General features: G+C 41.1%; 1 protein-coding gene across 1 annotated transcript; it reads left to right on the forward strand.

Moving 5' to 3' along the window:
• Nucleotides 1-92187: 92187 nt before the first annotated feature.
• On the forward strand, nt 92188-205602 carry ADGRL4 (adhesion G protein-coupled receptor L4). Its single transcript, XM_063137030.1, has 16 exons — nt 92188-92822; nt 95197-95361; nt 153546-153698; nt 163283-163438; nt 164690-164760; nt 167250-167429; nt 167525-167708; nt 170272-170385; nt 172752-172945; nt 174133-174309; nt 179595-179795; nt 180559-180779; nt 182577-182643; nt 199214-199305; nt 201947-202115; nt 205109-205602. Exons 1-16 carry the CDS (start codon nt 92702-92704, stop codon nt 205169-205171), a joined length of 2328 nt encoding a protein of 775 aa, XP_062993100.1. The 5' UTR covers nt 92188-92701; the 3' UTR covers nt 205172-205602.
• Nucleotides 205603-251578: the final 45976 nt, after the last annotated feature.

Consider the following 251578-nt stretch of genomic DNA (forward strand, 5'->3'; position numbering starts at 1 on the left):
CAGATGAATGAGAATTTCATTTTTGTATGGTTTGATAAAAATTTACCAAAGTTTGTAAAGAACTTCAGATTTAAAGAAAAACTGAATGAGACAGAAAGGAAAACTGACAAATTTGTACAACCCCTGAAACAAACAGGGGAAGAGCTAGATTCCCCCTGCAGCTGAAAAGCTGTCCCACTCCTAAGAAACAAATTAAAATACAGCTTAGTGAACAGACTCTTGATACTGTTCCTAATAATTACATACAGGAACTGTGCCTTGTTTACAGCTGCAGCTTGATCTGATTGTGTTTATCATGTGCAGATTTATGAAGGTAAATAGGGTGCTACTACCAGCTTTAAAAAGTCTTGAATTTCAAAGGTACAGAGCACAAAGGAAGTTGGATATATAATTCAGCTCCAGAAGTTGAAAGGAGTTTTGAGGATTCCTCCTGGGAGAATTCATGCTCCAAGCAGGAAGTGTTTCTGAGTAACTAAGGCCAATTCCGAAAGGGGTTATAACTGCAGCTTTTACAAGCCAGGCAGGAGATCCTCTCCAAAATGGAGTCTGGCATCTAAAATGGAAGATACGTGTCCGGACTAACACACACACACTATTCCACACACCACAAGGCAATGGCTTATAAGCCTGAACTCTTACTCAAATTAAGGCCTGATCGAGGAAAAAACTTCACAGTCAAAACTGATTGGCTTCAGGACAGTTTCAACACTTTTTAAAAATTCAAATAATATGGTTCTTTGTATATCAGGATGCATGTCAACCTGTTGCTTATGTTTAAAGCTGTGTATCTTTTTGTTCCTTTAGAGTATAGCATTTTGCAAGACATTTACTCTCTACAAAGTAAAACCAGTTGCTGAAAAGAGTGACTTCACCAAGCTATTTGTATGAAGTCTTTATCTACTCGCCCTAGTTTCCTGTGCACTAAATTAGCACAGTGACTAATGTCTGTCTTAAAGGACCTGGGAACTCAAATGCTTCAGACAGAATTCTCACAGATATGCTAGATTTGAGTGTCATGGCTTTAATATATTGGACAACAGTGTTTCTATAATGCACAGAATTAAAACTTTCCATTAAAAATATATCCATAACTCCACCTCAATTTTTTAAAGTTACTGACCTCGGCTGATTTCTCTCACAAAGAAATCAGGGATGGGTGGGTTGATATTTAACCTATGAATGAAAACAATGTATTTTAAGGAGGAAGGGGGGAAATCCTGCTTTGTTATACCTGTAAATCACAGATTATATTTTTCCAATCCAGAATTCACTGTATTCCATTGAAATTGTATTTGGCCTTGTCTTCCAAAAGGAAGATTGAGTTATCAGCTGTTTTTACATGAGGCATTTATCATGTGATTGTTCACTCATGGAAGTTGGTAGGTCCTTTTCATGATGTCATTAACCTTTGGTGCCTCTGTCATTTTTTTAAGGTATATTCTGCCACTTTAGAAATCACTGAAAATACAGTAACAAGTAAAACCCACCATCAAAGAGGTGGTGTAGTTCAAGAATTGTGCAATATTTTAGAAAACTTGCAGTAATATCTACTGGCTGTATAAATGAAACATATGGAATATGCCCACAAAGGAACTGGGAAAAAGAATTAATCAGCAGGGAATTGTGCCCATTGTAAACTCACAGAGACTCCAGAAAAATTAAAATTATGGTTTTAATTTTTGTGAACCGCCCAGAGAGCTTCAGCTATTGGATGGTATAAAAATGTAATAAATAAATAAATAAATAAATAAGCAAGCTCCGGTAAGGCTGTGGGATTTTTCCTAATGTACGGAGCCCATCATGTGATACTATAAGAAAAGATTTACATCAGGCATAGGCAATGCAGTGCCCAAGGACACCCGTTTGCCTGCAGATATTCCTACCGTCACTTCTCCGTTCCTGTTTCATTGCTCAGTTACTTCCTGTTTCAAAACAGGAAGTAAACAACAAGCATGAGGCCTATTCAGTTGGTTATTCTAATCATGCTGCTTCTCTTGCACACAGCAGGAGAGAGCAGCAACATCCGGTTTTAAAAATATTTTGGACTTTCTGGGGTTTTTCTTGTGGTGCAAGGAAGGGGTGGAAGGAGTGTGGGAGGTGGATGATATCATGTGAGGGACCTGTGAAATATCTGAGTGCCCAGTAACAAGCGTGCAAAAAACCACTTGTTGGATGGAGCCCTTATTCTCTCCAGTACATCTTGATCCCTTTTCCTAGTTCCCCTTCCCAATTTTCCTTTTTGACCTCTCCCAGGAAATTCTCTCACACATAACAGTCATTTCAGTGGGGTGGAAAGGAAAAGATTTTATGTGTGTGCAGGGGATCAAGATACAAGGCTGTCTTCAGAATATTAGGAACCCCTGGGCAAGAGATCATTAATGGATTCTCTTTTGAAACTCAAAATGGAACTCAAAATGGATGTTCATACTAATGGAGCACTTGAGAGTCTCCTGCCCAGGTGATTTATTCAGGCAAACCAAACCATCTACAAAATTATTTTTCATTTTAAAAAGAAAAGAAAAAAGGCCTTCAGCTTGTCTTAATACCAATTAGAGGGGGAAAGATGTTATGATGCCTCTATCTGAACATTTTAGACAGCTCCCTTAGGGGCCCAGCAATCATTCTACCATGCTAGCCAATGAAACTGGCCACGGCAAAAATATCAGCAAAGTTCAACGTGTGCAGATGCTCAAGAATATGTAAAAAAGTAATGTGGCAACTCAAAAGTAAGCCTCATAGAGATCCATGGCCTCCTTCCCGAGTAAGAGGATATAGGATTGCAGCCAAAAGGTTGGATCGAGGCTTAGAGCAGACCCATTGAAATAAATGGACCTGAAGTTATTAATGACGAACTTAAATCCCAGTATTTTACTGAGTCAACCTTACGTATAATGCTGGATCCAACCCATTAACTATAATCCTCAACACAATTGCTAGGAGTACATTTCATTAAACATAGCGGGGCTTATTTCTGAGTAAACGTGCACAGGATTGTACTGTACATTAAAACCAACCAACAAACAAAAACAGCATTTTCAGAACTTTTCATGTGTATTTTTGAGAGGGTGGAGGAATACACCACAGTAATTGGAGCTTGTTCCTGAAAAGCAGTCTCATGTAGTCTGAGATATGGCACGGGAACAGCAACACTCTCCTGAAATAGCACCCCTCTCCTTTACTCCAATGTTATAATCTGAATACATTTGCCAAGGGTGGGGTTCTCTAGGTTGAGCTGATAAATGCAGTCTGGTTGTAAAGGGTAATATATTGTACAAATAACCAGGGAGTACAGATTGTGCATTCCAAGGAGAGCCATTTAATTGTTTGGTGTCTACCAGGAAGTCCACACTGCCTCCATTTCCGATCTGTTTCAATGGGTCATTTTCCAGAGGTGCCTGAAGCCAAAACGTAACCGTTTTAAGCATGAACATAAAAATGAAACCTTCCCAGGATTCTAGGGCAAGGGAGGGATAGTTTGTTTTGGAAAGCATTTCCACAAATAAATGGAGAAAGCGTGCATGTGTTATCAAGCTGGTGTTCTGTTTTTCCAAAAGAAATGAAAAAAAGATAACTACAGGGCATATTGAGCCATATTCAGCTCTTAGTTACGTTGGAGCTTTGCCCACACTGCAGCTGAGAGCAGAAAGTCTGGCCAATTTTCAGTGCTTACGCTTAATATTTGCTTAGGAAATTGTAGTTTCAAAGTTTTTCTATAAAGCAATGATGATATTTTAGGACTCAGTTGCCAGGGTTGTATTGTTGTATTTGTTTTCTTTTTATTGAATAGGGATTATATTTTTTGTTGTGATATCCAGGTGCAAGAAAAATTCTGTATAGAGCTATGGACCTAAAATTGGAATTAACAAAGATATTCGACAGGAAACTTGATGTCTCTTTAAATAATTGCTAAAGGCAGAAGGAATATTAAGGGAATTGCCAAGTAGCACTTTGATAGTGATTATCTTAGAGCCTGATCCAGTGAGCCAACCTTATCTGTAGTAACACAAGGAGTAGTTTGCAGTGCTATGTCTCTGAAGCACAATCCTTTTCCCCCCGCAATGCACTTATGGCTTCTAAAACCACCCACCCACCCTGACACAATAGATTTATGCAAAATGGTTGGCGGGGTAGTTTTCCTCTGCATGGCACACTGCATAAGTGTTTTGATGTCCACGCCAGCAAAGGACTATTAGAATCATAGAACAGTAGAGTTGGAAGGGGCCTATAAGGCCATCGAGTCCAACCCCCTACTTATTGCAGGAATCTACCTTAAAGCATACCTGACAGATGGCTGTCCAGCTGCCTCTATAATGCACCTAGTGTGGGACAGCCCACCACCTCCCTAGGCAATTCATTCCATTGTTGTATTGCTCTAACAGTCAAGAAGTTTTTCCTGATGTCCAGCTGGAATCTGGCTTCCTGCTTCTTGAGCCTATTGTTCTGCGTCCTGCTCCTGGGAGGATCGAGAAGAGATCCTGGCCCTCCTCTGTGTGACAACCTTTCAAGTATTTGAAGAGGGCTATCATGTCTCCCCTCAATCTTCTCTTCTCCAACCTAAACATGCCCAGTTCTTTCAGTCTCTCCTTATGGGGCTTTCTTTCCAGACCCCTGATCATCCTCGTTGCCCTCATCTGACCACGCTCCAGCTTGTCTGCATCCTTCCTTAAGTGTAGTGCCCAGAACTGGACGCAATACTCAAGATGAGGCCTAATCACTGCCGAACAGAGAGGAACCAGTACCTTGCACAATTTGGAAACTATATTTCTATTAATGCAGCCCAAAATAGCATTTGATTTTTTTTTGCAGTGACATCACACTGTTGGCTCATAATCAGCTTGTAATCTACAACAATTCCAAGATCCTTCTCATTTGTACTATTGCTGAGCCAAGTATCCCCCATCTTGTAACTGTGCATTTGGTTTCTTTTTCCTATGTATAGAACTTGGCATTTATCCCTATTAAATTTCATTCAGTTGTTTTCAGCCCAGCACTCCAGCCTATCAAGATCATGTTGAAGTTTGTTTCTGTCTTCCAGGATATTAGCTATCCCACCCAGTTTTGCGTCATCTGCAGATTCAATAATTGTTCCCTGCACCTCCTCATCCAAATCATTAATAAAAATGTTGAAGGGCACTGGGCCCAGGAAGCTTAACAGAAGATTTGGATCAGGTCCAAAACAATTTATTATTTATTTATTATTAACGTGTACATGCCACTTTATCTGCTAAAAATCCATCAAGGCAGTGTACAGTAATTTAAAATAATAAAACCCTGCAACAATAAAAAATAAGAACATGAATACAGTAAAACATTTAAAATTACACACTTTTAATGGCTAAATTGAAAAGATGCATCTCCCCCGCCCCCCCATTCTAATGTCCAATCTTAACTCTTCAGGAAGCGCATCCCATAGTTTAGGGGCAACACAAGCCATTTCGCAAGTGCGTGACAAATTGGCCTCTACAAGTAATGGTGTCCTCAAAAGGACTTCTCCTGCAGATTTTAAGTGCTGACGAAAGGATCTCTCTTGCTTCGTAGAGAACTAGGTGGTGCTTTCGATAACGAGCTTTCAAGCTATTTAGGACTTGAAAGGTTAAGGCGGACACTTTGAATTGAGCCCAGAAAGCAGCTGAAAGCAACCAGTGCAGGTCTTTCAGGACAGGTGTAATATGATCTCAATACTTTGCACCAGTTGGCACCTTCGCTGCTGCACTATACACCAAGGCCTTAGCTAGATGAGGAGTTATCCCAGGCTGATACCCAGGATCGCCCCTGTGCATCCAGATGAAGCACAGGGGATCCTGGGCTCAGGCAGGGATCAACCCTCCCTGGCCCCGGGATAATGGGCACCACTTTTGGCCCAGTATTTCCCATGATCTCGGGCTGAGCCCGAGACTGCGAGCGTGTGGCCCATTCTGCCGCTTTTCTCGGCTCCGTGCAATTACTCACGCATAGCTGCGCATGGGGCGCAGCGTGGGGAGAGCGGGGAAAACATTTTTTTTAAAAAAAAATCCATTTACCCAAGCGCCTGACATGTAGATGAGGGTGACATCCCGCGATACTTGCATTGCAGGGTCTCCCCTCGTCCGGCGCGGATTTAAAGGTAGGTCTAGCTAAGGCCCAACTGAAGCTTCCAGACACTCTTCAAGGGTAGTGCCATTTAGGCCACATTGCAATAATCTAAATCTGATGAAACCAAGGTACGTCAGGAAGGATTGCAGCTGGTGTACTCCTTGCCACCATTGCCACCAGAAGATCCAGGGACAGCATAGGATCAAGAAGCATCTCCAAGCTATGGAACTGATCCTTCAGGGGAATCATAGAATCATAGAATAGCAGAGTTGGAAGGGGCCTACAAGGCCATTGAGTCCAACCCACTGCTCAATGCAGAAATCCACCCTAAAGCATCCCTGACAGATGGTTGTCCAGCTGCCTCTTGAAGGCCTCTAGTGTGGGAGAGCCCACAACCTCCCTAGGTAGCTGATTCCACCGTCGCACTGCTCTAACAGTCAGGAAGTTTTTCCTGATGTCCAGCTGGAATCTGGCTTCCTTTAACTTGAGCCTGTTATTCCGTGTCCTGCACTCTGGGAGGATCGAGAAGAGATCCTGGCCCTCCTCTGTGTGACAACCTTTTAAGTATTTGAAGACTGCTATCATGTCTCCCCTCAATCTTCTCTTCTCCAGGCTAAACATGCCCAGTTCTTTCAGTCTCTCTTCATAGGGCTTTGTTTCCAGACCCCTGATCATCCTGGTTGCCCTCCTCTGAACACGCTCCAGCTTGTCTGCGTCCTTCTTGAATTGTGGAGCCCAGAACTGGAGGCAATACTTTAGATGAGGCCTAACCAGGGCCGAATAGAGAGGAACCAGTACCTCACGTGATTTGGAAGCTATACTTCTATTAATGCAGCCCAAAATAGCATTGGCCTTTCTTGCAGCCATATCACACTGTTGGCTCATATTCAGCTTGTGATCTACAACAATTCCAAGATCCTTCTTGTTTGTAGTATTGCTGAGCCAAGTATCCCCCATCTTGTAACTGTGCATTTAGTTTCTATTTCCTAAATGTAGAACTTGGCATTTATCCCTATTAAATTTCATTCTGTTGTTTTCAGCCCAGCACTCCAGCCTATCAAGATCACTTTGAAGTTTGTTTCTGTCTTCCAGGGTATTAGCTATCGCACCCAATTTTGTGTCACAAAAGCAGAACTCCTTTCAGAACAGCATTCTACTGACCACCAACACCCTCATCTTTTCAGGGTTTAACTTAACTTGTTCACCCTCATCCAGCCCGCTATCAAAACCAGGCAATATTTCAACTGTTTCTTTGGTAGACTTGAGTGTCATCTGCATATTGATGGCACCTTTCTCAAAGGCTCCGAATGACCTCTCCCAGCAGTTCATGTAGATATTAAAAAACATGAAGGACAAGATAAAACACTGCAGGACACCAGAAGCCAATGACTGTGGAGTTTAACAATAAAGTCCCAGCATTACCTTTTGGACTTGTCTTGATAGAAAAGACTGGAACCACTGCAAAACAATGTCCAGTCCCACCAAATGGTCCAGAAAGCCACTAAAGGGTCCAAGAGAACTAATATGGCCATGCTCCCTCCCCCCAGTTCCTGGTGTAGGTTGTCCACCAAGGTGATCAAAGCAGTCTCAGCTGAGAGCCTGCTTGAAATGGGTCCAGACAATCAGTTTGATCCAGATGCATATGGATTTGTAATCACCTTAGCCAAGAATGGTACGTTTCAGACTGGCCTACAGTCAGACAGCTCTCCTGGTTCAAGGGACATTATCTTTAATAAAGGTTTTATTACTGCCTCTTTTAGGCAAGAGGGAAGTGATTAATGCAAAGAGGCATTAATCACTTCCCTTAGCCATGGCATCAGTCCCACCACTTTGGTCGATTTAATCAGCCAAGAAAGGCCAGGGTTGAGTACACAGCCCTCACCACTCTACATTCCCTGTCTATATCCCCAAGATCCACAAGCTGAAAAGAATCCAAAACAACTGAAGCGGGGTGCAATATATGCCCACCTATGCTAAACACTAGCCAGTTATCCTTGATTTCTGTTGTTGCCTTTTCCCTAGATCCTTTTTTAACACTACATTTGTTACACTTCAAACGAAAATGAACTCGAGTACATTTGGATGTTACCCAAGAATGTCCCTCTTGTTCCAAGTGTATTCATTAGGAATAAAGGAGAGTGTGCGAACAGGATGGCAGATCCAATGAAGTCTTACACCCAGAGAAATCTGCTTAACACTCTCACATGTGCACTTGTAAAACAGTTCAGCTTCAGAAATCCTCTTAAGGCACTGCTTAAAGAAGATTTTTTTAAAAATGGCAGCAGCAGAAGAGATGATGATGATGATGATGATGATGATGATATAATGAGTGATAGCCCTGCCATTAGGCAGAGTGAAGCAATTGCTTCAGGTGGCAGATTTGGCAGACAGCATCAAAGGGTTAGAGGAAATACCTTTGGACCATGTAGCTCTGCATGCCATAAATTAGCCTGCTGCCTTCAGGTGCAGTGGAGGATATTTAATCTGCCAGTCAAGTTGGCTGTTGTACATGGAATAGGGGGAAGCCATCTTGTTCTTTGCCTCAGGCAGGGGTATACACTGAGTAAATGGCTACCAGCTGGATCTCCAAGATGGGATGCACAAGCAAAATCCCTGCAGCTTTTACATTATCTTGTCTCTCTTTCAGGGAGTATAAGGATTCCATGTGTCTGGAGGAAGACACAAATTTTTGCTTAACACAGATATGCTCAAATACTGAACACTTACATACAATCTTTTAAAAAAATGTTCCCTAGAAGTGTAACACTTTTATCAAAAAGCCAGTATAGGAATTTCTTGGGTAATTGTCATGGCTGTCTATTGGCTACTGGGCCTGGTTTAATGTTTTGGTACTAGTATACAAAGTCCTAAACAACTTGGGCCCAGGATACCTGAGAGAGCGCCTTCTTATTTACCAACCTGCCCAACCACTGAGGTCATTGGAGGTCATGCTCCTGATGGTTTCACATGGACCTATGGCCCGACTGGAAATCACAAGAAGAGACTTTAGCGTAGTGGCCCGTTCTCTGCAGAACTCCCTGCAGCTGGAGGTCAGGCAGGTACCAACACTAGGCTGCTTCTGGCGCCTCCTGAAATCAACTCTGTTTCAAAAAGCCTTCCTCAGCTGACTAGCCACTGTTTCTCTGGTTCCTTTGTTTTAAATTGAACCATTTAAATTTGCTTTTTTAATCTTCTTTCTTTTACTGTTTATACCTATATTCACCACTCCAGAATCTGTTTTAGATATTTGAGTGGTATATAAATATTCTAAATAAACAAATACTGAAGAAGTAGGTGAGCAGTTTTATTTTGTGTGCAGAGCAAACAGAAGCCACCCTGTATCAAAAGTTTGGGAAGCACTGTGCAATCTTATTTCCATAATATATTCATTGGCCATCTGAAGTGTGATGTTCTAAAGAATGACAATGTTCACAGTAAAATGTGTCAATGATGCTACCTTTGGGTGAGACTGAATGGGGGGAGCAGCAGTAATCAATATATTCTAATGTCTTCTAGCAAAGGTTTTCATTTTTGGTACATACTGGGAGACAACTAAAAGAAGAGGAGGGGTATAGAAACAGCTTTGATGTCTTCTAAATATTAAATGCCTTGCTTTTAAATTACATCATGTCACTTTTACAAAGTATTCAACATTTCATTCACAGAACAATGACATCTCAAAATCATAAAATACAAACAAACTCGTATTTATGATTTTTCTATTTTACAGACAGAAACCATTTGTTAAAACTGCAGTATGTTTTTGATCTTTCTTGATGTGAAAATCTCAAGTTTGTATGAAGGGAAAAATCCTTTGAAACATTTAAACACCCCTCCTGTACATAATGACATCTCTCAGAAAACCTATTTTTAATGAGGGATTCTTTTTTATCACTTATGAAGTTCAGGGACTCAGAGTAAGACTTAAACAGGATGTCTTGAGCATGAAAAAAAGACAGCTGGGAATAGAAACACATTTTGTATATTTATTCAGAACCCTGAAATATGCTGCATAAAGCTACAAAACACATTTCTCTTACCTTAAATGTTGGGCTGGTTCACACAATCAAAATCAGCCAATTGGCTTATGCCACAGTGGTTCATAATCACTGTTCGGGCATGGCTTGTTGTGTCATCTGAACCTGGCTTGCATGGTTTGATGGAGGGGGTAACAACCTTCAAATAACTCTACAATAGTCCATTGTTTATTGAGAAGTTGTTTCCCCCTTTAATAAGCCATGTCACTCAGGTTCAGATGGCATGACAAGCTTGGACAGTAATTATAGAAATTGTGCCGCTCACGTGCCTGGCACAGGCCACAATTTAAATAATCCACTGTGGTTTAAATAAGCCATGGTGGCTTATTTTGATCATGAGAACTAAGTCATTGACAAATTTGTCCAACTTAAGGCCATATGAAACATTGTGCGAGATCAGTTAGAGGACTTTCAACACTGGAGGACTTTCTGGAACAAATTGCATTGCCCATTTCATTTGCAGAATCTGGAACACCCCATTCTGTAAGTAGAGGTAAGCTCATGGACCTCTGAATTCAACTCAGGGTCCTTTTCTGGGAATCTAATTAGGGGTAGTGGATCTGGTGCCTTGTACAGGTAAATGTTGTTTTCCTTCACTTACGCTCTTCCGTATATGTGTAAATAATGTAAATGGGTTGTATCCTATGTTAGTCTAAGAGTGTTATCACACAGAGGAAAATCACTTTGGGGGGTGTTTAACAGCATGTTTTTGTTGTTCAAAGAAGTCTAGAAGGGGCGGGAGCTGCTCGGGAGGCAGATGACATCATGAGAGGGACCTGTGAAAATCTGTGAGTGCCCCATAGGCGTGCGGCAGCACATTTCATTAGGTGGTTCGGCCAAGGATATTTTTAAAAGGGTTTCACAGCACATAATTAAGACAAACCTGTTCTACATAACATCTTAATGTTAAAATCACTGAAATAAAGAACGGGAGACATTCATTGTATCTGAAATTAACACCACTGGCTATGGAAGTTAAAGAACTATGGCAATAGGGGAAAGTTACATGTATTCCGTTAGTCACCAGCAACACATCATTATTATTTTTTTATTCTTTTACAGAAAACATTCAGAAATGTTATGGAACTCACTACCACAGGATGTGGTGATGACTACCAATCTGGATGGCTTTAAAAGCAGGTTGGATAAGTTCCTGGAGGCAAAGGCTATCAATGGCTACTAGCCCTGATGGTTGTGTGCTATCTCCAGTATTTGAGGCAATAAGCCTGTGTGCACCAGTTGCTGGGGAACATGGGCGGGAGGGTGCTGTTGCACCACGTCCTGCTTGTTCATCCCTGACCGATGGCTGGTTGGCCACTGTGTGAACAGAGTGCTGGACTAGATGGACCCTTGCTCTGATCCAGCATGGTGCTTCTTATGTTCTTAAAATACATCCACACCAATATCAGGAAAGCTGTCACACTTAAAACATGTTCAATAGTCAGGAAATTTCTGAATCAGTAAAAGACAGCATGACTTGGTAAAGCCCATCATGTTTTTCTAGAAAGACCACCACTCATAAGAAAAGAGAGATGATGATAAATAGTAACGGCAACCCTGTTAATTTTTTAAAACAATTTTTTTAAGAAGGATGAACAGTTATCAGCAATTGTTTCAAAATATACAACATCCCAATTATATCAAACAAATTGGAGAGGAAGGTCTAAGGGTCAAAATGCATTATTTAAAAATGAATTACTGTTTTCTAGCACCAACTAGAGTTCCACTTCTTCCTTTGCACTACTCAAGCAAGCAAGCCAAACCACATACCACAGAGGATGACTAAAAACAACTATCTATATCTATGTTGGGAAAGAATTTCCTTCATGACTCAAAATTCCTGATCCCGCCCAGCAAAGGTTTTGGGAAATCTTGCTCATATTGGCATAGGTTGAGATATTTTGCTGGTCAAATTTACCATCAGTAGAACTCCAATGGAAATACCTTAATGGAAATGTCTTTGTGACTTTTAACAAATTTACTTTGGGCTTTCAGTCTAGAGAAACTGCAGGTGGATGGTATGAAATAACTAACAATTACAGGAAAAGTGAAAAACCCTTCTCCATCCCACACTCCACCATTAGGCTGACCATATGAAAAGGAGGACAAGGCTCCTGTAAATTTAACAGTTGTATTGAAAAGGGAATTTCAGTAGGTGTCATTTGTATATATGGGGAACCTGGTGAAATTTCCTCTTCATCACAACAGTTAAAACTGCAGGTGCCCTGCCCTCTTTTAAATCTGGTCACTCTAGTATAGTTCCTGCACTTTAACTGTTGTGATGAAGACGGAATTTCACCAGGTTCTCCATATATACAAATGACACCTGCTGAAATTCCCTTTTCTATGCAACTGTTAAAGATACAGGAACCTTGTCCTCCTCTTCATATGGTCACCCTACCCACCATGCCTATTGGCACAAGTGCTAATAGTTAAATCCAAAAAAAGAATAATCAGTGAATTTGTTGGAAAACCTTAGGAAAATTTAAAGCAGTTCTGTGATTTGTATCACTGCTTCAGTGTGCTGAACTATCCTTGTCATTTTATGAAAGGGGTATGAATTTATTTATTTATAGTTTCTTCTATTTTATTTCTATGGGGAAAATAAATGTAATGAAGTCCAGAACTCAGATGCAAGGAATGGAAGGGGGGAAATCAAGTCAGGGATTTGGCTTTTTAAATTGTTGAGGGGGGAATTTACAGACCTGATAGTCCCCAAACTTTTTGGCACCAGGGACAAGTTAGGGTTGAGTGGATGGTTTTGGGATGATTCATGCACACTACATTTATTGTGCATTTTATTTCTATTATTATTACATTGTAATATATAATGAAATAATTATAGAACTCACCATAATGCAGAATCAGTGGGAGCCCTGAGCTTGTTTTCCTGCAACTAGGTGGGTTAGGCTGAGAGACTGTGACTGGCCCAAAGTCACCCAGTGGGTTTCAATGGCCAAGTGGGGACAAGAACCTGGATCTGGCAAGTCCCAGTCCAACACTCAAACCACTATGCCACACTGGATTAGACAATGGCAGGGCCTGTCCCCATAGAAAATGAATGGAGAACCTCCAGCCCACAGGCTGGATGCAGCCCCTGGAGGTTTCCATCCCTGTGCAAGCAAGCTTCTTTTGCTGTTAACTCTGACCACTGATTGGAGATAAGAGGATATTTAAAAGCATTTAACCTTTAAATATCCTGCAAAGAATGGGATAGTTGCAAAGATTTTGAGCAGGGCCTTTTGCAGGCAAGAGAGCTGCTGCACAGAATTAAGATGTGCATTTTACAGACCAGAGACCTGCTTACTTGTGAGTAGACATGCAGAGACTTTGAATTTGGGATGCTCTTTAAAAGTGTTGCAGAGTAATTCATTCAGAAGTCTTGTCCTGCTTGCTTCTGCGTAGGGCTAGACACAGAGAGAAAGACGCACGGGCAGGCAGCGTTACTTGCACCTGCCCGGCGGCCAGGTAGAGCGTGCTCGCCCAGAGCCCCCTTCCTCTTCCTTCAGCAGCAGGAAAGGAGGTGCCGCGCCACCCGCTACACTTGCGCACATGAGGAGGAGCGAGCAGGAGGAGGAGCAGGAGAAAGAAGGCAGGGGCAGCCACGGCTCAGTTTCCCCACAGTCAAGCTCTGCTCAGCCGCCTTTGGCCAGCGTTTTCCACACACACACACTGCAACGGGAAGTTTCCCTGGGGCTTGGGGCTTGAGATTCCTCGTTCCTCCTCAGTTGATGGCCCTGGAAGAGAGGCTTTCCCAAACACGTTTGAAGAGTGGCGGGGCTTAGCAGCAGATTAGGGGGTTCAGTTGAACCTGTTGAACCTGTTGTCTGCACGCCAATGGAGTGCCCAGTAACAAGCACGCAATAAAATGGTTGTCTGATGGAGCTCTAACCCTAAGTAGGACTAACACTAAGGCCATAGCTAGATGGGGCTTTATCCCAGGGCGATTCCCGGGATCATCCCTGTGTGTTCACATGATACACAGGAGATCCCAGGATCAGGGAGGGATGATCCCTCCCTTTCCCCGGCATCTCGCCCTGCCCTTTGAGCCGGTTTTTTTCCACGGTCTTGGGCTGATACTGAGACCACGGAACGTGTGTGCGGGCGTCGTGGTTTGTCCCAGCTCCTCGCGATTACTCACGAGGAGCCGGGACCTGTGCCCATTGGGGGGGGGGAGTGGGGAAAAATATATTTTTAAAAAAGACTTACCTTCTGTGCACGAGCGCTCATGCGATCTTCTTCTGTAAGAAAAAAATAGCAGATGTGATGTCCTCTCCCTCTAAGGCCGTCATGCGCCGCATGTAAACAGGGGGGGGGGGATCTCGCGATAAAAATATCATGAGATCCTCACCCCTCCATCACGCTAGACTGGTAGGTCTAGCTGAGGCCTCACTCTAAGTAGGACTAACACAACTACTACAACACCATCAATCTCCTATTCTTTCTCATCCAAATGAAACCAAAGTGGGTACCATTGCCCTACTATTCAGGGAAATGGAGGAAATGCAACATTATATGCAGCAAGCAGAGAAGGGAAAAGTAAGGGTCTGCATGTTTTTTTGAATGAAAAATACACCATTTACGCAGTCTTGTTCATAAAAGCTGTGTGTGATATATGTATGTTTTATAATCTGATGTTTTTAACTTAAGTTTTTTATTATTATTAAATATATGTATACAAAGCACTCCTACTGGTAGGCTAGTGGATTCCGTGCTTCTAAGTTCAAGTGGGGAAAGTGATCAGCAGGAAAACCACACGTAATAAGTGGGTACAATTTCAGGCCATTTGCTGCATATCTGCACAGCTACATAGCTTTCAGGCAAAGATCAAAGACCAGTTATTAATCTTGCAATTATCCCAACTTATCACTGTTATCCACACACGCTGGCTATGGCTGGAGGTCTCTATGATATTGTTTTCATGAGTTGGGACCAAAGGGAAATTTAATTAGAGATCCATCTCTCCTATGGGTGCCTGCAACTGCAAGGATTAAGGAATTAATCCTAATGCTTAATTACATTAAGGTATTTTGCAGTTGTCGAAGGGGAAATGTTGACCCTGAAGGTAACCTTACTGAGTTGCGTCTCCCCTTTGCTACTGCCTCGGGTGTCACTGTATAGTAAATAGTGTCATTTTTCTGGATATTAAAAAAGCAATTAATATACCTTCTTCTGGATACTAACCAAGAAAGGCAAGCAAGTGGAACCAAATCAAATGATCTCCGGGTAAAACAGACCTTGATAAAGAGATCTGAGTATGATGATTAAATGGAACCATATATATGGTACAGTGAGGGGTGGAGGCATCTTAGAACTAAATTCTTTTATTCCCACCATTCAAAATGCAAAAAACAAAGACAAAAAAACACCTCTTGTACAAAGGTGCTTTATTACCTGATTTTTCTACCAGCACTGTGGATTCCCCCACCCCATTTATATCCAAACAAAAACCATCTGTAGAAAAACAAATCCCAACTTCTTTGTGTGATTGCTTCACTGCTGGTGTTTAGATTTCTCGCAAACAGATGCATGTTTTTCATTTGGGAGGGCATACATCGGTTGTTCAGAATTCTCTCCAGAAATCCTAACTTTTCCAGAAGTAGCTGATTAAATTACATGCAGAGGAAAGCTTTTTGTCCCAGCTCTGCTTATGTTTTCAAGCAACACAAACATAGGGGGAGGAGAAGAAGAAGAAGAAGAAGAAGAAGAAGAAGAAGAAGAAGAAGAAGAAGAAGAAGAAGAAGAAGAAGAGGAGGAGGAGGAGGAGGAGGAGGAGGAGGAGGAGGAGGAGGAGGAGGAGGAGGAGGAGGAGGAGGAGGAGGAGGAGGAGGAGGAGGAGGAGGAGGAGGAGATGTTTACTCAGCAGATCCACTTACAAAAGTATAGCGAGCAACAGAACTGGCAAAAGGAAAAGAGAACGTAGCAAACGCATCACATAATTCTGTTCCTTCTGAGGAAACATATATGAAATCTTGTCAAATTTAACAGGGATGGAAACAATTACGTTATAAAGGAGTTCTTGTGGGGGATTCAAGAAAGTACACATTCTTCTGAATAGATTCCATAACTCATCACCGAGAATTCTATGGGAACAACCTATGATATTGTATCTTCATTATATCATTATATTTGGCAGATTAAATCTTTTATGAGGAGTTTAGTTTTTTAGCAAATTTTTATTGTGCTTTCTCATGCAATACACTGAGAATGTTACCAGAACTTGGTGCGGCCTTTTTAAATGATATGATCTATTCCTTCCAGATCTTGTTACTAAATAGAAATAATGGCTATTGCTTGTGTGTGTGTGTGAATGCGAACATTCTCATCGGCAGTGGAAGGAATGAGTGTGTCCAGAAACCTTCAGTACAGAAAGTGGACAGTTAACAAGAGTCAGTGGCTTTTGCAAGCTATTTTGGCTGCCATTTCCCCTCTTCCCTGCTTTTTATGCAGAATGTCCCAAGTTCAATCCCTGGCATCTCTCTAGATACAACTTGGAGGCATTCCTGCCTCAAACCCTAGAGACTGGGGTCTGGTCCATACAGCTTGTTTTCCCCACTGCAAATGCGTAGTTACATCATTTTGGACAAACAACACAGGCATAAATCCACAGCTACACTGAGTTTTATCACCCCAAAATGCAAAGCTTCTAGGTGTTGATTTACCATGACTTTTCCTTTTCCTCCATTGCATTGCATGAAGTCATCTTCCTTGGGGGGTTAATTAAGGTTTTGCAATATGGATGTACATTTCAGGGCAGGGCAATGTGATGTCACCAATTGGGATTGACCATTTCTCCACCCGTTTCTCCATCCACTATACTTATTTTTAAGTTTCTCCTGCCCATCTGGATCAATGGTCTGACCCAGTACAAGGCAGTTTCCAATGGGTAAATCCAACATAAGTCCTACTTGGAGTACCTCCATAGAAATAAATGGAACTTAAATTAGTTATGACTAATTCAAGTCTCATTCATTTCAGTGGGTCTACTCTACATAGGACTTATGTTGGATTTCCCCTTATGTTCTTATTGATATATGGTCTTTGCAGCTATTATTATTATTATTACATTTCTATACTCTCCAATACCTGAAGCTCTCTGGGTGGTTCACAACATTTTTCTACAAATGTCAATGCTTGTGCAGGATTTTGCAAGTCCAAGCACACCTTTTTTCTTTTCTTTTTTTCTGTATAGCATCCACAAGTGTTTGTGCTTTCAGCCATTGGTGGCAGGGGTTTCTAAATAGAACTTGAATTGGATCAAATCAGACATAAGGATGGTCCAAGAAACTTGTCTACACCAGGAAATCAAATAATAGCCAGATCTACACCTTGTGTCAAATGATTATGATCCCATCATGGTAGCACTATATCCCTCTTAACGTATTTATACCTCATAGGACACACAATTACATTTGTTGCAGTATTTTTGATAATGTGGAATAAAGAGTAGGAAATAACAATATGAAAGTAATATGTAGAATGTGTAATGTGCCCCACCACTGATCAGTGCACTTCAATATTGCTATAAAGCAGTAGTGTAGATCTGCCCAATATCTGCATCAGAAATCACTCTTGGTTGTTTACTGCAGAACCCAGAATATAAATTAATTACAGTCCAGCAGAAAATAATAACTAATCAAGTAAAACAGATTAAGCATCTCATTTCAGTGTGAGCCATGAAACATGTATTTTTCAGCCATTGAGGCAGTTCCATTCATTCTTCAAAAAAAGCAAGCAGGATAGATATGGATTCAGAAATGGGTTCTGTAAAGTTCCTTTCAAAAAATACTACATCTCACATTCATCTATATAATTTTTTTCTCATGAAGCAATTCTGCTTCTGCTGTTTGCTACAGGAAAGTGTTATATGTCATCTAACCAGACTTTACAAAAGTTTAAAATAAACTTTGACAGGCTACTCTTAGGGGGTTCGATTTAGGATGGACTGATCTCAAATATACACAATGAAAATGTAGCAATATAGAAGGACCTTAATCACTTTTTGTGGGGGAGCACTGTCTTTATTGAGTTGTTTTAAGATATAACACATACAAAAAAGAGTATCTGACATTCTGAGAAGGAAAAGAAAAGCTGGAAGTGCCTGTATGTATGTCAGCAAAAGGTAAAAGTTAGTGAGTAAAATGGACAGCATCTCTAGTGAAGCCTTATGTTGTCTCAGGTGAAAATATAGCTTTATTTTGCAGGTTGCCATGTTATTCTTCACAGAATCTGTGTTAGAACCCCTGGTACTTCTTTTAGTTCTCTCAGGACAGGTTCCACTGTTAGCTGTCTCCAAATCATCCAGTTGTTTCTGTTATTTCCCTACAGCAATGACAATGTAACCCCAAAGGCATAGGAAGGCAAAAATAACAGACGTTTTTATAACTTCTCCCCCACTTTCTCTTGCAGTCTAAATAAAACTTGTTAGAACTTGTACACAATGGTTCATCTGAGAAAATGGGGCACTGTATTCCTGATGGGGTTAATATCACATAACAATCAATTAGACCTTGAATATGAGCATGAAACCCTTTTGCTACAAGGGGTATGGGGATCCTTTGAGTTGTTTGGAATGTAAACAATCCTTTGCGACTGGGTCAGGATATGTCATGTCAGGATTCTGGTGGAAGAACTTCAGCTTCTGGGTCTGAAGTTGGGGCCTGAGCTACTGTAGATTCCATGCAGTAAGGCTGAAGAATGGTCCTCAGGTACCAAAGTGATAGAGATATTCAACCTCAGCCCCAGAGGACTCTTGGATACCTAAGAGAAATAGAGGAGTGGTTGGAGTGAATTTTAGAAAAATCAGTGTGTTAAAGCCATTGTGTTTAGAGACACTGTGGTGTGGCAGATAAGAGTGCTAGACGTCTACCACAGAGATTGGATTTCATATCACAGTTCAGACTTGGGTTAGCCATTGGGTTTCAGCCTAGCCTATGTACAGATGGACTAATCTGTCAAATTCTATTCTGTTTACTTTCTCATTTTTCCAACATTGTGTCCTGTTTGCACTTCAGTTTGGATTTTTTTAAAGTCTGCATGAAAATGTGTACACTTTTGAGTGTATTTATCTAAATTTGCATTTTGCATACACTTTGCCAGATATATCCAATTTGTATGCACTTACCATGTATGCACACTTTTCCAAACAATTTCACCTAATACGATGATGGGTTTGTGTGTTGTAGGTTTCCTTGCTATATGTATTTTTGTGCATGCTTCCCCTATTATATGTGTTCATTTCTTCCTTATGTTTGTGTACATTTTTTTTTGTATGTGAACTGCATCATACATTTTGAGAAATCGTAGCCATTGCCAGATCACTGTGTTCCTGCTTTGTGCATTGGCTTGTGAAGTGCAAATTTGGTAAATTTGAATTAAAATACATATCTAGCTAATTTATTATCCTCATTTATCCTATCTCACAAGATATTGTGAGGGTAAAATGGATACAAACTTACATTCTCCACCCCTGAACAACTGGGGTTGGATAAGAACAGAGGGAGCTCATTTGTACGGTCTTGTACAGCACTGCATGAACTTTTGCAGAACTGCACTAGCAAGCATTTCCCTTCTGCTTATTAATTAAATGATGGAAGAGGAAATATTTTGTCCCAAGATTGAGGAATAAGATTAAAATACAGCTTGGCCTGGGCTTTGTTGGGTGTTGTGATATAGTGTTATTTGGTCTCAATTGTTAATTTTGATTCTATAATTGTTTTATCACTATTTCATTGTGGGTTGTGGGTTGAAAATTTGTACACTGCCTTCAGAGAGTTTTCCCTAAAAGGTGGATTATAAATCTTTTAAATTAAGAAATGATCCATTTTCCATGCCAAGCTCCTGCTACTTTATGAATTACCTGTGACTCATATTAAAACCTATAATCACATATAATCCTCATCAAAAGAATTCTGTAATCATCATCATCATCATCCATTCATCAGAAAAATGGAGTGCAATAAAAAGAAATAACTTTGCATAATATCATGGTCTTAATACCCCTAACTATATACAAGATCATCACCACAGATGTGTCAAGGTAAGAATGATTTAGGGCTAATTCTTGAGACATCAAAAAATAATAAGAAGAGAAGAACAAGGTTCACAAAGGTTGCTGATAAGCAAAGGGTGGGTGGGGGAATCAAATATAGGGCGAGAAGAAAGACTTGTAGAAAAATTGATGAAAACTCTTACTTGCTTCACCTGACACTTGGCTGTTGACTTCATATAATGTGGAAAAGAATCATAAGAGCAATATGAATTACAGACTTTATCAATAAGTGAAAGCAGCACAAATTGAGTGCCAAATGACATGAAAAGAGAAAATCACCAGCTCCGCTTCATCAATACAGATCCACATTTTCAAAAACATGCTTGAGTCACTGTCCTTAATCAGGCTTCCCAATTTACAGCAGATGATATTGTGCACTTGATGATTGATAATAGTTTGGGAGAGTCGTGTAAAATCTTCCTTGAACCATGAAGACACAATATGCAGCAATCTGAGAATGCACGGACCTGTGCACGGACCAAAACACACCAGCTGCCCAAATGACTTTTTATTGAGAAAATTGCAATTGTTGCCAAAAAGAAAAAAGAAAAGAAAAAGTGGGGGAAGAAAAGCAAAAATGCGCAGGATTTCACTCTTTATTTTTTGGTGCAGGAAACGAAGATGAATTTGCAACATGTTGAACATAAACAAAAAGCTATTAGAAGCAATTGTTCCATAATAAAAATGGAATGCACATAATGTTGCTGGAGCACAAACATCTGTCACTCATGCAGACATCATCCTATAAACCCATCTAACTAACTCCATTTTCCTTCCTGATTGTATCAGGCTTGCTTGAGGCATGACAATAATTTGAATGACAGACACCCAACCTGGAACGGTGCTATGCATACTTATGCTTTGTTTGCCGGCCTCGTCCTTCTTTAAGCGATGTAAATTTTTAAATTTGCTTTTTATTGAGAGCAGGAAATATCAGGCACAAGGTTGTTACCTTGCAATGCAAAGTCAAAGTTATTGTGGTCTGCCGCTTTCATGAAATTTTTACTAAGTTTTTCAATTGACTTTTGGGTTTGCTAATGAAAAAAGGCCATGAATCATTTAGAAACCAGGAGTATAATGATGTATTCGAGCCATACTTCACCACTACAGCAGGAGAGGCAACACTCAGGACACAGCTTAACGTAATCCACACAACCTTTGATTCCAATCATCAAAACATTTCATAAAATGTCCCGTATGAAAGGGCGATATTTTCTTTGTCTTATTGCATTACCATTGGATTTCTGGAATGGAACTTTAATCAATGAGATTTAATTTCTGAACATGTATTAAACTGTAATGAAAATTAGTTCAGTCATCTTCAAAGGAAAGCAAAGGTCTCCGACTTCAAGGTTTGAATAGCCTAGTTTTTAGAAAAGTGTAAACATTGTGACAGTGGACAGGCGTATCCATTCTCACATATAACACATCCATAAGGGATTAAAACTGAGTTGTTTTGTGATTATTTCAAAAATGTTTGTCCTTCTATTTTTACTATGGGTCTATCTGACCAAATTCTAACTTTCTTCTGCTGTACCAAATGTACCTGCACTTGCTATTTAAGCATCACTCTCATGCTACGCCTCGTTAGCTTCTGACCAACTAGGGCCTAATCTACACCAAGCAGGATATTGCACCATGAAGGCAGTATGAAAGCAATATATAAAAGGCAGGAGTCACACCAAGCAGGGTATAACACTATGAAAGTAGTACATGGTATGTGCCAGTGGGCCCCAACAGTTGTCAGTGCTCTTCAATACCACTATAAAGTAGTAATGTGGCTCTGGCTCTTATATACTGCTTTCATACCACTTTCATAGTACAATATCCATCTTGGTGTAGATTAGGCCTAACAGTACATTCTGCCTTTCCCACTCCAGTCAGCATTTCCCCCAGAAGTTTCCTACAGAGAGAAAGACCACCTGAGCCTGTTGACATGGGATCATTTCTACTGGCCACTAGGCCTACACAAGGTTCTATATGTGTCACTTTTGCAAGTTTTGATTCAAAACTTACTCCATTTCCCAATTAATCTGAGAATTGAGGTGGAGGTGGGGGGGTCCTTCTGAAAATGGATATTTCAATTTTAATATATTGGAAAGTGTATTTAAAAGTGTGTTATAATGCATTTAAGAACTGTACCACACAATTCACAGAAGTGCCGGATCTGGAAAAACAGAGCAAAGAAGTCCCCATGCATTTGTTCCAGGTCTCTGAAAAGAGTTACATATTGTTTCTTCGGAACACCTTGGTAGTTGTATGAAAGCAAACAAAGAATTGCAATAGGCAGGCTGCACTCAGAGTCAAATTTCATCACAGGCTTTGCCAGAAGAGTAAGTAAATAGCTGACTAATTGTTCTCAGTTTCTCTCTTGCCCTCTAAAGTGTCTTTTTATCATAATGTGAGGCTTCATTTTGTTAAACTAGATGCTTAAAGAAAAACAATGGGTTTTTTTATACAGATCAGTTTTGACGGACTTTCAACATCTAGTTTCTTTTTTACTAGTTCTTCAATACAATAAAACTGCGGTCTGAAAAATAAATTGAATAGTACATGAATTGAGTTAAATGCTACGAATCAAAAGGGGTCAGGCCAAATAGAGTGCTTGAGTGGAGTTTACAAATGAATAAGGCATTTGTGTATTTCAGGTTTCTGAGAGTGAACATAATAAAAGTAAGAAATGGTGCACAAATCCGTTAACATGGCAGTACCTGCAAAAGAAATGAAGATTATATTTTTTGAAAGAGACCAAACAGATCAAAGAAATGTGATGGGATCAGAGAGCAACCCACGTGAGAATTCTGACACATCTTTCAAAGATAATAAAATACCTTCAATTTTGTTTCCTTCAGAACCCAAATCGGCCATGTTACATTTTCAAGTATTTCTCTCTGGACTTGCTTCTTTTTAAGTTAGGCCATGGGTCAATAAAGGATTCAGTTCATGAATGGTTTACTTTTACCATAACTGACCTTTTTGCCTACGTGTGAAATGTACAGATACTGCCTTCTAAGTAAGGGGAAATTCAAGTTTACCGGCATAAACTTAGGCTACTCAGGGAGGTAAAAGTAATAAAATTATAAAGAGGGAACATCATAGTCATGCAGATACCTACTGAGAACAATCACAACAAATGTGATGCTTGGCCATATTGTTTGTAATCCAGATGAGAGGTCTAATTTGGTGAGACTGAAGCAAGAATAAGAAACTGGTTCTAAACAAAGCAGAAGACCAATGGACAGATATTTTCCTCATAAAAATGTTTCATACTCCCAGGATGACTAAAGAATGGTGAAACAGAGGATTAATATCCTCTTGGGGAGGGGTTCATTGCATACTTACAAATGAAATAAGATTAACAAATTATAGTAGCTACTGGGTTGGAACCAAACTACTCTGCAGGCTTAAGCATCCCTAAAGAAATTGATGCTAAGATGGAGTCCAGTGAAGAGGAACTGAAGTGTCTCTGTTCCCCAACTCTGTCCCCCCCCGAAAAAGAACTAGTTCATTGTCTCATAAATGAAAAAAAGATGGGGAGAAAAAAAGGTGGGATATAAATGCAATAAATAAATAAATAAATAACTTGGTGAGTCACCACAGCAATCTTTGGTCTTTCTTTTCTCTCACTTTAGAATCCAATGATCCTGGCAGAGAGAAAAAAATTCTCTCTTCCAATAGGACACAGACAGCGGTGGTATTTATGATGCAAAGAAAGATTTCTTCCATTCCATATCCCACTCACAAAATAGAAAGTGAGTGACAGTGTAATACAGCGGTTAGAGTGTTGGATTAGGACCGGCAAGACTCAGGTTCAAGTCCCCACTTGGCCATGAAGCTTGCAGGGTGACTTTGGACCATTCACTGACTCTCAGCCTAACCTACCTCACAGGGTGGAGAAGATAAAATGGAGAGAATGATTATATATGCCACCTTGGGCTCTCTGGAGGAAAAAGCAAGATATAAATGTAACAAATAAATACATACAACTCCATCTGGGAATGGAAACGAAGCTCTTCTATTAATGGTCAATACAGTCTGGATTTAACCCAATGTAAAGAGAGAAGCAGAGGAGCAGTATCTAGTGTTGTCCTTCATGCATTTGTTCCCTACATGGCCACCCCCACTGATTCCATTGCACACGCAGCACCCACCACTTGCACAATGGAGATTTAGCACTTCCGGGGGCAAGCCCTGAAACAAGCAGAAATGCTTTTTTCTGGAACAGGTCAGGTCAGTGGAGGTCCCTTATGAAAGCTTTGCTGGCCTGGCCTGTTCCAGAAATTTCTACTCCTTTCACCTCTTTCAAGAGCTATATCTTTCTTCTTCAAGTTGTGGGCACTGCTCACAGAACAGAATTGGTGAGGCTGTCCGCATGCGGGTAGTCATCATTGGATTCTGCCCATAGTGATATCCTGGACACATTAACTTATAGTAAAACAATTTGATATTTTATTCATGTCATAACTTTTTTCTAAAAATAATCTAAATGGCATTGCATTATCCAGCCACTGTTTAACAACAACCACACAGCATCAATAGCATATAAATTCAGCTTCCATTTTGTTAATGTTAATTATTTGTATGAATGTTGCACAACCGTTTGAATTGCAGCCTTAATTTTTATAGCCAGAATTCAAATGTTGAGTAGACACTGGCCACAGCTAGACCTAAGGTTTATCCTGGGATCATCCAGGGTTCGCCCCTGCTTGAGCACTGGATCCCCTGTGTGTCACCTAGATGACCCTTGGACGATCCAGGGATAAACCTTAGGTCTAGCTATGGCCACTGTGTGTGTGTGCCTGATGGAGAGAGAGAGAGAGAGAGAGAGAGAGAGAGAGAGAGAGAGAGAGAGAGAGAGAGAGAGCAACCAAACAACAACACTATCAATTGTAACCTGAATTATGAATGGCTTAAGAAGTATATGTACTTCTGTGGCAGTCACAAGACTACTAGGCCACTTAAATTAACAGGCCCTCCTCCTGTCCAGGTCCCCCTTCCTCTATTTAATTATTTTTATATGCACATTTATATATGTCACCTTTTAGGAAATAGTCCTACACACAATATACCCAACACACATTTGGGGTATCCTTTGGACCCTGTCTTTGCGGGATTCAGGCATTTTGCCCAATCCTAGATGCTTACAAGATATTTACAAAACACTATGAAATGCTGGCCTAAAAAATCCATGTGTTGAATAACTGTCAGAGGAAAATTAATTAGTTCATAATCTAAACATTATAACAATTTCAGGATTGCTTATCCTGACATTTTGTTCAGACATTAATACCACATTGTATTGAAGGCTAATGCATGTAGCTCATATGATACTTTCAAAAACATCTGTTTTTCCAATCCTTCAGCACAGTATTTTCCATTGCTACTTCGTTATCAACTATGTCATCAGTTATTTTAATTATTTCCATTATCATGTGCTCAGTCTAAGAGTTTGGTTTCAGTAGATTAAATTGAATCCATTATTATTATTGTATTTTTTTTCATTTGCTCCACTGCAAATTGTTCTCTTGGCTTGTAATTATTTTCCATTAAACCCTTTGAATTTCATGCATCCTTTCTCAAAATACTTTGTAGTGCGCACATAAAAAAATAAATCAGTCGTTGTCAGACCCTCAAGTCTTTTATTTCTTCACTACGAGATACACGGTTGAAAACTCTACCTTTTCTGCATCCACATATATCAAAGCATTCTGTGGATAAAAACAAACAAACCAAAAAACAATTGAAATGTGGGAATCAGATGACTAAATGAATATTGTCATTAGACCTAGAAGTGTTTAGCTGGAAACCAATAATTCAATTCTAGCCTTCATTAGTATAAAACAACAGGATGTGGCCAGTGAGTTATTAATGCATGTGCATTCCTCCTTTTAAGCACATTGTCTATTATTTCTAACATGGTCCCTATCAAATGCAGCACAATTTTGTCATAAAAACAGACCACAGAGTTGGAAAGGACCTCAGAGGACATCCATCTTTTATAGGTGATCATCCATGAATAGCCACCTATCAGGGATGTTGTGTCAGCTGATTTACTGCATTGCCAGGAGTTTGGACTAGATGATCTCTGAGGTCCTTTCCAAGTAGAACCTCAGAGGTCCTCTGTGGTCTAACTTAAAAGCTTCTAATGAAAAAGAGTCCACCAGATCCCAAGTTGTCTGTTCTATTGTCAAATAGAGGCAGACTACTTAACTTTCACTGACAATACTTTTTCCTTATGGAAAAAACACTGATTTGAATTTGAAATAAAAGTGGGACTATTTATTGTGTTATCTGTACAGCACCATGTACATTGATGGTGCTATATAAATAAATAAATAATAATAATAACCTCCAATACGTTATGCAAGTATAGGTTGAGTACTACTACTGCAGCACTGCACTAGTTATGGATGTGTACTTAAACACTCTGAGAACATTCACTTATTTATTTATTTATTTATTTTACTTAAGATATGTGTATGGTACTTTGAAGGGAAAAATACTCTCAAGGCAGCTTCCAAAACGTGAGATAAACACAATAATAAAGCAATAAACTTGAACAAAACCCAGATTGGGTTACAACAATACCAATCCAACACAAAGATACAATATGGGTCTTTCTACACCTCCCTGCATTCTGGGAGGGAGGGGGCATGATATTCTGCTCCCCTTTGTCTACACGCACACACAATATCCCAGGAGGGAGGGATGTTGCGTCCACTATTTTCTTTTTTAACTGAAGATGAGTGCACTTGCGCTCCAGCAAAAATGTGAGTAAAAAAACACAAACCTGCTCCTGCTCCCCCCCCCCATCCCCGATGGGCACAGAGCACCTGAAGAGCTCTGTGCCCCGTGCCCATTTCCCACTTCCTCGCCTCTGATCATGTGGAGGCAGGACAAAGCTGGGGCAGGCTCCCATACACCTCCCTCAGTCTTGGGATGATCCCGAGACTGCAGGAAGAATCGGTTTTCCCAGGGATTATTTATCCCTGGGAAAACCCATGCTCATTCCCCCCTTGCCCCAGGGAGTTCCTGTGTGTCATTTGGACACACAGGGACTCAGCCGTGACCAGCCCGGATTTTCAGGATGGTGTAGAAACGGCCTTTGTTAGGAATATATGGGGGTGAAATGTAGCAGCCTAGGTGGCCAATGGCAAATGTGCCAACATAACAAAAGCACAGGGTGAATCAGTCAGTTTCGTTTGTTTGGTTCAAACATTTTTGTTGGTTTGTTGTTTGGTTTGAAAGAACTTCAAGATCTTTCTCCCATGAATATGAAGAATTTTGAGAATTTGGGTCAATCCTTATCAAAAACAAACAAAAATTAAATTCTCACCGCTCTGTATCAGCCAAATTCAACAGGTACAGCTATGCCAGCATGGAGAAGACCACAATGTTCCTGGCTGTCATATAGTAGCCATTAAAAGTAAAAAGAGGTGGTAACCCTAAAAGCGATAACTGAATACCCAGGGATACACAGGCTTTTAGCAGCAAATCACTCAACAACCTGGACATGGATGGCCAAACCTGTTGGTTTCCATGTCTCCTACATTCGATTTCTTTAAAATCTCAAGTTCTTTTTGTCCCTCCTGAATATGGAGGTTAGTTCTTATCAAAACCAAACAGAAAGAAATGTTCACTCATTCCTATAAAAGCAGCCCTTCCATTGATTGGCCAACACTTCTGTCCCCTGGCAGTTTCAACTGTCTATCAAGAAAAGCATCCTTTATTCACCATCTCTCATCATATGTCTATGGCTGGAAAAGTATTCCTTGGACACACACATCTGGTATTCTTCAACTAGAAATACTGTCCTTCGTCATTAGCCCCCATTCCAGTCTTTTATCTGGCAACACTACATTCTTGGCTATAAACGAAGCTGCCATTCAGTTTCCTCTTCTATACTCCATCATACAAGTGGCAAAAGAGCATTCCTTTGCTGTACACCCTAACCATGCAAGATTTAATGAACAGTAATAGCACTGGTTTGTAGCAAGCTGTAGGCACTGATGAACCACGGTAATGAATCACAGCAGGAACAGGATGCAATTGTGAGTCATGGGGGCCATTTTAGAACAGTAAGGTTCAGGGTATAAGATTTATGTTTCTTGTCACTGTTATTTGTTAAAATATTACAAAGTACTAAGACTGTAGAAAAGAATCTTTTTTCAGCCAGGAATTTGAGTGTATATATTGCTGAGAGCTCTATAATGGTGGGGAACCTTTGAAAAGAAGAACAAACACTTCATCTTAGAGGTTACGCTAAAAAGAATGCTACCATTGTATCTGTACTTCGTGTCTAGTCTGTTGGAATAATGCTAATAAAAATGTTGCCTTAACTTAACATCATTTGTATGATTTTATTCATGTGTTTTAGAGCATGATACTTGTCAGATTCTACTTTTATTGTCCAGAAACAGAATTTTATAAGAACATGAAGAAAGAAAATAACAGCAAGAAAAAAATGGATAGGGGAAACAACAACAAAAACCCTACAGTTATTGTGGACACCTTAAATTAGGTAGTACTCTCTGTTTTTCACCATAATTCTAATTATTAGAGGTATCGAACAACCCACAGATTTCACTCAGACCCTGATTTGTCACTTCAGTTAATGGCCTGATTCTGGTCAGATCAGTTTGGTACAAGTTTTGATTTGGGGGCAAAACCTGATTCAAGATTCATGAAACCCACATTTTGCGCCTCCCACTGACAATCATGGGAAATTAAAAGGCTATAACTTTTTTTGTTATTAGGCAGAACTGGGCGATATTCGCAGCAAGAAGATTATGGCCATAGCTAGACTTAAGGTTTATCCCGGGATCCCCTCGGGGTCGTCCCTGCCTGCTCTCGGGATCCCCTGTGTGTCATTTACACGAAGAGGGACGACCCCGGGATAAACCTTAGGTCTAGCTAATGCCTATGTTTGCCAGAAGTCAGAAAAATAGGTACAGGGTTTTTTGTGCTACATGCCTTTAGATTTAGATTTTTAAAAAGGAAAAGGAAACTGCTAACTTGTTTTTATTTCTTGGCAGAATTGCATTAAATTCCAGGGATATTTGCTCCCTTCGAGGTGATCAAGCCTGTCATATTTCATAGCAATAGGAGCAGGGAGGGTACAAGAGTGCCATTAACATTTTGAGTTTCTCCAGCAGAGGATGTACTTATCCTTCTGTTTTCCTTGTGGACCATTGTTTTGAAAATGGCAGACAGCTTATCATCAAATACAGGCAAAGTTTCAGAAGGATAGGTGCAGTGATTCAAGCATTAGGAGAGTCCTCACCTTTTGGTGGGGACTTCCTTCCCCACTCCCCAAATTTTTGGACAAATTGCATAAAATTGATACACATCATAGAAATGTCTCCAGGCAAGAAATCAGGAGGATTGATGTCAGGGCTTGGGAGTTCTGATGATTGTAAACCAGTTTAAGCTTCTTCTTTCATAGTGAATCCTGGTGGTGTTGGAAGAAAAGCCCTTCCCCCGTGTCTTACTCACATGGCTGCGGTAAGGCAGTTGTGTGGGGGTGGGGGAGAAGAGACATGCCTGATCACCTTTGGCAGTGATCATGTGACACCACCAGCTGGGGGTTGGGCAGCTAAGTCTATATTAGGCCAGCACACCCAGTCCTCTAGCCTTTTTTGAATCATGGCTCCCTCCCTCCATCCTTGTATCCAGTGTGGGTTTCACCTGTTCACCCTTTTGGGGGCTGAGTAGGAATTTTTGGCACATAGGCTGATTGGCCAGGGCTATGTATCTTTTTGCCTACTTCACACTTTAAGTGGGGAGGGAGTGTCTTAGGAAAGTGATCATTTTTGGCGTTGGGTTAATTTGGTCACATTTGGCTTAGGCTGGTAGGGGCAGTCCCTTTTTTCTCTCCCAAGGCAACTAGATAGAAAAGGCATAGAAAATACAGACTGAGGGGAACCCCACAAAACACAACAGTACTTATGAACACTCATACAGACACAATTCCCTGAAGACATAACATACAGTTCTAAAAATGAGCTATTTTAGAAAACCCTGGCCCTGGAAAATTTAAGCCAACAACAACAAAAAGATAACTTCTCACTAGAAGTGCATCAATAAGATGAAAATAGCAATGCACCATGAAGCCAATGTAGTGACTAAGGAAAGTGATTGGTTGACTTGATATCGTTCTTTCTGAAAAGAGAAGTAAATAGGCTGACAACAAATCAAAGTCAAAATAACCGCAAAGATTTAATACATTAAGGACAATTTCCTCCTTAAGATATCAAAGGAAGATATATCTGCTTCATCAGATCTAGTGGAGAGACCCTTCTCTGGGCCCTGCTTATTGTGGAACCATGATTGGTTGGGAGAAGAGGAAGGAACTTCTCATTGGCCACACACAAATCAAGGAACACTTTGCCCTATGCACCTTAGTTGGGCCTCTTCCTTTGCCATTTTCCACCAGTTTGTGAAGACATTTCTGTTCTGGGGCAGGTCTTTAATGTGGAGAATACAATTTTTATCAGCTGTTCTCTATTCCTTACATTCTTTGTTTTACATTGCTCCTTTATTATGAAGTTATGGTTTTAACTGTTTAAACATTGTTATCTTTTCGGCGCCAGGTCAAGACTTTTCTCTTCTCCCAGGCATTTTTAACAGCATTTTAACAGCATTTAACAACGTTAAGTTTGTTTTTAATGGACCCCACAATTGTTGTTTTTAAATGGATACTGTTGTTTTTATACTGTTTTTATGTGTGTGTGTGTGTGTTTTAAAAAAATTGTATACTTTTAATGTTTACTATTTTTAAATGTTGTAAACCGCCCAGAGAGCTTCGGCTGTGGGGCGGTATATAAATGTAATTAAATAAATAAATAAATAAATTAAAGCTAATGTGAGTAATGCAGATGCATTAGAAGGGTCAGCTATAAATCATGGGGAAAAAAGTTTCCCCCCCAACCCCCCCCCAAAAAAAACCCAACCAGCATCCTGGAGGATAATTTAACAGAGTGAATTTACTAAGGGTGTTCAACTGCTGAGCCAAGAGAAAACATTGCATTTGACAACCTGGAGGAAGGTGGTAAAAAGCCACAGAGGAGGAGCTGGAAAACACTGCTGAAGTTTCCATGTACCCTTTCAAAACGAGGGGCAGGGTAATTTCACTTTGAGATTGGGCTAAGAGGGTTAATTCAGGAGAAACTGCAATTTATTCTTGCTCTCCGTAATGTTGGACCTTAGGGCTTGATGTAATGGAATGTGATTTAGAGTTCTGAATGTGCTAATTTTGTAATTCAGGTGTCCTGTGGAGAGACTGTGTTCAAGCCAGCTGTCTGGGGAATTAAATGGTGCTGATTTGTGTTGGGGAAAATGCTTAGATTGCTTCAGGGCAAAATAGTTGCAGAATTTAAACCAATGTGATTTCCCCCTATTTAATTCAAAGCAGGGTGTACAAGCAGTCCCAAAGGGAACGACTAAGGATTTGTTTCTCCCTGACACACACACACACACAAACACACAAAACCTGCCCTCACACTAGTATAGTATAGTATAGTATTACTATTATTTTTAAAAAGCCATGTTTCGGTTAAGATTATAATCAGATCCTTGGGAAAATTGCTTTTTGGTTTATTACTTCAGTTATTACTGTCAATTTTAAGTTCTGATTTTGGTTCCTATGTAAAGTATTAATTTGCACCTTTCACACGCACACAAGCATACACAAATAATATTGCCAATGGGAAATGTTACATTTTGACCCTGGGCATATGGGGAGTGGGAAGAATTGTAATGGCCCAGTCACTACTAACAGCCGAATGCATTAAAAATTCATTTAATTTGCTTCTAAGTGGGAATTCCAAGGAGACAAGAACATCAGCAACTATGAAGCTACCATAATATGAAACTTATACTAAACGAAAAGCACTTGCTTAAAATGCTGGCAGTAGCTAAAGCCCTTTTACATGATATATTTCTCCTTATTTAAACATGCCTTGAAAACAGCAGAGATTGTTTAAAGTTTTAATTTACTCCCCACATTTATCATTAGCCATCTGAAAATGTATGGCTTTTGATGCAAGCATTCCCCTGGCGTGGGGTGGGATGTGACGGCATTTGAAGTAGTAAATGATTCATCTGTCTTGTTTGCAAAAGGCAAGCAAAGGTTTGGGGACTGATCCCTTATTTATTTATTAATTATATTATATTATCACATTGGAAGGATAAATCTACACCTCCTATAATGCAATGGATTGAGAACCTAATAACATTATCAACTTTTGAACGAGTGTTATATAGACACAACTTGCAAGAGGATATTTGGTTTGCTTTTCTTGAAACCTTTTTATAACTCTCTCTCCCCCCCTTTTTTTTTACAGTTTACATGATGGAAATGATAATTCTATATACACAATCTATGGTCTTTTTCCCCATTTTCACGATGTATTTTCTGTTTTGTTTGTTGATATTCATAATAAAATAAAATAAATATTAACCGCCCAGAGAGCTTCGGCTATTGGGCGGTATAGAAATGTAATAAATAAATAAATAAATATTAATCTGCCCAATAACTAATGTTCTCTGAGCAGATAGAAAAGTGTTTAAACTGTAGCACTTTTATGTATAATTATTCAGATAACCACTCCTCTAATTATATGGATTAGCTGAATTGCAAACCAGATTTCTATCCCCTTCTGTCTACCATGTCTTTGACCTCCATATTTAAATAAATAAACAAAAAACTTCAAAACATTAGAAATTATTTCCATTGAGGTCATACACTTTGGCCACAGCTAGACCTAAAGTTTATCCTGGGATCATCCAGGGTTCGCCCCTGCCTGAGCACTGGATCCCCTGTGTGTCACCTAGATGAACAGGTTTGACCCCTGGACGATCCAGGGATAAACCTTAGGTCTAGCTATGGCCTTTGTTTACAAAAGAAAGAATAGTGCAACTTAACAGAATGAGCAAAGTATTAGTCAAAGTAAAATAACATGATTTTTAAATTGCTTTGGAAAAGAAAGAAGTAGCACTTCACCGTAACTCGTTGTAGTAAAGACATTTTTATTCCAGCATGTTTTTTCCTGCTAAATATCTGATGCTTCATATAAAGGTTAGGTTTTATCTGTGGTCTCTGCCCCTGTTGTATTTTTAATGTGTTGTGTTATTGCTGTATTTTTCATATCTTTTTTGTTTGTTTGTTTTTTGTTTTTGCTTCATGACATTGTGATTTTAAATTGCTATAAGATGCCCTCAGCAGTTCATGGGCATTAGAAGGGCAGGATATATATATCTTAAACAACAGAGACAGTACCAAAATAGAACACAAGGTTATTTTGCTATGTAATAGCCTACTGTATGTATACATTGCATAGACAAGGCCTCACATTAAGCCTACATGCACACATGCACACGCACGCACACACACAAACATACCTCCTCCAAGTTAGGATTAATTACAAAAAGTAATTGAGAATACTGCCAGTATCGTACTTTATACATATCTATGGTGAGACCACACTTAGAACACTGTACTGTTCTGGTCACCACCACCACCACCACCACAACAACAACAAAAAGTAGAGCTGGAAAACATGCAGAAAAAGACTAAGGGGCTGGAGATGGAGCATCTCTCCTATGAGGGAAGGCTACAATGGCTAAGATTGTTTATATTTGAAAAAAGGAAGGTAAGGAGAGACATGATGATGGATAGGGGGACATTTTTCCTCTTCTCTCAAAATACTCCCATGAAGCAGATTGGTGGGAAATTCAGAACAGATAAAAGGAAGGACTTCTTCACACAGCACATAGTTAACTATGGAATTTGCTGATGGCCACCAATTTGGATGGCTTTAAATGGGGGTTAGACACATTCTCAGAAGAGAAGGCTATCAATAGCTACTAGTCTAATGCCTCTCTGCTACCTCCAGTAGTCAGAGGCAGTAAGCCTATGTATACCAGTTGTGGCGAACATAAGTGGGAGGCTGCTATTACACCCTTGGCCTGCTTGTGGGTTCCTCTTGGTCGACACCTGGCTGGCCACTGTGTGAACATAGTGCTGGACTAGATGGAGCCTTAATCCATTCCTCGTGGCTCTTATATTCTTATGTTCCTATTGCATCAGCAACAAAATCATCCTTCATCATTTTAGAGCAGGAAAATCATTTTCAGCTGAGGACTGAATTGGCCCTGGACAAGGATGCCCAGGGCCACTATTCAAAGCTGGCAGAGTCCCTGCTGGCATTCACCCCACCCATCCAGCCCCACCACAATTTTTACACATACACATTCCTTTAAAATGCAAATACCAATTTTAGAGAGAAGTTGTTGGTTCTCCCCAAGACCATGGCGGGCATTGGTTTTGTTTACCAGAAAACGTGTTCATGCTCTGCTTCACAGTGAAATCCCACTCATACTGAGCTTGGAATTGGTCTGAACCTAGAATGCATTGGACCTTTTCTTTGATTCAGCAAAGCACTACTTTTCACCAAAACTGGCCAAGCGATGAACAAACACCTCAAAGGGGCCTTGGGTATAGATCAGTCTCCCCCAAACTGGCATTCCCCAAGATCACAACTCCCATCACCTCCAGCTAATACCAACATTGGCTAGGGAAGAAGGGAGTTGTAGTGCCTATCTGTAAAAACAACACCTTGCTTGTGTTCTATTTATGCTATGTTATAATGATTAAAACCTTTGCCCAGCTGTAAAAAACATTGCTTATTTGTGTTCAGTTTATGCTGAGGCTGAGAAAGACTGGAATAGTAGGAGAATGGTAAGAGGTAGAACAAAGGAAGAAAAAAGATATTGTAGTGTGTGCCTGATACAACCTGGAATCTAGGGGGGCGGTCTTCACGGTGCCACTTTGCCACTCTTTCTCAGGCCTTAGCTAGACCTACCTGCTATCCAGCGAGAGAGGAGGGAAGATCTTGTGTTGTGTTTAACATGAGACCCCTCCTCTGTCTACACGTGACACACAACGACCTCAGCAGGAGAGGCGTCACGTCTGCCATTTTTTTAAAAAAAAAAATTAAAGGACCAGCAGCGCACGAACGCTCATGCACTAAAGGTAAGTCCTTTTTAAAATTTAAATTATTTTCCACGCTCCCCCCACCCCTACCCCTGATGGGCGTGGAGCTGGGTCAGCCCATGGCACCTGGCCACATGTTCCACAGTCTCGGGCTCAGCCCAGGACCGCAGAAAAACTGGGGCCAAAGGAGAGGGCTATATCCCAGGGCAAGGGAGGGATGATCCCTCCCTGATCCCGGGATCCCCTGTGCATCATGTGAATGCACAGGGACGATCCTGGGGTTTGCCCCAGGATAAAGCCCCATTTATCTTAGGCCTCAGTAAAATCTCATGGTATTGCTGCAGTGGGGTGGGGCAGTAAATCCCCAAGCCAGGAAGGAGTATGGGCTTTTTGGCAGCCATGTAGCTCACCCCCTGCCTGGCTCACCCCCTGCCTGACTTCCAGAGACCTATCAGCAGTCGCCATCCACCTCAGAATTCCCACAGCTTGACACTGAAGCAAAGTCACATGGTGGAAGGACTGTGGTGACCTCACTTCAAAGGAAAAAGTTGGGTTAAGACCCTGACTTTTTAAAATTGCAGCTTTGGGGGAAAGCACTGTGGTGGCTGCAAGTTGGCGGCTGCATCGTATAACCAACGCAGTGCCACCACGCAGCCACCACGGGGCAAATAAGGTGTCTGTCTCTGTCTTAGGAATATGCACATGGTGCTATTAATGATCAGGCTGCAAAACTCATTCTAACTTAAGTCTCCCACCTATATAAGTTGACTCTCAAGAGTTAGCACATGTGCAGATTTCTAACCAGAGTTAGTCCCCCTTGGCTTTGGAGGCCAAGGGTAGACCTGTGAGGTTACATTCCAAACGTCTGTGCAGCTCAACATCTTCCCTTCTCCATAATCCTGCCATCACTTTGTGTATTATCTGAACTTTATTGAAGCCCAGCAATCAAAATCCCTTTGAGGTCTTTTTAGGTGCTAGGAAATGTTCTTTTATATACCTAGCTGGGATGAGCAGTACTTTAACACACTCTTGAGCTCCCCACGTTTGAAATACAGCGAGAGGCTTTTTGGATATAAAATGAGGGTATGCAATAAGGAGGTCCCAAATTTTACTCCCTCACTGTGTATTCACATGAGGATTTAAAACCAAACCAAACAAAATCCACATATGTTATATTCATTTATATAGAACGTGTAGGTAATATATTATTTTTATGTGCCCCAAATATAGGAGATCATCATTTCAGATACCTCACAAAGTTTAATGACGCTGTCCAAACACGCCATTACATGCATCAGTAAAACAGGTTCTCCTGACAATGGAACCGTGGTTTCATTTTTCCAAGACAGGCGCATGCTGAGCGTGGATCCTCTGCATTTATGTCTCTGTCTAGGAAAGTTCTGCATTCTCTGTGCTGGGTTGTTCCAGTTGTCTTTGCAACATAAAGACAACTAATAATTTGAAAGGGCTTTCTAATTAGGGGCAGGGGTGATATTATCCAAGGGAATGGTACACTATTTAATTCAGTGTGTGTGTGTGATTCCCAGAAGCTGCAGCTGAAATGAGAACATCATCAGACAGATGGATTTACATAATAAAAGAAACAAGAAGGCAGACAATACTAGCATTCTTCGTTGGCAGTAGTTAACCCGAAGAAGAAATGCAATAGTTCCAATCATTTTATAAATTTCCATGTGCAAGGGCTTAAACACCTTTGCCTTAATCAAATCCCAGTTTTAAATAAATTCATACTTTCTATAGTCCGTCCCCCCAGAGTACCAGGTGTATATTTTGCCTGGGCTCTAGTCAGTGAGAATATCTTACTTAGAAATTCCACCACGAGGAAATGTAAGGGAATATTCCAAATCCAAATTTCTGATTTGGATCGGGGCAGTTCCAGGTTATTTGGGCCTTCTTCAGCTTCTCTATGTTTTTTTAAAAAAATCGTGCTGCCTTTCCGTTGTTATCTGCATTCACTTTCTTTCTTGGATGTGAACGGTGGCATTACTGTCACAGCTGAGGCTATCAGAATGAAACAAAGCAGTAGCCAGGCATCTCTCGATTGTGCCTGGATCGGGATCCAGCCGAGAGCCCTCTTCCCTCCTGCTACCCACTGCCACTGCTAAGGCCATTAGAGGGAAAGGAAGCAGCAGCCAGGCATCCCTCCATCATGCCTAGATCTCAATGAGGCTATTAGAGGGAAAGGGAGAGGAAGTGGCCGCCCTTCCACTGTATCCATGAAATTTGCAACTAGGGCCTGATCTATACCAAACAGGATATAACACTATGAAAGAGGTTTGAAAAAAGTATATGGAATGTGTCATGGGGCTTCATCAGAGGTGGGGGGGGGGGGAGGATCACAGTTACCTACCTTCACTTCTCTGCCCCTGCTTCTGTTACACAATACTTCCACTTTCTCACAGAGAAGAAAGAGAAAGTAAGCAACGACCACATGGCCCATTCAGTGGGTGTTTTTATCGTGCTGCTTCTCCTGCACAAAGTAGGAGATGGTGGCAAGTTCCATTTCTAAAAATAAATCAGGCTTACCGGGGTCTTTTTTTGTCATGGGAAGAAGGCCAGAAAGAGCAGGAGACACATGGGACGTGGACAGTGTTGTGAATAGGGTGAAAATCCATGAGTGCCCAATAACGAGCGTGCTATAAAATGCTCATCTGATGATCCCCATGGGCCCCAACAGTTGTCAGTGCACTTAAATACCATTATAAAGAATCCTGTGCCTAAATTTGTTTTTCCCCCCCCCCTCCATCTCTCCCAATCCTCTTTCCTTTTGTGCCATGTTTCTTTAGATTGTAAGCCTGTGGGCAGGGGACTGTGTTAAGAAATATTTTTGTAATCCTGAACCTAGCTTTCTAATTTATTCAGATCCTTTTGAAATTTTATTTTTATCTTTATCTTTAGACACAGATCACTCCCAAACATCACCCTTTTCCATAAGAAACAAAGACTTCACGGAGATAATTTACTTTTATAAATTTTCTCTGCTTAAATGAATACAATATATTAGATATTGCCAACTTGCCTGTGTGTGCATCTACGTCTGTCTGTCTGTCTATCTATCATAAGACTGAGTAGCTGAATAGTTTGAAAAAAGAGGCTGAGTTCTTTGGTCATTATTCTTTAGACTATGTTACAGTTCTCCCCTGTTTGCTTGTTTTGGTCAAAGTTGTTTGGTTTTATTGTGTTTTAATAGCCCACTTTAGGTAATATATTTGATATATAATTAAATAAATAATACATAAATATTCTATTTGATCTTCTGCTGGTCAATGTATAAGCATTGTTTTAACTGTTTTAACTGTATCGATTGCTTTTAAATTATATATTGTTTTAACTTGGATCATGGTTTAATTCATTTTCAACTGTGTATATTTATTGTTTTATACTGTATGTTTTTATCTGTACGCCGCCCTGAGATCTTAGTGATATAGGGTGGGATATAAATATTTTAAATAAATAAATAAATACATTTTAAGGCATAAATAAGACATAATTTTCCTCTAAACTTTTTGGACATAAATTTATAGGAAGATTATGATTCCATCAGAAAAGACTGTATTTCATTTCCACTGGAAATGTACATGAATATTTAGGCTCCCAAGAAGCCCAATTTCAATATATGAAAATCATGTGTTTTCTCCTCATGGATGTAGAGACAAGTCGCCAATGTCTGCTAATAACTCTGAAATGGTGATGGAATGGACTAGTAAATGTATAGAAATCAACCCCTTTGCAACGATTAACATTTAGTATCCTCATGAAATATATCATATCCCCTATTAGTCCTACAAAACAAAACATGCAGAGCAAGTGAGATGATACCTTTCTCAAAACAAGAAACAATTACATTCAGATTGGTAAAACCAAATTTTGGTCTAAAGCAGACGAAGGCCACAGCTAGACCTAAGGTTTATCTTGGGATCATCCAGGGTTCACCCCTGCCTGAGCACTGGATCCCCTGTGTGTCATCTAGATGAACAGGTTTGACCCCTGGACAATCCAGGGATAAACCTTAGGTCTAGCTATGGACGAAGTTTGGAAAACTGAAGCTAATGAACTTGCCCACCATAACAGTGAATTCCCAAGAAAATGGAACCCAAGGCTCCCAACCACCTCTTTCTTCATTGGGTGAAATTCAGAGGTCAGAGGAAAGACTCTGTTGAGTCCAGTGGGCTTTGAATCAGACATTTAATGCACACAGAATTAAAAACAACTTTACAGCCTTGGACAAAGCCATCTTGAAGTGTTGGGGATTTTTTTTCCCCTTTCAAGGCCTCACAAGCTGACATGTTAGTTTTTGATAGCAGAGCTCTTAAATGGTAAGAGAGATTGCTAATCAGTAGGCAATGCAACACTTACTCATCCATCAATTTGTGCCACTGGAACTATTTGAGAAAATTGTTCTGCTGAAGATAACATCTTCTAAGTAGCACCTAAAATTGAGGTCATGACAACTGCCTGTAACTTTAGCTCATTATGTAAGAGCAGATGTGTTAATTCCACTATTTTGGCCAGTGCTAAATCCCTTTCCTTTAAACTTAGCTTTTCCAGTCTGGCAGAAGAAACATAATACTGAAAATACTCTGTTCTTTTAAACCCTCTTTAGACCATAATGACTTCAATAACTACAAGTCTCTGTCAGATTTGCTTTCTACATGATTTGCCTTTTGGGGCAAGGTAATTGAGTGGGCAGTAATGGAGCAGTCTTGGAATTTTTATGTGAGGTGGATTTTCTGAACCCTTTCTTATGGGAGGTGGATATTATGGGCAACAGCTTTTGATGCTACTAGTTCCACTCCTTTCTTATGGTTGGCAAGTGACAGTTTGGCTAAGTGAATGCTGCATCATTTCACTGATATTAGCTTTTGGGAACTTCATGGTTCCATCTTATCGCTAATGTTTTTTTTCCATATTTATGTGCAAGTTCTAGAAGTGATCATTTGGTACTGTGGACTTCAGAGTCGTAATGTGGATGACACTTAAACTCTAGGGTGACCATATTAAAAAGAGGACAGGGCTCCTGTATCTCTAACAGTTGCAGAGAAAAGGGAATTTCAGCAGGTGTCATTTGTATGCATGTCACACCTGGTGGGAATCTACACTGATGTTATTCTAACGTTTTGAATGGGTTACTGTGACACACAGCATCACGTGACCCTGGGTCTCCAACGTTGCAAATGAGTTGTACTTACAGGTTCTATTTCTTAGTTCCAGCGTCACTACAGATTCATGTGCCTCGTTCTACCGGTAATTTTCCTCTCCCAACCCAGAGCTGCTGGGTTTGCTCCGCCCACTTCCTGTTCTCCTTCCTTCACCCTGTTTGCTATCTTATCTGCTACAGCAGATAAATCACACCAGTGTTATACTGTGCAATCACTGACAATTGCATGCAAAGGACTCAGAAGTTTTCCACCTTAGAATCTGCTTTGATTGTGAAGTAGTCCCATGCATCCAGCCTTAATTGTGTTCCTTTTGCAAAAGATTCGCCCCAGCCGCTGCTGTGGGCGCAGGAGCAGGATTTTAAACAAATGCTTACATCTGCATAAGCTTTATAGATAAAGACACCAAAATTGGCACAGTAATTCAAATACCAAATTTGAATCAAATTGGGTCATCGGTTGATTTTTTATGTTTTTTTTTAAACATTTCCCCCCTCTTTGTAAAGGAGCTGAGGAGCGCTCAAAGGATTGCTGTAGCTCCCTGCAGGAAAATTAACAAGGGTCCAAAGTCCAAAACTCATGACCAGCGGGGTTTAAATGGGGCTGCTGCTAAAACTTTTCAATTTGGTCTCCTATCCAAACTCTGACCAGACTCAGCCCTGCTTAGCTTCAGCAAAGTGGCTGGCTCCTATGCATTTGGGCAATTCCCTGGTACTTGTGTTAAGATGTTTTGGGAGAAGGTTTGTGTGTGCTTTTGACTATTGCCCTGCCCTGCTCTGCTGGCTAGGAATGAGGTAGGCAGTGGGCGGAGCAAACCCAGCAGCTTTCACAGAAGAGGGAGAACAACAAAAGGATTGAACCATGTGCCCTGAAGTTCCATTGCAGTGAAACGTAAGTCACACTAGTGTGTCCCGTGATACAGAGAACCGATACAGAGAACCACATTAGAAAGGGACACTAGCAACGTTATAAGACTAGTGTAGATCCGGCCCTGGTGAAATTTCCTCTTCATCACAACAGTTAAAGCTGCAGGACCAGCTATACTATGACCAAATTTAAAAGAGGGCAGGGCACAGCTTTAACTGGTGTGTGGAGGTGGAAATTTCACCAGGTTCTCCATATATACAAATGACACCTGCTGAAATTCCCTTTTCAAGACAACTGTTAAAGATACAGAAGCCCGGTCTTCCTTTTCATATGGTCACCCTACTTAACTCTATTTTTCATTTACACCCAATTCAGTATCAGAGATGGATCCTTGAATAGATGTCTGGATCTTGTTTTGGGCTGGATGAATGCAAACCAGTTGAAATTTAATGACAAGATGGATGTTAAAAAAAAGTAGATCATGATGGGACTATTTAGTAGGGTTTTCAAAGTGGGTCTTCTCCACCTCAAAATTTTATCCAGAGCTACATAGAGGTGTTTCTCCACCTCGATTTCGGATCTTCGGGGGAAAGCCATGAGATCACTCCAAGATGGGATTGAACCTGAGATCTGTAGGCAGCGCATTGTTTCTACCACTGAGCTCTACTTCCTGATTCAAGATGTGTATGTTTGTTTGTTCATTTTTTGGATGACAACAACAAGGAAGTGCATTTCAATGGGGGAAAGACATGCTGGTCTCTAGGAAAGCTGCAGTTCTGCCAGGTAATTTTATTTCTAATAGGATGATCATATGAAAAGGAGGACAGTTAAAGTGCAGGAGCTATACCAGAGTCACTAGATTTAAAAGAGGGCAGGGCACCTGTAGCTTTAACTGTTGTGATGAAGAGGAAATTTCATCAGGGTCTCCATATATACAAATGACACCTGCTGATATTCCCTTTTCAATACACCTGTTAAAGATACAGGAGCCCTGTCCTCCTTTTCATATGGTCACCCTAATCTCTAAAGATAATTCAGGTGTCTATCCCATGTACCAGCCAGATTACAGCTTCAGCCAAGGTGTTTTAATAAAAGAACATGTTTTGCCTGTAGCCAGGAAGGAACATAACTCCTAACAGTCATGTCCAAAGGTTGTTACTATCTTGAAGTAATTTCAGTTTGATGCGATTGTGATTTTGTTTATTCCCTTTGTTTACTGTTGTTTCTAATGGAGAGAGGGGGGAAAGAAGAAGAAAAAAATACTAAAATTAATAGTTATTATTAACATTATCCTCTTAAAAAGAGGTGAAAAGTATAAATGTGCGTTGAATGTTCTGTTTCCATTAGCTATCTAACTGTACTAATTTAATTCCTGTTCCTACACACAAGTGCAGTTATAGCGGAACTTTGTAATCCCATATGGCTGTGATATGGGTGATAAATGCTTTTTAGTTGGTCCTTCTTACGCTGAACCAGCCTTTTGCACCTAATTAATTCACCTACATTGTGCTGATTTGTGCAAGGTAATCCTCTTTATGGCTATACAGAAGTAAGTTCCAATGACTTCAGTGGGATTTATTCCTAGGTCAGCCTATGCACTATAACTGGATGTAAGCACCATTGAGCTGAGTAGGACTTACTTCTGACATTGCACCTAACATACCAGAACAATGTGAGGCCTTAGCTAGACCTAAGGTTTATCCTGGGATCATCCCAGAGTCGACCCTGTCTGCTCCCGGGATACCCTGCGTGTCATTTACATGAACAGGGATGACCCTGGGATGATCCCGGGATAAACCTTAGGTCTAGCTCAGGCCTGAGTGAACTAAGAAAGTGTAAACCAAGAACTTAGAATCACTAGTTAAGAAAACAGACAGGAATAGTGAAAACAGTGATTGGAAAAATATCTGGGAAGTAAGTCAGTGTCACAGAAAGAAAAGAATATGAAGACATGGTTACTATAACATAGTTTGTTTTGTAGACTTTCTGATTGAGTCACTATTAATTGTAACCAATGACTCTTGAAACAGGAGTTCAGCAAGTAATATTATATTTGGCATCTCCTTTCAGTACAGTTTATTTACTCTCATATACTTGGACCTCAGCAACCACCAGATCCCACTTCACCCTTACTTGATACAATTTACTGTGTCAACAATCAATATAAAATAATAACTTCAGCAGCAGGTTGTTGCCTTTGATTTGAATTCTTGCTGTCTTGTGCCACCTTCTAATTTATAGCACTGTCCTGGGAAGAAATACTATATTATTATTTTTAATATTTCTGCCTGCTGATGCAATATGCATCCACAAAACATCCAGGAACTCTTGACATCTGAACCCCAATTTATTTTGTGTACATGGAAAAGATTTTATGAGATCTGAAATGGCTGTAAAAGATTTATAAGGGATTAAATTGATGCATTTTCAGCAAATCATTTTATTACCAGGAGATGTCAATTGTTCTATGCCTACAGGTGTTGTATGATGTTGATGTTGATCATAGAAAAATATTCTGGATTTTCGATGATAAAGTAGGGTAAAAGAAATGCATAGAAAAGTGAAACAAGACTACTTAGCAATGTTAATGCTGCTAGATGTTCACTTAATCATATGTATGTTTACTCAGAAGTCAGTCCAACAAGGTTCAATGGAGTTTATGTCCAGGTAAGTGTGCTTTGGACTGCAGCCTAAGGAAAATTACTCATTAAGGATTTTGTACCTATGTAGAAACATGTAATATATTGCATTACTTATGAAGTGTATACTAAATGATCAAAAAACCCTGCTGATTTTAGACCAGAGTTGAGACAATTTCATATTGGCTCAAGCTCCAGAAAAACAGGAAACTGATGTCAATTCCTTAACACACATCTCCCATGACCAGTAATGATGTTGTGCAATGTCAAAAATTGTGCTTGCTTACAAATTACCCTCCATGCACCTACACTTGTCCTTGATCTTTCAGCCCCTAACCCAGATGGGGAGGATGGAGTGCCTGGGACCAGCAAAGGTGTTCCAGGTTGTCCTGGTCTTGTATTGCCTTATGAAGCATCCAGGCCTTACTGTGTTGCTCAAGGAATCCTGCTGCGAGGTGACTCATACCTGCTTGTTGCTTACATGCCAGTCAAACAATCCTGCACTTACTGTATTAACAGTCTGACTCAGTATAAGGGAGCTGCCCATGCCTATGAGAGTTATTAGGATGACACTGTGGCATTATGAAGCTAATCAGATTTATCTATATAACAATGAGGCTTTCTGCACAAGGCATTTATTGATGATTCTTTACTCATGGTAGTTCGTGGTGCTTTACATAATTTCACCAACCTTCAGGGCCTCTCCTCTTTTTTGCAACCAGTTTAGTGGTCTGCTTGTTTTTTAATGAGGGAAGTCCTGTAGACCTGAGAATGATGGGATGAAACCCTGGTGTAATTCTGCAATTTTGCTATACCACAGAACCAACTAGAGGTTGTATAATGGAAAATATAGAAAGGCAGAGAAGGAAACCACCAGGATAAAACATGAGTAGAGGATTGGATCTTTATCCCACAAAGCCAGAAGGAGAAGCCTCAGTAAAGTCACATGTTAAAAGCTTCATGTAGAAATGTCAATTACAGCAAATGAAGTCAATTGAAAATGAAGGTAATAGGCAGGATATAGGGCAGGATCTGCTTTATAATGGCATTGAAGTGCATTGACAACTGTTGGGGCCCATGACATATTCCATATGCTGTTTTCAAACCATTTTCATAGTGTTATATCCTGATTGGTGTAGATCTGGCCTAGGTTTGCACACACACCAGCAGGACACACTGGTATGCCAATGGAATGCTAGCTATTTAAAAAGCTGCCAGAAATTAGCTGAAAACTCATTTCTGGAATGGGGCAAGGCAGCAGAGCTCTCAGAAGGAAACTCAGCTGACCTGTCCCAATCTGGAAACAGGCATTTCTGCTTGTTTCAGAGTTGCTCTTTGAATGCTAGCTTACTATTTATTTGTTTATTACATATTTATACTGTTATCTTTGAAATTCACAATTAAAACCGTAATACACAAAGTCGGAGTGACTACTGCATCTTCTTCTCATTCTTAAAATATTGTAAAAAGGTCTAGTTCAGCATTTCCCAACTTGATGCCCTCCGGGGCCGGATCTACACTACTGCTTTAAAGCGCTTTATAAACGTTATAAAGCGCTTTAACTGCTTTAAAGCACTATAAAACTGTTAGAAAGCACTTTAAAGAAATAGTGTAGATCCTGCCCAGATTTTTAGAAGTTCAACTCCTATCAGCCCCAGCCAACATGGCCAATGGACAGGAATGCTGGGAGTTGTGATCCACAACATCTGGAGAGTACCAGTTTAGGAAAGAATGGGATAGCTGCTCAAGCTGTACCCACATCTGGAGTTAATGAGTCTTCCCATGGAGGAGGTGAGTAACTTCCCCCTTTGATAAGTACAAATATTTGCACAATCTCTATTGCCACTTCCAGGAAATGTGTGAAGCAGCTATTCTGCTATATAAACTAAACTCTGCTTTCCCCATTAAAAAAAGGAAATCACAGTCCAATAGGACATGAAGTTGTGCTATATTTGAACTGAATGATCCCCCATATTCACGTTTGTTCCTTTTGGCTAAATATCCAGTTTGTAATGAATCTCCACATCCCGTGACCAAATGCCAGCATTAATATGTTCTGCATGTCTGCACAATCCAAAGAGTCAGACATGAGAATAAAAATGCTTAGCCCGGGTGCAATGATCTGCTGAAGATGGCTCTCTGACGGTCAGGGCTGAGGAGCAGTGAACAAGATGATCATCATCATGTAGAAAGAGTTCATAAAAGCAAGAGTGCAGTGGCATTTCAAGCCTGATTTGGCAATAACGGTCTCTATTCATGAATGCTCAAGTCTAATGAGACAACTGAAAATATCCATGAAATCAAAAAGTATGGAAAATCAGATGAGAACAGAGAGCAGAAATTCTACGAAAATTAATGTCAAAAAGACTACTTATTTACACATTTATTGATATTTTAACTTCCATTTCTTTCAAAGGAAGAGTTAAACATGTGCTTACACTCTCTCCTACAGAAATTAATGGGACTTCAAAGAACTTAACTCTGGCTGGATTGTGTCCATAATTAAAAGATTTCCACTCTACCTTCAAAAAGAAGCACATGGCAATGCACACAGCCATAAAAATGCAAAGACTTTTGCTAAGAAAATATAACAGCACACAGCAAATGCAGTCCTCTAACATTAACATGCACAGAAAAGAAAATTAATGTCATAATTATCAAGTAATTGTATCAAGTTACAGGCTTGGATCCAGAATCTACCTCCTGCAAGAGAAATAGCTCTACTCACAGATGGTCATTCTGCCTAATTTGGGGAACCCTCCTCCCTCCCATCCAGCGGGATCTCATGACTGTTTGGGTAGCATTTTCAGGGTTGCCATGGAAATGGGGGTGGCAGGAAATTTCAGGGGGGACACAAATATGATTTCATAAGTCCTGTCATTGTATTCAAAATCACCCTTTCACAAGTGGAATTGGTCTGCTCATGTACAGCATCTCTACATTAGGGAGAAATTGAGTTGCTTACCGGGGTCTTTGTGCTTCCTGCTTCTTTTGCATGATTGTTATGGGCTGCATTATATGGGTGGAGAGGGCTGACCACATGGTTTGAATTGAATACTTCCCCTCTGTTCACTTCCATTGAGACAGTGTCATCTAGTGGCAGAAGTTCCTGTTCCCCACCCCCCAGATATTACCTTATTAAAAGTGGTTCTTTTAATGGTGGGATTAAAAGATCTCCTGGTCATTGATGATGTTGTGTAATGGGCCTGAAAACTTCTGTGAGAGGCCAAGTACAAACATGCAATAAATTGCTCATTTAGAAGAGCCTGTAAGGTCCTTCTGTCTGATTTTAGGGGATCTTCCCCTCCCACCCACCTAACAGCTCTCCTCATCCAGAAGGGCCTCCTGACTCTCTGGATAGCATTTCATACTCTCTATTTTTATTCTACTTCCATTCCCTAGCCAAACACCAGTGCTTCCTCCATCTCTTTGGTATTCCCCTTATAGGTTACACACGAAACATGTAGAGAATTGAGAAGAAGATGCAAGGGAAAGATGCTTGAGTTGGGAATTAGGACCCAGCTTCATGTTAAGCATGCTATGATGGTTCTGCCAGAATGTCAACCCCATGGCAAGTGTTTCCCCTCTATAATCTGATAGAGACACACCATTGGCTGCCTCTCATGGGGACAAGGAAACTCACAAGAAGGTGACGTCATATCATCCAATAAGCTTTCCTTAAGAGGCAGCTTCTCATGGAAATGCTGTTTTTCACAGTCTTTCCATTGCTGTGTGAGGGGATGCGTGGTGCAGTTTGGTCTGGAGAGGAGATACAAAGGGAGCATTTCAAACTATGCAGCTCTTTGTAACATTGGAAATAGATCATGCTCAATTAGTACTGGAAGCTAGCAGAGGAAATACTGTAAGAGAGTGAAGGAGGTGGGTCAAATGAGAAATGGATCTTTATGCACTTCTCTCCACTAATTTAAGAGAGAGATGTGTAAAAATTTGCAACTTTGTTTCAAAGTGTACATGGTCATAATAGGGATGTTGGATCGTAATGATATTGGATTTTTATGAACCCAAACTGCAGCAGACCATTTTTTCTGAATCACTCAGATTCCTGTGGACCAGATTTTAAACTTTCTGGAACTGTACGCAAATTTGGTTGAACAAAATTATGAACGTTGCTGTAAAATACATGAATGTATATGCTTTTTTTAAAATAAATAAATAAACACCACAACCTTTTATGCAATTCTGATCTATCTTTAGCCTCTGCTTTGTAAAAAAATATATTAATTATTATTATTTTGGTGCGGTTTGCGAACTGATTTTATGGTGAGCTAAGTAAAATATGCAAATGTTATATACTAGTGAAAGTTCTGTAAATTGTGTTGAATTTGTTTGTGTGTGAGTGTGTTTTCTGAAGGGAGAGGAATCTGGGTGGATGATGGTGTGAACAATGTCTGACAATCTGTAAAACACAGATTGGATTAAACACTTTCCACACACCCCAAGGTCATGGCCACACCTCCGCTGCAAAATATAATACCAGTAGCATTCAAACAGTGTTATAATTCCATGAAGGTGCACAGCATTGTGTACTACTTACTCCTGTGCAGCTTAACATTTATTAGGTCATCGTTTTCTATTTATATCTTGAGAAAAGTTCTTATTTAGAGACGTTGTGTATCCCTGCTATTTAAGTGAAAATGTTTAGCATATAAAATGTATGGGATTAAAATGCTTATCAATGTTTTACTGAACTTTGTCACTGTGGCATGAAGACAAACAAAGAGCCAGACTGTAATCAAGACCATTAATGCAGTTTTGTTTTGTCTTAGGTCCTTGTGTGTTTGTTTCTTCTGTTGTTTGAGTGACATTTATTTGTTAGGTTGAAGGATAGGGAAGAAAGTTGAGCATTGACCTGAAGAAATGTAGGGGGTCGTCAGAAGCATAAGAAATATAAAAGAACGGTTCTGACATGGAAGGAATCAGAATAGATAATGGATGTTTGAAGGGGAATGTGTCATAGAATCTAGTGACATGTTGAACAAAAGGAGGAAGAGGAATAAAAGACAAGGAACTGAATTTATTGTCTTTGGGTGTACACATTTTAAGTTTCTAACAAAGGAAAGGTCATTTTTCTGGGTTCCCGTCTATCTATTCAGATCTTTTTATCTTTTCTTCTCTTTCCTATAATTGAGAGAAAAAAATAGATTCTTTCAAGTTAGAGAGGTTGCAAATGACCAGAAATTGGATGGGAAATACACAGGAACATCCCTCGACATAATTCACCAAACGGGGCCAGCTTCCAGCAAGTGATTAGTCTCAAAATTCTATGACATACCAAAAAATCTCTGAGTTCAGATTCAGAGCTTCATCCCACGTACCTGCTTCCCTCGGATTATCCCCGTAGAGCTAAGCTTTCACGGTTGTGGTGGTTGTTGCTACCGGGCGACAGCGATCCTTTGCATACCAGGGAGTGGAAATGTAGAAAATCATAAAAAATCAACGGATGACCCAATTCAATTCAAATTTGGTATGCTTAAAGTTCTCCCTAATATCTAGTACTGTGTCAATTTTGGTGTCTTTATCTTTAAAGCTTACACTGATGTAAGCATTTCTTTAAAATCTTCAGACATAACTAAAATCCTTAGTTATGTCCGAGTCTAGTTAATTTGACAAACTTTTCAATTGCCTTAGTTTTGTATTGTGTCCAGTTCTGGGCTCCACAATTCAACAAGGACGCAGACAAGCTGGAGCGTGTTCAGAGGAGGGCAACCAGGATGATCAGGGGTCTGGAAACAAAGCCCTATGAAGAGAGACTGAAAGAACTGGGCATGTTTAGCCTGGAGAAGAGAAGATTGAGGGGAGACATGATAGCACTCTTCAAATACTTAAAAGGTTGTCACACAGAGGAGGGCCAGGATCTCTTCTCGATCCTCCCAGAGTGCAGGACTCGGAATAACGGGCTCAAGTTAAAGGAAGCCAGATTCCAGCTGGACATCAGGAAAAACTTCCTGACTGTTAGAGCAGTACGACAATGGAATCAGTTGCCTGGTGAGGTTGTGGCCTCTCCCACACTAGAGGCCTTCAAGAGGCAGCTGGACAACCATCTGTCAGGGATGCTCTAGGGTGGATTCCTGCATTGAGCAGGGGGTTGGACTCGATGGCCTTGTAGGCCCCTTCCAACTCTGCTATTCTATGATTCTATGATTCTATGACTCACCCATGCTTGGCTTTGTCAGGCGCTTGCTGAGCCAGCACTGCTCATGCACCACTGCTCATTTCTCACTGGCTCATCAAGTGCCTGACAAAGCCATGGGTCCATCTGTCTTTTTTACCAAGTCACCATTTTGGGCAACAGTGGTGGCTCAGGAATTTCTGGGAAGGAAGTGCTGTGTAAACGGTGGCTGGAAATGGGCTATTTATGCAGCATTATAGTGGCAATTACAAACAGGCAGCTTCGTCAGGCTCTCACTGAGCTAAGAGTGCTCAATGAGCTTGGTGAGCAGGGTCTGGGAAGGTTGACATGGGGAAAGCCATCACACTGCTGCAGACTCTCATGACATCCCCTAGTTTCAACTAACTAGAGTTTCTTGAGGTTGGAATGAGATGGCATTCCAGTTAATATAAAATCAGAAGAGGATGTGTCTGATCTCCTTGTGATTTCTTGTACATACGAGTTGGATCCAGGATCTGCCATCTGTAATAAAAAGGCCTCTACTTGCAGAAGGCCTCTACCCCCACATGACAGTTCATCCCATTCAGCAGGATCTCCTGACTCTCTGAGTAGTATTTTCAGGGGGCTGGAGGAACTGCTAGGGGAAGGAGGGCATTAGGAAGTCCACTAACACACGTGCATTTGATACAGAGTAAATCTGAATCCAACCCACACTTAGGGCCTTGCTAGACCTACCAGATAATCTGGCCAGGAGTTGGGGCGCTACAGCTAGCACGCGCCATCGCCCTTTTCCACATGTTAGACGCGACGGGGCAAGGGAAAGCCCCGTCGCATCCGCCATTTTTGTTTAGAATTAAAGGACCACGTGCGCAGGAGCGCACCGCCGGAGAAGGTACGTGTTTTTAAAAATAAATATAGGGTCCCCACTCCCCCTGCCCCTGATTCCCCCCACAATGCCTGATGCCTCCCCTGCCCGCTCTCCCATCCTCCCCCCTCCCCAATGCCCTGTCCCCCGTCCTTCTTCCCCCCTCCCCAATGCCCTGTCCCACGTCCTTCTTTCCCCCCTCCCTGATGCCCTGTCCCCCGTCCTTCTTTTTTCCCCTCCCCGATGCCCTGTCCCCCGTCCTTCTTTGCCCCCCTCCCCGATGCCCTGTCCCCCATCCTTCTTTCCCCCCGATGCCCATGCCCATCCTTCTTCCCCCATCCCCCGTCCGCCGTGCCCATGCCCGTGCCCGTCCTTCTTCCCCCCCTCTCTCCTGCTGGGTCCAGCCTTTCCCCCGGCCCCTATCTCTCCCCCCCCCGTGATTCCCCCCCCCAGCCCGATGGGCAGTGCTCCTATGAGCACTGTGCCCAGTCCATGGCTTCTCCCGGCTACTTGTGGTAAGCGAGCAGCCGGGAAAAGCCACTGAAGTTGCTAGACTTTCTGCAGCCCCGGCCTCAGGCCGGGGCTGCGGAAAAGCCAGGCCATAAGCGAATCCGCTTATCCCAGCTTAAGGGAGGCATTAGCCCGGCCTGACCCCGGGATCCCCTGTGCGTCATCTGGATGCACAGGAGGGGGACCGGGCCTCACACAGTGCTAATGCCTCAACTAGCAATGGCCTTAGAACTCCATCCAATGAGCGTTTTATTACACGCTCGTTACTGGGCACTCATGGATTTTCAGAGGTCCCTCATATGACATTGTCTGCCTCCTGCATGCCTTCAGTCCCATCTAGCCTTCCTTGCACTGCAAGAAAAACCAGAAAAATTCCAAAATATTTTTTAAACTGGAAGTTGCTGCTCACTCCTGCTGTATGTGGGAGAAGCAGCATGATTACAACGCCTGACTGAATGGGCCTCGTGCTCCTTGTTTACTTCCTGTTTTCAAACAGGAAGTAACTGAGCGATGATGGAGAAGCAACGGGAGCCAGCATTTTTCCCCAGGTGTGATGGAGCTCTTACTATAACCTGACACCAGTTAGCACATTGACTGTAACCCAACACCAGTTAGTACATTGCTCAATAGGAATATCATAGAACTTTCTTCCCTGCCTCTCACAGGGCATCCAGCATTGGCATATAAACTTGTCACAATGCAGAGAGGTGAAACAAGATCATAAATATAAGGCATAACAATGGATGAACTGGAAGTTAACACAAAACCTGGCTAGTTGATCAAGTAGGTTGTAGATTGGCAAACCTTTCTTGAAGTGTAAGAAAGTAAGAACCAAACAGCCTAATATTTTTCTTTTTGTGTCCTAAAATACCACAAATATCTCTGGATTTTGAGGACTGGAATAAGACTTGTTTCAGTACTGAGAGGAGCAGACTATAGTAAATCTGTGCCTTGTCTCTGTCTATTCCCTCTCCAGAACTGCTCTTGTTAAATATGAAGTGCTGGAAATGTGGACATAATGCCTTCCCACATTTTTCATGGAAGGTTATCTGTGTGAGATTTGTATTAGCATGGGAGACTTGCATTACTTTGCCTGGAAAATTGGGCTCCCAGTTCTTACATCCATGTGAGAGAACAAAAAGCTACTATATACATATCTAATTTGAATGATATCTGGGAATCAAGACTCCAACAGAAGTCCCTGGATTTAAATAAATCATACCAGCAATATAAAATTTACTCAGTTTGTGAAGTAAAGTATGCTTAAAAGTAGGAATATTTAAGGACAGCAGGTTCAAAGAGGCATAGTAACAACCAATATTGCTTTTAATAAAATGAAATGTAAGCCCACAGAATCTAACATGGCATAATTCCAATAATAAGTTTGATTAAATTTGACTTCCTAATTGAAGATGAGACTAAGACAGACCTGAAAATATCAACTGAGCAAGATTCTCAATCTGTTTTTTATCATCTCTTACTTTATAGGCAGATGGCCGGCTCCTGTTCTACTACCATTCCTTCCTTTAGAAAAATAAATAAAAAGGTATAGGAGTTTTGTTTTGACTTTGTTAACCAAACTGTAATTCCATACTTCTGTCATGTGGAAAAAGGCTTGCATATAATCCCACTTCAGAAGAAAATATTATCAAGCTATCTGTAAATTTTGACCATACGGCAGGAAAGACAAGGGTCCTATCAAGTAGTCATTTGAGAAGAATCCTTTAAAATATGTTTATCATCCCCTGGCCTTCTTAGAACATGGAAACAGCTTAACCTGGCACTGTTTTTTTCTTAAATAAATTTTCTTACTGCCAGTTTCTTCTTAAAGCTTTGGTGTCTTGGGAACCCCACACAGCCATTATATTATTTAGTTCAACTCTGCTGTGCTTCATTTTATGCTTTTAAAGGGTATGCATAAACACATTTGTTGAACAGCCGATGAAGGGCTTGTGAGTTAACAAATACTCATTTTAAGCTTTCTGAAATAGCAGAATATTATTCAGAATAGCAGAATATTATTCTGAATAGCAGTTATTCAGAATAGCAGAATAACTTATATAAAGTGTTTTTCATGAAAACAAAATTTAGTAAAACAGTTCATTCATTCATTACATTTCTACACTGCACAACAGCTAAAGCTCTCTGGGCAGTTTACAAATATTACATCCTTAAAAATATATTATACATAGTATAAAAACGTTTACATACAAACATATGAACAGACAGCAAAGAGAGAGACACAAATACATCTAAACAATAAGATTGACAAACACTCTGACAGTCGGATAGGGCCTTGGATATCCATTCCATACAAGCCACAGACCAGAGATAATCTTGGTAGTAATATAAATTAAGAAGTACCTTCCAGGAACCTGCCAGATGGCTGTCTGTGGGACTGACAATAACTGGCAGATATGAATCTTCTATTTGTAGTGAACGATTGTATTCATACTGTCTCTGATATAAATATTTTAGATGCTTCTGGGTTCCAAGGTCCATTAGGTGAAGATTCTGTTCATGTCCCCAAACTCTAGAGTGAAATAAATACTTCAAGAATAACCCGGTTAAATGTTAAGCCCTTTTCATGCATTCAGGCATTCAATAAACACATGTAGGATCTGTTTGCTGCTGGATGATAAGTGAGGACATTTTAAAGATTGCTTCTAGTGAGTAGGCAGATGCTGTGCAGTATCCAGTGATGGCAATCCAACAGTGTCATTTAGGGCATCATCAGATGAGCGTTTTATTGCATCTGCATCATCATCATCATCATCAATTATTTCTTACCCACCTCTCCATTCTGATTGAGGCGGGGGAACAGCATCAAATATAAAATACGTAAAACTGAATTAAAACATAATATACATTATTAAAACATCCTAAAATTCCACTGGCTAGGCCTGCCAGAAGAGATCAGTCTTAATTGCTTTCTTAAATGCTAATAGACTGTTAAGTTGACGTATCTCCTCCAGCAGGCCATTCCACAGTCTGGGAGCAACTGAAGAGAAGGACCTCTGGGTAACAGGCCCAAACCATGTAGGGTTTTAAAGGTGATAACCAAGACTTTATACTTTCCCCAGAAACTACTTGGCAGCCACTGAAAAGATTTAAAAACTGGTATAATGTGGTCACCCCTACGTGCACTGGTGATCAACCTGGCTGTCATATTGTGAACTCGTTGAAGTTTCCAGACTAGGCACAAAGGTAGCCCTGTGTAGAGCACATTGCAGAAGTCAAGCCTTGAAGTTACAAGTGCGTGCACTACCATCTTTAGGTATTCTAACTCTAGGAAGGGGTGCAGCTGACATATCAGCTGAAGCTGATAGTAGGCACTCCTGGCCGTCACATCTATCCGGGCTATCATTTGGAGCAACAGATCCAGAAGCACCCCCAAGCTGCAAATGCAGTCTTTCAGGGGGAGTGTAACCCCATCCAGAACCAGTTGACACACCTCCAAATCCATTTCATGACCTTTGACAGCAAGCACCTCCATCTTCAATTTGTTTTTCCTCATCCAGCCCATTACTGCTTTTAAGCATTTGTTCAGAGGAGACACACTATCCTTAACTGACGCTGTTGTCGAAGGCATAGAGAAATATACTTGGGTGTCATCAGCAAACTGATAGCACCCCGCCCCATGCCTCTGGATGATCTCTCCCAGCAGTTCCATGTAAATATTAAATAACATTGGGGAAAGGATGGCACCTTGTGGTACGCCTCACAGCAACTCCTTCTTTGAGGAGCAGCTATACCCAAGCATCACCATCTGGAATCTGCCCAACAGGTAGTACCGGAACTACCAAAGCACAGTGCCCCCGATGCCCAATCCCCTCAGGCGATCTAGAAGGATACCATGGTCAATGGTATCAAAAGCCGCTGAGAGGTCCAAAAGTACCAGCAGGGACACACTCCCCCTGTCAATACTCAGGCCTAGATCATCTGCTAAGGTGACCATAGCAGTCTCAACTCCATATCCTGCTCTGAAGCCGGTTGAAATGGTTCTAGAAGATCCGTGTTATCCAAAATTGCTTGGAGTTGGTTTGCAACTGCCCTCTCAATCACTTTGCCCAAAAATGGAAGATTTGATATTGGTCTATAGTTATTAAAGTCTAGGGGATCCAGGGAGGGCTTTTTTAGAAGGGGCCATATACCACTGTTTCTTTTAAATGTGATGGAGAACTCCCCTCCCTGAGAGATGCATTAATAATACATTGTAATTGTAATCTAACTGCATCTCCTCCCTGGGCAACCAGCCAAGAAGGACAGGGATCGAAAGGGCAAGTCGTCGTCCTCACTCATCCAAGCAGTTTGTTCACGTCCTCAGTACTCACCAACTGAAACTAATCCAGCATGCTCATTACTCCCCATTTATGGATGTTCGTGGGTCCTTTTGATGATGACAGCCACCTCCCATGTTTCTTCCACTCCATCTTGCCTTCTTTCCATCACAAAATGGAACCTTTTAAATCTGTTTTGTGTTTTTTAAAAACAAAATGGGCTGCCCTTTCCTGCTCTATGCAGGAAAAGTGGTGTGATGAAAGCACCCACTGAATGGACCACGTGATCATTGTTTACTTCCTCTTTCTTCCCCTGTGTGAAGAAAGGGGAAGTATTGTGGGACAGAGGGAGGAGTAAAGCAGTGGTAAGGAAACACAATTTCCCCACCCAGATCTGATGATGCTCTTTGGCTACACTGGCAGAAACAACCAGCCACATAGCACAAAGGTAGCACTTCCTGGAACAACCCTAGAAACCAGCAGAAACTAGCATTTCCAGAATGGGGCAAATTAGTAGAGCTCTCTTCTGCGAGTTCCTGTTCCATTCTGGAACTGTTAGTTTCAGCTCAGGGATGTGTGAACCCCTGACATCCTCTGTGAGGAAATCCAGGCCATTTCAGGCTCAGCGGATTTCCCTGGAGCCCTAGCACATCCTCTGAATTTTGCGGGGGGGGGGCATTTTTTGTCTTTGAAAAGGGCAATCTATGCTAATTGTGACACCAATTACCATGTCTTGGGCAAGTTATGGTGCTAATTAGCATGTTTTATGCAACTTATGACTGTAAAGAGCTTACTTATAGACTGTGGACTCTGCAGGTCAGATTCTTGGGAATCTGACTTCATTGGGGGAATCGTGGGTTTCTCCAGTACCCCACTTTTAACTAGTTTCTGGTTGTTGTAGGAATTACTAGCTTCCCATTGCACTAATTATCATTCACACAGTACAAAGGCAAGGTTGGATACTGCCCATGGTAATCACGTTTCTTTCCTCAAAATGTAATGTAAAATGTAATGTAATGTCCAAATAGCTGACACATAGCTTCCTCCCAAATCCATGTTCAGTCTGCCACATGAGCTGCATATGTGCAATCCTATGCACATTAATTAATGGGGCTTATTTCTGAGCAGATACGCATAGGGATGTGTGTCTTACTCTACGTTTTAGTGGATTTGTAGAGAAACAAGGGATTCCCCTGTATATAACCCTAAAAACATAATGTCTAAGCTGACCCTTGATAAACCCCATCTTGATGATTGATAAACCCCATCTTAGGTGATGCGTTGTCAGATATATATATATTGTGTGTTTCATGCTTCATTATATGTACTATTTTACACAACATAGTCATGTTAGACTAGGCCAGCACCAGTGCTGCCAAGAATATGCTACAGTCACATGAAGATTTTCCCCGTAATTGGTGTATCCATGTGGAGAACGATTTTCAAGTTTTATAGCTCTGCATGGAGTGCCATGGGAGCATTTTTCATCAGCCACCATGTGGGGGCACTATAGTGTTTGAATTAGCCTCAGGCAAATGATTTCCAGTCCAATTAGCTCATCGCAAGAAGACAACTTGGCATCTGAAAGGGCATCCAATGAATGTCAGAGTGAATGAATGACAAATAAGAAACATCCAACCCTTTTCTTTCTAGTTATATTGTCCTGAGTTTGGAAACTTCCCAAAACTCCAATATTTTAAAGACAGACAGAAAAAAACATGAGTATGGCAAATGCCCTTAATTTGGCATTTGCTTTGAATATCCGATTCAGAACTAGTTGGAAGGGTCGGATTTCAGTTACTGATATCCCAGCATTGTTAAAGTGCTGAGGTGAAACTATTATAGGGTAAGTGCTTATGTTATCCGACCCAATATGTTTCAGTTCTTAGGGCAATTGGCACAGGACACTCAGACTGTTATTTGTGATTCACAGCTGGAAAAGCAATGGGTTTATTTGTAATATATCCATGACTTTCACCACAGGCCTTTCTAGCAAAGCTGAAGCATCTGTGAATCAAACTGTTCCCCAGCTGTTCATTCACTACCTGCAGATCCTTCTAGCATAAAGTTCCTATTAATACTGATGGCTACAGTGGACCCCTGTTGAGCTTGTACCACATTCTTCCTGTCCCACTACAGTTAAATGCATTAATTCAGGACTAGAACAAAAGTGTTGATTCTTCCAGTCAAATGTTCCTGCCAGCTTTTGATGGTGTACCGGTGGCAGCTCTCCATATTTCAGTTGAAGTCTTTTTCTTTTGTATATGTATTTTCCCTCCACAAAGTATAACCAACCTTCCAGACAGAAGCACCCATGGTGATTTTCTACACAAAGCATAGGTGGGGAGATCCATTGTAAAGGGGGAAAAAAGATTCCTGAGCTATAAAGAATTAATATAAATGCCAGACTATTTTTTTAGTACTTATCTTCAAAAGCACCATTGCTTCAGGAGCCTTTCACAAATACACTTATTAATACAAACATAAAAATTGTTGTTTTTTACTACCAGTATACATATTTTAGGTTTTAATTAAAAGCTCTTAGTGATATTAATTTGAATCATTGTGTTAATAAGCTGCATTTATAAATCATTTGATAAAAATTATTTGAGGGTATCACTCAGAGTCATGAAAAGAGAGAAAAGAAATATATAGGCTTTTAAAATAGAACAATACTTGAATACAGGGTCTGCACATGATGCACATATCCTCTGCAATACTTCCTGACATCTCCCCAAGGCAAATTCACCACTACTGCCTTAGCATTGGTTAACCAGTTCATTTGCACAGACACTCAAGGCTAATTAGAGTTTTACTTAAACCAGGGACCAACCAACACAGGTAATCTGGCACGGAGTGAGAGCATCCCAGGATCCTTTGTAACACATATTTATTTATATTTATTTATTTATTTATTTTTGCTTTTATATCCTGCCTTTTTTCCTCTTAAGGAACCCAAGGCGGCATACATAATCCTCCTCCTCTCCATTTTATCCTCACAACAACGACCCTGTGAGGTGGGTCGGGCTGAGTCTGACTGGCCCAAAGTCACCCAGTGGATTTCCATGGCTGAGTGGGGACTAGAACCCGGATCTCCTGACTCCCAGTCCAACACTTTAGCCACTACACCACACTGGTTCTCAGGACGTCGTAGCCACACCACAGCAATCCTGTAGCTTCCTTCACCATACTGCACATTTTCACAAAGTTGTTTTAGTGCATCTTTTTTGCTAACTGGGGCGCTTCAGTTGCAGCGTGCCCCATTCCCCCAAAATAAATCTGCCTCCGGGGCATGACTATGGTTGTGTCTCTGACCTGACTGTGATTTGGGTCAAGGGGTAGTGCCCCTCCCCCCTTTCCCACAGTGTCCTCTTGCCATTTTCATTATCACAGGACACAGGTCAGGCTACTTTTCCTGCAGTGGGCCAACTTTGAAAGTGTGCAGTTTGGGGCTCTCACCAATGCGCTCCCTGTGTTGCTGCTCCTCTTTTTCAGGGATTGGTCATGGTGCCGCGTTTACTTTGCATTGTATTGCAGTTGCTCCCTTTAGCTGCTCCATGGCAACAGTAAAAGAAACCTGGGATTCAGAGACCACAGTCCAGCAATAGCACTATTGCGCAACAGTGAGATAACACCGCATGGTGAAAATCAGAGTGGAGGGTAATTTATCAGGAAGTCTGCACAGTATACATCTGCGGTTTAGAGGACAATACGGAATGCATAGAGGAGCAGCAAAGGAGAGGACTCAGGATTGCCCTCCCTCCTTTTGCAGCTCTTCGGTTCATTTCTTTTTCCTTTTCAGTATGTTGGAGTAGCAAGATCTACACTACTGCTTTAAAGCACTTTATAACAGTTTTGACAACTGTTGGGGCCCAAGACACACTCCATATACAGTTTTCAAAACGTTTTCAAAGTGCTTTAAAGCACTTTAAAGCAGTAGTGTAGATTCCCCTGTGAATTGATGCTATACTTTCCTTTCCTTTGCTGTATATGTGTACTTGGGTACAATGTTGTAGGCACTTTTTCCTGCTGCTCCCTTCTCCTGTGTTCATCTTTGCTCCCCCCACTCTTTACTGCGCATTTCATATATTACTGCCTACCACTCCACAGTTGCAGCTTCCATGGTTTCCCACTCAGGGTTATAAATCCCTGTTGCTTCAAGCATTGAAAATGCCAAGTACAGTATTATGTATTGCTGTTTTAGCTTTTGCATTTGCCAGGGGAGAGGTGTAAGGACATCTTAACACTTCCCGGGTGCCTGTACAGGGGTGGGAACAAGCCACTATCATTGGCTGTAGACGCTCTCTGCTGCTCCTGCCGACATTACATTCAGTTAAAGGGACTCTGCCCACCCAAGCCTAAATTACAGTGGTTTAAATTGCAGTGCAACCAGCAAAAGCCATTTTGGGGGTTAGACAATATGTGGCTTTTCTTGCTTCATGTACCACTGATGGAGCAAAGCTGATCTCATGAAAATCTGGATAAAAGCAGAAAACACTCCTGAACCCGTTACCAGGTAGAATTCCCCCAGGATCTTGAACTGTGACGGGGCTGAGAGTCCCATTAAACATGTTCTTTCTCCTGAATAGCTCCCATGGGGCTGAAAGGACACCAAGCACGTCTGTCCCAGACACACCATCAACACTGCAGGGCACAACTTCTATTCATTCCAATGGGGCTTGACCAATCGGCTTGTGTAAAAAGCTAATTCTGCTGATATTTGGTTAGATCCAGGCTTATAACCCAGAGGACCTTCTCTTCTGCTGCTCCCAGACTATAGAATGGCCGGAGGAGACTCGTCAACTTAACAGTCTACTAGCATTCAAGAAAGCTATAAAGCCTGATCTCTTCCAGCAGGCCTAACCAGTGGAATTTTAAGATTTTAAAAAAAATGTTTTTATGATGTTTTAAAGGATATTTTTAACAATGTATATTACGTTTTAATTGAGTATTATGTATTTTATTGTTTATTGTTGTTCCCTGCCTTGATCAAAATGGAGAGGCGGGTAAGAAATGATGATGATGATGATGATGATGATGATGATGATGATGATGATGATCCTACCAGTGTGGGGGGTGAGAAGATCTAAAGGTGGAACAATCCAGGACAGGAGGGAGGGAGGGAGGAGTAGCAATTGAGGTTTGTTGGTTTGTTTTTCTCCTTCCCGTTTTGGTTCCTTTTTCTTTGATGAATAAGAAAGAGATTATGTATACCAGCTCCTGTGGATCCAAAGCTTACTCCCAATCCAGCCACAAGAAACCACTACTCTGTCCCCTTTTGCCTCTACAGATGTCAGAGAGGGAAAGTCCTCAGAGGTTTCTGAGGGGACATCTGAGGTTGGATATCCTCTAATGGAAGACCTCTCTCTTTCTCTCTCTAACTTGAGTGGGGGAGAATCGATCTATCCTATGGGCTCTAGGATACCCTCTTGGGGACTATAGGATTGTAGCCTTAATCATAATGGCCAACTTAAGTTTTATTGATTTCAATGTAACCTCTAATTATGACTTTGGCCTTAGCTAGACCAGGCTTTATCCCGGGGCGAACCCCGGATCGTCCCTGTGTGTCCAGATGACATCCCTCCCTTGCCCCGGAATAAAGCCCACCCCTTCGGGCCCACTTTTTCTGTGTTCTCAGGCTGAGCCTGAGACCGAGACCGCGGAGCGTGTGGCCCGTTTCCACAGGTTTATTCGTGCGGAACCGGTCACAGTGCTCCTCAGGAGTGCTGCGCCCATCAGGGGTAGGGTGGTGGGAGCGGGGAAGGTAGTTAAAAAATTTTAAAAAAACCTTACCTTTGCTAACGAGCGTTGGTGCGCTCTGTCTCCTGTAAAAAATAAAAAAGGGCACCTGCGACACCTCACTTCCTGAGGTCATTGAGCCTTACATGTAAACGGAGGAGGGATCTCATGTTAATCGCAACGTGAGATCTCCCCTCCTCCATCCCGGACTTTCAGGTAGGTCTAGCTAAGGCCTAAGTCTGAATCCAACCCATTGTTAGGGAGGGAAGGGGTATATCCTAGGCAATAAGTCATTGTAAGTTTAGACCTGCCAAAAATGTGCTTAGTCATTCCTAATTTTGTTTTGTTGTTTATTTGTTTTTATCCTGCTATAAAATTATAATCAACAGCCTTTTGCTGTCTAATATTTATTTTATTTATTTTCATTAACATTGCTTACTCTGTATAAAATCATTTTATAGAAGTTGTTGTTACATATATATTTAATTTAAAGCCAACGTTATATGCCTTTGCTTTGCTTTTTAAAAACATTTTCCCTCACAAAGGGTCTTGCCTGCATTTTAGTAAACTTCCTTCAAAACTTGTAACTTCAAACCATTTCTAACTTCAAAAAAACCTCTTTTTCTTGAGCAGTGATTACATGCACTGTAAGGGAAATTCACATGTAATCATTTTTCTTCTTTCTAGTAATGATAGTTTTCATGTTACTGTTCATTTCTTCTATTCCTTCCTCTACTCTTTGAAGTATTTGAAGGAATGCAGATTGAAATTTAACATTCTGCATCACTTGTACTTGTTCGCAAGCCCCCAACTTCATTTCTCCCCTTGATCATGTCTGTATTTTTGTTCAACTTTTTTTTTTGACACAACATAGTATTGGTCAAGGGGCATTTCAGGAATGGGAAATGGAACCTGGCAGCAATGGAGAAAAGCCCCAATACTGCTACTGGTTTAAATCATGAGATTAAAATGATTACATGGTTCATGAATTTTATGAGGGGGGGGGGGAAGCTCCACATGTTGCTTCACTATATTCTTGCAGGGTTACTTTGCCCTGCTTGATGGTAGGGCTGGCCCACCCATAAAGCCAGATGAGGCACCTGCATCAGGCAGGAGAGTGGCAAATTGCACCATTCTCCTTCCCCCACTCCTGCCAGGAGGCCCCCCCTGCCACTGCCTAGTCCAGAAACTAATCTAGAGAACCCCACCAGCTCCACCATCACTACCACCACTGTGACATTTGCCATAGCAAGAGAGTGGCCGGTGGAGCAGCTGCCTTCCCTTTGCTTCCAACATCAAGAGCTGTGCAGCCAGAAGTTGCTGGAAGGCTCTCGTGAAAGTTCAGCCAGAGTCTCATGAGTGCTCGTCTAGGATCTCACAAGACCTGGGTGACCGCTTCTTCCAGCCATGTGGTTCTCCATAGAGATAATGCAATAGCTGCATTATAGGTAAAGGGGCATGGGATGGGGGAAAAGTTGCAATGCGATGTTGGCAGGAGAAAGGGGTGTGATGCAGTGGTGCATTATTTTTCCTGCTTCAGGCAGCAAGAGAGCTTGTGTCGAGGCTGCTTGATGCGAGAATGTAACAGGTTCAGCTTCCCAAGGATAGAGGAGAAGTGATTTAGAAATCTGGACCTATGACCTTTCTTTTTGTCATGAAGCTTTCAAAGAGATGAGGAAATCACGTTTCCTTACTGTCACTCCCCCCCCCACTTCTGTCCCATGATATTTCCTCTTTCTTCACACAGGAAGAAAGAGGAAGTAAACAATGACCACGTGGCCCATTCAGTGGCTCTTTTTATCCCACTGCTTCTCCTGCACACAGCAGGAAATGGCGGCACATTTCACTCCTAAAAAAATCAAACAGATTTACCCGGGTCTTATTTGTGGCAGAAAGAAGACCAGGAGGAGCGGGAGATGCGCAGGAGGTGGATGGCTTCGTCAAAACAACCTGTGAAAAACAGTGAGTGGTCAGTAACAAGCATGTGATAATACGCTCATCTGATTACGCTCTTAAGGTGCCAAGGACTTTCCTGAATAACTTGCGGTATAGGTAAGGGAGGGAATCACCAAGAACGGTATATCAGTGAAAGATATATGTTTCCCTTCTCTTAAAATATCCAAACACTTCAGGTAATATTGTCAAATAATAGCATATTCACATGGATTATAATTCCTGGGGTTGGCTGAGCATAATTCCAGCAATGCCAGCATTCTTCTCAGCCTTTCAGTCTCCTCCCTCCCACACTATGGCCTCATCTACACCAAGCAGGATATTGCTGTATGAAAGCGGTATATAAAAGGCAGGAGCCACACCAAGCGGGATATAGCACTATGAAAGCAGTATGTAGTATGTGCTATTGGGCCCCAACAGCTGTCAGTGCACTTCAATACTGCTATAAAGCCATAGTGTGGCTCCTGCCTTTTATATACTGTTTTCATAGTGGAATATCCTGCTTGCTGTAGATGAGGCCTTTGACTAAGCGGACTGTAAGGGAAATGAGCATTCCAGCTTCCACTCAATGTAACCCCTTCTTCCACATGCCATGTTCTTCCTGCTGATAACCTTCAACTGCCATTGCTCATTCCCAGAATTCACCAAATGTGCATGCAATGAGTCTTCCTGTGCTAAGCTATTTCTAATTATTTGACTTGCAACTCCATGATTTTGCTGTATAGCTCCCTTAACAATGAACCTCTCTTAACAATAACTCTCTCTTATTTTCTCCTTAAGCATATCTTTACCTGGGGTACCCCCCTTTACTAACAGGGGAAGTAATGTGTATGTTCCCCAAGTGAGTGGCATTTATTTATTTTATTTATTACATTTCTATTCTACTCAATAGCCAAAAGTTATAATCTCAGGTCATTAATTCTGGTACGTTATTCTCCCCCCCTTTCCCCCCTAATCACCTTTAAAATTATGAACACTCCAAGAATAACATATCTTGAACAACAGAACTGTTTGAAATATTCATAACTGAGAGTGCAATTGGTAATGCTCATAAACAAAGTTGTTTGGAGACCCCTTTATTAATTTTTAATTTATTTTTTCAGTCAATTTCTTATTGCTTCCAAATTTCTGTAGGGGATTGTGTTAATTAGTCATGTGTAAAATATTCATTAAAATAGCTTCTTAATTTTTTTCTTTTATTGCAAATTTACATTTCTAATCTCATAACTGAAATAAATGCCACTGGGTAGAGGGACTATATTAATTTTGATCAACTCCTTGAAAAAAGAAACCTTCACAATAAAGGATAAGTAATGAAATGTTTGGGTGCTGCATAGACAGTGACAGGAACACAAGTAGCACACTGTTTTATTGTCAAGAAAATGAAAAAGGATAAAGATCAATTAGCATTATGGAAAACACATTAGGAGGCAGATCTGTGATCTTTCCTCCTACTGAGAAGCACCAGAAAAACTTATAAGACAGCAATTTAAACAACAATGCATATTAATAGATTCTGAAAACGTGAAAAAGGTAACTAGCGATAAGCTAAACTGCCAATTTAAAGGAACAGTACAAGAGGTTTTTTAAACTGAATCTGTACGTGCGTGAGGATAAAAAAAAAAAAGGTCTGTTTCATATGACTGATGCCTAGATCATATGACCCTAATATAACCTTGATTATTATTTTTCTTATTTTACATTATTATTATTATTATTATTATTCATACTTAACATCATTTATATCCCACTCACCCTGCCTAAGGAGATCAGGATGGGGTGTACGAAAAATCATAAAATAATATAACAGACAATAAGGAACAATAGAACTCAAGACAGGCAAATATCTAGGAGGGCTCAAAATCCTAATTAAAAGGAAAACTTAAATATTCCATCCTCAATGCAAGCAATGAAGAAGCCATATGGATCTCTGGGATAGTTAGGTAGCCATTTACAAAAATACCTTCTCACATCACCTTATGAATACCTGGACAGCAAGAAGATCTCAGTTCATGTGCAGGATTATACGAGGGAAGGTGGACTTTCAGATAACCTTTTTCTAACCATTTTAGGACTTTTAATGGAATTATGCATGGAAATGAATTGAAGCAATGAAGTTAGTACAAAAGGGGAATAACCAAAGTTGGTCAAAGGCGCTCCTCAAAAAAAGCTTTGTATTGGAAAGCCATGACACTGTTCAGACGACATGTTAATCCATGGTGGTTAAGCATTTTGAGCTAAGCATTATGGCTTAGTGTGCCATGTGAACCATTCCTAATCATAGTAGCTACATAACTACTATTTAAGCACACTCCCTAACCATTTCTTGCAAAAGGGTTAGCAGCCTAACCATGGTTTAGACTGTTTCTACACCTGCGTTTTCCCCCAGGATCATCCCAGGGTCATCCCTGTGCATGCAAATGATATGCAGGGGATCCTGGGAGCAGGCAGGGACAATCCCTCTACTTGCCTGGGATAATCCTAAAATGTAGAAAAGGCTTTAGTGTGTTGTCTGAACAGGTTCATTTTCTGATGTACAGGTTACCTTTAAATTATGTACCTGCTTCTTGGAATGTAACACATTGTCAGCATAAATGGATTTTTCATGACCTCTTGACTGTAAAATGACTGATTCTACAATATTGAAAAGATAAAATCTCACTGGCTATAGTGCAATGGATTGAAGACCTAACAACACTAGCAACATTTGAAATAGTGGTATATAGGTGCCATTCACAAATGGATTTATATTTGGATATTTGGTCTGTCTATACTGAAGCTTATGTGTAATTTACTCCTTTTTCCTTTTTTTTTTTAGAATGTTGTCCTATTTGTTGTCCTGTTTGAAACTGAGGCCTTTAAAGTAGATAGTTACACCTGTGTTTTTGTTTGTTTGTTTTGTTTTGTTGAAACAACAAATATTGATTTTAAAAGGCACTCCTCAGTACTGCTGCTGCCACCTGTGCTTCCACCATTAGTGGTCAGTCCAGAAGGAACACACACACACAGCAGCTATGAACTTCACTCTTAAGGAGGAGTAAATCTAATACCTGGTGGATGCAACTTTTGCTCCTGTTTGTCCAATTATTATGAATACTTTTCAATTTGTAGAGCCCAATGATGTAGGCAGGATCCTTGGTGAGGTGAGGCCTAGCATTTGTGTACTGGATCCTTGCCTTTTGTGGCTTATAAATACAGCCGAGGCTACTGAGTCAATAAGAGTAGTAAATGCCTCTTTATAGAAAGGTGTGATTCCATCCTTTGTAAATGAGATGGTGCTAAGACCTTCATTTAAAAAAAAAAATTCCTCCCTGAACCCCACAGTCCTGGAAAATTTCTGACCAGTCTCCAATATTCCATTCTAGGGGAAGATAATTCTCAGCTCCAGGGATTTCTGGATGAGGCAGGCTCTTCTCCTGGGAGCTGTCTTGATGTCTTCTTTGCCCCAGGGTGGCTCCGAATCTGCATGACATCAGTTAGATGACACAGCTGCAGATTCGAAGCCATCCCAGGACAAAGAGCTGAAGCTGCACAGCTGAAAAGTTGGGGACTTACACTGACTTTTACAGCCAGAGTTAGGGCAACCCAGCTCTTCTGACCCATCTGTCCTCGCTCAAGAGCTGCTCCCTAGCCACTCCAGGGGTGTTCCTATTGGTCACCCTCCAACAGGGCAGGAGGGTGGATGGTGAGTGGAATGGCCACCCATGCTGCCTTGCTGTGGGGAGAAGAGTTTAGGAATTTTGATTCTTTCTTCCCCTGAGCTGCGGTCACTGCCACCTCCTCCTAAAATAAATTATTTTCTTCCCCTGAGTTGCCTCCTTCTCTTTTCCCTACATCTTTTCTAGTCTCAGGAAGGGATGGGGAAGGGGGTGGATGGCACAAGTCCGCACGAGTGAAAGTGCAGGATTTGGGGGGAACATGGCACCAACTCGGCAACCTGAAGTTCACCCCCTGGTGACTCTAATTGGACCATAGGTCCATGTGGAAACACCAGGAACAATGGCAATTCAGAAGAGCTAGCTACTCTTATGAAACTTGTCACCTGTACCTTAATATAGGAGTGGCTCCCTAAAAACACTTTAAATCAGATATGAATAGATATCCACATCAAAGTACTTCATGCAGTCACGCCCAACATCTTTTGCTCGGTTTTACCCTGGTTTTATCCTGGTTGCGCTTTTATAGATTATTTTTATTGTGTTTTTACATTGTTTGTTTTATACTGTTGTTTTGTTTCATGTATGATGGTTTTAACTCTTGTGACTGCCCAGAGCGCTTTGGCTATTGGGCGGTATTGAAATGCACTAAATCAATAAAAACGCCAAAGTCCTTTTAATTGGATTTTATGGAGATAATTGGGCATTAATACAAGACTGAATAAAGTTGTGGATTGCTTTAAACAAGGATAGAGTAGGATATTCTAAAATACATAATCTAAGGGTGGGGGGAAAAAACTCCAAAAGCCATTAGCAGTTTGAGAAACTGACCAGGTTATCTGTCATATGCTCAGGCCATGGCTAGACCAGGCCTATATGCTGGGATCATCCCTGTGCATCCAAATGACACACAGGGGATCCCGGGAGCAGGCAGGGATGATCCCTCCATTTGCCTGGGATAATCCTTAGGTCTAGCTAAGCTTTTGGAAAATGGAACCTATCATGCATTTTTCCTCTTCCAGGCTCTTGGGCACAGCAGCCTGGTTTCCAAAATGTGTCAAATAGTATTGCTAATGTTTCTGCTAGTTCATCAAGCAGTTCTTTCAACTCCCTAGGCTGTATATACCCTCTGAACTTGGAGTCTTTTTTTGTTAATATCTTTTAAAATATACTGACACTTCCCTTACAACAAATTAGTTCTATATTCCCCCCCTTTGTTTTTTTGAGCTTTCCTCCTGTTGTGTGCCTACTCCCAATTCCTTTCAATTAAAGATATACCAGAAGTATTTCTTTGGGTTTTCTGTGTTGGCATCCTTGTTATTTGTTCCTTCTTTCTTATGTGGAGATTGTATTTTATCCTTTGGGTTTCCTTTTTTTCCTGTCATTTGTTATATTTGAAAACTTTCCTTTCAACACAACAACAAACATGAGTTGATTATATTTTCTTTTCTTTTGCCTTACAGTGCTTGACCGCTATCATATAATTCATTTTTCTTTGTTTCCCTTGAAAAATATTTTATGCAAATCTCCCTTGTGCTTTTTAAACTATTATTTTTTCTCCCCAGTAGGAAATATTTAATGTTTGAGTTGAAATTATTCTGACATAGAAACTAGGGAAAGTAACATGGTATATAATTAAAGTAGCAGCTTAACTATAAATCAGAGTTTCTAGAGAAGACTCCTTAGATCTCAAAGGGGTAAGCTACAGTAGACTGAAATAACCCAAGCTATTCGAGTAGTTTAATTTAGAATTTATAGTATTTTGATGAACTACTATAAAACACAAAAGCAGAGTGACTTCATAGACACTGGACTGACACTGGACCAAAATGTGCAGAATCACGCTTTAGTCAATGAATGAGTATGTTTGAAAATGCACACAGTAATGTACACATTAATGAGTATGTTACAAAAAATGCATACAAATTTCCATACAGATTTTTGTTTGTTTTCACCATTGAGATTTTATTTTTATTTTTATTTTGCTACCTGGAAGCACTTATTGGAGGCTTACAACCTCAAATAAATCCAGCCTCAGTGAAAGTTAGGAACATAGGAATTCATTAAATTAGCAATGTGGGTGTGTGTGGAAGGGAGACTACAGCTATCTGCCTTAACTTCTCACTGCCAAGCTCCCAGACTTTCATAGGCACTTAAGAAGCTGCCTTATACTGAATCAGATCATGGGTCCATCTAGCCAAGTATTGCCAACACAGACTAGCAATGGCTCTCTAGGCCCCCATCTATACAGCAATAGGATTGCTCCTCATTAAATATAAACCCGATTTTTTGTTGATTCAAATGTAGGTAAAGAGTGTCACAATGCAGCAGCAACAACTATTTATTTCCTGAATTTTTTTATAGTGAGTTATAAATGTGCACATGCAGACTATCGCATATACGAAGCTACGGAGGAGAGAGGAGCGAAGCTATAAAGTTTGTATGCGGAGCTCTGCAGATTCATAGAACATACAAACCGGGAGTGGGGAGGGTAGGAATGAGGCAGCAAAGGGAAAGGAACAAGGCTACAGAGGGAAAGGAATGAGGCAGCAGATCACATCTCCTTCATCTGGCTGTCCATTTCCCCTCTTTCTTTTTGTGAACCGGTAAATCGTGAATGTAAAGATGTGCATTACCGGGTTAAAAACCCAGTGCTGCGGCGAATGGATGGCTGTGTCATGTAACCTAAAATGCGAATATGCGCATTTAAGTCAGGGTAAACAAGCCATATAGACAAGCCCCAGGATTTCAGGCAGGTTTTTCTCCTGCCCTACCTGGAGATGATGCGGATCTAACCTGGGACTTTCTGCATGCAAAGCAGGTGCTCTACCACTGAGCTACAGCTCCTCCTGAGTTGCACATGAATGTTGCCAGTATGCATCTCAGGCTTACAGAATGTGTGATCCACCAAGACAAAAATAGGTTGCTACCAATCCATTGCATTGTGGCTAGACATGTGTGAGAAATTCGCTCTGTCCAGTTGTTGTTTTAAATGAATTTACTGAATTGCACCCCTCCGATTCAAAGGCAATCTGCAGTTGGAAACCTGTACATTTCTGTGTTTATGATGCATTCTGCCCCCTCCCCACCTACAAAGCTGTTTGACATTCAATATGGACACATTTGAAAAATGAGGAAAGAAAAATGTGTACCTTTCCAAAATATGCACAAACACACCTTAGGGCACAACCTATGCGTGTTTTGACAAAAAAAAATGTCCTACAACTCCAAGAATGTCCCAGCTGGCATTAATGTGCATATTACAACAAACGCACATGAACTTCTGCACATTTTTTAAAAAGTTGCAAGCTCATGTGGAAAGAGGAGAGGATGAACTTGACTTCAAAAAATCAGCAATTCCATCAAAACCAAGATTGACAGTTCTCTCTCTCTCTCTCTCTCTCTCTTTCTCTCTAATTGTAGACTGCTTAGCTTATGGTAAATGCTCATTTTTATTTCATCCCATGGTAGCACACACACACACTTCATTTTCATGAAAACCAGTTGCCTGATTCCTTTGTGATGAGCAGAACCTGCAGCTTTGAATACTCCCAAAAACCAGTTTGGCAAATAAACCCTGTGCAGTTAGGCACACGTTTCCCCATTCAACTTTGGTGAATGAGCCAGAACCCTTTGCAGGCAGCCATCATACAGTATATCAAACAAACAAACTATCAAAGGCATGAAGAAGAGGAAATATTTATTTATTTATTTATTTATTACATTTTTATACCACCCAATTGCCGAAGCTCTCTGGACGGTTCACAAATAAGAATTAACTGTAACCCCCTGAAATTACCATGAAATAGAATGCCCGTACAAATGACCAAAGAACGCCTGGTGAGCTCTCACACTCCCCCAAGTAGCTTGATCATCAGTTTCATCCTACCAAGTGGTAGAGAATATTACCACAAATCAGATACAGATGTGTAGTAGAATAGCTTTTTAAAATTCTTCTTTAATTCTACATAGTTGTGCTTAAAGTTGCAGCATATATCCAGCTCAATCCTTAGTCACAACGGCCTTTTGACAAAGGTCGTGGTAATTCCTAATCATAGATGGGCAGCTGATGCCCCCAAGCAGCTGAATAGGGAGAAATGAATGCTTAAGAATTGTTGAATCCAACTTCTGTTACCCATCCTTGTCACAATCACGTAAGACCACTAAGGCACAAACCCCACTCCCCCAAAAAGCCAACGACTCTGATATTATACAGAATGCTCATCATATAATGGTGCTCAACAAAGGAGACTCAGTCCCAAGTCTTCCAGTTAGATTGAATAACAAAGTCAGATGGCCAGAACCTTTGTACTGCTTAATGCAATTTCAGTTGTGGTCACCAGGATTATATATGGTTTGTACGGCATGGTGTTTAATGTCTCACACATTAGCTCTTTCAATGTTGCCTTTCATCTAGAGTGTATTGATTTCAGCAAGTACAAACACACAGTTTCTGAGTCATCTGCCTACCCATTCCTGATGAAAAGAGGATGCTGGAATTCTCAACAAGAGGAGAGCCAACCTAGTTGAAAATAATGCCTCCAGCTTCTCATCTCATGTTTTGTCCCAATGCCTTACAGACTGGCCTTTCCCTTTCTTTTAGAATGCAACAGAGGCTACAGCTGCCAAAGGGGATTCTTATTATAGAAGCCTGTATTTCAAAACTGATTACAAATAAATTCTCCATGCCCTTTTGAAATGTATTCCACAGAGGGCCTTGTTTTCTATCTGCACATGTAAGAGGATCTGGTACCCAGTGGTTAACGTGATTCACCTCAGACTTACCTCAGCAGAGTTAAAACAAACCATATCAGGTTTTCATTATACTTCATGTATTAGCCATTCTTATAAATTTCATTGGGGACAAATATAGCTTTAGGAAGTTTTCTGGGTTTTTATTTCTGCTTGTTTGTTTTCTCACTCACTATTCTACCTTGCTAACTAAATCAGAAATATATGGGGAAAGTAACAAGGAAGCATAGATATTTTTTAACATGTGTTGTTTTGGCTCATTGTCCAGTGGCAAAATGGTGAGGCATAGTACAAAATTTGTAAACTCCAGCTGTCCAGGTGGAAATGCATCCTGGATTTTCTAGGAACTTGGGGAGAAAATGAAACTTGGCAGAATTTCCATGTGGAAATTTATTTCATCTGGTTTCATTTTACAGCGTCTATCATGTTGTCTTATCAGCTAATGAAAAAGAAAAGTGGAATTCTGCCATATGCATTCTATAAATGTCAATTTAGCTCTCAGGTGTCACACCTGCCATAACTCTGCTATTTGCAGCATTTCAACCAACAGACATCATCGTTTGTTTGGGGTCCCCATATTACTGATTTGTGAAACTTCCTTTCTGGTAGCATATGCAATAAAACCACAAGATTGGATAAATTCATTGTGCCTACCGCTTGAAATATAGACAGTGGCATCAGCTTCTCTATGGAAAACCTATCACATCAAGTTAATTAATTGCCAAAATGTATAGCTTCAGTACTTCAGCTGACATGTTTTGAACCTTAAAACTTGACTGCTATGACATTTTGTTAAGAACCTCACACACACACACCATTTTCTTTGGATCAATTAATAGGCCCCAGACGATGACTTTTTGTCATTTTCTGATTTACTTGCTAAATATAATTTACCTACCACAGCTGAATGGCAATACCTGCAATTGCAACACTTGCTGAAATCTAGGTTTGGTCCAGCCACTTTCACAGCTTCAGTGCATCCATTATTGTTAGAAACACATATAGCAGCTGAAGAGAGACGTCGACCCACGACCTTTGTATAAGCATTTAGTAGTAGTAAATAAATATGATACCCACAGTTTAAGACAGGATTGGAATAGAGAATTGGAGTGTGCTATTTTGCTTAATCAATGGATTGTTGCCCTGGCATCTGTATCTGAAGCTTCTATGGATTTTAGGATACGTCTTATTCAGCAAATAAACTTGTTTTGGGTTTATTGGACTCCTTTTCAATAAGGGTTTGTCTAACTTACATAACTGTTGGAGATGTAATACACCTAATGCTTCTTTAATTCATGCTTCTTTGGCAATGCCCAGTAGTTGCTCCCTTTTGGGAGGAGGTTATAATATGGATAAACTTTGTACTGAAACAATCTTTAATATGGAATGATGTGTATGTCCTCCTAAATTACCTACCAGCTTCTTGGAAGTTAACACATGGTCAGTGCAGATGGATTTTCAGAGCCCTTATGACAGCTAAAAGACTTATATTATCATGTTGAAAGGACAAATGCTCACCTCCCATAATGCACTTAATAACACTCTCAACAGGTGTTAAATAGGCGTGATTTGCGAGTGAATAAATACATGGCTATATAGTCTGCCTTTCTTGAAACCTGTGCATAACTCTCTCGCTTTAAAAAAAATATATGAATGATATACCTGAGGTGGAAAATAATGATATTCCTATATATGTAATGGCCCTTTATCAAAGCCTTTGAGGGCTAGATTCTCCATGGTCACACATAGTTTTAATTGTTCTTAATTGTTTTTATTGCTTTTAAAAAATAACTACTGGTTTTAATTTGTTAACCATTTAATACTTTTTTATCTGTGTATATTACTTATGTTTACATTGTTCTTACCCTACCCTGTGCCTCTTTGCATTCTCTTCCCCTCCTTATTGTTTTACTATGATTTTATTAGATTGTAAGCCTATGCGGCAGGGTCTTGCTATTTACTGTTTTACTCTGTACAGCACCATGTACATTGATGGTGCTATATAAATAAATAAATAATAATAATAATAATAATAATAATAATAATAATTTTATCTGTACACCGCCATGAGATCCCAGTGATATAGGGAGGAATACAAATGTTATAATAAATAAATATCTAATGCTGCTATTTAGATTTGATAGACTAGATACGCTAACTGCAATCACACAATGTTACATCTAGTTAGGCACTAACCCAGTACAATTATTCATGAGAAGGTGATGGGGAAGGATTTAAAAACAAACAAACCCATTGCATTAGATCCAGAATTAGTCATGTCTTAGTCTAACTGAAATCAATAGGATTTAAGTTAATTATGAGTAATTTGTCCATGATTAATTTAATCTGGATCCAACCCACAGGATATTTTTCAATTGTAGTTTGCCATCATGCAATAGTTCCTGTTCTCTTTATTTTCCCTGGAGCTAACGTGGTGAAAATCTACTGGGAACCAAAGATCAATAAGACATTTATCAATTAGTGACCAGGAGTGCATGTGACCACTTAGTAAAAATTATTGTTATGCTAGAAAGTTATTCTTCATCTCTAAAAATGTTTTGTACACCAGATTCTCTGCTCTTTCTGTTATGAAGGAAACCTTATTTTCAGATTATGAGAGCAATATGATTAATGCTGCAAGCCTATACACAGTTACCTGGGAGTAACCCAATGGGATTTACATCAGAGTAGAGCATAGGGTTGTGCTATAATGGTGTTATTAATGAAGGCTTCCTGTGATCTTCAAGAGGAAGATGAATCAAAATCTATGAGGTTCGTCAGACGAGCGTTTTATCACATGCTCACTACGGCCTACTTATGGATGTGTGCACATCCCACATGCCTCCTTCTCCTTCTGCTCATTTTTCCATAGCAAAATAACCCTTTTTAATCCATTTTTAAAAAACAACAACAACCCGAATGTGGCACAATCTCCCGCTGTGTACAGGAAAAGCAGCACAATATGATCCACACGGTCTTTGTTTACTTCATCTTTCCCTTCTGGGAAGAAAGAAGAAGTAACAAGGGACAAAAACCAGGGCAGAGAAGTGATGCAATTTCACCCCGTGAGATGACGCTCTATGACTTTCAATTTGCTTTCTGTGTTATTGCAGCAGTAATTGTTCTAATCTGTTATTGTTAGTTTTGTATTTAGATGAACAGTTATCTTAAAAAAAATGTTTTGTTTTATGTGAGCTACCTTGGGAATGCATTGCTCTGAACAGTGGCATAGTAATATTGTTATTGATAAATGGTATCAATATCATTTGAAGGAATGCCTCCTCCCATATGTACCTGCCTGGACCTTAAGATCATCTACAGGGGCCCTTCTCCGTGAGCCCCTGCCAAAGAAAGTGAGGCAGGTGGCTACTAGGAGGAGGGCTTTCTCCGCTGTGGCACCCCGGCTGTGGAATGAGCTCCCCAGATAGGTCCGCCTGGCACCTACACTGTACTCCTTTCGTCGCCAGCTGAAGACCTTTTTATTCTCTCAATATTTTAACACTTTATTTTAACTTAAATTTAAATTTTACTGTTTTAACTCTGTATTTTAATCTTATATCAATTTTGCTGCGTGGTTTTATCCTGGTTGTGCTTTTTATACTGTATTTTGTATTTGTGCTTTTAACCTGTTGGTTGTTTTATTATGGTTTTAATTTTTGTGAACTACCCAGAGAACTTTGGCTATTGGGCGGTATAAAAATGTAATAAATAAATAAATATTTGATAGATTTCTTCTCAACACCTGCATAATGTTACCAATCACCAGATTATCAAATATCTATGTGCAATTTTGACTAACTTGCAACACAGTAAAAGTTTTCATCCATTTTGCACCGAGAAGAAAATTTCTGGAGGGGAAATAAATCTAACAGAAGAATATCCTCAAAATATCTCCATTGAAGAGATCAATATCTCCTTTTTGCAGAATTTTTGTGATGCAAAGTGTAAGAACAGGTTTTCCATCTCTTTGTGAGATTTAGCCATTTTAGCCCTATTCAGTAGAAGTCATAGGAAAAACACTTGCCTAAATAGTGGGAAAGGGAAGAAACATATGTAGGTTTTCGTGTCAAATAGTTACTTTGTGTAGCACCCAAAGCATACGCAAAATGAGAGTTATGAAAAGATTGGTGTCCTTAGCCACATTTATTTATTTTTCATTTCACTTTACTCCCTCTCTGGCTCTTCATTCCTTATCCCATGCACTTGGACACCTCATGTCTGACACAGACAATAACATTTAAGGGAATAGCGTTTGTTTGCTGTAATTCTTCGAGAGATAGGATAGATTAGCACATATTTTTGTGCAATATAAATGTTAAATAGTAGTAGTCTAAGCCCAAACAAATGAATAAATATAAGTACAAATTTAAGCTGCAGTAGCCTCTGTTTTTCATAGATAAAGGGCTCAATCTGGAAAGACCCATGTATACAAGGGCACTGCAGATGACTATGACCATGTGTGGTATTTTGATATGGATGCAAATTTGCATTAAGATGCAGATTCACCTGTGCAATAAGATGCACAGACACCTCGGGAAGTCAGCTGGGCTACCCATAAAACATCATCACTGTGCCCATTTCTTTTTCTGTATGTGCAGACCTTGCATGCAGCAATAAGTTTGCAGATGTAGTCTGCCAGTTTGAATAGGATTCCTCTAATACAGGTGTATAGAACTTCAGGCCCTGGGTCCAAAAAGCAGCCTGCTTAGGCTACAACCCAGCTGTCCAGGGTTCCCATTCCTTTCCCCCTTTCCTCCACCCTAAACACAAACATACTAGCAATCGTTTGGTGGTTTCATGACTTTTGTGCATTTCCCCCCCTTCTAAAAAGTTGAAATGCTTCTCCTAAACTTTAGTTACAGTCAGTAAAAGCTTTAAGCTACAATATGCAATGATGATGAAGAAGATGTATTTTAACCCTACTCCTTCTTACATTGGCTTCACCCTCTTTGGCTTTAGCCCTACCCACCACTGGAATACCACCCTGCAGAGTTTCTTTGAAATTGAATTTAGTTGGTTATTTTCATAATTGTTCTTTCTTTCTTGTGTACTGTATGTTTTTTAATTGGTTTTGTGTGGAAATAAAAAAAATTAAGAAGAAAAAAAAAAGAAATTGAATTTAGCCCTTGGGTAGGAGGAAGTTCAACACCCCTGCTCTCTACACAGTGAAATTCTGCATCGATTTCTGCAGACAAAAGGATATAATTAAGCTGAACTTACCTTTGGGGATAATCACATTTCCTTACCATCACTTCTCCACCTGCACGTTTGTCCCTCATTACTTCTTCTTTCACAGGGAGAGGAAAGAGGAAATAAACATCACACTGCTTGTCTTGCACACAGCAGGAGACAGTGGCAAGTTCTATCTCAAAAAAATAAGTCAGACTTACTGGGGTGTGTTGTGTTTTTGTCACACGAAGAAGACTAGAAGGGGAGGGAGACTCACAGGATGCAGACGACATCATGAGAGGGACCTGTGAAAATCTGTGACTGCCCAGCAATGAACATGCAATAAAACGCTCATCTGATGGTGCTCACAGTTCACCAATCAGATTTTCCTCATACAGCATTCTTTCAGGGTGTCTAAGGCCGTAGCTAGACCTAAGGTTTATCCCAGGATTGCCCTGGGGTCAAACCTGTTCATCTAAGTGCCACACAGGGCATCCAGCACTCAGGCAGGGACGAACCTGGGATGATCCTGGGATAAACCTTAGGTCTAGCTACGGCCTATGTGTTATGCCTGACTGCTCTGTATCAAAGGATTCCATCCCTACATCTAAGTGCTTTTATTTAGAAATAGCCATTTGCAGGGTGAGTCTGAGATGCAGGTTTTCTGGCTTAAATACTCTGCCAGTACCTGCCTGCCACTGACTTCCACTGGCCAGCAGTACATGAAGCAAAGTGGTCAATGAATGCTACTTAGCATTCCCTGTTGCTGCCCCCAGCTGCTACGTGGTGGGTGGATCCACTCTTTTGCTCTTTTAGACATCTTGAATTCTGATCTTTATGAAACTGCCTAAAAATCTTATACTTCCTATTTAATGGAGCTGTACAAAGTATACGGGGCTTCCAGACAGCCAATGTGAAGCTGTTTGGGTTTTTTAAAACAAAATACTTTTGCTGCCCTGATGTCAAGGCATCACAGCCTCTTTTTTATTTACTCACCAGATGGACTTCCATTTACATATAAAATTAAATACTGCATATTGGTGTCATTTCTGCTGTAAAAGCAAAGTGTTATGTATCTATTAATACAGTTGTCACACCGTCAAGTTTTTCTTAGAGTGTATCAGCTACATCCTTAGAAACCAATAAGCCTTACCCGTCAAACCTCAAAGCCCCATTCAAAGGCCAGCATTTGTGCTCTAAGACTGAACATCCATTATAGAAGAGATTTCCAGTCACACTTTTGGAGAAGCCTGATTGGGAGTGTATTCTTTTCCCTTCTGAGTTTCTCTCTTACTTCTTTAGGCTGCTTTCATGTGTCAGTGTGAGCTTCATTACTTTCTGGAGCGCAGCAGACATCTTAACAGGCTTCTTTTGAAATCTTAAGCACTTTTGACATATGGGTCATTCTTCTTAAACTTGAGCAAACCTTGTCAACACACACACATCCCCCCCACCCCCCAGAAATCAAACCATAGTCTATTTCTTCAATCCAATCCAATTTGGAAATTCATTAAAAGCCACAAACATATAATGGCAATTCATTTCTGATGTAAATGTCTGAAGTGATGAAATCCAAATGTGCCAAATGAACACAGGATAAGCCTTCACTTGAACCAATCAGCATTCAGACCTCTGACTATGCAAGAACTCATGGAGCCTGGGGTTGCCAATTCAATAATCGACATCCAGGAGGCAAAGATGTTTTGCCCAATTACATTGGCTTGTTATTGCGAGACAGATGCAAGAAATGAAGAGGTGACACACAGAACTTTGGGTTTAAACAGGGCCACATTTTCTTAAAGATCTGCAAAGGGGGTAAATCCTATCGGGCATCCAGCATAGCCTGTTTACAGACCTTTCTGAGTATGGGCGAGCATTCTTGGCCAGTGGATTGGCACTGCCTCATTCGCCCTCCCATTGGCCATTCCCCTTGTGAGATAGGGAGACCTTCCCTTGTCACCCCCAAACCCAGGCCACTGGGCTCAAGGTGGGATGAGAAAGGTTGGCCTCAGAGGTAATCCTTATCTCCCAACCCGACCACAAGGCTCAACACTGGGAGCCCTCAGGAAATTACCTGTCACCGCAACAGTGCCTGTTAAAAGCTCACCATTAAAATTCCCTCTGGATGCCCGATCCTACCTGCCCATAATCAAATGTGACCAAATTAGCTAGCCAAGTCAAATCAACCTAATTATGCTCCCAGACTGTCTTACAGTGTGGAGTAGGCGAAAAAACTCATGCCCAAATTAGGACATGAGTAAAAAATTCCTACTCGGCCTCCTAATGGCAACCAGCAAGCTCACACTGCCTACAGGGAGGGAGGGAGCCGTGCAAGCGAAGTGCTTATGGGAGGGGTAAGTGCCTATTTAAGAAGCACGCCTTAATCCCTCCCATCCCAGTGGCACCACCCAAAGTTGCCCAATAGAAATTGGGCACGTTTCTCCCCTTACCCCACCCACAATTACCTCCCCACTCCCAGGCTTTGCCAGGTGTGGCAGAATGGTCATTGTCTCACCTCCTTCACTCGCAAGACAAATTTGATGCAGAAGTCATGTAGTCTGTATGGACAGAGTCTTAAGCTGAAGTGGAGGAAGAGATGAAGACTTAAATGGATTGAACTCTATTAGTTGTCATGTTGCATGTTGGATTGAACCAACACATAATGAATGATTCCCCCATTTCATAAAATATAAAATCCAATTGTTATTTGGATTTGCCTCCAACTTTAAGCAAAACACACCAGTCCCTTGATAAGTAGAGAACTAAAGGAAAGAGAAATATAGCCATTTATATATTAGTAAAGCCAAAAACTAATTTTGGGTGGTACACTAGATTAAATAAATCAAACAAACTTGATGGCATGACCTAGTGGTTGGCCCTCAGAGCCAAAAATCCTAACTTTAGGTGGGCGATACTCATCTTCAGTTATAGAATGACACCCCATATTGTCTGAATTAGCTATTTTCCAAGTTACATATAAAACAAAATAAGCCATGTTAGGCAATAAGAAGATATCCAAAACCCATGGTGAGGCCATACATTTATTTATTAAATATGCACCAAACTGCAGTCAAGCATTTGAGATCTCGAGATCTTTTCATCAGCAAGATGTCATCAAAAGCAGGTTGGGTTGGCAGAGTAATGAAGGATGAATTGATGTTGAAGTGTTATTTTATGTTATTACTCTTACAACTAGATTGTCTGAGTATATTTACCGAGATGTAAGCATCACTCTGTTCAATAGCACTTAATTAAAAGCAAGTGTCAGTAGGATTGCAGCCTTAATCATTGATAAGATTTATAGCTGAACCCTCAACTATTTTTTTCAGAAGCATTCTCCACTGATATCCATAACACTTCTTAGGAAATAAAGTGTGCTTATGATTGTCCCCCACCCCAATCCACATATATCAATCATAGAAAAACCTGCTTTTTATTTAAAAAAAAAAAGGCTTTCTCACTTTGGTCCAAACTCCACAAAGCAAGGAAACTGGAAGCTAAGGGTGATGCCTTATCTGATGTGCCCTGTGATCAGACATGATGCTGTGCAATGTCACAAATTGTGCTTGCTTACAACTTACCATCCTTGCATCCACACTTTTCCTGGGTCTTTCAGTCCCAAATCCAAATTCATAATGCAATTATACATCTTGCATTTTGAAAGTAATTTTCTCATTAACATTTATTATTATTACCATCAGCATCAAACTTGCAGGATTTCAGGACCAAGTGACATGCCCACTGGTGTGTATTGTCAGTTCTTTGTTTTCACCCCCAATCTAAGTAGTTCATAATAAACCATCATACAGCATGGGTGTGTCACAGGACACATCCCACAGGATGGGATATCAAAAGTCTCATCACAGTTTGTGTTCATAGTTAATGACCGAGACAACTATTCTCAGAATGTAATACATCCAGGTATGAAAATGTAGGGTGACCGTATGAAAAGGAGGACAGGGCTCCTGTATCTTTAATAGTAGAATAGAAAATGGAATTTCAGCAGATGTCATTTGTATGCATGCAGCACCTGGTGAAATTCCCTTTTCACCACAACAGTTAAAGCTACAGGAGTAGAGTTAGAGTGACCAGATACAAAGGAGGGCAGGGCTCTTGCAGCTTTAACTGTTGTGATGAAGAGGGGATTTCACCAGGTGCTGCATGCATACAAATGACACCTGGGGGGGATCTACACTACTGCTTTAAAGCACTTTATAACAGTTTTGACAACTGTTGGGGCCCAGGACACACTGCATATATAGTTTTCAAAACCTTTTCAAAGTGCTTTAAAGAGCTTTAAAAGCAGTAGTGTAGATCCCACCCCCTGCTGAAATTCCATTTTCTCTACATCTGTTAAAGATACAGGAGCCCTGTCCTCCTTTTCATATGGTCACCCTATGAAAATGTGGTCAGCCAAACACAGAGTGCTTGCCTGAATGTATGTAATTGGTTAAAAATCCATCTTCCATAAGAATCAAAGGGGGGGGGGCAAAATCCATTGATATTAATGGAGCCAAAGGATACCAGTCCATGTGGCGAGTGACTGACATTTAGAGTTGAAGTTTCTAATATGATATCTTTCCACCCGCTACAATTCTCCCTCAATTATATGAGGCAATCAGGGAAAATCATGAAATTACAATTTAAATATCCTGATAAGAATGGATTCGTTTGTGCCATTTTTAGCTCTCATTACAATTTTTGTCACAGGACTAAGGATACCAGATTGCATATAAAATATACTGAGCTTTAAATTCAATGATAAGTCATTGTTAGGAGAAAGAATTTTTTGATAACACACAGTCACAAGATTAATCCACTCTGATGACAGCCTTACAAGTCTATCAGAAACAGTATAAGGTGTGAGATTTATCCATCCTATTGACAAGGACAGTGAAGAGAATGGGAAATGAAACAAAATTAGCCTATTTGCATGACAACCTAAGACTATAATCATATGGTTCCACTCAAATCCTATAGTAATGGGCCATAAAGAAGCAGCATAAACAAAACACATCATTTAAAACAATGTTGTACCCATCAACCTTTCCAGTCTTTTTTTCAAAAATAAAAGCAGTGAATAACCTTCCCAAATACATGAATATGCCCTACAACAACATTTTATCTAGACTTTGTTTTAAAAGTCTGAGGCTACAATCTTACGCAAAATGCACACACACTTACCTGGGAGCAACTTCCATTGACTTCAGTAGGACTTACTTCTGAGCAGGCCTGCACAGAATTGTGCTCTAAGAGCTTCTCTACATGAAGGGAAATTCCGTTGTTTATCCAGCACTGTTATGCTTCCTGCTTCTTTAGCGGGACTGATACGAATTGGATTACATGGGAAGAGAGGGGTGAGGGGAGGACCTGCTGCTATTTCCTGGGGCTCCTTTAAACAGCAGACACAGTGGATTTGTGGGAGCACCTACCTACCTCCCTGGCATGTGTACCAAGGGGGCGGTTCTTGTCTGTTTCCTCACAGCCCATAGGAAAGCCAAGCCTGGGCAGGAGTAAGATTTTTCTGTAAGTTTACAACCCTCATCATACTTACTTGCGAGTAAGCCCCACTGAACACAATGGGACTTACTTCTGACTTACCTCATGGGGGTCAGATCTGCCTCGCTTTGTTTCAGGGAGGCATTTTGCCCTATTTGCCTCCATTCAAAGTTCTTCCTCGGCACACTCATAGCGCCATGCCAGCTTTACAAGCTGCCGATTTCATGCCATTAGGGGTTTATTCCAGCTTATCTATGATGTATTTTAAAATGGAATAAGGGAGGGAGGGAAACTACAGGACATCTCCTGTTTGATTGCAGCACCATTCCATTGACCTGGAAATTTCCGTGAGTGGCCAGAACTGAGTGTGCTATAAATAGCCTTTTTAGAGAACACCAAAATAAAGCAATATTCTTGCACAGTTGAGGAAGAGAAGATGGAGTCCTATTTTCAACAGATATAAATCTTGACCCAGACAGGTTTGCCACTCTTAAACAGGTACCGGATTTAGTCCCCTGCCTCCAGTGACATCAATTTTCTCATTTCTAGGAGAGAAGTTTGAGACACAGACAACAAAAATAAAGGATGGGATTTATCAGGAATATGGCAGAGCCTTTCAAGTATGAACCTGACTGAATGGGTTCACAGAAATACAAACCAATTCATAAAGTGAAATTGCATTCATAAAGCTTTCACGGCAAGCCAGCATTCAGGATACATTGGATGATATAATAACTTGACAGTTGTGCTCATAGGAGTTGCATGATATCACATAAGGAGTATTTAAGTAGATCAGAGAGAGAGGGGATAAATAGAAGGAAGAAAACATAATCTACCTAAAATCAAATCCACCCAGTAAGAGAGGCTCACCTGCATAAAAAGCTTGCCATGTGAGTTGCTGATGTTAGTGCACATCTGTAGAGTGTTCTTGTCCATCTTCACAATACTTATCCAAGCCCATCTTTTGCTTGAATAATGCAAATACATTGTTTGTTGAATAAAGCAAATGCATTCCCCCCATTTGTTGTTCTTTGTCCTCAGCACTATTCCACCTGAATACTGCTCCAACTAGGATAATTTCTTCAATCAATTCCAGAATTAGAGCATACACAGTTTCAGAATGACTAGTTACTTCAATAGGTTACTGTCCACTTGTTTAGGGTGACCATATGAAAAGGAGGACAGGGCTCCTGTACCTTTAACAGTTGCATTGAAAAGGGAATTTCAGCAGGTGTCATTTGTATGCATGCAGGACCGGGAGAAATTCCCTCTTCATCACAACAGTTAAAGCTGCAGAAGCTATACTAGAGTGACCAGATATAAAAGAGGGCAAGGCTCTGGCAGCTTTAACTGTTGTGATGAAGAGGGAATTTCACCAGGTGTGGTATGCATACAAATGATACCTGCTGAAATTCTCTTTTCTATGCAACTGTTAAAAATGCAGGAGTCCTGTCATCCTTTTCATAAATCTGGTCATTATCTGAGATTCAGGTTGGTAGGTGCATGGGACAAGACCTTCTCAAGAGTGATGGCCAGGCTGTGGAACTCCCTATCCATGTAGGCAGGTCTTGGTCCCTCCCTTTCCTGTTTTTGATGGATGTTTATTCCTATATACATTTAACTGTGAGTAAGCCCTGTTGGACACAGAGGTACTTTCTTCCAAGTAAATAAGCACAGGATTGCAGCTGTAGAGTATTCTTCCACATTGGGCATTTTTATAATTATTGTTAAATTCTGGCTGTCTATAACTGAAACTTGGCACGAATTCATAGCCCCAGTGACATCGGAGTCACCCCCCCCGCCCCCGGTGACCATATGAAAAGGAGGACAGGGCTCCTGTATCTTTAACAGTTGCATAGAAAAGGGAATTTCAGCAGGTGTCATTTGTATAATGGAGAACCTGTTGAAATTCCCTCTTTATTGCAACAGTTAAAGGTGCAGGAGCTATACTAGAGGGACCAGATTTAAAAGAGGGCAGGGCACCTGCAGCTTTAACTGTGGTGATAAAGAGGGAATTTCACCAGGTTCTCCATATATACAAATGACACCTGCTGAAATTTCCTTTTCAGTTGAACTATTAAAGATACAGGAGCCCTGTCCTCCTTTTCATATGGTCACCCTACCCTTGGGAATCCCCTCCTGTCTGTCTCTAGAGATGATACAATATTTAACCCCAAAAATTGAATAGCACATCACATCAGACTATTCATACATGGTTCTGTAGGTCTGTGTGACACTTCCTGTGTACTGGTGCTGGGAACTGTAGCAACCAGTATAAAAATAAATTATTAAAATCACTTTTTTTTTTAACATAGATAGACGTTGATTTAATTTAAAACAGATTTTGTAGCTGAATGTCTAGGAGATTTTACAACTTGAATTATAACCCTCTGAAACCTCAAGGTTCTTCTGGAAACACTGGCAGGTATGACAATCCAAAAATGTAAGTAATTTCTGCATTGTTTGAGAAATCGGAACTATGCAGTTAATGGGGGGAAAGGTAAATATTACTGATACCTATTCACCTAACCAGCAAGGGAGAAATGGTGAAGAAAATTATGCTTTTAAAAAGAAAAGGCATGGGTTTAATCATCATCATCATCATCATCATCATCATCATCATCATCTATATAAATAAAAATGTAAATGTTTGTTTGTTCCTAATCTAAAATCTCCGAAAGTTCTTCACCAATTGCTTTGAAATTTTGACACAACGTTGCATTCGAATATGCGTGTGTTTTTATGTAACTATATTATAGATGGGGACAAAAGTGTGTCTTAGAATCGAAGAAATAGGGTATATAAAAGCCCAGAGGCCTCCTCCAAGCCGACAGTGTTGTGGAAGCAGATGAAGCGGTTAATTATCCAACAGAATTTTTGAATTCACTCGATCTGCCAGGGATGCCACTGCACGTACTGCAATTGAAAATCGGCGTGCCAATTATCATGTTGCGAAATATCAACCAGCCAAAACTTTGCAACGGCACGCAGCTTGCAGTAAAAAAATTACTGAGCAACGTCATAGAAGGAACAATCTTGACAGGACCTTTCAAAGGTGAAGATGTCCTCATTCCTCGCATTCCTATGATTCCAACGGATATGCCATTTCAATTTAAGAGATTGCAATTCCCAATTCGATTGGCGTTTGCAATAACCATCAACAAAGCTCAGGGCCAATCTTTAGAATTGTGCGGTTTAGATCTAGACACAGATTGCTTCTCACATGGACAATTATATGTTGCGTGTTCTAGAGTCGGCAAACCAGACAATCTCTATTTCTACACAGACAATGGAACAACAAAAAATATTGTATATCCACAAGCATTGTGAAATTAAACATATTAGAAACATCCGCTTTGTCTTTTCTTTCTTTTCAGTTTAACCAGACTGAGCCACAGCAACGTGTGGCCAGGTACAGATAATAATAATTAATAATAATAATAAAATAATAATAATAATAGAGAAACCCTTGATGTGGCCAAAAAGCACAAAATCTGAGGCCTTTTGAATAGTTCACTGAGAACATCAGCTCAATATGCTGTAGAGGTCAAGGAGACAAGTGGGATGTGACAGACTATTAGGGAAGAAAAATTACAGAAGATACAACATTGCTATACAAATCTGCAGCTATGCAAATAGCAACTTTGGTTGCTTAAATTTTCAAAAGGACTTAGGCCTTAGCTAGACTTACTAGTCTAGTGGGATGGAGGGGTGAAGATCTCACGATGTTTTTATCGTGAGATTTCCCACTCTGTTCACATGCGGCGCGTGACAACCTCAGAGGAAGAGGACTCGCGCCCGCCATTTTGTTTGTTTTTCTTAAAGGGGAAGATGCACACAAGCACACATGTGCAAAAGGTAAGATATATATATATATATATATATATATATATATATATATATATATTCCATGCTACTCCCAACCCACCCCTGATGGGCGCAGTGCTCCTGAGGAGCTCTGTGCCCCCTGTGCAGGTCCCGGCTCCTCGCGAGGAACCGGGACAAACTGCGACGCCCAGCCATACATTCCACAGTCTTGGGTTCAGCCCGGGACCATAGAAAAACCAGGCTCAAAGGGTAGGGTGAGATCCCGGGCCAAGGGAGGGCTCATCCCTCCCTGATCCTGGGATCCCCTGTGCATCATGTGAATGCACAGGGACGATCCCGGGGATCGCCCTGGGATTTTACCCTGTCTAGCTAAGGCCTTAGAAACAAAAGGCAGCAAACAGAGCAACAAAGCAAGCCAGAAATCATTTCCATGTGGAAAGGTACCTATGTGATCCAGGAATGCACAGGAATGAATAACTTATGGAATGCACTTGGGTGATCTATTGTTGGAAATTAAACACATGTGAAAAGCCTATTGTAAAGGAATGTTAATATGGGAGGGAGGAGAAACAGCTTATTTTGATAGCTAAGTAAGCAACACCACTATTAGGCTACGTCTTTATGCACACCCACTTGGGAATAAGCCTACTGAACTAAGTGGTAATTATTTCTGAATAAACATAGAATCATAGAGTTGATGGGATTCTCTCTCAAAATCCATATTAAAATGCATATTTTGAATACAATTAAACTGCTGGAAAAGTGTGCAAACTTTAGAGACATGCAGAAGTTTGAATCTGTGCATTAGTCCCAGAAGTATAAATTGGGCTATTTCAAATTGGAATTAGTAAAGATTGGTTTTCCCAAGCACCCTTAGCCACATAAGGACTGTTGTTGCAAGAAAAAGGAGACTAAAGCCTTCTTGAGTTTATGAAACCAGGCTATGGTTCTTTGGATCCTGGTTGTAATTTAGAAACTAAACAGTTTCTCTGAGCAGGCCTTATTCAAGAATCTATAAGCCAAGATAGCAATGAATGATGGGGGTGTACTTGTGTTAATATCAGTGAGGGCGCAATCATATCCCAATGCTCGTAAGCCTGCGAACTCGCCATGCTTGTAAGCCTGTGAACTTGCAATGTAGAGCAGGAGTGGCAGAGGTGATCTTCTCCTCCCTGCTTCTCCCAGTCTGCATTTTTGCTAGATGGGCTTTTTTTGCCCATTTAGCTGGGGTGCTATGGAAGGGGACATAAGTAGGCTGAAGAGGTCTGGGGATACTTCAGCCTTTCCAGCCCCCTCCCCATCCACAGAGCACCCACTTTACATCCTCTCCAAGGTCATTTTTGCAATCTCAGAGAGGCAGCTAGTGTGGTTCTCTCCACACTAGCTGCAAGGGGGGAGGGGAACACAGCTTCCCCAGATCCAGGAATCCAAAATACTGCCTAGGGGGCATAGGATTGCTCCCTAAGTTTCTATGCAGACCTACAAATCTATAAAGTATTACGAATATAACTAAGATAAATAAGCAGAGGCTCAGCCTCACATAAATAACAGTATGAATTGACTAGAGAGTAGCACTATGAAAGATTATTTTTACTCATTCCTGTTATTTACAGAACTCACACTATTGTCACTGGCAAAACTTCATTTCCCAGTATATGTTTAGTTATAATGCCATTTTTAAAGACCACACAATTCTTGCCACTGACCCTACTTTACCCCCACTCTTTCCACATTTTATATACACAAGTCTATAAAGTTTTCAGATTTTGACTCATCAGGTGTTTCCCCCCCCCTCCCTATCAGTCACTACGGAGAGTTCAGAGCAATAAGAAAACCTTGGCCATATTGCAGATTTGGAAAGCATTTTCTTACATGGCCTATGGTTCCTTCTCATGTGTCACTCCACTCTTTATCCCTATATACTGGTAGATATTATCACTAAATCCAGGTAGTTTTATCTCCCAAATGTCTCTAAAATCTTCCATTTCCTCTTCATTCTCACCACAAAAATATAAAACTTGTCAAGTCCATCATCCTCTTCATCCTTGATTACTGCAACCTCATTTTCGTCAGACTCCAGCTGATACCCTCAACATTCAGTTTGGCCGCTAATCTGTTGTGAAAATAATCCTCCATTAAGATTGTGCTCTGACATTCCTAAATTGTCATCTCTGCCAGCTCACCGTTGCCGGCTACATCTGATGTAAGCTTCTCATATTATCCGTAATGGTTTTACGAGCTGACCCCTTTCTTACTCCTCTCTGCTGTTCACCTTTCATTCCTACCTTCTCAACTCATCTAAGCTCCTCGTCAAGATCTCCCCCACTTTTTTTTCCACCTATGAGCTTCTTATGTGGTTTCCTCCTTTTCGTCAGGCCACAAAAAGTACAGTTGAAATGCTGCTGAAAATTCACAGGGAGCCATTCGTGTGCAAGAGTAAATCTAACCAATGTGGTACTTTTCCATTGCAAAAATGCCTTTTTTACACTGTGCTGCTTTTAATAATGTATGAGTTTTAAATGTTTTAATTAGTTATATGTATTTTATAGTGTTTTCATTTGTGTTGTACCTCGCCTCGATATGGAGAGAAAGGCGGGTAACAAATAAATATGTTGTTGTTGTTATTATTATTAAAAGAGATTAGAAACATGTCTATCATGCAACATGAGAATATCATGGGACTCTCTAGGATGAAATGGGGGGGAGTCACTTTTTAAAAACACACACACACAATATTATGGATTTAAACTTACATCCTATCTCATCTTAAAGATTCGGAATGAGTAAAATGATTAAAATTGAATGCATATATAATAAGTCTATCAAAACCTTACATCAGAACACTGATCTGTGCCAACTGTATATAAATGAGATTTCAAGCCATTACCTACCCTTGTTATTCAAACAGAATGCATCTGTCGGATTGTGCTGTCAGACCAGAAGTAGTAAATGTCTAGACAAGGGGGGTAGAGGGGTATGATCTCATGATTTTATGATCACCAGATTGTCCCCCTCATCTACACTGGATTCCTGCATTGAGCAGGGGGTTGGACTCGATGGCCTTGTAGGCCCCTTCCAACTCTGCTATTCTATGATTCTACACATGGTGCATGACATCCCAGGAGGAAGAGGACGTCACAGATGCCATTTTGGTTGTTGTTTTTAATCAGAGAAGACCACAGGAGCATTCCTGCACAAAATGTGAGTTTTTAAAACAAAAAACCCCTCCTGCTCCCCCCACCCCACCCACGATGGGGGGTGCCCGGTTCCCGGCTCCTTGTCTTTACTCGCTAGGAGCCAAGACAAACCCGCGACGGTGGGCCATATGTCCCATAGTCTCGGGATCATCCTGGGACCATGGGAAAAACTGGGATGGAAGGGTAGGGCAATATCCCAGGGAAAGGGAGGAATCATCTCTCCCTGCTCCCGGGATGCCCTGTGCATCATATGGACACACAGGGACTAACCCAGGGCAATCCCCGGGATATCGCCCTGTCTAGCCATGCCCGTAGACTCCATGGAGCATTGATGGCTGCCGCTGAAAACAGCAACTTCATGTCTTGTTCTTCTTGTTCCTGCCTCCCTGGTAATGTGGTGTAATAGAAAACATGTGACATCGTGTCATTGCACTTTTGATTTTTCTGTTTTGGTATGTTGAATGAAATGGAACAGGGGCACCAAAACCCAGGGGAGGAGGAATTGCTTTGTTTCCTGCAGCATCTTTCAGTTCTGTATTTAGTTGATGCCATTTTGGCTGATATCCGACACAAAGAGTCAGATATCAGAAAGGAGATTCTTTCATATTTATGTTGTTCCACAGCCACTTGGAATACTATGGTTTGGAAGATACCTTGAACAATAAGCAATCATTGTTGCCATAATAACTCCCAACTAATGCCCTCTTTCCTGTTCAGACAAATAAACACAGTTTATGGGGTTGAAGGGATCAGGTGGCTGGTGCCATGGCCAATAGGTTGAACGGCAGGGGGACGGTTAGGCCAGCACTCCACTAGCTGAGGAAACCTCATCTTCCAGCCAAGACTTGATAGTGGTGGTGAGGAGGTAGGTCCACTCAGGGAGGAGGGACCCACTACAGGACTTTAAAGAGTTTCCAGGCAAGAGAGTCTGCTAGAACTACAACAAGGGTTGGTGTTTTAGAATGTAATATGAAGACTAAATTAACTGTTCTGCTAATCACCAGAGCTATGCATGATTGCTGTTGCTTGTCCACTGGAGAAAGGATTTTCTCCAGAGGACAAGCAATAAAGACCATCCAACTGTGAGTCCTGCAAGACCTGGACCCTGTTCCTCTGCCTGTCTCTCTTCCACCTGGCCTGGGAAGGCAGGGACCCAACTGACTCCAGCTACAAAGGCTGTTCCTCCTGCTGAAGGCACCTAGAGAACACCAGGATAGAGTCTTTTTTAGGCTTGGTGGCTGGGGTAACCTTTAGCTTTAGATGAGGAGCTCCATCAGATGAGTGTTTTATTGCATGCTCGTTACTGGGCACTCAAAGATTTTCGTGGGTCCCTCTCACAACACTGTCTGCCTCCTGTGCACCTCCCACCCCTTCTAGCCTTCCTCACATGACAAAAAAAACACCCCAGTAAGTCCATCTTATTTTTAAATAAGGAAGTTGCCACTATCTCCTGCTGTGTGCAGGAGAAGCAGCGGGATCAAAATGACCCACTGAATGGGCCATGTGCAAGTTGTTTACTTCCTCTTTCAAATGAGAAAGTAATGATGGACAACTGTGTGGGCGGAGATGTGATGGTTAGCAAATGCGATTTTCCCCTGTGTGATGATGCTTGAGAAATTATTTTTATTCCTATTGTAATTGTTTTGTATTTCACTTTTGGATTGTTTAATTGTGGTGCATATTTACTACGAAATCTTTAGCCTATTTATATGATTATTTAAATTTTGTTATGATTTGTAACTGTTAGTTATCTGGGAATGTTGCTGTATCTTGTATTTCACTTGATGTTGCTATAAGCTGCTTTGAGCATGGTTTTACCGTGGAAAAGCAGCATAAAAATAAAATGATGGTTGTGATTTCATGGTTCCAGACACAGGAATTGTACAATGTCTGATCATCTCATATCTTGATTTTATACAATATTGTCACCTCTCTTTCTCCCTTTATTACATGGAAATATACTGCATGTAAGAAAAAGCAACTCTCAAGGAATCTGAAAACGTGTCAGGTATGAGTACAAGGCAAAGAAACCTGACAAAAGGGTTTCTTTCACACACAGCATCTTCATTTGAATATTGAACAATATTTGCAACCATTCAAGCTCTCAAAAGCGAATACTATGAGATAACAGTAGCAGCAGGTCTCCTTCCCCCACCTCCAGCCCATAGGGGCAGAGTTGTCTGTATTAGCACCACTCACAACACATTTAGGTTGGAATACTCTACCCACTGACTTGGGAGTCAGCACCATTGAACTCAATGGGACTGATATCTGAGTAGACATTTGCTCTGCTCAAAGAGCTTTACAGCAAACATCCAAGCAATCATACACCAAACAGACTATAGCAGGAAACAAAGTCTATAAAAAAGAGAGAGAGAGAGAGAGAGAGAAAGAGAGAGAGAGAGAGAGAGAGAGAGAGAGAGAGAGAGAGAGAGAGAGAGAGATTGCATTATTTTTCTCCATTCTCTGTTAGGTGTACAGAAATTCTTCAATCCCCCCCCCCTCAAGTATTCTTTGGCACTCCCTGTCTCTTCTAATTATTATTACGTCACCCCTTTTAGGATCTCGCCACGAACCTCCCTGCTTAAGCTTGCCTGCCTTGGCCCTGAAATTCCTTGTTGCACATTCAGTTTCCTTCCTCCTTCCTCCCACAGCTTTATATCTTTGTTTTCCACACAAAAGCAGTCTTGGTGGATTTCCTGTACCTCCTTCTTGTGTTGCTACCCTTAAAGTGACATAAACTCACAGAGCCACTGGAACAGCCTGGATAACTGAGAGAAGCAGTCAACCCACAGCACGGAAGCCAACGCAGATTTCACCATTTCTTTGGGGATTCTAGAGCTCTGATGTGCTCAACAACTCACAGACAAGGGTGATGGGATGCTGGGGCAGTAGATTTGCCTCCGTTTATTACCCCTTTTTATTCCTAGTCTGGTTTCCACAACCTGCCAAGAACGAGGTGATTTCCACCCAGTGTTCTAATTTCAGCCTTTTGCTCCACTGCTCTACATTTCTTTCCATGTGTTCTCTTTGAATCTTCTCCTTGGCCTTCAAGACCTCCTGGACCTTCAACATCCACTCATATTCTGTGCTCATGTCTATGTCTTGCTCCACCCCTGTCCTTATCGACTTTCCTTCATCTGCTTTATGAGTCTTTCTAGGTAGTTCTTTTTTTTATCCCCCAATTGATTTGTTATTCATCATTTGCATCTGCCTTGTGCTTCGTCTACCTGAGGGCAAATGACTGTATAAGAGCAGCATATTTGCTAGGATTTAACTCTTCTAATGGGCATGTGTGGACATTTTGCACATGATCATACCTTCAGAACGGGTCGGTTTGTTACAAAGGGACTCAAGACTGAACACTCCAGAGAAGCACCACCCATGAAACTTCTCCTGCTTTTAGGTATGTAATGTTATTTGTAGAATGAAGATTAAGAGTGAGATGGCTTCTTTGAGAACCTCATTTACAGAACTACGCTTCCAAATCATGCCCAGAGCATTCTTGGATGGCAGATACAGACATGTTGCCAGAAACTTATGGTTCTGTATCTGTGGTATGGGAGAAGTAGAGGATATCTGACACTATTTATTGTATTGTCACCTGTATAAAAATCCGAGGGGGAGATTCCTGGGGCAGATTTTGGCATCCTTACAGGAGAAAAGTTCCCATGTGAAAATTTGCTCATTGTCAGATTGTGACCCTTATGTTACACTCAAAATAGCTTTGTTTGCTAAAGCTGCCAAACATTTTTGTGCAATCACTCTGAATGCTATTGCAGTAGACTGTGCAGGTGATTCACTAATTTGATTTCTGTTATTGCATGGTGTTATGCTGTTATATCATGGTCTATCAAGCTTTCCTCTTTGTAATGACTATTAGTCAAATACAATAAAATGACTTGATGATGACAATGAATAAGATGGAGGCGGGAAAGAAAACTGGCACAGACAGGCCTTGGAAAAGGGAGAGGGAGAGACACTGTTGTAAAACTTTTCAAAGTGAACGTTATCCAGTTTGTCAAACCAAAGCCACATCTTGCAAATGGCTAGATATTTTTTTTTAAAAAAAAAACTTAAGAAGTTCTCGGCTGGGGAAAAAAACCACATTAATAATGCATAATACAATAGAGGATGTGAAAAGAACTGAATTATATATTTACCAAGTTATTTAATCTTAACCTTTACAATATTTTTGGGGGGTCATTATTATGCATAGAAGGCAGCTTCTGTTTTCCCTGCAGTAATTAATCTTAGACTTGTAACACTAGGACTAAGATCCAAAGAAGTGATATGCAGGTCTATTAATGAGCCATTCAGCTTTGCTAACCTGTACAAATTGGTACTAATTGATCATGTTCTGAAATGTAGCTACAGTCCTAAAACCACTTACTAGAAAGCTCCATTGAACTCATAGGTTAACCATGTTTCAGATTACTTTGGATTGAGCTGTAATTCTTCCTTTTTCTTTGCCTTAATTAATTGGCAATTATATTTTCTTTTTCTTCAGCAAAACAAAAACAGTTCCCAGACTGACTTGCTTGACGACACAGATCGCAACCACAATTGTCAGACCTAAAGAGAATTTAAATAAATGATTGTGGTCCTTGACCCAACCCCAGAAGAAAGGCCCTTTTGCTTGAGCTATTTGCTTCTCTAGACCATACCATAGTCTGATAAAACTGGTAGAGGGTAGAGCAATATCAAAAATGATATTGCTACTGCATGGAAATGTAATCTTCCATGTTGTTATACTGTTACAGAAAAAGTAATTTTAACTAGTTTTAGGGGGAAAGTAATTTTAAAATGATGTTTAAGGGAAAATCAAGAAGAAGAAGAAGAAGGATTTCTAAAGTGCCCCATAGCTCTCTCGCTCTCTCGGCAGTTTACAAGTTTACAACATTAAAAACAATAAGCAAAATTTAAAAACATAAAAACCACAACAGACAGTATACACAGAAACATACATCTAAAACCAACTATGAGTAATCAGCCAAACTGCAAAACAAATTGATTAAAACTCATCACATGCTGCTAAATGCCTGGGAAAAGAGAAAAGTCTTGATATGGCATCGAAAAGATAGCAATGTTGGTTCCAGACAGGCCCCACTGGGGAGATCATTCCATAATTGGGGTCCACCACTGAGAAGGCCCTTGCCTTGTTGCTGTCTTTCAAGCCACCCTTGGAGGAGGAAGTTGCGCGTAGTTTACGGATAGGCTTGTGTTGAGTTGGGGGAGGTGCTCTGTTAAAAACCAGCACCTTGAATCAGGCTCAGAAATGCAAGTGGGCCAGAATCAGTCTTATATATTCAAACTTTCTGGTCCCCATTATCAACGTGGCTGCCACAGTTTGCACAAGCTGCAGTTTCCGAATTGTCTTCAGCAGCAGCCCACAAAAAGTGCATTGGAGCTTACCAGAACATAGACACCTGAAGCCAGGTTATCCCTATCTAGATAGAGGCATAACTTGATCACCAACATTAGTTGGTAGAAGGCACTCCATACCACTGAGGCAACCTGCACCATTTTTGTGATTGCTGAATGCATCTTACAGAGAGTAAGATAAATCTATAGACATAAAATTTAATCATCCTGTCCAAATATGTTTAATATATTTGTAAATATTTTTGGATTAGAGTTGTAATTTTCTTTTAGAACCTGTGTCTTATTCAGAAACTATCTTTTGGTATCTTTCTCAAGATGTTTGCATAGAACTACTTTTAAAACTCAATACAGATCTAATATATATAAAACTGACATCTGTTTTTAATTCCATTTAGCATTTGTGTCCACACTGTGGGACACTAGCTACTCCTCCGGGAACTGTACCATCCCATGCCATGAGCGTGCAAAATGTGAAGTTCGTAATGGAGCCCAAGGCTGTTATTGTAGCCCAGGATTCACTGGACCTGGAGTACGTGGACCTGACGCAAGCGGTTGTTATGGTAAGTAAATTGCTCTCCACTTTACTTCCTCCAAATCATTGTTATTTTGTATCTTTTCTTAACTATCCCTCCATTTGAAAACCTTCTGTTTCAGGCATGATACAGGAAGGAAATAGGAAGATTACATGGTTAATTTAATTCAGTATTCCTCCAACCTGGTGCCTTCCAGATGTTTTGGACTACAACTCCTAGCATTCACAACTATTGGTCATGTTCGCTAGCCCTCATAGGAGTTTAAGTCCACAACAAATGGAGGGCACCTCGTTGGGGAAAGCCAAATGAACTTGTGCATTTTGCATGTCTTGTGGAGAATTAGGGTTTCCAACAAAATCATTCCCTCTACTAATGAACTTAGGTAGTAAGTGCTGACAGGATTGGTGGCCAAATGGGTCTAATGAGAGACAAGAGAGAGACATCAGCATGCCTGAGGAACCCCCCAAGATTTTCAGAAATACAACAAAACAACAACAAAACTTAACCCTAAGGAGGTAAAATACGCCACCAACTCACAACCCAATGAGGACTGGGCATGCCATGGAAGGCTGAGTGTCACTTGGAAAAGAAAAATGGAGAATCAGGGGATTGTGGTGTAAAATGAAAGAGAGGACCGCAGAAGAGTGTTTGGCTGGAGCCCTAAATGGAAGCAGTGCTCTTAGGACAGGAGTGGGGAAACTGAGACTGCCTGAGAGATGAATCTGGCCATTGGGATTCCCCAGATGACCACACACACTTCCTCTAGCTGCACCCCTACTGCTCAAAGCCCTGGGCCTGTATGGATGAACATTGGTTTCTCCAACATTTAAATTTTTAAAATCTCATTCCCCCCCCCCGAATATGAAGAATCATAAAATCATAGAGTTCAGGGGGCCATTGAGTCCTACCCTTTGCTTAGTGCAAGAATTCAGCAACAGAGGACCACTACCATCCTAGGCAGTTGGTTCCATTAGCTGACTACTCTGACCATTAAGAAGTTTTTCCTGATGTTCAACCGACATCTTCCTTCCTTTAACTGAAGCCCATTATTTTGCGCCCTACAGTCTTGGATAACAGATAGCAGGATGCCACCCTTCTTCTGTGTGAAAATGTGCAAATTTTGGTAAATTCTCATCGAAAGTGAACTGAACTGAACTTCTTACCATCTCCATTTCTAATTTCATAGAAGGACTTTTTGCATGACCAAACAACCTCTGGGATGGAAGAAAGAACCATCTGTCAAAACCATGTTAATATCATTTTTTTTACCTGCCTTATGGTCATGAGGTAGTGCAGGAAATAATCTAAATTATTTTTAAAAAATATGGTAAAAAAATATGGTAAAAAACCAACAACAACCAACATTTTGTGGGTCACTTCCCATATACATCACCTGGACATTTTTAGTTAATTCACATACACACCTACACACACACACACACACACACACACACACACACACACAAAAGTGGTGAAAATATAAATAAATCAGTTCTATGTATTCAGAATTTCTTAGACATCTAAAACTATAGAAAGGGAAGGTGTTTCCAAAGGGGGTAAATGCTGACTTCATCAGTCTAATCTCTGTTTCTATGGAAAGGAAGCAGAAAAACAAAACAAACAACCTTACGACTTAACAGTGCTTCCTTTCACAATGACTATATTCATCATGTGATAACTATAACTACAAACTAATAGCTTGACTAACTAGAATGGCTTTTACAGATCAGCTCTCACACATGGAGGGTTTCTGTCATGTGGATTCAGTTCCTGTCAATGAGAAACAAGTGTATCAAGTAGTATCTCCCTTTCAATTGACCACATGAAATGGTTGCTACTCTAAGGGCATGGCTAGATGAGGCGATATCCCGGGGATCGTCCCTTTGTATCCACATGAGGCACAAGGCATCCCGGGAGCAGGGAGGGATGATCCCTCCCTTGGCCTGGGATATCGCCCTACCCTTTCATTCCATTTCTTTCCCACGGTCACGGGATCCATGCCCATCTGGGGTGGGGTGAGGTGGGGGAAGCGTGAGGTGTTTTTTTTTTTTTAAAAAAAAAAAAAAACCTTACAATTTCGATCGAGGGCTTGTGTGCTCATTTTCCTTTTTTAAAAAAATCCAAAATGGTGGGCGCAACATCTTCTTCCTCCTGGGACATTGCACACCACATGTAGACGAGGAGGACAAACTCGCAATCATAAAATCGTGACATCATCCCCCTCAACACCCGTCATCTAGCCACGTCCTTCGTGTCTTGTCATTGGTGTGAAAGGAAAGAGTTCTCCTAAGTCATTGGGACAAATTATGGATGGTTTGGGCCTATTTGTTGTGCTGGGTGTGCTCCTCAGAATGAATGTCAAAAAGCTAAATGGGCTCAAAACCAAGCCAAATACTGTAAAAACCATTAAAAAAAGACGGGGGGGATCCAAGGCAGGTTCTAGATAGGTTTGTTATTTTGCAATCATAGTTCATTACTACCAGTGCAAATGGGGGCCAATTTCAAAGATGTTTACAGAATATATTGGCAGCTTTGCAGAGAACCGAATAACAAATTATCTTAATAAAAATGCTGCTGTTTGGCAATTTAACTGTTAGACCTTTGAACTTTGATGCATCTCCCATAATAACGTCTCATTTGTCCCCCATCACTGAATTGTGAAACGGTGAGCCTGGGTGTGAACCATGAAAAGTGAACCGTCTATTCTCATATATGCTAATTTAGTACCTATCTTCAGTCTAATGGTTAAATTAACTACCAAACAGCCTCTTCCATTAAATCTTCTGCACACAAGCATTTTCATAATTACAAAAACGTTTTAATGGTATCACGGTAGTTTCCATATCCATGTTGTATAAAATTATTTTCCATCTTCCTATCCTTACCCATAAGTCCTATTGAACTTGGTGGGATTCCTGAGTAAATGTTTTAGGATTGCTGAGCACTTGTCTTTCTCTGTTTTACTGGTGGATCTACTGTGTTTTTGCTGTCTTGTATATGTTTGATTGAACTTTATAATCAGAAGTGACCACATCAGGTGACCCCTGGAGAATATTTTACATTTTCCTCAATGCCCCCAAAGTGATGATATGTAATGAGAGGCTCCCAGACCCAGCTTCCCACTGCAGGGTGCCCAGGACCCACATCCAGCTGCTCAAGCATGTCAGTACTCTTTATGGGATTATGATTTTATTTTGTTACCATTCTTCTTATTTATTTATTTTATTTATTTATTACCATTTATATGCCGCCCCATAGCTGAAGCTCTTCTGAGCGGTTTACAAGCTCTCTCGGCAGTTCTTGTTGGCTTCCTTGAACAGTTTGTTTTGAAAAATGTAGGATAAAAGTATTTTAACTGAATAAAGCTCCAAGAAGGCAGGGCCAGCCTTGCCATAAGGCAGGATGAGGCAGTTTCCTCTGGCAGCAGATGCTGGCAGATGGCAGCAAGGTGATGGAGAAGAGAGCTGTGGGCAATGCAGTCTGCTGTGCACCTCCTAAGTTAGCCTGCTGCCTTTGGCAGGGGATGGTACAGAATGTTGTCCCACTACCAGTACTGCAGAAAGATTCAACTACCAGTCCATTCAGTTTTTGTACATGGAATGGGAGGGGGGATCTTGTCTCTCACCTCAGGCAGCAAAATATCTTGGACTGGCCCTGCAGCAAGGAAATATTATACGTATGAACTGGGTAGCATAGAAGGCTGCATTCTTGGAAAGCAAAGATGTGTTTTGAAGAAGGCAGCACATTGCCCAATTCTATGTTAATATTCTCTGTCTTCTTCTAAGAACATATTTACCATCTGCTTTTAATTGGATCAGATCTTAAAAGGATTAAAAGATAGTCGAGATAGTAATTAGCTTGAAGCTAAAAAAATGTGGAGCTTAATGATATGATAGATCTTGTGGCGCGGGTGAGTGTGTTTTCATCCTTTCTTCATTGAAAGGGCTTCTACTTTTCTGGAGATGAATGCTTGCTACTCTTTAATTCATAATCCTTGGTTTCACTTTCTAATTTATAATCTTTGGTTTCATCAGTGCAGACTCTCTTTCATGTGCATATATAAGCTGCAGTTCCCCAAATAGCTCACACAGTGCAAGCGTGTTAGTTAGGTGGTAACATTCACTGTTGCTGTCATTAGCATCAATTTAACAATTTTGCACCTGTTCGGTAAAAGCTGGCTTTTAATGATATCCTTAATGGTGTTATTTAAATGCCTCCTTTCTTCATCCTTAACTCTGGAGTTTTGTGTTGTTATAATCAAAGAAGCAACAGTAGATGTTGCTTTCAATAATGTCATTCAATCTACTTTTTTGGGGGGAGGGCAAGAGTGACATTTATCAGATTAATTCTTTGTAAGTGCATTATGTTATAAAACCAGCCCGTTGCTATTTAATGAAGCAATTGAGATGGATTCAGAATAGTGATTAGTGGAGTCCCATAAATGCTGCAGGAAGTGGGTGGGAAGGCAGTCTTCACAATTTCCCCCTGTACTTTCCAATGCCTGCTGAAAAGTTACTCTGGAGAGCTTGTAGAACCTTTGGAACAGCATGAGAGGTGATGCAGGAGGCTGCAAAGAGAAGGGAAATGGACAGAGATGGCCGAGCCTGCCCCTTCCTCCAGGATGGAGCCTCTGCTGGATCCCAGTGTCTTCCATAAATGGAATGGCCATTCTAGATACGACGCAGTGACTGGGTTCAGATTACCCACTGTGGCTTGTTGTGAGTTATTTAATCCAGGATGAGCCATGGCACCTGTGGACCCCAGTTTGCATATGCAACCCCCATGCGAACTGGGGAAACGTGGCTTAGGTGAAGGGTAAACAACCCTCCCATAACTCTAAAACAGTCTCGCATAACCCACACTCACCAGGTTCCCATGACACAACCACCACCAAATGGGGGATGCATATTCAAAATGGTGGATGCCTAAGCCCGGCATGCGCCACAGCCTTGCTGTGTGTTAAATTACCCATGGAGAGCTGTCATGTCATGTGAACAGCCCCAGAGATTGCAATACTTTGTGTTTTCCAGATTACCAATGACAAAAAGAGGATTGAGAAATATAAAAGAATGTCTACCGAGAATGGGGATGGGGTCCCCCAGGCCTGGGGGAAGGGGGAATCTGGGCTTCCTGGGGTCCCAATCTGACCGTCTGTTGTTCCCCAGAGGGCTGCACCCACTTTTCACAACACCAGGCCCCTTTCTCCTTTCCATTCTCTCATTCTAAAAGGTGGAAATGCCTTTCCTACGGCTTGGTTACTGTGGCAGGAAGGGCTTTAAGCTACAATATGCTGGCATTTGTGTATGTTTGGCCCCTTGCTTTTTGCCTCTGCTCCCCCCTTGCCTTTGGTCCTGCCCACTCCTGAAATGTGACTCCGCCCCCAAGACCTTCTCTGAAATTGAATTCAGACCTCTGACTGACAGAGGTTCATGAGCGGAACTTCTGTCCATGTTAACATCTTAGCCAGAATTTGGGGAGGGGGGCAGGGGGAGGGAATATCTTGTTCTGAGTCAGTGCGTCCCATAAGTTGCATGAGAAACCTAAAGAATACTGTAGCTGAGGAATGTGTTGGGACTAGAAGTGCATACAGTAGGAAGAAATACACACACACACACACACCTAGGGTGACCATATGAAAAGGAGGACAGGGCTCCTGTATCTTTAACAGTTGCATAGAAAAGGGAATTTCAGCAGGTGTCATTTGTCTGCATGTTGCACTTGGTGAAATTTCCTCTTCATCACAACAGTTAAAGCTGCAGGAGCCATATTGCAGCTATGCTGTGACCAGATTTAAAAGAGGGCAGGGCACCTGCAGCTTTAACTGTTGTGATGAAGAGGAAATTTCACCAGGTTCTCCATATATACAAATGACACCTGCTGAAATTCCCTTTTCAATACAACTGTTAAAGATACAGGAGCCCTGTCCTCCTTTTCATATGGTCACCCTAACACACCTTCCTTGGTGTACAGCTGGGATATGTATATGATAAGAAAGGGCCAAGCAGCATGTTTCTGTGCTTTTTCTTTCTGCCATATAAACTCACAACACATCCTGTGACTCCATCCTGTGACTAGATTATTACTCAGGCCTCCCATGCAAGTGGGATCCACCCATCTCCTGGCAACCCAATGGGAGAGAGAGAGTGAAGGGGGTGATAGAACAAGAGGGGGAAATGGTGTCTCAGAAAGAGAAGTGGGGAGGAATGGTAGAAAGTGAGAAAAATGGGGTGACTCTGCCCATGTCTAGGTTCGTCCCTGCCCACTGCTGGCATGAAATTCCAACAGATTTGCACTGAGGGAATGTTGTCCTGGAGCTTTTCTATGCAACACATTTATCATGTGCTTGTCATTCCTTACTCACTGTTGTTTACAGGTTCTTCAGATGATGATGTGACTCTCCAGTTTCACATCTGTATCTAACCAGCACTTTCGGCAGGTTTCTTTAGAGTAGGGGGAAGCGGCATTTAATTGTGAAAGCAAAATAAAGCATGATTTCCTCATGCATTTGCACTATTCTGCTCCACAGTGCCACCTAGAGATTATGTAGCAAGAAAGTAGGAAAGGAAATGTAGTTCTCAGATCTCAGTTCTTCAACAAAATTGAAAGTAGATACAGCCAACTAACATTTCATGTCAAAAAGCTCCTAGCTAGCAAACTAAAGGTATGGAATTATCATGCAATAAATAAATAAATAAATAAACTGCACATGTTCCAATTCCAGAATTAATTTAGAAATTCACCTAAGCTGTTTCAGGATCTGACCCAAGACTGAATGTCAAAGGGAACAGGCTTCTCACTTCAAACTTCTCCTCCTCCCCATACATGGACCCCACATCCATCACAGTGCCAGCAATAACATGACTTGGGGGCTGTCTTCACTGCTCTGAGTTGGTGCCACCTTCCTCCAAAACATCACACGGTTTCTGGCAGTCATCCATGTACTGGAGCTACCCCCACCCTCCTCCTGGTTGCCATCAACCTTCCACCAGGACTGCACCCCAGATCGGCCCTAGAGCAAGGTCAGATGGTGGAAAAGCCAGGGTGACCTCACTCCCAATGAAAAGTTGGGGCAAGTCCCTGACTTTTTTCCTGTGCAGCTTTGCAGGTCAGCCCTGCCATGGCTGTGAATCTGCGGCTACATCATATAACTGACGCAGCGCAGCTTTGCAGCCACCGCGGGCCTTAGACCGCATATAGACAGCCCCTTGGCCTTGGTACACTGCACTCTTGGCAACCGTATCTCATGAGGGGAGAGTGCCCCCAAAGGGCTCTTGTTATATGAAACTCAGGAGGCATGCAAGAGTGAACCCACAAAAAATAAATAAAGGAATGGAAAAGACTCCAACAAGACACCTTTTAAAAAAAGAAAAGAAAAGAAGTAGTAATAAGGTGAGCCATAAATAAATAAATAGAGCTCCTAATCCTTATGGGATTCCTGCCACATTATGAGTGCTAAAGTCATCACATGCATAGTGAGAAATACCCAGTCTACTGAGCCTCATGAACAAACTTTTTTCAGCAGGATTACGGTGGATAAGTAAAGTGAATGAAGGAATGCACCAAAGTCAAGAAGAAACTTAATGGTGATGTTTTTGCTGGATGCAAAAGAGAATGGTAAATGAGGAATCTAGTTTAGGATTGAACTGTTTCTTTCAATAACAATTACAGTCTTAGTTTTGAATATAAATCACATTTAAGTTACAGAAAAATGGAACTCCCATGCTATATGTCAGCCCTATCCAAAAACAATTCAAATACTGTCGAATAACAGTGGGTGACCAAGATGCCAATCGAAATGCAATGTTGGGGAATTCCGCCCCCCCCCCCACCTCCGGCAATAAAAATGGGCTGACATACTTGTAGCTTTCCCAGTCTGTTCTGTATCTTGCGCACTGACTGTCTCATGACTGCTGACTGCCAATTTGCTGTTTTGCTAGCACAATGCAAAACACTGAAGTAAACAGTGTGATCACAGTGTTTATTTTAACTTTCTAAAATATGTCAGGGCAACGAAGCTGAGCTTTGTTCTACACAGGCCGGCAGGCAGGAAGAGTGGAGATACAATAGCCACAAGATTCTCTTGCAAATGTCGCTTGTAATTTACACTCTGAAAGATGAATCAATCTCCACTGGAAAAGAGGGGCAACTCTCCCAGATGTCATGAGAAGTGTTTGGTGTCCGACAGGCCTACTTTACTCCAGATGAAGGCAAGACTCTGAGAAATCATCATGCCTCTCCATTCCAAATGCAAAGCAATTATATTTGCTAGTTTTTTGTTTGTTTTTTCAAAGTATTTGGACAGCCCACATATAGGATATTACAGCTGCCTCGCTGGAGAACTGAATAATTTCACAAGAGTCAGCAAATGCATTCTTGAAAATCACAGTAAGGATACAATGCATGAGAACTCAGAAGTTTTATTTTTCCCGGTCAGAGTACCAATCCAACTCATCTTATTTAAGTGGGTGGGAGAGTCCTCCTGACTCCACCCATTCTCCGACTCCCACAACATCCCTAGGCTGCACCTTCTCTGCTTGGAAGCTCCCAAATTCAGAGGTGTCTGAGATTCTTATGTCCTGCCAGATTGAACCTGGCAAGGCAGGAACGGCAGCAGAAGCGACCTTTGCTTCCCTGTCCTCTGATCTCCAAAATTTCCATTATATGAGCTTTTCAGCCTATCTAGTGAGGGTGCATTGGAAGTGGGTGGAGGAGTCTCAGGATAAATTGTATCCTGGCCTCTCAGGTCTCTTCCCCTCCCCACCCACCAGAGTGCCCCCCTTTCCCCCTCTCCAAGGTCGATTTTCTGATTTCGGAGAGGCAGCTGGTGTGATGCTCTTCATTTCAGCTACGAGCAGGTGGGGGCAAATCTCCAATTCCCATTTCCAAGGTCAGAGCGCTCATAAGGGGTTTTCCAAGCCTTTCTGTGGTTCCTGAGACACTTGCCCAAGGACCATAGGATTGCTCTTTATATCATACTTAGAGTAGAGCCATTGCAATCAATGTCACTTTAGATGGTCATGACAAGTTAGTCCTATATGATTTTATGGCACAATCTTATGCATGTTTAGGCGGGTTGGGTGGGAACTCCTACAACTCCCAGTGTTCTCATGCTGGCTAGGGAATGCTGGGAGTTGTAGGACTTTTTCCTGTCTAAAACATGCATAAGATTCACCCTTATATAACTACATCTGGATCCAACCCAGTGTTTGCAGGGTTGTGAAAGTTCATCCTGTGTCCTTTGAACTAGGATTGCTCATGTACACATGCAAATCTACCTTTTAAGCCGCAGTTGCCAAATGATTTCACATGCAGGTTTGAAACAGTGCTTAGAAGCACAGTGATCATTTTGGCTTCCTTTGCTTTACACAGGATAGTTTGTGGACACTAGTTCCTAGGGGGAATCCGCACGTCATTCTCAGGGCGCTTCCATCCGCCCCCAGTGCACCCCGAAAACGATCGTGTAACTCGCCTGTAAAAGAGCCAAGGAAGAAGCGTCCTTGCCGGCGCCGGCGCCACCCAACTCCCTCCTCGCCAGCAGGCTCGGAGAGCTCGGCAGAAGAAGGCGGGGTTGAGAGCAGAAGAAGCTCTCCACCCCGCCTTCTTCCCCTGAGCTCTCTGTCCCAGCCGGCGAGGAGAGAGTTGGGTGGCGGCGGCGGCAAGGACGCTTCTTCCTCGGCTCTTTTACAGGCGAGTTACACGATCGTTTTCGGGGTGCACTGGGGGCGGATGGAAGCGCCCTGAGAACGACGTGCGGATTCCCCCCTATTTTCTGGCCCTGAAAATAGCAATGACCATCAGATCTCTATTTAATGCTAATTAGGCTAGTTCCATGGCAGAAGACCAAAGGCCTTTTCCCAAGTAACACAAAGAGAAGCTTTTCCTTAATTTGTGTTGTTGTTGTTGTTGTCGTTGTTGTTGTTTGTGGGAGAGATCTATGGAATATTTAACTTATAAGTCGACTTACCAACTTAGGCAATTTGAGTGTCCAAAGAACATACCTCTGTCACCGATAGCAGTGACTAAAATATACAGTTTCCTCTCCTCGTACTGTGCTCTCTCTCCCACAGAAAAGAGAAAATGAGTGAGGGATACAAATATGCAAATTCAGTATATGTGCCTGAGAAAGACTCAAGAAATAAAAATAAATATTTCACTATTGTGTCTGGTGACACAAAAATATAGGAAAGTATAAAAAGTTTAGGTATTGGAACCTAGGTTTTTGTGAACCGCCCAGAAAGCTTCAGCCGTTGGGCGGTATAAAATGTAATGAATAAATAAATCCTGTCCACCAGACTCTTCAGAAGGCCCTTCCCCTGACCCCCCCCCCTCATTCCCCCAACCGTGGACGGTTTGGTGTGTTCCCAGCTTTGGGGCCATTTTCCCCATTCTAAAAGGCTGAAATGCCTCTCCTAAAACTTAGGCCACAGCTAGACCTAAGGTTTATCCTGGGATCATCCAGGGTTCACTCCTGCCTGAGCACTGGATCCCCTGTGTATCACCTAGATGAACAGGTTTGACCCCTGGACGATCCAGGGATAAACCTTAGGTCTAGCTATGGCCCTAGTTCCTGTTAGTAAGAGTTTTAAACTAAAATATCCTGGTGTGTCGGTTTTTTTGGGGGGGGGTTGGCTCCACCTCTTTGCCTTTGGCCTGCCCACCACTGGAACACAGCCCCTGAAAGACAGCTTCTCCAAAATGGAATTTGGCCCTCAGGTCAAATTCTGCACCCCTTTTCTAAATTGTAACCTTCTCCTGACTGGCCTTCTTTCTTCTCAGGTCAGTTCGTTGGTTTCTATTCACCGCTCTGCTGCTAAGATCATCTTCTTGGCTCATTGCTTTGATCATGTTACTCCACTCCTGAAATCCATTCATTGGCTTCCAATTCACCTCAGAATCCAATATAAGCTTCTCCTGTTGGCTTTCAAAGCTTGTAACAGTCTAGCTCCTTCCTATCTTTCTTCTCTCATTTCACATTAATGCCCTGCTCGTGCTCTTCACTCATCGAATGCCATGTTTCTTACCCACCCAAGGGTCTCTACTTCTCTTGATCATCTTCTTCCATTTTCTCTCACTGCCCTTTACACCTGGAATTCTCTTCCAGAGCATTTGCAGACCACAAGTTCAATTATAGTTTTGAAATCTCAGTTGAAAACTTTTCTTTTTTCTAAAAGCTTTTAGACCTTGGCTTGATCTTACTTTTGCACTGTTAGTTTTATTGTACCCTGTGCCTGTTTGGTACATTCCCTTCCTTTTCTTATTGTTTTCTTATGATTTTATTAGAATGTAAGCCTATGTGGCAGGGTGTTGCTGTTTTATTGTTTTACTATGTACAGCACCATGTACATTGATGGTGCTAAATAATAATAATAATAATAATAATAATAATAATAATAATAATAATTTTAAACAGTTGGCTGGCTGTGATAAGAGGTGGCAGGATTCAAATGTCTTTGTGTTTGTACTGTAGCCAAAACTCAGTGATATACACACACTGCATGTGTTCTAAGATAACAGGCAGACTTAAAAGCAGCCTTTCCCAATCTATTGCCCTCGAAACGTTTTTGGACTCCACTGTTCCATCATCCCTGACCACTGGCTTTGCTGGCTAGGGTTGATGGGAGTTGTAGTCCAAAACATCTGAAGGACTCCAGACTGGGGATGGCTACCTTTAAGGTTCTAAAAACAGAGCAAGGTGGTGGTGGGAGGAATCCTTTGTGTTTGTGTTGGGCCACTACCAATTAAGGAAGGCAAAACTGCAGGTGATGGACCACACTAGTCTAGCTCAGTGAAAATTTGCTCTTAATATCCTCTTTGCTATGTTATTTATGGTCTTTCTATCATGAGAAACCTGAGGGCTGAATGTCTACCCTAGTTCACTTCATCTTAGCCTGAGGTTACAAACTGATGCAGGCAAAGTCTGGCCTGAGGCATAGCTCTGCAGCATGGAGCTGTAAAGGCATTCTGAAGGCCAGTGATTATGGGAGGCCTTTATACTAATCCCCTCCCCAAGCTGAGTTCTGCCTGACTCTTGTAAGTGTTCTCACACCCCAGGAATTTCATGAGCCTCTACAAAAAGAGCTGCTGTTGAGAAGAAGACCCCTCATAGGCCAATTAGAACACCTGCCTCTCTCAATACAGCCTGGCTGCCTTTCCCACGCAAAAGGACTGTCTTGGTTTTATATCAGTCTTCCGATTTGAGTAGCTGTTCCAGATGGAGCTCAGGGGTTAAGCCAGGGCCTGGCAAAGTATTTTGCTGGATATATGGACCAATAAGCCCTGATAATGAAGCTAGTCTAAGGGTAGTTACAATTTAATAATGATAACAACAGCATCTTCTGGAAGCGTGACAGCAGGATTTCTTTTAGAAAGCTTTAACATAAAAAGAAGGTCCCACACTACACTAGTCCATTCTTCCCTACACCAAAAGTCTGGTATGACTTTGATAATGCTCAAACACAGGTGTGCCAAATTTCCCCACTGAGTCACTTAAATAATTCACCTGAGCCACCGTTCTTTCTTTAAGAAAGGCAAACTCTGAAGGCAGAATTTGGGGCAAGTTACTTTAGGGCAAGTTCCTGTCATCTTTATAGCTGTTGACCCAGGAATCTTTCCAAGCATGGCAAAGTATAAACCTTCTGTATTTGTTTGGGGAATTGGGGTAATATTGCACAGATATGACAGTGTATCTGTCAATGCTATTATATTGGTCCCAAAGGTAGACAAATCCAGTTTCTCTCTTATGCAGGCTACCTCAGGAGGTCAAATGCTACAGTTTTTTCAAAGGGGAAGCTTGCAGGATGTTCTAGAAGCTTTTAAAGATCGTGGAAGTTTGTTCATGAGACTCATAAGCTCCAGGTTCCTTCTTTTTAATTAATTAATTAATTACATTTATATCCCACCTTTTTTCCTCCAAGGAACTGAAGGCAGTGTACATTATCCTCCTCCTCTTCATTTTATCCTCACAACAACAAACCTGTGAGGTAGGTTGGGCTGAGATTCTGTGACTGACGCAAAGTCACCAAGTTAGCTTCCGTGGCTGAATGGGGACTTCCAGTCCAACACTTTAGCCACTACACTGGCTCTCACTTATTGAGGGGCTCCTTTTTGTGCCTGTTTTGTGGGAGGGAGGGCAGTGGGAGCATGGCGGACCAGGACTCATCCCTCAATGCATGTCAAGCAACCCACTGTCAGACTTGTTGCCAGGCTGTACCAAGGTGTGCTCTACCCTGGGACCCAATCAGCTATACCAGCTGGCTCCCTGGAATGATACTTGATGGGATACCAGATGAATAAGCTTGTAGCATCTACTAAGGCCTTAAATAGGTGACCTCTTTGCTAGTTCAAGGCAGTCCATCTTCCCCACCTGAATGTGGGCCTTAAAGACCACGGTGAAGTGTGGGTGCATGGGAGGGAAGTTGTAAGCAAGCACAGTTGGTGACATTGCACAACACCATTACTGATCACAAGCTACATTTGTTAATTCATCATCCTTAGTTTCCAGTTTCGTAGCTTTATGGAGCTAACGCAAGATTGCCTTAACTCCAGCCTTGTAAGCTGTTGCCCACTGAAGGGCATTTCTTTACCTAGAGCAACACATGATAGAATGCTGGAACCACTGTATTGCTGCTGTATTCAAGTTTCCTGGTTAACAAAAGAGTAGAAGTATTTTTTGAATGGCAGCACACATTGATTCCACTAGATTCTCTCTGCAACATAGAATCCCTCAGCAAACACTGGAATACTGGCAACATTCTAGTTTCAGAATGACGCCGAGCTTGCATGACATAACATTAGCGGCAATCACTGCCATAGGCTTCAATGGGGCAGGAAAACCTTAAACTTTGAACCTCTGCTCAGAACTTCACCAAACCAATGAAGGTCTGCCTTCCCCAACAAGCCTGAATAAAGTACACCCATAGTTTCTGCCAAAATATAAAAGAAATATATAATATACCTATCCAAATATGGGATTAAAAAGGCAAATGTGTCCATTTTCAAAACTTTTCTAACATTCTGTATCTTGCCCATTTGACTGGGTCAATATTGAAATTTGGCACATTTGTAGACCTTGAGCATGTCTACATTAAGGGTTTGCCCCAGGGTGGTTTTGCAGTAGTGACAGGTGATCTACATGATGCAGCTGCCATTGCAAAGCCATCCAGGGGCAAACCCTGGAAACTCCACTCCAAAAAAAGTCAGGCACTTAACCCGACTTTTTTGGCAGCGAAGGCTTCTCACAGCCCATGGCATCCCCTGATTGGTCACCATGGGCTGGATAGGGAAGGGGACGGCCCTGCACTTCTGTAAAAATAAAAATGGGGAAGGAGAGGAATGTGGCTGTTCCTCCCCCTTTTTTTAAATGTTATTATCTGTATCTGCGCAGTTGCGCAGATACAGAAAATATTTTTAAAAAACGGGGGAGGAAGGGGAAGCTAGAGGGAGGTCAGAGGGAGGAGAGGTGGTTCACCCAGCGTCCCTCCCCTCATATCCTCCTCTGCTGCCTCATTCCTTCCCCACTTTTTTATTTTTATTATCTGTATCTGTGAAGCTCCTGGTTGTGCTTTTTATACTGTATTTTGTATTTGTGCTTTTAACCTGTTGGTTGTTTTATTATGGTTTTAATTTTTGTGAACCGCCCAGAGAGCTTCGGCTATTGGGCGGTATAAAAATGTAATAAATAAATAAATAAATAAAATTAAAAAGGGGAGGAAATTGTCTCCTCTACCCCAGTGGGTTTCTTTTTTTACAGAGCTGGGAAAGTTCACACTTGCATTCCTTCCTGTGCAGATGCTGGGAAGGAATGCAAGTGTGGGAGCCAGGTGCCTCACAGCGCCAAAGCACCGCCATCAAATGTGGGCCTTATCAAGAAGGTCATAAAGCCAAGATTTAAATGATTAGCTTAACAGTGTCATTTTTATAAGCAATAGTATATTGTCTTATATGGGGGGTTTGTTGTTCTTCTTCTTCTTCTTTGCATCTTGCCCCTTTAATGAAATAAAATACTGTAACACCACAACAAAAACTTATTCAAAATGAAAGAAGGAGAAAATGATCGAGAATTTTGGAAAGGTAAAAAAAATCACCAAGGAGAAACAAAACCACCAGGAGAGGGGAAAATTGATTCAGGCACTTCTTAAATGTGAGAAGGGAAGAAGAGCGATGGAAATGTGGAAAGATCAAGTTCCATACTGAGGATTCCACCGCAAAACCTGATCACAGTGACAGATTCCCCAAACAGTAGGTGATATCTTAGTACAGACAGCAATTATGAGGAATTCAGAAAGAATAAATTTATTTAGAGAAAGAGATGCATTCATACAGGCTAAAGCAATATCATTGTCGGGTCCCTAGATGGTAAACAATATCTTAGTTATTCACATCTGCCATAAAGCTGAATCCCAATACTTCCATATGTGATGAAAGGTTCTTTTGATTGAAATTGCAGGGTGTGTGTGTTTTAAAAAAAAATATCCGCTACAAGAACTCTTATACGGAAAAGACTAGCAGCTTAAAATCCCATCACATGAAATGAGTAATAGTTCTTTAGACACAGTGGGCAGTTGACCTGCATAGGTTATCAGGCGAGCTCTGTGTCTGCAACATAACTGCTGGGCCATGATAACAGAACCATGATTATGAGCTTCACCTAATCTTTGTGAACATTTGGTAGAGCTGATAACCATCTGAAAATGTTAAGCTATTGTCCTCATGTCCTGCCTCTGTGGGTTTTCCAGGGACATCTGGTTGGCCACTATGGAAAAAGGATCCTCCATTTTGGTACCATCTACATGAATAATGGTTTCATTTCGTGGCAATTGTTCAGCGGGGGGCTCCTCAATGTTAATGTTGGGATCTTATTATTTACAGGTTTACTTCAGGTAGGCTGACCATATGAAAAGGAGGACAATTCTCCTGTGTCTTTAACAGTTGTATTGAAAAGGGAATTTCAGCAGGTGCCATTTGAATGTATGGAGCACCTGGTGAAATTCCCTCTGCATCACAACAGTAAAAGCTGCAGGAACCCTGCCCTCTTTTGTATCTGGTCACTCTAGTATAGTTCCTGCAACTTTAACTGTTTTGATGAAGAGGGAATTGCACCAGGTGCTGCATACATACAAATGACACCTGCTGAAATCCCCTTTTCAATACAACTGTTAAAGATACAGGAGCCCCGTCCTCCTTTTCATATGGTCACCCTACTTCAGGGGAAAGTGTCAAATTCACACGCACAATAACAATGCCCAACAACAACAAAGCCACCAATCCCAAAGCCAATCTCAGAATTCCAGATGATTGGAAGAAGGCATCGTTCTGTTGCTGCAGCTGCAAATATGAAATTATGCATGAAGCAAGCAGGAACGTTCTGCCATATCTGTGCTTCCTTGCTGGCTCCTTTTTGGGTGTCGACAGGATACTGCAAATAATGGGAAAGCTGCATTGTACCCAAACATTCCATTTAATTGGAGTCTTAAAAGAACAGAGTTGGCAGAGAAGCAAAAGACATTGCAATGTGCGTATGAAATGGTGGCATCACAACAAAGAGCCTGATTGGATCTTAGCATTTGTTTAAAGTGAGACTTTCAGCACACCACAATAAAAAGTGCTGTTTGGGTAAGCGTTTTGGGTGGGATCCCAGGAGAAAAAAAACTATGTAAGGAAAATTATCCAGAGCACAATGCCTTGAAATGCCCTGCTGCACAAGCCACAACAATTTACATATTTATGTTGGGAAACTAATCAAGTCAGCAGTTAAACTATATGTTTAAGATTATCCTTTTACACTGTAGAACGGGAGTGGGGAAGCTGTAGCTGTCCAGTTGTTGTTGGACTCCCAACTCCGGCATCCATGACTCATTCTGGTGGGGGCTGATGGGAGTTAGAGGCCCACAGCTTATGGAGGGCTACAGCTTCCCCACCACTGCTGCAGAACAGAGGTTATGGGTTGTGTCACCTCTTCTGGATAATGTTAGATTTTTCATAACAAGATGGAGGTAGGGCTTCATTTGAGCCATCCTTCATTGGAGGTTAACCCCAAGAACACTGGAGTGGTGTAGTGGCTAGATTGTTGGACTGGGAATCAGGAGATTGGAGTTCTAGTCACCACTCAGCCATGGAAGCTCATGGGGTGACTTTGGGCCTGTCACACAGACTATCAGCCCAACCTACCTCACAGGGTTGTTGATATGAGGATAGAAATAGACAGGATGAGGACTGTATGCTGCCTTGAGTTCTTTGGAGGAAAAAAGGTGAGATAAAAATGCAATCAATCAATCAAAGTTTAGAGCTACCCTTGAGCAAGATGACTTTGGTATACCCCCTCCCTGAGTGAACCCAGCTCCCTGCCACTGCCTCAGCTGCCTGTTTCCTTGCCCAGAGGGGGGACGCTTTCCGGCCAATCTGGTGCCCACTGTTCAATAAATAGTTTGTCCAAACCTCCCCAAACCAGTCCATGAATGGCATCCCATTTTCTTGATTTGGGATGAGGATTAATTTTAGCTGCTCCCTAGACTCGAGCTCTGAAACCCAAGTCCAATGGTCCTGCACTTTCTCTCACTCACCAGCCTTGAGCTCATCTCCCACTGCAGCTTCAGCATGTCACCGATCAGGATCACAGACTACAGTTTGAACATCCAGTATTCAGTAGCATTTGCCAACTTGGTGGTCTCCAGATGTTTTGGAAGGCAATTCCCATAATTCCCAACCACCATGGTCATGGATGTATTCAATAACACAAAACTGGTTTTATGACATTGGGCTTCTTTAAGTGAAACAATTGCATTTATGGGAAGGTCAAAGGAAACTATAGATATTTGGAACTATATCAGTCTTTCACCTTGAACTCACCTTAATAGCAAATGCAATCACGAGGTGGAAAGGAAACTGGTCATTTTGTTTTCCTAGAGTATGAGGAAACAATAATCTGTCTTTATTGTCTTATGGGATGGCTTCAGGACCTATTTTAACTTGTAGAAATGTACAATAGCATGAGGTCTTGTAGTCAATTGCAACTATAAACACAACAGAAGAACTTCAAGTATGGTAAGTCTGTTACCACAGAACGTATCCCCACCCCCAATAAATTCAGTAGATATTTCCTTGCATTAATATTATTAAGAAATACTGATATCCTTCCATCTCCATTGTAATGCACCTAACTTATATTTGTTAATGGATTGATTTATGCTATTATAGAATTAGAAGGAATCAAAAGCTACCTAGGCCTTCCACTGTCAGAGAGCAGGGTGGCCATGTATTCTCCAATGTCTTAGATCAGTTTCATCTTGATTCTTCTCCCCCATCTCATAAAGATTGACTGTCATGGTGAATGCTTATCTTGGTTATGCTGCTTTCACTTTGGTCACATTTTCCCCTACTGTTCAGTAGTAGCAGCTTTCACTTCTTTGAAGTTTCTCCCAGGCTTTGTGTAGTGTGTTGGGGAAAAGCAGCTATTTGTGCACAGTGGCACAAATAACGGAGGTGGGCAGTGGGGATGCCTTGCCAGTGTTGGCAAGGGGAGCACAAGGGATTGGTGCATGGCAGCAGCGGTGGGAGGCAGCAGTAGGGATTCGTACCACCACTGCCAGAAGGTTCAAACAAGTGAAAACATCTTGGACCAAAAAAGACATCTCCCCCCCCCCCTGCTGCTATTAATATACGTTTTGTCAAGCTCTGTTTCTTTTCTTTTTTCTCCCCTTTGGTGTTTCTTTTCAAGTTTTTTGTTATTGTTCCAACTAATCTAGAACAGCAGTTGGTACGTGGGCATTTACTGGGGTGGAGAATATAATCTAGGTAGGAGATAATCACTTTGCACTACCTCTGTAAAGATGATTAATATCTGGCTACAATCGATATTTGGAGGACTTTGGACTGTGCCTGCATATTCTTAAGAATGTATAGATCACATGGACGGAATCTATACACATACCACTTGTATACACACAGGTCTGGCCCTAGAATAAATAGCATCCTGGTCTATTTATTCAAGGGCCTTTAGTGCCCCCCCTCCCCAGTAGGTTTTGCAAGGCCACCCAGAGGATTTATGGACCTAGTGAAGGTGTGATGTCCATTGAGAACAACATTGCTGAAAACCTTGATCTCTCAGCCACTGTGCTACAGTTTGCACAAGCCAAAGTTCGAAAAACCACATTATGAGCAGTGGCAGTAGAACTATCATTGGTTTTACTTTTAATATTTTGTTTTGCCTTGTAGCAGTTCATATCTTTTGGTAAGCATTCTTTATTTTAGAATAACCATTATTTTTATCTTTAAAAATAACAAAGAAAAGTTATAAATAGAAAAGGTTGACCTCTAACAGGTTACAGCTTTATTTTTTTATTATTATTTATAGGATCCTTATAGTATTTACAGTATTTGAAGTGCTAAGTGCTCAGAAACGTTGCCTCAAAATAAAGCTGTATTCCATTTATTTTTACCTAGCGCAAGATATATCAAAGTGGAAATTGAAAAAGAAATATATTTCAAGCTTAGTGAAGGAAGGTCATTTTTGTAGTAAGTACTCCAACAACCCATACAACCTGAAAGAAATGTTACGGACACTTGTTTTTGCCACCTTTGCTCACTGTAGACAGTACATTAAAAACACAGTTGTTGAGCTCAGCTTGGCACTCCACTCAGCTGAGTGCCCTGGGTGACTGCCCTAAGGCCAACCCTGTACACCAAAAACTTCTGTGAATGTAGCACTAGCAATTCATGAAGGCCAGGAGTGAGGTCTACTGTCAAGTTCTCAACCCCTCTTCCATGTGTTGATTGTAACTAGATTTTACATAGGGCGACACAGTCTTCTTGTGTCTATGGAAAGAAAAATGTGGCCAGTGTTTGGACGGCCTGTTCAAAACAATGGAGATGATACTTTAAGGTCATCCGCAGATTTAATGTACAAACTCAAGCTCAGCCCTATATATGCACACAACAGTTTTCTATAAGCCAAACGCAGTGAGAACTCAATTCTTTTTGTTATGATTTAATGTTGGACATTTGTTACCTAGACACAAACATCTTGTTTTTGCGAGAAGGAAAATGAAACTTGCTGAAAACTCCCCACAATAAATGGCTATTTTCTCCCAAACAGTTGAATCCAATCTTTGTTTATTTTAGAGGCAGCCATGTAATGGGTGTTGCAATTTAGAAAAATAGCTTGGGTGGATATGCAGGGGGGTTTGATGCTTTATTCATAATGAAGGCTATTCACATGGGCAGTCATCTAAACAAGTTATTTTGAGAGTGGGCATAAGTTCCAGCGGTGACTAGCATATTTCTTGATTTAATATATGTTTCTTCCAAAGAGCCTCTAGATTTTGTTGGAGAGAAAATGAGACTTATCCAAGCTTTGCTAGAAAATGGGGAGAGCAAGATCACAGAGTTCCCCCCCCACAAAAAAAAGCAAAGAGAGGGTGACTTGTTCTGAGATCACATCTTGGACATTTGAATGGAAGAACAGTTACTTGCCTTCCTAGCTAGAGATGTCACATACAAACAAGCCAATCCTGCTGCTAACAGGTCTGTTTAGAGAGAACAACACCCTTCCCACCCCAATGAAACAACCAATCTTAGGTTACATAGAAAGCTCTTTAGTACATTGACACCTCGCTACTCTGAATATTAAACATGTGCAAAGGTGAAACAACTTTTACAGCATTCTGCAGGGGTGGGGTTTTAAAACGTTTCTTTTTCAGTTGGCTTTGACCAGTTGGCTGGTTTTAATTATTTGTTATCTGCTGCTTGTAGGTAAATTAGTGCTTTTGTTGTTTTTAGTTGTTCATTTCTTTTGAGTGTGATTTTATGGTACATTTTTCATAAATTTTAGTTTCATTTTAACGAATTGTCTTTTTATAGTTAACCCTTTTAATCAATTTTAATTTAATACATAAAAACACATAATACTTAAGAAACACTGAGGTTATCTCCTTGCCCTTAGGGCGGATACAGGTGCAGTGTTTGATGCTCACATGATTACATATGAACGTGATCCTTTGAGTATCTCTATGAAAAAGAGCTATGTGTGAATGCACATAATATTACCAGATATAATACAGGATCCTACTCATTGAATTATTCATGGAGAACAGTCCCCATATACCACATTTAAGGGGTCTTGAATTCAAGCTGTTTTCTATTTATCCATTATCCAGATGTGGATAATTATTTGAGGGATCAGCACATGATATGCATACTTAGCTTTATTTTTCCAGTACCAAAGCAAAGGTATCTACCTGTGCAGGGATATCTCTGGCTATCGCTAGACCAGGCCTATATCCCGGGATTGTCCTGGGATCATCCCTGTGCATCCAAGGCCATGGCTAGACCAGGCCTATATCCTGGGATTGTCCTGGGATCATCCCTGTGCATCCAAGGCCATGGCTAGACCAGGCCTATATGCCGGGATTGTCCAGGGATCATCCCTGTGCATCCAAATGACACACAAGGGATCCCAGGAGCAGGCAGGGATGACTACTCCATTTGCCTGGGATAATCTTTAAGTCTAGCTAAGGTCTTAGTGTCCTCTTTATCATATACTATGGAACCTGGAGCGCATATGGCTACAATGTAGGGATGAACATCTGTACCTGGCTCAGTTTTTCCCTATGGGTTGATGCTTGAAGCTCCACATTCAGTTCTATTTGCCTTCTTGTATAACTTGGACAATTTCTAAGATTTATTTCAGAATTGGAACATGAGCAGGTTTCCATAGTTTTCAATTATCCTCCTTTCCCTCTCACTTATTGCCAACGTGCACAAGTACATATGCATACACTGTCTGCTTCACTGCATAAGAGGAATCTTGATGCAACTGAATGATCACATCTGCATTCCTCTTTGTGCAATCTGTTAATGAATGCACAGATGTGCTCATGCATGTCGGTAACATCAAGAGGGGGAAACACATGGACTGAAAACTTCATGCACAACGGTCTATAACAACAACAACAACAACAACAACAACAACAACAACCAATTGCTCAGGCATGGTTAAACATTTCCAAACAAGATCAGATAATTCAAAACCTCAACGTCTTGGGGAGAAATTTGGGTGGGGAGAATTTCATAAGGATCCCTACGACAGTCCAGATGTGTTCTTCATTACATCTTTGCTGGAGTCATGCTCAGATTATGATAAGATCAAGCTCTCTGTGCCTAGCAGACCATGAACCTAATATTTTAATGATTGAAATCCATCTATTTATCCTCTCTCTGTAAGGGCCACATGGTATAAGCATTTAACTGAAAGTATAGTCAGTTACATGATACCACTTCTGCAGTCTTGTTGTGTAAGTGATTCACAGAACAGAAAGAATGTTATTTCCATAACAACCACAGTGGAAATAGGAAAACAAATAGCTTCAAATGTATATTGACTTGAAAGTTTATTCAGAGAGAAACTTCTCCAAGTTAATATGACTTTCCATTTCAAGTAATCATAGAAATGGACATCAGCAGCAGTTGTTAAGTGAAAAAGACTCCCAGTTCTATTTCTTTTTATAGTAGACAAATAAATAGATTTTTGATCAGATTTTGTGAAATGCAAAGTTTTTAATTAAGGGCACAATCCTATGTATCTTAAGATAGAAAAAAAAGTTCTACATCTCCCAGAATTCCCCATGAAGAGAAAAAGTATTCTCCCCTTACTAAGATCTCTCCCAGGATGATCTTCTACAGAGCTGGTGATGTTTTGTTTGAAAGATAAATCATGCTAAATCACTAAGAAAGTTGCAAGGTTGTTGTTTTTCTTATTTCAATGCAAATTAGGGAATGCTGGCTGGGGAATGCTGGGAGTTGTTGCACATTTCTCTGAGATTGTGGCCTAACTTGATTAATTATGGTAATCAGTCTTGAGACTAAAAGTGGCCTTCTAAACCTGAAGGAAGGAAAGGAACCTCTCATGCAAGCACTGAGTCATTACTGACTCTTGGAGAGAGTCACTAAACCTGAACCCAACTATTGCACTATCTTTGTACCAAAAGTTAGATCTTCATAATACAATATGAGAAATTATTATAGGACTATAAAAGAGCTAAACCAGCTATATATTGAGTTGGTGCCTCTTTGCCCCCAGTATCTGTAATGGATTCGAAAGGGGCAGACTGGGTAAGTGACACTATTTACACAGCTGCATGGTGTAAAGGAAGGCCTCATTAGCTGACTGTTGAGTGCATCCGTTTGTGTAAACAGGTAGTTGGCTCATGCTGCTTTTTGCTTACAAAGCCCTGAAAGAGATCCACTTGGTCATCATGCTTGTGCTGAAGAGATTATATACACTTTTGAAATATGCAATGACCAATCTTTGGGGTTAAAGTGACAGAAATGTAAATTAATCGATAAATCAGACCATCACAGTTTGTGACTCACAAAGCCAATTGCAGCCTGCAGTGCCAACCATGTACAGTGGTCCACATGGTTCATAACCTTCTACGCCCAGGATTTAACAGCCTCAGGCAAGAAGGAACAGCAGAATCAAACTGTGACAAGAGCAAGGAGAAGTAGTAAGGTCTGCCTACTGATGTGTTGTGAAAGAAATCTATGGATCCCCTACAAGGCACTACAAGGCTCTGGCCTCTAGTCACTCAGCAGGTCCACATAGTGCCGCCTTCCCTGATATCATTAGCCCATGGCCACCAACTACTGATTTACAGAAAACAGTAGGACTTTCACTCTCTCTCCATGCAAAGCAGCATGGAGGTGAAATATGCCTGCCTTGAAATCCACCCAGAGCAGAACACAGGTAGTTAAACATAAAGCATATTTATTTATAGCATCAAGACCAAGTAGTCCTGTCCATGATACATCCTCTTTCTACCCAGAGAAGAAAGAGGAAGTAAACAAAGACCATGTGCCCCATTCAGGGGCCATTTTTATCATTTCACTTTTCTTGCACACAGCAGGAAATGGCAGCACATTCCATTAAAAGAAAAGACAGATTAGAAGGGGTCCATTTTGTGATGGAAAACAGGCAAGAAGGAGTGGGAGGCATGCAGGAGGCGGATGACGCCGTCTAAAGAACGCGCAAACTTCCGTAAGTGGGCAGTAGCGCGCATGTGATAAAACGCTCATCGGATGATGCTCCTAGACAGTGTTGTGGATTGGACCTGGAGAGACACCAAGAGAACCTGCAGTGGTGTCGAAGGAGGGTGGCACTCAGGGGTATGCTGAGGGTCACCCAAAATCTGGAGCTAACACTGGATCATGCATTGTGTAGTTCTGCTTTTAAATAAATAACATATCATATCTGGCCCTCATCAGTCCTTTGTGCCAATGTTTACTATTACTTTTATTAGATGATGATGATGATGATGATGATGATGATGATGATGATGATGATGATGATAACAATGATGAGCTAGAGCACTTTAATGAGAAAAGGAAAAATTCAAATTACTAAGAGCTGCTACTGGTAAGACTTCCTCTGTCACAGGAGATTCAATAATTAAATAAGTAGATAATATCTTATTGGGGAGATTTAGGAAATCACAAGGACATTAGATTATTGCAGTGTTTAGCATCAGCAGAGGGAGAAGAAAAGCATTATAGCTAGTTTTATTGGTTGTAATACCCACAGAGCTATTTTTCTTAGTTTGAGTACCAGAACACTAAACAGTTTCTATATTCGTCTTTGTTGCTGATGTTCACTTCTCGGTGGTTAAAACATACATAAAACCTGAAATTGAAAACTTGCTATTAAAATGTCAGCCTGACAACTGCATCCAAAATGCCTTTCAAAATGGAAACATCCCAATATAATTCATTTATACTGTTTTGGTGTAGTCATTAAACATCCTTAGAAGTTGCCTCCTTGTTGCTCAATTACTCCTTTATGTGTTTGATATCTAGTCTCTATATTAACTTTTTAATTTGATTATTAAGAAGAAAATGTTCTTCTTAATGTTTTACCTGTAGTAGGCGATGAAGCTCTTTATTTAATTCATTATTCTATCCATCCATTATTCTATTCACCTAACATGCTCCCCAAAGCTCTAAAAGCACTGTTCTTGCTCACAGCAATGAAGGGCTCTTAGCACAGAGGGTTTTGGCCAGGCAGCAGCTCCTCAATGCTCAGGAGACTGTGCGACAGCATGGGGTCACCTGAGGTCTTCCAGGAAAGCGTCTGTGCTAAGAACCCTGCAATGGGCACTTTTAGAATTTAAGAAACAGAAAGAAGACCCACTCAGCTATCTCCTACACTTAAAACCTCTGCCCCCCACTTCCCAGTGAGGAAGTTCTTTGAAATTCTTCCCCTCCCCAGCCTCTTTGCTGGAGTATTCATTTCATCACTCCCACAAATTGCCAAAAAAGACAGGCTCAAAATGCTTGACTCAGCACTACTATTTTTATGTTGCCAACTCATTATATCTTGACTTCTTTAACATCTGGACTGCTGGTAAACATTGCAGTAGTTGTATCTCCTTCAACTCATAATTTCTGTTCTGTGTGGTAAGTTGGACTGTTCCATGTCAAAGGGATATGAAGGCATATGAAGCAGTGGGGAGCCTTTCTACGTGAGGCATTTATAGTGCATTCATAATTCCATACTCATGATTGATTATGGGTTCTTTAGACAACTTAACCCTCCCGTTTCACTTCTCTGTCTAGCCAGCACTTTCAGTGAGTGTTTTTAGAGCAGGGAAAATGTAGCATTTAAATCTGACAGTGAAAGAAAGCGTGATTTCCTCATGTGCATTTGTGCTGTTCCACTATACTACAGTGCCTCCCAGAGGTTATATGCTGGAAAAGCAGGAAACCCACTACTCATGTACTGTAGATCTTAATTCTGCAAACAAAAGTAGATACAGCAGATTAACAGTCTCATGTAGAAAAGATCTTTGTCATGTTATTGCAGTTATAGATGACATTTACAGAATCCAGAGAGAGGTGATAAATTGCAAATTACAATCAAAACTGTGCATTTGGAATTGAAGTTACCACCTCATAACTAAGGGCTTTGCTAGACCTGCCAGGATAAGCCGGCAGGGAGGCGGGGCGACGGCGCGCTAACTTTAAAGCGCACTGCCCAGCCTCCTAGACGGCCGACGCGTAGGGCCGACGCAAGCCCTGCAGCGTAGGCCATGTTTTTTTTTTTAAAGGGGCCATGTGGGGCCCGAAGCCGCCGGAGAAGTTAAGAGTTTTTTTTATTTAAGCCCCCCCATCCGCCCTCCCTCGCCGTCTCCCGTTCGTCGCCCTCCGCCCCCCCTCACCATCTCCCGGTCGTCGCCCTCTGCCATCCCCTCGCCGTCTCCCGGTCGTCGCCCTCTGCCATCCCCTCGCTGTCTCCTGGTCGTCGCCCTCCGCCCCCCCCTCACCATCTCCTGGTCATCGCCCTCCGCCCCCCCTCACCATCTCCCGGTCGTCGCCCTCTGCCATCCCCTCGCCGTCTCCCGGTCGTCGCCCTCTGCCATCCCCTCGCTGTCTCCTGGTCGTCGCCCTCCGCCCCCCCTCACCATCTCCTGGTCGTCACCCTCTGCCCCCCCTCACCATCTCCCGGTCGTCGCCCTCTGCCATCCCCTCGCTGTCTCCCGGTCGTCGCCCTCTGCCATCCCCTCGCTGTCTCCTGGTCATCGCCCTCCGCCCCCCCCCTCACCATCTCCTGGTCATCGCCCTCCGCCCCCCCTTACCATCTCCCGGTCATCGCCCTCTGCCATCCCCTCGCCGTCTCCCGGTCGTCGCCCTCTGCCATCCCCTCGCTGTCTCCTGGTCGTCGCCCTCCGCCCCCCCTCACCATCTCCTGGTCGTCACCCTCTGCCCCCCCCTCACCATCTCCCGGTCGTCGCCCTCTGCCATCCCCTCGCCGTCTCCCGGTCGTTGCCCTCCGCCATCCCCTCTCCTGCCGGTCCGGCCTTCCCTCCCCCATCTCCCCCCCTGGCACGATGGGCACAGTGAGGCTGGGGCTGTGAAAAAGGCGCGCCATAAGCGACTTCGCTTATGGCGCATTAGAGAAGGCCTCAGTGCGGCCTGGCGCCGGATTCCCCTGTGCGTCATCTGGACGCACAGCAGGGAAAACGGCCCACAAAGCACGCTAAGGCCTCGTCTAGGAAGGCCCTAAGTTGATCTGCTTTTATTCCAAGCTTAATAACCACACTCTGAGTTCCTATTTCACTCACAGGCATGTATTTTCCGAAGGTGCCAAACATCCACCTTTTTAAACATTGTCATCATATATACAAAGGGTGATTAATGTGTGTTAAGGAGGGAGTAATCCATTTTAAATGTGTTTCAATTACAGCTGTGCACAAGTGGCTTCTCAAAATTCTCCACCCTTATCATGGGCAGAGAAACTGGAAGGACAATTTCATCGAATTTCTCTAGGAGAAGGAGAAATTCTCCAACAGTTTCTTACAGTTAGGGCTCACCATTGGCAAGGTGTGTCACACAGCTTCTTTCTGTTTTTCCTACGGGGTTTTGATTTTCCCCCCACTGCTATTGCAAGTGAAAAAAGCAGCAACTGAATTGGCAGTCTTTCCCCCATTTTGCATCCCTTATAATGCAGGTGTGTGTGTGTGGGGGGGGGAGATGTGGAAATAGCACAGTGCCAAAATATGCCTCCAATTACCTGTAAGTTTTGATCGGGGATGTCTACACTTCCTGGCATTCCGGGAGGGAGGGGAGAGGATCTCACAATATGCTGATTGTGAAATCCTTCCCCTGCGTTCACATGCGGCACATGACATCCAGGGAGGAAGAAGAATGTTGCGCCTGCCTTTTTTTAAAAAAAAAATAGACAGGACCTGCAGCACACCTGTGCTCCAGCACAAAAGTAATTTTTTTAAAAAAAAGCCCTGACCTGGCTCCGCATCCCACCCACGACAGGCACAGAGCACTTGAAGAGCTCCGTGCCCTGTGCCTGGTCCTGGCTCCTCGCATTTACTCACAAAGAGCCAGGACGAAACTGGGACAGCCGCCCACACCTCCCAAGTCTCGGGACAATCCCAAGACCACGGGAAAAAACATTAAAAAGGGTATGGCAATATCCCAGGGAAATGGAGGGATCATCCCTCCCTGCTCCCGGGATCCCATGTGTCATGTGGATTTGTTGTTGTTTATTCGTTCAGTCGCTTCCGACTCTTCGTAACTTCATGGACCAGCCCACGCCAGAGCTTTCTGTCAGCTGTCGCAACCCCTAGCTCCCCCAAGGTCAAGTCTGTCACCTCCAGAATATCATCCATCCATCTTGCCCTTGGTCGGCCCCTCTTCCTTTTGCCTTCCACTTTCCCTAGCATCAGCCTCTTCTCCAGGGTATCCTGTCTTCTCATTATGTGGCCAAAGTACTTCAGTTTTGCCTTTAATACCATTCCCTCAAGTGAGCAGTCTGGCTTGATTTCCTGGAGTATGGACTGGTTTGATCTTCTTGCAGTCCAAGGCACTCTCAGAATTTTCCTCCAACACCACAGTTCAAAAGCATCTATCTTCCTTCGCTCAGCTTTCCTTATGGTCCAGCTCTCGCAGCCATAGGTTACTACGGGGAATACCATTGCTTTAACTATGCGGACCTTTGTTGTCAGTGTGGTGTCTCTGCTCTTAACTCTTTTATCAAGATTTGTCATTACTCTCCTCCCAAGAAGTAAACGTCTTCTGATTTCCTGGCTGCAGTCAGCGTCTGCAGTGATCTTTGCGCCCAGAAATACAAAGTCTGTCACTGCCTCCACGTTTTCTCCCTCTATTTGCCAGTTATCAATCAAGCTGGTTGCCATAATCTTGGTTTCTTTGAGGTTTAACTGCAACCCAGCTTTTGCACTTTCTTCTTTCACCTTTGTCATAAGGCTCCTCAGCTCCTCCTCGCTTTCAGCCATCAATGTGGTGTCATCTGCATATCTGAGATTGTTAATGTTTCTTCCTGCAATTTTAACTCCAGCCTTGGATTCGTCAAGCCCAGCACGTCGCATGATGTGTTCTGCATACAAGTTGAATAGGTAAGGTGAGAGTATACAACCCTGCCGTACTCCTTTCCCAATCTTAAACCAGTCTGTTGTTCCGTGGTCTGTTCTTACCGTTGCTACTTGTTCGTTATACAGATTCCTCAGGATGCAGACAAGATGACTTCGTATCCCCATACCACCAAGAACTTGCCACAGTTTGTTATGAGCCACACAGTCAAAGGCTTTAGAATAGTCAATAAAACAGAAATAGATGTTTTTCTGGAACTCCCTGGCTTTCTCCATTATCCAGCGGATATTGGCAATTTGGTCTCTAGTTCCTCTGCCTTTTCTAAACCCAGCTTGTACATCTGGCAATTCTCGCTCCATGAATTGCTGGAGTCTACCTTGCAGGATCTTGAGCATTACCTTGCTGGCATGTGAAATAAGTGCCACTGCCAGATAGTTGGAACATTCTTTAGTGTTTCCCTTTTTTGGTATGGAGATATAAATTGATTTTTTCCAGTCTGATGGCCATTCTTGTGTTTTCCAAATTTGCTGGCATATGGCATGCATCACCTTGACAGCATCATCTTGCAGTATTTTAAACAGTTCAGATGGGATACCATCATCTCCTGCTGCCTTGTTATTAGCAATGCTTCTTAAGGCCCATTCAACCTCACTCTTCAGGATATCTGGCTCTAACTCACTGACCACACCATCTGAGCTATCCCCGATATTATTATCCTTCCTATACAGATCTTCCGTATATTCTTGCCACCTTTTCTTGATCTCTTCTGTTTCTGTTAGGTCCTTGCCATCTTTGTTTTCGATCATACCCATTTTTGCCTGGAATTTACCTCCGATGTTTCATGTGGATACACAGGGACAATCCCAAGACGATCCCTGGGATATCACATGGTGTAGACATGCCTTTCCTCTATGAAAGAGGCACAATTTTTTTCCCCTCTTACTCAGGCCATGTTATGATCTATTTTGAAATTCTTTTTGTGGTGTTTTTGAGCTGGCCTAATTACTGCAAGGTGGCTGCGGGGAGTTTTTGTGTGTGTGTTCCTTTTCCTTTCTATTACGCATCTTGTCATTGCTCTGCAATGCTTGTGCTTCCTCATCTGAAAAAGCCCAATCAGAGGAATTACCTCATGATGTCTTCATCTGGGCTTTAACTGAAGAACCATGCATTTTACTCCTGGTTTTACCTTGGTTTCATGTGCTGTAGTGTTTTTAGTCTTTGCTGCTAGTTTTATCTTGGTTTTATTATGTGCTCTTTTCATTCATTGTTTGTATTTTATGTTTTGTGGGAAATGTGGGAAAGGTCTCAGGTGAATCAGAGAGGTTCATGGGTATTTAACTACTTGGCACTCTAGCCTGATCATGACAAAAAAAAAATTTTTTTTAAAGTCTCAACTCAACTATACTGTGATAGAAGAGTGCTGTGTCCCCTGTCTTATGCTTCCCAGGTACAAAATTTACAGAAGGTTAAGCTACAATAGCTCTCCTACTTGGAATAACACTTATTCAATTTATGTCTGCTAAAGAGCCTGCCACATTTTCACCATAGGAATAGAAAAGAGGATATGCAAGCTTCCTTTCATTTGCGTCTCTCCCAAACCCAGTTTTCTGCCTACAATTCCTTCCAGAGTGAATTTCATCCACCTGAGGTTTCGATTATTTACAGTCATTTTAACAGGACAACAAGTGCTTTTTACCAAGCAATGAGACAACAACATGGGGGGAAATGGGTCTGCATTGAGATGGCTGTTATTTGAAATTCATTCTCATTGCAATAGATGTACAGCATGATCGTATATTTTAAAAATCTGAAAGTCCATGCTGTGGGCAAAGAGGAACCATTAATTTGGAAGTTGATACACTGAAAAAGCTTACAAAGAAATATGTGTTTTCAGTGCAAACACAATTGTTTAAATATCATTAATCAAATGATGGCGAGAACCTGTTTACAATATTTAGATCTTTACTTTCCACAAATGTCACCAGAATGGTGTACAATTCTGATACAAACAGTAATACATAAAATATAAAAGCAAGAAACCAGATTAAAACAACATTAAAGCCACTACATCTGGCAAACTAAAAGTCATAAATAACGAGACGTGCCTTAACTCTATTCCAAAAAGTTGAAAGGGGGGACTGATTTTTTTAACTCTGAAGGAAGAGCATTCCACAATTTGGGAGCAATCAAGATGAAAGCTCTTTTCTGTGTGCCTGACAAATAGGCAGCTGTGAATGGGGTTGTCCCCAAAAGGAACTACTGAAATTTATGCTGTGAATTTTTTTAACAATTTTTTGCCACTCAACAAAGCACAGGCAGTACAAGCACTCTTTGGGACCACCTCTCCCACAAAGCCTTGCCTAAGGAAGGACCCACATTCTTCAGAGTGAGACTGTTCTGTTTGGACAACAGAATAGTCAATGGTGGGTTAATAGTCAAATCACAGTTGATTATTGAGGGGATACTCTGCACATGATTATAATCAACTGTAGTGTGGATTAAGGCCAGTATCAAGTTGGCTGTTAGTCAATGGTGTGTTTGATTGACACATCCTCTTCCCTCCCCCCCCAGTCTTCCCACTGGTATCCCATCAGCCATTGCAAGTTCTATTGGCTGGACTAGAGCAGCAGCCACTGCTTTGTTCACTCTTGCCAAGGGACTCTGTAGTTGCTGAAAATAACCAATTGTGTGCAACGAAATAGTCAACATCATGTGCCCGACACACATGATAACCAATGATTGTTCAAATAATCAACTCTGCACAACATTGGTTATGTGGCTAAATAATCAACTGTGGCGTGAAAAAGTCCCGATAAATGACACAATAACCAACCATTGACTATTTAACCCACCATTGGTTATTGTGTCATCGGAACCCAGTCATTGTGGAAAGAGATGGCCCTGTGACTGCTAATACTGCTGTAAAATCTGTTTGAACCAAGGATGACTTCTTTATGTCCAGATCTAAACCTTGTGTCATATCAATACAACCGCCTCATGGTAACACTATATATTTATACTTCATAGCACACACAATGACATCTGTCGTGTTATTTTGGATAATACAGAATAAGAAGCAGGAAACAACTCTTAAAAAGCTGTATACAGAGTGTGTAATGTGCCTCAACAGTTATCAGTGCACTTCAGTACTGATAAAAAGCACTAGTATAGATCTAAGCCTTGTCTCTGGTAGCACACCATGTTGCACTGGCTTGATCAAGGACTTTGTGCTATATGACTCATTGACCAAAAGAAAGAAAGAAAAAGAAATATAGCAAGGGATTGATGAGAAATCCATTTCAGTTTGTTTTTCACCAGAATTTATCTAATTTCCATTTCCCAGAACTGAACGTGAACGTAAAATGACGATAAAGTCTGTACATTATCAAATTGCATTCAGAAAATGTGCACCTTTGAACAAGATGCATGAGAAAATGAGTACATCTGAAAATATCCCACAAACACATTTTAGTTAATAGGAGAAAAATGTGTACATTTCCAAAATGTTTACAATTGATTCATACATTTGGGAAAATATGCATAAAAATCCACAGTCATGCACAGAGGCTGAATTAAAGAGATGTGTCTTAACTCTGTTCCAAACAGCCAAGACAAAGGGGATCAATTTCAGCTCCCTATGCCAAATGATCATGTGCAATAACATATAGAACTACTTAAAATATAGATCTTGGCCATCATGTTATGACAAGTCTCTAGTGGTTGCTGAACTGGCTGGGATCCATAGTTCTATAAGTTATGGCTGAAGAAGAGAAACCATTTTCAGCAGCATTTTCAACAGCATCACCAGGCTAACTGTAATGTGTGTTATGTGAGCATAAAGAAATTACTGCTTCATATGAGAGAAATGTTACAGGAAACAAGGAGTTGCAAAAGACAGAACATAATGTAATCTCTGCACACTCTTGCACTTTGAATAGGATCTCTCAGCTATTTACCACAAGGTTTTTCTAACCATATCAAGAGCGGGCCATGTGAAATCTCCAGACAAATGTAACCACACACACCATTTCTATCTCTGAAGAATTCCAAGTGTTTTCAGAATAGGGGTAATATTTGGCTCACATTATGTGGCTGGAAGCTATGCATGACTCAATCCCCACACAATTAAAGATGCCAAATACTTAACTTTAAGGTGACAACCACATAGTAATTTCTCATTTCTGGGTTTGTTTGGTTTTTTCATTGTTGGAAGAATAGGCAGAAACCGGATTGGTGTGTCATTTCAGGTTTGTAACAACACCTTTTTTAAATTAAGTGTTTGGGATACTTGAATTTCAATTTGACATTTCACAATATGCCTTGATTCTACCTGGTCTGATTTGGAGGCCATCCATTTTGATTCGGATACTGTACCTGAGCTGAGATTTAGAAATCCCAGGCTTCGTGCCTCCCATTAACTACCATGGGAAATCAAACAATGTCTATAACATCTTTGTTTGCCAGAATTGGATGATATTTGCAATCATAGTAGCCACCTATGATCATATTACACCTGCCAGATTGCACAAAAGGCAGATGAAGTGGTTTTGGTGCTATATAGATGAATATACATATTCTCAAAGGGAACTGCCAAATTTCTTGACAGAATTAGATAGCAATTGTGGGAATAGTTGCCCGTCTGACGAAATTAAGCCTGTCAAATTTCCTAAAGATAGCTACAGGGTAGTTTCTGTCAAGGATCCTTAAAATTTTGAGGGTATCCAAAAGAGGACAAGCTTATCTCCCTATGTGGCCATTCACAAGATAGTGGATGAATGGTTGGGCATGAGGCAGAGGCTCAGCCATGTATGGAAGACCACAGATAGGGGAAAGAATATGCTGGAGTCAGTAGAGGATGTAGGATTTGTGAGCATAGGTTGCATTACTCACAAACTCCATCTTGAGTGCAGTTTTTTAAATGTATTTTATTGTTGTAAGCTGCCTTGTAAGGACTTCTGCCCTGAAAGGCGGTCAAGAAATGCTTTAAATAAATAAATAAATAAATAAATAAATTGCATTTTTATACCACCCAATAGCTGAAGCTCTCTGGGCAGTTCACAATAATTAAAACCATTCAAAGTATAAAACAAACAGTACAGAAACATGATATAAAATACAATGTAAAAACACAACCAGGATAAAACCACCAACAGCGCAGATATATAAATTTAAAATACAAATTTAAAACAGTCAAGTTAACATTAAATTTATAGACTGTTAAAATGCTGAGAAAATAAAAAGGTCTTCACCTGGTGTCTGAAAGAATATAGTGTAGGTGTCAGGCGAACCACCTGAGCTCGTTCCACAGCTGGGGTGCCACAGCAGAGAAGGCCCTCCTCCTGGTAGCCATCTGCCTCACTTCCTTTGGCAGGGACTCATGGAGAAGGACCCCTGAGGATGACCTTAGGGTCTGGGCAGGTACATAAGGGAGGAGGTGTTCCTTCAAATAGCCTGGCCCCAAGCTGTTTAGAGCTTTAAATATTAATACTAGCACTTTGAATCAGCCCCATTTTCATTTTCCAATGAAGCTGGAAAAGGATGTGGTCTCATTGGCCAGTCCCTGTTAGTAAACATGCTGCCCTGTTTGGTACCAGTTGAAGTTTCCCAACAATTTTAAAAGGCAGCCCCACGTATAATGCATTGCAGTAATCCAAACGAGAGGTTATCAGAGCATGGATAACCATAGCTAGGCTCTCTCTGTCCTGATAAAGGTGCAGTTGGTATATCAGCCTAAGCTGATAAAACGTGCTCTTTGCCACTGAGTTCACCTGAAGTGACAGTTCTGGATCCAAGAGCACCCCCAAACTATGAACCTGATCCTTTAGGGGGAGTGCAACCCCGTCCAGAACAGGGTGAACATCACCTAGGATGGGGGGGGGAGAACGTGGCACCACAATATACTGCCATCACCCCAATATGCTGCCTGATTGACACATGTCAGAACATTGCAGACTCCTTTCATCACAGTTCCCTCAGCACCATATGATTCAGGATGTTGGGATGAAGTGGAACGCAACATTCCTGAAGCTAGATTGCGTGGCAGAGCAGGAGAGAGTGATGGGGATGTCCATTAGGGGGAAATCAGGTTCTTTTGGGGCTTGACAAAGTTCTGTGGTGTGTACAACTTGCTTGGCATCTGCGAGCTGAGCTCCAGGCTGGGAAACTTTTTGTGCATTTTCTTTTTGAAGATTCTGCAGTTTGTGGAAATTCAACCATAATTTGCACAAATTCGGCTGTAACTTCTGTTTTAGAATTTTAAATTTTGTGTACTCATTTTTATCTTAATTTTAGAATTTCTGTAAACTGCCCAGAGAGCCCTGGCTAGGGGGCGGTATATAAGTTTAATAAATAAATAAATAAATAAATAAATAAATAAATAAATAAATAAAATATGGCTCAGTTTTTTTTGCAATTTGCAGATCAAATCATTGTTTCATTCAGTGAGAACTGAAACAAACTCCTAAGGGCCAAGCCAAGGAAAACATGTCAGACTCCACCTCCCAAATGATTTCTCCAACTTCCCTGGAGCATGGTGCATGAGCTGGCATAGCTGTGGGATATCAGGGTGCAAAGACCAGTGCTGAGGGATGTTAATTCACAGCTGCTCTTGGTCCTGAAGCCCTTTCTGAATGCCACCAAAATGCTCAGCTCCTCCTCTGTCAGCTGATCCCAGTCATCTAAATGTGTGTTTGTCTAATTACACTTCTTCTTCTCCTGAATCTGGCTTACATTTTGTATGGGTTTGTTTGTTTCAATGCCCGCATGCCATGGAATTATAGTAACAGTATTGTCCCTGATAGAAGTGGAGTGTGGTTGTTTCTTTACCAACCAACGGACAGATGGCAAAGCAGCAGCACCTTATATACAGTGCCGCAATGCAGCTTTTAAAAGCACAGGAGCTCTCTGAGAGATGAGGCAGCAATGCTAGTGATGGGCTAGGAAGTTGTGAACACTGTTTCTAGCAGGAGCCAATCTTTCTCATGGGAGGGGGGCTGGAGCTGTTGACGCTGTGTGCATTTGGAGAGGATCAACCACATACACACAAAACAAAGCACATAGTTAAATTATGAAATCCGCTTGTACAAGATGTAGTGACGGCCACCAATTAGAATTTATCTAAAGAGGTTTAGATAAATTCCTGGAGGAGAAGACTGTCAATGGCTACTAGTCCTGATAGCTATGTGCTACTCCAGTGGCATAGGCCATATGCTTATATACACCAACTGCTGGGAAAGATGGGCAGGAGGGTGCTGTTGCATCTGTGTCCTGCTTGTGGGTTCCTGGTCGTCAGCTGGTTGGCCACTGTATGAACAGAATGCTGGACTAGATGGACCATTGGTCTGATGCAGTATGGCTCTTCTTATGTTTTCAAGATGCAGAATTAAGTACAAATAGTGGCTGTTCAAGACCAACTTTGACATGACACATAAATTCTTTCTCCCAAATTACTCCTTTAGGGTTTTTTTTAAAAGAAACTTTAAAAAATATATATCTTATCCCTTCCTCCTCTTAACCCAAGGGAAATCAGGTGAGTTCCATCTTTGTTGTCCTTCTACCAACAGACAGATGTTTTTTATTCCAACAGGCTTTTGGCATCTCAGGTGTGATTGCTGCTAAAATAGGTTTTAATTTAGTAGGTGCTGTTATTTCTAATGTATGTGTTTCGTTTGTGATTTATTGGATGTGTTTTTATTGGATGTTTTATTTGATGGTTTTGAAGTTATAAACTTTTTGTTTTATTTGTATTTTCTTCTTCACCACCTTGGGCACTATTTTTTTAGCAGAATGGCCAGATATGCATGTAAGAAATAAATAAACGCTACCCTTTCTCCTCTAGTTTATATATTTTTGTTTCTAAATTACCTCCATCAAAGAGGTGGCTGTGGTGATAATAGGTTGTTGAGAAAACATGTTATTGAAAATATATTTGAGATGAAAAGGAAAATCTGGTCAGTTGGTTCACATTCCATAAATTCTACTCTAGTGGAAGAAAATATTAACAAGCCCCACACAGGAAAAGCCTGTTCCTTCTGGTGAGACGTGCCATGCAGTGCCATATGTTTTGAAAGAGCAAAAGAAGACCATATTTCCTTCTCTGGGAAGCAGATAATCAAAACTCTGATGCTGTCATTTCCACCCACTGGAATCTGGCTCCTGTTTTAATTAGCAGCCGTTGTCCTCTGTCTATATTAACACCAAGAGATTACTAACAATTAATAATTGTAAACTACTCCACATAGACCTCTGTGTTAACTACTTTTGTGTTGTTCAGCTTTACCTTTTCTTAGTGGCATGCTCATTTGTTCGGTAGCTCGTGTTCCATGGGAAAATGTGACTTATCACAACATGATACATTGTTTTTGTAAATCATACTGCTTCCCCAAAGTGCCGCAGAAGTTCCGGCTTACAGAAGGACATTGTGTTCTTTCCTACCTCAAGCTTTGAATGTTGAAGTGAAAGCATAATACGAATGTGCTCTTAGGAATGTAACCAGCCTGCAAATTTCAGGCATGTGGAAAGAGCACAAAATACAATTCTTACAGACCACTCATCTTTAAAATATAGATAGCGTAGGGCTGGCCCTACCCTTAGGCAGAGTGAGGCAATGACATCAGACAATAGAAGGTGGAGAACTTAAGTGAGATGTTGGAGGACAGAGCTGTGGGTGCAATATGGCCTGCCCTGCACCCACTAATATATTCTGCTTCCCCTGGGTGCGGTGGAAGACTCTGGCTGTGTTTGGACAACACAATAGTTAATGGTGGGTTAATAGTCAACTCCATGGTTGATTATCAAGGGGTACTCCCCACACAACGTGATTATAATCAGCCATGGTATGGGTTAAGGCCAGCATCGAGTTGACTATTAGTCAACGGTGTGTTTGATTTACATACCATTTATCCCCTGCTCCATCTTCCCCCTCAGTCCTCCCACTGGTATCCCATCAGTCATTGTGAGTTCTGTCGGCTGGACTAAAGTGGCAGCCACTACTTTGGTTGTTCTTGCCAGGAGATTCTGTAATCACTGAAAATAGCCAACTGTGTATGCAACAAAATAGTCAACAGTGCCCAACACATGACACGATAATTAATGGCTGTTCAAATAATGAACTCTGCACAGCGTTGGTTATTTGTGTTGCTTATTTTGGCTGAATAACCAACCATGATGTGAAAAAGTCCCAGCAGACAACATAATAACCAACCGTTGACTATTTAGCCCACCATTGACTATTTAACCCACTGTTGGTTATCGTGTTGTCCAAACTCAGGCCTTAGCTAGACCTAAGGTTTATCCCAGGATCATTCCTGGGTCATCCCTGTTCATGTAAATGACACACAGGATATCCCAGGAGCAGGCAGGGATGTCCCCGGGACGATCCCAGGATAAACTTTAGGTCTAGCTAAGGCCTCAGTTGCTGAATTATTGCCAATGTCAAAATAAGAATCACTAGGAGTGTTGCTTCAGTACTGCTGGCAAGGCTGTGCTGACATCATCTGAACCCATGTTGGCTCATTCTAATAAGAACAAAAGCCTGACATGAGCCATTTCTAAAGTGTGCTTCCTCTATGACACTGTGGCAGAAACCCTCTGTTTAGGAGTTACTAAAGCAGGGTGACTAAACACATCAGGAGAAGGTACAAGCCAGTGCCTCTCCCTCTGTTGTCATTTTCATCACCCTCTATGCATTGAGGGCGACTTTCTCAAGAGGAGAGACTCCCATATCCATGGAAGCTCTCCATGTGATTCAAAATGCTGATTTTTCCTGCATTCTAGAACACACGGAGACAGAGTCTCCACAGAAACTCCCTGCTCCCTGCTCAGAAAGGTGTCCTCCATGAGTGGAGGAGGGAACAGGGCTAGTGTGGTCCCTCTCCTCCCATGTTTATTCTCCCCAGTTTAGGAGCACCTGCATTGGGCTAATAGGTGACAATTCATGGGTGACAATTCCGCTCCCCACCCCATCCCACCCCAGCATTTAGTCAGTGTTTGCAAGCATGAAATTAAAAACACAAACAAACAAAACATGCTGAACTTAATCATTTCCAAGGTGATATTGTAGAAAGATAAGTATAGTACAGTAAAAAAAAAAAAAAAGGAAAGGGAAAAGGCTGTTTTGGAATTCAGTAAGAGTCCACCATGTCAGGGGAGAATTTCAATAGAAAATTAAATGAGTTTTCATACCACACTATTATTATTACACTAGTTGTCATTTCATACACATAAATGGGATTTTTTATTATTATTAGCTTTCAATGTTTGTACAATCTAACCAGGCATGTGGAAGTAAGATACATACTTGTAAAAGGTGAGATATTCATTGTGGAGAACAATGAACAGTACCTGCTACCTGTATCTACAATTATGGTTGTGTTTATTATATATGAATTGATTTATAGAATTGTTTTAAAAATAGTGGTCTGCATTTCACGATTAGATTTCGTCTCTGAAGGATCTCTCTCTCTCCCTCCCCCCCCCTCTGTGTTTTCCCCCCTTGGGGAAAGAACACAGTCAAGCAAAATGACTCTACAATTATGTCTTGACAGGAAGAAACTGAAACATAAACCATGTGCCATTTTTCTCAAATAAAAGTATGATTATTACACTAGTTGTCATTGTTTGCAAGATGTTTTCCAGGCAACATTATTGTTAAACAACTTAAACTGCTCCTGCATCCATTCCCAATTATGGGGCTGATAGTTCCGGCCCAGTTACAGAAAAGCCCCAAGCTGTAAAAGAAAAGAAAAGAATTTTTTATTTATTTGAGAACAACAATACATCAGCTAATAAAATGGTTGTCATGGCTGGCCACTGTCTAGGAAAAGAACTTGAGGGTGCCCTTGGAGGATATGGCAAGTTGCAATTATCCTGCAACAGAACCCTTCTTTGCTATGATTGATGGAAGAAAGATTTTGAAAGAATTTTTCTGGCTGAAAAAAATTGTTGTAACACCGTGATTAGGAACAAACAACAATATTTTACATGGAATGAGAAGTTGGGGGAATCGATTCGTACATGCTGCCTTGGATGTCCTTGGTCTGTCGCTGCAGTGTGTCACATGTAGGAGCGTAAACAACTTAATTCTAAGGTTCATGTATTGACCTTTTCAGTGCTTTGATCCTAGTGTCTGAAATACAGATGAGAAACCTGAAATACTAGCAGTACCCTTTCACAGAGGAATAGATTTAAATGTGAAAGAGCACAATGACAAAGCTTCCAGTTATAGCAGGCTTCGAGCAAAGTGCAAGCAAGACATACGGTTCTGTAAAAAAAGAAGAATGATTATCTCGCATTTCGAAGATGACCTTCAACTATGGATAATGTTGACCTTTGAATTGTCCTGTTCTCTCAAGATAGAAAACATGATTTAGCATATCACACCAGAGCATGGGTATTTTTGATCTGCTATTCTGGGTCAAGAGATTAATTTGTGGAAAAAACTCCCTATGCATTTCACATAATAACCAGAGGTCTTATATCACTGCTAGATGTCATATAACGGGGTGATAAAGAGAAGCTGAATGACGGTGCATTTAAAAAGCATAAGAAATATTTAAAAGCATGTATGTAAAATAAAATAAAGATGACTTTAAGAACAATTTCCCCAGCCTGCTTAACCCTGGCCAATGAATGCCACCCCAGTAAAAATGTTTGCCCATTGCTTTAGGGATAATAGTCTCAGATGTCAAGTCCCAAGACAAATTTGAGTACTAGAATTTACATATGCATCTGTTCTGAGTGAGTCTTATTCTGCAGCTGCTGAAAAGATGAACAAAGACCCTGAACTGAATTTCAGGTCTTATACATTCACAGGACTTATGCATTCATTTCACAGGGGATCGACAAGAAAGTGGAAACCTATAGCACAATCCTGCAGGCATAGGTAACACACTTCTAAAAAGATATGGGTTGGATCCAACTCTTACCTGAATGAACGCCCACTTGCACAATATGATTTCTAGTCATATTGAACAGGACTTCCCTGTATGTGACCCAAATCTGCTCTGGAGGGTTCTTCCCAGGAGAAGAAGGAAATCTGCTCCCCCAGTGGTTTCCACCTGCTGGTGGAACAACACAATTGGACCCAACTCTATGTTTAAGTCACTTTTGTCCTCTCCTTCACCAAGGAAATCAAAGCAGCTTCTTTATGGTCCTCAGGTACTCACACAGCCACATCTGCTTAGCTTCCATAGTAGAATTGTGTGATGTATCATTGCCCATTATCTGGTTTCACTGTCCCAACCTAATCTTATTGGTTAAAAAGTGAACAGAACAACCAAGTTTAAATGTCTTGTGATTAATTAAGTAATTAAAGATTTGGATGTTTATCAAGAGGTGGTTCTATATAAGAACATAAGAATATAAGAAGTGCCATGCTGGATCAGACCGAGGGTCCATCTAGTCCAGCACTCTGTTCACACAGTGGCCCACCAGCTGTTGACCAGAGACCAACAAAGCAAGACATGGTGCAACAGCACCCTCCCACCCATGTTCCCCAGCAACTGGTGCATAAAGGCTTACTGCCTCTGATCCTGGAGGGAGCAGATAGCCATCAAGGCTAGTAGACACTGATAGCCTTTTCCGCCAGGAATTTATCCTCCTGTCCTCTACCCACATGTGGCAGAGAGATCCCCCACAACCAGGTACATGTGCAGCTGCTGAGTGCCACACATGATCCTCTCCTGTCCTCCTCTAGCATTCTCAATAGAATATTGAATACCTGCCCGGTAGCCCATCCTACCAGCCCCAGTGGGAACCAACCACCATAAAACAAAGCTTATCCCACCATAAAACAAAGCAAGTGAAGCTCACATTATGTGCACATGATTTATGATCTTCAGCAAGGGACAACAGCAAAGGAATTCGTTCTACATGGACTTTAGAAATATGGCCTGAGTGCAAAGATAAGCATGCGCAACAAGGTGTTTATATTAGTTGCCCTAGCCTGAGGATGTGCACACAGTGAATGAGAATCCCACTGGAGACTTGATTCCAGATGCACACCTTGCAATTTGGATATGGATCTGTATATCTGATCTGTGTTCATGGCTTCCAGTTCATCAAGGGAACCCCGGCATGTATGGCTTAGTTCAAGCTGCATTTTATTCTGCCTTCTTTTGCATAACCACCCTGTAATTGCAGGGTGTGTGAGCAAAGTTGAAGGAGATTAATTTGCTGTATTTACTGGCAGAATTTCTAGGCAGAAAAGTATACTTGTATTTCTCCTATTAAATCTGAGCAATAGCTCTCTTAAAATAAGTTTTTAAAGCTTCTGGACTCATGCTTTTCCATACCCTTTTATTTATAACTAAATTACGTCAATCCTTTGGGCACCATGTCTTATTTCATCTATGGATTTTTAAGTTCATTTTATTGGTAACTGCTAGATATTCCGTATGTATCATGTCACATTATTAATGTAAGTTTGTGCTTCATATTGTAAAGTGTCCCTGAATCTGCTTTTCTAGAGAATTAACAAAGTCACTAGAAGTAGGCAAAGAATTGGGAGAACGTACTTTAAGCACGACTTTCATGTGTTCCAATTTTACATGTAGCGGTGTTTATTCAGATAGTATTCGCTGACTGATGGATTAATTATTTAAGCTGCAATCATATACTCACGTACCTGGGTATGAGCCCTTTAAAACTCAATATGAGTCACTTCTGAATAGACATACTTAAGATTGCACTAGTAAAATATTTATATGCTGCCTTTCCACCAAAACTGGCATTCAAGGTGACTTAACAAAAACATAAAAGTTTAAAGCAATCAAACAAGCAAACAAAAATACTATATCAATAAAAGATCAATCAATAGCAGATAAAACAGTATCATAACATCAGTACACTGCAGATAAAGACAGTTCAGAGCAATTTTAACAGCCATCAGGCATAACAAATCAATAACTGCTTCAAACTAAGCAATAAGCTATAAAATGTCGCCATAAGAACTGTAAAAAAAATAAAATAAACAACAGAACCAATAATCATTGAAAGATTCAGTGAATCTTACTGGCACCTAAAACTAAGGTGCCAAGCAGATATTTTTTAATAAGCTAATAAAGAGCTAAACTAAGGAAGGAAGCTCAGGAATTTTGTAATAGCCTACTTAAAATCTAAGCAGGAAAAGAGTTGGCTGACAAAGGGTCAAACTATATTCTACTAATTCTACTAACTTTGTTGGCATAGTTGAGTCTGCAATTTTTCTTTATTTTTGTGTAAGCATATTTTTCTTTACTCTCATATACACATGGCACTTGGGGAGGAAGGGTGAGGGATCAGAAAGAAAGAAAGAGAAAGAAAGAAGGGCTATATTGATTTCATTGAAAAAGCAGGGAATGGAATGGAGTATCTAAAGAAAGGTCTTGTCTGGCTATCTGGAACTCTGAGCAGGAGCACACCCCACATTTTTTGCAGGACCATTTGCTTTATATATATATGAGTATGAGTGTGTGTGTGCTCCCTAATAAATCCATGGCATACATCTGCAACTGACACATACAGCAGAATGAAATTTAATAGGGATAAATGCCAAGTTCTACATCTAGGAAATAGAAACCAAATTCACAGTTACAAGATGGGGGATACTTGGCTCAGCAAAACTACAAATGAGAAGAATCTTGGAATTTTTATAGATCACAAGCTGAATATGAGCCAACAGTGCAATAATGGCTGCAAGAAAGGCAAATGCTATTTTGGGCTGCATTAATAGAAGTATAGCTTCCAAATCGTGTGAGGTACTGGCTCCTCTCTATTCGGCCCTGGTTAGGCCTCATCTAGAGTATTACGTCAAGTTCTGGGCACCACACTTCAAGAAGGACACAGACATGCTGGAGTGTATTCAGAGGAGGGCAACCAGGATGATCAGGGGTCTGGAAACAAAGCCCTATGAGGAGAGACTGAAACAGCTGGGCATGTTTAGCCTGAAGAAGAGAAGATTGAGGGGAGACATGATAGCACTCTTCAAATACTTAAAAGGTTGTCACACAGAGGAGAGCCAGGATCTCTTCTTGATCCTCCCAGAGTGCAGGACACGGAATAACGGGCTCAAGTTACAGGAAGCCAGATTCCGGCTGAATATCAGGAAAAACTTCCTGACTGTTAGAGCAGTACGACAATGGAATCAGTTACCTAGGGAGGTTGTGGGCTCTCCCACACTAGAGGCCTTCAAGAGGCAGCTGGACAACTATCTGTCAAGTATGCTTTAGGGTGGATTCCTGCATTGAGCAGGGAGTTGGACTTGATGGCCTTAGAGGCCCCTTCCAGCTCTACTGTTCTATGATTCCAATTATTCATAGAAGTCAAGGTGAAAAGAACAACAAGGAATCATTAACAAAAGCAGGTTTCAAGTCATGTGGAACCTTTATCTGTGGTGTTGGAAGTCTGAGATGGTTCATTCACACATATGCAAGACATCCTTTGATGCTGTGATCATCAAGTTATGAACATGCATGTGCAAACCAGTACACAAGTGAGGTACAGTTCTTCGTATGGCTCTCTACCTAGAGATTGGATGAGAGCTTATGTCTCATGAAAATCATAACTGCTACGTGGCTTTCAGGTAGAAAGTTATAATGAATTATTTAATCTGACTACTGACATAAACACCTTTTTTTAAGGGTGGTGGGAGATATTTACTGAACAAAGACATTCCCCTTTCCGTATGGGAAGAAGAAAACAAATACATTCATATATTTCTCTTTTTTAGAAAAAAAACAACGGCCAATTTCTTTCCCATCTCATAAAATCACTCTAATAATTTTTCATTACCTAACCTGACTAATCTAGTTTCTAATCTTTATTCTTGAGCATACATGTGACTGAACGAATACTTTGCTTGCAGTCAAAATATATTAATATGTGCTTTTTTTCTCTTTTATACTTTACAAATGAAAGGTTACAAATCATAGATCTTCTTTCGATGATAGTGCCTAAGGAAGGGTGAATCATTCTGTGCTACTAAACAAATTCTTTTTCTCGGTAACATTTATTCCAAATAAAATTGTATTTCTTTTGTAATGACTGATCTTTATGTGTTAGAAATGGGGCAGGTTTCCAAACCTGAACTTGCTGCAGAATCGAATACTTTTTAACCTGATGGCCATATAATGGTGGAATATCATCAAAAACTTATTTAGCTCACAAAAAATTGTAAACGGTTAGAAATAATACATTTTGGGGCATGTCCACCCATTCCTCTGGAGGACTAAAATGAGAAGTATAATCAATGTGGGAAAACTCCATAAAGTTGTTTCTGCCACTTGTAGTTGTGATATAAAAGAAGACAATATGACAGAGTCAAAGATAATATTAGGGTAATGTATAATATGATACAAAGTACTGACAGATTTCTGCTATACAGGTATTATATTTACCATGTTTGCAAGCTTTTTGAGACCATTCTAGTGTTCACATCTAGTAGTATTTTCACCTATACTGCATAGTATTATAGGTGCTTCCATTATCAATGACCATTAGTCATGCTGGCTGGGGATGATGGGAAGTAAAGTCCTAAATATCTGGCTGGCATGAGGTTGGGGAAGGCTGCTGTATTGAGTCTTTTTGAGATTGAGATGACACAACTGGTCTACCTGAAGTGGAAACCTTCTCCACAAGACGAACTTGCCTTTTTTGATGCTACACAAATCTTCTAAATGTGAGTTTATCAAAGTCATATAAAACTGTGGGTTCTTGCTGCAGAAGTTAATGTGATTTATTTAGCATGACCACAGAGCCATCCTGTATGTGGTGGTGGTGGTGGAGGAGGAGGAGGAGGAGGAGGAAGAGGAGGAGATCCATAACAGTAAACCAGCCACTATTTGCAGGTCTCTCCTGACAGATGGGAAAATGCATGGCTAAGTGAAGTGCTATCTCCCCTCACCTTAAAAAGGGTCTCCATCAGAAGGCTTTCAAATCCTGTAAGAACCCCAATCATTCAATGTTCAGTGAGATTTCTTAAGGCACTCTTCGGCTGTTTTGGGCCACTTCTCTAAAAGGTCTATATGCTGCAAAAACTGGCCACAGCTTCACCCAACACAAGAATTCCTGAGCTGACCCTGTGTAGTGTGACCATATGGAAAGGAGGACAGGGCTCCATTATCTTGAAAAGTTGTATAGAAAAGGGAGTTTCAGCTGGTGTCATTTGTAGGCATGCAGCAACTGCTGAAATTCCCTCTGCATCTCAACAGTTAAAGCCGCAGGAGCCCTGCCCTCTTTTGTACCTGGTTACTCTAGCTATAGCTTCCCCCTCCTCTCCTCCTTCAGCATGGTCCCAAAGAGGACATAGGAAACTTTACTTCAGCATGTTATTATGGCTGTAAATTGTGCACTTTTGCATAATTTGTGCAAGTTACAGCCATGTTGTGCAAATTACAGCCATAAATTGTGCAAATTATGCAAATTTGTGCAGTTTATAGTAGAAATTTACACAAATGTTTTTTTATGGCAATAAATAAATAATATATGGAAATTCTGCTAGTTGTCCTGACTCATTGCGCAGTGAGTCAGGCCAGCTGGCAGAAGGTAGATTGGTGTCTGGGAGGCCAAGCCAACAAAAGCTCTTGAGCTCCACACCACAACCAGATTCCTGACATCCGTAGTTTGCACATGATGCTAAACCGTAGTTAAGTTAAATATGGACATGAAAGCTTTTGATCTCTTTCTCATAGCTGCACTTGAAGAGGAGAGGCAGGGGGAGCACAGAAACTCAAGTGTCACCTATGCTCACTCCTCTAAAAGCAATCCATGGTCTGTCACTGGCCCTAAGGATTATCCCTCCCTGCTCTCGGGATCCCCTGTGTGTCATTTGGATACACAGGGATGATCCTGGGACGATCCTGGGGGGGGGGGGGGAAGGCAGGTGTAGAAATAGCCTATACTGTATGTCTAAATGCAGCAAGTGGGTTTGTAATTGGCTAAGTTCACTCCAGATTACGCTTTCAGCTCCATGCCTGTGATGTATGAAGACACCCTTTTCAGCCATACAAAACTGTGTAGGCAATAAGGAAGAGAAGAGCCACCATAAAGCCATTCCCGTGGAATTTTTTTTTTATCCTGTTTTCACAACTTTCAAAACTTGAGAAAAAATGTTCAGATGCCGATGCACCAATTTCATGCTGATGTGAATTCTTTTATTTATTTTTCCATTCTTTTACTTAATTTGTCAGTGTCAATCGCCCAACCAATATAAATTTAAAAGTGCATTAAAAACTTTTATCCAGGGCAACATCTGAAAGAAAGGGAAGGTAGGGATTATTATGGGCATTGCTATTGTGAACTTGTTTTCTCTTCTGTATAACTGGAGATACAGTACAGCAGCACAAGGGGTAATATATGTCAGACTGCCCACTGTGCTGAGACCTCTACACAAGCTGAGCACAGCAGGGTGAATGTCGCTGGGATTTGTTTTACAGGAAGCCTTCATTTCCTTGCTTTGGAGGGGTTAAGTGAGCCACTTCAACCACTGCTTCCCTTCGGGGGTTACGCTACGGAAAGGCAGCTCCAGTTTCCCCCAGAGGCTAGGCCAGCAGAGAGCTGCTGTCAAAGGAAAACAGCAGGATGCAATGAATCAATGTATTCCCTAGACGCCTTGGCTATGCTCACTTCCCAGCCAGGGCTGTCCGGTTTCATGCTGTGACGGCCCCTCTGTGGCCACCAGCCTGAAGCTGTCAAATTCACCCCCGACAGGTTTTGGTCACAGGGGAGCCTGTGTCCAGTTTTATTCTAGAAGGAATCAGCCTGAATTTCATCCTTTGTGCCTGAAGTGTCTCTCTAGTGGTATTGGAGGAAAACTGAGTATAGAAACTTTGGGCCGAGTCTATCCAGAACTACTCCAGTGGAAGCACCACTTAAGTGAATGTGAACTTTACGTGAAGTCAGTGCAATGTTTATTACCAACTAGCTAATTGCTTGGCCTTTGGAGCGAAAAGCAAGTGAAAGCTGGGGACCCTCTCAGGAGAAGGCCGCTGTGGCAGCTTAACATGCAGTTTAGGCAGTGTCAGAACTAACCGAAAGCCAGTAAAGGGCTAAGCTATTGCATTTCCCTCTCCACACCTTCTGAACAGCAAATACGGGGCCTACATCCCCCACCCTTCCCATGATGGCAATGACAACAAAATGTCAATGCTGCTGGTGGAGAGTGATGCAGTTGGGGTTGGACTTTGGGGCCAAAGACCAGGGCCCTGCAACTTGGGGGGGGCAATGACCTCACGAAGAATGGCAGGTACAGATGCAAACACTATTTTATTGATCTAGGCACCATGGTGCTAACGATTTAAGTGAGTTTAAATGAAAAACTGCACGTCCTGAGAGTTGTTAGTTGTGTGCTTCCCTAATTAAGTAATACATAAGCCATCTGAAGACACCCACACCCATAAGACCGTTAACTCCAGGGTCTAAAATCACCTAGCTGCACCACTGGCAGTGTTGTGGGAATAAGTAATTGCAGAAGAGGAAGGAGCATTGGTGAGAATGAATAATCAATCCATTGCTTATCATGTTGAGAATGACTACGACACCTTGGGCAATGCTATCTTCATTGTACTTTTGCTAGCTCAGAATAATAGCAGAGATATACTAGTTCAACATAAAATGCCTATGAAAACTAATCCAGAGTCTCCTGAAGTTCAATATTCCCTCTTATTTCACCAGGGCTACTATAAATATTCAGTAGATATATGTATGTTTAGACTTACTGTGAACAAAATGCCTCTTGCATGTAGAAAATTGCTCATAAACACATCAATTTTCATTGAACATTAAGTGTAAAGTCAACAATTTGTTTTACACAAGTCCCGCTCTTTTTAAGAAATGTATTTCCCCATGAGTGCTATGTTAGAATTGCAAATGTGTAGTAGAATACTATAGATGTTGTTTACTAGATGTTAGTCCTACTGTGTTCAATACCACTTGTTCTCCAGTAAGTGTGTTGATTTATACTTAAGATAGACCCATTGAAATCATTGGGATTTAAGCTAGTCCTTTCTAAATTAAATCTTATGAGAAGTAGATTCCTTCCAATGGCATCTCTTACCTGAGCTAAAGAAAGTGGATCTCTGAAAAGTTTGCCTAAGTGTCAGCGGTTAATAGTGCCAGAGGGCCCTGTCCATTTGGATCTTACTGAATCACAATTTAGCTACTTTTATTTTACATCTTCTTTCTTATTTTGCATGCCTCAAATTATGAGGTTATACTTCATAATATTTTGTCATAGATGTACAATTGCATTTGGATTAGGCAGTGTGAAAATCAATAAACTAAATTACCAGCAATTTCTGTTAGAGTTTTGATCTACATCTCCAAAAAAGTAAACCACAGATAATCCTGTAGGAAGCCTATTAAATTTCTAGAGGAGCCAGCTAATAACACAGGAATAGGGAATTACTGAGTGAGGCCATGTGATGAATTATGTTGCCAGAAGACACAAAACAGATATTAGTTTAACTATATCTAGCAGGAGCACCTTTATTTTTATTTATTTATTTATTTATTTATTTATTTATTTATTTTATTACATTTATATACCGCCCCATAGCCGAAGCTCTCTGGGTGGTTTACTGAGTAGTAAGGTACAGGGGGGCTGATCCAGCTCAGACCTTAAAGTTGGAGGAAAGGGAGCTTTTAAAATCTGGATTGGGCTCCCTGCACCTACACTAGAATAAACTTGAAAAGGGACATAGCTGCTAGGTATGGATTAAAGTAATGTCTGCTTAATCCAGAGTCCCTAAAACAGCCTTCCCTAACCTGGTGCTCTCCGGATGTTTTCAACTACAACTTCCAGCATCCCTGACCATTGGCCATCCTATCTGGGGCTAATGGGAGTTGATGTCCAAGACATCTGGATACTTATTAAGATATTATGCACTGTTATCAAGAGTCTTGAAATTTAATTGGGCCCACTGAACTCAAAAGCACAATAGAATTATTGAGCTGTCGTGATGTTTGCATCTTTTCAATGGATAGAGCCAATCAATGAGTGGGTGTGCATGACATGTATGCACACCCACTCATTGGTGGGTGTGCATACATTTTAGTATGCTTTTAGGATGTTTTAACAAAGTATGCTATATTTTTATCAGTATTTTATATATTTTATACTTACTGTTGTTCCCCGCCTCGATCCAGACAGAGAGGTCGGTAAGAAATAAATTATTATTATTATTACTACTACTACTATTATTACAACCCACCATGCACAGCCAGCCGTGGTTTATTGCCGTGTTGCCAGAACCTGGGGTGGCATATTTTTCAGGAACAAGCCACACCAACAACCCATGTCTTGTTGTGGGGTTATTCTTGCCCACGATGGGTTGCAGGGTCATCCAAACCCAAGAGATCAATTTCATCATGGGTTGTGGTGATTGGCTATAGATCTGCTTGGCAAGGGTGGCAAAAAAAGCACTTTTGTAAAAGACCAACACAAATAATTAAAAAAAAAAATGTGTCCCTAATTGTGCAATTTGAGGCACCAAAAAATAAAAAAATAAAATGCTGGAAAATGAAAAGGGGTAGTGATCAGAGCGAGGAGGGGGAGACAAGATATTTGTTGCTGCAAAGTCCCCTGGGACATGTGATGGAGCCGGCTGGAGGTCAGAGGGGGAAGGAGGCTGTGAACAAGCCATGGCAAGCCCGATCTTCTTCATGTCAGGCATATTGTGGGTTGTTCCCTGAAAAACCAACTCATTGTGGCATACTCACAGGGTGGATTAGCAGGTGTACATTCTTTTCCACCCGTGGACTGTTACCTCAACTAAAATTAATGAAATCTCATACGAAGCATTGGACCAACAAACAAATGTATTCAACTGATTTGAACATAGCTTTATAGTTGGCAAGTGAATATCTGCTTATCATTACATGGCCAGTAAAGTTTTACTTCAACTATATAAAAAAAGGTTTCTTCTTTCAGTTATATCTGGACTTCTTAAATGTTTCCAGTACATGTTGTTTTGCAATGCTTGAAGAGTATCCTTGCCAATGGTTATGTGGTTGAGCATAATTAAGCTAGGTAGTAAAGGAACCATGGAATATATGCCTTCAAACCAATCCTTTCTAACCAAGATGAGAAAAACAAGCTTGTTTACAAAGGTTACAAAATCTCCAATCTATAAACCCTGCAGTTACCACTTCCCTCAAACCATACCCCATTCAATGGCATTGTAAATTATGGGGGGAAAGTTGAAAAATGAATATAAACTTTTGGGTCCCAGAATTGATTTGTTTATTGTGTTTCAAGACTTTGATTTATTAAAAGCATGTTGTTGATTAATACGTTTTGTAAGAAATGTAGTGGAATAACATAACCTAGGTCTTCACTGCCTTATGAAATTTCTTCATTTTTAATAGTATTTTCATTTCGAATGATCCTTAATTTTGACTTTAAAAGGTCATTGTTAACTTCAGTGGTTTTAATATTGAAGCTAAAATGAAGTACTTGCAAATAGCCCTTCTGACTTCAGTAGAACCACTAACTCATCTGTCTCTAGTATTTTCAACAGTAGATTCCCCCCGTTGGTATAGTTTTTGGCCTCATCAAACATATATGTGGGAGCCATGGGAAAACCAACTGAAAATGGCTTGTATTTTTTAACACATGGTGACAAATGCTCAAAGAAGAGTGATGAAACTGAATCCTGCACATGGCAGTCTATGCTCAACACACACGTGTGTGTATGTATAATGACAAACACCAATATTCTACAGATCTGTACCCATATTGAAATTTGGAATGGTTCCTGTTTGGCATCCCAACCAGTGCCTGGTGTCTTTTCAGTCAAACCACTTCACCTGTTGCTTGCCTGTAATTTCCCTCTTTCCCCTTGCTTCTAAATGCAGTGTAAGTCCAAATGCTACAATATACAATACAGCTACGCATAGTGATATTTTATATTGTTGATGAGTATAATGGGTTGTGATTTTACATTGAATTATTTTATTATTGTATCCTGCCCTGAAACCTATTGATTCAGGGCAGATTAGAAATATTTTAATAAATAAAATTACAAAAGGGCTGTATTACAAGACATTTCTGAATGTATAACTCAGGCCTTTGTTAGACCTACCTTAAAATCCGGGTGAGAGGAGGGGAGAGCCTGCAATGCAACTATCATAGGATCTTGCCCTCATTTACACGCGAGGCGCAACGAGCTCACGAAGAGAGCTGTCGTGCCCACCATTTTTTTATTAAAGGACTGGATGCGCGTGAACATTTGTGTGCCCAGGTATGGTTTTTTTAAAAAAAAAAATCTTTTCCCCCATTCCCCCCACCCTGCCCCCAATGGGTGCAGCACTCCTGGGTAGCACTGCGCCCCATGCATGGCTCCCAGCTACGCACGAATAATCGCATGTAGCCGAGGTCAAGCTGTGAAAATGGACCATATGCTCCGTGGTCTCGGGGTCAGCCCGAGACCATGGAAAATACCAGGCCCAAAGGGGTAGGCTATATCCTGGGGCCAGGGAGGGTTGATCCCTCCCTGAGCCCAGGATCCCCTGTGTGTCATCTGGATGCACAGGGACGATCCCGGGTATCACCCCAGGATATAGCCTGGTCTAGCTAAGGCCTCAGTTCACAGATGACAAATTAATGAGTGGTAACTTACCATAGTGTCCATGGAGCCATTTGGTAAGCCAAGTAAATCAACATCCTACCAAATCTTGAAAAAATTATTATTCTCTTGCCTCCCTGAATTTCTGATGGCATGGAGGATGTGTAGTAAAATAAATAGAGAATTTATTTGGCTGCATTTGGCTGTAGTCCTTATCCCTTCCATGCTTACCGTCTTGGCTGTCATTTCCTACATTTGAAAAGCTCTTTCCACTGAATTCAGCATAGCATGAAAAGCTGATGTGGTGTAGTGTAGTTCTTAAGACACTGCTCTATGTATTGGGAAATCTCTGGTTTAAGTTAGTACTAACCTGAATTTCACCCTTACTTTCACAGGGCTAGTTCCTGACAAAGTGGGGAAAAGAGAGTTTTGGGGAAGGCCTGTGGACCAATTCTAATATTTTTCAGGGGGTTCAGTAGTTGACTGTGTTAGATTTCCATGCTGCCCAACCTTTTGGGCCAGTGGGCCAATTTGAAATGTTTTAAAAGCGTCATAGGTGTCATCACAAAATGTCTACCATAGGAGAGTGCTCATTCACAAATTGGCTGCCATGGTGGTAGTCTCAGTCAGTCAGAAAACACCCGCAGCTCAGAAAGGCAAACTGATGGGACTAAAAGGTGATGAACTTGCATGATAACCTAACTACAAGTCAGAAGTCAGGTTTGAGTCCCGAAGCAGAGGTGAGTCTGTCCATCCCTAACACAAAACAGGATAAAAGTGGTAAAATATAGATCCAACACACACCTCAGCTACCTCTTTACAGTATGGTAAACACTGAAGCCCTGCATACAGAGAAAGTTCTCCAAAATTCTCACCCCTTCCCACAATTTTCAGATGCGATCTCTTTTCAACCCCTTTCCCCCAATGAATGCCCAAAAATTCATCATAGTGCTAGTTTATAGGCGAACCTAAGGAGGTTCACCTGGCATCTACACTATATTATTTCAGATGCCAGGTGAAGTCCATTTTATTCCCTCAGCATTTTAACAGTCTATAAACTCAATTTTAACTTTGCTGTTTTAAATTTGTATTTTAAATTTGTATTTCTGCACTGCTGCTGATTTTATCCTGGTTATGCTTTTATATTGTATTTTATATCATGTTTCTATAGTGTTAGTTTTATACTTGGAATAGTTTTAATTTTTGTGAACTGCCCAGGGAGCTTCGGCTATTGGGCGGTATAAAACTGCAATAAATAAATAAATAAATAATCATACTATAATTTTATGTACACTGGTTACATCCAACCTTTGCGTAAGTGGAAGCCCACTCATGCAATGGGACTCCCCCATCCTCTTCTCCTCCCTGCAACCCCCCCATGCATGCCCTAAATCTTCTGCAGGGAGTCCCTACAGAGCAGATCTGGAGGATGGACAGGGGGCTTCAGGGTAAAGGGGAAATCCATTCTGCCACTGGTGAAATGACACCATTGAATACAACCCATTGTTTGTAAACTGGTTAGGGATTTTATTATGTTAAGAATGGATAAATAAATAAATAAATGTTTAGGAGCTAGGTATAAATTAAACTAAAAGTAATAAATAGCTCAAGATAAAGTATAGTCAGGAAAGCTGTCTAGCTTTGTCCAGGCATTTTATTAATAAAACCCTTTTATGCACTATCCATGCAGGGCCTGGGGCTGACATTGAAATAAATCAGCTGTTGAAATGCTAGTAGAACTTCATTGACTCTGGAGCATTAAATAAGAAAGTGGTTCTTAGAGTTTGTCCATTTAAGTCCATCATTCCTGCAGACGGTCTTTGAACGCAACTTAATTCTACAGGCATTGAGCTAATCAGGGCAGGTGACTAAACACAAGCTAGTCTTGTAAAGAGAACAATAAAAGGAGCTCATTGTTTTGTGTGTGTTTTTTAAAAAATGGAGGGAGATGGCAGAACTAGTCTGAAAAGGCTTTGGGAACAGGAGAGTGTCTTCTGCTATGTACAGGTCTCCAGTGAAATATTTCCAAGCACCTAGTTGTGTGGCATACTGCCAGCACCACAATCAAGTTAATTAGGCAAAACCATAAAGATTTTAATAATGACTGCTGCAGGCGACAATTTGTACCACTTGAGCATGTTCCTTGCACCACTTGATGGTAATACCATCATGTTTTCAACACTGTGACCCTTGTAGCTGAAATCCAAGAAAACAAATGTATGTTGGAACTATTTGGCTTTCATTTGGGAAAGGAGTGGGTGGGGAATACAAGAATAAGCAGCCATACCTTCTTGAACTGAAATGAACACTCACAGTCTCAGTGTTCTTGTTCTTTTAAGAAGTCCAATATATTGTTTTCCCAAAACACAATGGCACATATATTGTGAACCGCCCAGAGAGCTTCGGCTATTGGGCGGTATAAAAATGTAATAAATAAAATAAAATAAAATAAAGGGACATGGCAGTGTCCCTTTAGTTAAGGTTGGACAGTGAAAAGAGCATTCTACCAAAGGGGTAAGTGAGGGGTCATTCTAACATTCATAAAATTGAAAATGTTTCACCAATCTTCCTGAAATTTACATGTGCCAGAAAGAAATGTGGATTTCACATACGTTGAAAATTTCAAGACGATTGGTGAAAGATTGAGGGAAGGAGGGCAGTTTAAAGTAGAAAAGGAAAGCAAAATCTTGAACCCCAGCATTGGGCAAAAGGCAGGATATAAATAAAAACAAAATAACAGAAGAAGAAGAAGAAGAAGAAGAAGAAGAAGAAGAAGAAGAAGAAGAAGAAGAAGAAGAAGAAGAAGAAGGGGAGGGGGAGGGGGAGGGGGGAGGGGGAGGGGGAGGGGGAGGGGGAGGGGGAGGGTTTCACATTTCACTCTGTATCTGATGTTCTTTTGCAGTTACTTTTCTTTATAAACCATTCATATCTTAAGACTACTTATGTGGCATGTTTTCATTGGTTTAACAAGTTAAAAGGAGTATTCACTGTTTTCCTGCTTATCTTATAAAATCTATTTTCAACAGGCCTGGTAACTTCAAGAGTAACAGAGTTGGGGGGAAATCCTCAATCTCTTTGTGATCAGTGGAACTGAGTAAGGTTCCCCTAGAGATAATTTAGACTGACCCCAACCACATAACACTATTCCCCATTCTGAAGAGGTCTGGATGACAGACTACTAAGGAAAAGAAAAGTAGCAGACCATAATAACAGTTTTCATGTGGTCATTTGCTTTATCAGGCAGGTGCTCCTGCAGGCTACCAAAAGGAAGGACTAACAAGCCATAAAGTTGCATGGCTGGGTCTGCCAGAAATCCGGCCTCAACACTCCTGGAAGGTCCATATTGTGCAGCACCCACTCTCAGATGAACTTGATGGAATTCCACCCTCTACTGGCCTCCCCTGCCTGGGTCTTGCAGGAAACTATAGGGACAGACAGAGCAGGCACACATAGCACACATAGTGTGCTATGACTGGCAAATCTAAAAGCAAGAATGTTGCTTTTCAAGAACCAAGGAAATTCAATGGGTCTTACTTTGAGTAAATATCTAGGGATGGAAAAGCAGCCTGTGTAAGAATTGAGCCATGCCAAGTTGGAATCAGATCAATTCATGCCTTAATTTTTAGGATATATATTTTAAGTTTGACTTTTGAAAATCCTAAAAGTCAAAGCATGAACTGATCTGATTCCAACTTGGTATGCCTAAAGCCCTACTTAAGTGCTACCATGCTGCCAAGTTTCATCTCTTTATCTTTAATTTCAGTTTTTTTTAAAAAAAAAATTAAGGTCCTAGACCCCAAAGAGATTTGTGTTTGAAATTTTAAAAATTCCTAAAACTCAAGGCATGAATGGATCTGCTTCAAACTTGGCATGGCTAAATCCCTACTTAAGAGCTACCATGTTGCCAATTTTTATCTCTAAAAGTGAGGGAGATATAAGCATTTTGGTTAATTTATTAATTTTATAAGTGAGTTCAACACATAACACTAGCTTTGATTTTATATTGGATGTCAACATGGTGTAACATCCTGGCTGACGATGGCTTGGTTGTCAACTGTATACTATCTGGTCATCCATTACACAAAGCCATGAAATGCATTAAACAAAAAATCTATGGTTTACAAAACAACATTAAGGCTCTACAGTTTTCAACCAAGCTCCAAAAAGCAGGGACATTGGGAGTTAAGGCTCACAAGTGAAATTCTCATTCTCCCAAAGCAGATAAACCATGAAGACAGGATGGAGAATATGGTATGCAAAGGTGACTGTGGGGTTGTGGAAAACTGATGACGAACAACTTAGGGCCACCTACTTCTGTTTTTTGTTTAGAGCAGCCCTTCCCCAACCTGGTGCCCTCCAAAGGTGTTGGACTACAATTCCCATCATTGCAAGTCAGTATGTCCCATGGTCAGGAATGCTGGGACTTGTAATCTCAAATGTCTGGAGGGCAACTCATCTGCTAGCAGCTCGTCTAAATATTGACTGTCAGTTGGGAAAGAAAACAGGGAGGAGAGGTGTTGGCTGTCTGCTTAAGCTCTTTACTACTTATAGTATCCTGGAGAAGGGCATGGCTGTCTGGCTGGATGCTTGACTAGATAAAACCCTAAACCAGAGCCCTCCTGAAAGTAGATCAGGATGGAATGCAACATTGGGTTGGAGCCCCACTTGTCTCCTCTACAGATGTATATGTCAGGTCCATCCACTAGTGGCTTGAAATATACTTGAGTTCCTACCAGAAGGATTATGCTTTCCTTCATTGTGTTCTCGCTGCTTGGCAATGTTCAGCTAGTATATTGGTAAACCCTGTTCTATTTCTTGCACAAATTCATTCTCTAATGCAGCCTCCCCCAAACTGGCACCCTTGAGATGTGTTAGGCTATAACTCCCAGCATCCCCAGCCAACATGGGCATTGTGATCCAACACATCTCAAAGTTGCCAGGTTGGAGAGGGCTGCTGTATGGCAGGGATGGGGAACATCTGGCCCTCCAGATGTTGTTGAAATGCAACTCCTCATGATATCTCACTATTGGCTATGCTGGCAAGATAGCTGATAGGCATTTTAGTCCAACAACAAATGGAGGACCACACATCCCCCACCCTTCCTTGATTGCATTCTCCCAGTAGAAAATATTCTCCAGTTCTCAAGTTTATGACTTCATTGTTAATTCGATAATTCTGAGTTCATGGTCTTCCACTGAATGAATGATGAACTTTAGTGGTAACTACATTCTTTCTATAAATCCTGTTTAAAATCCAATTAAACATTTACCAAACAAATAAGAGGTAATGATGAGGGCTGCAATCCCATATTCACTTCCCTGGAATCATATGTGTCTAATCTACACTGCTTCTTAATGTGGATTCTGACAATCCAGGTCAAAATCTGGAAAAAGATAAAAAGTATGATGATCTACCATTTGTTTTTGAAAAGAAAGAAAGGAAATGAAAGCTAACGTGAACTCCAAGTCCCTGTTGTAAAGAAAATAGGATATTCATTATTCCAAGTCATGAGAATTTGCCACAACCACAAAAACAATTGGATGTTAATTGAGGAATTCTAGTGTATCTAATCCATTGTTTGGGAATGGAGTAGGCTAATGATGAATCCATTTAGTACCCATGTTTCCTCAAGCAATTTCATACCAGGACAAACTGATAGCTGAGAGAATCCTTGCCACTATATTAGCTCCTGCAGTCATAAAAGAAAACTTTCATGTCTGAGGAGGAGACCAAAGCAGTTTTATAACAGAGGGTGCAACTAATTTGATGTTCTTTCTTTACAGATGACGATGAATGTGAAAATACCACACAACTTTGTGGAGATAATGCGAATTGTACAAATACTGTGGGAAGTTACTACTGCATGTGTGCACCTGGGTTCACATCTAGTAATGGAAACATAACCTTTGTAACCAATGATGGGACTTCTTGCCAAGGTAAGATGTTAATAGATGTCGGGTTAGTTCTTCTTACCACTTTTTCTCTGGTTCAATCTTAGACGCCAAAGATTACACTGAACTGTGTAGCTTGAGTCTCATTACAAACTCGTTGCCAGTCATGAAAGTTCCTGCTCAATATTCTAGTCTAGTTTCATTCAGTTTCTGAATAAGAAATTATTTAGTCCTGATAACTTTACATAAACATTATTTTGGTAGCCTCAGCAAAACCTTACTTGGTCATTCTAGAAAAAACATTTGCCATTTCAAGCACAATAGATTCAGGATTTATTTTGCTTCCTCATCTTTCTTTGTCTACCACTTACTTGACTGGAATAGTAATATGAAGCATTTCAATTTAACATTACCTGCCATGAATTGGGGAAGAGAAAGTCTGGTTCTATGGCTTATGCTTCTGAGAAGGTCAGGTTTCATTAGCCATTTCGCCTGCTGAAAATTTAAGCTATAGCAATGAGAAGAGGCCCTGAGGTTTAGATATCTGACTGTTGCCCTATTCAGGCATTCACCTGAATTTGTGAGGTCTAGAAGGATGGGCACTGTCCCTGCCCCCAACTTACCAGTACCTTCATTGAGCAGGGATGTCTGAAGAAGTGGTCTATTTGCATTGGCTTGAACATGCATAGAACTGTCCACAAAATTGGAGAGCCATAATTGGAGTTCCAGTGACATGAAGATTTCTACTTGCATTCAAGCAAACATGAGCAGAGCTTTTTAGAGCTTGCTGCTCAATGTGGGAAAGTCAGGAACTGAGGAGATCAAGATGTGGCATGCATTGTGGAATGGGGAGGCCTTCATAGTTCCATTCTTTTAACCCTCATGAGATCAGATGAAAGCCTGAATAGGGTTTTTATTGCAGGATGCTATTTATTTTGGAGCGCCACCAGACAGGGGGAAATCGCATTTCCCTACAGCACTTTTCTGTCCCGCAATAGGAACGAGCAGCTACCTCTTTCTCCATATGGGGAAGAAAGAGGAAGCCGGCAATGACCACATGGCTCATTGTGTGGGCATTTTTATCGTGCTGCTTTTCCTGAACACAGCAGGAAATGGTGGCAAGCTCACTTCAATCAAAAACATCAGACTTACCGGGTCACAGAAAAAAGAGCAGAAGGAGTGGGAGAAGCATCAAAAGGATCTGCAAATAATCGTAAGTGGCCAGTAACAAGTACGCGATAAAACGCTCATCTGATGATGTTCTCATTGTACCATATAGCCACTACTCGTACCTGACAGAAGCCCATTCACCGCCCTGCTTGACTGGCTTGGGGGGGGTATTTTGTGAGCAGGGAGGAGGCAGAAACGAGACAAACACAGCTCAGGCTGCACGTGTGCTGCCTCATGTTGTGGGGGCAGAGCCGAGGGTATAAAGGCTCGCCGCCACGAGGCACTTGGCCTCTTTCACTTTTGGCCCCACCCTCCCACCCTACAAACCAGTATAAGTGTAACTAGTCACCCTCTTTGGAGAGGGGGCTAAGTAGGAATTTTCCCTGCCATTTAGAAATGAGCAGGTTTTCTCCTACTCCATACTGGATCCAATCGTTAGACTGGGAGGATAAATAGGTTGATCTAATGGCAGGTTTGTGTGGGAATTGGTGGGAGTCAGGATAGGGATGGTGACCACTCTGGCACCTTTATGGTGATGGGCAATCCAGAGGTCCTGGTCCTCGGGGCTTTGAAGCCTTCGTATCAGGATAGGGTTTGTCTTTGGGGACCTTCTTCTCTCATCTACTCGTCTGTGCAGCCTGAGTGGAGATGACGCAGGTCGGTCTCTCCAAACACGCAAGTGTGGTTGGGAAGGGGGCTGGGTCACTCGACCCCCCTTTTCCAGTGGAGTGGATCGCCCTGGGGACAGGCTAGATGCCTGAAGAGAAATAAGATGATTCCCGCACGTTCACATGCAGATCCATGGAGGGTAGAATCTCCATGAGTAAATAAAGAGGCCCTATTTTAATCCCATATTCTGGTGTCTGTGTTTTATTTCTGGTACTTTCTTCTCTGTTCGCAAGAGATGGCAGCAGGACCATCCTTGGCAGATGGACTTTTGGAAATGTTAGATCAAGTTGCTAGGGTGATGGGACCTAAAGAACTCCACTCACCTGCATCAATTTCTTTTACTTTTCTGAGAATATACTTCCTCAATAACTGAAGGATGGAGAAATGTAGGACCATTGCACTAATGGGCAGATGGGGCTGCCATGTGTGCAAAGCTTTCCTCTTTTACTGCCATATGAGAGATAGGACAGTGGTGGACTCATATCCGTTGCACCTTAAATTGCAGTGAATGGAAAAGCCAACACTTGCCATGATAATTTCCATGTGTGAATTTGAAAGCCCATCAAGGACAACCCAGGGCTAATAGGTTCGATCAATATAATATATTCTATCCCTGTACAATCTTGCATGTATCTCTTCAGGATTTACGTAATTTAACTCCTAATGGAATATGTTTAGGATTTATATTGAACAACAACAAACCCTGCAAGAAAAATATATTTAACAATTGTTATAGATCCTGGAGATAGTTTTTCTTTAGTATTTTGCTTTGTGGTGGAGGTCTTCTCTTAATTTTCTTAGCTTGCTGGACTATATCTCAAGGACTAGGGAAACAATCAATAAATCAAATATTATTTTGGCAGGAATACTATCCCCGTGTTGATTGTATCATGTTCAAGATACATCTCGCATGCTTTATAATCTTGATAATTTATTTTCCACATCGTATTCCCAATATGAGAGAAATGCCTGCCTTTTAGTCTAGGGAGGCATTTAGTAAACATTTTTGGGGGGATGCTTCATATTCCTATCAAACTCTTTTTCAGCTTCATAGAATTTTATTACCACACTCTCCCACAATGACATACACTGTGGTTGATTTCTACAATGTGAGACATTGGAATTCATGTCTTGATAGGTGGCCATGCAGAGGAGGTGATCATATGTGTGGGTTCATCGATGGGCAATAATTTTGAAAGACAGTGAAATATCAATTGCAATTAGACAAAAGAGCCACTGACAGCACACTCATCTATTTACGTTTACTTGGAAGTAAACCCTATTGTGTCCATTGGGGTTTATTTTGCATAGGATTTCAGCCTTAATACCCTGTAATCTTTCTGCTGATGAACAAGTGGGTGGATAATGGGGTGGGGGGACTAATTGTATGAATTTTATTACCCAAAAATATAAAATTTAGAAAAATATAAACAGCTAAAATCAGCTGCCTTAGTCAGCTGATGCACTTTGCCTAATGCCAGTCCACATATGTACTTCCACTGCTATGCTTGGTAAATTTGTATTCCGTAATTTATTTTAAAATAGATTATGCAATACAAATTAGACTGAAATATTCATATACATATGCTAAACTAATAATGGAGTAATCCTGTGGTCTCTTGGAGGGCATCTTAGGAAATATAGGATGGTGTGAATTTCCCTCCCCGAGGTCATTACTCCTACAACATTGGGGATGGAAATTTGAGCATAGGTAACCCAACCCAACCCATCACTCACTGCTGCCATGGAAAGGACCATGGTGACTTCTCTTCCAAGGTCACAAGAGAAGCCTTGGATAAGAGTCAGATAGAGAGAAAAGGGAGTGGGTCAGTGGGCAGGGGGAGGAGGAGAGGAAGGGGTCATAGCTCCACTGTATGCATGAATCTCTCTATTACCACCCCCCAAGAAATAAAGAGCGACTACTCCATGAATCCATCCATCCATCCATCCATGAAGAGGCAGATCCACTGCAACCAGTATTCACATATTGACTGAAGTGTGAAAATGTGTATTTTTATTAATACACTTTGTAAAATGCACATTTTTCAAACTACTCTTTTTTAAAAAAAAGACATAAGTTCAGGAATTTGCAAACATTTTCTCAAAAATCTTTGCTCCCGTTCATCTTCAGGACTGCAAGCGGGGTAAATTCGAATGATTTGCGAACTGAAACTAAATTCTTGTACATCCCTACAATTTGGTTAAACATGTTCAAAAGTAGGAACGGGAGGCAAAAATTACTCCAGCATTTCCCCTACCATGCAATCCAGGACTTAAGAAAGACAGAGGGCTCCAGTTTTAGAACCCTCTGTCTATACAGCGGGAATTCCTTATGATTGTGCTCTAACATTCCTTGTATAGGAACCAATAGGATCACACCACAGTGTAGCTAAAACATTGAAAAACAGGATTATACAACCAAAAAATGGAAAAAAAATATTTATTTCATTTCATTTCTATACCACCCAATAGCCAAAGCTCTCTGGATAGTTTGCAAAAAATTAAAGCCACAAGGTAGCACATAAAATATGGAAGTTTAAAATCACAATATAAAAGTACACAGATACTATTTTTTTATAAAAGTACACATAGATACTATTTTTAATCAATATTTTATGTATTTTATACTTATTGTTGTTTCCCGCCTCGATCAAGATGGCGAGGCAGGTAAGAAATTATTATTATTATTATTATTTTAAAAAGGTTGTTTCAAAACATTTTTTAATGACAACCTAATATTATCTTGGCTTTCTAGGATTGTAGCACTCGATACCAGCACTGAATTTCCATGAGTTTGTAGGCCACATGTCCTTTTCTTTTTCACATTTGAAGTGTGAAATGAAGTCAAAAATAGCTTTATGCAACAGCACTTCGTTGGCTCTATGCCATAACGATACATCATTTGTATTGGGCTGTCTCTTTGCTCCTTCTCTTCACACTGTGGGACTAGCAGTTAACTGATTCTTTACACAAGGATATTCTAGTCCTCCATAAAGAGCTAATACACATTGTTTGACCTTTTCTATGATGTAGTTCAGATATAACTCTATCCACAAGCAAACGAAAGTCACTAAAGAACATATCAACAAATAACTGAGAGAACTGGGCTCATAGTGAGTACATTCATTGTCTTTCTTAGGGCTCATCTACACCGAGCAGGATATTCCACTATGAAAGCAGTATGAAAGTGGTATATAAAAGGTAAGAGCCACACTACTGCTTTATAGCAGTACTGAAGTGCACTGACAACTGCTGGGGCCCATTGGCACATACCATATACTGCTTGCATACCACTTCATAGTGTTATATCCTGCTTGGTGTAGATGTGTCACGGCCCTCAACAGTTGTCAGTGAATTCAGTACCACTAAAAAGCAGTAGTGTAGATCCTGCAGTGTACTTCAATACGCTATAAAGCATTAGTGTGGCTCCTGCCTCTTATATACCGCTTTCATAGTGGAATATTCTGCTTGGTGTAGATGAGCCCCTAATGTAGTAGATACAAGTTTGTTAAGTTCTCATAGTTCAATGCCTGAAGTTTCTATGAGAATTTCCATTCCCACAATTCTAACACCCAGACATAATTCGAGGATCAGAATTATATAAATATATATAAATAAATTGACACAAGAAGAAGGAGGAGAGGAGAGCACCAACTGAAAAATAGAATAGCTCCATACCAATCCTATAAATTAGTGCAGACTTCCATAACAACACATCAGAAATATACCTCCCAGGAGAAGTTCAAAATATCTAATAACAGTATTAAATATCACTATTAAGGATTATTAGCACATTAAATAGGAAGATGAATTAGGGTGCAATTCATCTTCCCATGAAGTAGGGTATAGAAGACCTCCTTCTCTATGTGCCAAATCAAAGTATGTCATATCCCACATTACATCATCAGGAGTATAACAGCATCAACTCCTTCTTCCAGCCCACATTAGTGAGATTACAGCCCACCCACCGACCCTCACCTAACTATCCGTACACCTCTTTCTCAACCACCCCTCTATCTGACTTCCTGCCATCAGCAGTGCTGGTGGAAGGCAGGCAGAGAGGAAGGTCTCTCCTATCTGATAATTGACACACAGCTAGGACTGCCTATTCCTCAGGAGCAGGTAGAGAACTGGAGCTGTAGATGGGTAGAATTTATTTGATTGATTGATTGATTTAATACCCTACCTTTTTACCAAATAAATGGTGCTCAAGGCAGCGAACAATAATAAAAAATTATATTGGCCTGCTGAAATAAGAACAGAGGGAGCCATCCTAGGCCATAGCTAGACCAGGCCTATATCCCTGGGATTGTCCTGGAATCATCCCTGTGCATCCAAATGACACACAGAGGATCCCGGGAGCAAGCAGGGATGACTCCTCCATTTGCCTGGGATAATCCTTAGGTCTAGCTAAGGTCCTAGAGTCCCTTGGCCAGGAGTTCCAGAGCCTGGGAGCAGCTACTGAGGTCGTCTCTTACATCCCCACCAAATGTGTCTCCAATAACAGCGGGACTAAAAGAAGGATATCCCTGGAATATCTTAAAACCCAGGGATGAAGTAGGTTGGGTCAGGGTGATTATAAAAACAATATTGGTCATTGGAACATATTGGCCAGGGAGTCCACCATTTCAGCATCAGTGAATGTTCAGAAACAAAGTTACTATCTATATGTACCTGTGGTTTGAGTATAGAGTTTCATGACTCATGGAATCAATGATTTGTGCAGTTTGTATAATGAATTCATGAATATGAGGACCAGCTGTTATCCCATTAACCTATTGTCACAATTTGGTCAAGAGCAACCAATGCAAAGGCTCCCAGTTTCTTCCAAGAAGCATATTTTAGTTATTTAACACATGTTGGACTGAATTACATATTGCTGATATGAAACTTGAGTTGGAAAACTACAATCTATTTCTATATCAGTAATGTATCTTTCTCATATGTCAAATACCCATTTTAGGGCCAAGTCTTGTTGTGGAGAGTCGTACTTTCAGATTTTCCCTACTGAGAATGCAAAATGTTGCTGCGAGTGACTTACGTACTAGAGGCACGTAGTGTTCTTTCACTCTATACATGCTTCTGATAATGTGATTATCACTGTCAGCTCTGAAAGCAATCTATTAGGTGAGAGGGTGGAAGATTGTGTCTGATTCTGATACCCATCTTCTCCTCTTCCAACCCTTCCATCCCCACCAAAGACTATTGGTTCTTCTGCTTGATAGAGATGGTAACCTATGCACAACAGCAGCCTAAACTTCATATGGATTTTAACCAGGTTGGACCAAGTACACAGTCATCCCAATCCATGCATGGGGCAGTAATACATTAGGGATGCTAATGAAACCATGTGGAATCTGAGGTGCACACCAGCATTCCTTGTAGTTTCACAAAAAAAGGCCATAGTGCAAAGCTGGGATTCTGGCCAACTACATACATGATCAGAGAGCTCTGCCTCCACAACTATGGCAGCGCCATTGACCCAGGGATGAAACCTCAAGCAGCAAAATGTCTTTGGCCAGTCCTGCCTTAAGTGTGCACAGAAGTATGAAGTCATTTTTACAATGACAACCACATGCAATTGTTGTTTTCTAAGCCAAACAGATGGGGCCCCAACTGGACAACTCTTGAGTAAGCAGTCCTTGAATTTCACCCTGAGTTTCTCGAATTTAAAAGTGGTTGTCAGAAAATACTTATAAATTATTTAAGTTAATAATTAACCTCTTTCTTTTGCACTGATAATTTTGAACCACACTGAATAATGTATGACTGTCTCTGCACAGTGTTTATCATGTTTTAGGGAAAGTGCTGTTAGTATTAATTTATGCATTAATGTTTAATACTCTATTTATAAGTGCCATTTTAAACCTGACAGATATGCAGTATATCATTTTGTCACTCACTTCAAAAAGCACTGCAATCTGTTGCAAGTTTGTTTGTCCCTCGGTAGAAAGCTATTTATTTGCTCAATGTGTTTTGGACCGAGGCTCCTTTATGCAGCTGACATGAACAGAAAAACGCTTCTAATCATGAACCGAGTCTCTGGCTGATCTGTACAACCATTACGAAAATGGATGTTCTGCCATTGTTTCCTTGTGCTTGACACTTGAATTTTTTGAAAAGTGAATCTGTGTTTTGTCAATGGACTGTGCCTATCCTACTCATCAAACTAATCTTGTTTACAATTTTCTGCTAGGCAGAGGTTACATGGAGCCTATTCTTTTATCATTACAAGAGAGCAAAGGGGGATACTTCCTGTGGGGGGTGGAATAGTGGTATCCCTTGCAGTGAATAACTTTGCATTTTATATTTTGTCCAGTATAATGAAATAGGAAAGCTAGGTAAAGGTGCCTCCTAAAGATCAGGGTTATTGTCCTACAGATAGAATAAAGATTTGCAATCTTAAAAGTCTTATAACTGGAACAGCAGGAGTCAAGACAATGCATTAGCAAATGTCATCGCGAAGTGATGGTCCAGTTATAGAAAAGAGGCTAAGCCAAAATAGACATTGAACAACTTTATTGTCACATCCAGTCAAGAATAGCAGCATAGCTGAGTGTCTTCCATGAAGCATATTTTAGTTCTTTAGCATACGTTGGACTGAACTACATATAGCTGACATGCCACTTGACTTGGAAAATGACAATCAGTTTATATATGCCGATAGTATATCTCAAATATCTATTTTGATGCTGAGCTGATATTTTTTGTAATATATATATATATATATATATATATGTGTGTGTGTGTGTGTGTGTGTGTGTGTGCGCGCGTGTGCACGCGCGTATGCTTCCTCTGGATATACTAGGAGGGTAGTTGGGCTTGTGCAGACTCTAGAGTAAAAAGTAGGGCTGTGCACAGACCCCCCGATCCGCTTCAGAGCCTGATTCAGACCTTCTGAATTGGGCCTAATCTGCCTCAGACTGATCTGGACCCTCCAACTCACCTCGGACCCGGACCCGGAATCTCTGACTGTGTATATGGTGGTGGCAGGTTAGTGCTGCAATGAACTAAAACCCTGTGCTTTTACTGCCTCAGGGAGCCAATGGCTAATCCCTATGCCATAGTGAAAGTGGGGGTTTCTGGCACTGGGCCCACCCACCCCTGTCTTCTGCCTGGGTAGACGGCAACCAATCGGGGGTAGCCATCCACAATTACCTGACATAACTCATTATGAAGTGCTTTGTGTTTTGCTATTACTATAATTTTTGCTTACCAGTTTCATGACATTGAATATATATTAACAGGAGATCTTCTTGGTAGTTCTTCATGTATAAAAAATGGAAATGTGAACTTAAGTACCGAAGACATAAGCTCTGTTTTAGGCTTTTCAATGCTTGGGATTTATTTTAAACACAGGCTTACTGGGATTCTGTGCTGAATATCTCATCTCAAGCCAATAATATATAAATACATAGTAAAGAAAAAAGGTACCCCTGGCCATATGCAGAGTGCATTTCTGCCACACAGAGAAACCACCGCTGGGCCAAACACGATCGAGACTAGGAGCTGGCAGAATCTGCTCTCCAGACATGCTTGGGTCGCACACCGTCGTCTCTGTTTTCTTGCTACCTTGAACTTTATCCTGTGCAGCAATATAATTTTTATGCATGTTTCCATTACATTTGACAAATAGATTAGCTTTTCTCTTTAAAGCACACCCATACCCACCCACACATGAAATTTTGATATGCAATTGCCTGCCGTAGGCTGGGCTGCTATCAACAAAGCGGCAAGGTGTTAGTATGTAAAACCTTTTTTAAAAATTCAATTTCTCACAATATTTGCAGATATAGATGAGTGCCATGAACCAGTAAGCGCTGCCTGTGGAGATCATGCGAAATGTGAAAATGTGTATGGAGACTATCACTGCTCCTGTAAGGAAGGTTATCAACCATCCACAGGAAAATTACAGTTTATGCCAAATGATGGCACTTCCTGCCAAGGTAAATGATATTATAGAGGTTTATGTGTTATTATAGAACCATGTCTTCTGAGAGGCCCACCAGTGTCTCTTTATCTTCCGTTAGATTAATCAGCTGGATATGAAAAAGTGGCAAGTCGTGAATGTCTAGATTTTTTTAAAGAGAAGACTGATATGTGTGTATGCTGAAAAAAAGAAGTAGCCTGTTCGTATTATAATATACCGATTTACTTTTCTCCAATTCTGTAACAACAAATATCTATTTACTGTCCAGGAAACCAAATACATGGTATAAGTGACTGTAGACTGTCATCAATAAATCTTTATATCCCAGAGCTGTGTGAAAGTTGGTCAAAATCAAGCTTTTACAGAAATCTGATTATTTAAAACAATGAAATTATATTGGCTTATATTTCCCCCTCAATTCCAGTTGCATTTTCTACCAAGTCATCGTAGATATTTTTTAATACATTGGTGTACTACATTAATTAGGGCTACATCAGACATTACATTCAATGTGTGGTTACCATACATTTAGCCCTTCCTCTGTAACATCTAGTAGAAAGTGAATAATAATAATAATAATAATAATAATAATAATAATAATAATAATAATAATTTGTTTCATTGTACAAAAGCCAACTTGACAGCAGTTGAATCTTTCTTCAACACTGATGATGGGACAGTGTCCTCCACCATACCAGAAGGTAGTAGTCTAGCTTAGGGAATGCATGGCAGGCTGCATTGCACACAACTCTCTTCTCCCAAACCTTGTTGCCATCTATCCGCTACTTGAGGCTAGTGCTTCCTTTTGCCTAATGATAGGGTCCTGGTCGTCAGTGCCAAGATAGGAATGTATGCATAGCATTATCTAAAGAAGACTGGGCATACATTATCCTAGTCTTATAACTGTTTGATATATGTTCCTTGGCCCTAGTCCTCCTAAACCAAACTATGTTCAGTCTACCATTTCAGAACCAGCCATGAATCTAGGCATCTTCTGAGCCATTCACAGCACCACATGTTTATTCAGCCTGAATGAACAGGAAGTAAATTTAGGGTGTTTAAAGAAAAAGAAAAAAGTTATGAGACATCATACTAGAATTAAAAATCGGAATGGTGGGGCTTTGGTTGGGGGGGGGGGCATGCTCAGAGTTGTAATCCAACACATCTGGAAGGCACCAACTTGGGGAAGGCTGCACTAAACTGTTACTAGGCTTATGCAATGATTATGTTACAGTGCCCTAATTAGATTCCCTTTTAATTTCAACAGAAATGCCAACAGTAAAGTGTGAACTGAACTATGGATGTATAGCTGAAAATATTAACAGAACTTTAGCTAAAGTAAGTAAGTCGTGCATAAAGATTAATCATGAAATACTTTCATTACCCCCCCCTTTCCTGAAATGTTATTTATAATGATTCTGCTACTACACTGCTATGTTTCTATGCCCACAAAATATCTCCCTGTCCCAAATGGCAGAATCCAATGGGCTTCCGCTGACCTGCCTCCTTCCGGAAATGAGTGTTGCAGCTCATTTGCAGTTGTTCCTGTTGCAACAGTAGTCCTCCGCTAGCACATGGCAGCGATACTGCATCCTGCAAGCATATTTCCCATATTCCCTTCCCTCTTATTCACCCTGCTCCGAGGCAGCTTGTGTTAGCAGTTATTCTACCCATATCTCATGGTTTGGTAGAGATTTTTAGCGATTAAAAATGCCCACGTTAGCCATGTCTGCTGGTGATGCAGTCAGCTGAAGTCCAACCAAATATTATTTATTTTATTTTTATTATTTTTATTTATTGCATTTCTATACTGCCCAATAGCTGGAGCTCTCTGGGCTGTTCACAAAAATTAAAACCATTCAAAGTATAAAACAACAGTATAAAACCATAATATAAAATACAATATAAAAGCTCAACCAGATAAAAACAGCAGCAATGCAAAATTACAAATTTAAAACACCAAGTAAAAATTCATTTATAGACGGTTAAAATGCTGGGAGAATAAAAAGGTTTTCACCTGGCATCTAAAGACATATAATGTAGGTGCCAAGCGAACCTCCTTAGGGAGCTCATTCCACAGCCGGGATGCCACAGCAGAGAAGGCTCTCCTCCTGGTAGCCACCTGACTCACTTCCTTTGGCAGGGGCTCATGGAGAAGGACCCCTGAGGATGACCTTAGGGTCCAGGCAGGTACATACAGGAGGAGGTGTTCCTTCAGATAGCCAGGCCCCAAGCCATTTAGGGCTTTAAATGTTAATACCAGCACTTTGAATCGGACCCAGACCTGGACTGGCAGCCAATGAAGCTGAAAAAGGACTGGCGTGATGTGGTCTCATTGGCCAGTCCCTGTTAGTAACCATGATTCTCTGTTTTGTACCAGTTGAAGTTTCCAGACCATTTTCAAAGGCAGCCCCATGTATAACTCATTGCAGTAATCCAAACAAGAGGTTATCAGAGCATGGATAATTGTAGCTAGGCTATCTCTGTCCAGATAAGGGCGCAGTTGGTATATCAGCCTAAGCTGATAAAAGGTGCTCTTTGCCACTGAGTTCACCTGTGCCTCAAGTGGCAGTTCTGGATCCAAGAGCACCCCCAGACTATGGACCCGATCCTTTAGGGAGAGTGCAACCTCCCCAGGACAGGGCAAACATCACCTCGCCGGACAGATGAACCACCCGCTAACAGTACCTCCGTCTTGTCTGGATTGAGTCTCAGGTTGTTAGCCCTCATTCAGTCAATTACCGTGCCCAGGCACTGGTTCAGAACAGCCACTGCCTCACCTGGGTTTGATGAAAAGGAAAGGTAGAGCTGAGTATCATCCGCATATTGACGACACCTCAGTCCACATCACCAGATAACCTCCCCCAGCGGCTTCATGTATATGTTAAACAGCATAGGGGATAAAATAGAGCCCTGTGGAACCCCATGGCTTAGGAGCCAGGGCACAGAGCAATAATCCCCCAGCACCACCTTCTGGAAGTAGCCATCCAAGTAGGAGTGGAACCACTGCAACGCAGTACCTCCAACTCCCAGCTCAAACAACCTATCCAGAAGGATACCATGGTCGATGGTATCGAAAGCCGCTGAGAGGTCCAGGAGATCCAACAGAGTCACACTCCCCCTGTCCCTCTCCCAGCAAAGGTCATACCACAGGGTGACCAAGGCAGTTTCCTTCCAAAACCAGGCCTGAAACCCGATTGAAATGGATCTAGATAAATATGGCATGGATTCCCTGAAATTTGTAGAAGGAACTGAGAATCACATTTTATTCTGGCACAAACGTCAGCCCAAAGAAGAGCAGCTGTTGGGCAGGCCCCTTCTATAGAGCTCATGGCCACGTACACAGGCTTTTCCATTTGTCCTCACAACCATCCTGTGGGGTAGACTGAGAAATAATGACTCACCCAAGGATACCAACAAGCCATAGCTGGGATCAGTGGAGGTTGGCAGCTCCAATTTGGGTGGGGCTATGATTCCATTATGGGTTTCAGTCAGAACCGGAAGGAACTCTAAAGGAGCTATGCAAAGTCCAGCACCTTTAGAGTTCTGGCTGTTTCTGCCTGAAACCCATAATGGAATCACAGCTCTACTGAAATTGGAGCCACCAGCTTCCTCTGGCTGGGATTTGAACACCGGATTTCCCAGTCCGCATTCAAAATTTTATCTACTATAGTAGGTTTGCTTTTTAAAACTCAGTAAAAGTACTGAACTCCTTGCTGGGGAATTATAGCAGGATCTTGTTGACTCATATTAATAAGTGATTATAAATCTTCATTTGACTTTAAATATTGCAAATGCCATGCATAATGATTTAAACTTTCTTTCAGATTAGAAAAATAAAAGAACCCCTGGCTATATTACAAGAAATCAATCAGAACACTGTAGGACAAATTTCACCAGTTGATGTGATTTCCTACATAGAAGCATTATCTGACTCTTGTCCCTTGCTAAGCGCCATGAATAACATGATTTCTGACAATGAAATGCTCCGTAACCTAACTCTTAATGTGAGTGACTTGAGCCTTGGAATTTATTTTTTTGCCACATATAAAATATAGTATATAACTCTTATATAGTCTCTCTTTTTTTATTAATCAAACAGGAATTTGTTATTACTGTGAACAATTTTGTCCAGAAGGATAAAATTGCAGTGTGGGAAGCTATCCCAGCAGATAACAGAAGAAGAAGTCTCACTAAACTGATGCATGCTGCAGAACAAACAACAGCTCTCATGTCACAGAACTTCCCAAAGTCGACAGAAGTAGAGGTTAATGCTAGTGATTTGGGTATGCAAAATAAAACAAATGATATTGCAGGCTGATGGTTGATGTTTTGTTCCAGGACAGCATGTTGATATTAGAAGCAATGTTGTGTGAATCTCACGTGATAGTTTTGGCTTTAGTTTTACGAAATCCGATAGATGTGAGCGATATTCTAAGCTGGTGAAAAAAGAATGTAGGCAATGTCTTGTCTTTGCAAATGTTTTCCCCATATTTTCATGTACGTGTTGGAAAAGAAATGCCAGGTCCTATTGCCAGCAATGAGCTGATGCTAGGGGTGTGCATGGACCCCCCGCTCCGCACCGCTCCACCCATACTCCGCTCCTCTTCATCGCAGAGCTCCGGCTCTAAATCGGAGCTCCGCAGTGGAGGGGAGTGGCGCCAGGTAAGGCCAGGAGAGAAGGGCGGGGGGGTTACCGGGCCCTGCCGCCATCGCCGCCCGTGCGGCGACAGCGGCAGAGCCCGGTAAGGGACCAAGGGGGAGGGGGGCCTTACCTGCCTCCGTCCACGGTCCATCGGCTTCTTCAATTGAGCCCGCGGTTCAACGCAAGTGCGGCCTAGACTTCCTGGTTGAACCGCGGGCTCAATTGAAGAAGCCGACAGACCGCGGATGGACGCAGGTAAGGGAGAGGAGGGGGAGTTACCGGGCCCTGCCGCTGTCGCCACATGGGCGACAACGACAACGGCAGGGCCCGGTAAACCCCACTTACCTTTCCAGCGGAACTCTGGATCGAGGCGAAGGATCCGCCTTCACCTCGATCCTCTTCGCCATGCTCTGCTGGCCCCCCAATCCTCTTTGCCTCCGCCTTAAGGGCAGGCGAAGTCCCCCACTCCCCTTCTAATTCGCCGGTCCGATTAGAAGCGGAGCACATCCCTAGCTGATGCCCATTTTCTACTCTGTCCTGATTATCAATCACTCCTGCATTTGTCATAGTCAAATGTGCCCAAGGTTTAGTATGGGCCTGTAATGTGCAAAACGAATATGCATGTACCATACCATTGTGGGGCAATATTGAAAAATTTGAATTGTTGAAATCTGACTACAGAATCCCCAAGTATAGGATGAGGATGCATATATTATAAAGAAGGATCATAAACTCTTGGTATCCCTGGCCCAATCCTGATGTAGTGCTTGTAAATGTGGGTGCTTAGTAATTGCTGTAAGATCCCTACACTTCCAAATGTTTCCTTGGCACGACCGTCACTTTCAGATGCATTTACCCATCTTTCCATTCCTTCCCATGGTACCTCCCATTATGTATTTATATGTATATTCTGCTCAAAAAGTGGATTTACATGTAAATTTTCTCTCATAGGGCAGAATCCAATGGGGTGCTTTGGATTGGCCATGGAGAATTTGCTAAACTCAAGTTGAAGCAATCTTTCTTTTAGTATTCACCACCTAATGGCATGCAAAAATATTTTGCCTTATTTATTTGCATAGAATCATAGAATAGCAGAGTTGGAAGGGGCCTACAAGGCCATCGAGTCCAACCCCCTGCTCAATGCAGGAATCCACCCTAAAGCATCCCTGACAGATGGTTGTCCAGCTGCCTCTTGAAGGCCTCTAGTGTGGGAGAACCCACAACCTCACCAGGCAACTGATTCCATTGTCGTACTGCTCTAACAGTCAGGAACTTTTTCCTGATGTCCAGCTGGAATCTGGCTTCCTTTAACTTGAGCCCTACACTCTGGGAGAATCAAGAAGAGATCCTGGCCCTCCTCTGTGTGACAACCTTTTAAGTTGATCAGAGATTCCAGGCTAGCAGGACTTATTTCTTATGTTGAGAAAAACATTTGCTGAGAACTGGTCCATTGAAAACCTCTGATATATGCATTAAGCAAAAGAGAGTCCAGCTAAGTAATTCCAGTCCATTAGTCAAATTCTTGTTTTGCTTTTAACAAAATATCTGATCGACTTCTTTGTTCTCTTATGGGCAATTAAAGCCCTGTACTACAATGAACAAACTGAAGAATTCTGCATTGTATTCCAATGTAGTTTTTGTCCTGGATGGAGGAGATATTTGGTTGGTTGGTGCCTTTGTTTTTGTTATATCATTATAGTGTAGTGCTAGGGTATTCCATGCCTTTTGTATGGTATTCACTTCACCCCCGAAGTCTATTGTAAAATAAATAGCATCCTCCTGTGCTTTTAAATACTGCAATTGGTTATTCCCTTTCAGACATGTATTCTTAATAAAGCAGAAGCTCTTTTGAAAGTAGCTTCCATTATTCTATACAGAGCCTCATTTAATGCAAAGCAAATTAAGGGCTGCATTTTTCCAATGAAAGAATGAAAGGTACAAAAAGAGAACTAAAAGATGTATGTCTGCTATGAATAACAAAGTCCTAGGATTTAAGGCATACATGTATTACATTAATGGAAAGTGTGTGGGGGAGTCTTCCCCCTTGAAATATTTGGCAGAACTCTGCACTTTTGAAATCTGCAATAACTGTGCAGACCGGTGTGACCTTTGTTGCAGAACTGATAATCTGGGATGCAAGTGTGATTTTCAATGGGAATCTTCCCCTCCCCCACACACATACTACTTCTTCTTTTCTTTTTCAGCTCTCAAAGTCTTTGCCTTTGATATGCAACATGTGGACCTCAATCAACATGTGCAGATGGGAGGAGATATGATAACAGTCTTTGCTAAGAGAAAGAAAGCATCTATTTCTAAAGGTGGGTAAAGCCACAGCGGCTTTCATTAATAGAACATAACAGTTGAGTCCAACAGCCGTTTCTGGAAGCTGCCTTCACAAAAGTCAGGAGAGTAAATTCATCAGCAGGACCTGTCATGGTGGGAGTGTTAGTAAGGACATTACTGAAAATGCACTCTACTAACACAGAAGGGAATGTTCCACTACTATTTTGAAGATTTCATTCCCACTGTAATAAAGCTTCAACAAGTTTATTATGAACTATCATTACAACCTCTAGCTGATTTACCCCCACAAAACATACACACACACACACACACCTCAAAACAAAACTTGGGATTCCATTTTACAGTAATAAGACACACTTCATGGATTACCCAAAGCAACACAGTTACTGTCTTCCAGAGGATGCTCCCACACTACTTCCAATTAACTTCTGCAGCTTTCATTCAAATTGTTAGGATGTGCCTTATGGTTATTTAGAAATGTGAGCTCTGGAGTGTATCCCTACCAAGGTATGTAATACTGAGATCCACCCCAATCCAGTGGGCAGAAGATGAGTAGTATGTTAGCAGTCACAGGAGAGTGGCAACCATTCTCGTGTGAAGTGAGTGTGAATCTGACTGATGATTCCAAAAATCGAACTGATTCACTTTTTTCTGTTTTTAAGTATATTCACCTAATGTGGGGTGTGTTTGTGTATTTAATTGTATGCTTAAAAATGTGATAAAGCCATCTTTGCAAATACATACTGTAGGTCGTGATATTTATTTATTATTATTATTTATTTTATTTATTACATTTCTATACCGCCCAATAGCCGGAGCTCTCGGTGATGGATTAACTATAGCCCTTTGTCAAGTATAAACTGCTTTTCATGCTTATAGTCATCCATGTCCATGCCAAGTGTAAACTAATTTTTTCAGTTGTGTAATCTTTGAAGCACCTCACTTATGCATCCAGAACCAGCCACGTACATTGGAGGTCATGGGCTTTCTAAATTATAGAATCCAGTATAGGTAAAGATCTGGATTTAGGAGTTCATTGCTAGTACAATCTACAAAACACTGTTCTTTCCCCTATCTTCAATTGAGTAGGAGCAATGACTGGTGGCTTATACCCAAACTTTACAGTCTTGGCAATTCTGGCTAAGCCTGATGGAAGTTGGAGGCCACAACATCTGGAAGGCCACAAGTTACCCATTCCTCATTTAGCCTTGAGGGGGAGGTTACTCTCCTCCTCTGGTATGGCTATGAGAAGGAATCAGAAGCATTCACTTCCATTTTTAGCTAACCACAGTCTATTGCTATGTCTGAACTTACGAAAACTGTGGTTAGCCTTAATTGTGCTTTATTGAAACAAGACAACTTCAAACTCTGCTTTATGAAGTTGGCTTGTTTCCCAAAACTATAATAATATCCAGAGTTTAGAATTTGGACAAAATGATAATCAGTGGTTAGCTGAAAACAGAAGCAAAAACTTCTGACCTCCTTGCAGCCATGCTGGAGGAAAAGAGGGGAAAGGGGAATGCACAAGACGAACCTCATGTATGTATTGCTAAACCATAGTTTAGTGTTACTAAACCAGGTCTCTGTGTCTTGTGCTGACCCTGCAATAAGCTTCTTATTGATTATTTATTTCGTCATTTCTTAGTCAATGTCGAATTAATATCACTTTTTATCTCAGCAGGAGCATCCTAAATAAATGCATTTCAGACTTTAGTATTGGAAGAGGCACAAAGATTTCATTGCAGACGCTAGATCCTTGACCAGGATCAAATGTCTGCACTTGGAAATATCCGAAGTTAAATCACAAAATAAATTAAATAGAAATTAAGAGCATTTGTTATTGTTACTTTTTAAAATATACGTAATAACTACAGTCATCTTTTTGTCAGTATGGGTTTGAAGCAAAGGTATTTGTGACTTTGCAATTCATACATAATAAATAAGCCACATTTAGAACATGACAATTGTAGAACTGGTAAGTTGCCCATAGGTACAGATATTCCAGATGGGGGGAAAAACATATCTGGAATCCAAAACGTGTCCCCACTTGCCTAAATGACATTCTTACATCTCAGTTCAACTGAAAGATATACCTTCCAAATATACACTGCATCCGTCGGCTTAATTTTCCATGACAAATACTCATTTTTAATACTGATGGCAATTAAATTGCTTTCAAAGCCAACATTCTTTGGTGCATCTAAAACTGTTTTAAATATGTGTTCTTCACATATTTTATGTATTTTATGCAAGAGCAGTAAGAATGATTATTGTTTGCCAAGAATGTTTGTTGTTTGTTGTTTTCTTAATGTCTTGAATGTTGTTTTTCTTTTCCTTTTTTGAGCAACAGCCCACTAAGCATGGTTTGCTTGATTGATAGGCACCGTTGCAGTTGTGTTTCTCCACTACAGCAATATCGGCTCTCTGCTTTCATCATCGCAGAACCTCTCATTGAAGGAAAATTCAGAGCATGGAGAGACAGTAGGGTCATCGGTTATAGCTGTCGTCATCAGCTCTGCTCCACCTAAGCTCTACCCAGCTGAGAAAATAACATTTACTTTAAAGCATGCACAGGTAAGCTTCTTTTTATCGTTCCTTAATTAAAAGTAAGCTTGTAATTATTTTGTAACACGTAGCAACTGGGCGTTCATTTTGTGGTTCAGTTACGGCTATGTTGTGTGCTGATATGGGTATAATACAATTAGAAAGGAAATTACAACCCTTGAGTTCAGCACAGCAAGCACAAGGAAGGGAGTGTGTTACCACTGCAAAGTGTTGATGGGAATTGACAAGAGTAATAACTGCCTGTTGGTTCTACTACACATTTGTCAATAAATTTGTTAGTGTAATCCAAGTCTCCTCTTCACCTCTCAGCATTGTCAAATTACAGAGTGTGCATCTGTTGTATTTGTTATCTTACCTGGACTGGCAAAAATGGATGGGCAAAATTTAACAGGGCATTGAAGTGGATGGTGCTGCTGTATCTTACAGGCATGTTTCTACTCAGGAGTAGAGGCAGCAATTTCACTGAAAACTTGAAAATCCACATCACTCCTGTTCCTTCCACCTGTAGCATGTGGTATTACATGTATGTCATAGACATAGATAGAAGTTTTTTTTTGCAGGACTCAGAAAGCTGCTTCCCCACACACACACTAGGTGTCCTCTTTTTTGGTTTCCCAAATATGGTCACCCTAAGATAGGATGAAAATTCCGAAGCTAGTAGCTGGACTCAATTATATCTTCCAGAGCAACATTCTGCAATCCGGTGCCCTCCAGATGTTTTGGACTACAACTCGCAGAATTCCTGGCCATTGGCTGACTGAGCTGATGGCAAGTGAAGTCCAAAACATCTGGAGGACATCAGGTTGGGAAAGGCTGCTCCAGAGAAAGAGAAATTAGAAAGTATTGGCAGAAACAAGGCCACTAGAAAGGGCAATAAGCAAAGGACATATTAATTGCAAGACTTTTCAAAATATATCATGGTGAGAGTTTGTTTATAAAAGCCAGGAAGAATATTTGAAAAAATAGGAGAAAGAAGGTATGCATTGTTTTGCCTATCTTGTTTCATCTTTCTGTTTGTTTGTTTGTTTGTTTTTATTTATATGTTGCTCCTCCTTTAATCTGAATTATGAACAGTTAAGATTTTGCAGTTCATATGTTTAAAAACTTACAATGAATTGTCTTAGCTATTACATATATTTATTTTTGAATGATTTTGTGCCATTTGCCTTCCGTAAAACATTTTGTTTCTGTTTCAGACTGTAGACAAAAAATACACTAAGTGTGCATTCTGGAATTATTCAGAAGACACAATGGAAGGAAGCTGGTCTACAGAAGGATGTGAGCGGTCACATTTCAATAGCACTCACACCTCGTGCAGATGTAATCATCTTACTCATTTTGCTGTTTTGATGTCCTCAAATGGCTCTGAAGTTGTAAGTGCTTTTTAATATAATATTTATTCATTCTGTTTGGTAGTTTACACACCATCATTTAAAGTATGGAATGCTTTTCCCGGTGCAGTTAAATCAGTATTTCCTTCTTTCTCATATTTTTGTCACTGAGCCAATATACAATGGAAGAATTCTTCTGTATTTGAAATTTTCATGGCTAGGTTGTCCCTGAACTTTAGACTCCCAGAATCTCTAAAGAATCCATTATAACAATGTGATGCACATTTTCTCTCTTACATTCAGTGCTGACTTCTCTTGGGGCCTGATAAGCTTTTCACCTGTTTATTATTTGTGATAAACTGTTATAGAGTGTTTTTCAATGCACCAAGTTAATATTACCTGTATATAATTCATTCTTATCAATAACCTTGTGACTCAAACGACTGCTGTTCCCATTTTACAAATGGACTTGTGGGGCAGGCAGGGGAGGGTAAATAGAGTGGCAATGAAAGTCACTAAACTGCCAGAAATAGATATAGGGAAATCAGTCTGTCTCCAGCCTGTGTATTTTCACGTGCCCACCTATAACTCCTTTCCATACTGTTTTCTGATTCATATATAATGCACAGTCAAATACATTTTGAAATACATATTTTTTAAAATTAATATTCACTCAAAATAGGCTTTTTAGTATGTTGCTACCCCAAGACATTTTCCAATGTATCCTGGGGTGATAAAATGCCCCACAATCAGAAGTGTGCCTGTGGTATCAGAAGAAGTATGTTTTAAACTCAAAATATTAGGGGAAAAATGGAAAGTGGTAAGCAGCTGAAACTTGAAGACATTATGCAGGTGACAGAAGACATGTGTAAGTTCTGCAATGTAAAGAGCATGAGAGGAACCGTGGTATCTCAATCTGATAGTTAAAATTCATTTTTGAAACTTTTTTAAAAAAACACTAAGCATGTACTTTCATTTTTGTTGCAGATGTGAGATCCAAACACTACACAAGGAGTGTTTCCTTTCCTGCTTTTCACTGCATAACTTTGAGGTGGCACTGTGGTTTAATGGCAAAGCGCAAATATACAAGCATACAAAGCGTTTTCTTTCCACCATTGGAATAATGCCTCATTTTCCCCGCTCTAAAAAAAAACTCACCAAAGAGCTGTTTATAAACAGAAGTGAAACTGGAAGGTCATGATGACACCTTTAGAACTGTAAACAACCATGAGTAGGGAATGAGAGCACAATAAATGCCTCATGTAGAAAAGCTCTCACAAGGACTTACTTTTGGGGACACATGTTTAGGATTGTGCTTTAATACATTAGAAAGAAGGCTTGGTTTAAAGCATTCAGCCTGATTAGGGATGGATGTATCTGTAAGGTTCACTTTCTTGTTCAAAATCTAAAGTTTGTGGTGTTATCTGGTTTTGTGTTGGGGGGTTTTAAAAATAAATTCTTCAGGGACCATCAGTGTTATTGGACTAAACATGCAGTTATCTGCAGCCAGTAGTCATGTAGTCCATCACCTTTCTTTTCCAATTAACTGACATTCATTTAATTGCTCTTAATACTGTGTGCTAAAAACAGAATGTCATTCCTATCATCTGACAAAAGTACTTTGAACATATCCACTAAATTGTAGAATGATGTCACCTGAAAAGAGAGAGAGGACTGAAAAAACAAATATTCATTCTGACTTGTTTTCTGTTTTATGCCTCACTTGCCTTCAGACTCTTAAGTATTTAGGTGACACATGTGCAAGTGCCCCACACATGCAAACATACAATTTTGTATTTGAGATCTCCCCATGGGCTGTGAAGGAGTTTAAGTACAGCCCTAGGGAGAAAGGTGTTTATTTGAGGACTCGAGATTTGGCCAACATGAGAATATTAGCACAAGTACAATGCGCTGACACACGCTGGGCTCTTGGTGCTCATAGATTGTGCTATGTATTGCTAAACAGCAACTTAAGTCTTCAGTTCAAATATGATACTCTTGTAGTGTTTTGACAAAGGTGTGTGTGTGTGTGTGTGTGTGTGTGTGTGTGTGTGTGTAGAGGATAATCACTTGGCCTACATTTAGAATCCATACTCATTTTAAGTCTGTCTTCCTTTAACATAATACTCAGCAATGTACTTCTACATTTTTTGTTGTTGAATGCCAAATAGATATTTAACTATCATCCTGCATAACACATACACATAATCATTACAATACAATATTTTGACATTTTTATGTGTTTTATTCTACCATAAAAAAATAATAAAGGAAAAATATACCTGCGTTTTGAAAGTTTAGTTTACGCTTGTTGACAAAATGTTGAGGATGTTTCCAGACGGAGGGCTCCTAGTGCTACCAATTATAAGGCACTGTGTAGCTATTTTGACTTTTCATTCTTACTGCATTTTCTGTGGAAAGAGAAGAGCTGGAAGAAGGTGGTGGGGAAACCTGGGGAGGTTTCAAGTAGAAGATATAATCATGGCCCATTTTAGAGACAAATCCCCAGTAAAATTCTGCGAATGAGGCAAGTTGATGGCATTATAAAGGCCCATCTGGAAGCACCCAATGTCATCTGGACCTCCTGTAAAATTCTGTGAATGAGGTGGGACCCTTGTGCAGCAAGAGCCTCATCTGGAGATGCCCTGCATGAAGTATTATTTTTCATTTTAAAAACAACTATTTGAAACTTTCCCCCTACAATTCCACTGCAAATCTCTCCCTCTGTAATTGGAATCAGTGGAGTATCTCAGGCTAGGTAAATTTCAGCACTGGGAATTTTAAGGCAAAGGCAAGGAAAACATCTGCAAACAACAACTGGTCACTACTATCCTAGCTCATCCCATTCAAACCTGATGGGCATATTCTCCTACCATTAGGGAAATTGAGGCCGTTGACTCTGGCAGCAAATGCTGGGAGGTGGCAGCAAGGTTCTGGAAGAGGGAGCTGTATCCCATGTGGCCCAGCCTGAGCCCCCTAAGCTAGCCTGCTGCCTTCAGAAGCAATAGAAGATGCTCTTTGATTAACAGTATTGAAGAAAGGCTCAACTGCCAGTCCAATCAGCTATTGTACATGGAGTGGGAGATATTTCACCGGCATTGAAATGCCTTGGGTGAGCCCTCATCATGGCCCATTTTAGAGACAGGCTGGAGTTACTACTGCACAGTGGTCAGACAAGGAACTCCCCAACACAACTTGCAACCCACAGAGTCAAACATTTATTTATTTATTGCAGTTCTATACCGCCCAATAGCCAAGGCTCTCTGGGCAGTTCACAGCTCTCTGGGCAGTTCATGGCCCACTAGCTAAGTACTGCTACCCATGCTGGGCTCAAGTAAATCTTCTGATGCTGATGCCTAACCAGGACTGGAAAAAATGTGCCAAGGGGTGAGAGAAAGTCAAAAGCAGCTTGTAGGCCACAGTATATAGCTGTTGCTTGCATGGGTTTTGTGTGTATAGCGGGTACATAAAAGGAAAAAGCCTCCATAGTTGCCAGTGGAAAGTTTTTTTCTTTTATTTATCCCCACCACACATGCATGGCTGGGGAGATTTCAGGAAAAATAGGGAAGTTTAATCCTACTCTCCAGGAACACGGCAGTCTCTATCTGAATTGGGACCATGTGTGCTTATGTGACTTAAATAAAAAGATACAATGTTTAGGAAACTATCCCCCTAAAAGACATTTTCAGGCATTTGTCCATTGCTTTCATGTCCCCATTCTGGACATTCACAAAGCAAAGAGGTCAATGCGGTCTAAGCATTTCTTCTGTCCTAGGAGGGCTTCCTGCTCAAAGAGGCCATAGCTAGACCTAAGGTGTATCCCTGGATCGTCCAGGGGTCAAACCTGTTCATCTAGGTGACACACAGGGGATCCAGTGCTCAGGCAGGGGTGAACCCTGGATGATCCCAGGATAAACCTTAGGTCTAGCTATGGCCAGAGACAGAATTTAGGCCTCTTTCTTCCTGTTTAACTTTCAGAGAAGATGCTCACGCAGAGCTTCAGCTTGAAGAAGACATGGAAGACACGATATAACTGACCTGGAATTATGCGGGGATAGGGGGATTGTATGGAAATAATAATGCATGCACCATGTTTCCTTCTTGATATATGTGCTTTAGGCCTGGGAGATGCAACCTGGAGAATTCCATATGTTTGGGGTGATGTGCCAGGTAGCATGGCCAATGGTCAGTTGTCATTCAAAACAAGTGGTGGGCAACAGGTTGCCAAGTGCTGATTTAGCCAATAATAAGGGGCTAAAAAAACCAATTTCCTTGTCTCCCAACCATGAGAAAGGTGTTCAGTGCTGATCATATGTTTCAGGTGGGATGAGAATTTTAACTTACACACAAGAGCGTGCATGTAGCCTGCTGGGGATCAGGACCAAGGTGCTCTGATTTTCAGAGCATTATACATGGCATGGGGTAATTTTACTGACATTATTTATAAATTTGTACTGTGTTCCTACCAATGGCCCTGTGACATTACCCCACAGTTCTGTTCCCTTATGTATGTCTGACTTTGTATGTCTAGTGAATGCAGAATGTTGGACTGAGTGGGTATGGCTGATGATGCCGTGGAAGGAGTATAACTGTTGGTTAGTTGGTTGGTAGTGTCAGTTAGGATTGTCAGTGGTGTGGAGAGTGAAAGGAGATAAGTTTTTAAGAGACTTAAGATTACTGTTATTATTAAAACTAGTAGATTAAGCAGGTTAACTTGAATTTGAAGTAACTAAGATCTGTTAAACAAAAATAAACATTTTATTTTGTTTTGTTACCTCAAACCACGTGTCTGCTTGGCTTTATCACCTGCTCTACAGTTACTACAGTAAACACCTTTTATATAACCTTCAGCTTATTACATACACAGTAAAATCTTTTCAAATTCCAGCCTTTACCCTCTCATATGAGGGAAAGGTTATGTTTTACCTACCTTCAGGTTGTTCAAGTGGTGGCGCTTGGCTTGAGGAGGGTTTGTGTGCAACAAGGCCTGGTGAGTGAGGCCTGTGTTGTGACAGGCCCCATTCAGAAGACACCTTAAACCATGGCTTTAACCATGGTGGTGAAGCCAGAAAGCCAGGCCATGTTCAGAATTTTTGCTTTATTCACCATGGTTAAAGCTGAATAAAGGTGTCTGAATAAAGGTGGTTTAAGCTGTGGTTTAAGGTGTCTTCTGAATGGGGCCATTAACTTTGATGATCATTCTACACACACAAAAAAAGAGTGGGGGGGGGAGAGAAAGATGTGCAGGGAAGGGGAGGAACAACCAATAGGATTTTTGAGCAATTGTTGATCTATTCTCTTCAATATATAACCATTTCTATTTCCAGAAAGTCAAAGATTCCATTCTTACAAGAATCACTGAGCTCGGAATAATTATCTCGTTGATTTGCCTCTCCGTGTGCATTTTCACATTCTGGTTCTTCAGCGAAATTCAAAGTACAAGAACAACCATTCATAAAAATCTCTGTTGCAGTCTTTTCCTGGCAGAGCTGATTTTTCTTGTTGGAATTAACATGAACAGTAATAAGGTGTGTACCCTTTCCTTATCATTTCTTCATTTTGAATATGAACGCAAATAGACGCTCTAAAGTGCCACTTTCAAAGGTGCGTGTAGCATTTCCCGGGCTTAATATGAATGTTGACATTGGAGTATGCAGACACGACTCACTGTGAATATAAAATCATCATCTAAGACTTCCAGGCAATCCCATTCAGAAAAATGTGAGCCCTTTGATAGAGAAGAATAGGTCTTCTGCTGCCCATAATCTATTTCGAGAATGGGGACCTTAATTAAGCAAAATGGAAGCAGATTCTTGTTTTTAAATTGACAATGTCTCAGTAATGGTTCAGGAGAAGTTGTGCCCATTTATTTCAATGGGAGTTGTCCTGTTGTTCTTCTGCCAGCGTAGAAAAATGCTGCTAGCTAACACACATCCCTATGAGGGGGTGGGGGGGTTATATAGGGTTGTATCCATTTGGTGGAAAGCATAACAGATAAGTCATATGTAATTTATATAGTCTGTTGTGTCAGTTCATATATTTCATGTGATTATACGTGTATGGGCAAAATAAATGTGTACGTGGATTGAGCTTTCAAATGAAATGGGCTCTGTGTTTTTCCATGTACTTACAGAAAAGTAATGACAGGGCTGGGGTGTTTTTGTATTGAGACAAATTTTCAGTGGAACAGGGTTTTTTCATCTGTACTGCAATAACATTTTTCACCTGTATTGCAATATACAAAGCCTTTTTATGTTATTCACTTACGCTTTTCTCTGTTTGCCCTTCTAGCTATTCTGTTCAATCACTGCTGGATTACTCCATTACTTCCTCCTAGCTGCCTTTGCATGGATGTGTATTGAAGGCATTCACCTGTACCTCATTGTTGTCGGAGTAATCTACAACAAAGGATTCCTACACAAGAATTTCTATATCTTTGGCTATGTGAGCCCAGCAGTGGTGGTTGCCATTTCTGCTGCACTGGGATACAAATACTATGGAACAACGGATGTGTAGGTCACTGTTTACATGCTGGCTTTAGTTATGGAGAATTCTGGCATTAGCATGTTCCTGTATCAACCCACTGGGATGTGACAGCATGAGCATGTTTCCGATATGAAATTTGGAACACGTAAAAGCAAATTGCCTGAGCACTGTTGGCAAATAGCCATCCTAGAAATGTGTGGCTAGTCATCCAAGATCTGGTAGACGCAGACAGCTTTGACTGCAGTGCTCTCCTTTTACAAAGGGGATGCGAGGCCTGAATGTGGACCTGCATTCCTCCCTCTCCCCAAACGGAAATGTGTCCTGTATTTAGTCTCCTACCCCAAAGAGGTGATTGGTGGTGGTGCTAAGCTGCCTTCCTTCACCATGTTCCCATTGCAACGTCCAGAAACATTCATGAGGCCTGAATAATGGATCAAGGAAATTATCAACAGACAGCCCATTTTTCAGGCCAAGTCATATCCATCAGGGCACATGGAAAATTGCTTCCACACATCTACCATCTTTGGTTGGGGAAGACATGTTGGGATTCCAGTGGAAATTGTCACTCATAATCTAGACTCATAATCTAAATTGCGAATTTAGCTGTCAAATCTATAAGAGCTCCTCCCTTCATTTCATGGGAAGGAGCCAGCTCTGGGCAGGCGTAGCCTGCCCCTTTTCTTCTCTGTTTATACATAGTTCTTTGTCTCTCACTCTGCCTAGTTTGCCTGTTCTGTTGTATTTCCCTATGTATGGCGAGTCTCTTCCTCTCCCTTTTTTTATTCAAGCTACTGAAGAAATACTTGTTTCTAACATTTTAACATCGATAATAAAATGTTCTCCTTTTTAAACTCTCTCTATGGCAACAACATTAATTTATTCTCTTATTCTTTCCTGATTTGATTATTGTAATTCTCTTCTCTCTGGTTTGCCTCTTGCTGAGCTTTGTCCTCTCTCTTATTGATGGGTCCAGACATAGTAGACAACATGGGAAACTGCTATAATGGAGGAATTGAGAACTTTCTGAAATGTGGCCAGATTATCCCCTTCCTAAGTATATTCTCCATGCCAAATTTCATTAAAATCATTGTGATTGTATGATAAGGAAGATGTCAGGCTTTATAACGATATGCTGATTAAAGCAGCTGTCTTAAGTCTACCCCACCCCCAGTTGTATAATTATGCTGCCTAATGTTTTGTATCTCCTTTTGCCTTCATTATATTCCATTCAGTGTTCCCTTTGAATCCAGTTTAAGGGTGAAACTACACCCTCTATACCAGGGGTAGCCAACCTGGTGTTGTCCAGATGTTTTGCACTACAATGCCCATAATTGCTGAGCATTGGCCTTGCAAGCAAATTGTGTTCCAAAACATCTGGACAACACCAGGTTACCCATCTGTGTCCATGACCATACCATTAGATGATCAGCAGTCTAGGATTCCAGAAATGAGCCTTGCAGCTTCACTTAACGACGTACTTACCAGACTAAGGGGTCCTACAGGATTGGAAACTTTCTAGCAGATAGGGGTGGTGGATTCAGCCCAGTAGAGGCTGGTGACCCCTATTGTAGTGGGGCAGTGTATCCAATCTCGGTTTCAGTCAGAAGCAGTCAGAACTCTAAAGGAGCTATCCGAAGTTCTGAACCCTACCCCCAAAATGGGTTCAGCAATCTTGCATAGCTTCTTTAGAGTTCTAACTGGTTCTGAATGAAACCCAGAGTGGATTCATCACCCCATTGAAATAGGATTTCACCTGATTCTCAGGACAAGGGGGATTAATCTATAAACACATTTCAAAGCATTATATCCTGTTTATTTTTCAGATGTTGGCTCAGCACAAAGAATAACTTTATATGGAGTTTTATAGGACCAGCATGTCTAATAATTCTTGTAAGTATGCTTTTTCTTTTCTTTTTATTGGGGTATATAAAATTGATTTTAAAAAAGGTATGTAATAATCACTAACCCATTGCCAGCCGAACTGTGAGTGCTAATTATGTGGCAAAAATAACTATTTGAGATGTTTTTAAAGAACCATGCTAAAATACATTTCTTTGTTACATGCCTAAGTACTTCGCCTGTCTGAAATTCATATGTTTGATTAGCTAATATTTCGGTGGAAGGGCTGTTTCTTTCAACCTGATGGCTTGAGGGAACAGAATTCTCTGTAGCAATTTTGGAGTGTAAGATGTAGCATCTTTACATGTCAGTGATATCTCTGCAGAACTCAGCAGGAGGTGTACACAGACATGAAGCCAGGAGACAGATAATCTGGTATTTCAAATGCTGAGTTACTTAATCTTTTATCTATGATCGGTCATCTTTGAAGATTAGGCTGTCATCTTTATGATTTTATCATTCTCGTGTACCCTGCCATCATCAAGGCTATTTTAAACAAAATTGCGACATCAGAGACAAGAACCCTCCATTTAATACAAGCAGGCAAGTCAAGAATTGATACCCTCTATTTCCGCTCGGAAAGGAGACTTCTTAATTCCTACTGAAAATATTTTCAGGCCAGATCTTTTGGAAACATTTGGTGTCCTGTTAAAAATGAATAAAAATTGTGAAGGGGACATGAAGTGGTTTCCTAAGATACACATGTAAAAATGGATGGAGATCAACTAAGAAATGTTGGGAGAGCAGGGCCAGATCTACACCTTGTGTCATACTGATACGATCCTGTCATAATGGTGCTAGGTCCATCTTGCACATTTATAGTGAACACAGTGTATAATGACCTCGTGGTATTTTGGATAATACGCAATAAAATGCAGTGAAATTATGCTAGAAAATATGGTATACAGAATGCCTAATGTGCCCCAACAGTTATCACTGCATGTCAATACCAATAAAAAGCACTAGTGTAAAAAGCCCTGGCACACTGCTACGTTGGAGGATATAACTTGAGAATTCAGCTGTAACGTCTGTTCATTATTTAACTGATAATACAATGCAGCTAAAAATACATTTTGTATTTGTGTGAAATACATGAATCTATTGCCAGTCTCATAGTCAAATATATAGGTATGTTTTTAGTACAATCTTTTTCCGATTATAAGAATTTGGGACAAGTGGTTCTGATGTTTTATCCTGATCCAGAAGCCCAGACATGTACTGCAACACGTACACACACACTACAGTGAAAGTTACCATTAGTTAAGATGGGACTGGCAGGATTATCTTCCAGAGTTATTAAAAAAATACAAATACAGTTAAATATTGCTGGACTAGCAGACTTAATGTATTGAAAATGGTTCACAAATATATAGACTTGGATCCAGAGATCCCATGAGCAGAGAATGTTCCTATTGGCAGAAAGGGGCCAGAAGAGGCCATTTTCACAAATTTTCCTTCCCTCTGCTCTTAGAAAGTCTGCTCAGAAGTGTTAGAGTACTCTCCTAAACAGTGAGGAAGGTGGTGCACTGAGTAGCAGACTTCCATGCCATAAATCAAATTGCTTCTGCAATTTCTTTCATTTTCAAAAGAGGTTATGCAATGGGGATATGATGTTTGAGAAACACAAATCCAAAGTTTGCTTGGGAGTGCAGAACTAGTCACCTAGTATTTTGGATCCAGAACATATATTTTATATGGGCCTTTTTCTTAATGCAAAGTCTCTCTGTGTGTTTATGTGTGTGTGTGGTGTGTGTGCGTTATAAAATGCCTTAAGAGCTGAACATAAGTTATTAAGAACATGGGTTATAGTATACGTATAGATTGATTTGGATTACTTTCTTTGAAATACTTTGTTTAAGGCAGATCTTTTGAGTATTACATCCCTGGATATAAAAGCTGAACACTTAGGCATTTATCACCCAGCATTTGTTCTTCTACAGGTGTTTTCTTTTTCTTAAGATATTTGCTCATTAATACCAAGGTACCATTAGAATTCTGAAGTGTAAGCCACTGGCCTATAATTGATCCAATCAACCATTTTTATTTGTATCCTTTTAATGCATACACATAAAAAGGTCTGAGTTAGATTTGCTAGATTGAGCTTTGGGGGAAAAGGAGTGCTTTAAACCTTTGTAAAACAAGCCACAAGCTAAAGATAATTTTCCCAGCTTGTTTCGCCTTGCAGTCTTTAGAACCACAGACTACGTTTCAGATTAGACCAAAGCACCAAAATCAAGCAGGGTGGTGTGTTTGCGCATATATGAATAATGTGTTTAGAACAAGCTGTTGGGAAACAAAGAAAAGTTGCCTGCATGAATGCTTGCAAGAATAATTATGACCTACAAGTAGAAGAGATGTAAAAGCTTAAGGTACAACTATGTCAATTTCTATTCTACCATTGTATCCACTACTTAACAGAAAAGAGGATAAATTAAGTACACTGTTTAACACATGGAAAGAACACACGCGATACACTGGCCACAGGATCCCTCTTCATGCATTAGTCACATGAAGGTGTCATCATGAGATTACCGAGAAGGGGCCACATGTTGGACAAGCTATAAGAAAGGAACTTATATGTCAGTGTTCTATGCAGCCAGGAGACCTGCTGGCACCAGTGTCCCAACTGAGTGAAAGCCTACCCATGAACTGCTGGTCGTCCATAGGCTTCTTTGCTGCAGATGGCCACACTAACGGGTGAACAATGCAAGTAATACATGAAGAAGGCTAGGAATGTCACCAAAAACTGCCACTCTGTGGCAAAAAAAAACACAACCCTGGCCATAGCATTTTAAACTTCTTAGCATGTGGATTGCTGCTATCATGTTGTGCATCTTAACATCTAAAATGTTCAAGGTGAGAATATATTGGTCCCTATAAGCAACTTGGAGGAGCATGGAATGAAAAATCACAACAAAATGATGATCCATATGGTGATCCACACTCAAACATTGCCAACAGACTGAGGATCATTTGCCACAAGGCTCTTTTGGTTGTTGCAGTGATTTGCACATGGGTTCTAAAATACAAATGTCAAAGAGACATAGGTAGAAAGCAGTAGACAACAGATGGAGTCCTCACAAAGAGAAATGGTGTGATCCCACAAAGGGCTGGGGTCATTCTCAAACATACACAGTTCCCAAAATAGGTTTTAAATTACTCACAAGGTCATATCTAATACTTGCTGCATCACAGACCTGCACCTAAAAAGACATTACTTTAAATGTATGTCTAACAGCTACATCTCCCCCCATTTTTTCTCTAGAGTAGGCGCAGGGCTCCATTCCAGATAAGAACACTACTATGTGAGGGGGAGGGGTGTTGGGAAACTTTTAATACACAAATTCAGTTGGTTGTCCTGCAACCAACTGAATTTGGGGGTGGGGGGGATCAATTCCTTTTTTATATAAGAATGTACTCAAATTAGTAAATTTCTTCATAAACAGGACAGAGAAATTGAGATTCTAAAATAAATAAATAAATAAATAAATTGAATGTCAGAGAAAGCAAACTGACAGGTTTGTCCATCCTAGGCCAGATTTACACCAAGCAGGATAAAACACTTTGAAAACATTTTGGAAACTGTATACGTTGTGTGTCCTGGGCCCCAACAGTTGTCAAAACTGTTATAAACTGTTTTGAAGCAATAGCGTAGATCTTGCCCTACTCTTAGTAAAATGTAGGTTTAAAGTTTGAGTGAAGCTCTCCAGTGATGAAACCAAAGAATTCAGAAAGGAGGGCATTTTGGGAAACATACAACCAGTTTGCTATGCCATTCAGTCTGTGTGCCGTCAGCATACCATGTGCTCATGGAAACTGGCTTATTCACATATTCACCAAGGGCACAAACCAGCGAAATATAAGCACATGAAAGACAGATTGATTTTAGTGGGTGAGTTAAGCACATGTTTAAATTTCTCCTGTTGGATTCAAAGCGTCTTTTGAAAAGCCCTTCACTTTAGATAGGTTGTGCCCATACTATCTTTATTATTTATTTCACCCTTATCCCACCCTTAGTCCAAGAAACTCAAAATGGAATGCGTGATCTACCTGCATTTTATCCTCACAACAACCCTGTGAGGTGGGTTAGGCTGAGAATGACTGGCCCAAGATCGCCAATTGACTATCTTAGCTGTATGGGGATTTCAACTTGAGACTCCCTGGTTTAATTCTAATATTCTAGCTACAACACCAAACTTGATTTCTGGAAACTACCCTCCCCACAGATAACAAAAATTTAAAATATATATTATGCATGTGCCATTACAGAATCCTCAACATTTTATTTCCACCCCATTAACACTTCTTCCTGTTGTTCTTAAATATTTTCCAGTACTGTATCAAACTAGAACAAATAACTAGACAATTTAGGCAGGTGTATTCATCTGGGAGATGATAATGAGAGAAACCAGACAGCAGACATACCTTTCATTGTTTGACTGCCAGCTTGTGAGCAATTTCGGGCAATTAATATGGCATACATTTTCATTTTCCAGCTTAAACTGTTGCATAATTATCAACTTAAGTCTCTTCTGCCCTGACTAAAGCAGCACTGAAGCAGCATTTTTACCCACCCATTAGCCAAAAGGTAGAAAGCTTTCTTCATTCATGCCAGGTTGCACATCAGAATTCAAGCTTGTTAATTCTAACATTGATAATAAGGGTCATCGGGGAGAATGATGCCTATACAGCTGTCCTGAACATCAGACATTTTTGAAGGAGCCTTATCTAATATGATATGGTTTGGTTTCTTTTTTTAAAAAGGAATTATGTGACTAAAAAAGTAGCAGGAGACATCTTTTTTTACACACATGCATACACACACACACACACACACACACACACTATTCCTGTTTTTCTAAGATTTGACTTCAGCATATAGATGGTTTCATCAATTATTGAGCGAGAGCCTGAGAAAGTAGGAAAGGGATGATTTGGGAGCTTCAGTTTTGAAGTTTTGAATGAGAAACACTCAACTGTCTCAGAAGTAGTGTGTCAAAATCTTTAGAATTAGCTCTGAGTTTCCTAGGCTGGCTCTTCTTTGTAGAAATAGAGAGTCACAAAGGGTCTAATCCTTCAGCAGCTTTGATACCAGTTAGTTTTCAATATTCTTATATCAGAGAAGGAGGAAATCACATCCTCTTCTCCCTCCTTTTGCTGATATTCATACAAGTGCTCTTTGAATTCTTCAGTTACAGTACATTGTATGAAGGATTGTTTATACAGCATCTGCCCCAAGCAATTTAATTTTAATTTTAATTTATTTTAACTTTATCCTGGTTGTGCTTTTTATACTGTATTTTGTAATTGTGCTTTTAACCTGTTGGTTGTTTTATTGTGATTTTAATTTTTGTGAACCGCCCAGAGAGCTTCGGCTATTGGGCGGTATAAAACTGTAATAAATAAATAAATAAAATAAAATAATTATTGTTATAACATTCTTCCTTTCTTTGTGGCAAATTCATTTTTTTCCAAGCAGGTCTAATGTGTTTTGTTACATATGATGAAAATGGAAAGAACAGAGCAAACTACAAACAGAATCTCCACCGAACATTCTGAGCATCATAAATATACACGTTTTCATAGCTCACCTCAGTGATAGAAGGAATTAAGGCTTGGCTTAACAATACATGTCAAAGTAATCCCATTGAATGAAATGGGACCATTTGTGCATGATTCATGAAGACTGCAATACCCCTATACCCTCTTACCAGGGAGTAAGTCCTGGCCAGTGACACTTAATTTGAGTAAGCATGTCTAGGGCTTTGCTGTATATTAAGAAAAAGTTGGGAATTGTAATGACATACTATGCAGTACCCTCACCAGCTTTAGCAGGTGTGTTCCCAAACCAGTCATTGAGGAATTGCTGCTTACAACTCCAGTTTGAAACATGTAGCCCAGAGTACCTTCCTGAAAATGCTGGGATAGCACAAAGAAAAATTGCAAGAGGCAAACAGCTTAGCACCTTATAAGAGCAAGCACTACGCCTCCATACCATGAGTCAAACCCCTAAACTATGATTAATTGATTAGATGGATTCCATTGAGACTATAACTCAAAGTCAACACAGAGATGTTGCATATGCATTAACAGGTTTTGTGTATTTTTAAACCCTTAGCACTCAATTAAAAATTATGCTTCATTATGCTAAATCTAGATTTATTTTACATAATATCAAGCACTAATATATTTACTCCATCAGATAACGTCAGGGTATTCTTCTGCTCTATTTTAAACGTAAAAAAAATCTTAAACACTGTTTACCTATAATCTCAACGGATAGCACTTCAACAGGCTTTCTTTTTGCCAAATATGCACTGACGCAGTTCACGCGTCACAGCTAATTCCAGGGTTGTTTAACCCATGACTTGATGGTTGAGTGTGAGATAGAGTAGTACACTGACTCCTCCCACTCACCACTTCAGCTTTCAATTAACAATCCAGGAATATTATGAAAAAGGTCAGAACAAAGCAAACAGCAAAGGGAGTAACTCTGGTTTGTTTAAAATCTAGACAACCCAGGTTTCCAGGTTTGCATGGAATGAAACAATCCAGGAATGTTCTAGAGTTGTTAATAGAAGCAAAAGCAGGCAAGCTTGTGGGGACAAGCACACAGTCCTAAACGACTGATTATTAAAAATCATGGTTGTTTTATAGTTTGAACCAGATCGTTAAGTACAAGTGCAGTATTGGAGCTATGAAGCATTTTAAATATAATAATAATTAGAAAATCAGTTTCAGAAGGAGTGTTTGAGAATGAAGTGATGTGGTGTGTGAGAGGAGACATTTAGGGATTCATCAGACAAGTGTTTTATCATACGCTCACTACTGCCCACTCACGGTTTTTTGCATGTCCTTTAGATGATGCCATCCACCTTCCGCATGCCTCTCACTCCTTCTTGCCTTTTTTTCCATCACAAAATGGACCCCTTTTAATCCAACTTCTTTTTAGGAAACAGGATGTGCCGCCATTTCCTGCTGTGTGGAGGAAAAGCAGCGCAATAAAAATGGCCCTGAATAGGCCATGTGGTCTTTATTTACTTCCTCTTTCTTCTCCAGGATGAAAGAGGAAGTACTGTAGGACATGAGCGGGGACAGAGAAGCAATGGTAGGCAACCACAATTTTTCTCCTGTCTGATTACGCTCTTAATTCTTTTCCCACTACCATTTGTATATTCCCATTACTGCCTACACCCACACCCTAGAAGCTCTTCTCCCATAAAACGTATGTTGGAAACATTCATTTGAAACCCTATAGAGTTAAAAGTGAGTTGTGAGGCAATTTGAGAGGGGTCAAATGGCCAGTATGTAAAAAGTTAACTTCCTCTTCCTGCTGCTATTTTTCTGCTCACCATCACCACTATTTATTTATTTATTTATTTAAGGATTTTTATGCCGCCATTCAGCCAAAAGGCTCTCACGGCGGCTTACAAAAGTATTTCTTGACAGTCCCTGCCCACAGGCTTACAATCTAAAAGACATGACACAAAAGGAAAGGGGATTGGGAGGGAGGAGGAGGAGATCCAAGCTGCTTTTCTAAAAAGAAACAAAAATCAGCATCATGGTCTGTTATACACGTTTGTGTAACTAGGAACTTAGTAAAACATGACTCCCTGGAGACATTGGGGGTCATTTTCTCATCAGGGAGTGAAAGATCTAATAATCAGAGAGGTTCAGTGTTACTTTAGGAGAGGAAGCAATAGAAGGTTTTCCACTTTCTTCCTTTCACCAAAAAAAGTGTTGCCACCACTCGGAGCAGCAATACGGCTGCAACTAGCAGCCCAGCAGTGTTGGAATGTCCCACAGAATAGTCCAATGACAGTGATGCATCATCATGATGTAGCATTGTTCAAGAGGCATTGGGGGGGGGGGGGAGATAGCCACCCTTATTGGCCAGTGGAAGCAACAATCTTTTTTCCCAACAGTGCTCATTAGAAAGACTCTATATCATGATTGGTGCAAGAAAATGGAGGGGGGAAACCTTCAACCTCCTCTCATAATGGTAAACCCCAAATTAACAGATGGTGCTCTCTCCCTGAAAACATGCCTTTTTCCATTTCCATTTTTCATGGCTTTCCTAACCGCAAAATTAATAAAAATATATCTGGCAAATTCTTTGTCCTAACATGATTTCTCACAGCTTGAAGCATTTATCTTCTTCAGAGTGACGTGAGCATGTTTTAGGTGTTGAGCAAGGTGTTCAGCAATGACATTTGTAAAAAAAAAAGTTTAACAAAGATATGAAGGTACCACAGCTTACTCTAGTTATTACTTTGGCTCACCTTTACTCTAGTTATCATTTTATTTCACCTTATTTTTAGCCCACCCTAAAAATTATGGGTTGGTTAAAATTCTACATGAGGTATTCATTGTATACTCATTATACTTTACTCACAGTTGTTTACAGGTTCTTTAATGACAACGTGACCTTCCAGTTTCACTTCTGTTTTTTAAGAGCACTTTTCTGGGTGTGTGTGTTTTAAGTACAGCTTTTTTAAAAAATACAGCTTTTTATACTGTATTTTGTATTTGTGTTTTTAGATTGTTGGTTGTTTTATTATATTCTTCATGGTTTTAATTTTTGTGAACCGTCCAGAGAGCTTCAGGTATTGGGCGGTATAAAAAAGTAATAAATAAATAAATAAATAAATAAAATCAGTGGGGGAAATGGAGTATGGAGTATTTGTGAAAGCAAAAAAGATGTATTTTTCTACTTGTGTAATTGTGATATTCTACAATAGCACAGCGCCACATAGAGGTTATATAGGAAAGGAAAAGCTCTTTGTGTAGAGCTCGAATCTCAATTCTGCAACAAAATTGAAAGTAGATAAATCAGATTAATAGCCTGCCCTTGTCTAGAAAAGCTCAAAATCCTGTCACAACTATTCAGTAGACTGTATGAGAAAATAAAGGAAGGAAACAAGCGAAAACCAGAAAACGAAATTTATTAAATCCTCTCGCATCCCTAACTAATCCAAAATTCCAGTTTTTCTATCATTCACCTAAGATAGTATATTATGATTATCCTGCCACCCAGTAATCATCCTTACTTTCCCTACCCTTTCTCACTGAGGTACACCTTTACCTAACCTTCCATCATTGGATGCAGTTTCATGCGCGCGCGCACACACACACTACTAATTCTCCCATAACCATTAATAGGGTAGAGAAATGTCTTGCCTTTGAAGCTGGGTGTGACAAAATATGTAAGGTATTCTTTTAAAAAAAATGTCTACAGAAAACTTGCTTCAGAAAGCTACTAGATGCTTGTGGCCTTTCTTTGGATAATTCCACAACAAAGGCTATGGCTGAGCAAATCAAAATTCAGCTCTTCTTCCTGTATGCCGACATAAGGCAAGAAACACATTCAAAGCCAGCTGTTTAAGCAAACTGCCAATGGAAGATGAAATAACTTGTATTCCTCAGATGTGTGCTCAATATGGAGCTGTCTGGATGTCTTACAACTCAGTCATGGATCCTAATGCAAAATCTAACACACTAGGATATCATATGGCTTTGTGATTCTCTCTGGAGGAACTTAGAATTACAATGATTCATACTTGCTGTTCTTTCCATCTGTAAACAGGCACAGTAGCGTTAGTACATTGGTAGATTTCTTTGTATACTGTAGCGTTCAATAGCTTTTCATTTAAAAGATATTTTATTTTTGTTGTTTACACAGAAAGCTGCAGAACCAAATAACCCAAAGAATATAAGCAAGCTGTGGACAAATGCCTTTGGGATCAAGCAGTTTGAAAAGCTTTAATAAACAAATACAAATTCAAACCTCATAGCACACCTAGTTGTAACTGGGGACCAAAAGAATGATAACTAGAAAGAATCCTGACTTCCTAACTGGAAAGAATTCGGATTCATATTCTCATAATCTGAGAATCTACATTCAGTCAGTTCGCTGTTCCTGGAATATTATCACTCCACTTCTCTCTTGCTTATTATTTATGCATTTCCCTGAGAGAGCAGAAACCTTTCTTTTTGGAAATTCACTCACATTGAGGGTGGGTTTGCCTGTATTTGAGACTTCCCAAATTGGCCCCCAGTTTGGATGGCTTTAAAATGGGACTGGACAAATTTCTGGAAGAGAAGGCTATGTGCTGCCTCCAGTATCAGAGGTAGTAAGCCTATATGGCACATGGCACATCGGAGGGAGGGTGCTGTTGCACCTGTGTCCTGCTTGTGGATTCCTGGTCGACAGCTGGTTGACCACTGTGTGAACAGAGTTCTGGACTGGATGGACCCTTGGTCAGATCCACTATGGCTCTTCTTACGTTCTTACCCCCTCTCAAAAGAAGTCTCATTGGCTCTCATGGGTGTCTGGGTAAGACTTAATTTTCCTGGCTTCTCATCCCAATAGGATAATGTTATTGTAACCTTGCCTATTAAGCTACTAAACAATACTCGGTTATTCCTGCCTTCCCATGCTCTTTATCAAAACATAATCTACTCTACTGACACCCATCTTACCACATTGAAGATTGACATTGCCTTTCTCCCATCAATAGGTGCAGTAGAGAGTTTTACAGAGAGTTTTGAGATCTACTCCTATCCAAGCCAGCTAAGCATATAAAAATACCTTTAAGTCTAATGTATATTGTAGCCAATGTAGATTTTTACATATACATTACAGATGAGCAAAAAGCACTTCAGGGGAGCAACCCTATGGGCCATAAATGGCATCAGAGTGGCCCCAGGATGCAGGAGATTCCCCTTTCCCTAGCCATAGACAAAGCTATAACCTCAGAGGAAGAAATGCAAGAGGGGATTTGCCCCACCCCACTCATCCCAGACACAACAAGAAGCTCTTCTCCTAAGGTCTGATCTACAACCTTGGGAAGAAAGTGGAGAGAGAGGGAGGTGAGTGTGCCAGTGGGCGGGGCTAGATAAGGAGATACCATGGATCCACGTCCCAGCAAGGTAAGAGAGTTAGCTTAAAGACCCATTTAAATTAAAATGCACTTCAGGAAGAACACAGGCATATAAGCCTCTGTCATTCATCCCACCTTGTCTGGCTCCTTCCATTCATAAGTGACTGCATCCTTTAGGAATTTCCATTTATTTCAGCAGGGCTTAGGCAGGAGACTTTGCCAATGGATTGGCAAATGGACTGAACCGCCCAGAGAGATCCGGCTATTGGGCAGTATAGAAATGTAATTAATAAATAAATAAATAAATTGTGCCCCTGCCCCAGAGGTCAGATCACTGACTGTCCCATTCGAGCCTCATTAACAGCATCCAAAAATCATCATCTGATACCGCCACACCGCCATGGCTCATGAAAGAATAACTTGGCAGCAGGCATTTCAGTAAACAATCATAATCATCAACAGCACACATAATGAATCCAATAGCAGATTATGCAAGTAGGTTTTACACAAGTAGAAAAATCACACCACTGGGACCATAATCACGTGGGTGGCTTTGGGGTAAAAGCTACATTCTTTTGTATAAGAGGAACATGAATATGCCATGTATATTAAATTGTAAAGGAAAAGGTTTTTCCTTTGTCAAACAATAAGAATTAGTTGGCTCTTGTCCAGCAGTATCTTGTTTTCATGAGTGTTTTTAGTGTATGTAAAACTCGGAGACTTATAGTTTCCAACTTTATTTCTCCCTTTAGTATACTGCAACTTCTCACCCACTTACAGCAGATGGTGTAAGACCACAAACGAAAAACAGGTGTGGGTACTCACCTCTCTAAGAATATGCAATGGTTATTCAAAGCAGTTAAGGACTTAAGGACTTCTAAAAGACATATGTACATTCCAAACCAGTGATTAAAATGTGCAAGGTGGTTGTTGTTTTCCATACCTTGATGAACATTGTGTCACGTATCCGGTTTGTTACACTTCAGGTGACCGTATGAAAAGGAGGACAGGGCTCCTGTATCTTGAACAGTTTCATTGAAAGGGGAATTTCAGCAGGTGTCACTTGTATGCATGCAGCACCTGGTGAAATTCCCTCTTCATCACAACAGTTAAACCTACATAAGCCCTGACCTCTTTAGTATAGCTCCTGCAGCTTTAACTGTTGTTATGAAGCAGGAATTTCACCAGGTGTTGCAGGCATACAAATGACACCTGCTGAAATTTGCCTTTCAATAAAACTGTTCAAGATACAGGAGCCCTGTCCTCCTTTTCATATGGTCACCCTAGTCATACCCTAGACCTTGTTAGGACCATGTAGAGGCACACAAAAATCAACTTTCTTCAAGATAATTTCATATTGATACCTAATTCCTATTTGGAAATTGTTAAATTCTTTACCACAGTCATTTCCTTGTTGCATGTAGTTCCATAATTTAGCTATCTTCAAGTTAAGTACAGAATTAACTCTGGAGTTGCCATGACAATATTTCCTGTGGGGTTGTTCAAACACTATTTGAACTCAGGTTGTGTCTAAAAAATAGCATACTTCTGGATTTATCTAAAGAGCACAGGCTTTAATTTATATTTAGCCTTTATTTTTGAGAATTTTCTCCTTCCCTGAGGAGTGGGGGCAGTTTCAAATTTATTCAGAAAACTTGTGCCTTAGAAACTTGAGTAGTAGATAGACTACTCTATCTACTAGAAAGTACTACCTTCTTTACGTATTTTCTCCCATCTCCCTGGTAACCAGCCATGCTCTCCCCCATTCTAAATCCCCTCCCTCCTGGCCAACATGAAAAGCACATGTAAACAAACCTTATGAAGATAAAATGCCCCCCTCAAATATCACATTTTAAAAAATAAACTACAAGCATGTTCTGCTCCTACTAGGGCAAAACACAAACTAGACCTTCCCCCTGACCTGACACAACAAATCTTTCCCCAAAAGACACAATAGAAATGAAGAAACCTATGGCAAAACCTATGGTGGGACCTGAAAATACCTGTCAAACTGCTGGAGGTCACTTGTTAAATTGAAACTCCTAGAAATAAGCAATTTCTTACCCTTTCTATCTGAAAAAATGGCACAAACCTATGCTGTACTGCCAGGTTTCAGATCAATCCTGAAAGCCGTTTTCTGTGTATAAGCCATGAAAAACCTTGCCCCCTACTTTCTGGTTATAATGGTGGAATGTGATTTATCTGACTCACCCTTAACCCTTAGCTAGGGCTGGATCTGGGGGCCAAAGCCTAGGGGCCTGCAGCGTGTGTGTGTGTGTGTGTGTGTGTGTGTGTGTGTGTGTGTGTGTGTGTGTGCTTATCTGTACACAGATAAGCACCCACAAAGCAGCACATGCAGAAGCAAACTCCACGTCATTCTTGTAGGCCCTGTTCAGATGACACACTAAGCCACCATGAATCACTCAAAAATGCAGCCCATGGTTGCTTATCATGTCATGTGAGGGGAGAATTCTCTCCCCACGGCAGATAGATGACCCATGCCTGCTCACCACCTTCTGCAAGATGTTTGGCAGTTATCCACAATGGTTTCCATGTCACCTGACGAAAGCACCAGAGTTATTTTCGGCAAAAAATAAAATAAAAATTGGAGCAACCATAGAGTCTGATAGGAAGAGCAACCGCCACTTCCAGTGATGCTCTTGCTGCCACAGATATTTTAAGCTGGGGTGCCACCACCGAGAAGGCCCTGTTCATCCAGACTTCGTTAGGTGATGGTATAACCAAAAGTGCCTCCCCGGCAGAGCTCAATTCATGTTACTGGGAGAGGCAGCTTGAAAAATTGTTCATATTTTTCCAAATGTATGAATTTATTGTGCATTTTACTCCTATCAACTAAAGCATATTTGTGTGCATTTTTGAAAGGTATTAATTTTTTCATGCACATTTTTTTTTAGTGCAGACCCTTTTGAACACTTCGGGGGGGGGGGTTGGTTTTGTTGTTTGCTCCGCTAATCGCTTTGCATTGCAAGCTCAGGAAAGTATGGGCTTATACTACAGATTGCATTTCAGTCTGCATTCAGTAACAGGGGTAAATTGTAGTCCACAATGAACCAATTTCTCATACTTCATTAATGGAATATGTGTAGAGATCTAAAGTGGAACAGGGTGAAGGAAACTCAGGCAGCGATTCTTCATCTTGAGAATACAATACACATGCAAGTAGTGCTCCTACTTTCATCAGTGAAGCATGGGAGACTATGAAGGTGTTGGTGATCCTTTGTGTGTTAGCATAACTTTTATAAAGCACCAAAGCCTACTTCAGAAGCAGCTTTCTGGCAACCTTTGTCTAAGGAGAATGCTGTTGTTATTGATGGAGGTGCAGGCAAACTTCAGAATATAAAGATTTTGTTTGTTTGTTTGTTTGTTTGTTTGTTTTAAAAAATCTATACTGGTCTACTGTAGCTTGTGAATATTCTTTCGTGAAGAATTGCTGCTTGTGATTATCTGATCAGACACCTATACTTCAAACAGTCTTGCATCACTTTATTGAGCAAATGTCACTGACACGTAACCTATCTAGCAACACCCTGTTTCTTTCTTTTCAAGTCTTCATGTCCTGTGTGTGAGTGCTACTTTCTCTTAAGGTGAGAAGAGTCTATTCTATACCTCAATGTAGGATATTAGATTCGTCCTCACCTAAGTCTTATTTTATTATATTTTACATAATATATATTCAACAGTGGAAATATTACTGAGACCTGTCATTTCAGGGCTTAGATACAAGACTAATAGCTTATGATGTTCACCTTAATGAAGATGTGAGCATTAAAAGCCCTGAATTCTCTTCTGGCTCAGAGCCAAATAAGAATACCTGGTCTTTGTGTCAGAGACCAGCTTTGTCTCAGTAATCAGCCAAGTTTAAGTGAAATAGCCAGTTCTGGCTACTGAACAATGACATGGCTCACGCTGGATTTGTGTAACTATAATTGTTACACAATTATACATCACACCTTTTTTTTCCTGGTATGCACCCGTGATTTCCAATTCCGTTTCATTAGCGCATCAAGCGCTGGTCACTTTCATGTGCATGCATTGTTGCGCTATTTCACCTTGTTTACATTTTCACCTGCGCTGGCTCACACTTTCTGGTATTGCCGCCCTAGCCCGCCCCTTCTCCTTCCCCCTCCAGTTCATTGGTTCTTGTGGTTGATGGACATTCTGACGGATGTGGGCAACTTCCCCCCCCTTTCACTCTGTTTTTGTTGTCTAAAGTTTAGCGATTTAGCGTTTCATCAGCTGGGCACCTTGTACGGTGGAACAAAAAAAAAAATAAGGAAATTGAAACGGGTGGATGATAGAGCAATGAGAGTGGGGTTGGAGCAGCAAAAATCTGTTTGACTGACTTGGCATGCTAGAAGAGAACTGCCACCACCCTCCTCTTTCATCAGCAAGACTGTCCTTCAACGCAGATGCCCCCAAGAAGGGACGTTCTGTGACATAGTGCAATGACAGAAATACACAGTGATGGAAGGGTGGTTTTATCCCACATGGATAAAAAAATACCACACTTTCCCCACTCCAGAAAAACACAGAAAATGGAGGGGAAGAGACGAGATGACTGCAGGACAGGGACGACATCATGTGAGGGTCATGGGGCAAAACAGTAAACAAAGCAGGATGAAAGTGCAATAAAACGCTGGTGTGATGGAGTTCTTACACACCGTTTGGCATGTATTCTCTCAAATGAATGCCTCTCTCTCTTATAATTTCCTGACCATTGCTTGTTCTTGGTGAAACAAATAAAAAGTTTAATACTGAGGCCATAATAAGTAGTGGCTAAGGCGTTGGACTGGGAGTCGGGAGATCTGGGTTCTAGTCCCCACTCGGCCATGGAAACCCACTGGGTGACTTTGGGGCAGTCACATAATCTCAGCCCAACCTACCTCATAGAGTTGTTGTTGTGACGATAACATGGAGAGAAGGAGGATTATGTATACCACCTTGGGTTCCTCGGAAGAAAAAAGGCAGAATATAAATGGTAATAATAATAATAATAATAATAACAACAACAACAACAACAACAACAACTAGTTTTAAGACTTTTTGTGAAGTCCTCCCAAATATTTATCTTGTAACTTTTACCCAAATATTCCAGTGTGGTTTAGCTGATTACATTTATGTATTATTTCACACAACCAAAAGGAGCCCTGAAGCAATTTACAAGAGTAATACAATTTTAAAAATCCCACCAAATACAATATACAACAACATATTTACTAAAAACCATGCAAATTTACAAAACATCCTTCTAAAAAAATTGACACTAATGCTATTTTTCAGGCAATAGAGTATAAGTGATCAAAATGTTTTTTGAATTAAGTAGCTGTATAATTTTTATTTAGGTGAGATAGACAATTCATATACACACTTTGGGGTGAAACTCTGATCTGGAAACCTAAAGTGATTTACCAATAAACTCAATAAAGATTTGCAAACTGCTTGGTATGTATATACTTTAACAATTATAGAGTTACAATCCTCTTTGACCAATGTTACTATACTATAGTACTCTTCGTTGTTTAATATAAATAGATCAGAGTGGCTTTTTCATCTCAACACTACAAAAATGTTTGATTTGTTTGCTTTTAACATTAAAATAATGCTATAATTGCAGCAAGTATCTTGCTAAACTGAAAAAAAAACATATTTTTTTCCAGGTTAATTTGATGGCTTTTGGTGTCATTATCTATAAAGTATTTCAACAAACAGCCATGCTAAAACCAGAAGTTAGCTGCTATGAAAACATAAGGTAAATTTGAACTTCTTTAATGCATCAGTAGATTTTAACAAGTTTACAACAAATGTAATTCTTTAAATTGAAGCAATTGTTTACTGTTTAATAAGAAGGAAAATCTATCTTAAATTGTATTAAGGAGTTTCTCTTGCTGACCAATCCCTAAGGGTGCAATCGTATGCAACTGTACTCAGGTATAGGTCCCTTTATGTTCAACAGGACTTAGTGTCAGGTATGTGGATATAAGATTATAGCCTAACAGTGGAATCCTGGGCATGTCTGTTTGGAAGTTAAGTCCCACGAAGTTCAATCTGTTTTGGATAGGGATGGATGAATCTGCTAATTTCGGTTTCTCTTTTCTGCAATCTTATGTTGGATTGGATTGAATTTAAGAATCTCTCCGTCTTACATAAGAACATTGAGATTATTTTTTCAATTGGAGTGGGGATAGGAACAAAATTTGTAAACTTTTGTAAACTGCCCAGAGAGCTTTGTCTATGGGGCCATATATAAATGTAATAAATAAATAAATAAATAAAATTCATAAGTACTTTTGTGCAAATTTCTCTGGGTACAAGCATTTTTGTAGCCATTTTTGCATAATATTCACATTTCTTGCAAGCAACTTTCCTAACATAATGCATTTTATGTAACTTTTCCTAATATCCATATTTTTGTACACATTTTTTTGATTGGAGAACTCCACTGCAAAATTTAGAGGAAGAGGATGATTTCATTGAAGCAAGAATAACTCCACAAAGCATAAAGGGCCAGGAAATTTGAGGGGGAAATTACACTACCTGTCCATTTTAAAAAGTTTATTAAAATTCTTGAGTGAGAATATTTTCTGCAGAGTTTGATGGTGAGACAGTTTGTTGAAAGCTGTGCTTCAAATAGAATTACCATCTTTGTTCTTGATAAAGAATGCAACATTATGGGCAGGTTCGCACAACCGGGGAAGAAAAATAAGACACGGTGGCTTATTTTTCTGCCTGCATATGTTAGTTACACATCACCTAATGTCCATAATTATCCTTGCCAGGAACAGGTGGTCATGTCCTCCGAACCTTGCAAGCGTAGGTGGCAGGAGTAGCTTACGTGGTTTGTATGCCACCTCCGCTTTCCACCCTTATTTTCCTTCCCTGACTGCAAATTTGATCATTGTGAAGCAACCAACTTGAGGCCCAATCCAAGAACATGTGCAGTCTTGTGCATGTTTAGTCCGAAATAAGTCCTGTTAAGATCAGTGGGATTTACTCCCAGGTAAGCCTGCAGCCAAAGCCCAGTTTATTTCAGTAAGGGAGAGCTCAGTGTGAATGTGCTTAACTCTTCCATCAAAATCAATAGGGATTACAAACGCAACTCTTTGGCTTTGGCTTTCAGGATGATTCACCTTTATTTGGGGGGAACACAGAAATGGGGGCAGGGATTAGTCATTTAGTTCTTTCCCCAGATTTTTATTTTCCTTCATTTCATGGGCTGCCATGATTTTTCCATCAACTCATTCTCCTTAAAACTGATTTATAGAGACCTTGAAAACCGTTTGTGCTGGAAAACCTGGAGTGTGCTACAGGGACCATTGAAAACAACTTACTGTTTTTGTTGCTTAGGAACACTCCTGCAGTTTCAACTCACTGCACTAGATTTATAGTTAGGATTTAGCAATTCTTTGATTGATCACTTTTCTCTTGTTCCTCGCCCTATCAGCTCACACAGTGCGCTGTTTCTAATGAAGTCAAAAATTTATTCACGTCTGAGGGAGCAACACCAAAACGAGAGTGTGGAGATGGGGTGGGAGGAAGCTTTCTTGTGCAAAGGGAGTCCAGAAACCGCTGGACTGAAAATGAAAGAATAAACTAATCAGTAAGCCTATTTGCAAGACAACATGGTGTAATTTGTCAGAGTCCATGAGCAAAGCTGGGCATACTTCTATTACAATGTAACAAAGAGTGAGAGTGTGTGTACGAGAGAGATCAGGCAATTGATTTGTATGCTGTTTGGGCATCAGTATTCTAACCCTGCAACAATTTAAAGTTCTTTTGCATTGCAAAAGCAAAATCCTTTTACTATAAAGAGAAAGTCTGGTTTTACAGCCAGCACTATCTCCGAGGCTGAAACTGGGAAACAGCCAAAAGATCCCTTTGATGTCATGCACATGTGCTGACCTAAGAGCATACTATACATTTTTTCCAAGGTTTCTTAGGGGGTATACTTCATAACAGACATATGTTTTACCTTGGGGAATTACACTAACAGTAGATTTAAAATCAAATCATATGGCTCTGCAGTACACCAGAGAAAACAGATTTGAAGATTAAGACAGCCAGTGTTTTAAAAGCCATCCAGTTTTACTCCTTCTTCAGTGATTTTGCTATAAAAGGAAGAGGAAGAGATCGTTCTGGTAACAGCACTACAGCACACCCTAAAGTAGAAACCATGTCACTGCAATGCAGTTCTTGGGAATATTTCTCAACTGCAAAATAATACCAGTAGTGGTAATAATAATAACAAATAGTAGTAGTAATAGTAATAATAATAATAATAATAATAATAATAATAATAATAATAATAATAATGATGATGATGATGCTTTGTTAAGTATAACAATCCGATAGAAGAAAAGAAGGGAAATGCTAATTCTTCTGCTTCTGTCTAGGTCTTGTGCACGTGGGGCTCTTTCTCTCCTCTTTCTCCTTGGCGCTACCTGGATCTTTGGTGTACTCCACGTCATCCAGGGCTCAGTGGTCACAGCGTATCTTTTTACAATCTTCAATGCATTTCAAGGGCTCTTCATCTTCATATTTCTTTGTGTTTTGTCACGAAAAGTAAGTTCTCTCTCTCTCTCTCTCTCTCTCTCTCTCTCTCTCTTTTTCCCCTTAGGCATATTTTGTTAAATGTGCACACACGCTCAAACCAAAACCATGCTTAGAATTTGAAGACCAAAAAGGGTTTTTTAGATGGGGTGGGGTGGGGAAGTTATTAGCATCCCAACGTTCTCTTTTGACTCATTTGGACAAATCAACCCAAAACATTCAGGCCTGAAGATGCCCACCAACCTGGTGACAAGGGAGCAGGAGTGCAGAATATTATTGGACTACAACTCCCATCAGCCGCAGACAGCAAAGCCAATGGTGAGGGAGCATGGAGATGTAGTCCAACAACGGTTGGATGGCAACACGTTCCCCATCCCTGCCCTAAGCCAATCACCAAACTGAATTTCCGAACCAACTGAGCCAGCCTCCCTTTAAAAACTCTAACTTCAACCCATGTCATCGTGGGCAGAGCTGTATGGGTCCCTCCTGCTGCGGAGTGGTGCTGAATAAGCAAAAATTCATGCCCATTCAGCTCTCATAGTCGAATCTAGGAGAATTCAGAGTCAGTGCAACACTAACAGGCAACACATTAGGAGTACCTTTTGCACAGCAAGTCTCAAGCAAAAGCATGAGGGGGGGAAGTGTGCTCGAGGAGCGGTGGGCAAAAAGTCGACTTCTGATGTTTTGAATTTCAACTCCCATAAGACTATTAAGAATAGTCTTATGGGATAGGCTTACATTCTAATATAAAGAATATTAGAATGTAAGCCTATGCGGCAGGGTCTTGCTATTTTATTGTTTTACTCTGTACAGCACCATGTACATTGATGGTGCTATATAAATAAATAATAATAATAATAATAACCTTGCCAGCATGGCCAATGGCCAGGAATGCTGGGAACTGAAGTCCAAAACATCTGGAGTTCTACCTTCTGCCCACCCCGTGATAGAGCATAATTTTTCTGCTTTACTGCTCTCATACTCCCCCTGGGCAAGAGTAAAGAAGAGTTCTAGTTGTGAATTTCTTGCCTTCTCCCCAGTAGCAGCATCTATAGGAGCAGCATGCAAGGGAGAAGGCTTCTAAGGGCCGAACTAAACTTGACTGCAATTAATGTGCAATGAACGTGCATATTCTTTCTTATATAAACAACAGCTGCAGGGAAGCCTGAACAGCATTCAACCATAGGAAGTGGATAGGGGAAGTGTAATCTTTCTCTCCCTGCCACAGTCCTAACAAGACTCTCTTCTCTGAAGCTATTTGCATTTCAAGCAGCTCCAGTTAGCACCAAAACTTCAAGAACAACACACACCCCGCCCAAACCTTCCCTCTACCTTTTACATGGCATTATCCCACAAAAGATAGGAAAAGGACCAAACTGGACTTTAGATTAAATGCATGGTAGCATGTATGTAGGGATGTATTAAAATTTCATTTCTGATCGCAAATCATGACAGCATGTCCCATTCACAATCCCAAATGTGTGCAGAAGTGCTTTTTTTTTAAAGCAATGTTCCCAAATGCCCAAATTTGCAATCTCATTCAAAAAATGCATATTTCCCCCAAAATACACACATTCAAGCTTTAATCAGTGAGTGGAGTTTTTGGGGGAAATGCTCAGAAATGTGCCTTTTCCATTCGAAATGTCCTCTTTTCCAACTCAAATGAGTTGAAAAACAGGTCGAAAATGAAAATGGGAGTGAGCCAGTGAGTTTTCTGAGAATTTAGGTGAGCTTCAGAATCACTGGTTCTCCCATCCCTATGAAAGTGTCATTTTATACATCAATTACAGGGTAATTTTTGTCAGGACCAAGACAAGAGAAGGAAGGGTTAACCTCCCCCCACATCCAGTTCATCCCACAGCCCATGGCAGCAATGGCTGTTTAAAACTACAGGTATATTAAATGCTAAAATTGGGTAACCTGTGGCTTTCCAAATGATATTCAATTCCAGCTCCCATCATCCACAACCAGCATGGCCAGTGATCAGGAATGATGTGACATGGACTCCAACAACATCTGGAGGGTGGCAGTTTGGCCACCCGTGATCTACCTGAGTTAGGCAATGCAGTGGGGCGGGGAGGGGGGGAATCTGACTGTTTGTTGTATTTATTTTTATCAAAAGAGCAGACAGAGATAACAAATCCAAGAAGGTAGGAATCATACATTTCGTTAAACTATGTTAAGTGTGACAGACAGCTTATATGCCTGGGGTCACTGCTGCCTGAACGAGAGATAAGAAAATACAGAATGAATCTAAAGTTCTCTCTCCCTTCCTCTCAACAATGGTTTTGAGCAAAAACCAAGAATTTTGAGTTAAAACATGGGAGTTTCCATCTCTCTCCACCAGGAGCCTCCTGGAATGCGGAACAGATATGGAGCATGCTGGTAGTAAATTGTGTAGAGAATTCTTGCAAACATTATTGTCTGCACAGGAATCAGTCAGAAAAGCTGTTTTCAGCAGGGCCATCAGGGTACTCATATAAATATGTGATCTGGTCCCAGAAGAGAGAAAGAAAGACAATCTAATCAGAGGTAGAGAATCTGATGGAACCACACCACCATCACAGACATATTAACTTGGCAGTTCTATTTATTTCAATGGGCCATAGTTACAAGTAAGTGTATTAAGGAGTGCAGCCGTACATGAATAAAGTAATTCATGCACATACATAATTCACAATCATGTCCTAAGACTACGAAATCTGATTTACGTCTCGCAGATCTGGGATTTAAGAAGCAAGGCATTTCAGATTGTACAGCAGTAATCCTATGAAATAATTAAAGAGGTTTACTAACTATAGTCATCTGATTCTGGATTGAAGCCTTTGTGTAAGACTCTGTAGCTTGCATTCTGAAAGCCCCCTCAGCATCTTTCCTAATCCCCTCCAAGGCCAAATTATGTAAAACCTTTATAAAGGAATAAACCACACTCTCTGGAAGATGCTTAAAATACATATATTTACCTGTTAATAAGCCAATGTGTTCATCTCATCTTTTCATTTCAGATCCAGGATGAATACTCCAGGTTGTTCAGAAATGTCCCTTGCTGTTTTGGATGCTTAAGGTAAATTGATGGAAAGCTAAGATGAGCAGCACCATGGAAGAAAGGAGAAAACGAGAGGCTTTAGAAAAATTGCTATATTGTGAAAGTATGAAATGAGCTACTGAGCTGTCATCTCTCTTAAATCAATTACTTTCTCTCCAGTATAGGTATTGTACTTAAATGTGCACTCAGGCACACTATATTGTGTACAAACTGCATATCTGTACAAGACAGACTGGTTTATTGTGTAACAAATAAGGCTTCTAAAGGAGCCCAGGACTCTTCAGGGCTAATGGCTGTAGCTCAGAAGGGGCTGAAACCAATGCGCAAAGCCGTTTTTGTCAGTAGCTTTGCTATTAATGTCATACCCGCTGACTCGGAAATGAAAATAATTTTGCTTATTGCTGTTTAAAGAGAGTAAATTCCATTAGAGTGTTAATAAAAAGGTTTTACTTTTATCAAAACTCAGTGTCCCCTGTTGAAAACAGCTGGATTAAAAATTAGATTGTATGCAGTTTTTGTGTTCTCATCACATTCGGGGGTTCATTTGAACCTCTCATTCTTTGAAGGGAGGGGTCTGTCTCCCCCTGCCCCAATGATAGCATACACTAGGTACACATTCGGCAGCCATTTGATGGGATTCTATGTGTTTGCATAGATAGGGCTCCTATACTCATGGAAAAATAAGCCATTTCCCTTTGCACGGAAGTGTCCTATGCACATATGTCAGTAAGTACATGTTCACACATTCACACATCCAGTGAAAATGCACCTGCCAGTGAGGTAGGATTGGCACACATTATTAGCAGGTGCAAGGACTAACCAGCACAATCCTAACCCCTCCAAAGATGCTTTCAATTTGTGAAGGGGTTCATATGGACCCTCCTTTGGCCTTGTTCTGCAACAGTGTGAAAATACAAGGACATACACAAAGTACACCCTGAGATATTATTTGTGTAACTGATGATACATACAGCAGCTGTCCAATCCATGCATTCACACCAGTAGCTCTTTACAAACATTCAAAGTGTATTTAACACCACCGCTACAGTAACAGGATCTGCCCCAACCTTTGTGCATTTGTTTAAATTTCTGAAGACAGCCTACACACAAATCCAAGGATCAAACTAATTATATTAATTGCATAACATGAAGCTAAGGCTTTTAAAAAAACAACAACTCTAGAATAAGTGTATGCAGCCCCAATCCAAATTGGGACAATTATACACAAGGAGGAGAGGATTAAACCTGATGCCAACTGAGCCTTTTTTAAAACAAAACAAAACTCATGCATGGTAGAGGTATCAGGTAGAGACTGCAGAACTCGCAGGGTGCTCATCCTGCAAGTTTGCCAAGCCCTGCTCAGCCAGCCCTGGTCTGGGGAGCTGACCCAGATGAGCACTCAGCAAAACGCACTTTCCAGGGCCTCTGAAAAGTGTGCAATTCCCCCAGCATGCCATTATTGTGGCTGTGGGAATTGCACACTTTCTGGAGACCCTAGTGCACTTTGCCCTCCTCCTCGATATAAATTGTGGCCTTAAAGGTCCTCTTAAAACTTTGCATTAAGAGGGCCTGTAAGACCCCGATCGGCATGGGGAGAGGCAAAGCATGTTTTACAGGGCCTCTGGAAAGTGCGCAATTCCCCCAGCTATGTTAATAGCATGTTGGGGGGTATTGTACAATTTCTAGAGGCCCCAGAAAGTGGGGTTTGCCTCCTCAACCTGCACCAATCGGGGTCTTAAAAGCCCTCTTAATGCAAAGTTTTAAGGGGGGCCTTTAAAGCAATGATTGGTATGGGGGGATGTATTTTCCCCCTCCACTCTAATGGTAGCCGCCCTGTTAATAGGTACTTTAAGGCCCCCATCTGTGTGGAGGAGGGAGAGAAATGCAGTTTCCCAAACCCTTTGTCCTCTACTCTGGCATTAGAGTAGAGAGAGAAAATACGCAATTTCCCCAGCCTTGGGGAAATTCTGTATTTTCCCCTGTTGTGTTAATGGTGGCCAACATTAATGCAAAAAGGAAAAGGAAAATGGAGCAGAACTGCAGAGTTGGGATTCACAGGCACATCCACCTGGGCTTGTGAGGGCTAGTTGTGGGGGGTGTCTGCTGCCCTCATGGGCCCAGGTGGATTTTCACCGCAATGCTACTTTCAGGAAGCAAATAGTGGGAGGGAAGTTTAAAAACCTCTTCCTGGTTAGGGATGTATGAAAAAATTGTTTCAGTTCATTTTTTATCAAGATTTACCCAGTTCGCCACTTTCAGATCAAACACAGTCTGTGGTCAAAGTCAGTACATTTTCGATTTTGCAGTGTGATTTGCAAACCAAAAAAAAAGCTAACAGCATGCGTACACTTGAAAAAATGCACAAGAAACAAATGTGTACTGTTGAAAAATGTACACAAACATGTTTAAATCAATGGGAAAAGACTCTATACCTTTCAAAGATGTATACAATGGATCTGTACATTTGGAAAAATCTGCATGAAAATATGCACAGATTTTAATATGGAACGAAAAAAGCAAAGCTCACAATCTGATATTGACTCAAGTCAGAACAACCTTAAAACTGGAATTTGGAGAACTTAGTAAGCTCATGTTTTCCTGATTTGCACATCTTTTTTCTTAGTGCACATGAATTGGGGCCACAACTACTTAATCTAAACAACAACAAAAAAGACCTCAGGTACACAATTAACATAATACGTAGCTTGAACCTCAGGTAACCCACTTTCTGTGCCCTTCTGCTAGGTTGGAATTAAACATCATAAGGCAAACACAGCATTCCAAATCTGTGTTTGCTTTGAATTGTTGTTGGCATGGAAAAGGCATTTGCAAAGGAGAACCATAAAAAAGGAGGGGGTATTTAGTAGGGGTGTGCACGGATCCCCGCTCCGCTTCTCTTCCAGATCCACAATTTGCGGATCGGGCCGCTTCACTCCGCCCCCGCTCCGCCTATGTCCGCTCCGCTCTGCTGCGGAGCTCCAGATCCGGATCGGAGCTCCGTTTTTTCCCCCCATTGGCTTGCATTAAGCTAAAAAAGTATACAACTTTTTTTCTGTTAAAGTTAGAAACCTCAAACTCGCCACCATGACACCTCATGGATGTATACACACACACGCCAAGACTCAAGGCAGTCCCATCATCCCCTGATTTTTGAGGAATTTATGAAAATCCAACACCCCATTCACACCCCTTTCTATAGCTCCGTCAATTTGCACATTAGAAAGTTACCTCAAACTCGGCACCATGACAGCTTATCCAGGGATACACATGCATGCCAAGACTCAAGGCAGTCACATCATCTCCTGATTTTTGGGGAATTTATTAAAATCGGGCACCCCATTTGCAGACGTGGACTGTTCTCTGACATTTGGACAGATAAAAAAAAGGGAAGTGGGCACACTCACAGATGCCATCTAGACCCACAATCATGCCAAGGTATAAGGCAATCCCATCATCCCCTGATTTTTGGCGGGGCTTAAACCTGCAGACAGCTCAATGGGGCCATTTCAAAGGAAATCCCAAGATGTCATGAATTGGGAAGTAGAGATCATCAACATAATATGAATCTTCTTCCACACTTGAAAAATGGATTTGGAACTTCCAAAACTCCAAGTGAGCGCAGGAAGGACTTCTCCCCTGAGTCAAAGCCAGACACAAACCATCCCTGCAAGGCGGGCAGGGGAGGAGGGAGGGAAGGCAGGCAGGCAGCAGACATTTCTGGGGGCATAAGGAAGTGAGCCAAGGATAAGCCAGTAATGCATATAAAATGGAAATAAATAAATAAACGAAGGAGGGGTGGAATTAAAAGCAGCAGTGTTGCTGAATAAACAACAAGAAGAACTTTTTTAAAAAGGCTACATTTGTCTTTTACCAGTAAGAGGGGGACGTGCCCAGGGGAGGGGGAAGCATCTGCCAATTTGACTGGTCCTAGTAGTGACCAGTCTTTTAAGAAGGAACACTCTCAGTTCAACTCATGAAAGCCATTGCTTCACCACTTTGGAGGACTGAGACCCAGTCTTAAGAAGTAACGCTCTCACTTCAACTCAGGAAAGGCATTGCTACACCGGGTTACTCTCTTTGGAGGGCTCTGATGGCCCTCCAAGTACAGGAGAGAGTGAGGGCATGTCCACATGGCATGCCCTAGGGGAGCTCATCCCCTTGCACCACATCTTTTCAGTTGTTCCCCAAAGTTAGGGTGGGTAGCAGTGCTCTCTTATTATTGGCTTAGTATATGATTTCAGGTTGTGTTTGTGCATTTGGTGGGGCTACTGTTTTAAAAAAACACTGGGAAAAGTCCGTTCAGACTAAGAAAGAGAAGTTCCCAGAATCCCAAGTTACCCGTTTTGCCTATCCCCTCCTCCAACTTTGGGATCATGTGATCATGACCAGGAGTTGACTCTGCCCCTCAGCCCTTCGGAAAAGGTATTTTTCCCGTCGTTTTTTTTAAAAATTCTAGCAAGCGAACCGCAGCACGCAGAGAGCTGAGAGTAGGCTCAAAATGACCCCCATCCGTGACTCTCTAAGCACAAGAAGTTTCAGAAAGATAGCTTAAAAAACAACATAGTTATCCCCTTTTCTTTTCCGCAATGCAATCCTATGGGCGAAATGTTTCAAAATGGCGATCGGATCGGTCCACGGAAAGAGAAGCGCTCCAAAAATGGGTGCTTCTCTTCGCCTTGCTTCTAGGGGTCCGCGGTCCACTTCTGCTCCGCCTCTGGGCAAGGCGGAGCAAGCCAATTCGCTCCTGCTTCTACGCTTCTAATCGGAGCGGAGCACATGCCTAGTATTTAGCCCTGTGTACAAGCACCCATTATCTCTCTCCTCAACCCCAGCAGAGGCCTGCTCAGGCTGTTTTTAAACTTCTCACTCCCTTCCACCCTTGCAAGCAGGAGGACTGGAAATAAACTCAGCAGGGGGGTGGGGGTGTCATAAGGATATTTGAAGGACAGAATTTGTGAGAACTGTTATGTATCGCATCCTCTACAAATATTCTTTTTCTCATCTAACCCTTTAGTTCCACTCTTCTCACAAAAACAAAGCATGAAGTGCTTACTTGATCAGACAGTTGGGAGACTTAGATGTACTGTTGTTGCTCTGCTGATATTTGAAAGAAATTTGGTTTACACTTTTGTGGGGCAGGGGAGTGGACTTATGCACCCTGTTGAAGTATAAAAATAAACAATGCTAGGAAATCAAGCCCATGCATCAGAACGTTTGTGAGACTTTATTGTAAATGCAACAGGGACTGGTCTTCCACCCAGCCCTTAACCCCACTTTTGAAAAGTGCTCGGGGGGGGGGGCAGGGAATGGAATCCTGCTTGATTAGGGTGACCATATGAAAAGGAGGACACGGCTCCTGTATCTTTAACAGTTGCATAGAAAAGGGAATTTCTGCAGGTGTCATTTGTATATATGGAGAACCTGGTGAAATTCCCTCTTCATCTCAACAGTAAAAGTGCAGCAGCTATACTAGAGTGACCAGATTTAAAAGAGGGCAGGGCACTTGTAGCTTTAACTGTTGTGATGAATGGGAAATTTCACCAGGTTCTCCATATATACAAATGACACCTGCAGAAATTCCCTTTTCAATACAACTGTTAATAATACAGGAGCCCTGTCCTCCTTTTCATATGGTCACCCTATGCTTGATGCATCAGGCGAGGACAAAGGTATTGGTAGAAAAGTAATTCAGGCAATGCAGCCCTTGCATCCTCCTGCTGGCTTGAAATGTTGGGGTGTTCTGGCGGATCTCTGGGTTGTGATATGGCAACCCTAATGAGTACAGTAGAGAAGTGCAGAGCCTCTAAAAATAGAGAAGAATAAAAACAAAACTTTTAAAATATTTTGAATTTATTTATTTTTAAATGGTAAAGCCCTAGGATGGAAGGAGGGGTGTCTTTACGATGCCATGTTGGAAAGGGATCAGCTCTAAAGCCTATAGCATTGCTGCTGTGAAGCTAAATCAATAAAGCTAGACAGGGCAAGAGGAGGCGTGGGCTATCAAACCAGAAAACCGCAATGCCAGCTGCCATTCCATTGTCAAGCCCACCCCCGCCCTGTGTTCCCACACTTACACAACAAAAACAACAACAGACTCAGCCTCTCTCTGAACTCCATCTCTGCCATCTTCAGTAGCCAATTGCAGCTTTTTCTCTATGCCCACTGGATAACCTGGAGCAAAGGTAAAAGTCGCCATAAATCGAGAGTTTGAAACAGTTTTGAGAGGGAAACCCCGATGTGGCTGCAAGTTGGCTCCTCCATCATTTAACAATGCAGCACCACTGCGCAGCCACCATGGAGTTAATAGACACAACTGCTTTCCAATAGAGGATGATGACACTCCTGTACGCACACATCCAGTACAGTATTCATGGTCTTCACAGCAGAAAAGGTAATGTCATTGAGAGAATGGGAGATAGTGACCAAGGCCCTAAACAAAGATCTAAGAATTTGGAAAAAAAAATGCCATCTTATCAGGGGAAATTAGTAAAAAAAAGAAAAAAAACCTCTTGGCTACAACTGCAACTCAGTGAGGACAGCAAGATATTCACGAAACCTGCAACACTGAAATTTGGAACTATTTATTTGTTGATTTTATTTAAAACATTTTTTGGGGCACCTCTCAAGGCAAAAGCCCTCTCACTGTGTCTCACAACAATAAATTACATAAAAACAGTTAAAATAATAAAAGTGATAAAACATAAGCACAATCCTGATCCGGCTCAACCTCCTCCACAACAGATATTTATTTATTTTAAAATCACCTATGTACAGGTAAACTCTATGACAAATATAATATCTTGTTTGGTCCTGAAGTCCTATAAGGCAACTTCCTATGAATGTGCAAGCCAACTTGTATAAAGCAATCAGTTTCCACTTAGAACTCTCTGGTAGACTGATTTCAAGGAATCAAAACTCATTTGAAATCTACAAATAACAAAGAGTTTTTCAGAAGTGCCCAATCTCTCCAGGAGGGTTTGGTAGAAAACAAAATTTAGAGGACCATGAAAATGACAGGTGATCATAAATGCTTAGATTTTGATAGAAAATTGTTTGCTTTTGGAATGAAACAAATCCTTTCTATTAAACACATCAAAGACAGCATTGCTTTTTCAAATACCAGAGTATCTGACTTCCTGAGTAGAGTAATAAAAAAAATTCTGAGTTAACAAACGCTCGATTGTTCTCAAAGTAATTCCCCCCTCCCAACTTCACTATTATATCCTGTATGTGGAACTATTTCAAAGACTCTACAGCAAGTAGGGGACTAGGGGTTAATTATCCTCACCATGAACAAAATGCTAGAAAGTGCAGAACAGAACCCCTGTAATCATTGCCTGATGTGAACAAGTTTAAGCTTCCGCCACCAATTGTATGTGTGTGTGTGTGTGTGTGTATATATATATATATATATATATATATATATATATATATATATCGCACACACGCACAAACACACACATATGTCAAAATTACACTAAGGCCTACTTCTTCTTGGGGTGGTAAATTTGTGTCTGGGATATACCATTTCATATATCCAGTGGAGACTCACATAACCGAATGTTCCTTTATGCAAACAAACACACAAAACCTTTGTCACATGGAAAAGTACTATATTAGTGAAAGGGATGGGATGGGCAAACTTCAAACTTATGGAATCTATGTTGAATTGTATTAGAACCTCAAGATCCACCAACCACAGCCAGGTGCAAAAGACATCCACATTGAATTAAAGCATTGTGAGCCCAGGAATGTTTTCAGTGTTGAACTGAGCTCACAATCCTACTGTACATTATATCCACTCTTGGTCACGGCAGCAATCACTGCTGCTTTCTTTCTTTCAGCACTGGATTTTATGTGTGTGGTGATAGATATACCCCATGCGTGTGGTGATAGATGGATACTCAAGAGAGAGACGTTTTTGTATTTGTGTGTTATTTTCTTCTTTTCTTTTGGTACGGAGTAGCATTCAGTTATGTAAGCCCACAGTGCCAACCCAATCACAGGTTTACTACCTTAGTGAATACTAAGCCTAATAGTCTCAAAGTTTCTTTTCCTAACTCTTCAATTTTCTACCAAATAACAACTTCCTAGTGTGGCTCATTTATTCTAACATTCAAGCCACTTGGTAGCCAAAGGATTATAATGTTAATATCAAGTGATCATTATTTTACCTTTCAAAGAAACACTTCTCTCCAGATACAGTGTTGCAAAGGGATTATTCAATAATCACCCATATTCTGGGTCTGGGGGGGTCATATACTTTTTTAAGCACACAGTTATTCCCTTATATTCCTTCCTATACCTCATCGACGCACCCCACCTATCCCAGCAAGGCTTTAAGCATCTCAACAGGGCCTCCACTTGATTCACCACAACACAACCAACAAAATCTGGTTTGCAACCACACTTCTCACTCACGGCGATTAGATCTTTGTGTGTGGTGATAGATTTGTTCCATATGTGGTGATAGCTGGATACACAAGAGAGGGAATTTTTTAGTAGTGACACTTAGGCTGTGAAATTAAAATTCTCTGCTCTAGGAAGCTCGGTTGATCCTGTTCCTTTTGCCTTTAGTAGACATGTCAAATATCACTGTTCAGCTGTGTGTCTGAGCTGGGCAAAGCTTGAATGCTGCAAATACAGCTCATCCTCCTTGCTGTCACTCCCAAAGAGCACTGAGAGGAAATCCAAGGAGGACTAGCCTCAACTTGCCTCATAGTCTCCCTGTGGGCAGCTGACTGGACTGAGCATACAGAAAAAAAGAAAGTAAAGGGAGGGGGGGTTGACAGCTGCAAAGAAGATGCTGACCCATTTCAAGAGGGCAGCCCCCATTGAAGACTTTTTGCCAAAAGTCCCTTCACATATTGGACTTGGCATGATGCAGACTGTGGCCACCTTACTGTGTGGGTTAATGAATACATACAGGCTCTGTGAATTTATCCTATCTGATGCATTATTACAAGGTCCAGAATATAACGTACAAAAAAAATACTAAGATCTGCAAACAAACACACACACACACACACACACCTGAGAAGATAAAATGTCAACCAGCTTGTCAACTGTTAGACTTTTTGATTGGATCAACATAAGTCAAGACATGGCCACATCTTTCCTGACTGGAAAAGCTATTTATAAACAAAATAAGTAGCAGAGAAAATAAAGCATGCTCAATACACTGACTCTCCATTTATCCTTAGCTAAAATGCCAGCAAAACAAAGTTGTCCAAAACAATCTGCTTTCTTCATGTTGTGCTCCTGATATAAGCCATGGTGATCTTATTTACTTTAGCAGACTTCCCCTAATCCACCTTGTACAAAACAATTTAGCCATGGTAAAGTTACACACATGATTTTCTTGTGAAATACAACCCTATCTCTTTCAAGAGGGTGTTTCTATTCTGCTTCTGATCCAGTGATAATTCTTAAGAGCAGGAAATGTCTTGTGTACATAAGAACATAAGAAGAGCCCTGCTGGATCAGACCATGGGCTTTTCTAGTCCAGTATTCTGTTCACACTGTGGTAGGGTGACCATATTTGGGAAACCAAAAAGGAGGACACCTAGTGTGTGTGTGGGGAAGCAGCTTTCTGAGTCCTGCAGAAAGTACGTTATTCCCCCGCCACCTTAAAGAACCCGATTGGAGTGGAGGAGGGGAAAGGATTTCATTCTGCATCACCACCATCCACTCCAATTGGGGCCTTTTCTATAATGTCCACGAATGACCCACTTTCCACTTTAAGACCTCAATTGGAGCTCGGGGTGGGGGAATGATGTGCCTCAAGAAAGCATGTCATTCCCTCCTGCCATGCTAATGGCAGCCTTAAAGGGGAAGGTGTGTCATTCCAGGACATTATTGAAAATTATAGAAAATCCGCCCTGACACCATGGAAAGAACAAAAACCAGGACAAATCCGGGAAAATCCTGACAGTTGGTCACCCTACACTGTGGCCAACCAGTTGCCCATGGGAAGCCCACAAGCAAGCTATGAATGCAATAGTACCCTCCTACTCATGTTCCCAGAAATTGACATACAAAGGCATATTGCTCTAACACTGTAGTTAATATATAACCATTATGAATAGCAGGCATTGATAAACTTATCTTCCAGGAATTTGCCTGATCACCTTTTAAACCCATCCAAGTTGGTGACCATCACTGCATCTTGTGATACCAAATTCCATAGTTTAATAATGTATGATGTGAAGAATTAATTCCTTTTATCGGTCCTGAATTTCCCACCATTCAGCTTCATCAGATGACTCTGGGTTCGAGTATTATTATAAGAGAGGGGGGAAAACACCTCCCTATCCACTTTCTCCACACCATACCTAGATTTATACATCTCTATCATGTCTTCCCCTGCCCCCGCCACACACACACACACACACACACACACACACACACACACTTTTTTAAAGCTAAATGGCCTAAATCACAGTAACCCTTCCTGTGGGAGTTGCTCCAGCACCTTGTTTTTGTTGGTATAGCTTGAGTAAGAAGAAAGTTCTCAAGAGAGAAAATCCAGTGCTCCAAACCAGTAATAGTTATTGACCTTAGGTGTTATTGCTAAAATTCCAGGCTCAAAAATATGAACCTCAAGACCTTTGCTTAAAGATTTGGCTTGCCCAACTGACAGTCTGGCTGAGGCCTCAAGAGCACCTAAAGCAAATCAGTTACCCCTTAACACCCTTTAACCATTATAAGCCAATCTATAATTGCATAGCACATAGCTCATGTTTATCCTTTTATTTACTCTAGTGTGAATGTGTGTAGTCCCAGTTTGGATCAGGGCCACCACACTCCAGGACAGGAGGTTTAAACCTTTCCCCCAGTTCCTTTTCTGAAATCTTCTGGCCATGTCCTGCCTGTTGGGGGGCAAGGTTAACAGAATGAAAAAAAACCCTCAATTGATGCCACTGGATACTTTTGTTAACCCCCTTTTTTTGTTAACCCTCCTTTCGTGGGGGTGGGGGATTTGGAGGAGCAAATGGTGTGCAAATAGATGCATATTTATACAAGAGTAAATAAAAGGCTAACCCTGAGCTACACACAATGTGATTGGCATGACCTGTCTTTTGGCACTGCATTGTACTCAGAATCAGGAAGCATTAAAGGAAGAAAGGATGATAGTTGTCCGTTCAATGCATGCTGATGAATGAAATGGGATTCCAATTAATGCTGTGGAAAATATTTCAATTCTTTCATTTTTAGCAATCCGTGGAGGATAAGGACAAAACGAAGACTCCAATGAAAGAGGCTGAGAAGGGGGAGAATTTTGAAATATTTCCTCAGTGGGGTGGGAGACCGGGATTCCATTTAACTTTTAAATGTGGGGCCACTTCTTTCTATTTTTTTTCCACTAAAAGCCCCCTGTACTCTGTCACAGCATTGCAGAGCTCTCTTAGCACAGAGGCCCATCAGGACTTCCTGGAATGCCCAGGAGACCATGTGACATCATGTGGTCCCCTAAACTGAGCTTAAAGCCTCTGTGCTAAGACCCACATGCTACTGCAAGCAAGGGGCTTTTAGAGTTTGAAGAAAGCTCTCTTTTTTTTAAAGTGGACATTTTTTCTAAAAGCCCCACAACACTGCGATAGAGCACAGGGCGTTTTAGTGAAAAACATAGAAAGACCACCCCTAGGACATCTCCTACACTGTAAAGGTAAATGGAATCCCTATCCCCCTTCCCACTGAGAAAAATTGTCAGTATTCTCCCCCTCCCTGAGAAAGAGGCAGAAAAAACTGGTTCAGCACAGCAAAGCTTTAGTAGTTTCAAAATGGGGGTGTCAGTTAATTAATGCTGATTGCAGATCACAAGGGTGTGATGTTGTGCATGCAACTTTAGTCATGGATGTTGCCAGAATAGTCCACTGGCTCGAATAGACCCAAAATACCTGGGATTATATTCAATGCCAGTCTAATTTAAGTCCCGTTGATTTCAAGGGGTCTCTTCTAAGTAGGACTGACACTAGAGCCAACCCTTGGCTCCAATCAAATAGCAGTTTGCTTGAGAGTCTTGTCAAATCACTAAATTCAACATCAGCTCTTATCAGGAAAGCAGTCTTGTGTTTTGCCAACCAATGCTGAGATTGGTAGCTTAGGTGGAGAATAGGTGGTTGATTTTACCTACTGCTGTCTTAAACCAATTAGAAAAGATCTCAAGTATATACCTATGCAATTAAATGACATCCCAAGAGGTTTCAACTTAACTAAATGCATCCTATTGGAAATGGAAGGCATTTTGTACTCTGCGTCTGAAAAATGGCAAATGGAGAAGTGAAATATGTATGTGACCTACACAGAACCATTTTGATGCATACAAAAAATTAAATGATATCCTTTATAATGCTGCCTTGTGTTCTCTCAAGTATCTTTTCAATGAAAGCCCTGTCGACTCCATGGATGGCTTGCAATGACAAGACGCAAATGAAAGCCACATTCACGACACACATTTAAGAGGATCATGAAAGGACACCACATTGTTCTTGTCTGTCTCCAAGACAAATGGGACAATGTTGCAATACTTTCTTTTATATTATATCTTATTTTCACACATATTGAGTTAGAAACTGAAGAGGTTCTTCAAAGATATTTCTGTTGACACCTTTGTATGTAAGCTGTTATCCATCTTTATAATTCCACAGATCTGATATTGCAATAGAAATTCAGTGCTACTGAAAGCTTTCTCCCTTTTCCACCCATCCCACTATCCAAGGTTTCCCCCTTCTAAAGATGTAGCTATAACTACCACAGCTTGTGATGGCAAATGAGGGAATAACAGAGTGCATAATTTTTATGCAGAAAAGCCAAGGTTCAGTTTCTGGCATCTGCAGTTAAAGGGAACATTGGAAGCAGGCATGGTAAAGATTTCTAGTCATGACACGAGAAAGTCAGGGCCAATCATGATATTGGATAGATCAGCCTTTCCCAATCTGGTACCCTCCAGATATGTTGGCCTGCAATTCCCACAATCCCCAGCCAATGGCCATGATGCTTGCAAATGATGGGAGTTGCAGTCCAACATATCTGAAGGGCACCAGGTTGTGGTAGTCAGACCTGTATGGACTCTTGATAGTATATGGCAGCTCTGAGTCCTAGTGCATACTCTGAGTTTTAAGAAAACTATTTACTCACAATCACACCACAAAATGTGATGCTAACATAGATTCTGGGTGCTAGCCCTCATGGAAAACTGATAATTTGATTGCCCCACCACCACCACCAAAGAACAGCTTCTAGCTTCCACATACACAGGCTCTCCTAAATGCTTGTAAATTAAAAAAAAACCACCTATCTTTCAGCCAGTATTGAACCTTTATTCGGCATGGTTCCCAGTGCCTTTTCATGCCCTGTGTCTCTCTCCTTCACAGGTAGTGGTCCTCAGGGACTCTTTTAGTCAAATTCTAACTGGCTTTAATTCCTGTCCCAAAACTAGAGTTTTGAGTGGGGGCTAGAAATTATGCCCCATATCAAGGACAGCAGAACTATCTCATTTAGAAACACATGGTCCTTGCTTGAAAATGACAACAGAGAAGAAAAAACCTTTAAGCAGGAAAGGGGGAGGGAGGAGAATAGATTTAAGAATTATTGGGGAAATGAGAGATGCATCAAATGATTGCAGTTTGAAGGGATATCTCCCCTGAAGCTAAGCAAAATTGAAAAGGCATCTACCGAATCTTAAAAGAAATTCCAGTGATATCACATATTCTACCTTTTTAATAGATGATTTGTATGCAACACTTCCAAAAGAGATGAGGGTATTACAAGCTACTGAATTGGACACAATTGTCTCGTAGACACAGCGTGAAAAAGTTTTGCAATAATGGGAGAAGCGTATGATTCCAGCAAGCTTTCTATGAAGTCACCCATCCTTGCACATTTTCTGACATTTGTTGGGGCTTCAACACATGCTCTAGCTTAGACCCTCAGCACTGTTCCCTTCGCCAAACACACTAATTTGTGGATATCTTCAACAAACAAGGTATTGGTCTGAGATAATGGCATTTACAACATGGATGGCACACTGATCAACTGACGTATGTTGCTAACTACTGACTTCATAGAAGTTAAACTAGCAGAATTATGTTTTGTTTGTATTACTGGCTATGCCAGTGGTTATGGAATAGTAAGGGAGTGGTTGTCACGAAGATCTCCATGCTGGGATAACACTCTGATGCGATTGCTGTAAGCCAACTTATTCACAGGGATTCCTGGAATAGATAGTTGTGAAGGTAGGGTAGGTTGCCAGGACCACTGAATGGAGAACAATGTCTGGGAAATAGAAGGTGTTTCCAAAGTCACAGCGCTATTGATGGCCAGGCAAACATCCAAGCTTTATCCATTATTATATTGATACTGGGCCTGAAATAACACAAAGCAGAAGGAGAATGCAATCCTACACATGCCAACTCAGAAGTTCCATTGAATTCTATGGGGCTTTCCCCCAGGTAAGTGGGTATAAGACTGAAGTCTGATTGAATAAATTCCAATTTGCTTCTTACAGGTCACAGCAGAGAAAATGTTGTCAAAGCTATAACTGCCCTGTAGATATGGTATTATATACACCTCATATGCTCCAACAATACCCGTTTACTATTCTCTGGTATCAGTTCCATTTCCTGATATATCACTGTCCTTAGTTGGTCGTGGTTACATGGGCTCAAGAACACATCTAAATCTTTCCTTCCTTTGGGAGAGAATTATTTTTCTTCCATCCATGGATGGAAGGAAAATATAGGAAGCCCAATCTTCTGCCTAATTTCCACTCTGCTAGCAAGATGCTAGTATGCCAATGAATATAGATTGAAGCCCTTTAAAATATAACCTTATTTTTATTTTTTATTTTTGGCTTTCTGATTTTTAAAGTTCATACCTGTAAGATTTATAATACAGTCCCATGCATATCCATTCCGAAGTGAGTTGTATTGAGTTTAATGGGACATACTTGCAGGTATGTGTGCACAGAAATGCAGTCTAAGCACTGAAATAATCTTGGGATAATTATTTTCCCCTCATTTGGTCAAATCTGTTTTAAGATATTTTCTCTGTGCAAATTTTGTTCCAAATAATCTGAAGTGGGTTTAAAATGAAATGCAGTCAAAGAAAAGAATAAATTGTTTTTCTTCATTCTACTGAGTTTCCTTGTTTCGGCATTAAAAGAAATGCCTTTGTAATTCTTTACTACTGTCTCATGATAACTAGCAATTTAGTTTACTGGGATTTCACCATGACTAACGTTATTGGACCTAAAAACCGAATTATAGCTCCCACATCTGTCATTGATCACGGCAGAAAAACATCTGAGAATTTTGAAGACCATCTGGAACCACAGTAGGAAACGTCTCTAGGGACAAGTGTCCTATTAGTGCTGATGATAAAGCTAACTAGGAGGGGTTTGTGAAACAGAAAGTTTGCAAATGAAGAATGATATTTCATGTAACATATATTTTCGTTTGCCTGGTTGGTGCTTTTAAAATTATGACTTACTAAAAGAGTGTATCCCAACCTGGTCCCCTCCAGATGTGTTGGACAGCACATCTGGAGGGCACAAGGTTGAGAAAGGCTGTATTAAAAGAATATATGCAGAGTGGTTAAATGTTCAATTTATGCCCATTGGGTGGGAAAGAAACATGTGTAAACCTTCTTGTTGCAGTGGAGTACAATGCTATGTGAGCATAAATTATTACTGCCATAGCTATACCCTTGCATTGTCCGAAGGTTACTACTGGCTTAGTGGAATAAGAGTGGATGTTAGTTGTAATCTTAAGTTTATTTACCCTCACCAAACTGTGATGCCTGCCCACACGTTCCACAGAAAAAAGTAAGCCTAAAGTGTAGGGCCATATCCCAGGGCAAGGGAGGGATCATCCCTCCCTGATCCTGGGATCCCCTGTGCATCATGTGAACACACAGTGATAATCCCGGGGATCGCCCCAGGATAAAGCCCCGTCTAGCTATGGCCCAAGTGATATCAAAGGGATCTATGCTAATCATCACTAAGTTAGGCCCCACTTATTTCAATGAGTCTACTTTAATTATGGCTTATTCCAACCATGTCTAGATAATTAGGAGCACATTGAGGATAGGAACCTTGGTGGTGGAGCATTCTGTACAAAGAGACAATTTTTCACAAGCAACAAACACCCAACAGTGAGGGGGACAAAAGGGACTGAAGGGCAGATTAACAATGCTTGTATTTTCAGAAACATTGCAAGTACTGTACCTTTGGTTTCCATGCACTGGCATGCCAGAAACTTCAACTCTACTGATACAACTGGGAGTACAAGGACAAGGAATCTATTCAGGTAAGCTAAGGAGGGTGTCAACAGCAAGAGATCATGTCTCAAATTATGATAACCTCATTTTTATTAATTTAAGAACTACTAATAGGCACATTTGCTGCATCTGCTCTTCATTCATTACCTTGACCACTGTGATTCCACACTGATAACCAGGCAGACATTCAACATGCATGGAAGCAATGTATGTTTGCCATCCCATATAGACCATAAGCGAGATCTACAGCAGTATCAGAAGCTGATGAGAATCCAGATGTGTCTCTGTGGGTTTGCTACCTCTGTACCAAATGAAAGGGTCCCAGAAGTTATCAATGTGCCATACAGTTACCTGAGTGAGACCATTAGTTCATTTGCCAGTTGTTCTTATTGTGCAATCCCCTATGTTCGACTCTGCCACAATGCAGTCCAAAGGCCATCTGGGAGATGCTTTTCCCTGAGAGCAACAACCTGCGATGAAACCTAGAACTTGTTTAGTAAATATGTGCCTAATGCACCCCGGACCTCCCAAAGTTGCCCACCCTTAATCTAATATGAACCATTTTGGTGTGGCTGCTTTCTATGTGGAAGTGGTTGTGTTACAAGCAATTATGTAGATTGGCTGGCTGATGTTTTTACATCTCAAGCCAGTGTCACAAGCTTCTAGGGTACAAAGTTGGCATGAAAAGTAACCTTACCAGTTGTGCAGCTGAACTTCCAATGGGATTATTGAGTACTCATGCTGTTCAGCTCTCACACTGTAGTCCCACTGATCTCAGACTATGAGATTGACCCTAAGCCTACATGCCTTTGTAGGGACATAATGACTGTTGTGCCATGCAGCACAATTCAAAGTGACATGATTATTACTTTTGGTAATTTGTCTGGTTATTCAATTAATTGTCTGAATCTGAACGGATGCCAATTGGAGATAGTATACCTGATAGTGCATTAGCTGACTGGGAATTTAGATGGTGCCCCGATGTTACCTATTTGGGAATACACATCTCCAATGATCAAGCTTAATCTGAATGAACTGATCAGATGGGCATTTTTAAAGCTGAGTTTGTGGGGCACAGTAAATACACTCAAGATGACTACTATTTCTGGGATCATGCCAGATATTGTTTTTTTAAAAATAACGCTTTGTTTCATATTTTTTTGGTAGGGGGTGGGTTCCTCTCCACCACAATTATCTTGGAAAAGGATGCAACATCCAATTAAAGAAAGTGAGTTTGGTTTTCTGAATCTTTATATCACTGGGCTTATTTTGTCTTTTCTCTGTAGATCAAATTTTCCACCTTCGTCGCTTTTGGAATCTTCTTGTCTGGACCCTCTTTTCTCTAAATGGATGTCATTAGGCATATTAGGCATAATAGAATGGATAGCATTCTTCCCACAGTTACAGCTGTTAAGTGATGTCTGGTGTATAATGTCATGACAATTACATTTTGATCCATTTTCTCATGCCAAATTGATGCTGTGGGAAAATTCAGATTTAAAAATTGGTAAGAAATTGTGGCGGACATAGACACATAAGATAATTTTTACTTTGGATCAACTGGTGGGTGCTGGTGATGAGATTTTGTTGTTCTATGTTTTGCTTGGTAAATATGTCTAAGTTTGACCCTGCTGTTTTTACAGCTTCAGCATCTCACTTGCTATTGGAAGCACTTATTGAGGCTGATCAGGCAAATCAACCTATGCTCCATGCCTATAAATATTAATTATTGGTGAAAAAATATGCTATACAAGGGCTTCAGAAGGAATTGAACTACTTTGTCCCATTTTGTCTAATCAATGGATTGCCACATTGGCACCTGTGTCTTTGGATTTCAGGTTGTATCTTAATCAGCAAACCTTTTGTTCCATATAAATTGGACACTGCAACATTGTTGAAGGTATAACACAACTAATGTTTTTTTAAGCATATGTTTTGGCAATGCCTAGTAGTTGCCCTTTTTGGGAGGAGGTCATTATGTGGATAAATTTTGTATTGGAACACTCCTTAATATTTACTGGTTTACTGCTACTGCTTGTGATTTGAAATCCCAGATTCTCAATCCTGATTGGTTTGAGTAAATAACATCCACAGCCTGTAAATGAGACTTGTGAGGGAATTAGATTTGTAACAGCTACTAAGGTTTAATAAGAATATTAAAATGAGGAAGAATAGCAGTGTTTGTCAGAGCTCCCTGACAAGTGGAGAAGTGAGTGAGGGAAGAAAAGGAGAAGTGATGGGACTTTGGCTCACATGACTCTCTTTATTTCCCTCCAATTTAAAGTTGTCAGCCACTCAGATGTTTGTTCAGCTTAGCCTTATTTACATCTTTTCACTTCTCTGTAAAAACCCCTCAGGCAGTTAGCAAATCAGATTCTCTTTTCTTCTTAAGACAGCCTGCTTCCCTCAGACCATCCTGCTTGTGGCAGCCTTTTCATGCAAAGCACCTGATTGCTTTGAAGAATATGTGATGGGAGGAATATATTGCTTACCTGTGCAGCAAGAGTTCCCTCATGAGGTCTAAACCAAAGCTGTGCACAAATGGCCTCTTGAAATTCTCCACCCAATCTTTGGGCAGAGAAATTGGGAGAAATTCTCCATTGATTTTTCACAGGTAGGACGGCTCACCACTGGCAAGGGCCAAAGCACAGTTTCTTTATTTTTTCCCTAAGGGTTTTTGGGGGTTTTGTTGCACTGCCACTGACAAATGGCAACAGCAGCGTGTGTTGGCAGCCTGGCCTTCATTTTGCATTTTCCACAATACCCTATACTTAGCATCATTCCAGGGCATTTTGCAGAAGGAGGAGTGAAAGGAAAGGCAAATCCTACCAAAAATGATAAGAAAATTTGGGGAAATCCTTCGGGGGGGGGGGGATTCCAGGAAGGTAAGACAAAGAAAAATCATAGGACTTTTCTGAGGGGTGATTACGGATACATCTTATCTCTAACACAGGTGCAGAGAAATGATTGTACAGTGAAAGACAGGATACTTGTACACACTCTTCAACCACCTCCTAGGTAGAAGAAGCACAAGAACCCTGACACTTAGGCCACAGCTAGACCTAAGGTTTATCCTGGGATCATCCAGGGTTCGCCCCTGCCTGAGCACTGGATCCCCTGTGTGTTACCTAGATGAATAGGTTTGATCCCTGGACGATCCAAGGATAAACCTTAGGTCTAGCTATGGCCATAATTTACATGAGTATAGTGTGTTTTATAAGTACAAAAGAGTGTCCCCACATTTGTCTGGAAGATAATGGAGCAAATCATATTTCTGTCTTTGGGTTTAGAATATCTCTCATATAAGGCCCTTCCCTGACTATTTTTGACTGAATCCATCTGAAAGGTGTGAGTTTTAACCAGTCGCCCATTGTCTTACTATTGTATATCAATTATCACATCTAATGAAATCATTGCCAAAATATATAAACTTTAAGCTGTGTTTCATGGTGTAAGTATACAGTCGTAACAGCTACAGCATTATGAGTTTTCCAACAGCTTGTTTTATTTCAAATACATATTTAGGAGCAGTCTCATCCTCATGATCTAGGAATTGCACATATAATTTCCATTAACGCTAATAGGTATTAAGTATGTGTATAAACCTCCACCACTCACCCATATTACAGTAAGAGATCTATCCCTGTCCTGAGGAAAGTAAAATGTATTTTTATTTCTGGTTTCATGCAGATTCTTTATATTAGACATACCCAGACACAACAAAAGGGTCTTTTTCAAAAATAACACATGTCTGCACCCGACCACATATACAACCCCTCTCTCAGCTACGTTACTTCCTTTTTCTCTCTTTTGAGATAGCAGGGCAACCACAAGGTAGTTACTGGAAGATCTTTTCAAGGAGCCTTTGTTTTCAAATGCACCTTTTCCCCCATCTTACACCCTTACCACATTTGAGATGCATGTCATATTATCTTAGTGCCATCTGCTGGATAATAATTGTAAAACAATCTAAACAGAAAAGTCACAAGTAGGAACATATTCCACTCTAAAGGTGAGCCAAACTTCACATGAACGCACACACATTTCGCCCAACTATTCATGCCCCATGAAAGGTGGTGGACATATTCTGTGAATTTGAAGAGGCATGTAAATTTCAAGAATTTTCAGACGGGTCTTATCTTTAAATATGAGGTGGCTGATAGTCTTTTGTTTTTTCTTTTATATTCTATTTTTCTTTTCTTAATAACAACAACAACAATGCCTTGAAGTGGTGGCTAGGTTGCCCTAAGCAGCCTTACCATATTGTTGAGAGAGAGAGGAAACGCTTCAGGCCTCATTGTGGGATCTCAAAATACAGTAGCAGCTGTTGAAAATGAAGGGCCTTACTGGGCCACAAAAAGCCTTCCAAGACCTGCAGGCCTTCCTCTGGTAAGGGCCTGGGGCATTTGCAGGGGAGTATCATTTGGCGGGCAGAAGTTCTTAACCAATCCCATGCCCAGTAATTCTTCCCTGCAAATTATTTTCCAAGTCCACCTTCAACTGGACCTCTAGTGCCTCACGAACCCAAGTTGAGAGCAAACTGTAAAAACTACAAGAGAAGCAGTTGCAAGGCGCAATCTGCAGATATCAGAGAGTTAAGTACCCACTGCCATCTGCTTATTCTCCTTATCAATGAGATGAATATCAAATTTTGATTTGCCTGAACCAGAAAATGGTTCATTGATTCTGTGCATCCGAGGGGAGGAAGGGGGTGACGCACATGCAGAGATTTAAGTGTGAACAGTGATAGAATGTCAAAATGATTTCTGTTTTTCTTATGGAAACATTCAGTCACACACATGAAAAAACTAAACCCTTGGTTTAATTCTTAGGAAAGAATGGACCACTTTTTTCTATTTAGCTATACAAAAGACCAAGGGACTCAGACGAGACCAGTTCCCACTTCGCTGTACTGAGCCCTGTAGCTTGCCATACCCATCAAGCCATGAAAGGAAGAAAGGCACTATCAAAACATCTTTTTTAAAGAAACATGATTGTACTTTGTTTTATTTATATATTTTAGTGCAATGTACTAAACTTGACAGGGGTCACTTCATATTGTGATAGATGAGAAGCAGGATAATAAAGAGTTGTGGCAGCAATTCACAGCAAGGTCCAAATTGTTCTTCGATGCATTCAAGAACAAATTGTGAGGAAACAATGCATTTGGAGAATATTTGGTGTGAACATTTTCTTTTATCATTATACTGATGTTATGTGATTGTGAAAGACAGTGTTGTATAGTGGTTAGAGTATTGGACTGAGATTGGGAAGACCCATTTCAAGTCTCCACTTGGTCATGAAGTCCACTGGGTGACTTTGGGCCAGTCACTGACTCTCAGCCTAACCTACCTCACAGGGTTGTTGTGAGGATAAAATGGAGAAGAGGTGCATCATGTATTCCATCTTTGGCTCCTTGGAAAATATAAACGTAACAAATATTTTTTTAAAAAAAATACCATCAAAGGTCAAAGAGAAAGCAAAGGCATTTGTGCCTTTGGCATGTATAACTAGTAAGCAAACATTATAATTTGTAGACATAGAGTCATGTATTTATTTAAGATGTTTATCCTGCAAGATGGCTCTGCAGAGCACTTTGACCATCATATATTATGATACATTGCCAAAAAGGCATTTTTGAATAGGGTGACCATTTGAAAAGGAAAACAGGGCTCCTGTACCTTTAACAGTTGTATAGAAAAGGGAATTTCAGCAGGTGTCATTTGTATATATGGGGAACCTGGTGAAATTCCCTCTTCATCACAACAGTTAAAGCTGCAGGAGCCCTGCCCTCTTTGTATCTGGTCACTCTAGAGGGCAGGACTCCTGTAGCTTTAAGTATTGGGCTGAAGCTGGAATTTCACCAGGTGCTGCATGCCTACAAATGGCACCTGCAGAAATTCCCTTTTCTATACAACTGTTAAAGGTACAGTATCCCTGTCCTCCTTTTCATACCGTCACCCTATTCAGTTTGGTCCAGAAGCTGCTCTGGGTTCAGACCACTGCCACCAGCTGACACTCAGGCTTCAACTTTTTCATCCAAAGGCTGCTACAGGAATCTTCCTCTCCTTACTTGCAGACCTCCTTCTACTGCCTCACATGCTCTCAGCTCTCAGATTGGCTTCTCAGGCCGTAGCTAGACCTAAGGTTTATCCCAGGATCATCCTGGGTCCGTCCCTGCCTGAGCGCTGGATGACCTGTGTGTCACTTAGATGAACAGGTTTGACCCCAGGACAATCCTGGGATAAACCTTAGGTCTAGCTACGGCCTCAGTCTTGTGGCTGCCAGATGCCATCTTGTTCAGCCTCCCAGCTTCTCACAAAGAACCTGACAAACTCTCCCTGACACAGTGTGGAGCGCACACGGACGTATTGTTGTGCATTGCTTTCGGTATGCAACAGAAAAGCCGTACATTTCAAAACTGCAAACACGCATGCTCTTTACTCAATGGTGCTATGTGTACAATTTGAAAAGTGCACACAAAAACACATACTTCTCTTTTTAAAAAAAAAAAAAAAAAAGTGTACAGAATTGTTGTGGTTAAAAAAAATCCACATATGACTAGCATGAAATAGACTTGGAGTTGGGAAAAAGATGAATTTGTATTTGGCTGTTGTGGCTTCCCTTTGGTTGTTATTGGGGGTGGAGTCTGTGAATACTTTGTATTTTTATTGCTTTTATTGAGTTTATGCTTTTCAGTTGCTGTTATAAACAGCTTTGTACATTTTATAGAATGATGGGATATCAATATTTTAATAAATGAACAGATAAATGGGAGCTCAGGGAATTTAAATGACAATTCAAGGGAATTTAAATGGCATGTTTTGCAGAGCCAGTGGGCGTTTGCCATAAATACCATGTTCAGCATGATGCCACAGTGGCTACAATTTGTGCCACAAGCCAAATTCTGTCCACCTGCTCTAAAATGCAAGGAAAGTACTTCTTTCACAAAGTGACACCTGTACAGGAGAAACCAGAAATTATCTCCGTGAATGAAGTCAGTGATTGCTTTAGCTTTGTACCCATAAATGCTGTTGGGTCACCCTGAAATTTTAGAAGAAGACTGTATGTCGGCAAACTCTGCTTTTAAGCAAACTTTCATCAGACCACTTTGACCTGTTCTCTGTCTACCTGTCAGAAATGTTTGTTCTTTCATGGTGCCCAGAACAATTGCAGGCTAACGGTTTGTTTACTCTTTTGCATCCCATTTAAATCATTTACTTTTATCGCTGTGCAAAGCTGTTCAAGGGGAATATGAGATGAAGATATAAATAATACTGACCAAAAATAACAGCTGCACATTTTAAAATATGCAACAGAATTTTAACCATTTTAGTGCCACTAAATGAAGCACCTGCCACAATATCTACTAGAATGTGAAGTAAACTTAGCCACAGAATTAGTTAATTATTAATAATGCAAAGGAAGGGCTAATATGGTTGTATACATAATATTTAAGTACAATATTATAGTTACAGAAAGCTTCTTATCAAACCCTTTACTGGAATCTCATGTACTGTATTTAACTCTCTAATTATAAATCTGTTGTAATTTCCATTTATTGCTCTTAAAGTTATGTGAGGATGAAATTTGATCCCAAGTTGTCCATGAATTTTGGGATGGATGATGTAGATCTTCCAGTGCTACTTCTTCTTGTAAATGGAATCAAGGAAGGAGAAGGATTGTGCCAGATACTCAGGCTGTCCAGCCTTGATCCCGCCTTTGGTTCATTGTTGGACACCAGGGGGTGGAGGCTTTATCTAGTAACTGCTAGTCCAGGGCCTTCTTGGCTACAGGAAATGGCTTTTCTAGACTCTTTGGACTCAGAAGGCACACTTCTGATGCAGTCCTCACCACCAATATACCAAAGGAGCCAGCAGCTGCAAAATCTGCCAATGGCCCTTTAAGTAGTGGACAGCGCCTCAGAGGGGTCAAGATTAACAGTAGGTGCAAACCTGCCAACCTTAATAAGACCTGCTCTTCTTGAGTGAGTTCCAGCCAATAACTAGCACAGTGATCTATCCAAGGTGATCTGTCTATGCATTGCCTTGTCATCAGATGAAATCTGGTCTCATTGGACATGCTCTTGCTTTACCAAAGGTGATCTGGCCTTTCAGTACCACCATTGCAACCCACTTTAAGAGCCTTAAAGCAAGCTAGGACAGGACCCTGGTTCAGTTTGCTCTACGATCAGCACAGAGCTTGTAGAGGCAATTGGGGAAGTACTATGGCCTACTGCAGCAGTAAGTCCATGTTCTTTCCAAGACTCACCATGTATTTTAGAAAGCTCAAGCCTCTGACAGAGTTGGTAACAGAGGAGGGCATCAGCCAATGATATTAATATGCAGGGCAGCTGGTATTGCAAGACTTGGTCCCTCAGGTACTTGGGTTCCAAGCTGTGTAGGGCTTGAAAGGTAAGTGCCAACACATTAAAGTGGGCCCAGGAGCAAATGCATAGCCAGGAAAGTTCTCTCAGGAGTGGCAAAATGTGATCTGAGTCAGCTTTATCAGCCAAAACTCTGTCCACTACATTTTGCACTGACTGAAGCTTTCAAACTTCAGCAGCCCTACACATAACACATTACAGTAATCTAAATGGGAAGTTACCAGACCATAGATCACAGTAGCCAGACTATTTTACAGTACAGAATGCAGATAGAATACTAGCCAAAGATAGTTAAAGTCACTCGATGCAACAGAGGTCACCTGGGCTTCTAAAGAAAAGGTTGGACTGTCCAGATCCACCACCACAAGCTGCAAAGCTGTTTCTTCTGAGGGTGTGCAATTCCATCTATAACTGGTTGACTACCATCTTCCTGAACTAGAGAACCATCTATCCACAAAGCCTCCATCTTGTCACAATTAACTTTTAGTTTACTAGCCCATTATTTAATCCAGGAACTGGTTTCACATTTTGTGGCCTCACCAGACTCCAATAACAAGACAAAATAGAGTTGGGTGACATCAGCATGCTGGTGACGCTTGACATTAAATCCCCATATGGCCTCTCCCATTGGCTTTGTTCATATAGATGTGAAAAAGGATGGGGGACTTTCCTTCTTTTTATTATCTGTTAATCTGCGCAATAGCTCCCCTCCTGGCCTGACCTTAGGGTTTCAGGCTTGACATACGCATTGTTCCCTTAATTTGGAACAGCCCTAGGACAAAATTTCCTAGATGTAGCATCATGCTAACCGCATGTGCCTTTGACAGTTAGGCTGCGGAAACATTTTACCTTTTCTTTTCTTTTTTAGCAAAATTGTAGCTTTAAGCTTTCATGCAGTACAGCACAACAGGAAATGTTATGAGTTTAGTAATTTTCATAGTCACCACTGCCTGAAGTCAAACGAGAAATGGAGAGCAAAAGGCAGAATTTATATGCCTTTGCTCCCCTCTAAAGAAAAAAATGATTGATGGCATGTGAGCTGCCCTCCAGGACACATGGGGTATTATTGGTAGAGCAAGGAGCAGAAGGTCCTGTTGTGGATATGGATTCACCATTCATCCAATGTTAATGAAGGTGAATTAAATAATAATAATAATTCTCCATCAAGGGAATCACCTGTTTACATGGAGCATCATTAAAAACTGCTCAGAAAGAGAGTAATAAGGCAAGAGATAAACACCAAAGCAGGTTTTCACACTGAGCATTTGGAACATACCTTGCATTAGGAAAATAATCATGTGTTCTTAATAACTTATGAAAAGAGTTTACATTCTTGCAAAAAAAACAATGGGTTGGATCCAGAGTAGTACTTAGTAGAGCTCTGTTTGCATTGGAGGAAGGGAGTGGGAAGGCTCTGGAGGATTGTGGCACCTCTCATGCTGCTCTGGAGGATCCCTTGGCCTTTTGGCACAGCACCAGAGGTGATGCTGGGGGCTGCTGGAGGAAGAGGCGATCTATGAAGATTCCTGTTTCCTCCTGCAAAGAGCCTATGACGGCTCCTGGTGCCTTATGTGAACAGAGCAAGCCTTTCCATTCCTGGAATAGCTACTCTAGATCCAACAATAGAAATTCTTCTTCATACAGCACATAGTTAAACTATGGAATTCACTACTCCAAGATGTAGTGATGGCCACCAAATTGGAAGGTTTTAAAAAGGGGGTTGAATAAATTCCTGGAGGAGAAGGCTATCAATGGCTGCTAGTCCTGATGATTATGTGCTACCTTCAGTATCAGAGACAGTATGCCTATATACACTAGTTGCTGGGGAACATGGGCAGAAGGGTGCTGTTGCAACCATGTCCTGGGGGGGATCTACACTACTGCTTTTAAAGTGCTTTGAAAACGTTTTGAAACCTGTATATGCAGCGTGTCCTGGGCCCCAACAGTTGTCAAAACTGTTATAAAGCGCTTTAAAGCAGTACTGTAGATCCCCCTGCTCATGGGTTCCTGATCAACAGCTGGTTGGCCCTTGTGTGAACAGAGTGCTGGACTGGATAAACGGTTTGTCTGATCCAACGTGCTTCTTATGTAATATGTAGGGTTATAACACTTGAACATTAAAAAATAAAATGATTTCAAGGCAATGTTTGCTTCCCCTGGCACAATCCATTCCACAGAAATTTTAGGAAGATATCAACAGAGAGATATGGTCATGATTGTGGGGCATTTGAGAGGCTCATTGCCATGATGTAGGATGAAGCTTTGTCATCCACCTCTATCACAGCCTTCACCATGCACTTCCCATGTGTACCTGGCCTTTAACAGGGCGGAGTTGGTTTTTCATTAATCCAAATCATCACATGTCTAGGTCATCCATTTCTTCTGCTCCATGAAAACCTAAGGAAGGCAGACCCACCCACCCACCCCACACAACCCCACACATGCACAAAGAGAGAGGCAGGGAGAAGGAGAAAAGCACAATTAAATTAAGGTGGCACAGTCAATTTAACAACAACATCTTTTAATCGGCTGGCAGACTTAGCTGTGTTTATGATTACTGTCAAACAGATGTTTTGGAACATTTGGTTCTGTATTTAGTGCACATAAACAGATGCAGAAAGGTATGTTAACTAGGTCTTATAAAAGCTTGCAATGTGAATGTTAAAATGATATTGGGATACATCACTGAATATCAAATGTATTCTCAACGATACCATTATGTTTTCAAAAGCATACCACTCCAGCAGTTATAAATGGGAAAGGCAGGCAATACTTTCCCTCAGTAATGCTCTCCCCCCCGCACACACCACCACAGTACTATGAGAAATTTAGCACTTAACACATCTCACTTTAACTTCCACCTTTCCATTTTGCCTTATTTTTTGTCATTTGCCAAGAGTTTGACTTGCCCTAGATCAAGAGTGCAGGCAGAACCATGGAGGCTGTCATCTGGACTGGCAGAAAGGGACGTTGCTAGATGTTAAATAGCATGAGATAAAGTAGGTCACCCAAAATTTATAGAATTTACTTTATCTGAATTTCCTATGGAAATTGACACAGTACAGGTTATGCATTTTCTGTCAAGAACCTGTGACCGCATTACACTTTGTAGGGAAATGGAAATCCATTTCACTCTCTCAGCAATGCCCAGCATTTCCTTGTTTCAGCATGAATACAGCACTTACGTAGTGTAGAGTTTCTATATTACTTTAAAATGGATTAAGAAATAAATATTAAGGAAAAAGGAAACATTGCTGGGCTCAGAAATAACTAGGGTTAATGTTGAATCATCACTGAAAGTTTACTTATTTATTACATATTTATACTGCCCAATAGACAACGCTCTCTGGGCAGTTTACAATTAAAACCATTGTATACAAAAAATCAAGATTAAAACTTTAAAATGTCATATAAAACCAAAATAAGTTACAGCCCAGGAAAAGCTTGTCTAAAAAGATCTGTTTTCAGGAGGCGTTTGAAGGGTATTACATTTTCTGACTCCCGAACCGCACGAGGGAGGGTTTTCCAGAGGGTGGGTGCTGCTACAGAAAAGGCCCACTATCGAGGTTCTTCATGATGACATTCTGTTCATCTTGGAATGATGAGCAGGGCCTCCTCCATCTTGTCTGGATTTAGTCTCTGTTTATTGTCCTTCATCCAACCTACAGCTAATCGAAGCAACTGGTTCAAAATAGTCACTGCCTTACATATATTTTATGTAAAGGAATGGTACAGTTGGATATCATTCACATAATAATTAATAACACATATTGATAACCTCTGTCAATGGTTACATGTAGATGTTAGAACACAGGAGACCCCTGAGCATAGGGATCCTGCAGTATAATCTTCATGAGACAGAACTGTAGTCCCTCATCACTCTTTACGTAGTGGAGATCCTTAATTTAGTTCAAAGTGGCAGACAGAGGATTCTGAGGGTGGCAAAAAGAAAGAGCTTCTAAGTGGTGGCCCCGTGATTGTCTTTTTGGCGGCTGCTTAATACATTCTTATACTCTCAGGCATTTGAAACCATATGATAAGGTTTTAATGGGTCCTGGGATTACTGTTGATTGTTTAATTGTGTTTTTGGATGTTGGTTTTGGATGTATGAATTTTGTTTTTTAGGGGTTTATTCTTTTTAAACTGGCCAGAGAACTTTCACTATTGGGTGCTGTAGAAATGTAATAAACAAAATGAAATGAAATGAAAATGAAATACTGAGAAGAAAGTTTGCTTCTTGCTGTATCTATCTCTATCTTCCTGAGGGAAGTTCAAACCACTTTACATGGGGCTTCCAGGCAGTATCCCACCCAGGTACTGACCAATTCATTTAGTTTATAACAATTTAATGATACCATGTGCCTTCATTCACGTTTCAGTGAATCATTAAGAGAATGTCTGCAGAGGCCTTTGCAATGGCAAATACTAATAGAAATACTTTTTGAGGAGAAGTACATGCAAGACCCCTGGATAGTGAAGAGTGCCACATGTTCAGTGCATCAGGTACTACTCATATGTTGAAATAGGAGCAGGGTCATTCTGCTGGGTTTGCCCCATTGTGTGCCTGGGCTAACCCAACCCTATGATGTCCATACATGGACTGTGGACATCTGCAGCTGCTCATGGATAGATGTTTCTTTTCAGACCTCCACATTCAACATGCAGATATCATGGGAAGGGATACCCAAGCACACAACATCAGGCGTGGAGCCAGTAGAAAGGCTTCACTCCTATGTCAAAAGTAGTGCTGGGCTGAAAATTTTGACCATTCCATTTTCAGCATTTTGGGGTTGGGGTTTGGGGGGGATGAAAACTTGGGTGAAAGAGGCTGGGAGAGGTGAGAATTTGAGAGAATTTTGTCCTTGGGGAGACAAAATGTTTTTCAAAACACTCCCAGCATTTTCAAGAGCCTCAGAGTTCTTCCTGAGTGCTTATTGGAGAAGGTAAGGTCACATGGTCTCCAATAGCATTCACTTAGAACTGCTGGAGTCCTCCAAATGCCGAGGGAAGTGGGGGTATTCTTTTGAAAAACTAAAAAAATAAGAAGCCCCCTCAGCAACTGGCTACACTTTTAAAATGTATCTGTAAACCCTGTCCCTCTCCCCAAGGAGAAAATTCTCTGAATTCCCCCATCCCTGCGAGCGAGGCAGAAAAAACAATGCCTCTTTCACACACACACACACACACACACACACACACACACACACACACAGAGAGAGAGAGAGAGAGAGAGAGAGAGAGAGAGAGAGAGAGAGAGAGAGAGAGAGAGAGAGAGAGAGAGAGATCCTGAAAATACGGAGCAGGTTTCAGCCTAGCACTATTTAAAATGTAACATTCCATTAGGACTTGAGGAGATACCCAAGCAGGATAAGACTCTTTCATTGCAGAAGTATGTGGTGTTACTGGTTCACAGTGCTGCATCTAGGGCTGGACCTTGGGCCAAAGTCTGGGACCAGACAAACCCCCTTCCAAATTATTTATTTATTTATTATTACATTTTTATACCGCCCAATAGCCAAAGCAGCAGGGCAGCAGAAACAAACTCTATTTTATTCCTGGGGCCATGATGGTGCTCTGATGAATCGATTGTGGGTTTCAGTCAGAACCAGCCCAAACTCTACAGGAGCTATCCAACGTGCTGCACCTTATCCCCAAACTAGCTTCAGCACCTTGGATAGCGTCTTTAAAGCCACCAGCCTCCGCTGTATAATTTGTAAAACTAAACATGCTCCAGGGAAAAAAAATGAGAGTTGCTGTTGTCGTTCTAATATATCAGGAATGTAGACACAGTTGTAAAGCACGGAATGGTGGTTGTAAGGGAGAGACATTTTAGTTATGCGATTCACAATTGAAGTAATGCACATGTCTGTCTAAAGGCCCCCTCATAAGACAGTTAAGTACAGGGTCTAAAATTACCTGGCACCCACCGCTAGGTTCACATGAACTTTCTGTTAGAGCTCAGGATAGCTGCAATTGCCAGTAGGCAAAACCTAGGGCTTCTTCTGACATGTGCAGACCAAAATATGACTAGGATTTATTTTAGCATCAGTGCATTTTTGTTTTAGGGGTGCCCGCTTATCAAAGGGAAGATTATTTTTGGCTTTAGTTACTAGTCAAGCTTTAAAATAGTTACTGGCTCACAGCAGCCCCAGGTGCCGTGCATATTAAAGTACCCTTCTTATTTTACCGACACAGCCGCTTTCACTCTTCGTACGGAGGAGCGCTGTTTCCCAGCATTGTACTAACTCAGCCTGTTCTATTGAATTGTAATCACACATCCTTGTCCATTGTATTAGGTTAGCACCTCCTTAGCTATAATAAGTCTGGAGGAGAGAGAAAATATTCAAGGCTCACTTCATCAAATGGAACATTTGAGCAACTTATTAAAAGAGCCCCTGTGGTATTACAAAATGCAGGTTTGCTGTCATCTGGCTTAAAGATCCTTTTAGAAACCCATCATTTTTATATGTGTAAAGGCAATTTCTCCACTTAAACACTTTGATTCCAGCCTGAATGAAATCAAGTGTTTCAAAACTTCTTCTTTTTTGAGGTACCCCAAAGGCTCACTTCTGTACTGTAGAATGTAAACGCCTATGAAGTTCTCACATGGCTCCCCTTCAATGCGCCTCGCAGAAAATGATCCTTCATTACTCACCGCCAGATTTTTGTGAAATTGAATAAAATCAGGGGAGAGGAAAGTAGGAGCAGCATCCTTCTTGATCATGAACAGCTAAGGTAAGAGAGACCCTTTAGAGAAACCCATCTCCATGATTACCTGTTCTGTAATGAGGTTAATATAAGACTGAGGCAAGCAGGACAGTTCCCAATTAATGAGGAAAGGAAAAGAAGGGGAGCAGAGCACTGAAATTATCATCTGTTACCCATCAGGTGTCATGGTCTTGTTGCCAGAAAAAAAAATTGGAATGATACATGACTTGTTTGACCTTAGATCCTGAAACGTAAAAGTCTGGTAGCCCTGAAGCTTGCCAAGGTCCTATAATGTCTCGTTTAGAGTTCCTCATTCCCACAGCAGTGACATCCTCATAAGTATCTTGTTTTTATTTCATTTAATTTATTACATTTCTGTCCTGCCCAATAGTGAAAGATCTCTGGACAATTTGCAAAACCTAAAAACATAAAGATTTAATAAAACTTAATATGAACATCTTGAAAAATGTAAAACAGAATAAAAGCAAAGTAAATACCAGAGTAAAAGCCAGCACCATGTAAATATCTGAAAACACAATCAGACTTTTGTTTTGTTTTTAAGAACTGAAGGACTACAAGGCCTAGGGGGTGGGATTTTTTTTCTTTTTTAGAAAAAACTTTACCTGGCACTGAAAAGGCCACAATGTAGGCAACAGGCAAGTTTCTTTGGGGTGCCACCACTGAAAAGATCCTCTTCTGAGTAGCCACCTGCTTTGCCTCATTTGACAGGAGTACCTGGAGGATGGCTTTCTTAAAGAGTCTCATAACCTTTTCTTCACTCATCAGTGAACTTTGTGCTAAATTGCACAGGCTTCTGCTACCTATCCAACCATACCTTGATCCCATATGTTACAACTTGTAATATGTATGAACACACATGTGTACATGTCCGTCTGATGAATGAGGAATTATAGGAATCTTTCACAGAGGTGTGGCTCACACAGAGCAGTTTATGCTCCCTATTCTAACAAATGGGGGTGGGGGTAGCTTCTTCAAATGAGATAAATTGTCTCAAGAACAATGATCAAGGCCAACCATTTAAACATTTTAACAGCATTTAACAACGTTAAGTTTGTTTTTAATGGACCCCAGAATTGTTGTTTTTATGTTTCTGATGGTTTTTAAAATTTTGTATACTTTTTAATGTTTACCATTTTTAACTGTTGTAAACCACCCAGAGAGCTTTGGCTATGGGGCGGTATATAAATGTAATAAATAAATAAATCAACCAATACATTTTTTTAATTTTTCCACAAGGTAGTTTATAGAAGAAAAGAATGTGTAGTTAGTGTACCAGTCTCCTGGCACTTGGACTGGCACTCTGCTCCTAATAGTATCAAGAGGGAGAGAGATGGATGTGGAAAATTGGCATTTGCCAAATAAGGAGCGGGGAAGCAGTAGGGTGGCCCAAGAGATTTTGCTGCCTGAAGCTAAAGACAGGATGGTGCCCTCTTCCATTCTGCCCACAGAAGCCTCCAGACTGGCAGAGGAATCTTACTTCAATACTTGCAACAGTGCAACCTCTGCCACTGCACCAGAAGACATTAGGGCAGGCCACATGACCAATAGAATTCTGTCCTCCAGCACCTTGCTGCCACACCCAGCATCTGTTGCCTGAGGTATGTGCTTCACTCTGCCTAATGACAGGGCCACCCCTGCAAGGCAGAACCTGGAAGGCTGTACATGGATAACTTGAGTGTTAATGGCACATGGTAAGCCACACGAGCACAGGAAGTATAGATCCAGAAAAATATCAGGATGAAAAGAAGGAAAGAAAGCCAAAACAGCTATATTTATCTTGTTTCAGGTTGAGGGTAAAACAAAGAATTTCATTTCACTTCACTTCCTGGATAATCACTTGGATACTTACCACAAGCACAGGTTACCCTCCTATCTACAAGCGTCTGATCACAAACTAAATGTGGTCCGTTAGTTCACACAGTACCACCAGGATTCTCTTGCTCCTGACTACAATGAAATCCCTACCCATGCAGCCTTTCCCAGAACAAAAAGCATATAAGGCCTTACATATTAGATGAAGGTGATGCCAACTTCTCAGCTTTTCAGTGACACAGAGCCAGAAGGGTTGCATAGCTCTGTCTCTGTTCCATCCCATTCTTACTCTATGTCTTGGATGCCATGCGTGTACACACACACACACACACACACACACACACACAAAATGAAAGACGACGTGATTCCCAGGTGGATAGTCCAAGCGCAGAGTGGACCAGAAGTATCGAGAGCTGGAAGATGCAGAAGGCTGCGCAACATGAAGCCAAGGGTTGCCCACCCTTGCTCTAGAATGTGGGTTCTAGATAAAGAGCAAAGCTATCTTTTGTTTAAAACAAAGGTGGGGATTATGTGGCACTCCAGATGTTGAGAGACTGCAACTCCCATCAGCCCCAGCCAGCATAGCCAATGATTAGGGAAGATGGAATTGCAATCCGACAACCCCTGGTGGGCTGAACTTTCCCTATCCCTGGTTTAAAACCTGAAGAATGCTGTCATATCTCCAGTGCTTTGTATCCAAGTGAAGTTCCACTTGAACTTTTGGCAGTTTTTCTCTTAGAATCCAAGAGAGAAGCATATTTTTTCCTCAGTGGTTCCAAGTGTAGTATAGACAACCTTACAGCTTTTAAAGCCTCTTAACTACTAACTTGCAAATATATGTATTGTTTTTTTCTCTCTCTCTCATCTCCCGGGTGACTACTCTGGCTTTCCAAACTCGACTTTAATGCAACCATCTTTTCCAAGCTTCATTAACATACAGCATTTGTTACTCTTTCTTCAGAGGCTTTTTAGGTATCGGTACATGCTCTGCCATAACGCCCTTTTTTATCTCTTCTTATACATTTCCCATAGGTGAATGGGAATTTATAGATGGAGCTGCTGATGTGCTTTCATGTAAAGCAGATTTTCTTTTACGGCAATACATTTCATATCCCAGTTTCTTCCTTTTCCTTGTCAATTGCAGTTACTTGGCATCTTGAAGATGAGATGCCCTGGGCTTTTTTCAAGTGACATAGTCTTTGTGGATTGCATGGCAAGGATATAATGAAAGGTTGTAGGCTAAGTAACTTCCAGCTCCATTCTGAATTATACAATAGTAACAATGGATTGAAGCAAGACATGAATATGCCCGACTTCTAGATTCAGCAGCAAGCAAGCAACCTGTCAACTGTGTATACGATTTGAAGGATCATGGGCTGTAAGAAGATCCGAAACAAAGATAACTGTTTCAAGCCTTACCAAAATTCCTATTTCTTCTTCTTTTATAGAATCATAGAGTTGGAAGGGGCCTAACAAGGCCATCGAGTCCAACCCCCTGCGCAATGCAGGAATCAATGTACATGGGGTTCTCTGGTAGTCACCCTTCCAGAAACTGACCAGACTTAGACTCCCTTAGTTTCATCAAGGTTGCAGCATCCCATGCCATCACACCAGATAAGTAGTAGTTCTTCTTCGTCTTCGTCTTCGTCTTCGTCTTCGTCTTCGTCTCCGTCTCCGTCTCCGTCTCCGTCTCCGTCTCCGTCTCCGTCTCCGTCTCCGTCTCCTCCACCTCCACCTCCACCTCCACCTCCACCTCCACCTCCACCTCCACCTCCACCTCCACCTCCACCTCCACCTCCTCCTCCTCCTCCTCCTCCTCCTCCTCCTCCTCCTCCTCCTCCACCTCCTCCTCCTCCTCCTCCTCCTCCTCCTCCTCCTCCGCTTAACATTGGTTTTAATGATTAAAACTGATGTCAAATTCATCTTTTAATGGGCTGTTCTGAAATCTTTCCCAAGGCTTCAACCCTATACACACAGTTGTGAAGTCTCATGCACAGGATTGCACTGGAAAATATAGGGCTGCCATGTTTTCTGGAAGGGTCCTGTCAGGCCTGGCCCAAGACACTTTTTGCTGTCTGTCGTGGAGGTGTACATTCACCTCCTCCTCCCTCCACTCCAAATCAAATGCATGGTTATTTTGACAACTGAGGAAGAAAATCCTACAAGCATCTCTCTTCCCATCTAGGACCAAAACTATGTTGATAATGTCTTAAATAACGCAATTTTGTAGCCCTTTGATGACACTCAAACTCTACTCCCCAAGACAGCTACTTTACTCTGCCTATTGGGAGGCCTTGCCCTACAATATTTTCCCCCAATCAACTCTAAAAAGATGGCTTTGTACTAATATGGATAAAACTAAAAAAAATTCCATTTGGTTTCCTCACACAGAAAATAGTCTTTTTAAAAAGACAATTATGTCATAATTGTCTTTTTAAAAGACAATTATGTCATATATCAAGAGATTGGCAAATGTTGTTCTCTGGGGCCATAGCTAGACCTAAGGTTTATCCCTGGATCATCCAGGGGTCAAACCTGTTCATCTAGGTGACACACAGGGGATCCAGTGCTCAAGCAGGGGCGAACCCTGGATGATCCCAGGATAAACCTTAGGTCTAGCTGTGGCCTCAGTCTCTTGAATTAAACTAGAAATGAAGAATTTGTTTTCCCCTGAAATTTTCTAGCCAATCTGAGGCAACCCTTCCTTTATTTACCCAGCAAAGCGGAATGGTGGCAGAAGCATTGATGGTGGATGGAAAAGAAAGGCTTCCCCCCACTTACTTACTTACTTCCACCTCTCCTTCCGTTATCCTGACCTGCTTCAGAGCAGAAAGACTACAAGTCCCAAGGCTACTACTTATTAAGCCTAAGTTGCTGCTCTGCAGTATCAGGATGACAGAGAGGAAATGGAACAACTTGCCTCTCCCCACTCTCTACCCATCAACACTGCTACTAATGATCTCCCAACTTGCCAGGTAAGAAAGTGGAAGCATGGGATGGCTTTTGGGATAGCAGGGAGGATTTGGGAGGATGGGAAGGACCAGCAGGGATGTGGCTTGAAACCTTCTCTGGCATGGATTTTAATTTTAATATAGGAAAGGATTTGAGGGGTCTTAAAAACTCGCTGCTTCTTTGATGCAGTTTTTAAGGAATAGTAGAAGTTAGTTTCTCTGTGAGGTATCACCTACAACCAAGGAAACATGCATAGGATCTTGTTTGTTTATTTATTTATTTATTTATCTGGAAAATTAGGCCGTTGCTAGACGAGGCCTTAGTGTGAGGCCCGGTTTCCCTCCTGTGTATGCAGATGATGCACAGGGGATTCCAGGGTCAGGCTGGGCTAACGCCTCCCTTAAGCCGGGATAAAAGGATTCGCAAGTAGCCGGGAGAAGCCACGGACTGGGCACAGCACTCATAGGAGCACTGTGCCCATCGGGCCGGGGGGGGGAAATCACGGGGGGGGAGATAGGGGCCGGGGGAAAGGCCGGACCCGGCAGGAGAGAGGGGGGAAAGAAGGACGGGCACGGGCATCGGGGAGGGGGAAAGAACCACGGGAATGGGCATTGGGAATGGAGGGGAAGAAGGACGGGCACGGGCATCAGGGAGGGGGGAGGGGGGAAAGAAGCATAGGCACGGGCATCGGGGATGGTGGATGGGGGAAGAAGGATGGGCACGGGCATCGGGGAGGGGGCAGGGGGGAATAAGGACGGGCACGGGCATCGGGGAGGGGGGAGGGGGAAAGAAGCACGGGTACAGGCATCGAGATGGGGGAAGAAGGAAAGGGACAGGGCATCGGGGAGGAGGGAAAGAAGGATGGGGGACAGGGCATCGGGGAGGGGGGAGGACGAGCGAGCAAGCGGGCAGGGGGGCATCAGGCATTGTGGGGGGGGAAATCAGGGGCAGGGGGACCGGGGACCCTATATTTATTTTAAAAAACACCTACCTTCTCCGGCGGTGTGCTCCTGCGCACATGGCCCTTTAAGTCGAAGCAAAAATGGCAGATGTGATGGGGCTTCCCCTTGCCCCGTCGCGTCTTACGTGTGGAAAAGGGTGATGGTGCGTGCTAGTTGCAGCGCGCTGTCACCCCGACTCCTGGCCGGATTATCAGGTAGGTCTTGCAAGGCCCTTAGTCAGCCCCATCTTTATCCCAAAAAGGATTTCAGGGTGGTGTACATGAAATGACCTAAAAACAATACAATACAATGAAGAACGGCCAAAATGGCTGTGGTCTTGTTCAGTTAGTTCTGATCAGTTTGGCTCAGGCCTCTGGGACAGAAAGAGGGAGTTTCGGGGGACATTCCTCAAGGTCTATCTCATGGCTTGGGTAATTGGCTGTGCCAAGCACTCCCTATCTCCTGCAACAGCACCTGCGGAGTTATCAACTTAGCCCAAGGTCGTGCTAATTGGGGTGTTGATCCGTTTCAGCTGTGGGAAGAAACGGCCTGGTGAAGGGGGGCCCACCCACGAGGGAGTGGGCACCAATGGCCCGAGTGGGGCGTAGGATTGGCTGAGGCAGGTCACAATACCGGCTGACCTGAAAAAGGATAAAGAGGTGGGTAGCCAGGGGCCAGCCATCTTCCCAGAGGCTACACGCATGTAGACTGGAAGAGCTGGATGATGGCTCGGTTCTAGAAAGGTTTTTTATGTTTAAGTGTCTGTATGCTCAAGGGAAGGCTAGCCGCCGTTGCAGCATGTTTTATGGTGGGGCTAATGCTTTTAGGGTGTAATCGCTTACTGCTAAACTTCCCCCAACATTCCCCCCCTTTCCTCATTCCCCCCCCCCCCGCTTTCCCCTTTTGGCTTTTACTGCCTGACTGGAGCCTTACGAGTTAGATTTTAGTTTGTGTAAATAAACTGCTTCGGTTCTTAATATGTGTGTGTGGTTTTTCTCTGGAGGGCTGGCTAATACCATTTTATCACGGGGTTAGGGAGGTGGCAGTCTGGGAAATCAGTTGATTAATCCAGGGCCTACCTTTCAGGAAGGTTGTGTGAACCCCAACCTTCCTTTACAATCTAAGCATCAACAAATAGAGCAGCAGCATCCTGTGAGAGGCTATAATTTTATGGGCACTTAGCTAGGGTAATTTATTTATTTGTTTATTTAAAACATTTACATCCCACCCTATATCAATAAGATCTCAGGGCGGCATACAGAAAAAAGCATACAGTATAAAAACAGTAAATATACACAGCTAAAAACAAATTAAACCATAAACCAAGTTAAAACAATATATAATTTAAAAGCAGTAAAACTATTACTAAGGTAAGCCTGGTTGAACACATGTTTATTCTGTGTAAACATGCATATGATTGGGAAACAAGTTGATGAAATACAAATGCAGCAAGATAATTTTGCAGTTAGGGAGGTTCACATTATTTGGACTAGCAGAAAAGTATACAGTGTTTCTTGATATCATGTAATGACTCTCTCTTCTGCCCGGTAAACTGCAGTCACGGTGACCTGTTTCAGTAACATCGAAACCACCCTTTGATGATGTTTTGGTCAAGGGTGAGTCGGGCTGGAAGGTGCATCATTTTTAGGACCAGCAGGGATGGTCCTGCTGCCTCATTTATGCTTTGACTTTAAGCTATTGATGTTGTCATCTTAAAGAATACCAAAGTGAGAAAATGTCTACCTTATCACCATACAGGGTATGTGCCCCTATTCTCCCTTATGCAGGCCATTAGAAAGAACCTCTTTGTCAACAAAACAGAAAGGAAACTGCCATGACCCTCACTTCAAACAGCCATTTTCCTCCCTTGCTATTGTGTGACATGTCTTAAATTTATTGGGCCTTCATAAGCCACTCTGGCTAAAGGGCAGGGTAGAAAAGCTGTAAATAAATAATTAACAATGAAATACATCTAATAAAATGATATCTTACCACATTTCTAGCTGCATGTCATTTGTATGGCACTAGGTACATTGAAAAACTAAAGTGTGTTCATCTGCATTGCTTACTCATTGCACAAACGGCCTCAGCCACCAACCAGTCCCTAGGTTCAAGCAGCACATACTATGCAACAGGATTCCGCCAGCACAGAGCAGAGATCACAGCGGAGATGCTTCCAGGGGTTGGCACTGCCTCTGGGGTCTGGATTCAGAAAATGTGAAGACTGAATTGGGCCGTGGGCCAGGATTGGTTCGTTGATTGGTTGATTTGTAACCTGTCATCCTAGCAAGTACAATGGCACTCAAAGGTGGCTTACAATCTTAAATAAATGTGATTAAAATAATAATAAAACCAATGCACTAAAACACTATTAAAGACACAACAATTACAGAATGCAAAAAGCATCCAATCCATTTGCACACCAAAGAATACCATAAGATGTAGTGATGGCTACCAATTTGGATGGCTTTAAAAGGTGGTTGGATAAATTCTTGGAAGTGAAGGCTATCAATGACTACTAGCCCTGATGGTTGTGTGCTATCTCCAGAATTCGAGGCAGTAAGCCTGTGTGCACCAGTTGCTGGGGAACATGGGTGGGAGGGTGCTGTTGCACCGTGTCCTGCCTTGTTGTTCCCTGGCCAATGGCTGGTTGGCCACTGTGTGAACAGAGTGCTGGACTAGATGGACCCTTGGTCTGATCCAGCATGGTGCTTCTTATGTTCTTAAAAAGATATTGCCTGTTGGCAGAGGGACAACAGAGAGTGTGTCAGCCTATCCCACTCAACATGGAGTTCCATAGCTTGCTTGCTTGCTTATTTATTTATTTAATTACTATACTGCCCAATAGCCGAAGCTCTCTGGGCGGTTCACAAAAATTAAGACCATGAAGAGCATAATAAAACAACTAACAATTTAAAAACACAAATACATAGCTTGGGAGCGGTCACCAAGAAGGCCCTCTTTCATGTTGTCTCCAAAAGCACCTCTGAAGTAGGGCCTCTCCTGAGGATCTGAAGATGCTGGCAGACTGGTATGGGAGAAGGTGGACTTACAGGGAGTTTGATCCCAAGCCATATAGGGATTTATAGATCATAACCAGCCCTTTTAATTCTGCCTGGAAATAGACCAGTAGCCAGTGAAATTGTTGTAACAAGAGAGTCATGTGCTCCGTGTAATTGGCCCCAGTCAACAGTTTGGCCACAGCATCCTGGACTAGCTGACATTTCTGAACAGTTTTCAAAGGCAGACACATATAGAGTGCATTACAGTTGTCCATAACTAAGGCATACATGACTGTGGCCAGATCATACTTCTTTAGGAATGCGCATAATTGCCACACTAGCTTCAGCTGTGCAAGCACACCTGGCCACTGCTGAAACCTGAGCATCCAGATTTAAGGCTGAGTCCAGGAGTATATCCAAACTGCAAACCTGAGTCTTCAGGGGAAGTGTAACCCCATCCAGCACAGGTTAAATCCCTATTACCTGATCTGCCTTTTGACTGACCAGGAGATCCTTTGTCTTGTCTGGATTAAGCTTCAATTTGTTTGCTCTTATCCAGTCCACTAATAACATCAAACACTGGTTTAAAACTAAAACAGCTTCCTTGGATTTGGATGGAAAGGAGAGATAGAGTTGGGTCTCATTAGCATACTGGTGGCACTGAACTCAAAATTCTGGACAATCTGTCCCAGTGGTTTAATGTATATGTTAAATAATATGGGTGATAAGATGGAACCCTGAAGGACACTACAATCAAATGGCCAGATCAACAAACTGGAATCCCCCAGTACCACCCTTCAAGAAGGACTGGAGCCACCATATAACAGTGCCTCCCAATCCTATCTCAGAAGGATACAATGGTCAATTGCATCTAAAACCACCAAGTGGTTCAGCAGAACCAACAGGGACACACTCCCCAATCCAGTTCCCAGCATAGATCATCCACCAAGGCAGCCAAAGCAGACTCTGCTCCATAACCAGGCCTGAAGCCAGATTGAAATGGATCTAGATAATCTGCATTATACCGTTAGGTAACTACATTTTCAATACTATGTAGGAATAGGATCCAGTAAATAAAATTGGATTTATCTTTTTATAAGTAACAAATGCATAGGATTGTGCTGAAAATATACTAATGTGGAGAGTGAGGCTTACCATCAAGGAAATCAGCAAGGATCTTACTACGAGAATATAATCCTGTGCACACATTTCTGATTAATCCTGGTTAAACACAATAAGATTTGCTTCCATGAAAAGGTGCAATGTATGCTGTTTCTTGAAAAAGAACAACAAGATTCAATATCAAGAAAGATAATAATTCTTTTATCTGACTTGTGGCCATTAGTCAATGTGACCGTGCCCATTACTTGCACCAGCAGAAGTGTTTGCTGCTGTATTGGTACTTTACACTGATGGTCTTATCAGTTGAGTTACAGTGACCCAGTGCTATAAAATCCAAAGTACCATATTTACCTTCTTTCTCCTGAATAAGCACATTCAACCTCTACGGAGAAAGAAGTTGCAGAGTACATTAGTTCATTATATACTCAGTTCGCTGCTTACTACTGCTGGTTTCATAGTAAAGCACTGACATTGAGAGCAATCCTGTGGGGTCTGGACCCATTTTGGGGGTAGTGCTTGGCTTGTTGATTAGCGACTTTAGCCTTAAGGCTGGTTGTAACTTAGGGTGACCATCTGAAAATGAGGACAGGGCTCCTGCATCTTTAACAGTTGCATAGAAAAGGAAATTTCAGCAGGTGTCATTTATATATATGGAGAACCTGATGAAATTCCCTCTTCATCACAACAGTTAAAGGTGCAGGAGCTATACTAGAGTGACCAGATTTAAAAGAGGGCAGGGCACCTGCAGCTTTTACTGTTGTGATGAAGAGGAAATTTCACCAGATCCCCCATATATACAAATGACACCTGCTGAAATTTCCTTTTCAATACAACTGTTAAAGATACAGGAGCCCTGTCCTCCTTTTCATATGGTCACCCTATGTAACTAAAACCCAAAATGAAATCTCCACCTCACCAAATCTGAAGCCACCACCCACTCAATGCATCTTTGCTTTGTTTTCCATTTATCAGTGCTGTGAGTAATGGGACTGCATGCACTAAGAGAGCTGCAGGTTTGCATACTTGAGGAAACTAGGCCAGGACTCTCTCAGGGGATCACCAGGGATCTGGATGCAAACCCATCTGCAGCCTACCCCCAAGAAATCCCCCAAACACTCCATTTTGGGTCTTCTGCCAGTTACCACCAGTGGGAACATAGCCAGCAGTAGCTTTCCTTATGCAAGCTCTCCACATTGGCAGAAACCACATCACGCCAGTCCTTTTCCAGCTTCATTGGCTGCCAGTCCAGGTCCGGGCCTGATTCAAAGTGCTGGTATTAACATTTAAAGCCCTAAACAGCTTGAGGCCAGGCTATCTGAAGGAACGCCCAGATGTACCTGCCCGAACCCTAAGGTCATCCTCAGGGGTCCTTCTCCGCGAGCCCCTGCCAAAGGAAGTGAGGCAGGTGGCTACCAGGAGGAGGGCCTCCTCTGCTGTGGCACCCTGGCTGCGGAATGAGCTCCCTAAGGAGGTTTGCTTGGCACCTACATTATATGCCTTTAGAAGCCAGGTGAAGACCTTTTTATTCTCCCAGCATTTTAACAGTTTATAAATAAATTTTAACTTGGTGTTTTAAATTTGTAATTTTGCATTGCTGCTGTTTTTATCTGGTTGAGCTTTTATATTGTATTTTATATTATGGTTTTATACTGTTGTTTTATACTTTGAATGGTTTTAATTTTTGTGAACTGCCCGGCTTTTGGGCGGTATAGAAATGTAATAAATAAATAAATAAATAAATATTACAATTTTGTGAGTCCCCCTCTCTGCGAAAACAAATCGTGAAAAAGAAAAACAAAGAAACATTACGTACATAGAAATATTCTCATTTTTTTCATCAGTTATACTAATCATTTAAAAAAGTGGGGGAGTTATGCATAGGTTTCAAGGAAAGCAGACCAAATATCCATGTACTTATCCACTTGCAAGTGGCATCTATGGAACACCCATTCAAATGTAGATTAGTGTCAGCCACAGTAATAATCAAACTTCATAAAGTTAGCTAAGGGACCTTCATTGTAAACTATAAAACCTCTTCCAAAAGAATTCCAAAGACTATTTGTCCTCCACTAAAGGAGTGTGGCATTTACATTTTCTAGAGCCTGAAAATAATAAACGAAATGCAGTCAACATTTTAACCCTTCTTTAGGAACAGGATAAATAAACTCACTCTGCGTAACTATCTAGGTCCAATAGATAGTTACTTATTTATCTATTCTTGGTGCTTGGGGGCTGCTTTGTTGTTATGGGCATTATATTAACGGTATGAAAGTGATCCCACTGCACCATAATTTAACAACACAAATATCGAACAAAGACACTGTGGGCCTACCGACAGCAGATAGAGTCCTGTTACCAGAGACGGATACGTTATGGAAGGACAATAGCAGTGAAAATTATCATTCTCTCATCAGGTTAATTAGGCTGTATTCATGTTTCATTTATGGAGCAAGTATCCTGCAAATTCAAAGCATGCACCCTTATCAGACTGCAGCCTCATAAGCATATACAGACATCATGTGCTCTCTTCCTCTGCTCTTGGCGCATTGAAATTCTGTGCAGCAAAATGTTTGTGCAAATTAGGTGTATTACTGTCGAGCTGTCTTTTGAACAACAACATTATGAAGTTCCGCTTTCATTCTTTCCTTGTTTGTATTCACAAGCTGCTTTGCTTCATTTTTGTTTTCCAAGCATTTTTAATCAATTGTAAATGGCTTACACAACACCATTGTAATAGTTCTTTCACTGAGCAAACCTATGCTTACATTATGCCAGGACTGGAGATAAGTTGCTGCTATACCAGTGGAATGGCTGCCGTATCCAATGCACGCTTGTACCGGGCAGAGCAGGAGAAAACATACAAGCAGAAAATAAATAAAAATTTAAAAAGATGAAAAAACAATAGACAAGTCCTGGAAAACCCACCAATACCCACAAACCAGGTGATGCTGTTCACCTAGTTGGACGCAGGAACTCATGACAGAGAAGATATGCCCACATTGCACCCGCTGCAAAGTCGTTATTAATCAGCATCTAGTGTGGAGGAGATCCTAAGAAGGAAAGACAATTGTGTGGCATCGCCACCTAGCTTCACAGGCTGAGTCATGAGCACTGGCTGAGCATTCAGGTGACATCAGTGGTGCATTTTATATATTCTAACATAAATAAATAATAAATACGCAAAGACAGTGGGGCCAGAGAGTGCTCCCAGTCTCTCTACCTCACGTATTAGACCCAGAGATGTTCCCTTGCAAATGCACCACACTTTATATTTTTGAAATATTCCTGGAGAAGACTATCAATGGCAACTAGTCCTGATGGCTATGTGTTACCTCCAGTATCAGATGCTGTAAGCCTGTATACACCAGTTGCTGGGGAATATGAGTGGGAGGGTGCTGTTGGACTAGATGGACCCCTGGTCCGATCCAGCATGGCTCTCCTTATGTTCTTATGTCCTGTTGAGGAATTAGCTATGCCTATTTTTTGAGAACGTGTGACCAAATACATAAGGGTAAAATTGTGTGAGAGCAGAAATGCTTGTAAATAACCTAGGCAGGATAAAACACTTTGACAATGTTTTGGAAACTGTATATGTTGTGAGTCCTGGGACCCAACAGTTGTCAAAACTCTTATAAACTGTTTTAAAGCAGTAGTGTAGATCTTGCCCAACTGGCCATAAAACTAGGAGGATCAACATAGGGCTCATCTACATCAAGCAGGATATTCCACTATGAAAGCGGTATGGAAGTGATATGTAAAAAAGAAGGAACTTTTTATCATCTTTGGTGGACTTGTAAAAAAGCCAAGACATTTTGGACTCAAATATATTCTTTAATTGAAAAAAAATATTAAAGACAAACAGAAATGAAACTGGAAACTTTCTTACTTGGACTAATGGACAAACAACTAAAAGAGAAGGGGGAACTTTATTTTTGTATATGATAACGGCAGCAAAATTGTTATACGCACAACACTGGAAGAGTGAAGCAATACCAGCAATGGATGAATGGATGTTGGAATTCGCAGAGATGGCAAAACTCACAGTGATAATGAGAGAAAAGTCAACAAATATGTTTATGGTGGAATGGTAACCTTTGATAGAACATCTGAAAGAGATAGAGAAAAATGATGTATTTGTTTGTGGATTTTAGTATTAAGATGAGGAAAGAGAGGAAAAGAGGAGGGATTAAAGAGAAATGAAGTATGATTCTGTGAATCCAATGTAAGAGACTCAGGGCGTTGCTAGACCTGCCGGGATAAGCCAGCAGGGAGGCGGGGTGATGGCACGCTAACTTTAGCGTGCACCGTCCAGCCTCCTAGACGGCCGACGCACAGGGACTACGGAAGCCCTGCAGCTTCTGCCATTTTTTTTTGTTTTGTTTTAAAGGGGCCACGTGCGCCCCAAAGACTGTGGACAAGGTAAGGTTTTTTTTACTTAAGCCCCCCCATCCGCCCTCCCTCGCTGTCCCCGTCGTCGCCCTCCGCCCTCCCTCGCTGACCCCGTCGTCGCCCTCCGCCATCCCCTCGCTGTCCCCGTCGTCGCCCTCCGCCATCCCCTCGCCGTCTCCTGTGTGTCGCCCTCTGCCATCCCCCTCTCCTGCCGGTCCGGCCTTCCCTCCCCCATCTCTCCCCCCGGGATCAACCCCCCCTGGCGCGATGGGCACAGCGCTCATATGAGCGCTGTGCCAAGTCCGTGGCTTTTTGCGGCTACTCGCAAGTAAGCGAGTAGCAGCAAAAAGCCACGGAAGTCTCTAGACGTTCTGCAGCCCCGGCCTCAGGCCGGAGCTGCGGAAAAGGCACGCCATAAGCGACTTCGCTTATGGCACGTTAGAGGAGGCTTCAGTGCGGCCTGGGGCCAGATTCCCCTGTGCGGCATGTGGACGCACAGCAGGGAAACCGGCTCTCAAGGCCTCGTCAAGCAAGGCCCTCAGATAAGTCATAAGAAATTTGATTGACATATAAATGGCAATTAAGAAATTAGTCAGCATTTCTGGCATGATGAGGGCCAAAAAATGTACCTTAACCTTACCCTTAAATGTTTTTATTGCAAGTGTTTTATGTATACCTTTGTTCATATGTATTATATGTGACGTCTGTGTTGGTAATTTTTTTTAAAAAACAACAACTACAAAACTGCTATAAAGCAGTAGTGTGGCTCCTGCCTTTTTTACAGTTCCTTCTTTTTTACATTTCCAACAATTTCT

Source organism: Elgaria multicarinata, chromosome 1 (genome assembly GCF_023053635.1).
Source record: "Elgaria multicarinata webbii isolate HBS135686 ecotype San Diego chromosome 1, rElgMul1.1.pri, whole genome shotgun sequence".
NCBI lineage: Eukaryota > Metazoa > Chordata > Lepidosauria > Squamata > Anguidae > Elgaria > Elgaria multicarinata.

Bases quoted from the DNA above. Each gene is read 5' to 3' on its own strand.
- ADGRL4 (XM_063137030.1), top strand. From the start codon at position 92,702: ATGGGCATGTGTGGACATTTTGCACATGATCATACCTTCAGAACGGGT. The intron at 170,386-172,751 runs GTGGGTAAAGCC...CTTGATTGATAG, and splicing joins GAAAGCATCTATTTCTAAAG to GCACCGTTGCAGTTGTGTTT. The intron at 182,644-199,213 runs GTAAGTATGCTT...ATTTTTTTCCAG, and splicing joins CAGCATGTCTAATAATTCTT to GTTAATTTGATGGCTTTTGG.